Below are 224,351 nucleotides of genomic sequence, written 5' to 3'. Positions count from 1 at the left end.
TTTAGTAAAATAGCACCAATAGACCAAATGGCTCATAAAAAGCCAATATGTATAGCTCCATCCGATCTATAAGCCCTTTCAAGACATAAATACGGGATTCTTGATCTCTTTAGGCAGGCTAACCGAATGAGGCAAAATCATATACAAATCTGTTGAATGGCTGTCTACATGCTTTTAGATTAGAACAACGAGCCACCAAAATGACATTTTCAAACAGGGCTTTAATTTGACAGGTTCTTCAAACTGATTTCACGTGTAGTTCACACTCTTTCTGTGCTCCAGAGCGTGAAGGAATTCCGATAATAAGAGGACCTCGTGTTAGGACTAATGACTGGCAGGTAGGAACAGGATGACAAAGAGAAGGCTTTAATATCACAGGGAGATAAAGGACGTGTGCTCACATTTCACTCACGGTTAATGAGAAAGTACTACAATACAAGTACTGTCACGGTTATGTGCTGATGCCCGTGTCTGTTGCCATGGTTACGCATACACAGATATGATCATATACAGAAGGCAGAGTTTGATGGCAAAAAATATCTAACTATTGTTGCAGAGGTGATGTTGCTATGATTCACCTCTACTGTGGAAGTTTGTAATGAAAAAATGCAACCGTCCTTTAATAAATTTCTTCATAAGGAAAGCAATTTTCATTTTCTGCAAAGTTTAATCTTGTTAAAATGAAAACCCCTCATTTTGACAAGAAACTGAGAAAATATTTTATGGTAATCTGCAAAAATGTCTTCTATCTAGACTCATATTTTTTCCGAAATCAGTTGTGGCTGAAAAGCAAATATCCCCTTTGCAAAGTAATTTGAAAGAGAAACCCTGTAAACAAACCGGATTTTCAGGCTCAGTGCATCAGAATATAGCTTGATAGATCAATTTGTAACACCTCAGATGTTTTTTTTTCCTATAATACTGCATAATATACTGTATCATGTCTCAGAGGGAACACTAAAGCCTCACCTCTGCAAGCCTTTTATTTGTAGCGCTGGCACCGTGAATAGTTTGCTGCCGTAACTGGGACAGACACATTTAAGTGAAATCACGGAGTCCATCTCTGCTACAAGAAATTACAGAAGAAACACTGGTGTGCTCAGTGATCTAGATTCAGCCATCACGCTACATTGCACTCCACGCTCAGGCTCCCCCTCTTCCAGTCCTCCGCTTTTTGAGCCCACTCCTTTCACTCCTCCCCTTGTCTCTCATCTGTGCCCTTCAGCCACATCAGCCAAACCGGAAAAAAAAAAAAAAAGGATATTACTTGAAAGACAAGAAATGTGTGGTCAGCACAAGTTATAATTAAGAAAATGGGTTTGAAAATGGAACAGATAAGTTTAATACTAAATTTAGGGTCTCGGAACTAAACGGGGGCGGTGGTAGCCCAGAGGAAGACAATCAGGCAGGAGACAAGACGGTTTGCAGGTATATTCCCAGCTTATTTGAAATAAAAGAAGGAGCAAACTCCTTTCTAATACAGGGTCAGGGAACAACTGGGCAAGACATTTCACATCATTCACTGGATCTCTTTAGTTACTGACAAAAAAAAAGAAGACTGTAGCTCGGCTAGTGCTAAGGTATACACATGTGTTACCTGGGAAGCCATCCTGGTACCGGGTGCTCCGGCTTCCTCCCACCTCCAAAGACATGCTCATTAGGCTAATTGGTGACCCTAAAATGACCCTAGGTATGCATGTGAGTGTGAATGGTTGTTTGTCTCTGTGGAGGCCCTGCGATAGGCTGGCAACCTGTCCAGGGTCCGATGCCAGCAACCCCTGTGACCCTAGTGAGGTTTGGGCAGTATGGAAGATGAGATGAGATGACAACTGTACGGGGGTTGTTTTTTTTTCTAACTTCTTTAAGGGCTTTTTAAATGCTTTGAGTGACAGGCAACAGGTAGCGGAGAGTTGGATGGACGGGTCAAGTAAAGCTCGACCAATTCAACCTGGCGACAATTCAACAAGCTCCACCCACTTCAGGATTCATTTTTGAGCTTCCTGCAGCTTGCTACATGTGGACAAGCCAGAAGACTTAGGAAAATGTTTTGTGAACGGATGAAACCAAAGTAGAGTTATATAGTTTAAATGAAAGGCTTCATGTGTGGAGACAAAACGACAATGCATTCCAACATTAGAACCTCACCCCGTACGTGAAACATGGGATTGCTAATGTCCTTGATTTTGCCTGTTTTGCTGCATCTCGGCCAGGACGGATTGATGGAATTATAAATTATATCAGCACCCTCTAAAACAAAATGTCAGGGTACCTGTCCATGAACTGAAACTTAAGAGAAATTGGGTAATGCAAGAGGACAACAACTGCAAGCACACAAGTCGTTCTATAAAATAATAATTATAGAGATCAAATTAGTGTTTCAGTGTCATGATCAAGTCAAAGTCCTTAGCTTAATCCACTGGAAATGTTGTGGAAGGACCTGAGTCAAGCAGTTCATGTGAGGAAATCTACCAACATCTAAGTGGTTGGGCTGCATTTATTAGTTTTAAGCTACGTGTCAACTTTTTAGTCGCATTTTGATGCTCACATTTATAGCTTATAGGGTTTTCCGAACCCTGTCTTCCTTTTTCTCCAACATGACCTTCATGATCTTCTACTAGTGCTGTCTCTCAACACTGGGATCTTTGTGTTTAGCTGCTCCAAGAGAAGGAGCAGTAGTGAAACATCAATGGCGTAAGAAGCCAAACTCACTCTATTAATGTCTCTGTCTCATCAGGGGACTGGGGTATTTTTGGGAGCTCTGTATTTCTGGTGCAACTTCACCTGCTGCCAGGGTGCATGGAGGAGATAAGGAACGTGTAGAAAGATCAAGACTCCAGCAGCACTTGTAGTGGATGGAACTTTACTTTGGCTCGTGGCCTTCATCAAGGTCATGAAGGAGCTCTGGTTCCCAGTTTTCTCCCACAGGGATGTCTGCTGGGAAAAAGATTCATACGGTTGTTTGTGTTTACTAATGTTTTGATGGCGCTCTCAGCAGAAACTGTTTACTCGCTCCTTGTAACACTTAATGAATGTCTGAATGATAGCCACCATGCCTGCAAGTATAAACCATGAGAACATGATCAAAAGATACATTTGTGAATTTCTGAACATCTTTGAACCAGCTATGATTTTGTTTTGTTCCAGATGGTGCAGTAGCTCAGGTTTTTGTGCTCTAAATTACCAACTGCAGTCCAGACTGAAAAGGCTGGTTGGCAAGAGGTCAGCTGAGAGTTACTCAAACAAACAGGCGAGCGCCAACAGATCAGCAGTGGTGGTATGCAGAAGGTCATTTCAGTGCATCTTGACTCATCACATATTGAAGAGGGAAGGCCTGAGTAGCTACAACACTGAGCCGGTGCCAGTACAAATGCCAGCTTGTTGATATAAAGTTATTTTAACTACTAAGTTAGGTTCTCCACAAATCTTTGTGTAGATTTATTGCTAGTTGTTAGTTAGTTTATTGGTTTCGACATTATTAGGTAAGACGTTGGGAGTTAAAGGACTGGTGTAGAGTTTAAGTGTCACCCAGCCCTCAGATCTTTTGTGGTTTAAAGGTGGTCTGATGCCCTTCCGGTGGGAACTCCAGCAAAAATTTTCAAATCCAGTAATATTTTTTGGGTTGGCTTTATGCAGTGATGGACAGCAGAGTACAGCACTGACTCTGAAGAGGTCCTTTCACGCTTGTCACTTTTTAGTAGCCACGGTAAGGTCACTTAGCTGTTTGACAAAGTTGAGGTAATTGGAATTTTTATGACTGCAATCTGTCCCCTCACCACTAGGTGTTACGATACTCTCTACGCTGGTCCTTTAACGATTTAAGACTTAGACATTCGCCCACGGATAATTGAAACAAAAGCTTACGGTAGCTGAATTACCGTAACTCACTGATGGACATAATTCAAAGTGCGGCTGAACACTGGGAAGCTGCACTTTCTGGGGAAAAAACGCTGCCATTGCAGTAATAATGACACACCACTACCGTTGGCTCCAGGTTGAGTAATGATGCAAGACCGGGGAGATCTAAGAAGAGGGAGTTGTTTAGAGGAATTTGTCAGTAAAAAGTTATAACCTTAAGATGTCACAGCTTCCCAGTGTTCAGCCACACTTTGAATTTTCTCAATAGCGCAAACCATTGTGAGTTAAGGTAATTCAAGAAACGCGTGCTTTAACACATCGCCAGCGATCTGTTCGGTTTTAAAGCGTTAACTGAAAAACTGGTTAGTCCTTGTCTGATCAGATTTAGAAGTGTGTCATTTTATACAGCTGCCTCTGGAGCAAACCGGCAGTGCTCATCAACCCTTAAGTTTTTTTTTAAATATCTATATGTCCATTGTTCCTTGTGACATGTGCAAATAAAGAAGAGTATAAGATTCGACTAAGCAGAACTTTTGATTTGATTAGCGGGCTGTGTAGTAGAACCCATATGCATACTTCCCTCCGGGAAACACAGACACACACACACACACACACACACACACACACACACACACACACACACACACACGTATCAAGAGGAATATCAGCTTTCACTGCCTCACAAAGTGAATATGCCTGTCATCTCATATACTGTATGCCTTCTGTTCTTCTCTCCATCTGCCAAAGAAGCTTTACATAGACGCAGCGATATAGTGTTACGTCAGTGCAACAAAGCATGTTGGTAAAAGGGTTAATTGCCATGTTTTATTAATAACCATCTCTACTGATGCATAATTATACACAGAAACCAAGTGAGAGTCTCAATATTTAGACTGTCAGTTGGGATGGGGCTTACAGAAGGGAAGACTATTCTTTTAAAAAAGTAAGTTGAGCAGGAAAAGTTGAGGGAAAAAACTAAATATGTAGTACATAGTAGAAAAGAGTGAAACTTTAAAGAAGAAATTAGGATGTGTGCTTGTTACACAAAAATAGATTATATGTAATTATATAATAACTGATTAAAATTCACCCTTAACACACCAAACCACTTTTAAAATGGTTACTATATTAATATATATCCAAATAATAGGGTTAAATAAATGTGGCAACAGAGATAACTAGTGCAAAGGTATTCATGCTTCAAGTACTTAATGTACCTTCCTGTTGTGTGTCTGTGGTCTATGTCCAGGTTGTAACAATTAGATTGTAGTTAGTCTTATTTTCCCATGAATAAAACATTTATATTGCTTCACTTATTTTATGACAGAAATCCTAATGTAATGTAACAAATCAGTGTAATTGGTCTTTGCCTTTCATCCTGTTGCCACATCGTTTTTATTAATGTCATATGCAAAACATATTGTTTAAATGTCCAGAGTTTTTTTATTCTGTATTTTCAACGTTTCCCCTTTTAACAACATTTTGTGAGACTAGGGATAATCACACTCCAGATCTCCCTCTCCAGCAGATTGCCAACTGCTATGACTCCTCTCTCACTCAGTTAAGTGTCTCAGTGGGTTTCAAGAGAGTCTTTGTCACTCTGTTCTCTTCCCTGAACACCATACTGTCTGACTAAGAGGCCGAATTTGTGCGACTATACATATTGATGGAGCTTCAGAGTCGCGCTGAGACTGCTGGGTTACCGTGTCTGTGTTTTGTGTGCGCTTCCACGGCCCCATTATTCAAGGAGTTTATTGATCGGAGGGTGTTTAGTTTCTCAGCGGCTCCTAAGCGGTGGGCTCGTTACCATGGCAACCTAACAGGCTGGCCGTGAAGCGCCGGCCTTGGCTGCGATCAATGTTGGAGAGACACAGCTTTTCACACATACGTGCACGCTCACACACGTGCACGCGGCCTAAAGACCAGACAATGAAGACATTTCAGATGAGCTGTCGGTTTCCAGAGCTGCCCTGTGATGTATATTTTAGAAAACAGAGTATCAATTTACAGAGGCCTACTCCATTTCATTAAACTGTGTAGTCTATGAACAAGCGCTGAAGAAAATTGATCCCTTGAAATCCACTTATGTACTATTATGCGATGAAATATCACTTAACGTTAGTTCCTGGCTGTCTATTTTCCATTTGCTTCTTACCTGATAAAACAGTTGCAGGCAAATAATGGTGCTGTTTCGAATCGATGAGCACTTGACTAAAACAGCAAAGACTACAGCAGAAGAAGACACCTTTTGTATTTGTATGTTCATTTACAGCATGCATTCAAAAATGAATACCTTCATTAAGGGACCATTAAAGGTCAAAACTGCCACACAAATCCATGCCTTCCTTTTCCTGTGACATTCACGTGGTCATTTATTGATATTTAAAGGCAGGGTATGCAAAATCTGCCCGCCTCCTCATTTTTGTGGTGGAGCAATTTGTGGTGGAACAGTTATTCAGTTATACACCAGTCATAGGTAAAGTACTTTACCTTTCTATTGTGAACAAATTGAATTTATGAACAAACAAATGTTACTTCAGCATAGTTATTAACTAGCAATTGGGCGCACAACGTATGTAGAGTAGAGTAACCAAAAGGAACACCCAAAACAGCGACGAATGATTGGTGGAAAACTTCCGTCAAAGGATGAGTGTTCTCTCATAACACTTGGATTACAATATGTGGACAGGATATCATTGAATTTGGACAAAATTATATCAAAAAATGCAGTAGCTACAGCAGACCCTGTGCAGACCAGACAGCCATAATCGACCTGCACAGAAATGTAACTGTGGCGCTGCAGACTGCAAGACCTACGATTGTTCCACTTGGTAGTAGTGTGTTTCAGCTTTAGTATTTTCTGTTGCTTCTCCATCTCTGCAATTTTCGATTTGACTGTTTCGCAAATGTCGGAGAGCATTTGAGTGAACCATCTTCAGCAGAATTTCGCAAAAGTTTCGTGGTCGCCATTGTTGAAAGTGAAGCAGGAAGCAGAAGCAAAAAGAAATCCCGCTTCCACGAAACACGCAGCGGCAATTAGCAAGATGAGTCTGGACACCGTGCGAACATGGTGTTAAATATCAACCAATAAATTTAAATTTCAAATACAATTCCAAACAAACACAATTTTGACAATCGGTGCTCTTGCAGAAATGTACGAAATGTAAAATGGATCAGTGAACTGGTAAAGGGAATTATCATTTTGAAAACTGCTACCTGTAAAATGTACTGCAAGTTCAAGGCTGTATCCCAAATGTCTACATCTGGTGAGTCACACTAATGTAAGTCAGATTCTCACTCTTCTTTTAGCTCTGTTTTGGTCTCAACCTGCTCCTGAAGAGGATGCTTGGTTCTTTGCCTCAGTGTTCGCCTATGTTCACCAGCTGAGCTGAGTTACTACACGCAACTCATTTCTTCCTTTTTTCAAACTAGGTCACTGTTAAATATATTGGTTGAAAAAAACTGAATTTTGATGTGATGTATTAATTATATTAATTAACTAATATTTTAGCAATTAGGAATAACTACTCCTTTGAAAGGAAAGTTTGCACACAGGCCCTTATGAACAGATAATTTAAAAAAAAAATAAATAAAAAATTAAAACTCAGATGAAATATGTCCACGCATGGCCTGTATTGTGTGGGACTCATGCTGATCTGCTGCTATAAATAACTTGGCTCGGGAGGTTGTCGTGGCAACCAACAAACTGATGCCAGGCTGGGAATGCTTGGCTCCTTGAAGAGAGAAACACATTCAATGAGGGGAAGAGCAGTGAAAATGGAAAGCTGTGGAGGAAACGGGAGAGACACGGCAGGGAAGGAAGGCTGGAAAGGATAAACAGTCCCCTGTGATGGAAAAGGGCAACACACAGCGGAGGAGAGAAGATTCAGAAGAAAAAATGCGAAGGAAGATGGTGAGTCGGAGATAGGATGTACAGTAGATATAGATATCTGTAATGTGTAATATGAAATGAATAGTCATATCAGAATGCAAGGCAATGGCCAACTCATGGAACATGAAATCTTGGGCCGGATATCCGTTATCTGTGATCTAGATATATCCACTGGCTACACTGGTATCCTCAAAACATTGGCTGTTGCCTTGGAAGTTAAGTGATCAGATGAGCCGATGGGTTTCCAGGCTTTCAAAGTCAAAAGACTACAAACTATATCAGCCACACACCATACAGACTGTACTGAAGTAGGCCTGTTTTTACCAGTAGCAAGAATACTTCCCTGCCAAGTGCTAGACAAGACCAATACCACTCTAATGTCTGTTCAGTGAAAATTAAACTGGTTCTATAAAATGGGTACCTCAGATTAACAATGTTCTCATTGGTTTAATCTGTACATAAACTGTATGTCTGGTTTTAATCAGGGGGTTATATCTCCACTGCCAAGCCATCCGCAGAGAAGCATCTCAATACTAGAGAAGTTATCAAACACATTTCATTTAAAGCAGGGTTGTCAAACATGGGGCCAAAACCTGCAGAAAGCATGAAATTTTAATTTTTCAATAAAAATAATTACTCTTCCAAATTTGTCCACTAGGGATTACACTGTGTTAGTAAGAGTTACAACACTAAAACTAAACAGCTGACAGTAGCAATGCACCAAATTCACACTTATTTTTCAGTTTCATATTTCCAGTTGTTCGTAAAAAGTTTCGTAAAATGATAATTGATTAAATGTGAACGTTTTCAAAATGCTTTTTTCTTTGCACTAAAACAAGAGAAACGTATGGAGTTGTCGTTATTTAAAGGCTATTATGGTACAGGTCCGGCCCCCTTGAGACCAAATTGAGTTGTATGTGGTCCCAGAACTAAAATGAGATTGACGCCCCTGATTTAAAGGTTCGCGTGGGCGACTGTGGCTTAGCGGGTTATCCACAAACCACGTTACATGGACCACAAGTGTCCATCGGCAAAGCAATTAACTTCAAGCTTCTCCCAGTGCTTGTCATTTTGACTGTAAAGCACTCCGAGTACCAATAGGTAGAAAATTGCTAGATAAGTTTAATCATATATAGACGATCCACTGACATTACAATCAAAAAACTCTTTGCCCTAAAAAAAACTCACACTCCTTCCTCCCATTGACCACGTTTAACAGATGCTGGCGCTGCCTCCAACCCGTACAACAGCTGCCTGGCTTAACGTGTGTGGACAGACGTGTATGCTGACATGAAGCTTTAACAGGATCACAGGGAGGGAAGCGGGGGGTGGGTCAGGGTGCAGAGGGCAGGATTGATGCAGAATAAGGGGGCGATATGGGGAGAGGGAGCCATTAAAATCAGAGATGAGGGGTCAAAGGGGAGCGAACAGCAGAAATATGGGGCACACACGAAGGGAAAAAGACGTGCGAGAGTGAAAGGGATGACGAAAAGGCGCCGGATGGGGACGTTGAGGGAGGACGAGGGCTTAAGGAAGAGAGAGATGGGGGTACGGGAAGGATTAGTGAGGCAAGACAAAAGCGCAGAGCTGCAGGGGGAGCAGGGGCTTTACATTTGCACCAGCCATAAATCATCACACCCTTCCTGTGCTGTATTCCGCACCGCCTCGTTCTGTGTTGATGGGTTTGATCATAAACACACTCTCCGTCGTTGTCTCCACATCTCTCTTCATATACATCCTCCTCGTATAGCTCCCACTTCCATATCTCCCTGCGTACATTCATTTGAAGACGGCAAACAGGGATTTCCCCAGAGACATTCTACAAAAAAACGAAGCAGCCCACAGTGTTTCTCTTTTCTTCCAGCACAAGACACAAATAAAATCAAACTGAAAGTTTTGCTTCGGAGCCATGATAGCGCGCACCCAACTGTTCAAACTTTTTCAACAGAATGGGTGCATGGAGGCTGGATGCTATTGAATCTGACACGTCTTGTCTTCGGGTTTCTTCACTTAAGCCACATCCAATAAATAGGACAGTCTACATGCAGTGTGGATTAAAGCTTCCTTTGTTGAACTTCTGGAAGGTGTTCAGCGCTCCGAGTGGAGCGGGGCCTGCAAAACCTGCGCTACAACGGTAAGGCCAAACGCGCCGAGCACCTCCAACCGCAGATACACTAAAGCATGCATAATAAAACACGAAGCCCACTGTGATTCACTCTAACGAAGTGGTTTTGCAGAACATCGCGGCCCAGTTTTCACATTTATAAAAAGCAAATTAAAAGCCAGCATTTTTAAAAAAGACCCGAAACAATCAGTCAGCTCGGGCCTTTATCATCTGTGCATTCTCTGACCTTGACAGGCAAGCCATCACATCTGAAAAGCACAGGCAGAGATTAAAGCTGACTTCTGAACACTGAGAACAAAACAAACAAATAAATAAATAAATAAATATTCTCCCAGCTCTGTTTTCCTGCTACAGATCTGAATCACGCTGACTGGGCTGCGGGGATGATCACATCTTGAGGTGAACAGTCTGAACTGAACGGGAGCAGATGTTCTCAAAGAGGCATAAATGGGGTTATGATGTCAGCAGAGGATGGGTTGAGATGGTTGCCGTGGCAACTCCAATTAAGCCACACTCAGTGAGTTATGACGACATTGACCGACACACACACACACACACACACACACACACACACAAACAAAGAAAAGCCTTTTGAGGGCTGAATTCATTCCATAACATTCCCTTCTCAATTTTGAAGATGTTAATTTCTTCAGTGGTACCAATGGTAGGACACGGTAACTGCAGTTGTGTCCTGCTAATGATCAGAATAAAAGTGCTTCATGTAAACTGCACACCTGCATCAGGCTGGCCTTCACAAAGGAGACCTACACAATATTACTAAGGTGGTCATGATGTTATGCCCGATTGGTGCACATGCAAGACTACTGATGTGCCATTGTCTCTTGTTATCTCCATTGGCTCGTGACACCTTGTGCAAATCTTCGAGACTGCCACTTTAAAACCCCGATCTACAATAACCTTCAAAGACGGGCTTAAACGTCCAGTGCCTTAACCAACTCCGGGAAAATCATAATTCTAATCTCATCTGTGCCCCGCAGTCTGACCCAAAAATATCTCCTTAAAACGTGTGGAGCAGTAAGAAGCTGTGGCACACACGCGCACACAATCATCCACATCGGTACAATTTTGTGAACAAGCCTCAGGGTGCTTTCACATAACTCCGAACCATGTGGTTTGACCTAAACAACGCCGGAGGATTACACACACACACATAGCATGCAGTTCATACACACAAAGGTGAGTTGGGATGCCTATTTGTGTGATTAAATCACTGTTGGGAGGTAGAAGAGGCAACATTCATCTCCATTAGAGACTCGGAGGGATGAGAGCTCACGGAGGCACTGTGACTCAACGCACACATGCAAACACTGGGACGCAGGGAAGCAAACATGTTAGTAATGGAGTTTGCTCACGGCGCTAAAGTGTCCATCAGAGGAATGTAAAAATGTAAATAAATACTTCATATTTTGAGCATCGCACACAATGGGCACGAATCCCACCCAGAGGATCCAGAAAGAAAAATCCTCCTCCACACTGAGGAAGTAATTTATTAGCGTCCAGGAGACGTGTGCTGCCCGTGAGAATAAATAATGTAGACTTACATCTGCAGGAGATAAATAATACAACGTACAATCCTTTGTTCCTTCCCCCCTCTTAAGCATCTACAATCTTTTCTTCCTGTCCTCTCCTCTCATGCTTTGTCACCTCCCCGCCTCTCGCAGGTCAGTGAACACAGCACAAGCACAAATGTGATGTAAATGTAACGGCCACCCGTCTGTGCGGGAATGTATTCTTTGCTGCAAGATTCATCGTGTCACAGAGTACTGCGCAATCCGGCGCAACACAAAGTGTCTTCAGCTTGTATTTCCATTAGCCCTGATCCCGTCTGCAAAGGTCGCCGGCGTCCGCTCATGACTTTGTCATCGTAAACTCAGTGAAGTGATATGAAGGCAGTATTTGTTTGGAAGGGGCGATGCTGCTAACCTAACCAACTCTGACGTAACTGCAGTACCTGTGCAGAATGATATTATGAGCATAGTTTGGCATCAGAGTTCTGTCATGCAGCTGAACTGACTCCAGTTCTTCCAGTAACTATTTATCCAAAAGTAAGACCAGGTCTTTGTTTTTCAAAACCAAAAAATAGCCCACTAGACCCTCTTTCTTACAAACAAAAGGAAGATTTTACATGACTCCAAGTCTTCCAGGAAATGGCTGCATTGTGCTCTTGTCATTACATCAGTTGCCAACTGAACTCACCATGTGAAAAGGCAACATGCTCCACTTTCAGTTCTGTGAGCAGTTACCGCAACCGCGATGGTTGGTGCCATACATTCATTCCTGTTCGACTTTGCAAAGGGCGACATATTTCAACCTGACACCTGCTTTTTATTTTATTGTATTTTGTTGCCAATGCATGTGTATGACAATATAGTTTGTTCACTTAAGTACTCACACTTCCTCATTTTGAATGCATACGATCTTTTCTCGATGAGTTTGGTTTGGTAAAATTTGAAATGTGAACAATGGACACTTCCAACGGTTGCCATCTTTACTTTAAATGTGAAAGGGGTCGACCACCAATCAGTTTTAAAGCTCGGAAAATGTTATATGCACCATGAAAATGTCACACATACATTTACACATATACAAAGTGTTTATTTACCACTAAATACTACAAGTAAATAATAGTATATGGAACATTATGGCTCAATTTATGAGTCTGTAATGATTTGGTTTTTCAAAATGTGCCATCTAGATGAGAAAACACAGGCTGCATCCTGCTGGCGACGACAGCAGCCATCAAGGAGTGTCATTGATATGGGGTGGGGGTCCCTGGTCTGGTCTAGGTGAGTGCTACATGTCTAAGTAACATCCACACGAATGAATGCCAGGCCCAAAAGTTTCCCAGCAGAACATTGTATTGTCACAAGAAGGTCAATGTCATTTACTTCTCCTGTCAGTGGTTTTAATGTTGTGGCTGATCGGTGTAGGTATGTGATTTGAGACACAGTGCTTGATTGTGTCATATTTTCTAACCATTCACTCCACTTTAAGTTCAATAAGAATACATCTATGCCATTTTGGCAGTTAGACTGAGAAGAGCTCCAGATAAAGGTAGCACATGGTGCGTGTTTGCTCAGCTTAAGATATAATTTTGACAACAGCCACTCCGGGTTGTCTCCATCCTTTCAACTTATTTATAGTCTTCTTCCTAAACTGCCAAGACTCCACCAACTACTAACGTGCAATGTCACTGTGTCTGAGCGTTACCGCTATTTCAGCTTCAGTCCTCATTTCCCTAATTGTCGCTCACACACTGAGCCTCAAAAATGTTTTCTGGCTATATGTGATTAAAAGTAACACTACATCAATTCAATTGGGAGGAAACCTCCCAAACCTGCAGCCAAGCTAACATCCTGTCAAATGTTTTTGTTTGCCTAAAGCTTTGAAGATGAGCCGCGCACTGTGTTAATTACATTCACCACCAAGGCCTTGTTTGCTACCATATTCCCAAAGCAGCTACGCGCAACGTCCTCTGTTTGTAACTGTTTTGAACACATGATTATATATCTTGCTTTACATGAACAATCAACTGTTTTCCATCATCTTGGGCTCGTAAGATCCAAAAAGAACAGACAAAGAGGCAGGCAGTGAGACAGAAAATGTAAAAGGCTGAGCTCATTTATCGAGCCCCGAAAAAAGCTCTTCATAAAAGTGTGGCACAATGTTTTCCAGAGATGTTGCTTTTTTTTTCCTTTCATGACACTTAACACACAACACATTAAGGAAATGTCAGAGCATAACGTCACAGGACTAAGGGCAAGAAATGCACGGTGTAAGCAGCGTACAATTAAATGGCTGTGCAATATGCTCGCCTGCTAAAAGAAACTTCCCGGAGGTCTGATAGCTCTGCAAATATCTGATGAGATGAATGCAAGATCAATATACTATAGACACACAGTTACACTGTATGCAAAGCCTCTGAGCCCAAATGGTTGCAAATAAAACAAATAGTAATGTGAGGGTGTTGAATTGGTTATTAAATGTATTATGGCCGAGAATAAGTTCTTATTTATATTTTATATAATCTAAAGGCATATAAATAGTCGATTTCTGTATGACCACAGGAGAAGAGGAGTGGGAGGCAAGTTAGGAAGACAGCCGCTAACACAAAAGGATGAAAGTGGGGTCATCCAGAATCTGATAGAAGGATTACGTAGGCAGTAGAACAGCTGTGTTACACAAGTCTGGAGAACTTAACAGAGAGGGAGAAACTGACTTATATTCAAGTGATTATACACTCACTGGCCACTTTATTAGGTGCATCTTGCCAGGAAAAGGTTGGACCGCATCCCAAAGGTGCTCTATTGGATTAAGATCTGGTGAATACAGTGAACTCATTGTCATGTTCAAGAAACCAGTTTGAGATGATATGAGCTTTGTGACATGGTGCATTATCCTGCTGGAAGTAGACGTCAGAAGATGGGTACACTGTGGTCATAAAGGGATGGACATGGTCAGCAACAGTACTCAGGTAGACTGTGGCATTTGAACCATGCTCAGTTTGTACTAAGGGGCCCAAAGTGTGCCAAGAAAATATCTCCCACACCATTACACCACCACCACCAGCTTGAACCGTTGATACAAGGCAGGATGGATCCATGCTTTCATGTTGTTTAAGCCAAATTCTGACCCTGACATCCGAATGTTGCAGCTGAAATTGAGACTCGTCAGACCAGGCAACGTTTTTCCAATCTTCTATTGTCCAAGTGAACCTGTGTGAGCTGTAGTCTCAGTTTTCTGGCCTTAGCTGACAGGAGTGGCACCCGGTGTGGTCTTCTGCTGCTGTAGCTCCTCTTCTTCAAGGTTTGACGTGTTGTGCATTCAGAGATGGTATTCTGCATTCCTTGGTTGTAACGAGTGGTTATTTGAGTTACTGTTACCTTTCTATCATCTCCAGCCAGTCTGCCCATTCTCCTCTGACCTCCCACGTCAACAAGGCATCTTTTTCCACAGAACTGTCGCTCACTGGGTATTTTCTCATTTTCAGACCATTCTCTGTAAACCCTAGAGATTGTTGTGCGTGAAAATCCCAGTAGATCAGCAGTTTCTGAAAAACTCAGACCAGCCCGTCTGGCACCAACAACCATACCACGTTTAAAGTCACTTAAATCTCCTTTCTTCTCCATTCTGATGCTCAGTTTGAAGTTCAGCAAGTTGTCTTGATCACCTCTACATGCCTAAATGCATTGAACTGCAGCCATGTGATTGGTTGATTAGATATTTGTGTTAACAAGCAATTGAACAGGTGTACCTAAGTGGCCAGTGAGTCTATATTACTGCAATCTGTATAAAACAAACCCCAATTAAGGATACAGCCGTCATCACGCCAGCCCATTTAACATGCACATCACTTCCCTTTTTTGTTAAACTGAACAAACATGACAGTCAGTCGGGAATCAAGCGTTATACCCCTGAGGTTTCCTCTAACCTTTAGCTTAACCTTTCTTTACTGCTGGTGTGTGGACCGATTGCCCTTGCGAGGGCTGTCAACACACAAGCGAATGTATTCATAGCTTAGAGACTTCCTAGGACGGAGAGATTCCTCTGCTCTGAGTCACAGAAATCTACAAATGACAGACAGCAGGATCATTTATGCTTCGACGGAGTAATCTTTTATTAAACAACGGCTAAAGATACCAATCACAGTCCGGTTATTGCATAGCCGATTTGCACGGCAATGAATTCAATTTGCTCTGCCATGCCCAGAAAAATGATTCAGAATTTGAAATATTAAAGAGCTCTCATCGCTGAGAGGCAGTGAAGCGCCAAATGTGTATTCCCCACAGCTGGCTTCTTCTTCAATTTTTACTTGGTCTACCTTTTCATCCTGATGAAAAACACAAGGCATGACGTATTCGGGGATCAGGGCAGTGACACACCGAGCTAACAGTAAGCCGTTGGCCATCCTCAGGCCATCGCTGAGTGCCTGCTACCCTAGCTTTGGACGTTTGTCCTGCACTGCTGGCACCTTTACAACTGACTGAGCATGCTGAATTGGCAGCCGAGCATGTTGGTGAAACAGATCACTCTGGGCCTGTTCATTAGGACCTGATGTGGGTAATCCAGTCACAAATGACCAGCTTTAGGTACAGGCGTTCATACGTGGCATTAACATGAGTCTCCAAACGCGTCTTTAGCCAGCTATCCAGATCTGATCGCAGCATGCACATCATCTGGGGCACAGTCGAATGTTCTAACACCTGCTGTCTCTATGGGCACACTGGCACACACGCTACGTTATTATTTATTACCTGGGTAAAATTTTGCTCTTGGTTGTTCCAAAATAAGAAAACTGAAAGAAAAGCTTTTAGGTTTTCGGCACCACATTCTTGGAATAAGCTTCAATCCGAACTGCATCTACAAATATCTGTGACTGCATTTATAGCCAAGTCCAGGCTTTCTGTATGCAAGTGTTTAATTAAGTACATTCTTGTGTAACTAATTCAGTTGTTGTTCGTTTCTGTGTTTTAATTCTGTAACTGTGTTGCTGCAAATTTGGCCAGGGCTTCCTTGCAAAAGAGATCACTGATCTCAGTGGGACTAACCTGGATAAATAAAGGCTAAATAAAATAAGTAAATTATTCAGTTAACAACTACAAAGACAGAATAATTTAAAAGGTTCCCATTATTAATGAACAAACTTACTTACCCCTCTTTAATGTGAGCTGAGATGCATTGTGTTTTCACTCTACCAAATGAATGTGCGGACACGCGAGCCAGACCATCGTATTGTATCGGTCTGATTTTGATTGGTTGTTAATGAGAAAGAACGGACTTGACAAAAGTAAGCAAGCACCTTTGTCAAGAGGCTCTTATATTACATATTCATCACATCTAAACAGCACATAGTACCACTGTCTACTGCTATGGAGATTTATTTCTCAATACAAGCATGGAAGGAAATGGAAGAAACATATTTTCCAGATGAAATGCTGCTATTCAACAGCAATGGTTTCATTAGAATTAAGACTGTTTAAACTGTTGGCATGAAAATGAGGTACCAACCAAAATGTAAATAGAACTATTTGTCACCCTGTAATACTGTAGCTGTATAAAAAAACTTCTGCTATTTAAAAAACAATATTTATCGCTGGAGGGGAAATTACTTTTAAAGGGTTTTGCAGCAGAAACATATTACTAGATTACGTTGGTTATGTTGCCTTCAAATGAATTTAATTTAATGCTGTATATGGCTGTGCTGACCCGGGCACATCCATATGGTAACTACTGGTACTGCCCTGCATTAAAAAATATTCTTGTCTGAGGAAATACATCTCCTGAGCAATGTGTTTTCTATAAATAACTCATTATGCCCTGTAGTAGGTCTTCTGGGCTGCAGGGCGCATGACGCAATGACTAATTTGTCTGGTACGTCTGGAAGGAATACCATTCTTTCTGGTTGAGGAGTGAGAAACTCAACCTCGAGATGTGGCTGCAAGATGATTGTTCGCCTCATCTTGGAGTATTTTAAACCCTAACCATTATTTTTTTTCTGTTAGTATGATTCCTTCCTTCTTCATTCGTGGTGACTTGCCTGCCATTTGAAAAAAATGTATAAAGCTGAGATTCTGAATGTGCCATGTTTGTAATCTGTTGCTTGTCATATACTGTGATTTAAAGGGTATTTCTCTGCATTCTCTGACCTTTCGTGTGGGTGCTGTGCTGCAGGATGTCTGGGACAGGCCCGCATATTATTCTGTGCATGTCCCCCATATGTCTGCATGTGTCGAGCATTGTTTCTAACCTTTATCTATATTAAAAGACAAAAACGCAGCTACTTCTTTATTTCCGTGTTTTCTAGCTACATGTCTTCAGAGTGTTTACTGGGAGTACAAAGCTTTTGAGTCTTCTTGCACATATTGTAATATCATGTGTGCATTTGTTTCATGCCAGGTGGAAATCTGCAGTTCACTCACTGAGCAAACATCAGTTTATAGTTATAGCTGATAAAACTGAAACCGTATAAGACATGGGCTAGTGGAAAAAGGCTACTGTACAAGCAACCGTAGCGGTGTGAGAGGATGTGGGACCTGTGGAAACTTTGAAACCCAACATCTTAATGATGTCCAAGCTACTACAGTATTAACTTAGCGTTCCAGTGTCCTCAAACAGCAACTGCTATCACAACTAGAAGACAAAAACAGCACAAAGGGGAAGACAGGGCGACATGTTCCCACCGTCCTGAGTTATTGGGGTACAAAGCCCCAATAACAAGCTCTTCCAAGATCAACATCAGGGCAGTAAGCTGGACACCTGGACACCTGGCTAACTGCAGACTGTCTGCAGTTAGCTTGTTTGTCTCGTAGATGGTCATAGTAGCAGTTGTCATTTGTAAAATTGCTTCTCTAACAACTACACAGCTCCCCCAGATATACACCGATCAGGCATAACATTATATTTCCTAAAAATGTGTAGAACTGCCCTTGTGCCTCCAGAACAGTTGTGGCTCATCAGAGAATGGACATGGGCCTCCTGACTATGGTGTTAGTGGGGGTCTGTGGGTAGTGTGGGTTGATAATGGAATCAGCTTGCTATTCGAATCAAACGTGTACTTGGGCACTTAACTGAACACTGCTATCATCAATTCTCTAATTCCAACTTTACCAGTACCTAATCCCCAACTCTTTAAATAAAGATTAGACAGATTCTCTGTCTTTATGAATCCTGTCAGGTCCAGCTATTTTCCCTTCCACAGCACTATTTTATTATTGTCCCATTACCGCACAAACACAAACACAAACACACACACACACACACACCACATGCACCCCAGGGAATTACAAGCCATTAATTGCAATATTGATGTTTTAGTTGCGGCTGGGCTGCACGTTTCAGCAAACCAATCGCATCTCTCATTTGATAAATACCCCAACGTAGCCACTAACGCAGAGGAACCCTGCTGGGTGCGCGCGCGCATTTGTGTGTGAGATTTTATGCCTGCTTTGTCTCCATGTGAATTCATTGTGTGTGTGTGTGAGTGTGTGTGCGTGCAGGCATGCAGTGGTGCGCTGCTCTCCATTTTAATGGCAATTCCGACACAGCCCTTCCCGTCTCCCAGTCGCCATGGCAACCAAGTGGGTAAGCGGCCACGTTTGTCTCGGGGGCCTTGGCCTTCTTTTGCGCGCCACAGCTGCGTACGCGCGCGCACGTAAACACATGCGTATGGGCGTGCACGCGCTCGCGCGCCCAAAAAAGAGACCTGCAGAAATCACAAGTGCATTAAACCCACAAAACAAACATTCACTCCACAGTGTACACACACACACACATTTTCAGAGTACTGTATGCACTCACAGCACCGCCCCTCCACCCTTTTAAGCTCCTTGAAATTATTCCCACACGCCTCCATCTCCTCAAAACCAGTGCCTGGGATTTCCCAGTAAAATGCTAAAAGGGCTTCCCCAGCAGATCCTCCAGCTCCGTAACGTCTCCTTCTCTCCCACACATATATACCGTGCATACGCCGCCAACGCCACAGGAGACTGAACCAAGCGGAAACATTAACACTCTCCTCTCTGATGTTTTATTCACACCGCTTATAGATGGAGAAATGACGAGGGCCAATTTGTGACCACTTACAAGTGGAGTTAATATCATTGACCATCTCTTGACGCTCCTTTATGGCAGCAGCCATCCCCATCAGGAAGTAGACTCAGGCACAAAAACTACATTAAAAAACGTGAAAAATAGCTGTTGACCTGGCCTCCAAATTCACTAGATCCCAAACTTATCAAGTATCTGTGGGATGATCCATAGAGGCCCCTCCCCTCAACCCATAGGTCTCAAAAGCCCCTTTCTGTTGCCTGACACCAGGGCAAGTGAGAAAAGTTATGTAGTAAAAAGATGCCTAGAACCAACATACCATTTTAAGTAAAGAAGACAGTTTCAAAAGTTGATCACTTTGCTCATAGAAATCGAATAGAAAGAAGTTACAACTGCCATGAAAAGTTAGACCCTCTTCTACCTTCACGCCGCATATTTATCTTCATTTCACCCTTATCTGGTTTGTCCATTTATTTACCACTGTGACTGCAGACGGGTCTTTAAAGCTAACCATTAGACATGACAGTTATCTATGGCTCTTCCTACTAACTGTAGCTGCGCTGCAGGTGAGAGAATGGAGGACGCGTCTCTTCAAATTTCCACTCTATTAATAACTTTTTTTTCCTGACAAGAGGCATCCTTCATCTTCACCCGAGCCCTGCCCAGGATGTTTATGAATTGTTTATCACCGCCGTTGCAAGCACACTTTCGCACAGCTGAAGTGGGTCAGTCCAACTCTTTGTTCCTGCAACAAAAGTTTAGTGTCTGAAGATGGTTTCATCTGTTGTCCGTCCACAGTGGCACAGGACTAAATAACACATTTTTGAGCAACTTGCATTACAGTGAAGTTACATATTGTTAATCTTTATATTTCCTTTCCAGCTGAGTTAGTGTTATATTTCCTCTATAGTGTACTCCCATTATATAATATATATATATATATATATATATACATAAACAGGCTTTGCTGCCAGTATGCAAAACTTTTATTAATTTATTGACTGTTATTTGTTGCACTACTTTGTACTAGTTCCACTGTACATATGTCTTGGTCCATAAACAGATCAATATTGCAAAAACAATAATAATTTTAATAGCGAATATGTCTAGTGAAATTGTTGATACTGACCATCTGAAAAACCTTTTATTGAAATATTTATTTAATTCTGTTTGGCTGATCTCTTTATGTAAGCCAAAAATGGAAATGTACCAGTGAAAGGAAATTCATTTTTGCTGTCACCAAAGAGGTCAAACAGTATAACAAATTATCTCTTTTTAGTAAAAGCAAAAGGGATTACTAAGATGAATTTAAAAAACAAACAAACAGCATTTCACTTTAAACATCATTAAAACTCCATATAAAGGGGATAGAAGCAGACGTGTGCTATAGTAAAAACCAGGTGGCGCTCTGAAGTGGGTCAGAGCAAATCCCAGTTGTGGTTCCTGCGGTGAAGCAGACTTCTCTAAGCTCAAAGACTTTTCTTTGACAACCAAAACCCACTGAAGCTGAAAGCAGAAACCACTCCTTTCTGTCAAGAGTTTGTTCCTATCTGCCAGTTCATCTGCAGATCTGTCTGAGTGTGCAGGAAACTGACCTGGCAGGGTTGCTCTAAAAAAAACTACACCGTCCACAAAAAAACTGTATGTTTGACACAACATGAAAGAGGGTAACAGGACCTCACAACTGGAACAGGGCTAACTTTGCAAAATACATAGTAATCTAATGCTTCTTTTCCACTAAATATTAAATATTGAAAAAATATATTCTTTAATTTTCACCTCTCTTAAACTGTATCATTTGTGCCATTCACTCTATTAGTGAGGTATACATTAAAAGGCCCGGGATTTATAAGAAAAATATTAAATACTTACAGAGAGCATAGCCACGAGATCCAAGGAGCCTCCAGTAGGAATTAGTTATTAACATACTGCCATTTTAAAGTCTGACAAACAGCGCCCTCTACTGGATGTTTTCTGGCGTTTCATGTCAATTGAGAGTCACGTTGCTTTCCTTTTTCACTTAATATAATCTGCATTATTTACACATTAGACCCAATCAAATTTCTATTGCACCTGTTGGATTCAAATCTAAGTCAAGACCTACTTTTGACCGCTCCCTCTTAACAGTCTGCATCCTCAGTAATACTATAAATATTCTAAATTATATTAATTACATTCATTTTATTAATTAAAAATTCATCATTGTAGAATAGTGTTTATTGAATTGGGACTAATGACATTACTTTGCTTTCTCTGGGATGAGGGCAAAAAATGCAAGAAAAAGAATAACACATAGTACAATCTTATGTATCATGTAATATATACAACATATTTCATGTTTTGAATTATTTAAGAATCACATCAATTGATTCAGAAAGTTTAAAATTGTGCCATTTGTGCTTTAGTGATAGATCTGTAGAATTCACTTTTTCTACTGGCTTTATCAATCCAAAAGATGGCAGTATAGTCCATAGTTTGACACCACTATCGTCACCCACCTCTAATAAGACATGACAGAGCATGTAATCAATGACTTATCATTTTGGAAATGTATATGATTTAATTGTGTACACATAGACTCACAAATTAATTGTTAAACTAAACACAATAGCTACTCCAGCTACAATCAAAAGTTCTGTTAAAGTTACTCATAATACCTATACATATTTATGCATTCAAATTTCATGCATTAAACTTACAGTAAACTTTCCCCAGACAGTATTCCCGAAAGAGAACGCTTAAAAAACAAAGTTTTTTTACACTCTGTAGTGAACACAGCCGGTCTGCCATCCTCTTGGACTGCCTAAAGCATAATGCTGGCATTCTGGTGCAGTGACTTCAGTGATAAGCTTCCTACAAACAAGACAATCAGCCTCTGTTACAGTCCCATTTCTGTCTTCTTCTTCATGACCCATTTCCTGTGGTGTACCACATGGCTCTGCAATAGGACTCAATGTATTTTCACATATATTATTGTTATTATATTATACATTCTAGCAAAGACCTAACAATCGGTCGGCCATTTGTGAGAATGAGAATGACTCCTTTCCTGTGTCACAGCAGATTTAATTTAAGCCCACTAATAAAGGATAACAGGGAATTTATTAAGCTGTGGATGTTGGACTCTGCTTTAACCTCATTATGCTCCAGGTTGCCGACAGTAAGCAAAATAAATGACCAAAGATGCACTGGCACTCTCATATCATAACAGCCTGCAGGCTGTATCCTAGTGGAGGGTGAAGGGTAGCTGGTGAGTGTGTGATGCCCATTTAAGGTCACTACCTAAACCTGGAAAGGAGCCTCCGAATAACTGGCATACCAAGCAATATGATAATCCCCGGGCTCAACGGAAACTGTCAGGAAGAGAAACACGGGGAGAAAGAGGGTGCAGAGAGGAGGCAGATAAGTTGAGAAGACAGTGCACAAGGGTAGACATTTAAATGTGTGAGCCAGGAATTTGAAGCATCTTGGTACTAAAGACGTGACCTTCACTTTGTCCTTTGAGCAGGCTAAATGGCATGTTGTCTGCTCTTCTGTCTAAAACCTAAACAGTTAGGCCGGTGAAGTACAAATGTTGGCAACGTTGGGCCAAAAATATAATTCTTCGCACTTCCTTTGCAACTTATTTGGATTGTTGTGTTTTTCGTCACTCAGTCATGTCCTTCAGTTAGTATCCTTCCATCTTATTACCTATTTATCACATTTTCTACCTACAGTAATTGGTTTGAAATAAAAAAATAAAGAGTAGGTCGACAAACTCTCTACAAAGAAAGTGAGATGATGTGAGCAAAGGAAAATTTGGTTGAAGTCGGGAGCCACACTGAGGAATAAGGAAGAACGATGGGACATTGGAACATAAAAATGGACTTAAGAAGACATCATGATTTACTCTTCGTCCTCCCTTCTAAGTGCTGAGCCTGTAGTTATAGGTCCAATAAAAAGACTGCTGAGCTACTTGTTTGGCTGAATATCTAAGGCAAGTTGCCCTAGACTAAACAGTGCTCACTAGATGGCACTTACTGTGGCAGCTGGATTATTGTCTTGCTACCCCAGGGATGTTTTTAGAAGTCCTGTCTAACATCAGTCAGCAAATGTCCTTAATATCTTCTGACACCTGATCCTCTGTGTGTGTGCAGTTTGTTTGTGTTGGCTTTACACATTTGCGAGGCTTAACAGTGTTAACTGGATGAAAGCTTCCCCGGCTTTGATTTTCAAAGCCTCCAAAACAGTTGAGGACTCATCAGAGAATTGGCATGGGCCTTCTAAGGGTGTCCTGTGGTGTCTGGCAACAGAATGCTGTTAGTGGGGGTCTTTGGGTCCTATGGGTTGAGGGGAGGGGCCTCTGTTGATCCCAGTGTATGTCACAGATACTGGATCAGTTTGGGGTCTAGTTAATTTGGAGGCCCGGTCAACACCTTGTGCTGCTTTTCGTGTGTTTTTGAGTTGTTCTGTTTTTTTGTGTGTCTGTGTCAGGCTGCATCCTGCTGCCATCGAGGACTGTCATTACTATGGGTTGGGGTACATGTTGAAGTAACATCCACACGAATGCCAGGCCCAAATGTTTTCCAGCAAAACATTGTATTGTCATAAGATGGTGAATGTTTTTCGCTTCTCCTGTCAGTGGCTATAATGTTGTGGCTGATCTGTGTAGATCTGTTACACTGGTTTGTTATTGTGGGTCTATAGAGTTGAAAATAACTGACTGACCACACTGTCCCTGGACCACAGCCTGTACATTCTGTTACTGAGCTAATATATTTGTACACCCTGTGGTTCTTTTTTTGCACATCCTGTGCACAATCTGTGTAGCTCAATGGCTTTTTAAAATCTGACTTTTAACATGCTCTTAATACGTTTCATATTTTATCTCATTTTTTTTTTGCAACAAACATCAAGACAAATGTATGTGTGGGCTTACGTGGCAATAAATCAGACTGAGTTGTGGGGAATCCACTCATCTGTGAAAACGGATGTGATTTTTCTTTATGGATTTATGTTATCTTTCAGTACAGAGCGGTTCGCGACTCAAATTTAGCTTATTCCAAACGGCCTCTTTGGTCTGTTTTTTTTAGTGAACTGAAATCCAAAAGGAGGCAACTGTAATCTTATAAATGTACACGTTAAACATCGTGATCTTAAAAACTCTTCAAGGATTATGTTTAGTTTTGGATCGACTATAAAAAAACAAACAAAAAAAAACAGGCATGTTGGATAATGCGTTTCCATGGTGACGTGCCCTAAATCTAGACTAAATCATGGTCCGGACAGTAACAACAAGCAACCTTGAGCGTAGTACGGTTTAAGCAGCCCGACAGTCAGGCTTCTGCTATAGCTAAGATGTCCTGCTACGCATCACTTAGTCCTATCAATCCGGTCATTTTCTGTAAGTGTCGTCCCGTTTAGGGCTCCAAGGCACTGGAGTCTAATTCAGAAAGCAGTCTTTTAACAACAGAAAGGTTCACGAGTATTGCATCTACCTCTTTAAACTAATCACCCCTCAGTCTCAAAGGGGACAGGCTGTTCTCAGGGAAGCAGTCTATAAGTGAGGCAGGCTGGCCACTCCTTTCATTATCCTGCAACTCCCTAAAGGTGCTTGTTCTCTCTATCCCTCTGCTGCCTCTTTGCCGCCCTCTCTACTCTGTCTATTCTCATCATCCTTTATTCCATCATCACTCGCTCCTATAGTTGACGTTTTACTTAATTTTCCTTATTAGAATTCCTACTATACATTGGCTATTTCCTTTTTTCGCACTAGAGGCCCCACCTGCACGTTTATATATAAAAATACGAGAGAACCACTCTCTCTCTTTCTTTTTCTCTAGCCTTCCCTCCCTCTCTCTCTATTACACACACACACACGGACATGCTTACACCCATTCACTCGTGCTAGCAGAGCGGGGTGATGCAGGAGCGGCGGCAGCAGCTGCTCTGACACATCCCAGCGCAACCAACACACACCAGGAGGAAAGAAGGCGGAGGAGGAGGAGGAGATAAGGAGGCGGGGAGAGAGGAGGAGGAGGAGAAGGAGGAGGAGGAGGAGGAGAGGAGGACAAGAGAGAAGAGGAGGACACAACTCTGGGAAAAGGACACTAAAGGACAGGAGTGGAAGAGGAGAGCGAGGAAGGGGAGAAGGGAGAGCAGAGGAGCCGGGTGTTGCAGCCATGTCAGACACACCTTTGCAGAGGAACGGCACGGCCAAGGCCCCGTGAGTTGACGCTCTTTATCTTTACATTTCTACCCGTTTCCCTCCATCCCTCCTCTCCTCGCCCGCATCCCTCCACCAGTCGTCCCTCCATCTGACAGCCTGGGTTGTCATGGGAACGGGAGCTCCGTCATGGTGAGGCTGCTGCTCAGTCATGACTGGAGAGGAGACACGCGGCACACCATGTACACTCCTCCCTCTCTTCCCCTCTGTCTCTCTCTTCTCCACTCAACCTCCCGCCGCAAGCATCCGCCTCGCTGCACGTCAACCCTTCACGACCACTCTCTTGCCCTAATTTTCTCTTTCTGTCACTGTCTTTCCTCTTTGTATTCTGATCAAATTCGCCCCTGCACCCTTTCTTGCTCAATTTTCTATCCCGTCCTTTACTGCATGTTATATACACTGCAGTATGTGTGTGTATGTGCCCTGGTGAGTGTGGTTTGTCAGTCTATAGTCTGGAGATTGCAGGCTTTGGGTCCACCTTCTCTGTGTCAGCACAGTCCGCCATGCTGCAGACCCCTTCTTCCCATGTGTGGGTTACGTATTTGAGTGTATTCATATATTTTTTAACACCTAAGAAGCACAATCCAGTTCAAACACATAATGAATAATAAATCAGGTCACTAACCTTTTATTTCTGGTCATTTTATGAGCATAAACATCAACCTAAAAAGATTTTCCAGCAGTCACGACATCAGAGCAGGACAAATCAGCAAACACTGACAGTGTGTTGACTATTGTGTAACTCTGGCACACCTTTTCTGGGATCCAAAATGCTGCTGTTCAAGATGCTGACTGTCCAGCTTTTTGATACTGCTTCCCTCAAACATCAGAAATACACCTTATCAGCAGATTTCACATCAGTCTGACACATCCACTGCAAACCCTGCGATAGGCTGGCGACCTGTCCAGGGTGTACCCCGCCTCTCGCGAGATGACAGCTGGGATAGGCTCCCGCAATCCCCGCGACCCTCGTGAGGATAAGTAGTAGACGATGAGATGAGATGAGAAATCCACTGCAGTCAAATTAAAGATTTTTGAGATTATATTTAAATATTTAAAATTTTAAAAGAAATGTTTCAAATAATAACCTGCGTGTATTGTGACATGTAGAGTTATATTCAAAGACACCAATGCGTTTTTAATCCTGTCGCTTTAACAGAGAGTTGCATTGTGGGTTGCGTGTCCCATTAATGTTGTTAGCGCTAGGCTAGCAAGTGCTATTAGCGAAAGTTAATTTACCATTGACAAAAAAAAGAAGAAAATAATAAGAAAAAATATGTTAATATTCCACCTTTCTTCTTGCTGTATTACGGTTTATGAAATAAATATTTGCATTGGGAACAGGTGAAAACAAATATTTATCAATAGTTACCGCAGGTTAAAACCGGAAGTATTGCAATAATTAGCTAAGTGACCAAGAACTACAACTACAGCCAGGTGTCTCCAAAGCACCTTAAACCACAGCACGCGCTAAATGTCTCAAAAATAAAAACTATGGAGGAAAATAATACTCTTCAAGGACTTACCATGCAGACGTGCAAGAAAATATCCAACTACACGACTGAAAAAGCAAATCAACGAAGACCACACAAAGGTAAAGTTATGGACTCATTTAAAAGAGCTCAACTTGGTGCAAACTTGAAAGTATTTGAAAAGATTTTAGAATAACATCCCCAATTGGACGTTTTTGTGCTTGCATGCCTTGCTTTTGTTTTTGTTTATTTGTTTTTAAATGGTCAATGCATAATGCGACATCTAAACGCTGCTTGCTTATAGCATTTCTTGGTGTTTGTCTAAAAAGCATGGGATATGCAGAAATTGCTAATATTATGAATACAAAAATTACCCAATTGGATTAAAAAAAATGCATCATGCAGAAGGTAAAACTGGTTACTGCAAATATTTCTGCAAATAAGCAGACTAATGCAAAATTTGGTACCAAGCTAATGCCGTGCTAGGAATTGGTCAGGGGTTTTGAAAACTTGCTTGTGTGCGTTCTAGTTCACAGTCATACCTTAATAAATCACTCAGTGGAACTGGGCCTTCATTCCTTCACCTGTGCTTTCCCTTCAAGGGCATGCCAAAATGTCAGCTGTAAAATAGATGATTATTTTTGTTGCACTTGCACTCGCTGTGCATAGCTAATAAACGAATTGCTGTGGGAAGATGTAGTGACTGTGTTACTGTTGTAAGAACAAGAGAGTGGGAGTTTGCTTTGTAACTGCACTGTAGCCGGATGGTACTGAGAGTGTTTCATGTTGGATTTGGATGAAGGGGCATCTTGTGCTGTGGATTTTTGTTGCAGGTTCTGAAAACATTCTGCTAACTAACTTTGGGTCTTGCACAATGAATTTGATGCTTCTATACATCTATACGTCTACCTAAATCCAACAATCAGATGCTACAGCTTGTGTGGTTCTCTGTACGTGTGTGCAGGATGTCTTACGACTATAGTGATCAACCAGTGCAGCTTCACTTTCTAATTAAAAGCCTGAAACCCCTTTAGATGGTGCAGATTAGCAGATGCTATTAGGTGTGAGTGATGACCCACTCAGTATTTTGGAGCTCGCTGCAAGCTGAGACTCTCAATCAGCTGTCGACGAGGAGTGTGAGTGACAGGTCACACTGATTTTTTCTCCCCCCCTCCGTCAGAGCCGCACCCATGAGGCAGACAGAGAAAGTGCAGCGAGGCATGAAGCAGACGTGCTTCGTCGGTGCATCAATAGTTAATGTTATAATTGGAAAAATGAGGCAGAGATGTCGTGGTTCAGCCATCTTTCCTTGACTCTGTTTTCGTCTACGCTGTGGGCTCGCCTTAATCACCACGTACACCGTCCTCTCTCCGGATTGTCCACTGATTCAGCAGAAAGATGAGGCGGCGTTTGTGGTCATGTAGCGAGCAGACACCACAGTGGCAGATGGCCCTTGTTGCTATTTAATACACACACAGGGAGACCGTGAAGGGAAGAGACGCAAGCGGTGATGGGACAAATTGAGCATATCCGGTGTCACAAGGCGGCAACCCTGCAAGGGCACGTGATATTTATGTTTTTCAGTTATTATTATGTGTTTGATCATTCTTTTGGTCCCGACTTAGAGTGACGTTTCACTGCTTCAAGATTTTTTTCCATTATAGTACAAAAAAAAACAAGTAAATTAGGAGAATGTTTACATTTAATAATTTATCCTCTAAAAATAATAACTTTAATTTCGGTGCATTACCATCCGCAGTTTAGTTCTACGTCTCAGTGTTGTGTTCTGTCCACTTCTCTTTCTAAAACAGTGGACTAAATACAGATAGCAGTAATTGTAATGTAATTTTTCCACTTTCAAATTCATGCTGTGGGCCACATTAGACCCTCCGATGGGCTGATTTTGGCCCGCGGGCCATATGTTTGACCCCTCTGCCCTAAACAGAAGCTCACTAAATCTGTGTATGTAACCTTAAGGCCTCCCACAAAAATGAATCTCCCCATAAAAATCTAAAGACACCGCAACATAAATTGCAAAAACTAAATGAGTCTATGTGACAAATAATGATGTTCAGGGAAAGAGGAAGCTGGGGTGAGGATATAATCTGTGTCTGTGTCTGAAGGCCAAGACATCTGCTTCTCATCTACAGTATGTGCATCCAAATTACTTTATGGAATTTCTTAAGGATGCACGCATGCTTATGAAGGTCAGTGATGAAAAAACATCAGTAAGACGGTGGCTTTAACTGAAGGAAGAGGCTGATTGAAAAACAAATCTCCATGAAAGCAACTTTTCTGTCCATTGTTGTGAGAGAAAGTTTAATTGTAAATATTTGTGTGAGGCACATCATTTATCATTCAGTTGTGAGGACTGCTTGCAGTACAATGGGCCCTGTTTGCATCTGCGTCTGCAGAAGCAGTGTTTATTATTTTTGTGTTTATGAAGACGTAAAAAAGCCTTTCAGCCCGAGATTGCACCTCACAAAGTCTTATATTGTGGTTGTTACATTTAAGAATTGAAGTTTAAGCATAAATACTGATGTTTTTTTTTTCATTCTGAATTAAAAGGAAAAGGGGTGATAATTAGGGTCGAATTCAATTTTAAGGTTTATTCAGACATACAAAGGAAGTGACACATAGACGCAGCTCCGCGTTTCTCTGCGAGCTCTAAAATATGAATGAGATCAAAGTCTGGCAGTATCGCACACACAAAGTAATTCAGTCTGCAGCAGAGTCCAGTCTATACCAGATGTAATGCTCTATCTGTAGATTTCAGTAATGTCGGGAGAGAATCGAATTTGTGGGAGTACTACGCTCAGCAAAGGGAGGCACAGAGTTGACCACATTAACATAATACACACACATGCACATGCTGAGTCTTTCTGACTTATTTTCTTTGTCCATATTTGCTCATTCCCTCCTACTCACGCTTTGCATGTTGTTATATTTCTACGTGTGTGTGTGTGTGTGTGTTTTCCTGCCTCTGGTTCCACATCTGGAGGCCATTACCTCTGGGCCGAGGATGGAGACGGAGGGGGGAGGGGGGCGGGTGCTGGGCTGGCTGTGCAGTGAGGTCATCGCGTCGTCGTGGCGATGCAGACGAACAATGATGCTGTTGTCTCTAACGACTACCAACCAGTGTAGCTGACGCCAGAATGAAGCGGGTTAAAGGGGGAGGGAGGGAGGGAGGGAGAGTGGCAGTCATTCAGGGGACGAGGGGAGAGTTAAAAGCTCAGTGAGGGGGGGGAAAAACCTGAGCAGAAAGGAGGTAAAAATAGAAAAGTTGAAAAAGAAGAAGGGTAGTGATTTAGTAAGAGTGTATGATTTGTAAAGACAGAGTGAGCAGCCAACACAATGAGGTAATTGGTGTAAATCCAGGTTAAACAGAGACTCTCAGGGAAAATAGACAGAGTCGTAAAGTACATTTTCTAAGATCTTAACTACAGGTCATGATGTGAAACATTGACATTCCACGTTAAAGATGTAGCAACATGTTTTAAAGATGAAGCAGTGGTAACTGTAAGCATAGTACTACTGTAGTAGCCCTTTGCAAGTGGCCAGACTTTATAGTAAGTCCGTGTATTGCGTTTAGAGTTTGGACTTGACTAGTTCAAAGGACAGAGAGAAGTATGTAGCGCTGTCATTCTGTAATTAGGAACAACAGTGTGCTTGATGACGCCCGCGAAAATATCTGGCTTCCCCAAGTCCACACAAGATAACTCCTGACCCGTCCTCGATAAAAAGAGCCGAGCAAGAACACATCTGGCCATTTGGACTGCAGCAGTTTGAACTGATACAGCACTTTGGCAGTGACTGTGTACCGACAAGAGCAGATTTTGAGAAAGGTTTTCCTTTAGTTTTCTTTCTACACCTTAGGCAAGAGAAACTGGAACTGAGCAGATGAGGTTGGAGGAGGTCAATGTCGAACAGCTGCTACTTTTACCGATATTACGGCAAAGCAAACGCGTTTCAAATATCTTTGGGCACCAAGTAGATTTGACTGTTTGTGGTCTTTTGTTAAGATTATCATTTCAGTTTAGCAGATGGAAAGTGAAATAGTAGTTGCAGTCTGTGTCATCCTGACATTTAGTTAAATTTCTAGGGAGGTGGCCAAGAGGCTTAGGGTTTAGGATACGTAGCTACATCATAACATGTAGGAGAACAGCATCCCTGATGCCAAAAATTAAAATGCAGAATTGATCCTCTTTAGAGCCAGGGGTTGTCTGTCCAGTTTGAGTTACTGTAGAAACATGGCAGTGTAACATGACGGCTCCATCTGTAGATAGATTAGGACATGAAGACATAAAGATGATTATAGCAAAGGGAGATCTTTGGGTGAAAGCAGGGCTTTTTTTCCAGTGCATCCCACAGATATTTGATCAGTTTGGGATCCTGATTTTTCATCATCTTTTGATCTGTTCCTACACTGTTTTTGTGTGTGTACCTGCGTCAGACTGTATCCTGCTGGGGAGTGTCACTGCTATGGGGTGGGGGGTCCTTGGTCTGGTCTAGGTGGGTGGTACATGTCTAAGTAACATCCACACGAATGCCAGGTCCCAGTTTCCCTGTAGAACATCGTATCATCACAAGATGGCCATGTCATTAACTTCACCTGTCAGTGGTTATAATGTTGTGGCAGATCAGTGTATGTAAGACTGAATACGTCATTTATGCAAAATAAAACTGAACAGGAGACCACATTCTAACTGTAGTGTAATGACACTCAGTGATGACGTTTGACTTGACTCCGACCGACACGTCCACTTATTAAATTCCCGGATATTTCTCGAGGTTCCACAGTCAATGTGCAAATTTTGAGAGTGATAGCTGAGGACTGAATACATCTCACTTTGGATTTATTTAAAGTCTAGCAGCTGCCCAGCGGCTTTACAGGACACACACTCTCCAGCTGCAGTTATTCACCATACACTTTCCTGGAGTAATGCAGCGGCTGTTATGTCTGCCTGTGTGTGTGTGTGTGTGTGAGAGTGAGAGTGTGTGTGTGTTACATGCTTCTGTATTCCCTAAAGAGCCATCCAGGACCGCTGCTGCCGTTTCTCCTTATAAGGACGCCTGCTTGTTAGAAGGAGGGATGGAGAAAGAAGGATGAGAGGAAGTTCGAGGGAGAGGAAGAAAAGTTGGTGATGAAAAAGAAATAAAGAATAAAGGGTGGATGGGAGGAGGGACAGGTGAGAGACGGGGAGAAACGGGAGCGTGTAAAGCAGGCGTGATGGTGGGTGAAGGCAGAGATCCACCATGGGGTGGATTCGGGAAAGGGACGCGAGAGGAGGCAAATCTGTGAGAAAACAGAGAAGGAATTGGACATGAGAAAGGAAATGGGACAAGAATGCAGTAAAAAAAAATGGGTTAGCAAGAAAGAGGAGGAAAGCAAGATAGTAAAGTGAGAAAGGGTGTCGCAGAGGTCAGATAAAACCCAGATGAACCTAGAAAGTGAAAACTGGGACAAATATAACTTGGCACACAGGTAACAGTGACCCATTTACAGTGACTCTGCTTTGTCTTTCTGAGTGTGTGTGTTTGTGTTTGTGTCGTGGATTTTAAGAGACGTTTTTATTAGTTTGCATTTCCAAAGAAGTTCACTCAAGGAGTGACACAGTTCTCCTCTTTTTTTCACCGCCCTGCGCCTGATCATCCAAATCTGGAGCCTTGTATTGATGTTGCTTTGATAGGCACCGGAATGAATGCGCGGCCACGACGGACCAGAAATAGAACCTGAAGAGTCAGCTTTATTCTTGCTTCTTGTTGTGTGGGCAGCGTAGCCGGCTGTATTTTAGTAGAACTTTTTTTTTTTTTTTTAAAAAATGCACGCACTGTGGGGATTTAGGCTCCTTCTCCGTCTTGTGAGTGAAATATGAATCAGATCAGAGAAGAGTATATGTTTCGCTTCGCGGCGCCACATCGGTCGGAGCTAGGGGCAACTATAGCACACAGTAGCATAGCAACAGCCGTGGGAAGCTCTCTGAGCATGGGTGAAGGCTGGGATTCGTTTGTCATATTACTGGCATCACTTGTCAAATACAAAAAAAAAAAAATATATGACTTCCTGTGCTTTTTCTCAAGACACTTTAGAAGTTGTGGAATGTTGCATAAAAATCCAAAATGTGTGGATTTGTCTGCTCTCGAGGAATCGGACTTTTGGACCGTCTTATCTTAGCTTATATAATTTTACTATATTTTAGCACTATAATTATATGAATGTATGTGTTGGTATTGGTACATTAAGCCTGTAGATTCCACTAGGATTAGCAAAGAACATGCAGTATACACCGATCAGCCACAACATTAAAACCACTGACAGGTGAAGTAAACCATCTTAACCATCATCTCATTCATGTGGATGTTACTTAGACATGTAGCACCCACTTAGACCAGACCAGGCACCCCCTCCTCACACGCCGTGGCAGTGACACTCCTTGATGGCAGTAGCCATCCCCAGCAGGATGCAGCTTAACACACACACAGTTTAGGAACAACTCAAAAAAACATGAAAAACAGCACAATGTATTGACTTGGCCTCTATATTCACCAGATCCCAAACTGGTCAAGTATCTGTGGGATGATCCAAAGAGGCTCCTCCCCTCAGCCCATCATCTTGTTCATCTTTTTAAAAGTAGTTTAAACAAGTGCCACTGCCATGTGTGCGTCCTCCTGAAAACTCATCATGGCGTACCTGCCACAAATGTAAAACAGTGAAACACATGTCAGTGTTTGCATGGATATATGGTGCTGATATTTGCATATTAACTGTTTTACGCCAGTCTTCTCTAATGACTAATTGGAAATTCCTACTTCTCTGTTCTGATTGAGGCCTAGAATAGTTCGCATAAACGCAGCAACTTCCACTTTCCCAGTGTGGATTTGTTTCCCCCGGCATTAAGCAGTCAGTGATTATGAGATGAGGATTCCACGTGAATACTGAGATACAGAGTTCTGTCTAATAAATTGTAATGTAAAAAAAAAAATCTATAAGTTCCCGTTAAGATGAGGAAAACTGGCAAAAAGGACTTGAAATAAGAAAACTTTGGTGCATCCATTTTTCCTTGTCTCGTCTCTTTCTGAGCACCTTCTGCGCCAAGATGACAAATTGCTCCTCTGCTTCCCTTTTCCTTACTTCTGCATTTTTTTTTTTATTTTGCTCTTCCTCTTTCTCTCCATTATTACCCTCTCTCTCTCACAGCCCTACCTTCACGCCGCCACTTCTCTCTGCCTTCCCTTCCCTCTCTCAGCTGCTCCTCCCAGCTGTTTAATCACACATGGCTCATGCCTAAAGAAGAGAGGGAGGGGAGGGGAGGAGGGGACAAATGGGAGGAGAGTCACGGAGTGCAAAAGAAAGAGTGTGTGATAGAGAGAGAGAGAGAGAAAATGCGAGCAGTGGGCCGAGTGTGAGGCACATGGCCAGTGAGTGAGAGATCCTTGCTTCCTCTCAGCGTGAGCTCCTTCTCCCGCTGCCTCCTCTCTCGCTGGTTGGATTATTGCTGAGGAAGGACCTCGCCTGGATACTCCTCCTCCTCCTCCTCCTCTTCTCCCCCGTCTTCCCTCTCTCCTCTTCTTCCCTCCCCTCTGTGTGTCCACCTCTCGCTGAGGGACTGCAGCTCCAGGTCTTCCCAGGTCTCACCTCTGGTTCTCCTTTCACCCCCCCGCCCCCCGTCCCCTGCTTCCCCCTCAGGATGTCGTGTGAGGAGGCTCAGCTCCACAAAGAGAGGCTGCAGGCCTTGGCGGTAAGTCAGCGCCTTTTTTTTTTTTAAAACTTGTCAGTCTCTTTCGGCCCCTTCGACCCGCCGCCTGTTTGTTTTGCTGTCTGTGAAAAAGACGAGGGCTTCCGTCACCGTGCGTCACCTTGACTTCATCCCTTTCTGTCATCCACGGCACCGTATCTCACTGAACTGTCTGGCACCTCAAAGTTCCCGCAACTCCCTCCGCCAGCCTCCGTCTCATTTCCCTCTCTCCGTCTGCTTTGTCACATTATTCATTCATGACCCATTTCTCTCCATTGTAACACATGTAACGGGCGGGTGGGGGAAAGTTTCGCTAGCCTCTTATTTTATTTTATTTTTTTCTTTTCCTTTTTTTTGTGCGTCATGCCAAAGTATATTGAACTTTGGCTCATGAAGTTGTGACGCAAACCACCAGTAGAGGTCTAGAAGCCACAGTGACCCCTCGAACAGTGAAATGTTTATCTTGCATGGTGTTTTTTTTTTTTTTAACTGTTCCTAAACCAGGTAACTTGAAATCATAGTTTCAAGTCTGCCACACGTTGACCACGCTAGCTGGTAGTCATCCCCCTTTGATTCTGCAGTGGGAAGCTAAACGCGAAACGTTCACTGCATGTCAGATTCATTTTTTTTTTCCTCGTTAAGTTTATTCATTGTCAAACAGTAAATTAAAACTGAATACGCTTAATGTGTTTGTAGCCATGCAGCATGACATCATAGCCTCCCACGCCCATTTTCGTCTCGTAAAAGCCATTTTTGTTGTGCCAACCGTAATGCGCTTTGCTCCTTCGCTCGCCCGCTCTATTGCAGCGCTGCAGAGTTTGCCTCGCTTGCTTCGGCGTCGGCTTTCATCTTCTTCCATGCCTTTTTTTTTTTTTTTTTCTTTTTGGTGGAAGCCAACTCACTGGAAAGTCAGTGGAAAGTCTACTTTTTTTTTTTTTTAATTTCTAGCTGGCCAGATGTCTGAGGTTTCTAGGTGTATCAGCTTTCTAGCGTGGAAGGGGCTCAGCCGTGAGGTGGTCCAGAGTATGTTTCGATACTCGCCGTCGTGTTTTCGGGACCTGTGGAAGTGTTTGGCTCGTCGCTGAGCGGACTTCAGTCAACGGTTTACCCCAGCGTTCGCTGCCTGGGACTAAATTTGGCGCCAGCGAAGAACCACAACATACCGCACACGCTTAAGGCGCACAGACGCTCAGGAACACATATACACACAAGTCGGGGGGGGGGGAACAGCAGAAGCAGCAGCAGCAGCAGATGGAGAACTATTTTGGCCACGTTGAAACATGGCAGCCATACCAGGCTTCATGTACTTCAACCAGTATGGCACTTAGGGGAAAAGAGTGGAAAGTTCTCACAGTCTGAACCGAGGAGCATTTCTGTTTCTTGCTTGATTTTACGTGTATTTGCCAAAATACCACATAATAATCAATGCATTATTCAAAAAGTTTTGGCTCAAAGCCCAAATAGCCGCAGGATATTCTGCTCATAGTTGTTAGCCGTTCACTTAAACGCTGCAAAGAATGCTTTCCATTTAACTTAGAGTCTACATTAAATGCGGAGAGCCTCGACATCCAGGTAATGTGAGGCAGTCAGCACAAATAAATCATGTGAGCCGCTTTGTCTCGTCCAAATGAGCATCTGTCTTGTCTCAGCGGAGTGTGTGTACATGATATCAGAGACAATAACAGTGTTAATAGCTTTCAACCCCTACCAGGCACTTAAATAGAGGAGGGTTACAATTACACTAATAGTACAACAACTCTCTGAGGCGACTAAGCACTTTGGAAGCTACAGTGTAAGACAAGCTGCAGGTCAAGAGTAAATACAGAAGCACAGGTTCTCACCGGGAGGTTGAGGGGTTTTATAAAAGTCAATCCAGTGACAATTTCAGAAAGTCCTTTAAAACTTAGCTTTTGTCTTTGATAAGTGTATCGAGGGGCAAATAAGCATCAGTGGACCACTATAGGGGTGCATACACACACACACACACACACACACACTGAGTCTCCGGCCTGCAGCTGACATGCTAACGATTTTATCAATAATTGATACCCTGAGATTTTCATTGTCATCACCGTCAGTGTCTGTCCTCATCAATACTTTAGCAGATCTTGAGACGAACTGGAAGCTTCCCCTAAACTCCAAGGAGAGAGCTAGGCCAATATTCTTTACGACTGAGCCATCAGCAGACATCATCAAAAGCAGCCTCAGATTTAGCAGCAAACACGCGCAATGCAGACACCAAGGTGGCTGCTGGTTGTGCTTTATATATGAAACTAGATCAAAATGTCACTGTCGGGTAACAGCTGTCATTATAATGTTCATTTATCACAGAGACGGGTCCGTGTGTTATGTGGCTTGTGAATAAATCATGCCGTTAATGGGTGTAATACTCAGCTGGAGTGAGGCATATTGTATGAAATCACAGAATTAATTCATTACGACAATTCATTTTTATTTATTTATTTAGTGTCTGGAGCTGCTCCCAAACAACTGAGGTCTTTGGCATCTTGTCTTTGCTTTAGCAGCTAAGGCAAACTGAAGCATCACAATGTGACGTCACCTTTTATACTGGGAGTAAGAAGGGTATCAGGGGTCCCAAGCTGAGATGTATTCATACATTTCAACAAGTGTAATCAAAGAAGTACATGCATGTGCGGTCAAAAGGTGAATGTAAATTTGCAGCCGGCCTTTACTCCAGTACCCAAATACCAAAATTAAAAACAAAATATCTACTAAACAAATTGAGGTTGAGTTGTTGAATGCTCAAGTTCAGCTATCCTCAATATTATTGACTGAAAAAGATAGAGGATTGTTCATTGCACTCATGAAAAAACTGTTTGGAACTTAGCGTGGCGGTTCTGGCGGTTACCATACCTAATCTGCCTAATCTCCACCTCTCTTTCCAAGATGGGATGTGAGACATGAGTGGCAATGGATCTGCTGGAAGCAATAACATGAGATATCCAAGCAGTTTATCTTCACAAATGTCTACTTGTCCAACAGTAGACACTGTAACATAACTGTTATGAATGTCTTTTCCCGTCTCAGCGGGTCAGATTTATTCCAGTGCATCCCACGGATACTTGATCCGATTGGGATCTAGTAAACTTGGAGGACAGGTCAACACCTTGGGCTGTTTTTTTTTCTTAAGTCGTTCCTAAACTGTTTTTGTGTGTCTGGGTCAGGCTGCATCCTGCTGGGGATGTCTGCAGCCGTTAAGGAGTGTCATTGGTATGGGGAGGGGATGTCTGGTCTGGTCTAGGTGGGTGGTACATGTCTAAGTAACATCCACTCCACGTTTTCTCTGTGCTGCTCGATCTACTGTATATTTCTGCCCTTATTCAACGTAGTGGAAACTGGTGCCTTCGAATGTTGGCTTCCAAACTAGGCCCCCAAAATAACTACTGATGGTTTCGCCTTCTAAAAAACAAGATTACTCGAAGCACTAATTTCTCAACCCAACCAAGCGGTGATAAATTTGCGAGCATGTAATCTAACAGTTATTTAGTTAATTGACTCATTAGTCTGCCAAACTTGCCATACTCTGATAGTGATTAGTGGCTGTCAGCTGCCAGCGGTCTAATTGGTCAGATTAGGGAACAGTCGTTGTGATGTCATCTAGTAAAATGCAGACCTGCAATTGGTATATTATTACCATATAATTACAGCAGTCGGATGTATCCCAGCCTGGTCAGGGTTCCCCGGAAAACCCGCGTGAGTGTTTGACTTTGCGAACGCATGTGTGTTCACCAAAAGGCTTGCATGTGGTTTTAAGATCAGCCAGTGGATGGTGAGCTTCTCATCGTTATAATTAAATGTTGCCCATGTGGCCTGCAAGTGGCAAGCGGCAAGCGGCGCAGCAAAACACACAGACAAAAGGGCATGTGTCTTTACATGCACACGCACAGGCTTCTCAGTTGTGTCTCTGATATGTTTACACAGATGACCTCAGCACTTTGGACCCCGTCCTCGCCCCCCAACAAACGCAGATGCTCAAATGCACACAAGCCCGCAGATTGTCTGAGACCAACTCTGAGGGGGATTAAGAGAGAGAGAAAGATTTAAAAAATGATAGCCGCTGGCACTGGGAGCAAGACTAAAACATTACGGGACTAAACTCTGTGCACTTCAGAATCCCTATTGTCTCTCCTGCTGATCTTGGTTATTATTATCAATCATGCAAGTCTAACGTGCCATTTTAAATCATCTCACTTCGACGATTCGACCGCAAATTGATCTCTTCAGATGAGGTCTGTGAAGTGGTCGGCGCTGGAAGGTGGACGAAGTTCTGGATCCACTTAGCGAGTTTTAACAGAGGGAAGTGAGCGGGGCAGGGTGAAGGTGAGGGGGATGCTATATAGCGAGACCTTGGCATGCGCTGAGTTGTGATTGTGGCATGCAGTGGAGGGGCTGTGGTAATGGGCTGCGCTGAGATTGGGCGGCCTGCAGGCATTCGATGTTCCAGTTTGCGCAATTTGCTTACTTAGAGACTGACACGACGACCGCTTCCAATCCTTGAGAACACTTGAAAATACCGATACTGTCAAGTGTTTGGTCATGGGTTATTCTAAGTAGTTTTCCATTGCATTATGTCATATGCTCATATAATGTCAATATAACATAAAAAAAAAGGAATTCTTCCATTGACCTTTGTTAAAAATGGACTCTGTAACACCTCTGATCAGATTTAAGTGTTAGCATTTTTAATTTAATATGTAATGAAACGGTTGCTAACTGCATCATATTAAATCATCTGTTGCATCTAAACTCGGCACTTCTGGAGACTGTTGTTGTGTCAGTTGTTTCCTCACAGTCAGACACACATCCCCGCAGCTGTTTTCAGTAGCTCCAGCTGAGGGGAGATTTAACAAAGTCTTAATCACGTATCTAAACCTTTTGTTTCACTGTTTTGGAATGTGGAGCATTCGTTCTAGTTGACAGTAAAGACATGTTTGTCAGATTTTCCCCATCTGCGATGTGAAGTTGATACATGTGTTCCAGTGTGTGCTAAGGTCTGTTTTCCTGCGTATAATTGCCTAATGGGCTTCCTGAATTGGTGTCATACGCTTTGAATACTTGGAGGAGTGGGTGTTGCCAACTACCGACTGAGCAGATTGGATCCTGTAGTGTGGAAAGGTGCGTAGAGGAGGCCTGCTTTATGGACTTGGCAGTTTTGTGGGGGAAGGCAGCGCGCTTGAGGCGAAGTCATTTCGAAAAGGAAGAGGGGGTGTGGTTGGGTAGGTGGCAGGGGGTCTGGGACACAGCAGGCATACATGCCGTCTAAAATTAGCAGCAGCTGTCCTGGACCTACTGGACGCTGTGGTATGTTTGCGTGCACGTCTGTGTGTACATGCCTGTGTGTGTGTTTAAGTGGCTGGGGTTGGGGTTCACAGGGACTCGAGAGGTCGGAATGCTGCTTTAGTGGATGCTGTTGGTTTTTAAATTATTTTCGAGCTTAACTGAATGATAAACAGCCGAGGGGTGACACTACAGAGATATGCAGACTGACAGCAAAGGCTCCACCCTCAGCTACTCATATAAACTCTGTCCTAACAATAACTCAGCTTTACTGATAGCAACAGCACCACGACCAAATTAAACTGCGTTTCCACCTGCATGGGAAGTCAAAAGTACACATAGTTGGGTCTCTCCACAGATGGGCATGATGAGTATAGTCTCCACCTGCTCCCGTCATCTGACAACGGCATGCTGGACATTTCAGCTATGTGCTAAGTGTGCATTTATCGACACCATCATTGAGTATGGAGTTAGCAGGTTAGTGTTCATTGTAGACCTGCAGCCATCCCTGCTAATGGACAAAAATGGACATTACCACAAATTGTTTCTGGCTGCCACTGATTTAGTCGATCAACTGACCGATAAATCCTGTCAGTGCTAAATTTACGCAGTCACGCTTTTGGTATTGGTTCACGGTTTATAGCATCATCCAAGGACATTTCTTTCAGAATCAAACCCATGACATCCAAACCACAAGTCCATTTCAGTCTGTGGTCTCTAAGCGCTCAGGTATGGCCGCCTGCTGAATGGAAGATGATCTTCACTGTGAGATTTCTGCGCTGGGTGTGCTGGCATGTACAGAATGTGACCCATCTGATCCGTAGCCCACTTCTGTTCTCAAAGTCAACATCAGCAGAAGTTTAATCCTAGCAGAGTTACATCACTGCTGTATCACAGCATAATAATGCCCTTCTGACCTAATGCTGGATGTGTGAGATGTGCATCAGTGGTGTAAAATGCTGTTTGTACACCAGTGAAAACGGGTGTGTTTGTTTTCTCTTTTATTAAAACTATTCAGTGCGAAAACAGCAATAAAAAACAAAGTTGTTGGACTGTTGCATTGGCATTTGCAGTGCATACCGATTCAACAAATATTTGCCCATATTGGTGAAAGAAAAACAAAGGAACAAGTAAGACACTAGGTAGTCTGGAAGCCAGTCAAAATGATTATGCTCCGGCAAAGGTCTGATAGCCAATCAAATCATGTGGGTGGATAAATAGACATCAAATTGACACAGTCCAACATACACTGGTTTACTATTTTAAACATGTGCCGCAGTATTTCTGTTAAGTAGCGCTGGGCGTTATGACCAAAAATGTATATCATGGTATTTTTCAAAATTCTGACAGCATCACAGTATCGGGGACACTTTCGGGGACAGCTATAGCCGGGGGCCAGGTCATCCAAAACGGGGAGTGTCCCCAGAAATTGGGGACGTCTGGTACCTTGTCTGGGACCTTAACAAAAAAAAAAAAAATACTCAAGCAAGTGACACGGCACCTTTTTTCCTCTTGTTCTGTCACTTCATTTCTGGACATTTTCATCTTCACCACGCCTCGCAGTGACGCAGTCACTACACGCACCATTCGTGTGTAGAAGCGCTACATTGAAAATGGTCCGGTCTGAAACAGTGTCTCGCATTCCGACCACTGTGCCATCCAATACACCGGTATATTAAAAATCATAACAGTCAGAAAAAAATACCGGTGTTACGTATGAACCGGTATACCGCCCAGCACTACTGTTGTACCCTGTTATAACTAGATGCCTCAAAAGGTTCGTTAACCAGAACCATTTGGGAAGTCATTTTTGACTTGGTGATATGAAAATTCCACAGGCTAACCTCAAAAAGTAATATCAACAAACAATATGATGTAACGAGGAGAGAAAACGCAACAAACAGCAGCCTGATACACTGAAAGCTGGCAGACAATTGCTAGCTATGCAGTTAAAATCTCAGGAGATGGTTCTTGGTATCTATATCAGGAAAACATGCATCAAAGGCACTCTTAGAAAAGACCGTCCTCACACCTAAAATATCCCTTTAGCTGCCAGTAGTTTGTCACGGGACGCTAATGGCTCCACACCGTTGAGGACAGCCACAAACTCAATGTTTGAATTCTAGCTAGACTGATAGTCATGTGATCTCCTGATCTCACAAATCCATAAGAATCCAGGATAATGCTTAAACATCCTGTTATTTGAATCCTGTTTCTTTTTTCTTTTTTGTCTGAGGATTATACAAACATATCCATCCATACCAGTGATGTCTGGTTTGGCTCAGTTGTTGCTGATTGTCAAGGTTAGAATGAGGCTAAAATCTCTTTGGCCATGTGGGGTCCCTGCCAGTCTAGTGAAGTCCTCTTCATAAGAGGGCTGTTAAATACTGCTGAGGCTCAGAACATTGTATAAAGCTGCTACAGGAAACCGCCACAAACCCAAGAGACTTGGGTTACATGGGACATTGACTTTAGGCCTATTAAAAAGCCTTTTCTGGTATAAACGCCACTGAAGATGGGTGAAAGTTCATTGTGCTCTCGATGAACTTACAGGAACAGTGAGCAGACAATGGAAGTTTTCTCTTCGCTGCCAAAATGTGTCACTCCGTAGGATGAGACGTTACTAAATTCAGTCCAGTCCATATGAGTTTTACTGGGCTTGTGATGCTAAACATACTAACAGGAAAGAAGTCAAAGTTGCTGAATCACTCTGAATTATTATTATTCTGCTTAAGCGTCCGGCTTTTTGGATGGTGTCAACAGTAGTGGGAAAAGCGATGCCCTCAGCGGCGAGCCAAGTGGGACCAAACACTGAGTCAGAGAGTGGGAAGTCATGAGTGTGTCACCAAGAATGTCAACATTTTTTTGTGAGGAGGAGGACGCGTTGTGTGGGGGAGAATGCAGTGAAACAGAGCAGCGCTCGGGGTCTTTCTCCTGTCAGCTCAGCGGAACGGGGCGAGGGATTCATTTTTATCTCATTATGAACTCTCCGTTTGGTTTTTAATCCTGCTCCCACAGACAGTGGCGATCTCTTGAGCAAATAAATGTGTGTTTGCGATGAGAAGTGATAGTTGGGGAAATTAAATTATCCCCAGGGAGCTAAATGTCACACGGTGACACGACTGGAACTGCTTCATTCTGATTCAATCTCCAATTCACACTCCGGCCATAAACGGCTGAACAAACTTGATGAATTGTGGGATCGTCTTGTCAAATAAGGTCATTATTCCTGCTTGTTTGTCTTTTTAAGCTGTTACTCAGAGGAAACAAGCCGGTTGAGCACGTCTCTGTGGCCGCTGACTAAATTTGGAGTGCTGTTATTTTTCACAGATTAAAAGTTACGAAAAGGACATTTTCTACAGATTACTCATCGCGGAAGTAACTATCAGTTGAAGCCACAGGACAGTCATCAATCTGAAATGTCCTGCGGGCACCATAGCAACCATTGCTACAAGTTAAAAGACAGATAGAGAACACAACACTGTGCTTTGCTTAGAAGAATAGCATTACTGTCGAAGGGGACGTCAGCGCTTTACGTTTTACATCTGAAATGTGATGAAAACCAAATGGCACCCAAACCGTCTTTGATGTAGGGACGTAGAGCTTCGGCTCCGTGTGTGTGTGTATGACTTCCTGCGCAGTCAAACACAGAACACACATGGACTGAGAGTTTACGTTAGTGTGCGCCGCCTCATCTTATCTGTGTGTACGCGTTCCTGCCCGTGAGCGTATTTGCTCTTCTGGGTTTTTCATGCGTGCGTGTGTTTTGCCCATTCCTCGACCACATGTCCTCAACAGTCCCTGACATCTGGCGGCCATTCCTCCGCTCGGGCTCTCCGACTGCACTTCACAGACCATGGGAAACGGCTGCTGTGTAGGCTGCTGCGGTGTGCGCGTGTGTGCGTGTGTGTGCGTGCAAGAGGGATGACCTCAGCTTCGGTGCAAATGCTTTCGCAGCCTGTGCGCAGCTTCGCAACGTGTTCTTCAATAATCGGAGGTAGTCAGGTCGTTTTCTGTTCGTAAGGATTCTGGTTTATCTGTGGGTGCAATACTATCGTAATACCAAATGTAGTTATTTGGTCATGTCCTCTACTCCATCACGTTTGCGTGCGAGAAGAGGTTACGTTTGTGTGTGTGTGAATTAGGCAACATTTTGTCTTGAAACGACTCGGAAGACTTTGCAGAGGGTAAAATACATTTTACTTCTTGACAGGGACTCACAGAGGACAACTTTTTTTTTTTTAACCTTTTTTTTTTTATACACTTATCAGCCAAACATATGATAGATTGCAAGTGAAGCTTGTCAAATACGCAGAGGAAAAGAAGAACTGCTCAGTTTAAAAACATCAGTTCACAGTCTTTATTAATACTTTCCACAGCTTGAGTGAAACGCTTAAGGTTTTGGTGTTTGGGTTTCTTTCTGTTTGCTGCACCAAAATTGCAAAACAGTTACGCATTTGTGTGAATTTCACTTGATTCTGTTCATTGTTCTCAAGGTCAGATTACGAGCCAGACTTTGCATAATACTCATAAACATAAAATGGTTCTAGCCAATTGGGGACATCCTTCATTGAGGCTTACAGATCCAATCTAAATCCACAAATTGACATTGTTGGTCTGTATGTACATCTACGTCTACATTTTAATGAAACATTTTAATGAAGGAGCCATCTCTGCAAGTTTGACACTAAATGTTTACTGGTCATGATCAGTGTTACCTCCCAAAACCCATTGTTTTGTTTTTTTTTACAAACCTTGCTCTAGTTTCACTCCCAAATAATCACTTTTATGTATTGCAAGAACACATATTATGGCTTTTATATATACATATAGTTATCCATATTTGTTGTCTATTTATTTTTTTAAATATATTTTCACCTGTTTTCTAATAGCAACCATTTTAATCCTGTCCCACTCTATTTTCATTCTTTGTCATTGTGTCCGGCTCCGTATTCAGTTCTCGTCTCCGTTACATTCTGTGTCACTCTTCGCTCGCTTTGTTTAAGCCGCGGTTCAAGGTTTGTTCACATTTTGCACACTTTGGGGTTTTCCCTAATGGTTATATTTAGCCAACAGGAAACGTCCCAGGAATCCTCGCTGCACTCCCACAGAAAGAAAGCCACATCCACAGTATCTCATGCCCTTCAGCCCCGAGCTGTACTTTGTTTACGTAACGTTTTTTAAATTTGTCAATTTATTTTTTTTCATTCTAAAATGAACCGTTCGCTCACTTTGTCCTCCACCCATCAGACTTATTATCTCCACATGAAGGTGGAGATTGTTCACCCTCTGTGTCCTTCAGACGCTTCAAGGCCTAATCCGTCCTCTTTATGTTGCCTGTGAGCCCTAACCCCTCTCAGTCCTCGATAAACTGTGACCTCCGACCCCTATAATACTTCACTTCCTTCCTGCGTACACCCACACTTCATTTTTCTCTCTTTAATAGTACATGCAGTATCACGGCGTATATGTTGCAACTGATTTACTGTTCTACTTAATAACATATTCATATAAGAGGATCCCAGCTTACACGTGAAATCAGAGCCTTTACCCAGCTAGTAGACAAAACAAAACTGATCTGAACAGTATGTTACACTAAAGTCTTTGATTGTTTCAAAATTGAATGTAGGTAAAACATAGTTGCCTCAAATAAATCATGAAAACATAATCAATACGATAGCATTGGCCATCACACACTAACCCTAACCCTAACCCACTGTAGCATCTTTGCTGAGTAATGATTGTTCACTGTGTCTTTCCACAGCAGCAAAATGAATACTTCAAATGATCTGTTCCGAGCGGATAATTCATTTTCATCTCTTGTGCTTATGTGTCTCTCAGGAGAAGCGGAAACGGCAAACTGAAATTGAAGACAAAAGAAGCCAGCTCGACGATCTGGTGCTGCAGCTACAACATGTCAAGGTTGGTTTATCTGTCTGCCCGCGTGGACGTCGTTATCATCGATTCCGAGTCGGGATTAGGGTCACATTCGCCACATGGGGCGAGGCGGCCCCGGGCCCAGCAACAACCTCTCTTCATTCAGCGTGTTCCAGACTTAGTCAGCGCATGTAGCTGTTTACACGTAGCTTCTATTTTTGCCAGGGCTACTTATTCCTATGTCCGCATTCTGGGCCTATAAATACCCGTCACATGTCGGAGCAACGTCGTCACAAGCGTGTTTGCAGTTTTGTCTGCGGTGCGGAGACGGTGGCAGAGCGATCTCCATGTTCTTCAGTGCAAAAGGAGACTAATTTTAACACAAAAAGTTACATAATGAAATTCAGATGAACGGCAAAAACCTGCACCTCAACGCACTTCAGGACCTTTCCGCTAACCTCTTCCTACTCGCAGCTTTTTATTCATTACTTGAGCGTCGTGCCTTGACATGAGCTGACTTAATTCTGCCATGTGAGAGATAAAATGTGAAGCATTGTTTCAGACTGTTAGTTTAAGGTCACGGAAATGATGTTAGGTGGTGAGGGGTAGGGTGCAGGGTTCAGGCTAGGGTTAGAAGTTTGTAGATGAATAAAATGAGTGATGATGCTCGCAGGAATGACTCGCCTATGTTGCGCCCATTCATCCCTCTTACTGTGCACAACCCTTTATTTTCCTTACCTTGACCCCTAAATGTCACGTAGAGATAGAAAGTGCGCGTTCAGCCATGCATCATGTGCCTTCTTTTACACTTCTGTTGCATTCCAGCTTTCTGCTTTTACACATAAATCGCGTATAATGACTGGCGTGCGCAGATGAACTGTTAGTTATTGTTTGGCTGACGGGTAGTGGTTCAATTTAAATGTCCTAGTGCCAAGTGCTCACAGTGTGCAGGCCTCTTGGAGCGCAAGTTTCTCTTGGCCGGGCAGGACAGGCCTGGTTGTTTTCTCCATTTCAGGAAAACACTCAGATCCAAACACACATAAATACTGCCAGCCACTACCGGCGAGCCAAGATCTCTTTTAAGGTAAACACAGTTTTGACGTTCAATCAGCGCTTAAAGAATGAGCCGCTTTTAAGCGACGGTCATTTATGTGGATTTCTTGAACCTTTTTGAAAAATCACTCACTTGACTTCGTACACGAGCTCAGAACTGCAGCAGGTGGAGACACACTCACGCCCTGTGTTACTGAACTTTGATTTATGCCTCCATTATATGTCTCCATCTGAAAAAAATAATGATAAACATATAGAAATGCATTTTACAAGTGCCCTTCTCACGTGTGGAAAAATCCCACGGACCTAAATGCTGCGCAGATGCCGGGTGATTGAGGGAATAGCTGTGGGTAGCTATTATTCTACAAATATCCGTGGCAGCCAGTTTTAATATTTGCTATAAAAATGCATTCCATTCTCTAATTAGAGCCATTAAACAACTCTTGGCGCGAACAAATCTTTTATCAAATGCGTTTGATTCCACACAACGGGGTTTTCCAGCATTCGACACCCTCTCATGGAAATATGGACCCTAGAGAAATACAGATTAAAGCCATGTGCACCTTATGTTCCAGGCCGTTAATGCGTTACGTTGAATTCAGTGCAACCATTAATTAAGCTGTTGAATTTCGGCAGACAAATGGAAATGTCTGTTCATATACTGTACACTTTTGTGTGTGTATGTGTGTGGAATGTGACTTATTTCACCCTGCAAATGTCTGTTTTCGTTTTTGACCTGACATGGGTTACTCTGGCGTGAAAGTAATAATCATAACAAATTACATGCAGTATGACACAAAGTGCTGATATTTTAGACTACACAATAAGTACACATCATACCACTACAGTGTACCAATGCTGTGCTGCAGACATCCACCACTAAGAGACCAGTAAGTAATAACATGTAACCTTTTGTTGCGCACCAGTGCCTGATAATGATAATAATTTACCCTCTTCACAAAAGCTTTTGTGTTTGCTCTTGAAAGCCTTGGTGTGCTGTTTATTTTTAATGTCAGGTGGCAAAATTTAATGTTGTTACCAAGCAGCAGCAGCAGCAGCAGCAGCAGCTTCTGGAAATCCTAAAATGCCAAAACCTGTCGTTGCTCAAATGACCACTTGAGGCAATAGTGAGTCAGTTTTGGAGTGAAATTATTCTGAAAATGTTCACAAATGGTGTGTCATGATCATCAAGTGAAGCGGTCTGAATGAATATTATTATTTTATGCACATTTATTTATTGCGAATTCACAAATCTAATGATTGAATTTTACACAGAGATTCTCAGATATGCACAGATCAGGATTTTGACGCTGTTTTCACCCTGCACAGAGCCACACAGATCCACAAAAGCAAAGTATGTTTATGTGTCAACAGGAAACTGGGAAATCTGGGACTTGGGCTGAGTAAGTCATATCAACAACATGGAAATACATAGAAATACACTAACAGTGAAAGGTTTGGACACACCTTCCCATTGAACTGAATGAGAAGATGTCCAAACTTTTGTGTGGTAGTGTACGTCTCTACTGATATAGTTCATCACTCCTTGTTTAGTGCTAACACTGAACTCAACAGAGTACCATATAGATATGAATATGTGGTTAAAATAAGCAACTGCTGGGAGATTTACTTATTCTGCCGTTCCAGCAAGATTCCCGAGTAGTTTGACTACTTGAAGTGATTATGACCTTGAGCCATTTTTGGAGTGGCAGGTAGTTGAGCTTGGTTCATACTCCTACACCAGGTCCAAGCAGACCCTCCAACTTACAGGGCTATGGAAGCAAAAGTGAGAGTACTCCGAACAGTGTTGATTGGAACATCTCACGTTGGAGTTGAAGTTAATAAATTCTAGTAACAGATACTTGTACTAAACTCACTGCAACACGGAAGAGAGAGAACTGTAGGTAGTTTGGAAGGAGGTTGAATTTTCGATGCTTTTTCGACCACTGAGAGACATTAATGAAAAAATACATTTTGGTCCAGTCTCAGCTGTAGTTATGTTTCCGTCAAGGTGCATATTACTCTATGTTCTTCACCATACCTACATTGTTCCTGGAGCAGGCACGCACCGACATGGTGGAGACCTGCAAAAAGGTGAAAATAAAGTTAATGTTGTAGTTATTAACAAATAGCACATGATTATTCCTTTATCACTTGGTTTATTAATATCATCTGACTGCTCCCTGATCCTAATAAGTTTTCTCTTATCCGGGTAATCAGACGTCTGTAGATCTCAAAAGCCATTGTACCGCTCTGTTTAGCTCTCTTCTATGCAACACCAGTGGCCTTGAATTCCAGATGTAATCAGCGTCTAGTCACACAGTCCCATTTAATGGCCATTACCTCTGAGTGCCACACCGCCAGGCACCATGAAGCGGGCTTTGTAGTGAGCTCTCCAGAGACATGGTGGCCTGGGAGAGGAAATGGAAGCTGGAGCCCAGAGCTTTGATAAGGACCTCTGGGCTGCGTGATTCAAGCCTCTCAGAATGGAGGCGTTGATCTGAGGCTGAGACCATGTAAACATCATGATGAGTTCAAAGTTTAACCTTAAACATTTTCCGATGAGGCTGCGTCTCTTCGGTCCATGTTGCAATTCCCTTCTGATATTTAGATTTTGGTAAACTCTATAAAATCTGGGTATTTCAGTTTCTGAAAAAAAGCGCCCATACTCTCCGAACAGCCTCGAACCTCCCCTTTAAGGGTGCTCCTCGCAGTAGTTCAGTGTCGGTGCTCGACAGGAAATGGAAGGTCTGTGAAACAGCATGAGAGAGAGCGGGCTGGTTCTCACAGAAACAAGTGGCCAATTATCCTACACAACTTTACTCACCGACGCTTTGCCGATAGCAGAAATGGTACAGAAAACTGAATCATCGTAAAACTCTTCAGTGGAGTTTAGAGGTCAAACTGAACAGACAAACATCCACCTCTGATGAAGTCACATACAGACTCGAGAGGCAAAAAGGGAAAGGAAAGGAGTTTTTCTACCACATTCGAACACTTTGAGGGGGTTTTTCAGATGTATCGATATAAAAGTTTATTGCAAAGGTGTAATGGAAACACTTTTTTTTCTCATCACAGTCATCACAGGAAATAATGCAGGGGTTCATGTGACCAGTTCATTTGAACTCTTCCTCAAGTTGAAGTCCTGCTAATTTAGCAGTTTCGGAAGAAACATCGCTCCAAATTTGGAAAAATCAATCCACTTCTACAAATTCTCCTTTTTGGTGTGATTTCCGTTATTGTTCTGATCTGTTTTTTTTGTTTGTTTGTTTTTTTCTTTACACCGTACCAGAAGTCCAAATTCAGTGGGTCACAGTTTTTGAGTGCGGTGCGGTTTACGGACTATGTTTCACCTTTTTTGTGCATAGCTCATAGTTGCGATTTCCCAAGTCGTTCTCATAGACTCTCATATTAGGGTAGTGTTCTTTAGAACTACAGACAAAAATGAAAATAAAAAAAATGATAATAATTAAATGAAATTTAAACTTGCTGAACTGATAAATGGCATGAACCTCATGGCTCCTGGAAGTACTTTTTTTTAGCAACCTTAGCTTACCAACAGTGCAACAATTTCCAACTGCACAATGTAACTACATGGAGTCATTAAAGTAGTTGCATACGGCCTCAGTCATTTTGACACCAAACTTTGAATTCTTGAATGTTCATTGCCTGTTTATTCAGGAAGAACGTGTTCCTGATTATATAGCTGACTCTAACGTCAAGTTAAAGACTATGCACAGGTTTGTCTTAATGATTTACTAGGGGACAAACAAGGGGACAAACAAGCAAATGCGTGACAGGGGTTAGGGTTACCACGAATCAAAGCAAACTGAAATCTAGTTGTCTTAAAAAGTTGCGTAGCTCAAGTTTCAATTAAAATATGTTTGACTGACAACCCTAAAACAGTGATTTGCGTGATCTGTTTGTGAGCTTAACTTGCACTGGTACACACACATACACATACACACACACACACACACACACACACACACACACACACACACACACACACACACACACACACACATAGACACAAACAAACAAATAACCCCGCTGCCAAATTCTGACCGCAGGTGGCAAAATGCTTTGGGATAATTTCTGCAGCTCCGTGCGTGTTTCCGCATGAGCTCGTACTGTTAATTGTCAGCCGTAGGACCTCCAACCGAGCAACAGTTTGACAGTAAACAGCCAAAGGTGAAGCAAAGTGTTCCCGCTTGACTCTGTTGTGGTAACAAAACAGAGCTCCAGACGGAGACAGAAACATCAGCGGCATAAACAAAGCTCTGGCACTGGTCTATAAAGCATTAAAGACATCCAGCCACCCTCTGTGTGATGAGAGGACCGGCACTCCTGATGTCTATGTGTGCGTAATGCGCCGTGAATCAAATAAATAGGTCCGAGGTTTAATTTGAGGCCTGATCGAGATTGTGCATCTTGGTAACATAAACTTTGTGCTAGAGAGAATTTATTCAGGATGTGGGATATTTATGTGTTCAGATTTGTCTTGGAGTACGCCATGAGAAGAGACTGAAACAGAGAGACTAATCGTGTGGGGTTTGTTAAACATCATTAGTTTCCATAGTTTCTCCATAGTTTCTCTCGCTTATCATCTTCAAAAAAATCCATTAAATAGGAAGCAGATATCTTAAGAGAAGTGAAAACCCACTGTACATTATACTGAGTCGATGTAGATGTTTGAGGGGTCAGCTTCTGACGAGCTGAAACTACTTTTTTATTCAACCTCTGGATTAAAATGTGAATGTGTTAATACTAAAATTCCATCTGTCTCATCACGCAGCTGAGTGAATTTCCACTAAATGAATTGTCTTCAGTAGAATTAAATAGAAGTGATGCCGTTGTGCTCCAAGTCAAGACACGAGTTAAAGAAAAAATACAAGCAAAACGAATTAACAAAAAGTTCAAAGAAAACATTCAGGAATGAAGAAAATCTAATTTAACAAGTGTGTTCATTACGAAATAGAAAATCCGCCTGTTGTTTTCTAGTGTTGTTCTGTTGTAAGTTTAGATGGTTGAAGTTGTATTTCTCTCAGGAAGAGAGCATGAGGAGCCACGGTAAACAGAACGCCGAGTGAAGGATAGTCGCTGTAGTAACCTTGGCCTTGTGCGAGTCACATTTACATGTAACAAATGGTGCTTTCCAGTTGACTTCAGTGTGTTTCCAAGAGCTCTGTGTGTTTATTCATTTGTTGTAGCTGTATTTTGCTGCAGCCGTTCCATAAATCTTTGAAATTAGGCTCCACAGATATTAGTTTAAGTCGGGAACTGATGGTACATGATGAACGTACAAGAGAGAAAAATAATCACTACTACTCGGTTAATTTTTGAAGCAAAAATCCCCAAACTAGCTTCCCGACATTGATCCTTCACCGATCGTCATGGTCCTGCATTGTGTTAAACTGAATACCTTTTGGTTTAGGGGTGGACAAAATTGATCACCGTGCACCGTGACGCATTGTGATGAACATTTGACATGGTTCAGTCATTACGTTGCTCAGACAGTGAACCAAAAACAAGGATTTAAACATCCTCTTAAGATACTCAAACCACAATAGCAGTATTACTTTCTAATAGGATTACACACACCGCTAAACTGCAGTTTCTTAGATCTTCTGTGGTTCCGAGCATGTTCGATCACTACATGCTACACATTACCTTCACTTTTTGTTTTTTAGTTTCTAGGCACATTTGAACCTATGATTCAACCGAGCTCGCCGTTTCCCACCATTATGATCTGTGACGTGTCTCTGTGTCTCTCCCCCTTCTCAGTCCAAAGCCATGCGTGAGCGATGGCTCCTCCAGGGAATGGGACAGGAGGAAGAGGAGGCACGGCGGAAACAGCTGGAACTGGACGAAGAACAAGGGAAGAGGCTTGAAGAAATGATACACAGGTACTAAAATACACACTAATGCAGCTCGGGCTTGGTTTGATTTCCATGTTCCTTATGGCATCGCTGTTTACGTCTCATTTGCTGTAATTATGGGATGTGTGACAGTTGCTCTCCAATAAAAGATCTGATAATGAGCAGATGTGAGTAGCAGGAAAACAGTAAGATAAATGTGTCACATGTGTTTTTGATAGTGTGCCTCTCATTTCTGGTAATATGTAGCCTTGATCCAATTGAGGCTCTAAATCTAGTCTATTTGATGCTTGAACTCTCGAACAGGGACACTTCTGGCTGCAACGGGAACATGAAAGCTGTATCACTACTGTATGTGAATTTCCGAGAATATCATCAGTAGCATATCTTGGTTAGAGCAGCCGCATTTGTAGCATCAATCATACGTCCAAGACTTATTGTTTGTGCCTTAACAGTTAAACACAATGCGAAAAGTGGGAAGCGTTGGCAGGGGAAGACAGTCAGATAATCAGAAGGTTGAAGAAGTGAACAAAAGGCTCTGAGTGTACTTCCTGTGTTTGTGTCTCTGGGAGGAGCTTCCTGATTCCCATCAAGCATTGCTGCGAGTTTGTCACTTATTCCACGATGAAGTTGGGGAGTATGAGATCATACTATGAATAAAGTACCAACCAGCTCTTGGCATTAGAAGGGTTGGGTGTGAGACTTGTGCGGCACCTTGTCTTATCCAGCAAAGAGGCGGATGGATTTTTATGAGGTACCTGTGGGCAAAAGACTCCTGAAGTGGACACACCATCTCAGTCAGTTCAATGAGAAAGTGTATTCAAACCTTTGACATGTACAAAGTTAAGGAGCAAAAACACTAAACTAAAATAGAAACCTGTGTCTGAATAAAGCTCTATAACAGAGTAGATGGTGACAAATTTGGGGGTCTGTTTGAGGTTTGCTGTCAGTTTCAACAGCGTGAGTGAATACGAAACTGATCGGTTATTATTCTGTTTCGTGTAGCTCAGCGATAGAGATGAGGGCACGCTCAGTAATTTAGGATTTAGCAGAGGCTCTGGGCCGGTTTGGCATCAGTGAGTCACGCTCCACCTCCTCATCGATCAAATCCCTGCATGAAAGAGACCTTGTTAGCCGCCGCAGGTTATCACTGGCGCTGGAAAAACATCAACATTAATCGCTGTCACGAAACGCCAGGGTAACATTCGCTCTGGTGTAAACAGAACAGCAGTGAATGGTCAAAGAGAGAGCATTGTAGAGTAAAAAGTACAGTTGCGATTGTGGAGCTGCTTCGTGTGAGTCACTTCATTCAGCCGCTCTTGAATAGAACTGTTGTCTAAAAACCGCCTTCTTCGCATAGAAAATATTGCACTTTGTGGTTTTAATTACGTATAAAAGCAATTAAATTTTAAAGATAATTGTTAACGGGGCTGCGCTCTCATGTGTTGGTGGTCTGGTTTCACTTTTGCACCAACAAAAGAGGAGGCAGAAAACTAAAGCTAACCATGCAGCTATATCACAGTAATTGCATGGTTAAATCTTGAAGGTTTGAGTTTTTCAGAGCCTACTTCCCCAAAATGAGCTTTCACAGGGATTTCCAAAAGCAGCTGCAGTGATCCAGAAATCCCTGAGTATGGGACGTAGCCAAACAGACAAAAAGTTTTTTTCTTTTTACTAGTTCTTGAAGTTGATGGCCTTAAGGTGCCATTTCACCGTTTAACTTGCAGGTATATGAACAAAATCTGTTGGTGAGGCTTTATCAGACAAGGTGCAAGTACTTACATTTGGCTACCTGCTGGTACAGAGTACAAATGAGTAATACAGTAAATTGCGCATGTAAATGTTACATACAGAAAACTTTTTGCCTGGTTTTATTGCCGACCTCTGGAGTCAAGTAATGGCGCGTTTCCACCAGTACGGTACAATACGGCACATTGCAGTGCAGATTGGGATTTCCAAAATCTGCTTCTGCTTGATGAGAGCCTATAGCATCATGCTACATGTTATTAGCATGTAGTACCTGCCATTCCAGTTTATTCATAGGCTGGATGAGCTGCACCTGAATGTCTTCCACGCAGGAGAAGACTAAAGCAGTGTTGTCCAACTACTTTACATCCAACTTCCGTCAAACATTTCTGTGCCAAAAGACTCTCATTCAATAACCAGCTAACCTGTGCACCTAATCTTGGTTACATAGTGTAACCCCGGGTTCTTTGAGTAGGAATAGTATCTTACCATAAAGTGTTGACGTGTATGTTATAGCAGATTTTTTTTCGGCTAAGGGTATGAATACATGAGCATAGTTTTGCACTGATCTTTAAAACTAGCCACATTCATCGTATATTTACCCTAAGCAGTGTTAAATAGACAGTTTTTCCAAGCAGTTACTATCGTGAACCAGGGTCTCAGATGTCTGCTGAAAATTGCTCTTAAAAGAGCTCAGCTGTCTGGGATTAAAGTCTTTAGGCTTTCAGCAAACAATCTTTTCCAGCGGGGAATACAAAGTCACAGAGCACATGTGTGGGAGTCTAAGGAGCGCCTTCAGCCGCACACATCCTAAACTTAAAACACTGTAACAGAAGCAATTTAAACAAATAAACATAAAACGTGAAGCGTAATTACGAAAAATGAGCATCTCTAAACGCCGTCGTTAATTCAAGTGACGTCATGGTAGGAGATATTTCTGTTAGGTGATGTGTGTTAGTGTGTGTAAGCTTGCGCATTTCAAGCATAGGGTGTGTCGTCTATATTTATACTCTGTGGGACACCATCCCAGAATATCCCGTAACCCGGGAAACTGGAAGCTTTCCATTACTGATAGGGATTTAGGTGAATAGTTAGGGCGAATATGGACTCTTCATTATCTGTGCACGTGTTTGCACGTGCGTATGAAAACTTTTCCATGAAAACGCCACCTACGTGTGTCCACCTACAAGATTTCTGAACAGACTCCACTCTCTGTAACTAAGAACACAGACGCCTGGTCCTCTTGTCTGTCCTACTTTTATAGTTGTGACACTAAAAACCCATGCACCAGTGGACACTTTAATGACAGAAAGTGACAAAGACAAACCAGTTGCTCTTTTTATGGTCGCTTGTATCTTTTCATGCACTGGAGAACGCATAAATAAGAATGGGGGAAAAAAAAGAAGACAAACAGCTGTGTCTGTCTACAGAGAACAACTGCAGTGCTACTGGGCTTTAAAAAAATAAAAAATAAGAAGCGAGAGAGAACAAGCGTCCCTTCAGATTATCCATAGGAATGTGCGGACCTAATGGAAAACACATTATATATAAAAAAAACAAGAAACAAAAAAAAAAACAAGACATTCGGACAACAGCAGTGTCTTTGTGCGGCTGCCTGCGGTTGACCTTAAACTGGAAATCACATAAAGTGACAGGAAAACAGTGCTATCTTTGTGCAGGCTGTTTTCATACCTGGAGTTAGTGAGACTGGACACAGAAAAAAAAGGGGGGGGTTGATGGAAATAGAGGGAGTTTGTGTGTTTCATTTGTCTTAACCAACTTGAGGAGCGCACAAAACCACAGAGCGACGAAGGAAACGACGGCCACCGCTCGCAGGAGCAGACGCTAGCTTCGCAGAGGGTTAGCAGACACGAGGAGGCAGAATGAAAGAGTGCGGAGGCAGCAGTGGTAGTTTTTACAGATATCCCTGTCATTACATGGACTCCATAAGTAAACAGAGAGAAGGACACTGTGGAGAAACAAAGGCCCTTTCACAATGTGGCACTGACCCAACTCGTAGCCGCACGGTGCTTCTTTTGGGTTATTGCTTTGTTTCGCGTTGCGCAGACGGCTCCCTGTGCGGATGTGGAAATCATTGTCGGGGAGCGGTGTGGTTTTTATTCAACTCATTATTGTCAAGACAAGTAGGAGAACTTTCTTTTTCAGAAATCAGAACGAAGGCTCAGTCAAGAGTTCGTATTTAGTGCGAGGTCTACGGTGGGTGAGAGTTCAAGGCACTGCGACCGACTGGTCACTTCCGGGTCTGAACAAGGAAGCTCATACAGAAGTGCAAAAAATAGCTAGAGGGCCCGTAGTTAAAAGACCCAGCAATATTAATCATGTAGTCTATGACTGTGTCTCAATAAATAGATGTAAATGGGCAAAACACAAGCTTAGTATAACGGTAAACCGGTTCATACCAAATACTGGTATTTTTTCCGCTATGATAGGAATTTTTTAATATATATTGGCGTACTGGCGTATTTACTTACAGTGTTCTGAATGCTGTACTGTGAGACAGTGTTTCAGACGGGACCATTTTCAGTGTATCACTTCTAAACACGCACAGTGTGACTGTGCCAGTGTGAGGCAGGGGGAAGATGGAAAGGCCCATGAAGCGGCAGAACAAGAGGACTTGTGCCAAAAAAGGTGCCGTGTCGTTTTTTTTTTTTTGTTTTTTTGTTTTTTAGGGTGACCAGACTTCCCCAATTTCTTGAGACAGCTCCGGTTTGGGATGACTTGTCCCTATGGCTTAGCTGTCCCAGAAAGTGTCCCTAATTTTTGCTTTATGAATGAGAAAAAAATGTTGCGCGCATACTACAATTATTATGGTAGCCGGTTGCGCTGCTATTGACATTACAGACATAGCAATTTAAATATCTTCAAATATGAATAAATATGACAAAATAAATTAAACCTTAATTGCATTACTGCATAAATTCTTCTCAACCAGCAGAAAATGTTGTGAACACGTAATTAGGCATGAATAACAAAAAATATACCACAATACCGTCAGAATGTTGAAAAATACTGTGTTATACATTTTTGATCATACCGTCCAGCTCTACTTGGCACGAAAATGTCTTCATCACATTGACAACACACGCACAGCAAATACTCATAAGCAAATACAGAAATACCACGCAAGTTAGCCCTAGCACTGAACACGCAAAACCGAAAATGGAGGACCGCAAAAAGTGATGAGCCTTGGTTGAGACATGGTTGTTGTTCAGTGGTTTATGACTTTTGGACCAGTTGACTCTTGATGGCGAACACAATTAATTTGCAGATTGACAGTGTTAATGATAAGTATTAATAGCAGTGTCAATAGTAAATATTTCTGTTGTCATTTGGGCCACTTGCATTGTGTTTCTGCATTTGCTGTTATGATTATTAGCTGGTCTTGTGAATTGATGTTGTCTTACTTTTGTTTATGCCCTTTTGCATATGTTTTCTCAGGAGCTCTCCGGGCCACTGTAAATTTAACTTACATTGACCAAAACTAGGCCAGTGCAGGTGCCGTGTTTGTGTTTATTTATACTTACGGTGCATGTTTGAAGGTTTAACTACACTGTGAGGTACAGTATGTAGGTCTAAGTCGTTAGCACAACCTGTCCCACGGTTCCAAAATCACACGTTCCTGCTTGTGTTTGTACGCCGAGATTAGTTCTCTTAATTTCACCTGTCGTGTCCTGCCGCTGGCGTGACCTCATTTCTCCACAGTTGATCAATAATGCTTCATCTTATCTCGTCTAACCGTCAATAAATTACCAGACCAGAGAGCCTCTTAGTTCCAAACAGTGCTGAGCAGGCAAATGGGACACATGAGGCCCAGCCGGCAGTGTGGCTACAGCAAACTACACTCACAGCAGATGAAGTGCCCTGTATTATGTTACATAACGTTCTAGGAATATTTGTTTTTTGCCTCATAGTGGCAGCATGAGAGCACACAGTGTTTAGCTGCCCAAAAATGTGCGAGGCAATTCAGTTCAGATTGTTCTAGTGCGGTTTGGCTGTGCAGCTTGCAGAGTCTACTTAGCCCTTGTTTAGGTGTTAAACAACACACAAGACGCAGTGTAACAGGCAACAAAAAGATGTTTTTTGATGATCTGGATAGTATCAAGAGTTTGGGCTATTAGTCTTTCGCAATTCGTCTTTTAGACTGATGAGAAAATGTCCATGTACACCGATCAGGCATATCATTATGACCACCTTCCTAATATTGTGTAGGTCTCCCTTGTGCCTCATCAGAGAATGACATGGGCCTTCTGAGGGTGTCGTTAGTCGGGGCCTTTGGGTCATATGGATTGAGGAGAGGGTCTTCTGTGGATATGGCTGGAAATCTATGTAAATTAGATTATTTTTTCTTCAACACATTTGCTCTCTACTTATAGAAAAAAAAAACTAGTAGTATCATGTTCAAACAAGACACAACACGTTTCATTGTGACATCTAGCTACTGTAAATAATTGTTTTAATAATTTAATTAAAGGCCGTTCTCTTTATTATTTTACTCATATTCTGGACCAGAAATATCCCTTCAAGTCACACTTTCTTATTTTATTCTTACCCTATCCTATTTTTTAAATTTTTAACAGAATGGTTTGTCTATAAATCATTTACAGTTTGAATTATTTAACATTTTGTTCTGATAAACATGGAGAACAAAATCAAGCTGTTGACAGTATTTAATTTATGATAAAGAGACTCCCCTCTGTAAAAATCTGCAACTGAAAATGGGCCATTTTCACGTTTAAACAGGTCATACAATATAAACTTGGCGTAGTAAAATGAGATTTGAACTCAGATTTAATCCTTAATAGCTGAGTATTAAGACCACGCACCACATCTAAATCTGAACCCAGTTATATGAGGCCTTGCTCACAGAATGGTGCATTATTATGGTCAAACGCAGCCTCTGGGAAAATACTGCTGCTTTTGGCTTGTTTACTTAACCTCTGCTGTAACACCGGGCTTGATGCAAACCATTTTATTTGACTGCAACTGCAGTGAAAACAAACTCTAGACACCAAAATTGAACCTGAAAAAAACTGCTACAAAGTCCAAAGTGCCCTGACGCCATGTCATCAACTGGTCGTTGAACTTTCAGTCAAGCACTGTTCAGTATTTCCATTTTATGCTCAGTCTGCGCTACATTGTGCTCTATACGATATTCTATTACTGTGCTATCTACTCCACTAAATTAATTTGTCAGCTTTAGTTCAATTTAAAATTATATATATTTTACAATAGATAACACATTGTTAAACATTAAATCATTGATTTCCAACTTCTGATGTCTCACAAAAATCGGTTCAGGCTCAGTCCCGTTTCAGACGTCTGAATGTTCACGCGATAACTCGCATTTATCTGATGTATCTAAGACAGTCTCCACCTCCATCAGCAACAACAGTAACATGCCACTTACACACCGCTTCAGTATTAATAATCTCATTTTAAAAGATTCCTGTCTGAAAACCCCATGGGACATGTTGAATTCTCGGTCTCACTTTCAAATTCACAGTCTTTCATTTTTAGCTTCCAACCGAAGTCTCAGTTTACAATAAACTTCCTGCTTTATCTCTCCAGTAATCTCAAACACTGCCTTTGGTATCTATTTGGACGTCAAAACAAATGTTCTCCGGTCAAGAACGAGTGTGGAGTGCGCACAGCTCAGTGAGGAAGAAGTCACAGTCATTTACGTGAACGTACCACACAGTTGTCTCATTGTTTGTGATCTGGTTTTTATCCTTGCTTGACATTCTTTCAGTTGTTTTTACAGAGGTATCGTTAAGCCTATCAAATTGTTGTGTCTCACTGAGGTTTAAGTGCATACGACACAAAATAGAAATGTGTTAAGTACTGTTTAGCATTTTAGCATAGTACGAATATGTCGTGCAGTGCTTTCAAAGTTTCCCCGGGTTGTGTTCAAACTGTTATCAATATCATAACAAGTCCCAAGTCTGGTCCTTGATAAGCTGCACAGGTGCCAATAATTTTAAGACAATGTAAAGTGCTACCTCAGTCTAGTTTTTGAGTGTTCCAACTATACACGCACACAGCAAAACACTGAACTGTTGTTTTCTTAAGACTGATCTGTTCTGATTTATGATGCATTTAAGTAGGTAGGTAGGTAGGTTACCAAATTTAATATCTTTAAACACTGTTGATTTAGATAACAAATTGTGTCAAATGTATGTTTTACAGTTTTCTGCGACAATGAATCTATTTGCAGATGAAAAATGAAATGATTATAAGTTTGCATCTCTGATCTTGAGCGATGTTTTTTTTTTCTAAATGCTGCTTTCATAGATCCATGCAGCCGGCCTTGTGTTGTTGTTGTTGTTGTTCCTACAGCACAATCTGTAATTTTGCAGCGTCAGATTGAAATAGAAAGCGGCGTGTATCTAGTTCCGCGTGTGTGAATCTCAGCTCTGCGCAGTTCATCGTTCAGGACAATGGCAGAAAGGATCAAGGAACTGTTTGAGTTATATCCGGGTGTGTGAATGTTGGCTATAAAATGATACGCCAAAAATAAGAGCGGATGGGGATGGATGATGTGCACATCTTGAATCAAACTCCAAGTCATGCGAATTTGATTAGTGGAATAAAAATGGGGTGATGGGTATCATTTCCCTTGCCCATCTGGCGTTTATCACTGACGGGGGCGTTGATCTGCTTTTATGCCCATTTTCAGGTCGACAAGATAAATCAACAGTTAGGACAGAGGAAGGATCATGGCTCAGCAACAGCGTATCATTTTCTACCTTCTAGGGTAGAGGCTACATGAGGTCCATTTAGTCACCAGGAAGTATGGAATTTGGACTTTGGAGCAAATAGAAAATCACTGGTAAACAACATAGAAGTTAGTTTGACTTTTACCCCTTTAATCATGGTTTAGTTATAAAAGAATACAGTGCAAAGCATTTTGTTTGTGTTAATTGTCACTAACCAGACCTAACAATCTACGAACAGTGACCATTTTAACAAAAAGACCACAACTAAGGTTGGTTGTCGGTTGAATTTATGTGAATGATATACAGTACATCTGTAAAAAGACCATTACTGTTTGAGGATGGCTGGGAAGCCCAACCAGCTTCTCCACCAACATTGTTTTTATATATGTATTTTGGAAAGCTGGTCCGAAGCTGCTCTCTTTGCTGGGGACTGTTTATGCTCCGGGTAAAAAATCTGCCAGGCCAATCAAATTGTTTGGGTGGGCTTTATGTGGTGATGGACAGGAAAGAATCAGCGACGTAGTCGTACATGTCATCTGAGCGCCGTGGGGTGGAACTTGTTGACAACCGAGTAGCTCTGATTAGTTGTGGGAATATCCAGTTGCATGCAGAAACATTTTTCTCTGTTTTGTTTGAAACACCCCCGTAATGAAATCCCTATGACTTGTTACCAGACTCAGAATCAGAAAAAAAATGTATTTATCCCTGAGGGGCAATTAGGAGGGCGAAGAGCGGCACATGAAAACAAAGAGCAAAAATAAAGAGCAAGAGAATAAAATCACAGAAGTGGGTGGGCAAAAGCAGCACATTGTGTGTAACGGCAGGCCTGCTGCCAGTAACAGGAGAGTGAGATGAGTTGTGGTAAATATGAAACAAAAAATATTCTGATAGGAATCGAGTCTGGCTACACTGAGCTAGTGTGAGGTTGTGTTTCTCTAAAAATCATCATTGTAACTTCATATCATAACCTTGTTTTGTTAGCTTCCCTAAGTACTGTAGCTAGCATCTAGTAAATGTTTATAATGCACAATACGTGTCAAAAATGAAAACTATAACATGAAGTCTCAACAGCCACAGGGGGAGTTTTAGTTGTTTAAGAAAATATAAACAGTTATTTAATTTTAGAACTACATTACAATACAGTGCTTACAAACTTCTTATACTCATCCCACATTCAGGGTAGTTAATAACCAGCCGAATAATCAAATGTTACTGCCTAATGTGCACTCACTGTCCACTTAATTAGGTACAAACATCACCTGTATAAAGATGGACGATAGGACAGCTCCTCTAAAGTGAAGCCAAAGCAAGTAGAGCTTCCCCTAGTGGCTGGCTTCAGTATAGGTCATAAGCTCCACCTTCTCCATGTTAGTGGGTGGGACTTTGGTCGAACTAAAACTGTAATCTACACGTTTATTATCAAGGATGGTAATATTACCATCTAATACACTGCTGACGTATGTTCAAGTGTCAATATTATTCGTACATTAAATTTTAGTTAGTTCTTTGACGCTATAAAAATAGCATGTGGCATTGATAGTTCCAATGCTAGCCACTCAGCCGTCCTGTATCACCATGACAGTAGGAAAAAAATAAATAGGACCATGTTATCCCTTCAGAACCACCTTAGTTCTTCATGGCATATATTAAACAATATGCTGGCTACGTTCCTCAGAGAGTTTGATCCATATTAGCCATTAGTCCACATGATAGCATCGTGCAGCTAAAGTTTTTTTGAGTGCTCATCCATGATGCGAATCTCCTGTCCCGCCACATCCCAAAGGCGCTCTGCTGGACTGAGATCTGGTGACTGAAGAGGTCACTTGAGTACAGTGAACTCATTGTCATGTTCAAGAAACCCATGTAAGATGATTTTAGCTTTGTGACATGCTTATGCCATTAGTAGTTAAGTTCACACCAACGTTTTCCCAGTCTTCTGTTGTTTAGTGAACCCTTTTAAACTCAGCTTCCTGGGAGGAAGGACGCTCAGTGTGGTCTTCTTTGGCTGTACCTCATCAAGTGTTGTGCGTTTCGGAGATGCTCTTCTGCATACCTCGGCTGTAGCAAGTGGTTATTTTGAGTTAGAGCTCAAACCAGTCAGGCCATTCTTCTCTGACCTCTGGCATCAACAAGGCATATTTAGCCCAGAGAACTGCCACTCATTTGGATATTTTCTCTTTTTCCACGTCATTCTCTATAATCCCAAGAGATGGTTGTGTGTGAAAGTCCCAGAAGATCAGCAGTTTCTGAAATACTCGGAGCGGCCTGTCTGGCACAGACAACCATGCCACGTTCAAATTCTTCTCCATCCTGGTGCTCACTTGATTGTGTTGAGCATGTCTACGTGCCTAAATACACTGATTTGCTTCCATGCGATTGGATATTTTTATTGGCAGGCAGTGAAACAGGTGTATCTAATAAAGTGGGCAGTGAGGCTAAGTTTAAACATCCTACCTAATGTTTCTTACCTAATCCACGGAGGTGATCTCATCGTCCTAGCAGCTAAATCTTTAAAGTGTACGAGGAAAACTGGAAAAAGGGAAGTAGACTTGGCTGTCACACACATACAACATCCTTGATAGCTACACAGTGCGGTTCATCCTTCTTCCTCTTCTGTCCTCCCCAACTTGTCATTGCTTTGTCTGACTCTGAGTCTCTGACAGGCTGTGTGCACATGGATTCATGCTCGTAGGCACAAACACACACACACACACACACACGCCACACACACATACACCACACACACACACACACATATAAAACCAGATGTCTCCTCTTCCTCCTCCTGTATGATGTGGAAAACAGTTGCTGCCCACCCAGGCGTATCTATGGCAACTGGCCTGCGGTTGGTTCACAGGGCGGAGACAGTGACATCACTGGTCTCTTTCAGGATTGCCACAGAGATAGTAGAGACAAGGACGTATAAAGAGAGAACTAAGGAGAGCCGCAGGTCATGGCCTCATCGCACAAACACACAAAATTAAATACAGACAAAACATTTTAGGTTGAATGGGAGTTGTATGGACGTGTTTTGCAGATTTGTCTTTGAAGAAGACATATTTGATGCATGTAGAGCTGTTTATGGGCACAATTTTATTACTGCATTTAAATGACAAATTACTAATGCTGTTATTGCATGCTCTAATATACTCTTTGACAAATCAACCGTGAAACAAACAGATGGAAGGTTTTGGTATAGCTGGCACCCTTTTTATAGACTTAATTTATAAGTGCCTCCCCTTGAAAGAGTAGCAGCCAGTGTAATAACCCTGTGAACCAGACAGTCTCTCCTCTTCATGCTTTACTGCATCACACTTTGCTGGATTTATGAACGCTATTTTAGGGAGGTAGAGCAGTGTTACCTCCGAGATAGACACAATAAAACCACATCCACTCTGTTATTTCTTGTCTTTATGTGCACGCAGTTTGGGTGATGTTGAGGTTGGATCACTAGGGGGTGCCAAACACAAGTGTCAGCACGCCAGCCTCAGTTTACACATACAACACAGCAAGGCAAAGATCACAGAGGCAGCTCACACAATAAAATACACACTGAATTCTATTGAATTTAAAATAAAAGACTATTTTTTGGTAGTAGTGAATTTAGTATATAGCTCTACAATGCTGTATTTGTCCTTTTAGAACAGTTCTCAACCTTATTCTCACTGTTCTCCGCATGGATTTATTACTCATCCTTCTTGTCGACAGTCATCTCTGTATTTCTACCGCATGTAACCTAACCAGGTGCCACAGACACAGAAAGGCTCCCTGCAGGAGTGTATTATATTGATTTGTCATTTGCGGTGACAGTGACTGTCTTGTAGCGCACTCTTAATAATACAACACATCACGCAGTAGTAATGTGAGCAACCTGCATCCTCCTCCGGTCACAAATCTTGCTTCGCTCCCAGTTTGTCGAGACCTCATGCGGCTCAGAGGAAACAGAAGTAAAATGCATTTCCCGCCAGAAAATTGAGAAAAAGGAAATGAGATCAGGAAGAGCGGGGAATGTTGGCACATGAGAGGCAATGGTGTGAAACGGACGTCTCTTGTGGTTAAGTAAAGGTAGACTATATGGAAACAGGACCATTGATTCTTCCAGTTATAGGAAACTGTAAATAGTGAATTCAGAATATCTAGCATATGTGGAACTGCAACTGCTAATGAACACAGTGTGGATGGCTGGTATACACATTATTTGAGTGACTTTATTGAGATTTGTGACTTTTTTGACTTCCAACTAGCAATTTAGCTATTAAACTGAAAACACTTCATCTTTTGTGGATTGTACTTTGTCAGATAAATAACAGTGGATGTGAAAGTCAGTAGACTTGTAGCGCATGAATGATGTTAATGGATGTTGGCAGAATTTAGCAAGACACATTATTTAACTTTTAGTGCCTGTTACTGTCAATAATTACTTTCTATATCGATTTAAACACTTTTATGATCTCCAGTTTGTTTCCTATTCCTCCCTGTGTTCCTGTCGTGACACACCATATAAGTCATCATAATTCATCACACTAAGTAAGGCATCATCTCATAATTTCAGAACTGATCAGCAATGTGTAGTCCACAAATGAATAGTCATGAAGAATAACAAAATTTACTTGGAACAATATAAAAGCTTGGCTGGAAATACTACTTTCTGTAGATCCGCTCAGTACTAGCATTAATGTAAACGCTACCATCATAAAAAAAAATTTTAAAAAAAAACCTGTGTGCCCTTCTTTTGGCTCCATTCCATTGTATTCTTTCCACGTTACCCTATCCTTGCACTGATATGCATGTTGGAGGACACATCGTCCTTTCTTAAGTAGACAAAGTGACTGGTCTGAATTGATTGCACATTGTGATGCAGTCCTTGCTATTCAGTCCATTGTTGGGTTTCTCATACCATCAAGGCTAGAGTTAAATATTGATCATTACCGTGCCTATAAATAGCTCAGTTATTTGTAGATACTGTTCTTACATACCGCCAGAGACGACAAATTCATAGAACCTTGGTTATATTTGTAACTCCGGTTTCTCCGCAGCAGGCGCCACCCCGCAGCAGGCGCCACCATACTCCTAGCTGCTTCTCAACATAAAGGGCATTGCTGCCATGGAAAGAATTTTGCCACAGACAACAATTTAAAACTTCACTATATTACGCAAGACACAGAGATTTATGCAACATAGATTAGCATGATTGAACTCAGTGGGTGTAGACTTGAACGTTACGGAGGTTCGTACATATAGATTTAAGTTAGTTAAAATGTTAACTGAAGGAGAAGATGAGATTCACCGTTGTTAGATGCGACTTTTACCTGCTTAATGACTCCCAAAATACACTGTACTCTACAAAATAGATGAATGATCCAATGGAACATAGTGCAGCATATCAGGCTCAGCACATGGATCTCTTCTGAATGGACTTTGGGGTTTACACTTACACGCTTGTATGCTGTCTGGCAAGGACAATCCAGAGTGGTTTTTGAATACAGAGGCCCTTGAATCATCTCCTTTCAGATAGCACTGATTGACTGACCCCGGACTGCAGTAATTATTTTGATCCACACAATGCCTTGAGGGAACAGTTACATAAGGCCAATTATTTTACGTTAAGAAACTGGTTTGGGGCTTTGTTCGGCTGTCAGGTGTAAACAACATTTCACGTGTACAATACAGTCGGGGCTAACAACAGATTTGCGTGACAGATTCAAACAACCGAAGCTGTACTTCCTACCCCATAGCAACGCTACTGTTGTTCCATTGCAGTACACAATGCAGTGCAATGTTCATGTTTCCTGTAAAAACCCAATATATCATTCGGCTATGGCCTGTCAGTGTGTGCGTGCACACTAACGGTGAAGGGTTTTTGGTCCTAACGGTTATTAAAACATCGATAGTAAGTGTAATGCTGCAGTGGTTCAGGTTCAGGTTGCTGTTTTTACACCTACACACATCACACAGCTGAAGGTGAACTTGAGTGGAAGCGCTGGCAGGTGGCGAAGTGTAGACTATTGTTTAGTTGCGCCAAAGCACCACCTTTTTATATGAACATTGAGCATACAATGCTTGGTTTTATTAGTGCAGACAAATGAGTCAGCCGCTGATAATTTTTTAAAGAGGTGCACTGGTCTCTTTAATAAGGTCTACTCATGCAAATAGTCTGTGAGGACGGTGTGTACTAGAGTTTGTTAATGTTCGCCGATTCTAATGTCAGGTTATTGTTATAAGCCTTAATATCTCTTTTACATGCTCACACACACACACACACACACACACACTGACGCACAAATTCCTCATGTCCCAGAGGAGTGTGTTCTGAAGTGAGGAAGCAACCCTGGTCCTCCTCCCAGACTGCTTCCTAGTATTGTTGTTACATCCATGTCGTCGTGAGCGCGATGTTGGTTTGCTTATATGTGAACCTGAGCCTGGGGAATGTTACTGATGTCTTGAGACCGTCCTTAAATATTAGGACTGTTTGGCCGTGACCTCCCGGTTCGTTGGCTGATATGCCCTCGTCCAACTAAATTGTTCTTGGCCGCATGATCGCTAGTGTTATTTTGAAAAGGAGACACATCAAAAGACTTCCAGTATTATTCAGTAGTGTTCAGTGGCAGGAGGGACGTCAGCCTTTACAAAACACCCCACTTTTCACAACTTCGTTGTACGCCCAACTTTACACTTGGCCGACCTAATGGAAACTGCTTGGTCTAACTTATTTAACTTCTACTGAATGTGCGCTTGGAGCTGTTTCCAACTAATTGACACTGTCGTAGGAGTTGTTGGTGTGGCTGCAGTTCACCCAAAAGTAAACTTTGCAAGCAGCAGTTGTTGCAGTTGCAGTCCAAAAACAGTAGGCTGACTCTCAACTTTTTAACTTTAATGTGTCACACATAAATATTTTTCAAAAATTACTAAGTTAAAATGATTTAATATGCAGCTAATACTGCAATTTGTTGATTATTTGTTATGAATACAGTCTAACGGCAATCCTGGGCAGACAGATTTTTTTCCATTGCAGCCATTGTTTCCATTGATTAGTTCAAGCATAGGTGCAGTTTTAGTAGACCAAGACTTTTGTGTGTTGATTACAGATCTACAGAGAGAGAATCTGTTAAAAAAAAAAAAAAGAAAAAAGATGTAGGTTACAGAGTGATCGACTGAAATGTAATGGATGAGACCAGTTTTCCTTTATGTTTTGTTATAAACAAACACAAAAAAATGTTTTTTTGTGTGTAAACCATTTTACAATATTTCCAGTATCTTAACAGTTTTGTGTGTGTGTTTGCAGGCTGGAGTCTGAAATTGGCGCCCTGGAGAGTGAAGAGTCTCAAATCTCTGCCAAAGAGCAAGTTCTCCGCGAACGCCTGAAAGAGACCGAGCGCTCGATAGAAGACCTGCAGAAGGTATAACAACAAGAGGTTTCATAACACTGAAATAACTCTGTCTAAAGTAGGTGTTCCTAACCTTCTGTAGTGCAGTAACTAGTCCGAACCAGAAGAAAGTTTATTAGTTTGTTTTTGTTACACATTAATGGCTTTTCTTCTGAGAGCTGATAGTAAAAATGACATAGAGTCTTATAAAGCCTGTTTGTTGGTAATTAAACCTATATGTCTGCTAGATGTTTTTTATTTTAAATACCTTTTTATTTCTCTTTAAATCTGATTAAATGCATAGGAATTTAGTTATGACTGCTACATTTTGAATGAGGACTGCACCCAAGTAATCTTTCCACTGAAAAAGAATAACATTTACTTTTGAAACAAAGGCTGCCTGATAACCTTTAACATAGCTTTGAATCTGAAAACAAAAAATTCCAGAAACATGAGAAATGTTCAAGTGTTGACAGGTGTTCTCTAAGGAACAAAGCTGCCCATTATTATCTCATATAATATATAAGGCACTCTGCTAAATGTCTTAAATAGATTTTCTCCTGTCTCTCTTTCAGAGTCTGATGAGCCAGAATGAAGGTAATGACACACATGCTTGCATATATATATGTATATGTATATAAACACACACACACACACACACACACACACACACAAACACACAGGATGTGTACGTGTGTGTGGATAATAGTTGCGCTGAGGCAGGAGAGACACAAGCCAGACCTCGCTCCCGAGCCCCCCAACACACACTCGGCCATACTCGCGAGAACACGCTCGTAGACATATATTTATACCTGCACACAAACACACACTGCTACAAAAAAAAAACTCATCTACACACACATGCAGAGCCCTGCTCAGCGAGACTATTGAGGCTCACACACACACAAGGCCATGACTCTGCAGCCTGCCAGTCGAGGGCTTTATCCCTCTGTATTCACCAACAAGCCCCATAAGCCCCTAAACCTTTGTTCTTGCCATCACACAAACAGACACACACACACACTGGCACACAAGCGCACACACAAAGCCATCACAAATACACAAACACACACCCATACTTCTGCTGCATAAGCACTGAACCTCAGGGGTACTAGAGTTGCCGTGGACACGGAAAAAGAGTGAAAAAGTGTGTGTGTGTGTTGCATAGGGGCGGGCAGCATCACACAGAGGTGTGGTTAGTATCCCTTTTGGGAGGCAGGGCTGCATGTGTGTGTGTTTTTTGCATCAGGGTGTGGCTACACATCACTGAGGTTTGTGTATGGGTGCGTACACAGCGTGCATGCTTATTGTGTGTGTGTGTGTGTGTGTGTGTGTGTGCGTGTGTGTGTGTGCGTGCGTGTCTCTCCCTCGCAGCTTCATCCCACTGACCATGTGTCATTTCCACTCCTGTGCTCCTGCTCTCTAGATGCCATCGGCCGCATGTCAGCCGCCCTCTCGGACTGCATGGACCCCGACCCCAACCACCTCGTCCCGGCCGCGCAGCCGCGGGCCGGCCTGTCTGCCCCCGGAGAGAACGCCATACCAAGACCCGGTAAGACCGACGGCACGAGAGGAGGGCGAGGGAGGGGAGAGAAGAGAGAGCGAGGGAGGGAGGAAGGGAGGAAGGGAGGACAGAAAGGTTTTGGGCCAAGGCCAAGTTGGATTAGAACATGGATAAACTGGTGCGCACGGGGAGCGCGGACAGGAACGGATACATCGTTGACGCGAATTCAGCCAAATCTCTCTAACTTTAAAAGTTACACATCTACGTGTGCTGGCAAAAACAACACAATGGTTTACTTAGCTAACATTTATATAAGTGAAAGCACGTCAACATCATTTGTATTGACTTTAGACTATTTTTTACTTGTAAAACTAATAAATATTAGTATCTGTTTTAATCCAGCAACTTATTAATAGCAGCTCGGATAACAGGATAAGGATTAAAATTTTTTTTTACTCAGCATGCGTTTCAGTTTTTAACAAATTGATTTAATTAACTTTATTTTTGTATTCATCAGATTAGGGTTTGAGGTACGTTTACTCCTAATACTTGTAGTTAATTACTCTTTGTAATGACAACGTCAACAAAAAAGGGAACGGTTTTGGTGTTAACAGTGGACTGGTCCTACCTACCTTACAGGCTTGTTTCATTGTATTTAGTTCTGCTGACTTTGCAGCGGGGCGCTCAGTAGTAGCTCTAAAAAATAAAAGCTCAGCTTTTGGACCTGTGTGTGGGGAAATGAGTTGCAGTGGTAATGACTCATGCGCGGTATGATGAAGGGTAAGTAACGGGACTAAAACCGAAGCGAGGTGAGAATATTAATCTTTCTTACTTTATTAATCTTCGGTTACTTTCTCGTGAATAAAAAAACAGGTGCGCTCCTACAGCAGTCCTAGGACTTATTTCTAGTTTACCAGAGCATCCGCTTGTCCTCACTTGAGTATCTTTTTCAAGTTCACCTGCAAGTTAATATGTTTTGTTTTACTAATTGCATTCTAATCTCATCATATTGCATTTTTTTTTAGAGAACACTGTGACCCTGTCCTCACACCTAACCCTCCACTTTTTCCACCCCTCTCCACTGGTCCCTCCCCACCCCTTCACCCTTCCCTCAAACCCCACACCCTTATGCATCAACCGCCCCCTCCCACCCTGCCTTTCCTCCTCCTAACAGCGATGTTTGCCATGGAGATCAACGTGGAGCACGACCCGAAGACGGGCGAGCAGCGCGTCCTGTCGGCCAACCGTGTGAGCCCGTTGGACGCGGTGTCGCGCGGCGTCAAAGTGTACGACGACGGCAGGAAAGTGGTCTACGAGGTCGCTTCCTCTGGGGGCGTGTCCACCACCGCCGCAGAGAATGGTTGGAGCTCTGCGCAGGTTGACCAGCTGATCCAGCGAGCCGCCCGACCCGTGGTGAGAGGCGAGGATGGCGAGAAGGCTGAGGCAACGGCGACCCCGGCTGTCCCTCAGGCCTACGTCTCCCCTGCGGACGTCGACGATCTGTCCCCGCCCTCCTGCGCTCCGCCCTCCATCCCTTCAAGTCCTCCGGCCCAGGTCACCCTCCAGAGGGAAACCCGGCTGGGCATGATACCCCCCTCCTCGGCCCCCGTCACGACCCAGCCGGGGTCCTCGGCCCACCCGGCCTCGGAGCTCTCCGCCCCGCCCCAGGCCAGCTTGGAGCACCCGATCACCATGGTGTTCCTGGGCTACCAGGACGTAGACGACACGAGCGAGAGCAGGCGGCTGCTGGGCTTCGACGGCGCGGTGAAGGCCGAGGTGGTCCTCATCGACGAAGACGACGAGAAGTCGCTGAGGGAGAAGACGGTCACCGACATCTCCATCCTGGACGGCACAGCGGCCGACCTGGTGTCCGGGCGGCCGGCCACGTCCGAAGCCGTCAGCACGGAACTGTCGTCCGACGGCCGCGACCCCGACAGCGCCTCCTCGCCCCCCGCGAACGCGGACGCCAACACAGCCCCCCCGCCCGGCCTCACCCCCTCCACAGGTACAGACAAGAGGAAACGCTGCGAGTGCTGCATCCTCATGTGACTGAATCCTCTCCCTCTTCCACCCTTTTATTATTCCCCTCTTCTCCTCTGTCTCTGGATGATTACTAACAGAAGCCCTGCCTTCCTCCTCCTCCTCCTCCTCCTCCTCCTCTTCCTCCTCCTCCTCCTCCGGACTATGATCAACTGGCGCACACAAACACACTCTTCTCTGACATTTGACTTTTTACTCAGTTACATTATCACGTCCACACCTCTGCTATTTCGTTGGCCTCTCTGTGAGCACGACGGCTCTGGCTTTCCACCATCTACCGTCTCCTCAGGCGACACCGTATATTTCGCAAATCCAAACCGACACCAATATGCAGAAAATCAGCTGTTGGAGAAAATTGTTCAGAAATCGCTCGCACCGGGTCGCACAAAACTCCTCTCAGTGGTCAGTAAGACCTCATGGACAATCACAGTCACGTCGCTATGCTGTCGAACCAAACAGTATGCCCGGCACTGAGGACAACCCTCCCAGATCATCCACTTTAACACGGCAGTTTATAAAATGGTCAAAATCACAAACAGAGCCTCATTTTATTTATTTATTTATTTATTTATTTACTTATTTCTCTGTTCAGCCACTTCCTTTTCTGACAGCTAGCCTCCCGTTGTTACCACACATAACCAACCACACACACACCCAACGTATGAACTGAAACAACCCCCGCCCTCCCTCGCACGCGCGCGCTCTCCGCGATGAGGGTGGAGCGGCGGGTACTCGTTGCCTTGGTTTCTTTACGTGCCTCTCTCATTCTGCCGCACCGATAGTCCTAACAGAAATTAAGAGATTTTCAGACGTTGATCTTAGACTTTCATTTCGATTTGCTGGTGTTCTCTGACCACCCTTTGCTTTTGTTTTTTTTGAAATTTGAACACCGTTGACTTGTTGGGACGTTTCGTTTCCATGAGAAACAGTCTTTGACACTGCAGTCTTTTTCTCTTCCTCATCTGTCTTTCTCCTTCTCTTCCTCATCCTTCTTTCTCTCTCTCTTTTTCTGGTGTTGCCTCCATCGACTCCAGCTATTCCACTGCTGAGGTAATTTCCTCTTATTCTAGTACTTCCTAACTCAGTAGCCATTAACGAAGCCGTGGAACACCCTTTGGCAGCCAGGAGGATCTACACAGCCAACTTTTCCAGTGTGTCTAAACACTGTAGAGCACAGGAAGCCAATGGCAGCTTAACAAATCCCACTCTTTGGGCGAGGGAGCACATGCATTTACACTTAAAGAAACCGTAAATGCGTTACCACTAGCAGAGCGGGCAAAAAAAAAACATCGTAATAAGCATTATTAAATTAAACAAATATGACAGCTGTGCTCAAATGAGCTTTTAGACAATGGTTGTGTGTCATTTATGTTTATCTTTATATCCATTAAATTCACTTCCTGGCTGCGGAGATACACTTTGGATGAGCCTAAAGAAAAAAAAAAAAGAAAAAAAAGACTGCCAGCCCTCTCTATAGTCTCCACCCAGGCCCTCGTTTACAAGGGTGCTACAAATAATTGAGGCCTGGGTGTCATTATAACATCATATGTGGCCTATAGTCTATTATAATGTAGGTCATTTTACTTGGCTGGTTTTCAGAGAATCACTCCGGAGCACTAACCACCCTCGCGCTGAATGATAACAGATGCTCCGGGAAGATTCTGCATATTTTCTCTCACGTTAGACGGACGGAGTAAGATCAGTGAGGTTCTACAGCGAGATGGCAAAAGGGAATGTGCACGCGTACACGAAGGCTTAAGGGGATGACTTTCGGGTCCATGATGCTACTTTACTGATGACTCAGGTGTTCATGACGTGACTTGGTTCAAATCAGACCTGGGTCTTGATGTAAGTAATGAAGGTGACGTGGAAGGTGATATATTTGCACCGACAAAAGGAGAAACGTATACACAGTAAATCTAAATGGAGTCGATGGGCCTTAACAACCTTGTATCAGAGGGCTCTAATTTTTCCTACTAACTCTGGTGATAATCATTAAAAAGAAGAATTAAAGACAGAACAACAAACATCAGATTTCCAGCACTCTACGCTCTTTTGGAGTTCTTTCCTCACCTGGCTCAGAGCACAGCCGCACTAAACCGCCACCATTCAAACAAACGCGCTTCAGTGCGATCGGCCGCTGCTGCTGTCACTCTGTCCAGCCGGCCGCGTGATTGGTCACCGCCTGACCCGCCTGGATCTGGCTAACCCTGTGTAGATAAAGAATGTAAATACGCTCTATATTCTATTTTATTTTCCACATCTATATAGAGATCTAGTTATAATTCAGATTATTAAGGTACCATTAAGGTCCTATGATGCCATATGATGACCGTACGAGTGCACGAACCAGAGCTTTGTATATTTTCATCCTCTCACTCCACTGCTTTGCCGTGTGTAACCTCACGATTAACCCCACACGACTCCTTCCTTCCCTCCCTATCATCACCACTTTTTGGCGGAGTGCTGTAGATAATTCTTTTCTTTCAGCACATAGACTGTAAGGCTAGCATAGGCTGGGGATCATCACACACATTGTGCTGCTTACTGTCCTAGGTAAGATGACAGTTTGGGTTTAAAACTGAGGAGACTATGCAGAGGAGTGTTTACGGGAAAGTGTAGTTTTCCCCAAAGCGTGTTACACACACACATACACACACACTCACACACACAATGTGCAGCAGAGAAAAGACGCACTTACACTATGTTTCACAGTCACAATTTCAAAAACATAAAAAAAAAAAAAAAAGGATTAAGTTTGAGAATGGAACTTGACCAATCCAGTTTTCCTGTTTGGGTTGTGTGCATATGTTTTTGATGTAAAGCGAGGAGCTGTACACAAACAACAGCTGTGTTGAGTTTACCAGCCCCACTGCCACGCCTGCAGTACTCCTCTGACTCTGTAGGGGTCTCTGTTTCCTTGTCTGCCTGCCCTCATGGTTGTATGGACTGTTAAAACAAAAAGGAGCCATTTTCTATTGTTCACTCTCTCTCTGTCCTTTCTCTGGTCTCTCAACTCACTCTGTATTTCAGTCTCACCCTCTCCCCCTCTCTCCCCTTTTCTCTCTCTCTCTCTCTCTGTCTCTCCCCTCTGATGTCTGTATCCTCTCTCTATCTTTGGTCAATAAAGCTGAGTTTCTCCAGTCCCCCCCTGCAGTCTCTTGCTTGTTGTTCTTTCCATCTGTCCCTAACATTCACTTTTTCACTGGCTGCTGACAACAAGATCAAAAGCTGCCCTTAATGCACCCACTGCCACTAACATGCACTCACATTGTGTTTTCAGCAGCCACATAAGAGACACACACAGGTTCTCGGTTCCCAGGTTTCACATGTAACTTAAAGGGTGTTACGTTTAGAGGTGGTCGGAGGCAGACTCCTCCGTGACAGGTTTGACATGCATGCGGTGTGCTATCACTTACTCATGTACTCATCTCGCATGATTAAACAAAACAACAAGACGAACCTTTAATGGCACAAGTGAATGCTTATTGGTTAAAGACGTGATTTCAGAAATCTACAGTTTTTAAAAAAAAAAAAAAAAAAAAGTAGAAGAAGAACGAAAAAGGGCAACCATTTACAAAAAGATCTAACAGTTAGCGAAACATTGAGAAACAGGGAAGTTCAGGCTTTATCAGGTCCAAACGTGATAGTTTTCTATGCCTCTGTATGCGGAGTAGAGCCGTGTCAGCTATTACGTCACCTCAGCATTTCGACAGGCAGTGCAAATGTAAACGGAAAGAAACCCTACGAAGGTATCTAGCTCTCAGGGAGATCCCCAGTTCACAGTTGCCCTGGAAGTATTTGGTGTAAAAGAGCCTTCTGTGAAGTAGAAGAAGACATGTATTCTGGTTATGATCAATATAATACATAAAACTTTTAGGATTGATTCATTTAACCTAGTTCAACCCAAACCCACAGTAAAACCAAGCAAGCACTTAAAGCCCAACTTACTACAGACACAAGACAGGCTTGAGATTAGGAAAAGTGAAACGATAATGTGATTCAGGCAGAAATTCTTCATTCCTATGTTACAGATACAGGTTATGAGTTTAGACACATGTGAGGTTTAATTGCACCATGTTATCTGTCAGTCAGTTACCACCACATATAATAAGACAAGATACTTAGATGGTGTGCGGATTTTATTGATTTTTGTGTAACCTCCTTCGCTTTAACTTGCCACTGCTCATGAAAAATGGCACTAATATTACAGCAATGTTCCTTCAGGGACTCATACTGTCTGTGTGTGTGCATGGTATCTAATGAGTTTACACGCTGCAGTAAATACAGAATAAGGGGGCTCAGTAGTGGAAGAGTTATTCAGATCCACCACTTGAGAGATGTAGTAATATCACACTGTAAAAATACAGACAACTGTAGTAAAAGAAGCTCGTGAGTGGAACACGACAGTGTATTTAAGCAGAAAATGGCTTGTATGACATTATCAGTCATGCATTGAATCACAAGATGCATTTTAATGACCTTTCACTGCAGTTGTTGTATCAGTGATCCTTTTCATGAGCACATGAATACTCCTGAGATCATTTTCCATATTAATCAGTTCTTTATTTAGATTGTAAAAATCTGAAAACATGAGCAATCACGACATTGCTGCAAATGCAAACGCCAGTTGAGTGTTTTTGGGGCAGTTACATCTCCAAGAAAGTATAATATTTTATAAGGAATAAGCGAGTAAACTTACTTTGCTTTTGGCTTCCACCACGGGGTTCAGCAGCAGGAAGGTAAGAGCTGTAGGAAGGTAGATAAGGAGAAACGTAGGAAGGTTGAGGGGTTATTTGTTTTTGTAGGAAGAAGGGGAAATAAAAAAAATTTTAAAAAAGAGATTACTAGGAAAATGGTAGGAAATCTAGTTTTGCTAGGAGAGTTTGGCATTGCAAGAAATAAGAGACAATACATTAACAACAGCAATATCCTGTATGACTAGCACACTCTGAAGAATTTAGATAATGACTGATGAAAAACGTGATCCAAGCTAACAAACATGACACACACTTTCCCAGAAAGCATAACACGAGGTGATAAATGATTATACTGTCGACGTCATGACAACCGGCATCTGGAAACGACATTTAGGCCCCGTTGCACACTCTCTCCTTCCCAGTGCAGGATGGGTGTGTATTCAATGATAATAAACACTAATCGACTTATCTTTAGCCTGATGTCTTTAACACAGACCACGACTGCATGGTTATCGCACCCTCTCACGCCGGCTCCACTCGCGACGAGATGATAATACGTGTGCGGAGGGTTATTTCACCGTCAGCGCGCGTCAGGTGACTAGTTAGATTATAGTTCATGACTTTGTGTTTTAATTCTACGGAGTCAAACTGAAGATGCAGACAACAATAGGATATATAAAAAAAAACTGACGATTTTAAGCAGTAAGTGATGATCCAAAGGGCTGATGTAGTACTGTGCGATAAGAAATTCACAATCATATGTGCCGTTATCTTACGGAAAGGAATGATACAATATTATAATCACTGCTGATGCTACTAACTGCTCTATTACTTCATGCCACTACCACCACTCCTACTGTCACTATTCTCACGTTTAATCTCTTGTAATTTAAGTTTCACTTGAGTGGTAGAGAAGTATTTTCTGGGTGGGAAATTAAGTAAAATCTAAAAATTATCCAGGTCATAGTATATATATGTATAAAAAAAACAAAAACAAAGCTAAAACGAAGACAGTTTTCAGTGTATTGTAGCTTTAAAATACTATAAAAGTATGTGCTGAGTGAAATGGACTGTGTATTAATCAAAGATCAGTTCCATTAAGTGACCGGCCATTCCTCATTGTCCCTAATCGCAGGTGAATATTGTGTTATTAACAGACACAAGTCATGTGAGTTTCGCTTTATTAATAAAAACTTTAACTACCCACCAGTCACAAAGAACTGTAGAAGCCACTGTGATGAGTGGTGAAATGTCTTCAAGACAAGTGAAATAAGTGCACTTGCCGTCGTTTTAGCTTTGCTTTCGGATATCTTCTGTTACAGTACAACTGCAGTGACAACTACAGTAATGGTAGCAGTTAATAGTAGTTACCAGCAAATCTGATTTGATGGATCCACATTCAACTCGTGCGATATTGCAGCTCCCTCAGTTGCACTGGGCGTGGGAGCCAGGAGGTTGGGGGGTGATAGCATTTGAGATCCGGTGAACTCCTCAAGGTGGAAGGGGGTCAGTGAATAAGCACGACCAAAATAAAGCACAGGTAGAGAGCGCGCTCATTTTTTGTTGCCAGTGTCACGCTCTTACAGATGATCCAATTAAATTAAGCAGTACTCTCACTGGGAGCTGTGGAGTAGTGGTTAGAGAAGCAGCATTGGGAACAACACTGACTCGATCTCATGCAGAGAACAAATTCCTGGTATGTGGTTTTAATATGCACTCACTTGCCAGATCATTGTTTTTACATTAGCGAAAACAAATTAATTTTAACATAACAGCCTTGCGCTAAACTCGCCTTCACGGCCGTGGTAATGTTCGGTTTATGATGAAGCAGCGACAGAAAAGTGGTGATTCGGCTGGATGATCGTTTTGGAGGATGCTTTTAAAGCGCATTGATTCAAACTCAAAATTCGCTCTGTTATTTAGCCGGGCTAAATGGGGTTGTCGAAATAATAATGATAGTAAAAAATAAATCAATAGCACTACAAACCACAGTAGAATGGACAGCTCTATTGGTTAGTTGAAACGAATGATGAATCTTCATAGCCATTGATTTAAAATCCATCTCAAGATCAACAGCAGATAACAGGCCAGAAGATTCGGTGCATGGACGGGAAAAATAAATGGTGTTTTTGATGTAGTTGCAGCTTGCAACTGAATTGTTTATAGTGGGAATAATATATATGTGTTTAAAGGTTAGAGGAGTACCGTTGTGACTCCTTTATGACTCTAAATGCTTTATTAGTTCAGGTGATTTTGTTTTTGATTATAGTTTTAACTTCATTGCCATGAAATAAGTCACTCGTGGGTTGAAATTAACAGGAAAGAAGATGACATTAACTAATTTTTGTCTTTGTCACAGACTACGTCCAAATGCGAGGGGTTCCCATGACAACAGCTAATGGCTATCAAGCTCCTGTTCCAAGCAGACATCCTCACACCGCCATGGTGAGTAAACGTGCATCTAGGTCTGCAGTGTCTCAAATTCACAACTCTGAATTTACGACTAAATACAGGGCAAAGTGTTACTCCGAGATATTATTCACCGTGATGTATTCAAACATTTGTCAGAAAGCAGGGTTTCACTTCTAAAGAGAGTGGCGACCGTCTGCCAGGAAACCTTTCATGGTGTGGTTGTAAAGAGGGGACCGTTTTGGAGATTGCGGGCGTCCAAGCAACAGATGCATTATCCATTTTCTGGGCTGCTGCTTGCAGAAATTGTGCCCACTTTATGTGTGGGTTTGAATGCGTTTGTGTGGGCGTTCTTCTCCAATTCACCTTAGTGGGAAAGTCAGAAAATACGTGAAGGAGGGAACGTATCATGGGAGGAACAAGACAATCGCGGTGCTGTGAGTTCTTTTCAGCCACAAATAAATAAATAAATAAAAAGTCTGTGCAGGGTGTTTTTGCCATGACATCGCTGTTGTTGATTACATGTGAGCTGGGTACAGAACATTCAGCCTGCTCATGTGAAAACGCAGTTCAAGAAGTAAAGGGCATAAACTGCAAATGTGTGCTTTAAAGCGATAATCCACAGGGAGCTCAGGCTTGAACACAGTGTTCTCTACGTGCTTTTGTATAGTGTAGACTCTTTTTCTGCTGAATTGGATATCTGCTCAAGGGGCATATTTGGGATGCCATTCAGTTGCATTGTCTTCTTTCTACAGGTGTAAAATCGCTCTGCGGTGTGAAGTGATGTCTCTTTGCGCTCTGTCTATCTGACTTTATAGGACTTCAGCCTTTCTCCATTCTGTCACAATATCCGATAGTATAATAAAATAGTGACCTCCCTACTGTCATATCTTTTATGCTGTAATATACACCAATCAGGCATAACATTATGACCGCCTTCCTAATATTGTGTAGGTTGTGATTCATCAGAGAATGGACATAATCCTCTTTAAGGTGTCTGGCAACACAATCATTGCGTTTACATGCACATGAAAAAAAAAACGAATCATTGCCTTAATCGGACTATAACAGGAGAACTTAAGTGCATGTAAACACGTTACTCCGATTAAAATCGGAGTTCTCATTATCCGATTGAGACACCCAGATAATGTTTTCAAACGTCCAAGAAAGCCAGTCGTAGAAGAAGAAGAGAAACGGAGCCACTAGAAGAACCGTCTGAGGGAAAGCGCGGATCTTACCTGCACCAGAAGTAGCGCGAACATTACGTAGGAGATTAAAAAATGTAATATTATCTGTCTGGTTGTTCTTTGAAATGCTATTCCGCCGCATGAACGACTCTTATTGTATCACGTAATAGGTCAAGCGGAAATCGGACCGTATTAACGTGGTATTATCCAGAAGAAAAGACACGCATCGCCACCTAGTGTGGAAGAAGAGAACAGTTATTCGATTTTCTTGTGCTGCATGTAAACTGGGACAAGGGCTGTACTCAGAAAGTCAATTAAGCTCTGCATGTAAACACACTGAGTGACTTTAAAAGCCAGGTCAACACCTTCTGCTGTTTTTCATATGTCTTTAATTCCTAAACAGTTTTTGTCAGGCTGCATCCTGCTGGGGATGGCTACTGCCATTGCTATAGAGTCGGGGTGCCTGGTCTGGTCTAGGTGGGTGGCACATGTCTAGGTAACATCCACACGGATGGCAGATTTTCCAAGTATAACACTGTATTGTAAAAAGATGGTAAATGTCATTCTCTGTCAGTGGTTTCAATCATGTGGCTGATCAGTGTATAAATACCATTCAGTGAAACTCCTTCCTTTAAACTGTAACCTGCTTCTTGAGTAAACAGGGTAGCCTATTTAGCAGCGCCTGTTCTGGAGGGTTCTGGGCACGTTTTTTTTTTTTCTGAAAATGCCGCCTGAGCACATTTGGGAGAGGAGGGGTGTTTGTCAGGGGATGGGGGGATGGGGGGGCAGAGATGGGGCGCTGAGGAGGGGGAGGTTGGGGGTGCAGAGGCCGGCAGGTCGGCCTGGCTGAGCTGCAGCCAGATTGTTTGGCGGCTGAATAAATGAATGAAAGGCAGCACGGCTGTAACCTGATCCGCGCGGGTCGGCCGGCCTCATAGCGCTGGGCCGCCTCTCTCTCCGATTGTCTCTGACTGGAGCGGGACAGAAAACACTCCCGGGACTTCGCGAGCCCTGCATTATTCAGCGCGCGTGCCTAGAAGAAGAGGAAGAGAGCGGAGGGGGGGGAAGAGGAGGAGGGGAGGAGGAAAGAAGAAGAAGAGGAGGAGGAGCAGGAGCAGGGAGGAAACCGCTGGTTGGAAAAGCTGGCGCGTAAAGCTCAATGTCATCCCAGTGCGAGGCTGCCGACACCGTTACTACTTCTCCGGTTCGTCCCGGCGACGGTTGATGCAGCGGCTGTTTTACCGAGGTGAACACCGAGGAAGAGGAGGACAAAGGAAACTGAAGGAGAAGGAGGAGACGGAGGAGAAGGGGCATTTGGCAGGTCGGTTAATCTTCCGTCATTAAAAACTAATCCCGGTTATTATCCGCTAATTAGCCGGTCGTAAGGAGCTCCGTAAACACACCCCTCTCCTCCGCACGGGGAGATTAAATTGAAGCAAAAGTAGTGCTAATAAAAAAGAAAAAAAAAAAACGTTAAAGAAACGTATTTAAGTTTCCGTTAGAACTCAAAAGAAATTTCATCCAGCGAAAGTGTACATAGGTGGTGGGTTTGTGCTGTCAGTCAGCGGGTTTCTTTATGAAGGCGCTTTCGGGTTCGCGTGTTGTTTTAGCAGAAACCGAGTGTGTAATTACATTGACTGGCTTTAAAGTGAAGGAGGACACGGGATACTGAAACCTGCTTTCAATATAGATGCAGGCACAGCCTAAGGAGGTCAGTGGACCAGACTTCTTGCTGCAGTAGTCTCTCTCCGTCTCCTCTGAGCTCCTCCTCTGCATCACTTTAACCTAGATATAGGAATGACCTTAACCTGCTTTTCATCCCCCAGCACTGAATGACTTAGCAGACAGTTTTTGGTGATGCTGCCCGGCTTCTTTTCCCAAGCCAACATGTAATAGTAGAGGAGCAGATCTATGTATGTACGCCTCCATAAAGCTGTACACAAATGACATTTATTAGTATTACTGTAGTTTGATGTACTCGTGTACCGTTAAAACTATCTAAAATAGTAGTTTGACCTGATTTGTTCACTACAGATGTATTTTCATGAGGATTTTTTATTTTATTTTCTTTGGTCTTATCTGTTGCCAAGCAACTTACAATTCTTTGCTGGGAGAACTTGTCCATGTTAAATGGGGGTGGACATGCTGGATTTAACTGGTTGATCCTTCTTTGAATGCATTTTTGGTCAAATCCACTGTGACAAATTTATTGCAGTGTATTAATACTTAGATCGTGGCCATATGCTCATTGTGCAGAAATATTCCCTTTGAGCACATCCTTAGTTTCCTGTTAACAATATATATATATATATATATGTCTTGCTTCTGTTGTACCTTGTGGCAAATAAGTTGACGGGTTAAAAAAAAGAAACTCAACCTTGGCCTTGTTTCATTGTTTTCTATCATGCTAACTGATCTTACGTCAATGGTATATTGACATTTTTCCATGAATGCAACTACTCAATGGCAAAAGGTCTCGGTGAATGCCTCTCAACAGTGTCTCTTATAGTGGCTCTGTAAAGATATTTCTTCCTTCTGACGACCTTCTTCTGCGTTTGTATTTGTTTTGCACTCTGTGTACTCAGCAGTTCCTATAAGACGGGCAAACACAGCCAGCTGGCTGGAGGAAATAAGAATGCAAAGGCGGCCAAGAGTATAAGAAATGATATGTCTTCAGATCACTTTTGTTCTATATAATTTTGTCTAATTACAGAGCAAGCAGTCCGCGCGTAAATCACTTTTCAGGTAGGTTTGCAGTGCACCAGAACGGCCTTGAAAAACAAAGACCAGTAGGTCAGCGATGAAGCCAGAGACAAGATTCTGGTCAGATTTGAACAGTCACATCCAATATTAACGGGCAAACAAAGCGCGGTTGAGGGCTACGGCTGTTTTTATTGACCGCGCTTTGTTTAGAGTAGCTCATCATCAGCGATCGCTGTTTTGTGTGTGGTCATCATTTGTAACCCCGTAGCTGATTCTGGAAATAACGAAGCCAAGCAGCAAACTGCCAACTCAGAGGGAGCGACTGCCAATACCTCCGCTGGGCTCAGGGACGGCAAAATCAAACCTCTGCAGTCCAATCTGATGGTCAGTGACAGGAGACGCGGTCGGTGACAGTTTCAGCTCAAGGTTTTTGTGCGTTTGCGTCGAACCACATTTTCCATCTCCACCCCTCTCGTCACTGTGGAGTGTGTGAGAACACTGACAGGAAGAACAAAGTTATCTGTGATATCTTCTCCGAACCCCTCCCTCTTCCCAGAAAGCACATACACACACACACACACACATAACCACAGGTTATATAACAGCTGTGTAGTGGACGATGCTAAAGCTCGCTGTGCCAAAAGCACACAGGAGGTGGAAATAGGAACGAGGCACCGCGGGAGAGACGGGATGAGAGAGGCCGACGTGATGACTGGAGATAATAGGTGCACAGAGAAATGAAGGGCGGCGCAGGTGCTTGTGATGTGGTTCGTTTGAGGAGCGAGTGTTAGGAGAAAACGTTAGGGAGGATGCTGCTAGGAAGTCTGTTCAGCTTCACACCACTCGAAGCGTTGTTGACATGAACTGGCCGCTGACCTTTCAGCGGCTGATCTGTTGTTGGGCCTCCACTGGCCGTCGTCCAGGACGAGAGCGATCCTCCGCCCTGCGCTATGGGATGACTTCCCAAACACTACAGTAAAATGAATGCCGCCCAAATGGGTTAACCTTTTTGTTCATAAATGTTTTCATTATCAGCTGACAATGACTGGATGGTTCGAATAGGAAAAGACGACATGTGGCTTGAGCGTAGGTCATGTGAGCGCCCCCGCGGGCGAACTATCAAACCTAGCCTTGAATATGTTTTCCCCAGCAATAAAACAAAGCCTCCTCGTGTTCGAGCACGCCTGATGTTGACGAGTGGTTCTTCGGGGCGTGAATGACACTTTGTGGCTATTTTCGTTTGGCTCAGGGGGGTAGATGGCAGCTAAAAGTGATCAGAGGACATGGTGTTGTCTGGTTTATTTCTCCTAACATCATCTTTTGATAATGCAGCAAAAAGATGTCATCATGACACAGGAAGAAAGTCTGTTTCAAAGAGATGAAAGACTAAAAGCTTAAACCAACACACTATAGAAAAAGGAAGCTTAGCTTTGTCCTGGGCACAGGTTCTGTCATTGAAAATGTTTTCGTATATAGGCTTGCCGTGTCTTGATAAAAAAAACTTTTTTAAATTTGATTTACAGTCTATATTTTAAATGTGTCCATCTCATTTACACTGTTGTTTGTCATGGAGTCTGCCTCTGGCAAAAGAAGTGGCTTCCCTTCGAAGCTCTGATTGGCTTGATCATTTCTCAGGCTAGGGTTACTCCAAAAAACTGTTTTCCAAAAGAAAAAATCGTGGACACGAGTACTTTGTAAACTCTATTGGTATTTGTGTTTCAGAGGGGAAGAGAATTGGAGGGATGCAGGAAATGTTACAATACAACTCAGCCATGTGATGTTCACCGTTACGCAATCTCCGCTCCCCGGCATTGTCCGCAGCATCCACCAACTATTGTTGCACTGCGCAACAGATCCCATTCACTTTACACAAAGCACAGCACAAACCACCTGCTAGCACAAATGCTGTGTTTACAACAAATATGCACACAAAGACAATGAGAGAATGCAGGGACATATTTTAAAAAAAAAAAAAAAACTTCCATCAACATTCTCAACATTCCTCAGTTTTACAGCTGGCTAACACTTGCCTGACCAGATTAGACTAAAAACGAAAGCACTGACTTTATCTGTGGTTGTGGGAAGTCAGGAGGGAGGCTGACCTCTAATCTCGGGGCTGCGTCTCATAACACGGTGCTAGGTTTTCGTGGTGAAAAGCTACTGAAGTCGTGCTATCAAATTGCAGCTGAGCGGAGTGGAATGTCAGAATTTCACTTACATTACGTGTTACAGAACATGCGAGGGAGGCTCAGGGCACCTTGGTATGTTTGGGCACCGTTAATTCTTGTTAGACCCATGTTGAGTTATGGTGCCGTTCCAAACTTGGATGGGGGAGACTGATTTGCATGCAGTCGTGCAGGATTGAAAGTACTTTTTTCAACTGCAAGAACTCCCTGCAAGTAGGAACTAACGCTGTCATTTTTGATGCACCATTCAAGAAATGGACTTGGAGTGAACCCGTTTTAGTTTATGCAGTCTTAATTTGTGCACATGTATACCAGTATAAATTCAATTGTTCCTTTGGCACTAGTTCTGAGGGGGAAAGTACATCCACAAGTATCCATATAAATAGATGGCAGCGTAATTGTCAGGCTGAGGCATGTTTGCTGCCACAGCCTGTTTTTGTCCTGCGTGAAGCCTCCTTGCTGTCTAAATACTGCAGGCTAATGAGCTAGCTGCCGGAAATAGACTGGTGATTAACACACTGCTCTTCTCAGCGTCAGACGGAGCAGAGCTAGTTAATGCTGTAAACTAGCAGTGGGGAGAGGTTCACTCCACTGCTCCGTCTCTGGGTCAGGAGTCAGCCTTCGCTCTTTAATAACTCCAGGGCGGCTGTGCGGCTTGAAAAAGTGGAGACGGGATGTTATTTCTAGGGAACGGTGCAGGTACCATGCTGAAGAAGTGTGGAGCAGGGATGGAGGATAAGGTCAGGATCAAACCTTGATACCTTCACTATGTTTGTTTGCTGTGTTATTAGACATTTTATTGTAGTTGTATTATTTGACAAGATGGTCACTTTTTCAAGAGTATTAATTGTATTTATATTCTGTTTTTGTAGGCGTGTCAGATTGTCTAAACATAGCTAGCTGCTATCCCAGTGCGCTGCACTATCACGAATTGTATCTTTCTCCATTCTTTATCTTCCATAAAAGACCATACTATTTTTTTTTTCTTTTGAACAATTCATCTTCTACCTGGAACATGTGACGCTTGTAGGTGGAACCCATTAGTAATGTTTGACTGGTTGGAAATTCAACTTATTTTTGCATAAAAACTGGCTCCTACTTCCAACAAAAGATCGACAGCATGCAAATGTAATTAACGTGTTTTTGGAAACTAAAATCAAATCCAAGAACCCATCCAGTGATTTGTGTGCGAAACAGCTAAAAGCCACTTTGCATTAATTATACACCATTTTCTTGGTTTTTCTGTGAAGCTGACGGGCTCTTTTCGGTCCACATAAAAGCCACAAATAGCTCACGTGACCACAGCTTTTCCCCGACCACATGTCTTGATTTTATTCAGAACCTTTTGCCCTGTTAGCCAGCTACGCTCAATGTGTGGTCTCTGTACTGGGAGCCTTGTGGGACGAAATCCCGAAGTGGGCCGATTCGTGCTGGGAAAGGATTAGAATTATATGCTCGGTGGCTTTTCCTCCACACACAGATATGCACAGCCGCGTTGTTGAAACCCTCAGGCTTATCCATCCATGTGAAGGTTACAGCTTGGAAGTTAAAGGTCAGAAAAGCAAGCAGCTAAAAAAGCTGAAGAAGAAGAACAGCTCTTGGTGCTTGTGAGAGTGGAACTATAATTTACTTGCAAGTGTTCGCTGTGTGTGTGCGTGACTTGATGATGGGATATCAAATGAGGGCAACGATTGTTGACAGCCTGCTCCGTGTCCTGCTGGATTAACCCCAGCAGAGGAGTGGACGGTTACATAACCGGTGGAGGTGGAGGGAAGGAGGGGAAGAAAGCTACGTGTCCCGAATACTCACAAACAATCTTCACCGGTTTGTCTTCGTTCTGCTTTAAGTGGACTATCACAAATAACATGACACAGAGACATATTACAGTGGTAGGATGCAACAGTAAGTTCATTTAAAACTTAACCAAGTTGAATTTTTACTGTGAGACCAACAAAACCGTTTGATGCCGTAAACTGCGTTTTGACCAGATGAAAAAAACAACTTGCCCGATTGAATAAACAGGCCGATGACATAATCATAGGATGATGAAGTCTATTAATAGTCACATCTAAATGTATTACTCCTAGTTAAAGATGCCTGGTCCATTTAGTCAATTGGATACTAATCAAATTAACTTTCAAATTATCAAATTACACTTGCTGCTGTTTCTTGCTGCTTAATGGCAGTAAATAATTTAGCACTAAAATAATTCTTTCATTAATAACGTCCAGAAGAATTGATACAGTTTGTTGCTGTGTTGTGCCAGATATTTAGGTTAGGACCAGATGACACCAGTATCGGAATAAATTAACACTTAATCCAACGTTTTTTTTGTTTTTTTATGAATCCATGCGCAGCTTGTCTTCAGAGCTTTTTTTTTTTTTGGACTTGCACCACATATAAACATTCTGAGAAACGGATGAGCTTAAGATGTTGAAAGTGTCGTTTCTTTACAAGCATCAGAAGGACCTGCAGTTTGAATAGAGATCCGCCATCTGGAGAAAAAAAAAAACTGAAAGTGTTTGCTTGGCTTAGCTTTCCAGCAGGCGTGTAGTTAACTGCTTGTTGTACAGGCACATAGAAAGTCTCGCATCTTCCTCGCCTTCCCGCCCTAGGAAAAACATCCACGGCTGGCACACATGTGTCTCGCTACTCTGAGAAGAGGACTTGTGCTAACCGCGCCGATCGTTGCAGCACGCAACAGAACAGCCAGTCACAGGCGCTGTTCAGCTGAGCGTGAGGGCTCGAGCTAATTTGCTTGACGAAGGTTACACGGAATTAGGAAAGAACTGAGAGTAACTGCCAGGGAGAGAGGAACATTTCTGAGAGATTGATAACACAGTTCTACTGAAGGCTTGGTTAAGTTACAAAGAGCCACTGTGCGTACTAGGTGATTCATATGTAATAATGTTATCATATGCAGGCTAATGCCAGCACACATGGCAAAACATTTTGAGAAGGGTTTATCGCTATAACACGTTGATGCTAAAGCATCCGATACATGCTACCAGCAAGTTTTGAATGTTTGGCCATGAATACATAAGGATCATTATTGGGAAACTACAGAATGACATAAAAACCTTCTATAACAACTGCTTGTTATGCACCGATGACTGACTCGCTGTGCAATGACTGCCACATAATACACACAGCGCAGCATTTCACCGGGCAACCAGCCCAATCCAGTTTGTGTTGCTTCCACAGTATGAAATATTATTATACACACACAGAGAGCTGCCTTAAATCAATACGGTCGCTGTCTTTACTCCAAGACATACAGTTAAGAAATAATGGGCGGCTGTTCAGTGTTACCGCTCGACTGTGTATCCTCCCGGTTAGTCCTGCCCTCGCGCTGGCTGCGTTAAGCTGGATGTCCGTCCTGCGCTTGGAGAGCTTGTGTACACAACTGGTCACACTCTCTGACTACAGACCTTTCTCCTTAAGAGCCCTCAGCTGTGAGCGTGTTTGTGTGTGCGTGTGTGTGTGTGGAGTGCAGCATTAGTATTCAGCCCGTCGAATCCCACTGAAGCTCTCGTCAGGCCCTTTGTTGTTCTTCCATGAAGGGGTCTTAGGGGGGGTCCGGGGTTGTGTGCGAGCGGTGTCATGAGCCGTTTCGAAAGGGACACAAACAGTTGCTAAGAATCCAGACATGCAATGCATTCCTCCGTAACTCTCAAACCTCAAAAGGGGATTTTAACATGATTTCAGCCTGGTTGTTGATTGAAGCTCTCTGGCGGTTGGTAGGTGAAATTCGTCTTCATTATTATTCCTTTGCAGTGCTGCAGCATGCTGCCACTTTGCATGGGTGTCTGTGCATGTAGCTATGGGGGGAGGCACAACAGACCTGATTATGCTAGTTGTAGTTTAATTCAAAGCTGCTAACAGAAGACAATCCACAGAGCCACGTTTAAAACATTTAAAATTGTTTTTGTAAAACCGAAACGTAAATATCATCGTTATCATTGTTGAATGCTCTTTGGTTAAATCAAACTTCCCGACCTGTTGCTTGTGGCCTGTGTTTGTGTGTCTGTTTTTGTGCAGGTGGCCCTTGTGTTTTGGTGCATTTCCTTTGTTGAGGGCCATTTCCACAGACACAAGTTAGCACAGCTTCCTGGTTTCCTGTTTAGACGACATGTGAATGATGACAGGCTTTTATCCAATCAGTTGCTTCCCCTTTTTTTTTTTTTTTTGGATCCACGAAGATTGATCACCATCCACTGTTTATTTTGTTGTTGCTATTTTCATCGCCCAGCAAGACCGTTTTTAGACAATCTGTTGCTGAAGAACTGAGGCGGAGTAGACAGCAACTTCAGCCTGTGCCGGACTCCGTGGAGAGGCAGCGGTCACCTGCAAGCGGCTGATTTAATTTCATAGCCTGAAAAACATACGTAATGAACATGGTTCATAGACGACATTTTCTTCTCAGCAACACTAGAAATCCTCCCTTCCTGTTCTGGAAATGTCTAATGTCCAACCAAATGAGTTTATAAATAGACCTGAAAATAGACCACGCTGGTCCTGTCATGCTTAGTTGTGGGACTCCATTTAAAAACTGGCTTTAAAACCATTTATTCAATTATATTAGAAAATGTGCAGCTTTGCTATTTTTACCCAAAGTGTAGGGTTCATTAATTTTAATTACATTCTACTGTACATCTCATAGTTGTTGATGAGGCGAAGGAGATTTCATCACATGTTCACGCTGTTCACAATTAACTGATGTTACATGCGTACGACATATTTCCACAGCCCCTCAGACCTTTCCCTTTATTAAGTGCTATCCAAGAACGAAAAGCCAGACCGATGTTAATCTGTGTTTGGCCTCGCCGTCTATCACTTTCCTTTTTAGCCCGTAATCCCTCCCCAGGGAGTTTCTTTTTTCATATGGTGTATCCGAGACTTTCCAGACCTTCCAGATTCTCTTTTATTCCTCTTATATTGTTTCTGCCAATCAATCACTGCCGGGTAAGGTAAACAGTTGCTACTGTACCGGTAAAACTCAGGTATACTTTGAGGTCTGAACTTGTTTGGCAAGGGCTTGAATGTAACGGGTGTTCATTTCAACGTGGGCCCTGCGTCACGTTTTCATTTACAAAGACCGCATCGGAATTGATGCAAGGAAGCTTAATGGTTGACAGAACCTGAGGGAAATAAATGGGGGGATGAGAGAGGGATGAGGTTGAAGGAAAGGGGGGATAAGAGGGATCAAATGTGGAAATAGAGCATGGTCTTCTGTCGAGGAGGAACCTAGGGTGGTGTAACTCAGGGTGGGTCAGCAATCTTTGGCTCCGTGTGCCCTGCAATAAAAAAGAGAAAAGGAAACAAAAGAAAAAAGCGGAATGGGGTGAGAGTTGAGAATGAGACAAACACAGGCACAGAGGAAATAGACAGACCTTTTACAGGTAAACGCGGGAAATAGGCTGACGTGAGGAATGACCTTATTCCTGACCAGTTATAATAACTTTATCTTAGAGTACTCTACCATTAATACCTACACTTTGAACATAACACCTTTTTAGGATTAGGATCAGGAAAAAAACATTGTTGCTGTCATACTCACAGTTTTGTCCAGTTTCAACTTATTGTCTTGCACTGAATAACCAGTTTCAGTCCAAAATGTGTCCAAACGGAAACACAATTCACTATTGTAAGACTGTGACTTTGATCATGCTTGTGTTTGATCAGTCACGCCTTCCCCATGCAGTGCGCACAATCACATGTTTAAACCGACACAAGCTGTGTACCCTGGAGCCACTCTGCCATGACCTCATTACTAAAAAAGTGAATCTACCCAGGGCTGAGTGTCAAAGGTCCCAGTTTGATTAGTTCCAGTTCAATAACTGAGTCATTTAGAAATATGTCAGTTTCTAAAGTGATTTGTTTAGTTGTGAAAGAGATTTCCACAGAACCAGTTTGGTTATTGGTATTTTGTGGCATTTTCACGAGGTTTTACCTCCAGTTGACGCATCTTGCGTTTGGCTTTGCGTTCGTCCGGCTCGTCTCTAACGTCACACTTTTTAAATCCAAACGGCTTCCAAACATCAGCTTTCGGGCAGATGTTCAGAGGCCTCTCAGAGTTGTATTTGCCGCCATGTTTTGGAGCTCCCTCACATGTCAACTAATCTGGTTGTGCAGGCACGTGAAATCAGCCGTATGTGACTGCAGCAAACTTTCTAAAACTGTGGATGCAAGAAATCAGATATATTTAAATAAAACTGAGCCAACGAATAACTACGAATAAGAGTTCTGTCAAATCAAGATTGTTTTGACTCAGGAAACTATGAATATAAACAGATTTTTCAGTTCTTGCATTGTGCAACACTACATCCGGTACAAAAACAAAGCTTTGCGCTACTAATTGTCTGCGTGTGTGTCTTGGTGGAGGTGGACATTTTTCTCTTTCTGATATGCTGCAGCGGTTAAGTATGTCATTCGCTGTGTTTCAGATCAATCATGATCAGCTTCAGTGACATAAGGCTGCTCTGGGCGCTACTAGTTATCGACTCAATGAAGTTGACCCAGTTGCATGTTTTCCCTTTCAGTCTGCACATCTTTCTTAGTCTTTTCACCTGTAACAGTTCGTCTGTTATTTACAATAATTAGCCCGTCCCTCAATGAATCACCAGCCCTGGCGTACGGCGGAGACCATCACAAGTCTCTTTGTGCATTTCAGCCCACCCCCCGAAAGTGAACTCCCCGGTGCATCTGCGATAATTGGGTTACTGTCCCAATTTTCCGTGACCGATTTCTCTTGATCATATGGCTCAGAGTTATTTCGAGCCTGGGAACTCACCAAGAGCTTTGACTTTTCCAACAGGGCGCCTAAAAAAGGCCGGGAGACGCAGGATTTCATGCCGGTGACACAGCTCACTCTGCCTTTGTGTATTTTATTAATTTGTTTTGCACTGTTGGGAGGATTCAATCTGCAGTTAGCGGGAAGGGGAAGTTATTGCTTGTCACACACTGACAGACTGCGTAGAGGTCAGCGGGCCCACGCTGGCTCTCTCAGTGCTTCCTTTGCCTCGGACAGATAACCTCTCTGACCTCCGGACCACCGGGCTGGTTCTCCACATGCTGTCCCACGAAAGTGTCTTTTTTCGTGAAAGAATGTTTCACAGCAGTAGAGAAGAGAGTGGTAGCTAATTACAGCAAATACAATACCCGAGGAATAGCCTATGCTCATGCTACTCAAACACAGTTTGATCACGTTCTTGTTCTTCTGTTTTCATCCTGAAAGGCTGAAATGGAATCCGATATTGGCACCTTGCGCGTGGCGCCGTCCTCCATCATTTAGCAGCCGCAAACACAATAATGCTAATTGCGCTTGTAAATTCGAGGAAAGTGTTTCCAGTTCCATTGCGTCTCGATGTTGCGTTTCTCAGCAGAGAAAGTGAACCACGGCTCGGGACGGCTCTGGTTTCTAGCGGCCCGATCCTATGACCCGGCACGAGCGCGCTCGCACAGCACCACGCGGGCAGCCTGAGAGTGACCCCGACATCTTTTGACTTTGAAGCTACCAATACTTGGTAGTTGAAGGAGGATGATTTCCTCTTGGAAGTTTCATCTTTGTCGATGTAGGACGGACTCCAAAACGGTACTGGGACCAGCTCCTGGCATTTGAGCTCGCCTCAGTAATAATGAAATACTTCGAGGCTTAAAAGCTTTAAAGCGGGATGAAGCAGCACTTCTCGTTCTTTTTTATTAAAAGGTGGACACGACCAGTAAATCAGTCTAACCCTCATAAGGGACTGAGTCAACAGTCCCGTACAGACGATGACAGAAGAAAACATCATCATTGCCCCCTCCCTTGTCATCAGTCATCGTCTCTTCATCATTGCCTCTCTGCCTGCCTCTGTCTCACTTCTGACAGGGCCTGGAGATTAAAAGGGAAGCGGGGTAGCGGCATACACCTCCAGGAGGCTTGGTCTTACAGGAAGGGAGGAGGCACGGGGTGGATGTTTTTGGTCTGTGTGTGTGTGTGTGTGTGTGTGTGTGCGTGTGTGTGTGTGTGTGTGTGTGTGCGTGTGTGTGTGCACGGGGGCTCGCACAGAAGGGGTCTTTGTGCGTGGGGGCATCTGGACCGACGCACACACACCCTCGCACACGCACACACGCTTGAGCCATGACATCACAGCTCACCGTGCAGCCGGCAGGAATGTTACTGAGAAAGGAGAGGCTTTGTGGAGGAGAGGAAAAGAGACGGGAGGGGAGGAAAAGGAGGAGAAGAAGAGGAGGAAAAGGCTTGGCCAGGGAAAAGACCGGCACTCCCACTATCTGGAACAGGACGGACCAGGGCTGGACTCGAGTCTACAGAGCTAAACTGGATAAACCTTTTGAAGGGAAGACACACGAATAGCAGAAATTATTGTATTATTATATGGTTATATTCCCAAATGGATTTACAACCGTCACTAAAATAGATCTACTTTATATCTACTGGCACGTGTAAGAGCAACAGGTGAGTAGTGACCCTGTTTGAGATGTTTTAGATGGATCATAACTTTATTTGGTCAGAAATAATAATAGGGCACAAGCGAAGCATGTGAAATATTTCCATCCAGTCTTGAATAGTTTTGAGCTACAGAGTGCGACTATGAGCTGAACACTAAAAGCGAAGAAGAGAAGTAAATCCAGCGCATAGACAGACTCGCATATTTTAGATTAGGTCATGATGTCAAAGTTGAATTACTACCGCTGTGTTTCTCCAGATGTTGCAACACAACGTTAAGCTGCGCGCTTTGACCAACCGACTCCTCTGTTTCTGCCCTGACACTTATCCCAGCTGCTCGTTCCCTTGCTCCAGCTATCATCTGTCTGCTGATACAGCCAGTCACCTAACGTTTATCAATGTAGCCACTGATTTGCTTTGCCAGTGATGTACCATCACTGTTATCTCCCTTTAAGGGGAGCCTGACTGAAATCATGAATAAGTGCTGGATAACACTGTTTGGCCTGGGTTCACAAAGCAGGCTGTTTGGATATAAGAACACCAGGTTAAACCTGCAGCCAGCTCTAGTTTCTATACAGGATCATATTTAACCAGGAAATGGAGCCGGGAACACTCACTGCACTGGGCTATGCAGGAGCTTAGTTTATGTGTGTGTGTGTTTACTATACTATCATACTTTTCATTTTGTGTTTGCCATGTGTTTAGCCTGAAGTATTTGCTCTAAGAGAGGGTGTGATATTAATCCCAAGGACAATAATTCTTTGTGGCAGTTAAAGAGAAACCGAAAGACGGCCCCTGTGAGACGCAGAAATTGCGCCTGTCTTTCCAGTCAGGATGTGTTGGGGTGTATCCTCGTTCTGGCAGCGTTCAAACCCCCTCAGTGTCTACAGCGTGCAGCTGAGTGTGTGCGTCCTGACGTGGTGTTTACGCGAGTGTGTTTGCAATTCTTGTGCATCACAGTCAGAGCTTAAGCATTTCCAGATGTGATAGATCGAATGATTTGGAAAAATAAAATTGTACCACTGACTCGGATCAACTCCTGATAATATTACTTCACGCTTTAGGAATTCACATTCCTTATGATACTTATCACATTATTGAGACACCTGGGTGAAAGTGGGGGAATTTATTAGCTTTGAATTTACATAAAACCAGCTCTAAAATGGATCTGACTCTTTATATTTATTCTAAACGATCCTAATCCCAACGAGACTAAATTAGAAGGAATCCTTATGATGTCTTCACTGTCCCTCAACTTTCTCTCCTTTTTTGGGAAAAAACTCTCAACAGAGTTTTGACGTCACGGTGGTGGTTGTATTATAACATAGACATTCGTCCATATTTACATACTTCGAGAAAGTGGTGCTCAAAGGCCTAAAACACGGCTCTGATGTTCTCACATTTTCAAACACACCACGATCCCATTTTCTCACAGCGGTTCCTTTTTCACCCTTACACGCATTCACTTTCTTATGCACGCACACACACAGTCAAAGCGGGGTGTACAATATCCTTCATCACAAGTATTAAAGTCCAAGCCTCGAGGACAGCTAGCTATGCCTGGAATGTCAGCTCACCTCAAAGAGCGACAGAAACACACGCGGGAACACACACCTGCCGTAGAAGTACGCACACTTGAAAGAGCACACTTACGCATGCGCCGCTGCACGGCCCCCATCACATACACACACGCTTCTTTTCGGGCGCCGGAGGAATTGCATTGCATATGAGACATTCCTGTACTGTAGTACTGTTTTCCTGAGGCAGTAACAGGATATCCTCCCCCTCTGTACTGACCTGCCTGCTGGACACACACTCCCACGCGCACATTCTTGCGTGTGCACACGCTCACACAGAATACACGGCGGGTTAAATAAGCAGTAGCAGAAGACCTCCTCTGGGCGAGTGTGTGTGAATAGGGTGGACGTCTGGCCCCCGAATGGTCACTGATGTAATTAACCGGGTGAAAAATCATTCGACTTGTTGATGGAGAGAGCGTGGGGGGGGGGGTGAGAAGAAAACAACGAAACTGGAGATGGAGGGGAGAGGAGAAATGAATACGGCAGTTAGAACACGTCTGCGATATTAGTCTGCGACGTCAATCACAGTGCGGTTAGACAATTCTCTGTGCCGGATTTAAAAAGGTGACGTGTGGCTTGCGGTCGACGGTGTGATGGCGTTTTTATCAGCTGTGCTAATGGATTCGGGGATGGTGCTGCTGGTCCATCTGACGGTCCGCTGCTTTGGTCTGGTTTGACATTTGTGTAGACATAAATGACTTTAGTGATCTCGTCTCTTCGTTTTACGTGAGTCTCTCAAAATCTTGAATGGATTTTAAAAAACACACAGATGCAGGCAACAGATATCTCCTGCAGGATTAATCAAACGTTTAATGTAGTGCCTTAATCAAGTCAACGTTCCTGATTTGTACTGATAAAAAGTTCATTACCCTAAAAGTTATGACTTGTGTTATACTTACTTACCAAATCAGAGTAGATGTATCCATCAGTCAACCTAAATTATTCCTTTAAGACAATGTGTTTACTCTGGTATGCGTCACATTTTCTTAACGAGACAAAGTAAAGTCAAGAACATGCATGTGACTGAGCCGCTTGGGTCACCAAAATGCCTTCAGAGAATGTTTTTTTTTTTTTCTCTGAGGATGGAGGAGGAGAGGGCTATGAAAATGAGATACGTCAAACGAAGAGGGGAGTGTAGAGGACATTGTTGCTCCATCATGAGGGAGACAAGAGGAGGCTTTTCTAACAGAGCCACGCTGTTAAAATCCATCCATGTGACTTCACTGACCAGAGAGGATGCAAGATAGGAAGGAAAAGTGCTGTCGAGAGGAAGAGAGGAGGGCCGAGAAGTCAAGAGGGAGAAAAAACAAGGAGGAGTACTTTAGAAAAACATTTATCAGTAGAAATGTCCATGAGCTTTATATAATGGCAGTCTGATCGGAGGCTTTAGGTGTAGAATGGGGTTAAAAAAAAAAACTTCAGGGGTCAACAACTTCCTTATGGAAGCTAAAACATCCTTTAAGGTAGAGGCGTAATGTGTACAAGGCAGTAAAAAGGGAAGGCAGTATAGTATAGAGAGAACAGAGGAAGCCCAATAAAGACACATGGGTGTAATTGTAGCTGTTGACGTTAAGCTAACAGTGTGTCTGGAATGTGTCTGGAATGTGTTGGATGGGTAATTCACTAAAACAGAAGGTCACAGGTCTGATCCCTGCATGCCAAATGTTTGGGAACTTGTTTTCCAGAGTAACCTCCCTCTTGTACTGATCAGTGAAATGGGGCTTAAAGCCAGTATGTTCACAAAACGTATTAAAAAAACTGTGATGTACATTAATTGATATCAATAGCTTCCGTTCATCAGTATTATGATTATATCACTGGATAAAAGGAAGATGAGATGAGATAAAAGGATTCCACGCACTATGAGCTAAGGCCACATGTATTATTACTATTATTACCATATTTTCGAGTAGTTGTACAATTTGTTTCAACAAGAAACCAGTAGACAGAAAATGAAAAACGCACTAAATCAGATGAACGCAAAAAATGGATCATATTGAAATATGTAATTATGGAGGCCATGTGGGCCATTAGACTCCCTTTTAGTCCAAAAAAAAAATGTTTTTGAATACTGTGAATGTTTGTTGAAGTCTGTCATAACTAGCAGCATGGTTTCGGGCTCCCCCTAGTGGTGGGAAGGGATAAGAACACAGTGCATGCTCTACTGCTGCAATGCAGAGAGGCACATTAAAGTGTGACATGTGTGTGTGTGAGTTCACATAAAGAGAGGCAGTTTATTTTAAAGTCTTTATGTCCTCGCTTTGAGCCTACGTTGTTGTTATTAAGCTGACCATCAGGCAGCTGCAGAATCTCTGAAAAACAAATTGTCTGTTTGTCGAAACAGAAATCGTGGCAGGCAGCCGAGGATGTCAGTGACACAGCACCAAGAGAGCGAGCCCTGAAGAGCGTCAGTTTCCAGGAATCGGTCAGCGTGATCACTGACAGGCCTGCAACCATGGAGCTGGAGAGCCAGCAGATCCAACATGGCTGCCTGAGCAGCCCCAGTAACCGAGCCCACAGCGCAGTTGGTGCGAAAGGGAGTCCTGACAGTGAGGTGGTGCAGGTACGCAGCTTCTTGGAACAAGACTCAAGTTCAAGTTTGTTCTTTTAATTTCTGGAATTAGGCAAGTAACACAACCAAAACTTTGGCAATTATCCATTAAATTGCAAGCTCGCAGCATTCAGTTATTGCTATAATAAGAATTGTGCAAATTCATACACACATACGCTCTGAGAACATAATTCCAGATTATCTCAGTGTTGAGTTAATATGAAGGTTTCATAAAATGGGTGAAACTGACAAGGTCTCTGTAAAAATTTGACGAAATATTATCAATACCGGTCAGTGAATTCAATGAAAAAGGCATCTATCAGCAATTTCATGACCCACTGTATTTCCAGGAGATCTGCTACCTGGACCAGGTGCTAGACGCAGCCTCGGACACACCCACCAACGGCAACGCCTCTCCGTCAGAGCGCAGCAAACCAATCAGCGTTGACGGATCGTCTCCTTCCGTCTGCGTGTCCGCCTCCTCCCCTGTCAATCACCAGTCCATCATTGTCGAGGGACAAAAACAAACCACGTTCCTCCACCAGGAGGGGTCTCCTGTGAAGACCAACGGGCTCGTGCACAAGGACGAGTCGGGGTTCAGCAAGGCCAAGTTTGAGCTGCGGGCGTTTCAGGAAGAGAGGCGGCCAGCGAAGCTGTTCACCCCTGGAGAGGAGCAGCAAGTCAGGGTGACGAGGAGACGGCCCACAGAGGAGGTAAGAGGTGTTAGATAATGCATAGGCTGTAACAGATACATTTAAGAATCAAGTGCAAAAAGTAAGGATAGGAGCTCTTTACTCCGTTTAGTACCTACAAAATCAGACAGTCATAATAATAACATTAATAATCATAATAATAACTCCTATATGCTTAGTTTTTTGTGTAAGATCTAATACAGCACAAGACAGCACAGAACAGCAGAATCTAAGATAAAAAGACAACGAATAACTCAGTCAATAAATCAGTTATGTAGCAGAGGGGGTTGTGCACAAGGGGTCAGCAATAAGACGGACCCCAAAATAGTAATAGTTTAACAGGTGGAGGTCACTGATATTTGCTTTTGTACATGGCTGTAGTACGTCCTCAACCCATCAGCAGGATGAGCGCTGCCAGAGCCCTGAATGTCTCTCACCAAACAATCAGAAACAGACCTCATGAGGGTGACCTGTGGGCCCCAGGTCCTCTAGCAGACCCCGTGAAAAGGTCTGGGGAAAAAATGGAGAACTTTATGCTGCCTGTTACCTCATTCAGATTGACCTTTTTAGTGGTGGGTCACTAATGGTCTGAGGGGTATATCCATGAAAGGAAAGACGGTACCCTACCATTAGGTATCAGTATGAAATCCTTAGACCCTAGGCTGGTGCCGTGGGTGCTTGGTTTGTCCTGGTGCGCAATAGTGCCCAACCTCACGTGATTAGATCATGCAAGCAGTTCGTGAATGAAGGAGGAACTTGATACCACTGACTGGCCCCCACGCTCTCCTAAATCCAAATGAACATTGATGCCCTGGTCCAGATGGGGAGGAGATCTCCATCCATCCATCGTCTCATTAGGAGCATGCCCCGACTTTGTCAGCCACACAAGCTACTGAGTACCACTTTGAGCTGCTACAATGAAATGAGTGAACTCCTTCTGTAGGTTGATTTCACTTCATTTCCATTAAAAAATGTGGCATCCTTTCATTTCCCCATTGACTTCTGATGTGTTTTCAAAGTGTTCCTTTTTTTTTATGAGTAGTGTATAAATAAATGAATTATAATGGAAAAGGTTTTCAGAGTCAAACCTCAGCATCACCACACAAAATATGTAAATGGAAACTGGTCAGTATCTGCAAGTTTTAGGCATTATGAGCTGTCACCATTAGTAATGCAAGTAGCACAAAAACAGTGGATCAAAGCACAAAACACATGAGAAGAGGAACTTTTGAAATTGAAAGTGTGTGGTAACCCTGAGAATGACAAGCACATATGTAACAGCAAAACCCACAAGGACAGCTGTGGTCACCTTTTCCACAGAGATTAGGAAACAGTGCATCACTGCAAATTGTAGTAATTTAAAATAAATCCACAACAAATCTTCCTCTTTGAGACTTGCTAAAGGCTAGGGGAGGCTTTTATTTGTTACTTCTTCAGTCTTATAATCTTTTCTGTCATCGCGGCGCAGGCCTCAAACAAGCTGCTTAAAGTTAGTGACAGAGTGAAATAGCAAAAACTTCCCTCCTTCTTATAAATGTAAATGCATTTAATGAAAATCAGATGCCGTCAGTAGTGTCGGGAAAGCTCTTTGACTGTATGTGTCCGTGTTATTTTCCTGGCAGGTTCATGAGTTGGAGCGTGAGCGTCAGGAGCTGATCAGAGACCAGGCGGTGAAGAAAAACCCTGGGATTGCTCAGCGCTGGTGGAACCCTCCTCAGGAGGTAGACTCCCCTTCAGTCTTTGTTTTCAGTCTGAACTCTGTTGACTCCCTGACGCGTTAACTGAGTGGTTATTTTGTTCATCCAAGGTACCTCTGGAAGAACAGCTGGACGCAGATCAGCTTGAGTCTCTCAAGAAGTACCAGGAGAGGAAACAGCAGAAACAGAGTCATACTTATACCTACACACAGGTAACAACATAGAGCCATTCACAAAAACTGTGGATGAGTTTGGATGATGCTCTTTAAATAGTTCAGAATTGTACTGTTGCACTCTGTCGTTCTCCTTTCATTTGTCTTTTTCTAACTTTATATTATGTCTTCTCATTTCTATTTGCAGCCACAGGTGTCAGGTCCTCCCACAGTGGTAACATTTGAATCAGAGCTACCCAGGAAAGAGGACATTGTGGAGGAGCAGATCGATTTCTCATCTGCCCGGAAGCAGTTTCTACAAGGGCAGCCCACGAAGAAGGACATAGCTCCTCAGATATACTCCGCAAAACCCTTCTCTAGATCCATAGGCAGGGGCAGCCAGGGGAGCGGTGACGTTGTTGCAGAAACCGGAGAGTCGCACGTGACCTGGTCCGACGAAGGAATTTCTGGAGAATTTACTTGTGCGCGAGCCGTCATGACAATCCTGCGTGAGGAGGAGGAAGCCAAGGGCCACTTCCATCCGGGTTTTCACCCAGAGGAGTCCGACTCAGGATTGGACGAGTTATCTGTCCGCTCTCAGGACACTACTGTGTTTAGCTTGGATAATGTTTCTGACAGCGGGGCTTCGCTACCCCCCACCCCACTGCCTCTCACCCCGGTGTCACCGCCCACCCCGCAGCCCACCACTCCGGTCAACGGGCAGACCAACGGCAGTCCATCAGAAGACGAGCTGGAGTTCCACGCAGGGGTGCTCGTCCATAACGCCATCCAAAACGCTCTGGCTTCCCAGAATGGAGGGGACTGGCAGTCCTCTGACTTAAATTCTTCACAGCTGAGCGCCCCTGTCTCCCCGTCCTCCGTCTCCACCAGTAGTCCAGTGCCAGTTTCTTCCTCACCTGCGTCTTCTACCGGAGCTCCCATTTTCCATTCACCTGTGTCCTCTAGTCCCGCGCCATCCAACCCGTCTCCACAGCCAGACAGGCAGCCAGCGGTTAAAGACGTTTACCAAGAGAAGCCATCGGAATCACCACAGACCCAGCAGTCCTCCAGTCCAACGCAACGGCCACAGCTCCAGACGCCTTCTCCTCCGCCCTCTCAGCCCATCTCTCCATCCCAGAGACCCAAAAATGGAGGCCCCAGGATCAAAATCCAGTCTTCTTACACCAGGGCGCTGGCTTCCTCAGCACCGGCTCCAGCACCGGCTCCGGCTCCGGCCTCAGCAGCTCCCGTCCCCAGGCCGACGCCGGTCTACCGCCCCCCTTCTCCTCCGAGCCCAGAGAAGCCGGAGTTCAGCTACTTCAGCAAATACTCAGAGGCGGCCGAGCTGCGCAGCACGGCGGCGGCGGCGCGGGGCCCCGAGGTGGAGGCGGCCAGCGGCCCGTTCCGACTGCGCTCCAAGAAGCAGCGAACGTTGTCCATGATCGAGGAGGAGATCCGAGCGGCTCAGCAGAGAGAAGAGGAGCTGAAGAAGCAGAGGGAGGCGCAGCCCGCCATCGTTGTCCGGCCCAGCGGCACCTCCAGCGGCGGCCACGGACACGTGAGGACAGGGATGCGCCAAACCACCATCTCCCCAGCAGATAAGATGAAGAGCAACAGCCTGCCAACTAGACTCACACTGACTGCACGCACAGCACCAGGTTAGTTCATGCACTGGAGATAACTACATGCCTTTCTGCTGCTATTTCTGACTACCAGGAAGTTTGTTTTTTAGTTGAAAGACTGAAAAATTAACCCAACAACAGAAAATCCTGTGTGAGAACAGACAGACAGCTAGAAAAACACTTTTAAACGTGTCACACAAACAAACCCCAAGCATGAGATCCTAATAGTGTATCACATTGTTAACACTTTAATTTGTCATTGCAGGACAGGCACAGGTTTTCTGGATCTATTTTTGAATATCTATTAACACCAGCTATAGATCGGTATGACAGCGATCCCGAGGGCGCTGAAAGTAAAAAATGAAAAGTGTTGTTTTTTTGCGGTTTGCAGGAAAGATCGAGAAAATTCGCCCTGCCCCGCCCGTCTCGCCCTCGCCGTCAGAAGGAGCCCTGTCTGACGCCGGCAGCGAGGACTCCGGAGGGTCTCGGCCCAAGAACTTCATGCAGACGCTTATGGAAGACTATGAAACACACAAGGTGAAGAGGAGGGAGAAGGTTGAGGACAACAGTGTAAGTATAACAACCCAGGGAAGATGAGACATTCTTCTTCACCGTACAAACACAAAACAGAACTGGGTGTAAACCTTTTATAAATTAGACACATCTGACTTGTGGGTTGTTAAAAAATCCACGGATGTTTGTCGTGTCAGTAAGAGAAAGTGTAACAAACTTGAAGGTTGTCACAGGCTCTTCTGGTTGGTTAAGCGAAGTCATTGTGGTTGAATGCTGCCATCCATGCGCAGTTGGTATGAGCAAATACTGTAGAGCACCAACGGGGGAATTCCCCGTCTGAAGCAGGACGTGAAACTGAAAGTAAAGCACAGATGACGGGAGTTTCTGTCCTGACTTCATCCTTTGTCTCTTTTTTCGTTGCTGAATATTAAACGTTTCCTAAAATGATGTTTAGGTCTTGGTTGGCAAAACTCACTGAAAGTTTCACATATCAATTCATACAAAAGAAACATACACAACAAAAAGGAGACAAGTGGAGACAATATTATCACCACTAATAGATTGTGTACTGTAAAACATTGTGACATTGCATTCATCTTGTTATTGTTCATCCATGATGACACCTCATGTGTTGACTTTTTGTACTGTTGCTTCTCTCCTACTGGTCGGTCAGTATGCCCGTTTGTTGCTGGCTAACGAGGTAACCACTGAGGTACCTGTTGCACCCCAAACCTGTTCACTCTGTAAACGGCCGCTACTGACAGACCTGGGTCAGACTCTACCAGGGACAAAAAGCCCTACATTCCTGTTTACGTTCCTGGACTGTTTCTGAGCAACACAAAGATTTGCATTGGGTTGTGGTTTTGTAGACTGAGACAAACCCTACGTTCTACAAGTAGACAACATCATTTTTATACGTATATGCGTAATAATGCAAACATTTAAATACTTCATCAGTTAGCCGTAGGCTCAGTCATTGTTGTGTTACGATTTTCATTTTCATTTGTTTCTAAATGAAAAGGGAGGATGCCTTCAAAATAATGGCACAAGATTCAAAATGAATTCAGGATCAGTTATCTGCCCTTTCTGAATATTTATTAATTAAAATAAAAATAAAAAAAACTTGCAGTCATTTTACAATTTTTCAACAGTTTTGTTAATGAGCATCACATCTCTCTGAAAGACTAATTTCATGAGGGTTATGTTGAGACAAAAAGTTTCCATTTACAGACAATTTCTACCTGAAATAACTTTTTATTTTCTTTTAATTTTCACATAGTAGATGAATCTGTCACTCCACCCAGTCTTCCAGAGAAAATAGACAGGAATGTATCATGTTTGCGTCTAAAACCGTAGACTGTATTTCTAGGAAGGAAGCCTCAAACCCTTCTGTGTCTGATCCCAGGTCTGCTGACGGCCTCACTGCCTTGCTCTGTTCTGTGGTGCTGCATGTGCTCGTCCATGCATTTGGTGTGACCTTTGACCCGTCCATGTGCATTTGCTCTCCGTGTACCAAATACATACAGTGACCCTTTTAAAAGCGTATTTCTAGCAAATGCATTATTCATTAGGACACTCCATAGAATATAGAAAGAATTACACAGTTATAAAGGTACACATATTTAGACAATTAACTCCAGATATCGATATTTGACTTAAGTGAACTCAGAACTATCAAATATTTCTACAGATATCATTCAGAAATGTGTAAAATGTCAAGGGTTGTGGAACCTGAAGTGAAAATTTTTAAGTATAAGTATAAGAGTGTGGTATTAGAGTTTTTATATGTATGTGGTGGATGTGTGGGTCGCCATAATTACGGCAGGGAACCTGAATCATCTACTTGAAACTACATGCCTGAATTCATAAATAATTGTATGCCTACCACTTTCTATCATCATTACCAGCTTCAGACCAAGAGCGCACTTCTACCCATAATCCACTTCATCGACCCTGGTTTCCTTCCTCAGTGTGAACATGTGTTCATTTGCTTTTGTGTGTGTGTGTGTGTGTGTGTGTGTGTGTGTGTGTGTGTGTGCGCGTGAGTACAAATGTCAGAGAGGAAGGACGATTGGAAACTTTAAATATGGTGCTCAAGCATGAAACTGTCCCTGAAATGGAGTAAATTAACTTTTGTTGTTATTTGTCAAATACTGCAGGTGCGCTTTATTTTTTCCACTTTATGTGGACAAGTGTAAGTTGTAGTTATCAGTGGTGAAAGTTTAAATCGGGACGGTTTGACCAAGCGCTCCCTCAGTGTCTGACGTGCACTGCATGCCTTTATAAGGTCACTATGGTTTGTTTTTTGTGTGTTATTAAGTATCGCGCCTCTCTGACTGGGCTTGAATCTGATTGGTTGCTTTGCGTCCCTCAGGTTCTGGAAGCAACTCGTGTCACCAGGAGAAAAAGCGACATGGCTCTGAAGTGGGAAGCCGGTATATATGCCAACGAGGACGGAGAGGAAGAAGAAGAAGAAGAGGAGGAGGAGGAGGAGGAAGAAGAGGAGGAGTAAGCTGCTCCTCTCAGAGACAGTTAAAAGGAAGATGAAGTGAAGGAAGAGGAGGAGAGAGAACAGCGAGAAAAAGAAAAAAAAAACAGTATTTATTTTACTAATGGTATCCTGATAATCACATGACCCCACCGGGGTCGGGTAGAAGGAGTAAGAGTATGTTCAGTGACTGGTTGCAGGAGATATCTGAAGCATTGAGTTGAGTTTGGAGACAAAGGAGTCAGTGATGCAGGAGACACTTTGAAAGGTTTTTCCGGTGGGTTGAGAGCAAAGTTCAGATGTTGACATGGGATGGAATGATTTTACTAGCTGATAGACGCTGAATGACTTCAATATTCATAGGATTTTTCACCTATCTGCGGTTTTATTATTGAAATATGGACTAAAGAATTTATTTTGAAAGGACGCCTGAGACAAAAATGCGTAGGAAAGTTTTAATTACCAACAGAGAGACACACACAACAAAAAAAAACGGTGTGTGCAGAGTGGTTATAGGAATGACGGCCAAAGCACACGTTAAGATAAGATACACATCTGCTTTTCTTGCGTTTGATGACGATGCAGGTGGCTTCACCAACAAGCATCCCGTTCAGGACCTGTAATGTTTTGTCTTCTGCAGCCTGCAGTGCCACAGAGCAGATATAACACAAGTGTGACACGTGGGCTTTTCCATTCCTTTCCAGCATCTGTATTAAATCTTAAGTGCCGACGCGACTGTCAGCATCGCTAAACGCTAGTGAGGGTTAGAGTTAACCCAAGGTCCTTAGGATTAGAGTTAACCTTAGGTCCTTAGGGTTAGAGTTAACCCTAGAGCCTTAGGATTAGAGTTAACCTTAGGTCCTTAGGGTTAGAGTTAACCCAAGGTCCTTAGGGTTAGAGTTAACCCTTGGTCCTTAGGGTTAGAGTTAACCCTAGGTCCTTCGGGTTAGAGTTAACCCTAGAGCCTTAGGATTAGAGTTAACCTTAGGTCCTTAGGGTTAGAGTTAACCCTTGGTCCTTAGGATTAGAGTTAACCCTAGGGCCTTAGGGTTAGAGTTGACCCTAAGGCCTTAGGGTTAGAGTTAACCTTAGGGCCTTAGGGTTAGAGTTGACCCTAGGGCCTTAGGGTTAGAGTTAACCCTAACCCGCGACACTAGCTAACTCTGCCTTAGACCGTCAGTGATTGTTGGCGCACAGTATGAATGATGTATTTTAGCCTCTCCTGTCACGTATTACTACTGTTTCAGTAGACCGTAGAGAAAACACACAACAATATTAGATAGGACGTTTGTCTATAATCACTATCGTGCAAACTGGAGGAAACTTTTGGGGAAGAGGGAAACTAACTGCTGGTCATGTTTGCACCATTTCGGTGGACGTGTGTGTGTTGATTAAAGGGCTGGGTCAGGGGTTTTATATTCTAAAAACAAATCACTTATTTTACCTTTGTTGGCTTTGTGGCTTTGTCGAGCTGTGCTTTTCTGATGTAAGCAGTCGTTTTGTGTATTATACTGAGGTAGGACTGTGTATTTGATGTATGAGCATTTGCCGTGTATCTGCTATACCTTGCTAGCTGAGGATAAAGTTTGATGGAAAAAAAAAACTGAATAGGATTTTTATATGACAAAAAAAAAAGTTGTTATACCAAACCAGAATGTTGTTATTAAGAGAAAATCAGTCAGAAGACGATTTAAGAAGCGCTGCTTGTGTGCATGAATTTACACTCCTTTCTTAACCTGACACAAGCACACAATGAGCAGCGAAACGACGGCAGGTAGCTATCGTAGTAGAAACAGTAACATACTGTAAGTCGGGCTTGTCAGTTTTTGTACTAAATGTGTTGGAACTTTCTGTTTTGTCAAATTACTGAAAAAAATGCAATAGAGGCCTCCGTGAGTGTGACGATGCAAGATTCAAGCTAAAGTTAAAGCAGTTAACACAATCACACTCACCCCCAGGGGGGCCTAGGAGACTGAAAGGAGAAACACGTTTCTCAGAGCCACTTTAACCGCGGCTTTTCAGCAAAACGATTGTAGCCGTTATTCTGAGAGATTCCTTCCAGTAAACCAAAGGTCACAGTTTTGATCACCGCATCATGCTAGCGTCCAAGTGTCCTTTGGCGCCGACAGCTCTAGACTTGCCCACACACGTGATAAACTCTTCAGCTAAACGCCTGAAACTTGCAGGGCGTGTAGTAACAATTCAAAACAACGCTGTTACATTTCTTGTCGCTGGGACGAGTTACTCACAGTATTTGACTTGGCTGCATCCTGACAGCGATTCACACAGTGCCACTAACACCATAAAACCAAAAGTAAAAACCAGAGGGAGAGATTCATGCCTCTATGCTACGTGTGAATTCCATCGACAAAAAAAATAAATAAAAAAAATAGAAAACACACACATTTGTTCCTGAGAATCCTCTCGCTTTTTCTTTTTATACAAATTGAATAATATATGAGTTGAAGAAAGTATTTAAATGACTAGCGTCCCTTTTTAAGAGATGTCTTTGCGGTGCGGCGGAAAGCAACGGCGGTACGGCGTCGCTGATGCTGATGTGAGATTGATGTAGTGTTAATAATCTAGAAGTCAGCTGGCCTTAGGAACGCGAGAACCGGGACGAGGAAACGCTTCCACGAGTCCGGACCCTAAATCCAGCTGCTCGCCTTTGAAAGCACTAGTTACACTCGTGTGTTGCATTTTCCCCCCTGTGAAAAGTATGCAGTTTAGACACAAGCTTTTGTTTTGTTGTTGTTGTTTTTTAATTTTTCCTGAATGAATGGATTAAGATTAAGATGGATGATAGTTTCTCAGTGGCCTAACGCCTGCTCAGCATCCACTGAGCTATGTGAGCTTTAGTTGTGGAGTAGTTCACTGCACGCTGTGACCGAACACCGTCCTCATTTCTGCTTCAAATCACCCCTAAACTATTCTCATTAAACACATGAAATGCTAACAGACATCGTGCACACACACACAGGAGTTTTTGAATTGTGTGACTTATTATTAATATTATTATTATTATTATGCTTTTGATGTTTGAATTCATGGTGCAGAGATGATTTTATTTATCATTTTAAAATGCTGGTAGCTTGTTTTTTTCGTGGCCTGGCTTCAGCGGGTGTTGGACTCTCAGCATCTGCGTGCGACGCCGCGATATCTTATTACACAGTATAACCTCTGTTCCTATGTTAACCACTTGTATGCTCATACTCGGCTTTGTTCTTTTATAGCACATGTAAGGCTCACAGTTATACACCTACTATACATATTATGAATATTTTCTCATTAAAAAAAAAAAAAAACTACTTGTGTGGTCCCTGAGTGCTTCATCTACTTGTTTTCATTTTCACGTGGTGGTCTGTTGTTCTGTTGAGTTGTGTTGTGTTGCAGCGATGCACGTTGCTTTTATCCATCCTCCGAAATGATGGTACAGGTGAAGTGCCGCCTTCCTGAGGCTCGAGGAGCAACAGTCATGAAGGAGGATTTTACAGACTGCATATTGACATGAAAAAAAAAACTCTTCTAGCAACTTCAGTGCCTTTAATCCAAAACCCTGTGACTCGGTGGACACACACCGAACATTCACGAGTTCCAACTCCTTCAAAACGAGGATCAGCTGTTCCAGGTTTTAGATCACTTTACAGGAATATCTGCAGTTTAAAATAGCTGAGAGGTCAACTAAGTCTCCAAGAACATGTGACTTTCACATTTTCAGATACACGGCTGATGCACATGAACATAATTTAAATTGAAAGTAGAACAGCTGTGTGTGGGACGTTGAGGTTTAAATAGGAGAACTTTGTGGGTAAAACCCATCAGAAACTTGCTTGACTCGTTCCTTCAAAAACAGAGACGGGTGCCTCTACTTTCCATTAACGCCTGGTGACTTATCTGTCATTGGGTGGGGGTAGGTGGGGGTAGGGTGAAGGCTGGATGGGAGGTTCATGCCCTTGTTTGAAACAGCAGCTCACGAGAAGATGAGGAAGTGGGCGTGATGACAGCCTATTTATTCTCTCTCCCTCTCTGCCGCGGAGTGTTCAAAACACACCTGACTCTGAAGTCACTTCCACCTTCGACTGCAGTTTTTCCAGCTAAGTTTCAGCCATCATGCTGTGTCCGGGCCGGTTCCAAACGGGCTTCGCGCTTCTCCGGCGGATAGAGCCGATCGTCGTGATGGAGCAGCTGGGCAGCACCCTCTTCGAGACCGCCCTGCAGATGGTGGTCAGAGACCGGTGCGCCAACGCCACGTACCCCGATGTCTCCCGGGATGACAGCCAGCAGAAAGCCATAACGAACTTCTACATGAACTACAACCTCATCACCAAGCTGACCCCCATCATCCCGGCGCTGCTCCTGGCCAGGCTGAGCGACCGCGGCTGGAGGAGAGCCCCCGTCGTGGCGCCTCTGACCGGGTACCTGCTGTCCAGGCTCTTCCTGCTCCTGGTCGTCCTCCTCCGCCTCCCGCTGGAGGTGATGTTCGGGGCGACGGCTGTCTACGGGCTCTCCGGAGGGTTCAGCGCGTACTGGGCCGGGGTGATGACTCTGGCGTCGCTGGACTCCACGCCGACCGACCGCTCCAAGGTGCGCAGCGCAACTGTAACTTAAAGTGGATGCAAATGAAATACAACGTGCAGTTTCACTCCGTAGCAGAATTGCAAGTTAGACACAACTTGAAAACGCGCTTTAACAGGCAAGGTATGGAAGACGAAAAATGCCTAAATAGATTGGTAGGTGACAAAATAATAAAATGTATAAATAAATTAAAATAATACATTTTGGTAATGAACATATCGAATAAATAAATATATCGAATTTATTTGCAATTTTTTTTAAGCATCAAAAGTTTCAATGGTTGCATTTCTACTACTGTCTGCTACTAGTTATTCCTGCGTTTATTTGTGTACTGTTCATCCTCCTCTGAAAAGCAGTGGTCTTGTCAGTGTGGACACTCTAAGAATAGCTACATCAAAAATACCACTGGAGGTTATATTTTTACGATATGAATAATTTTAAGTAACATTTGTCCAATAAGTTGGTCTTCTCAACAGGTTATGATGTCAAGTCGATATACTGAGAAATTGCAGGTACAGTATATCGACACTATGTGGATGTTGGCTTATTGGCTTACGCTGAAGAACAGAAATGCCAAATGTGCGCTTTTAAATGTTGCCGTTTTGCATATTGTCCACCACAGAAAGGTTCAGTTATCATTATTATATCATCAGTATCATCATATCAGGAGTGAAACGTGCACACCAGTGGTAAAGGTTCACGGCTGTCAGTACTGTTATTATAAAGTGACTTCTGGTCTGGAGGACGCAGCCAACTCTGCAGCTTTCCGCTGACGCAACCTTTTACTTTGTTTCTCTTCACATCTCCATTTCGAGGCTCTGCAGCTAACCATCAAAACAACAAACCCGAATGTCGTCATGAGTAGGGACACTAGAAATATTTTCAGTGCAAGTAACGGGCGCCCCTTTTCCATCGTGCAGGTCATGATGATAGTGGAGCTCCTGTACGGGATAGCAGGTCTGGTGGGCAGCTTGGTGTCCGGCCATCTGTTCCAGCTCTACACCCCCAATTTGGCTCAGGGGACCATCCTCCTCATTGTGAGCACCGTGCTGCACCTGCTCTGCCTCATACAGTCAATAGTCCTGCTGCAGGTCAGTGTGAACGCGAGACACTACGCGGGGAAACCTCTATTTTGTTTATATTTTGTGTCCCTGCAAACTGAAACTGCCCCACTCTATGGCAATCTGGTGCTAACTGTTCAAGCCTGTGTAAAATATATGTGAACCAGTATTAAACATGCTAAATGTATTGGTTTGATGAGCTGACTATGTGGATAAATCCATCTAATTTATAATCAGAACAAAGTATAGCTTAGACTATTTGAACATGCTATGCAACTGAATAGTCCCACAACCAATCAGAGCCATTTTGTTTTAAAGCACTTCAACCATAGGGCTCAGGTGATGTGGATGTCAGAGAAGTTGGTCTGGTCCAGGCTAGTCAGGATCACATTTTCCATTCCTTATCTTCCCTTTAAGTCATCAAGTCCCCTTCGTCTGTCTTGATTAAGGTGAAACAAGTACACAAAAGAGAGCCAGATGAGAGCTCCCACCTCCTCTCTCGCGCCTCCAGCAGCTCTCTCGCAGTCGAGGCTCCCGCCGCCGTGAATGTGGTGAACGTGGTCCTGCTCTTCGCCGCTGCCATCCTGTACGACTTTGCAGTGGGCGGAGCGGCAGAAATTCTGACTGCCTTCGTCCTGAAGGCGCCACTCAGCTGGAGCGCCACTCAAGTAACTTTTTGCTGTGTTTGTACACATATATTGAGATAGTGGTGTTGGCGCGTGAAAGATGAGCTCAGATTTGCAAATTCAAAATGAAAAAAAGTCACATATTTGGTAGAAGAAAACAAATTAATAATTCTCTTGTACTACCTCTGTTGCTGTCCACTTACCTCCTCTACCTCCTTCCACTTTTGTCACTCCCTCCCTCTTCTTCCCTTTTTGTTTCTTTCATTCTGTCCCCTCGCTCCAGGTTGGTTATGGGAATGCGGCCGGCTTTGGGATTTTCCTCACCAGTTTCCTTGGCGTCATTTTATTTCGCCGCTGGGCAAGCGACGCCACGCTGATCCTGATTGGCATGATGTCATTCGCCGTGGGGATCTACTGGATGTCCTTTGCCACAGCCACCTGGATATTCTACCTCGGTGAGACTCGGCACGGTCCATGGTGGATTCATGACTGATAGAAAGTTGAAGCTCATGGCCCCGGGGTATTCGTGGAGTTTTGTGTCTGAACAGGTCGCTCTTTGAGAGGTTGAATTTAGTTTCCTCAAGTGCACAAAGTCTGGTCACCTAGTTTATCTTTTTTTTTTAGTTCCATTTTGCGAAATCTCCTAACACAGCAAACACAGAGGAAACTGTGTCCACGTTTTGCTGATTTTCTAGGACTGACTCAGCAGTTGTGAGAATGAGTAAGCTAGCCACCCGGGTTCTTACATTTTGTCTGGTCTGGCAGAAATCATAAAAATATATGGAGCAAAATGACGAACTGGGCGTGAGTAAAAGCCATGAAAGTCACATGTTTCTGTTGTCTTCTAGTTCTGTAGTTCGGAGAGACATGAGGCTATACGTCTCTGTTATTGTTGTGTTTTACACCACATACGGCTCAGCTGAGAGGGAGACAAATATAGTGTGTTGTATTGTCATTACTGACAAATAATTCAGAATCAAAAAGTATATTTAATTCGCAAAGACCTGTTACGCACAATTTTCCAAAAATTATATTAAAAATATGAACCAGTAGGGGCCTGTTAGTGGCCCGTTTATAGACTTGATATTTAGTTCAAAGTTTTAGTAAGTTTAATTTGAAGATGATTTTAAAAAAATACATTTTCTTTGAATATTTAAATCCCCCTCAAGCCTGTGTGTTATGTGACAATTAGCGACCATTTCATTAGCGCTGGATAGCTGGGACATTTCTCTTTTACCATTCTTTCACACATTTTTCCTTTGTCTTAAAAGCATAAATGAGAAACTAATCTTTTACTTTTCTAGCCAACGCCTCGGTTCCTTTTTCTGCCAACAATACGTAACATAACATTTTTGTGCTGAGCTAAGTTAGCTAGTTGCAGGATACAGTGTCATTCTGTTTATCTTTCCCCCACGAATTCCCATGAGTTCTTTGGAAACCAGTCGTGTTTAAAATCACGGCTAATGCTTACAGTGACACATGGCTGTTTGTTTAGATGACATAGGAGAGAAAAAACTTATCTGGCTACATCTCTCCAAACACTTTATCAAAGACAGTGACAGGTAGATGCAGTATAGCACAGTGTTTTTAAAAGGAAAAGGCAAAAATTAAATGAATCGCCTTTCAAATTTTTTCTGCAGCTCGTTCCCTCACCCTGTTCGCTCTCATCCCGATGCCCACGATCAGATCTCTGCTCTCACAGCAGGTTCCACTATCGTTATATGGTAAGTACACAAGCCGGCTGTGTGAATTGAGTGTGTGAAATAATTTCAGCTGTTAGGCAACACGCTCTGCTGATGGTTTCAACGCACATGTGACTGTGAAAGTAAAAACTATATTATGAATGCTTATTGTTTGAACTAGACTGCATGTACGGATCAACATCTTGCTGCAACTAAAATGCAGTATGTCAGCAACTTTAGATTATTAAAAGATACTGTATTTTTTTTAATTCTTATACTACTTCTATTTATAGTAAAGACAACGTGAGAATACCTGAATATTTCCTGAATATCATTGAGTTAACGGAGCAAAGTTCACTGGCCAGTGAAAAAAAACCTTCACTGATCTTTTTATATTGTTACTGGCAACTCATGATGTTGAGCAATCGGAGGAACGACTGGACCACAAAACGTCACAAAGCTGAATTTGTGAACAAATGTCTAAACAAAGACAAAACTTATCACGATTTCAAAAAGAGAAGTATGATTCTGCCAGTGTGTGAAGGGGGAAGGAGACGGTTTCAGCTCGGGTAGCTGGTGTCTCCTGAATTAGCATGTTAATGCTGGCATAGACATGTGGTCTAACTCTTAGGGAAAATAAAGATATCAATATGTTCATCTAGTTGTTCACCTATTTTTTAGTTTGTCAGCCTCTTTTTTTGTTTGTGCAGTCTTGCGCTCAGTGTTTGTAGGTACAAGGTGTTCAGCGATTATGACACAGGTATGCAGGTACAGAGGGGCGGCGCATATGGGAAACCAATGCATGAACCCAGTCAGGCTGGTTCAAACCAACCAGATGACACATTTTAAAGAAGCTGCTCTGCCTCAAGCTAAAACTGCTCGTCCTCTCTCTGACACACACACACACACACACAAATTCATGGTTCTGTCGTTCCATTGGCATAATGTAAGTGAATGCCAAACTTAACCTTCTGTATCCTAAACCAGTAAAACAAGGGATTTTTTGTCAGGGCTTTTCCCCTCTTCTATTTGCTTTGATGTGTGTCAGGGAAGTCAGTGCAATGCAAACACACATGACTCTCTACACACATAGAAGGAAGTACACAATGTACATGAAGATAACACACAGTGGGGCATTGTCACACGTTTGGTTTAGACAAAACTTCTTCCCCTTCTTTGTTGTAAAGCTAAGTTACTGCGCACACAGACTATATGAGAGTGAGGTTAATATTCTTATCCAACTCTTGGCAAGAAAGCTAAAAAGCATATTTAGCCAAATGTTGAACTCTCCGTCGTTCAGCTCACCCTCAACAGTTTTGATGAAAAGCTGTTTCTTCTCTTATCGCCTTCTTTCTCCCTTTTCTCCTCTCCTATATGACCTCTGTCCTCTTTGTTCCCCATCCAGGCACCATCCTCACCTGCCTGCAGGTGGCTCTGATATTTGCCGGCCTGGCGTACATCCCAGCGTTTACTAAGATCTACCAGGGAACCCTGGACTGGTTCCCAGGCTTCGTCTTCACGCTCTCCAGCGCCTTCTCCGTCCTGGCAATGATACCCATCAGGTACTCCGAGCAGATACATACATACAAAAAAAAAAAAAAAGACTTAAAACATACACATACACCCATCAGCCACAACATTAAAGCCACTGACAGGAGAAGTAACACCATCCATCTTGGGACATCACAGTGTTGTGCTGGGAAACTTTCGGACCTGGCATTTATGTGGATGTTTCTTAGACATGTACCACCCACTTAGACCAGACTAGACACCCCCAGCCCATAGCAATGACACTCCTTGATGGCAGCAGCCATCCCCAGCAGGATGCAGACACACAAAAACACTTCAGGAACAACTCAAAAAACATGGAAAACAACACAAGGTGTTGACCTGGCCTCCAATTTTTACTAGGTCCAAAACTGATCAAGTATCTGTAGGATGACCTACAGAGGCCCCTTCCCTCAACCCATAGCAACCAAAGGCCTAAGGGGCGGATGTATATTTTAACTTAAAATCCAGTTTTATTTTCTGTTATTGCCACTTCTCTGTGGGTGAATATTGGTTAGATGTATCCAACATGGCGCCCAAACATGTGACCAGCTCAGAACCAAACAGCACAGCGGGATAGCTCAGACGGTCCATTCCCTAGTTGGAAGGTGGTCATAATGTTATGCCCAATGACTGTATAACATACGGTGTACATATATACATTAAAAAAAGGCAAACTGAAGAACTGACAGAACTGAAGATGTTATTTGGATGCGTAGTGAAACGTCTTTATTTTCAGGTGTACCGTGATGACTGAGAATATGTCATCATTGTTAATACTACTACACTATTGACACATTCTCTCTAATACGTCCCACTTTTCCTCTGGTTTCTGCTTCCTCCAGCATCACCGGCTGCAGATCGGCCCAGAGGAGACAGTACGAGAGGATCCAGGGCGACTGAAGCAACAAAGTCCGTCTCCGGGCAGTGGGTTCATTCGTGTTGATGTGAGGCGGTGGGGAACCGAGATTCGAAATGGTCAAAAAGAGAACTGTGTATTTGATTGCGCTTCCTGAATTGCTGAAGCTACAGCGGCAGAGAACGAGTTTCTCCTGGTTTCACCTGCTATACAGGAAGCTTCGTGTTTAATATGAGCATTTAACAAGAACTGTGATTCTGTGTGTTGTAATAACGCCTGCGTGGACTGATGACCTTAAGCCAAACTGACGTCATAAACATATTGCATCAGATTTGCGCCACCAAGCTATAGAAATAAGGTTCTCCTCCTGAAAACAACACGGTGGTTTCAACATAATGTAGTTTTGTTGTGTCAGATGTGAAAACCCCATCTGTGGGGACCAGCTGGAGAAGGAGAGAAACTATAAGTTTTAACTTAAGTGAACGGTTTAATATGGGTTTGCTGTCATGAATCAGTTTATCTGTTCTTTAAATGTCACATTTGATTCCGTGACCCTTAGTGGGGAGGTTCAAGTGAGAGGGATACAGAAATACTAGTTTTATACAAGTTGTTTTTCCTGGAATTTATAGTTAGTATGTTGTTATATGCTAAACTCAATGAGGTTGTTGCTCAGTGGACAGGAGGAGGAGGAGGAGGGACGCAGCAGGAAGAGAGAGATTGTTGTGAATGAATGAGGATGAAGATCATCTTCCTGATAGTCTTTAGCCTCTCATCCAAGCAGCTTCTTCAGGCCTTTTGGTGTGGTGTTGGGGTCTTAATAGGAACATCTGACATCTGACTGGGGTGAGGGACATCTGACTGGCAACTGTGTAAAAAATGACGAACTGAGTAATTAAAATTAACAGTGCATCTTACCGAATCCATCTTACCGATTCCATACTTCCAGACAGGAATAAAACAGCATTATTGGTCATCGGCTTCTTAAGAATTTGAGACGAATGCGGTGCCCGGATAAAGAACACGTGGGCAGTTTCCAGAAATGTATTAAAGTTACGGAAACTAAAAATAATGCAAGCTGTAGGACAAAAGTAGACAAATGGCAGACGTGATACACTATTAGTTGTCAAAAGGTTTAGGACACATGTTTTGTCAAAATTTGGATTCAAGACGGGAAGTTAAACTTTTGTTATCACTGTCAGATCAAATCTTCCCACCACCCCAGTCTTATTTAGGGTGTTGACTCCGTATACTAAGTCACTCATCTGATCTTTTTTTTGTTTTTTTTTTTTAATGTGAACTGTTATTTTACAGTGGATTGAATTTAACTTTTTTTAATATCCTTTTTTACTCTTTAGTTTTTATTATTGTGTTTTACATTCACCTGTTCATTTTGTATTTCATTGCAAAGCACTTTCCGCTAACCTATTAGAAAGATACTGTAATGCCAGTTTCCTTTATTTTAGTCTGTGTGATTGTCAAATTGTGTGTACATTGGAACGGTCTACATATTTAAAAAGTAAAATAAGTAAAACATAAATGTAGCACTGTACAGTGACAGTGACAAAGACAGCAGTGCTTTATGGTACTGACAGCAACATTTGAAGGGAAGAAAATCCTTTTAATATAACCTTTTTTATGGATTCAATTGTTGCACTTTAATTTGTTGGCACTTTAAAGACACACAAAATTGTTGTGGTCAACCAGTTTCTCAGGTCAAGAAACTGTTACGACACTTAAAGGTAAACAATTATGTTTGTGTTAATGTCTAGTTTTTGTATGTTTAATAAAAATCTGAGAATCTGTGAGTTTTGTAATTTTTTTAATTTAAAAAAATAAACACTCACTGGCCACTTTATTAGGTACACCTTTTCAATTGCTTGTTAACACAAATCGCTACTCAGCCAATCACATGGCTGCAATTCAATGCATTTCGCTAAGAACAAGAGGCTGAGACTACATTTCACACAGACTCACCAAAATTGGACAATAGAAGATTGGACAAACGTTGCCTGGTCTGACATGTCTCGACTTCAGCTGCAGCATTCAGATGTCAGGGTCACAATTTGGTGTAAACATGAAAGCATGGATCCATCCTGCCTTGTATCAACAGTTCAGGCTGGTGGTGGTGTAATGGTGTGGGGGATATTTTCTTGACACACTTTGGTCCCATTAGTACAAACTGAGCATGGTTTAAATGCCACAGCCTACCTGAGTATTGTTGCTGACCATGTCCATCCCTCTATGCCCAAAGTGGACCAACTTCTGACGGCTACTTCCAGCAGGATAATGCAGCATGTCACAAAGCTCATATCATCTCAGACTGGTTTCTTGAACATGACAATGAGTTCACTGTACTCCAATGGCCTCCATAGTCACCAGATCTCAATCCAACAGAGCACCTTTGTGATGTGGTGGAACGGGAGATTGGCATCATAGATGTGCAGCCGACAAATCTGCAGGAACTGTGTGATGCTAACATGTTAATATGGACCACCTTGTTGAAAATATGCCACGAAGAATTAAGGCAGTTCTAAAGGCAAAAGGGAGTCCACCCTTTTACTAGCAAGGTGTACCTAATAAAGTGGCCGGTGAGTGTATGTTTTGCTACGTCTTTGCAAACACATTATGAAATATATTTTGGTCAAATAAGAAGAAAAATAAAGCAGAGCATGAAAATATCAAATGAATCCGTTGTCTTTATTATTGGTCCAGTATATTTGGAAAAGAAAATCTGTTTGTGGTAAAGATAAGTTGCATCAAAACATCAATTTACAAGCTTATTCATAATTACAACAAAATGTTATTAACATCCAAATGTACAGTGAGAACTCTGAACGTAAACAGTACACACCGGGGAGGAACTGAGATTAAAAAAAAAAAAGAGACTGAAGCCAAATTGACACATTCGGTCGTTAGCTTCCGTACAGCTGGATTCATCTTGTGCTGAAAATTAGATTTAATCATCGTGTGTGAGAATCTATACAGGGAAGACGGGGGAAAAGATGGATACATTTGGCTTAGAAACATTTGTACATGAATAAAACCTCCACTCTGCCAGGCTTGTATAGTGGCAGCCATAACAGAACCTGAACCTGAATCAGCTTTGCGGACGACGCCTTTCTTTACATTTCTGAACGTTCCAAACCGAAACACAAGATTCATCTGGACCGACAAAACATCTTATGGTCATTTTTGGCAAATGAAAGTATGAAAACAGTTTTCAATATTGCAATAAGCTGGCATTTGTGCCGAGGGCGGTAGCTAGATATATAGTGCAAAACAAATCAGCAGGCACGCTGTATAGGATAGGGCTTTCACGATGGCTATTATTAAGGACTACAGTGAGCACATTAATCAGAGAACTATTGTCAGACTTCCAATGTGCATCAAAAGTAAAACTAATGTTGGTTATCCTTCAAGTTTTGCTTTTGTTAGTTCACATTTCCTGCAATGTATGCTGTAGTCTTCACATACACATCGGAACCACAACAATAATGTTTCATACTTCTTTTATACCCAGCTGGACATATATGGCCAGCTTCAGTCCGAAACATCCCAATACCCATTACTACGTTGACACCAGTCTACGGATGCACCAATGTAAGTCTGTATTCTAAGTCACGCGGTAATAATTCACAGTGTGTGACCGTAAATGAACCAATGTCACCCAGTAAATTTCCTTTTCCTTTTAACATTGGTTTAAATGTACTTGGTTCGACTAGCTACTGGCTGGAATAGAAAAGAAAAATAGTCATCTGTGCCCTTTTTTTGTTTTGTTTTTTTGTGGTGTGCAACAGAATATATGAAATTAATTCAACAGATAATGGAGTCGAAATAAACCGGAGGAGTATGGAGGAGCCTGTGGCGGAGAAACCGGGGTTACAAATGTAACCAAGATCCTATGACTTTACCATCTCTGTTGGTCAATTAGATGCACTACCTAATAACCCTGAGAAAAGTTTTGGCTTTTCTGTGTTGAAGAACATCAAAAGAAAGGGGACTGAGGTACAAAACAAAAACAAAAATATAAATGTGTGGACCTCTTTCTAAAACAGTAGTAAGGGAATAAAAATTAGAGGTAAATTTTACATTGTGCATGTTGTTACCTAAATACTTCTTAACTGCCCTTTTTCTAAGATTAATATAAATGAATATGTTGCTGTTCTGTTGTAGAAATGAAGTAATTTAGCCTTTTAGTATCGGTGCATCCGTAGAACCGAACATCTGCTGTAGCTGCCTGGAGAGCTTTTCCTCCTCCAGTTCCAATACAACTAAATTAAAAAAGTAATGCTCTTCACTTCATGTCACCTTCTTGGCTTCTGGCAGTAAAAGGAAACGGTAGCTGGTTCATGCTTTTGAAGCTGAAGGGAAAACGCAAAAGACAAATAAATGTAGGGCGTAAAAGGAAAACCGAGAACGCACTAAAACACATCGTCCAGCAACTGCAGACACGTGACCGAGGCTGTCCCGGTCAACTTGGTCAACTTTTTTCGCTACTTTATGCTGAGTGTGAGGAGCTAGTTAGCTGGACATCAGGAAGTCTGGAGAGAAAAAAAAAGCAAAAATGCAGCCGTTAGTACGTGCTGCTCCACCTTCTTAGAAATATCTTCCATGAGTCATAGCGTCAAGCTGCTCTGTCAGAGGGTTTCCACATTAACCGAGTCATTTCACGTTGTTCTAAATTGCTTGATAAAACACTTTAAAGGGTGCATCACTCTGAAAATGTCTTTCTCTCATCTGGCAGCCAGACCAGCGTCCACCACAGAGTTCAAATGTTCGTTCTTCCCTTCTAAGCCGGCATCGTGAACACATTTGAGAGGTTCTTCGTAAAACAAGGCCACATACTCCAAAGGTCATTTAAGTTATATCCAGCCTTTAAAATCCAAATCTTCTTGACATAAGACAAACATTTTGATAATGCAGCTTATGAATGTCACATGTTCCCAATGCAGTGTTTGTCTTTTTCAGAAACAAAATTAAAAACGGATGTGCACGACAATAACAAAGTATGTCTTCAAAGAAATTGTACAGAATTGTCATTCAATCGAAGAGTACCCGTGGAGTCTTATTTACCCCGTGAACCGTCTTTGCTTGGAAAAGATAGGTGAAATCCCTACAGCAGGTATAAATGGCCATGGATAAAAAACAAACAAACAAACAAAAAAAAAAACAAGGTAAGATAAACCAGAGGTAGCACACCGTATTATTAAAAGAATAGAGCTTGACCACAAGGTGGAGCTGCCGTTCCGTTGTCTCTCTAAACATCAACCTCTGTATTTGTGCTCAGCTCCACAAACTCACCGCCCAGATAAACCTCAGCATTAGGCTCAGACACGCGCTTGTGTCGTCATTGTTAAATGCAGTTGGCCATTTATCTGCGAGGGGGAAAATGTATTTTCCCTTTGTCTGATTCTGACATGTGTCGCGACTGGTCAAACATGAGGCCACGTCATGTCAGCATGCCTCAGGTCGGTGCTGGATGATTTTATTTTTCTTAATCACAATGGTTGCAGCATAACCATGAATAAAGTTTATGAGGTTTTGGAAAACTGTGACCAGTAATGTTAGAATATAACCAAATAGAATCATGCAAAAACAACCCATATGGTACTTCAAGTGCAACATCTCGGTTTTTGTTTGGCCTCTTACAGTCTTGATATTGTTAAGAGATGGAAAAGATGTAAAAACTCTTTTTAGTGTTTAGTTTTAAACCCAGCAGGAGAAAACGTGCTCTCAGTACTTAACATACCTCACATCTGCCCTCAAAAGCAACGTTCTCCGCAAGAGTTTTCCTTCTCGGTTGGCTCAGTGTGAAAATGGAGACAGCGGACAGGAAACACATCTCTCTGAGACAATTGTTATATGGTCGCAAGCAGCATTGGCAACCGATTGTTAATTGAAAACGTGAAGTAGAAAAAGTCAATAAGAACAGAAAAAAATAATGTACATAGTAGGTTTCTCCTCTTTCCCAGCTGCCCTTGAATGCACCGTTTGTTACCTTTTTCCACAGCCCAAATGTTCTTCTCCTCTCTGTACGGTCACCTCACAGCAGCACGGGGGCCAAGTCCAGCAGGAAAAATCTGCTGCCCTGTTGGTCTTTTTTTTCCTTTTTCTTTTTCCTTGGCACGACAGAGTGCGTTGTAGAGTGAGACATGGGGAGGGGCCGGAGAAGCGAGGAGACGCTTCAGTTCGTATCGCTGGATTTATCCTCAGTCTGTTTGTCCTGGAGGAGAGTTATGAGCGACTCCCACGCTGCCTGGCACTGCAGATAGTGGAGATGGATGAAGAGTCAGGAGACGCGGGGACAGAATGAGGTGGAAGAAAAGAAAATGACTCTGAGTAACAAACTTTACGGGGCTTGTGGCCACTTTTGTTCTTTTTCAGATATTGGACACTCAGAGCGGTCTTTTTAATTTCCAAACAGTCCCAAACAGGTCATCCAAAACGGGGGGCTGTCCCCAGAAATTGTGGACATCTGGTTCACCCTAATGTTGTGTACACAGTGTGTAATCAAATACACCGGTATGCCTGTATCTTAAAAATTCATATAATGTCATAACGGTATTACGTATGACCCGGTACACCGCCCAGCCCTAAGTTGTACACGTGTTGCAGGAGCTGCTGAGGCTCTACTAGCTTCTTTTCTGCCTGTAAATATATCAGATAAATAAATTATTAATGAATTTTATTATTAATGTTTACATTTTTTTTTACAGTAGCTTCGGGACCTGCCACCTGTCACCTGCCAGCATTATACTATACTATAGCATTCTTTTATGGGTATTCTGCTGTATTCTGCTGTACAGGGGGACTAGGAAGGTTACTAGAAACCAAACCGACTGATTCTCTGTTGCGGTGGTCACCTCAGACATTTTAAAAAAATTTTGTGTGATGCAAATCTGTTTCCGCCACACATTCAAGGAGAAGCTGCTGCACGTTTTTCTCTCTCTACTTTCAAACTGGCACACACGTTTTAAAAATAAAAGCACAACACTACTACGGGATCTTGCTTCGGTTAACGAGGGAGATCGGAAATCGTTAAGCGCGCCAGCTCGCATGGAGAGGAACTCAAGAGAAGAAAACACAAACTAAAGCGGAAGGCGTCGTCAACAGGGGTTGTATATTCTTCAGGGAGAGCTGGAGGTGAGATTTTAACCTTCAGTTTCACTGCACTGTGTATGCTAGCCAACATTAGCCTCGAGAGCTTGAATGTTTGCCGTTGCTTGACAACACAGTCAGCTGCTGCATGTCCTTGTAGACTCATTTCTCTCATTGGTTACTGTCAATAAGTAATCTTCAGATTCTAAATCACAAAACTATGAGACATGTTTGATCTTAAATGGGACGGTGTCGACCAGACCTTAAGACTCCTGGTACCAAACAGTGTGCGGTCCAGATATATCAGCTACACTGAGGATAAACTGGTCTAAGATTTCTGTGTTTGTTTCTTGAGCTCAACACTTTTCCAGTTACACATTTGTTGTTGACTGATTGCAATAAACTCCACAAAAAGCTTTTAAGTACTTCTGCAGTTCTTTACCTACCTTTTCATAATAGTTAATATTTTTGTCGGCCATGCCCGTGAGAAGCTGCTTGAAGTCTTGTCTCTTGTTGCCCTGCCAGCGCTCCCAGTCCGCCTTCAGGTCAGCGTTGAAACACTCCACTTTGTCCTGGCATTTCTCCACCTCCACGGGCATCTGCAGCAAAACACAGACAACTACAGCTACAGGGGCCTCGGGCGGACATAATTCAAAGCTACATGTTGCAGGACTAGAATCACTAGAAGGGGGGTCTGGATCTGAAGGGAGTTTTTGGGAGGGGGAGGTTTGCATTAGATCACATTGAAACTGGCCAGCGACAGAATTCGTTCGCCCATCCTGCCGGAAACGACGAGGAACTCAGCCATTTTAAAGCCACGTTGGTTTTAGAGGAAGGGGACGACTTACAGGCGTTCTGTCCTCCTGTTTGCGCAATATGGCAGCTTCTAGGCGGCCCTCGTACTCTGCTTGGCTCTGGTCTCGCTTCCTCAAAACGTTCTGTAATCAGACAGGACACATGGATCGTTTTAATATATGCTATTAATAAAAGAGTTGGGGTTTTATTTCTGAGAAACACAACACGCGAAAGCTGTTAAACAGTGAGATATATGCTGAATCAGGAGGTTGGCAAGAACATGATTCATGCAGGATTTTGCTTCCTCCGTTCAGGGTCAAAGGTTGACGTGCTGTGTGGCAGGATACAGGATCCACAGTTTGTGTTTCTCTATTAAAAACCTGCCAGGCCGACAGCTGCACGCATTTGCCTTGTGGTCTCTCCCACCAACAACTAACTGTAACGCACGTTTAAATATTAAACGCATTCATGTTTGCGCCTGCAAGTAGATGACCCACGGCTTCTTTAGTTTAGTTACATTTATCTGATTTATTTGGTGTAATTAGGAAAGACGTTTTTACTATATAGGGTTATGCTAATTAATGTGGTAAGAACATCTTTCCTAATTAGAGAAGTGAGTTATCTGCTCCCTGATGCTAAAAGTCATGCCTGGAGAGTCAAGTGGTGGTTCTTTGGGTCCTTTTGGGAACGATTTTAATAAGCGTTTCAGTAGAATCTGGGTTATTGGCGAGATTTCTTCTTGACAGACGCGTAGTTTGGTCTGGAAATGCTTTGGATATTGTGTGTGGAACAGGAAAATGCCATGTACATGGAGTATGATTTAACTTCACTGACTTGTTCAGATTCAGCCTCTGTATTCTCCTTTGAAGGTCTACCTTACATACTTATATGCAGGCCTTTTTGAGCAAACACGGGCCTAGTTCCTACCTTTTACAGTTATTTTCACTCAATACCAGACTTTAAAATGACTCTAACATATTCCAACAATGACTGTTCTATGAGCATGTAGAACAAACTTTTAACAAGCCCGGGGATGTCCCTTTGTTAACAGCTTCTGTGGAAATGTCGCAGTTTTTTGTGTCGCAGTACCGCATTTAGCCACTGGGGTTAACTGTGGGCATGGCTGATTAGATGTACGTCTTCAAACGTTCAAACGTTAAGTGTTTAGAATAACTCTTACCTTCATGGACTCTATGTAGAGAACATATTCTCTGAGTACGGGCAGGAAGTCTTGGCTCATGTTCTCACTCAGGTCCTCCATCGCTCCGCAGCACGTCGTCACGCAGCCAGCGACTCCCTCCAGAGGGCGCTGCAGCTCCTCCTCTGACCCCGCCCAGCTGGAGTAGACGGTGCCGTACTCACGCAGCTCCGTCAGGTACTCTGAGAGGGACATGAAATAAAGAGTAAATGATTTAATTAGTGCTAATTTTGTCTGAATGATGAAAATATAAGATGCACAGAGCTGCATGTTGTTGTAGCATAGTCACCTATGCTTATTTTAGAGAGACAGTATGTTATATAAGTAGCTATCAGAATTTTTTACTTCCTAAAATTGTTATTGGTCTCGAAAATCTAGTATCAGTCAGGCTCTACTATATTCTGCTCAACACAAGACGCTGCTGGATTGGAAAATGAATCACCACCAAATTTTCTTTTTCCACACAAGCGACACAGGGATTGGTGCGCTCAGTCGCAAAAATCTATATTTGTAAATTATACACGAGAGAGGGTCCGATGGCCAAACTCCAGACTGCTGAGTCAAGCACGCAGGCTCCTCGTTTCTCATGCTTTCTTCCGTCAGCTCATTGGCTTTCATTAGCTCCACCTATCACAGTTTATCTCCTCTGACACGGACACAGGGCCGACGCAGACTCGAGCACATGTACAGCCCGGGCAGATGGTGACGCGGGGCGTTTCGCCGGGCGGATGACAGGTATTCACTTGTCATGCGTGAGTTAGGCCCGCACTTATCAACCACGCGGCCGCAAGGCCCAAAGGTCCGCGGGCTATTTCTCCAAATAAACAGCCAGTACAGATAAGGTGGTGTCACATTCCGGCTCACTAAGGACTGAACCAACACACACAGGACCACAAGGTAACCACAAGAACAATACAAACACCTACCAGTGAGAAGGTCTAGTGAGCAAAGAAGTGAGAGTATGAGGAGAACTACTTTCTGATCGTTGCTTAAAGTGCAAGCTCGGAAAGAAGTTAATTAGTATATTAAATGCTCTGTGTTGCCAAATGTGAAGCTGAGTTACATGAAAAATTTATATTAAAATACATATTACATATATGAAATCAAATCTTTAAAATCAGGAGCGCCCCACGACCATCTTTTGAAGAGGAATAAAGCAGACGAATCATCCGGCCCTGATGCTCAGTCTCCCCCACCGCTCCGGTACCTGACTGCTCCTTGAGGATCCTCTGAGCGATGCGGTCGATGGTCCCCAGCTTCTGGGTGAAGGTGTCCAGGTATTCGCCCATGGCGCAGAACTCGAGCGGCCGCGCCCGCAGCTTGTAGCCTCCGGCCACCTGCTTCACCGACTCGCCCACTTTGGAGAGCAGCGCCAGACCCTGGCGCTTGTTCAGGTCCTGCGGAGACACAGCACGTGAGGTCAAGACTCGGAAGACCACGAAAGCACAGCAGTGGTGCATATTTAAATAGGAGGTGAATAAAACATGACGGTAATCCATACTGTTCAGGAAACCCTTCAGCCGCTTGTATTCATCCGTGTCTTATACTGTTCTCTCGTGCTTATGTTCTGCTCCCTTAATCTGAGTCCAATTATTTTACAGCTCAACAATCTCCTTTCCCCACAGGGATCAATAACATCCTGTGTTGTGTCTCGGCTGTAACACTCGCAGCCATTTATGAGAAAACACAAACACAAACAAAGCAGTGAGGAAGCAGAGGCTCTGTATTCTTCTAGTTTCGCATTCGCTTGACAAAAATACTGCTGAGCCTAATCTTCAGCGGTCACGCATCAGTACTTATCTTGTTCCTTTTCAGTATCTGAGCATGTAAAGCACCAGTGAGAGCGTCCGGACTCTCGGTCGACTGCTGCCTCACCTTGGCGGACAGGAAGGCGTTCAGGTGCGGGTTGAAGGAGAGGACGGGGTGGTCGGCGACCCGCTTCAGGAACTTGTCCAGCGCCTTCATCCTCGTCTCCACGAACTCCTCCGAAAAGCGATCCACCACGCCCTTCATCACAAACTTCTCCGGCAAAGGCTGGAACAGAGGAGGAAACATAAAGACGAGGTGGAGGAGAGGAGTGTAAACGAGGTGTTTCTCACTGGGAACAGTGAGACGGGGCCCGCGTGACCTTACGGGGATGAGGTGGGTCGGCTGGCTGTCCTCCAGCTTCATCCTCAGCCAGTCGAAGTCCTGGTAGCGCCGCCGCACGCAGTACTCCGGCAGGTCGAACTCTATCCGTGTCGTCTGAAGAAAAGCAAAAAACACGCACTTGTTGTTACTTGGGAGGACATGATATCTCAGTTACCAAAACAAAAATTACGTGACTGAGGGGACAACATCATTAAATGTAAATTCTCTGTGGTGAAGGACAGCCGGTTTCACTGACACACAATATTTTTGATGCATTATTCAACGCATTAGTTGTTTTTCATGGACAAACACAGAGTCTCTCTCTCTCTCTGTGTCTCTTTATCTCTTTATCTCTGACAGCCCAGTGTTACAGCCCACACACGCTCTCTCTCTCTCTCTCTATTAACACTTTGTGTTCACATCGGCCTGTGATATTTGTCTACGGCCTCTGAACTCGAGGAACCTCAGCGCGCATAGCAACCGTCGCCATGACGCCACTCGGCGGCTCCTGGCAGTGTCTCGCTCTGAATCGGTTTCTTTCACCGCGACGCGGAGAAAAGCCTCAAAAGCCTCAAAAGCTCTGATTCTCCGCCGCCGTCTGCGACAAATGTATTAAGTTCTTTCAGGGAGAGCTGTGGCCCCGTGGCCCTCGTGCTTTGTCGGCCCGGCGCCCGCATTTGATTGGCGGACACGAAGAGGACGCGAGCGGTAAACTCAAGTTACAGAGTCTCCTCTCTGGAGGACATGTTTGATTTGAAGAGTGCTATCTATTCCACCCCCCCTGGATTACAAGAGGAGGCATATACTGTTTATTACAGCACCACGCCAAACAGTTCACTTCTTTTGATTACTAAAATGCTCCTCAGGTCGTAATGATTGAAGGGACCTGGGGCACTCACAGCAGGTAGAAAATAAACGCACGCACCACATTTGAGTTCAGTTTCAGGAAGCGCTCCAGCCGTGTGGTTTTGTCATTTTCCTTCCTGTTTACGGTGACTGATTGTACAGGTCGACTTCTGCTTATTGTAGTCACCTTACATCTACAGAGGGAATATCTGGCTAGTTTTATATTACACTGTACTACACAGTGAAGACGTAGCCAGGACTTTTTTTTTTTTTTTTTTTTTTTTTTTTTTTACATCCGTCTGACAAACATCAACTGTCCTAGATCATTTCTGCCACACAGAGCTGGGAGCAGGTGGTTTTTATGACCGTGCTAGCTGCTCAAAAAGTGCTGTGATCTGTGATTTGTGCGTTTACAGTCGTCAAACCAGAGTAAGTGGACATCCACATGGAGCGTTATCACACTCACGTTCTGGTGAGAGTGGCTAAACCAGGTTAGAAATAAGCTTTAGGTTTTAAACTTAGTGTTGCTACAGAGAAAATGACATCGTTTTTGAAAGTTAGCTTCTGGCACACGATAGCCACTGTCCTCCTGGATGCCTGGAAACAGAGGAGTATTCAGTTAGCTGTAATCTGCTCGATACCACTGACTCTTCCACAGCGGTTCTTTACATAAAACCAAACATGGAACCAGTGAACAGTGGCCTAGCTTTGTGAGGTACAGGTCTGCACCGTGTAGAATTAAAAGCTCCCATTGCAGAGACTCTGCAACCGGGCAAATGTGAATTCATATGTAACCTAATGTATTTTGTTGAGCGTTTCTCAATTCCACATGTATTCTTGAGGCCGACCAAACGTGCCAAATGCCTTCCCTTCCTGAACAGTGGCACCGCTAATCTTTGGAGGAATTTCAAAACCTTAGTGTTTACATTCCTACTTGGTTTGACAGGGCCACTATCAGCTCCGAACTCCTTTAACTTTACTTAGGCTTGTTTGTTGAGTCCACTAATAAACTGTTCTGTTTATTAGAGCTTAACTCGCAGCAAACTACAGACTAAACCTGTTGGAAAACGGTTTACATTAACATTATGCACGGAATAAAACGACCTGTAAAACTACGACTGCTGTCCAAGTAAACACATGTTTAATCATTGCCCATGGGAAACCAGGTACACAGTGTTACCGTGGCACCGGCCAATAACAGACCTTGGTGGAGACTCTGTACGTGATGTAGGTCTCCATGGTGGAGACGTGCTTCTTGGGGTCATCGACCGTGACGAAGAGGTCACGGGTTTCCGTGGAGGCGTAGGGGTCCCGGGCGTCCGCTTCCGAGTCGTCGTCCAGCTGAAGCCTGTTGAACGACGCCGAGCTGGGACTCGACGACTCGACCGGCGTGCCGTTGGTCAGCCCCAGGTCCTGCGTGGAGGAGGAGAGACAGCACGGTGACTCCGGATTTAGGCGCTCGGAGATCGGGAAAAGCAGCGCACAAAGAGCCGGACAGACAAACTGAACGCGCTGAGGTGGTTGTTTCTCTCCGTCAATGGGGCTCTTGTTACCGCTGTGTGCGCACACCGCGTCTCCGACGCCGTCTTTCTAATCGCACGACGGACTGTGTCACAAGCACGCCCTCGTTCTGCTCTGACTCAAAGATGGATGGGCCTACTTCTTTTTTCATTCCAAACAGAAAATGAGTTAATAAGGAAATCAATGACAAATTAGAGCGATAAGGAGAATCTGTAATGGCACACGGCAAAGATAAGATAGATAATCTCAGCCACTCCTGTAGCTAATGAAGATGAATGAACTGTAAAGTTGCCCTGAAGGGGCCGTGCATGGGTGTTTTGGTGCGTCAGTCAATACTGTTACTGGACGAACACACAGGTTTTAACTCAAGCATCATTTAAACATAGCAAGAGATATAACTGAACGAAAATAGAGTTCAATAGGTTGAAGTTCTCTCCAAGTGACTAATTAATAGCATCACTATAATCGAAAGGAAACAGTGTATTAATAAAACAGGTCTCTACAACGGGAAATGAACTCATCAGAAAAGCTAACGAGTCAAGCAATGCATGACTGCAATAGTGCTAATACTTTGTCCTGCCACATTTGTTTTTATTCGAGTGGCTAACAACACTTCTCACGGGGTGGTAGTGTCCTCATCTCACTTCACATGAAAAAAGAACTACTTTTTTTTTTTTCCCCTGAAGCAGCTTTAACGTGACCTTTTCTACTTCCTTTTCTTTCAACTGTCCGGTTCAAAGAAGTGTGATAAGAAGGGTTACCCCTCTCCGACTGTGCCGTCTCACACTCAGTGGTCAGTGTGTGTGTTTGGTTTGCACTCTCTGCTGTCCACACAGGAAAATCTCACACACAGGCTGCTGACGGCGTACTGTAAGTGCTCTTTTTGGCGGCGCGGTGCGAACCTGCTCGGGTAATCACAGCTCAGATAATTGCGTTGCGTCGCATCATTGCGTCACCGCGAAGGAACCGCAGCCACACAAAGACGAAGAAAGTGGCACGTAGAGGCGGCTGCAGTGGGACCTTCTCTTTAGGAAATGATTAGTACGTTTAGGCGTTTGTCGATTCAAAAGTTTTTAGTTGGGGAAAGTTGCAATTTGGCCTAACAATAGCAAAGTACCATTTAGGTTTGTGTGAAAATGGTGGATTACATTTACAAGAAAGTTACAATGATGTGAATCACACCACTTTACGTATGCATTTTTAAATAATGCATTCCCACACTTTATTTTTTTTGTGATTGTTTCAGTGAACCAGAATGCAATATACCAGGACATTATAAGTGAGGCAGCTCAATAATTGCACTGTTGAAACATGCACTTTTACTGCATATGATCAAAAAAAAATCAGTACATTACACATTTTGTGGGACTAAAAATGTCAAACTGGAAATTATCTCCTGCGTAAAAAGTATTATGTTTATTCCCATGGAAGCTGAGAGGAAGAGTGGAGGAAACAAGAGGGTCTAAATAAAATTATAAAAGAATAAACTACAATTTGTTTTTATTATTATTTTTTTTTTTTGAGTGCGCTGTACTTTCCAGTGCACATAAAATACTCTCACAAATTCCCATCCATTAAAAACAGATGGGATTCGTTGGATTTCCTTTTGCATTCAAGCAACAGCAAAAAGTGAAAAAGAAAAGAATCGAATGGGTTTACAGGACACACGCACACAAAAAAACAAGAAAAAAAAGACTCCCCCCTGTTCTTTCATAAACCCTTCTGCCAAATTGTATTAAAATGTGCTGACAAACTGCCTGACTGGAGACGGGAGACATGACCTCTGTGCCCGGGTAATCATGTGTGGAGGAGAAAATGAAAAGGAAAGCCAAACCATGCACTAGAAAATAACCGGGGTGGGAGCATCTCAGCTTCTCCCATTGGCAACAATTCACTGCAGTACTGAAGTGGTTGCTACAGTGTCACTCCTATAAAAAGCACCAGCAGCATGAAGAAAAGATACGTGATTTGTTTGCATGGTCCCTCTGTGTTTACACAGCACACCAGGCTTGATGAGAATGGCATCCTCTTTATGTCAACTCAAATGGTGGAAGACACATGACTAGTCATTATTTTCGATCATTTCTACTTGTTTTCATGTGTTTGTACATATTTTGACGGTTCTTTTTGTTTGTTTTTAGTTCTAGTTTTTACTCTATTTGCCACTGTGCCACTATGAGCTGCAGATCTGTGCAATAAAGCTTAAATGAAAGCACAGACAAAGACGTTGATTCATTTCCCCCACCGTCCTCGTTTTCTCTAAACTTCCAAGTCTTAGTCTAAAAACATTGGTGCCACCTGAAAACAGGTTAGACAACAGAGTTTGTGGTAAGGTGAACCGTCCTTGCTCCGCCGCCTGTCTGTTTTCTAACCGCGGATCCGGTCTCGGTGAAGCCCCAGCGCATCCTACCTTTTCCCCTCCGACTCTGATGGTGACATCTGGCCCGGGGGAAAGCGGCTCCTCGGCGGCGGACAGCGGGTGGAGGATCTCCGTGATGGGTTTCTGCCCCGAGCTGGCCAGGCCTCTCGGAGCGCCGACACTCATCCTGCTGAAAGCGGGAAGACGTGGCCGGGTATCGTGGGGTGACGGGTGTCCGGTTCTCGTGGGCCGGTCTTGTTCGTGGAGGCAGGGAGAGAGGCTTTTTTTTCTAGGTTGGGGTTCTCTTCAGTTTTGATGTTACACCCGCTAGTTGGTCACAACTGTCAGCTGACTCCCACTGCGCAGCTCCGGATGTTGAGTCGCAAGAACCCGGATGTAAACATACCTGTCACGTGACACCAAGGAACGAATGAAGCGCTAAAGATCGTCTATTGAGGCGATCATTGAACGACTCAGAAAAACTGATTTTATTTATTAACTAATTTATTTATTTTACCAAGACATTAGCTGGTAACATTTAATAGTCAACTGGGCACACATATTTTACAGTGATTTTTTTTAATTTAAAAACTTGCCGATAAGAATACGTTCTAAGTAAAAAAATAAATAAATAAATAAATAAAATAAAAATAGACCTTTTCCCCCAGAACTTTCAATTGTTTCACTTTATAACATATTAACATTTTAACTTGATACGGTTTACGTTAAAACGTGAAAAGTCAAATTGATAACTTATCATGTTAAAACGTGAAACTTAAAACTATAACGTTATAAAGTTCTAGAAAATATCTTTAAAACTTAGCATTTTATTTCTTTATCTATTCTTCCATTTAATAATTTTAAATAATTTATTCTTTTATCTGTATTCACAATGTGGCCCTTTCATTATTGATTCGTTTATAGCGCTTAAAGTCATTTTACGTTGAGCTTTTTGCGTTTGAAATTACCGGAAATAGGAAGAGAGGAAGACCTCATTATTTTTACCCTATCTGAGATACCAGGACGGAGCACGGTTTTATCGAAATGTGACGAATCATCTTCACTTTTAACTTTCTGCTGTTGTCGTAGAGCTGGGCATGATCCAGTGCCGTGTACTTGATACTGGTCCACTTTAACTTAGAGTTACCACCGAGTACGACTCCTATCTTTGTCTGTTATCGAGCCGCGGTTCGACATTAGCTCAGGGGAAATCAACTATTTAAATCATTCATATTTCTGGTTTGTCATTCGAGCAGCCTCTTGCTGCCTTCACTGACATGGCTACTAATCCTCCGGGACAAGGTAATTATTTAGTTTTCTGCCAGTAGACAGAAATTCTTTGTCTTTATCAGTCTTTGTCCGTTCTGGACTCCAGGGGCGTAGCTACAAACTCCGGGGCCCCTGTTTAGTTCTTGCTTCTTGGTCCCCTTTGAGGAAGTTTAAACATCTGTAACACTTTACCTCAACGTATATTTTACAACCTCTCATCTCACATGCGTCTTACTGTTTACAGTTTTTTTATTGTGTCTATCTGAATCAGTTGTAAATGTAGTCGTTGTTCCAATATGTTCTTCATTTAAACCATTAAATAAATCTGTTATATAGGGTAAAACATTATCTCTGTTTTCACACTGACTTAAACACTGAGTAAGTCTCTATGTGTTTTTCATTGTAGCCTTCCCAAACAAGGCCCGGGTGGCTATCCTGGCTGAACTGGAGAAGGAGAGGAGGCGGCTGCTACAGAGTCAATCCATGAACACTCCTGGAGCCAGGTAGATAGTATACCATAACCTGATAGAGAGTGACTCTAGGGATGTCCCGGTCATGATTTGTTTTGCCCACGATTGGATATTGATCTTTTAATAGTCAGCATCAATCAATCTGAGTCCAAATTCAACAAACAGAATATACTCCTTTCAAGAATCATAAAGGCTTTTCCTTTATCCATTGTATTCCCCTAGATTGCGTGTTCACCATGTGACCATATCCAATAAATCCAATAAATAAGACTGTCAAAGTTAATGTTGTGTCAGTAGGGTAGCTTGTACCTTGGCTCCAGAAAACCTGTGTTCTCTTCTGCAGAAATGTTGCTCACCCAACAATATAAACTGTGTAACATCTCACATCGTTCTGACTACAGAAGATTGGGCCTGGCTGGACCCTGATACCAATCGGGACATCCCCACTTGACTCAGAATCTCAGCAGATTGTTTTTAGACACACAGCTGAAATGACTTTAAGATTAGAAGGTTGAGATTATTAAGTATAATATGTGTATCCCGTAGCATTCCACTGTCCAGACCAAGTCTGAAGGAGTTCAGGGACAACGCAGAACAGCAGCACATCGCTGCTCAGCAGAAAGCTGCCTTACAGGTGAGACACTAAACCACAGGTGCTGCTTGTGAATTTTATGTGGATAATAGGTTCAGAAAATGTTGCTATAATGTCCAGTGAGATCTTAAGTCCGCACTGATTAGTTTCGATGTTCATGTTTGCACGTCCTCATAGTGCTATTTGTAAGTGATTTTCGATCTAATTCTGGAAGGCTTCTGATTGATACTAGCAACATTTCTTATAATCCATAGTCATGTTTGGATGCCAGTGCACGGTAACGTTAAAGGACCATTGCTTTTGACATAGTGACATCTAGTGGTGAGGATGCAATCAACTGAATGCTCACGTTTCTGGGTTTTAAAATAACCTGCAGTGGCTGCCACTTCATCATACAAATGTGAAATAGCCTCTTTGAAACATTCCATATTTTCAGAGGATTACACAATAATAAAAACCCCAGTATGAACCCCCTTATGAACTAACATCAATTTCTGCCAATACATGAAAGAATATCCTATCCTATAGGCCAAATGTTTCAGGCTAACATCTTAAATAAAGGTCACTATTTAAGACATTATGCATTGCTTGTCTGTTCAATACAGAAGCAAAAGTATGCAGATTCGCCCCTGGCTAAGCTAGGCTTTGCATTTCAGATTTATTTATTTGCACATTTATTTATTTACAAATATTTTACTGACTTTGTGCTTAGCCAAGATTATATTAAATAATCCTTATATAGCAATAAATTAATTCAACCTCTCCTGTGTCTTCTTTTTCAGCATGCACACACACATTCATCAGGTTTCTTCATCACCCAGGACTCCTCGTTCGGGAATCTAATCCTCCCTGTCCTTCCTCGCCTGGAGCCCGAGTCATGACATTTTATCCCAGATCTGGCCTGCTGCTGCCCCTGGTGTAAGACAAATCTTTGGGACAACATCAGTCCACACCAGACAACCAGTTTATCCTTTTGGGCCAGACATCAATGGATAGCTGTACTGCTCTCAGTGGAATATGAATCTGTCGTTTTTACATTTTCCAGACCATCAAGCTGGCTGCTGATTTAAGGCAAGCTTTCCAAAGAGTCGGAAGAAGGTTCCAGATGGCTATGTAACATCCTGCTAAGTTTACCAGGGACTCATAACAAACTTCAGAAATGCAATAAAGACTATCCTGACCTGCTACCTGTCATGGCGATCATACAGCTTTCCAAAAAATGCAAAATGCATCAGATTGTTATGAGCTCCAATTGTTTTGTACTCATAATATTAATAATAAAAAAAAATTAAAAAATAAGTGTTGCATTCAAACAAATTTCAGTTTTATTTTTTTTAGTTAGTGCCAACTAGTTTCTTAAAACTGTCTTGAATATGAATTAACTAGTATGGTATAGGCTTAATTCCTATCAGAGTATGGTAGTATGGAATTTGGATTTCATTATGAGATTTATGTTATCCCGTACAGAGATAAAAAAAAACTCTGCAGAACTATTTAGTTGTAAATAAATTTAACTCCACAGCACTCAAATGACACTCCTCTGTCCATCACTGAGTCCGCCCAAATGATTCGATTGACCAGGCAAATACTTTCCAGAGCGTAATCAGTTCCTAACAGAACGACTCCAGACCAGCTTGAGCAAAAACAGAAATAAATGAACCCGAGAGTCTTAATTTAAAAGATTGATGATAACAGGAGTGCTTCTGATGTCCTGTAAATAAAAGCAAAAAACATTCCTCCACCTAGTCATAAAGTTTCACCACAACAATGTATTGCCAATGCTCAGCATTTCTTTTATATCGTTTCTAAAATGAAATATGACTTAATTACTAATACGCACTGCTTTTAGTGGTTAACTACAAACAGTACACACAAAACAGAGTCGTCATATGTAACCATACTGATGATCTATCTACTGGAACTTGAGTGACCGCCACAGATTGGTTGATACTGCTACTGTGTACATTTGCCAAGTTTTGAACTTCATTATAATGAGTTCTGAACAATCCTGACAGCAGTGCTGCAGCAGCCCATTCTGACAACAGTCTCAAAGACAAGACACTGCTCTTTCCAGAGTCTCTGTTTCATACAGATGTTCCTCAGCCATACAACTAGAACCCAGTTTGGTAGGAGGTAAATAGACTGTACAACGATGCTGCATGTGACCTGAATATAGTCCAACCACATTTTAAGACATCAAAGTAGCAATTTCTGCCTCTGATTCAGTCAAAAGGAGTAAGCTCTGTTCGTCATTTTGACACAATGGGCAGGAGATCTCCCTTTGCCTTCATCGTCTTGATCTTGGTCTTGATGGTGTCATCCATCGCCTGTCTGCAGCGTTGGGCGTAGAGTGCCAGCGTCTCCTCTTTCTCATCCCACGGTGCCAGCGCATGAAACAGCTCTGGAGCAGCCAGGCTGAGCTCAGCTATGGCCGCCGTGCGCAAGATGGTGTTACGGTCTACACCGACCCGGTCAAAGGCCACCTTCATGGAGACGCTGCGCCGAAACTCCTGGAGGGCGGCCACACAGCGTGCTATCACATCCACGTTTTTCACTAGAGAGGGTAAGCACAGGGAGTAAATATTTAAAAAGCGTCCGGTCTTGACCTCAGTGTTACTCATCATCGTTGAGTCACATCCTTACTCCTGACTCGAGCGTTTTCTCCATCTCGGTTCCTCTTGCTCTTTAGAGTCCGGTGGAGCTCCAGGGGGTGAGGCTCTGTTTCCTCGAATGAGTCGAACAGCGTCGGCGAGTCTAACCCGGCCACATCATCATAGGACATCATGTGTGAACTCCCCGGTTCCATCTGGTTAGAGCAACGCAGCCACTTCTTTTCTAGAATTCAAAACAGAGAAGTGAGGAGTGAGTCTGCATCAAGATACCATTTAATGAAATAAAATCTAATGCAGTGAAGCAAGAAAATAAACTATTAGTGTTACTTTTTAAGTTTAATTTACCATACTCACAACTGATTAGTAAAATAAATAGTACTTAGCAGCACTAGATTTTATTGAAAATTGAAAATCAGCACTGGCTAACCTGCTATTACTTTGAAAGCAATATTATTTGATCACATTAGCAGTCGTTTTGTAAGCGAACAAGCAGCATATTAATTCATCCGCCCACCTGGTCGCAGTTTGTCCTGCAGGAAGTCACAGATGAGCTCATCTTTCTTGGCGAGTTCGTGCTGCAGCAGCTCTTTGTCCTGCTTCAAACTGGATATCTCTGTCATCTGGTTACGGCTGCGTTCTGCAACAAGTAACATCCGCAGCTGCTCCAGCTCAGTCTGGCTCCCTTCTGCTTGACTTGCTTAAACATAAAAAACAGGGAAACCAGAAATTAGGACAGAAACAAATCTAGACAAAGGGTAAAGGAACTCTGATGCGACAAAGTAGCTGCCCAGCAACAAACCCACACCTTCAGTCTTTTCTATAGTCTCGGTAGCAAAGTTGCATCCCTCAACCTGGTCACTGACTTGCCTCCTGAGCTGCTTCCTCCCAGGAGCCTCATGTGTGGATCCACTAATCCATCACACCCCAGATGTTGTCCATGCTGTGGCCGATGACAGTAGAGGAGAGTCTTGTTGAGAAACAGTGCGTTTGTTATTTCAGAGTGCGTGTTTACTGGCTGACGAGCCTGCAGAAAGTTGACGGTATCCGTCTCGTGCTAGCCATGTTGCCAACAGTGTCATAATGTCCCACCAAGGTTCCCTCCTGCTTGACCTTCTTTCCTGCGATAACTCCCGCCGGTGCCCCGCCTCCTTTCCTGGGTGGCCAGGGCTCGTAGTCACAGTCCTCGTCTGTGGCTGACGAATCACACGCAGCGATGTTAAACAGACGGCTGCTGAACTCCTCACCCTGCTCCACTACAGGAGAGGTCACAGGAGGTCCTCACCGCCACCTGATGGTTACGTAGAAACAGGCAGATAAGGAGGAAGAGATAAGATTATTGAATTTGGACCTTAAACAAATACTACACTAACATTTTTTCATTACACTATGAAAACAAATCTTGAATATCTTACAACAGGTCCAAAGTCCAATTTCATGGATTTCCTCCCTAAACATCTTTCAGGACTGAGTGCAACCATGAAGGTTATCTCATCTCACTACAAGGACTCCTTAGACATGGAGTCATTAGGGGGCCAGTCTTCAGGAAAGAGCCATTTGCAGAATATAGTATCTTTAATGCTTGGCTAGCAGTCTTTTTCTCTGCAGGATGAATTTTGGGACCAAGCCACTAAAACTGCTTTTGTACAGCACTGAGATGTAGATATTCAATAATGACAACCAAAACAACAAAAAACCTTTATATTACTTTACATCTCCACTTTACCTTATTGGACATACGCGCTCCGTGTGTGGTTTTCTGGGAGCCTCCACGGCTGTTGCTACGGTCATTTAGGGGCCAGTTGTAGATGTGTCCAGCACCACAGCCCCACACAGCAACAGGGACGCTGCCGCCATGGGTACCAGAGTCTGGTGTCAGCACACTGCCGTAGGAACCACGGGAGACGGGCTGCTGCAGGCTGGGGAATAGGTTGCAGGTGGTGCCATGGCTGTGAGCCCAGCGGACGAGTTTACACAGACTGTCTGAGGTGGTGTGAAGCAGGTCGGACATGATGGAAGTCTGAAGCAGGGAGAGAGGACAGTGTTGACAGTCGGCCGTTTTAGATTTAGAGCACAGAAAATTTTAATTATTGAGTTTTACAGGCATTTATTTTTATATGTTCAACCATTCTAATAATTCTAACTAATTTTACTACGTTTGCCAGTGTTGCTTTGCGGTGTCTTTTCTCTCAGTCATCTTGAACCTGAACTGAGATGATAGCCAATGTTCCTATCCCATTTCTTTATATCGAATTGAATCACACAGTCGACATTTTTATTAATTTGTGTTTCAATTTGTTGGGTTTGAGATGTCAGTGATGTAAGGTTACACCTCTGTTTAATGCAACCAAATCACAGTTATTTAATAGTGACTATTATTTTTGACTTTATTAATGACTAATGAATAATATGTAAGGACACTTTATGGCACAAATACAATTTATTAAACACCAATTATCAGAGAACTGTGGAGTAAGTTGGTGTTTGTTATTAGATGAGGACCTGTTGCTCTTTATTCCTTTTGTTCCTAATCCACAATGCCTGCTTTTTACCCAATATGTAATCATTTAGTGCGTGAAACATTAGTTTAGATTAAAGTTACTGTAAACAAAAATATCACAATTCTAGTTATTGTGGGTGTCATAAAACAGGCCTATTTGTGCATCTGCATGTGTCTTTGGAAACAGAGATGAGTTACTCAAAAACTAAACCCCTTCAAATTTCAAGCAATTGTTATTATCTTTTATTTAAAGAGTTACCTATTCCCCCTCTCTCCCTCCCTACGTCGTCGCTCATCAAAACCCCGTTATCCCATAAACACCCTCTTAATTAGGTTTCACATCATTTCACCATCCTCATTCATTTCCCACGCGTCGCCCTCTTCAAATACCAGCGACCATTAATCTTTTTCATGAAGAATAATGTTTAATAATAATAATGAAAAATGCTGAATATCACATCCAGTGTCCAGCTTTTGTTTAATTAACATGTTCTTTGTTAGATTTGACGTCGCCACAAACCGACTTAAAGTTTGATTTACCGCCATCAGCTGGGTAGGACGAGGAACTGTCTTCTGTTTATATTGGGCCAGAGCCGTATATTAGATTTTCTTTTCAGCCTCTAATATACGGCGCTGTATTGGGCGATACAACACCGACCTCTAGTGGACACAACGGGTAATATAATAATAAAATATAACAAAATATAATATAATACAATATGATGCCGGTATCTCTCAAAACTTTGCTTTGAAAAATAATTACTGTCTGGTCTGAGTATTACCAACTGTTATTAATGTATAGTATTTTAATATTATTAATACTAGTACTACTTCTATTGCTACTACTACCAATAATAATAATAATAATAATAACAACAATAATAAAGATTATAACGGTGATAATAATGTATTATTCCTGTAAAAATTGCTGTTGTTATCATCATACTCAATGCAAACTACACATTGAACAACGAGAGATGATTTAAACCCATATTAATATAGATAAAACTTAAAACTGTGCTGGTGTCTTGTCATTCTGAACACTTATGTAGCTGTGTTCATTATTACATGGTGAGAACACCTACATTAACCTTAAAGCCTTTTCACGTCTGAATTCACGTCTCTGCAGTCATGACTGATTCATTAGGTTGCATCTAAATAGTTGCTGAGGACGCGTTGATGACATCAGCGTCTGTACACGGTCTAATTATGTCATTAATCTCGCATGCACACAAAGTCGGGGAGTTTCTGTGTGTTTTTCCACGTCTGTGAGTTGAGCTACTTGACTGAACTCGCTCCTGGCTCCACCCTCCGTTAGTCAGCCAGCCTCATACGTGTTAGGACCACTGCTGCCTCTAACTTCAACAAGCACCTCGGAGAGGGCAGGGGGAAAAAAAGGACGTTCCCCCCGGCTTTTATGTGGAGGAATGAAACAGCCCCGCAAGCTGTAAGTTTGTCACCTGATATCTTTCCTCGGATAGAAAAGATACGTTTTCGTCAGAGTTTTTCGACTTGGATTAAGTTCTGCGTGGAAACAAATGTTATCTGAACCCGCAGAAAGGAGCGCAGAGAAAGAGAGAGAGAGGAGGTGGGTGTCGGATACAAGCCTGTTTTTTTTTTCTTCTTGTTCTCTTGTGCATCGATTTTGGATACAAGCTCTTTATTTAGGCAAAATTGAAAAGGAAGTTAGATTGTCGCTGTTTCTTTATAAATAATCTGAAGATCCTGAGAGATCTGCAAAGGGTTCAATCCTGGGAAAAAAGCAACTCGTTGTGGAAAGTTTGCAGTGAAACAACAAAGACCCACCAATCATACCAGCAGTGTTCAAATCATGGCTTTAAAGGCCAGAGTGTTGTATGATTTCCACTCTGAAAATCCAGGAGAGATCTCCATAGCGGAGAATGAGTTGGTGACTTTGTTCAGCGAGGAGGAGCTGGAGGGCTGGCTGGAGGGGGAGAACATTAGGGGGGAGGCTGGCCTCTTCCCTGCCTCCTATGTCGAGATCATCAGGGACCACATCGCCTCCAACAACGGCTTCTCCTCGCCCAAACCCAAAGTCGCGATCCCCACCCACACCTCCTCCTCCCCTGACTCCCAGCCCCACCGAGGCTTTGGGGCCGGTAGCGTTGGCAGTGGTGGGGGCAGCTTCCAAACCAGCCAGGGGAGCGACGACGACTGGGACGATGACTGGGATGACAGCTCTCCGGCGGCCGACGCGCCTCAGGGTCTTGGCACCACCCCTTCCATGTACCCTGTCACCACCTCCCTTCCGGGACGCAGCAGCGCCCAGCACCACCATCAGCAGCAGCAGCAGGCGAAAAGCTCGGCCACGGTGGGGAGGAACCTCAACAGGTTCTCCACCTTCGTCAAATCTGGAGGAGAGGCCTTCCTGCTTGGGGAGGCCTCGGCTTTCGTGAAGGACGGTGACAAGATCTGTGTGGTGATGGGAAAGCATGGTCCGGAGTGGCAGGACGACCCTTATCCATTTACGTGCACCATAGATGACCCCACCAAGCAGACAAAGTTCAAAGGCATGAAGAGCTACATGTCCTACGGCCTCACCCCGACGCACACCAACGTACAAGTCAACCGCAGGTACACACTGTTCTCTTTCTTCTCCGTACTTTTTAAATCTTAACAGTTCTTCCATACCTGACATAGATGTTGTAGGTTTTCCCATGGCTACAATTGTTACCACAAAATGGCAAAAACAGAGCTCTGGTGCCATTTGGATTTTTTTGTTTCTGTGGTTTTCGCTGCACCTTTCACATTTTTTTCTTGTCAGTAGGTCACTTTAACTTCTTTATAATCCCCACTTGGTCTGCTTGGAAAAGATTCCTATACTTGTTCTCCTCATATTTGACTACATTCTCTTCCTATTTACCTAACATCTCCTAATATCCCTCATCTGTCCGACCTGCTTTCACCCAACCGACCCCCTAACCTATGCCCTGTTCCTTCCTCCCTGCAGGTACAAGCATTTCGACTGGCTCTACGCTCGTCTTGTGGAGCGCTTCCCCGTCATCTCGGTGCCCCACCTACCGGAGAAGCAGGCCACGGGCCGCTTCGAGGAGGACTTCATCTCCAAGAGGAGGAAGGGTCTGATCTGGTGGATGAACCACATGACCAGCCACCCTGTGCTGGCCCGCTGTGACGTTTTCCAGCATTTCCTGACCTGCGGGGCGGACGAAAAGGCCTGGAAGCAGGGCAAGAGGAAGGCAGAGAGGGACGAGCTGGTCGGGGCCAATTTCTTCCTTACGATCAGGTATGAGGCTGAGGTCATTACTGCGGAGCTTGTGGATTGCTACATTTTTATTACATGTCTATAAATAGCCCCGAGCAGACAGTGGAAAGCCTTTGACGCACTGCTGGTTTATGGACGTAAAAAGGGGGAAAAAAACAATGAACAAAGCTTTTCTTCTTTTCATGGTTTTTGCAGAAGCTATGCTGCTAATATGTGTGAAATATCACGGTGATGTCACATCCTGATATTTACAGGATCAGCAATTTAGCTGTAGGAATGTTTCGCTAAACTTTGGAGAGTGGATGTAAGGCGGAGCAGGGGCTTCTTTCAGCTGTTGCCATTTTCCATCAGCCTTCATGAGTCACAAAAGTAGAAATTCATTTTAGACTCATACAGACCAACATCCATACTGGTATTAGGAAAAAGACTGTGACCCAAAGCTGCAATAACTCAAATCACCAGCTTTCAATAAAGTAATTTGTCCTTTCAATCTTTCCATTTTTAGCATTTTTTAAAATGCTTGTGGTTCCTGTGCCATGACTTTAAAGCTCACTTGAAATGTGTCAAATTCTAGCTCAATCTCTGAAGGTAGTCTGAGTAATACAGGGTTATCGAGAATATGACATCTGGAATATGGCACTCTTTGTGGTCAAAGTGAAACAGGGCACTTAATAAATTATGATGAACTGTAAATTAAAGCACTTCCTCATAGCTTTTCAAAATCGATTACTGAACATAATGACTGGAATCTGCCTTTACACTGCAACACATTGCTGTTAAATACTTCTGTGAACTGTAAGTCATCAGACTATGTGCCAAGTGTTTCAGTTTTGCCCTTCAACAAGGAATTGTTATCAGTTTAATGTGCTGTAAAGGCTTTAATCATAAGGAGTGCCCGATAGTGAGATAAGCAGAACAGAGATAATATAGTAAACATTCCTCTGTAACAAAATGTGACGTCACGGTCTAAAATGGCTCCTCTGTCCGACCCCCGTTTCTCCATCAGCCCCCCCGCTCTCCCTCTGGACCTTCAGGAAGTCGAGAGCAAGATCGAAGGCTTCAAGACCTTCACCAAGAGGATGGACGAGAACATCGTGGTCGTGAACGCCACCATCAATGAGTTTGCCCGCAAGCAGATGGCAGGTTTCAAGAAGGAGTACCAGAAAGTGGGACAGTCCTTCAAGCTCCTGGGGCAGGCGTTCGAGCTGGACCAGCAGGCCTACTCAACAGGCCTCAACAAGGCCATCGCGTACACTGGAGAGTCTTATGAGGTGATAGGAGATTATTTTGCTGAGCAGCCACGCCAGGACCTGGACCCCATTTCTGACCTGTTGGACCTCTACAGAGGACACCTGGCCAATTTTCCTGACATCATCCATGTGCAGAAAGGTGGGAAACAGTGTGTGTTTGTGTAGGTTCTTGTTTTGAGGGGGGAAAACTCTTGACTTTACTTATGTTGTGGGGTCATGTTGTTGTTGTTGAGATTTGGTTTAAGAGTAAAGGTTAGAATTAGGTTACGGTTGGGGTTAGGGTTTGGGTTAGGCATTTAGTTGAGTTGGTTAGGGTTAGGGTAAGGGGCTAGTAAATGCATTACGTTAATGCAATGTCCTTTTAAAGATATTAATCCGAGTTTGTTTGTGTTGATGTAGCATAGAAGTACACAGGGAACATAGCCTTTATCTTTTCATTTTAAATCCAAACTTGTCAGCATACAGCTTCTACAATAAAGCATCCAGTGTTGTTGAGCAATAAAAGAAGTATACGTAAGGAGCTAAAACAATGCTCTAAACTTCCAGCTGCCTTTCAAGATAAGACAAGAATCTGATGCAATAGCAAGCATAGTGTGGATACGATTTTGCAGGGATCAGGCTTGGGTTAAAGTATGGCTAGGACAAGAAATGAAGGAATTTAATCCAGGGAGGAATCACTCACACAGCGCCTCTCGCTGTCAGCTTCCACGCTGCAGGCTCTCATTTCTTGCAAAATAAGAGCTTCTCAGATTTCTTGATTTTAAAGTTAATTAATGGTGTTTGTAAAAGCCACCCAGCCCTGAGCCTCCCAATCTGTCATTCACATACAAGACAATGCACAAAGACTCGGATTCTGACTGTTTCTTAACCAAGGGCAACATCTGTTTTCATTTACTGAACTGCAGTGTCAGTCTGAAAACAGAACCCACGATCCATTGTAACAGTCCGGGCATTACAAAGGCCTGCACTCGCTCATTTGAATCACACACACACACACACACGGACATTCACAGAGGATTTGCGGAGGAGTTAGCTTGTTAGTTGCCTCCAGGTTGGGAGGAGGGAGTCACTCCTGGCATGCAAAGCCCGAACTTTTGCCAGTTCTAGCGGCACTGCTTCTATAGTCCACTGAATTCTGTTCTCCGGATACAATCACTGCTTCAAACTATGGAAAAAGGCTGAATAGTCCCGACAGGACTTCACCTCCTTCCTGACTGACAAATAACAATAATGTTGGCTTTCCCACACTTCTGTCCCTGTTACTCAGGTTTTGAGTAACATGCTCAGAGTTTAAACAGATTTCTTAACCTTTTTTAATGTAGGAAACGAATATATCACAGTCGCTACTATTATATGAGCTCTAATAATGTGCCAACAATCGCTAATAAGCCCAATTAGCAAAAATCCCTCATGAAACCACTTCAACTGGAACGTACCATCTAGTCCAATCCAAAGGAAGTGAGACTGAGACTGAGATTGAGAAGTGTGGTGTAAACCTTTGATCATCACTTCAATGGAAAAACACCAGTGCTTTATTATCTGTGGTTGGAATGAATACATTCAGTCTACATCATTAGCCCCATGTGGGGTAAACATTAGGTGACATGGTGGGTTTGTGGGACAGACAGTAACATGGCGGCAGCAAAACATCTGTCAAAGCTGTGACTGATGTGGGCCCATCGTCTTCTTTTATTGAGTTAATTCAGTGTGAGAAAGGAAAAAAGCCACAATTTCGACACTCTAGAGCAGACAAAGCCATACTGCGCATGTAAGCATAGAAAGTTGTTTTGTGACTGGTGGTCGCAGCCACAGAATCAACCGAAGAATTCTTCAAAGTTAAACTAAAAACAAAAGAAACGAATTTCAACATTTCAGAAGACCTCTCGCGAAGCGCAGTCATCATTCCAGTATCATTCCACTCCAGCATGGTTACAATTTGCGGAATATCACAGTCTACACACTAATTATAAGAGATAAATTATTGGTTTGTTTTTCATATTTCGAAAATATAAAAAAACACATATTTCTAGAATATAAAAAATGCACTAAGAAATGTAATTGGTTCAAAAAGTAGACTTAATGGTAATTAACCCCCACACAAAAAGACAAAATATATATATGTATATATATATATATTTATTTGACCTATACAGTAAACCAACGGAAATCATTAACCCACATTAGTTTCCAGTGGGTCTTAGATATTGTAATCGGTCCTGATCAGTCTAGACTCTCAGTTCTCCATTGCTGCCGTCATAGGACACTTTGTCTGCTGAATAACACCCATGACCTCATTGCCATAATGCAAAGTCGACACTGCTGTCATAGTTGTGAAATAACTGTCATTAAGAAATCATGGCTGGTTTAGAGCCAGATAGCTAGGCTTGAGGGAATGTTTTACATTTTTAAGATATGCCTCTTAGTGGCTCTGCATTCCACAAATATCTACGGATCTCATGTAGTGCAGAACCACTGCTCTAACCTAACTAGAAAAAATGGTAACATTACATTGCATAAAGGCTGGAATACAGCCGTTGACTGTTTTGCTGACCTAAATGTCTCTGTACAGTATCAGCCGTCTTTGCTTGGTCTGCCTGTGAGGTACAAAGGCTACATCTGATTTGAATGAGCGGAGATTCCTGGGCCTCTTGTCCTGTGTTGCCTTGGGACGGCAGGAATTCAAAATGGAGAGGTCTCAGGATTAGGTTCCCCTCCTCCTCTTTTTCTTCCCCGTCTTATCCTCCTTCCTCCCAGTGCTTGAAGAAAAAGAGGAAGAAGAAGAAGAAGAGGGGGAGTGTGTGAGGGGGCGCTGAGGGTTACAGAGCTGCACAAGCTTCCCACCAGCACAAGAGTAGCAGAGTTCAGATTACAGCTCAGTAATCGCCTTGGCGGTGAGGAGAGCAAAGTCCAAGTTTATTTGTTAGTGCACAGGTACGGTTTGTGTTTCGTGAGGTGTGCGAGATAAACAGCAAGATCTAGGGTGAGACACGAGGTCAGAAAGGTCAGGACCAGCTTGCACATCATTTTCTCCACATGCAGCTACGTCAGTAAATCTGAGTTCCCCTTCGCCCGTTTTTCATTGCTCAGGTCTACTCGAGCCGTACCACTTCCTCTAGAAGATGACTCACACCAAACATTCTGCGTAATGACCGGGCATTGAGTAACTTCAAGGAAACTTGGAAAAAGCATGCAGTGCTCAAAAAAAACTTGTCTGCTTTACGGGGTCAACTGTACATTGTACTATTTAAATCTATTTTAGTATTATTAGACTGTAACCAGCCCGAACTTCCCCCGCCCACAAAACCCTCGCTACGTTGGGAACTCATTAAAAGAAACACGGCAAAGAAATACCAAGCAGATGTGCCTTATGTGTTGACGGAAAGAGGAGTAACAGCAACATAGTCATACACGGAGCACAGTTGAGTTGGTTTTGTTTGCAACAAAAAGGCTCCGATTGGTTGTAGGACTACCCAAGTCTACACGAAATTATTTTTCTCTGTATCGGTGGAAACACCCATGAATGACATGTAAGGGCTGTGTGACCAGACTCATTGTCTGTGCCACTCACATCTGTAGTAGTTGTAGTTTGTGTTTTAGGGCTCAAAGCCAGCACCAGGACTTTACAACTACACTTCCCAGAATGTGCGGCTTCTTCATCCTGATTGACTGTTTCTCAACCTGCCTGCTCATTGCATCACGAATCCTCTGATGAACGTCTAATGACTGATGCTCAACATTCAAGTGGAACCATTGCAAAAAATGTGTGGAAATGTTTTCTTTATCTTTGGATTTTTAATTTTTCCACGACCTGGACAAAGACATGGGCATATTGAGCAGTAGTCCTCTTACAGTTAAAACTTTACAAACTACAAAGTATATTGCTTGTTAATAACGTGCAAAAATCATTGTTTAAAAACAACAAACAAGCTATTTGCATTTCCTGGCTCTAGTTGATACCATAAAATAGCTAATTTCCCAATACTTGATGTTGGAATAAATAGAAAAATTAGTTCTGGCTTAAGGAAAAGGTTGGTGCGTGTTTTTCTCAGTTGTTGTATGTGCAGTAACGTGAAATATCCATAACCCAAACTTGAAAAATGTAAGTCTCTCGTAAGCATCTCTCTGCATATGTTTGAATTAATCACATGGCCCTCCTGATCCCTCTGCTTTGCACTTTTTGGTATGTGTATATGGGAAACTGCTAGTACACATCCTGTTTGTTCTCAAAACACATGACCACACAAAATTGGGAAAAATTACCCCCATCTTGGGAATTTAGAGCATGAAAGGAGTACGTGAATGCACCATCAGAGCTTCTAAAAATAGAAGGTTTACATACATTTTTACCATTTTGTCTTACCTTTGTAGTTAAAGCTATGTTTCAAACTCTGAGCTCTAGTTTAACCCGTGCCTGTTTTCCTTAGGTGCACTGACCAAGGTGAAGGACTGTCCAAAGCAGGAGGGGGATCTCCACGACCGCTGCAACATCATTTCTTGCGCCACGCTGGCGGAAATCCAGCACTTCCATCGTACGCGCGTGAGAGACTTCCGCTCGCAGATGCAGCACCACCTCCGCCAGCAGATCAGCTTCTTCCAGAGGATCACCGCCAGGCTAGAGGACGCGCTGCAGAGATATGACGAAGACCAGTAGGACGAGAGGGAGATAAGAGAGAGAGAGAGGTCGAACTACAAAGAATCCAAGGACGTGATGGGTGGTGGATGGGGGCTTGACAGGAGAGGGAGACAAGGGTATCTTGATGGTTTCGTCCTCTTCTTCTAGTAATGGAGAACATGCTATTGGCTTTTAAGAGAAAAAAACCTTGGAGACTTGTATTGTGATGGATTGTGTGCCTGGTACGAGCCTTGGAAGAATTATACCACTCTTTAAAAGTATATAGGCCAGATGACAACTTCTTGGATTAACCGAACTGCTCTGATGAATGTACCAGTGAGAGGGATTTTGCTGACACTCCAGGCACATCTTGCAACTCAGCGGGACTGCTGCAGATGTTTAAAACAGCTGCTTACAGTACGACAGGGGCCGCCGTTTGATGGACTCCCTAGAAATCCCTCCGTCAGGGATGCATCAGCAGAAACAAAGACGGGGAATTCTTGAAATCGCTTCATCTGGCCGTTTTAATAATCGAAAGGCAGGACTTTATTTTTACTTGAATGACCTACTCAGTATTGTTTTGGTGGCACGGTATGCGAGATCATGACTATGGCGAGAGGCAGAGATGGAACAATATCCTCTACTGATTACTTTTAGTATTTTCATCGCAGCGTGAAGTTTGACCTACTTCTGCTGAATAACCTCTCTCACAGCTCAGATCACACCTTCACTGTGTTATAATTGGAAGCCCTACATTGATCTGCATTTTAGTCGTATTCGCAGCTCTACATTCTCATTTGTTCCAGATGTTGTGTTAAAATTCTAAAAGCTTTTAGGGACGGGACTCACCTATTCTGTGGGTGTTTTCTGGCATGGAAAGACTCAAACAAGATCATGTGGAATGTTAAAGTTATTGCAGCATTTTTGGAATTCTTCTAAGGGCAAAAGGGTTCATCTGGGGAAAAGATGGGTTTAGGCTCAGGATGACATTCCTGGTTGCGATTTCTAAACGCATTCTTCTACTGCCTCAGAGTTAAATCTGTGGCGTTGCCATATGGGGATGAATTGTTTCATTTGTTACATATAGCTCAGAGAACGTTTTGTGGCAATCATTAGCAGTGTTTGGCCGCTGGATTGGGAAAACCCTTTTCGACCAGGCATCCTGCACAAATTTAATGAGTTTGACTCACAAAGAAATTCCTTTAAATTGAAGCAGCAGGGGTGTTGGAGGGTGAGCACCCAGAGGCAAGTTAGGGTCAGTTAAATATAACCAATGTGCTTCTTAAAAATGGGGGGAAATGTTTTAAACTGTGTGAAAGGTGACAGTTTTACACACATATATATTTGGTAAATGTTGTAATTTCAGATGTGATGTCACATTCATTTCTTGGGGACTTTTGCTTTGTAACTTTAATGATGAGACAAAGCACCATGCTGGTTGTGCTTTCTCCAGACTAAGATCACCAAAAGTGTTTCTCAGCACTTTGAATGTAACACGACACCATTTCATCAAATAAATGAAAGTAGATTTTATTTCAATCATGTACTATATCTCTATTTTTTTTCACCAGAATAAATATTTAATATTTTCCAATGGCACTATGTGTTCAAGTTCAGAAGGAGGGAAGGATGTTAAAATCCACACCACAACCTGTCGTTTCAAAATTCAAATACATGTTCACCAAGGAAATTCCACAGTCAACTAGATATCTAAGCTATTCTGGCAATCTCACATATTTCTAATTTAATAAAGTCTGTAGTCTCTGTTTTGTTCAAAGTTCTCCCTAAGAAAAGTGTCTTATCGCCTGTTTTTTCCTGTGGCAGTCCAGTCCCCTGATATCTGACACCAGAGTTCACAGACCACAGATCAGGTTCCTAGCAACAGCAGGCCCTTCATTATTTAGACATGCCTCTTTCTCTTCTCCACTCATTATCCTCCCTTAATGTGTTTCAGTAGCAATTTCATTTGATTATCATTAATCATTCTCAGTCAGCCGATTCTCACACACTTGTAATTAGATTATTTTTGAGATTCATTCGGACTCTTCCGCTATCCTTCTCTAAATTCGGCACTTAACCCATTAGGTTTTTAAATGTGAGACAAATGATTTGATTCGTACCAGATTTTATTTACATGACAAGGTTGAGAAACCACCTATTACGCCGCAGCACAATTTATTCAGGAAGACCGTGGTGCATAAATGGGTCAGTGGACATCTGGAAACATGTTCCCAGCGCTGACTTAAAAGTAAGAAAATATTAATTTACCTGCAGGCTAAAGCCTCTGAAAGCCTAATGAATATGGAGTAGTTCTGTTAGCTAAGGGCTGCTTTTCAACGTTACATAAAACCTTTAAGGCGGTTTATGTAATTGTCACACATTTGTCAATCATTTATCCAATTTTTTAATGTGGTCTCATATTTTAAACTGTCCATCTTCATCATCAACAGATGGGCAGCTTGTTAATGTTAGCCATAAACAAAATCCAAACAGGAATCGTTACAAGAAGAAGAAGATCTGCCACTCTAAACCTTTACCTAATGATTTGCAGTTCAACACAAGGCGTATTTAAGAATTTTTTTTTATTCAAAAACTTTTTGTTTTGTTTTCTTTACAGTGGATGGCAAACACGTTCAGGCATATAATGGGTAAAAAGTGGCAAGAATGTTGATCAAGAACTGAGCAAACTACATCTCAATGCATCATTAACATCAAATAGAAAGTAAGAAGCAGTAACATTACAGCTCACTGCCTCCAGCCGTAACAAAAATGACGGAAAAGTACAGAAAAGGGAATAATTCCTGTATCTGTGAATGTTATAGTTTGCATGCACAGACTCGGAAGCTTACAGTACTTTTAGTCGCACGTATGAACACTTGGCTGCAGCAGCTTGCATATTAGGTTTTTTAGAGGTGATGTGTCAGTATGTACATGAACAACTGTAGGTTAAAATCTCCTTCTGTGTTTCACTTCCTTGTACAGCAATAGTTCCAACCAAAAATATATCATTCATCGCAGCCGCAGATGTTAAAACCAGTGTTACCAGGAATCAGTGGGAGACTGTTAGACATAAAAATGGTCTTCTGTGAGAAGGAACTAACAGTCGTCATGTTTCATGAAACAAATCTCACAGAAAGAGCATTTATTCTCAAGAAAGAAAACAAAAACTGCCTGATAAGCTGGAATAGTTGACTGATTTCTTTGAACACTACCGCATGTGTCTGAGCTCCGTTAGCTCGTTATATCTAGCAGACCAGATTACATTGTTGGTACAACAAAGATGCGTTCAGTTTAAGTCGGTTAAGTGAAATGACTTAAATGTGATGCCCATTATACACATAGCATTTTTTCATCCTCGTGCCTTTGGTGACCACGGGTGCTTGCTGAAAAGTACATGCGTTTCATTTACAACCTCATAAAATACACCTCTAAGGCACAGTTATTTTTTTTCTCTAAATCACTTGCCTCAAACCCAGTACTGGTTTTCTTTTAGAGTTGGGGAGCAAGCTCTCACAGAGGTCTTGTAGCCTGCGAGAGTAGCTGGGAATGCATTACCACAAGTTATATTTTGTCTTTCATTACTGCTAAAGCCTCGGATATCCCCATCAGCCCCTGCTATATCAGCTTCAATTGGGCCCCAGAATGTCATACCTGGGGCCAGGCTCCTCCTCCTGGGACTTAAGGGAACCCTTGGGGAGGTCGGGCAGCTAGTAGAGCCAAGTGGGGTGACCATCACAGAGGGCATGGCCACACTCCGCTCTGACCTGCCCATGTAAGGGCTGTCCTCAGGGGGTAATGGAACTGCTGCAAGCTCCTGGATGAGCTGCAGCCGGGCCTGTTTCTCTTTGCGGTGGCGAAACACCAGAATCAAAATTACGAGTATTATGATGAGGAGCAAACAGGCCAGCAGTGGAAGGATGATGAGGAGGGGGTCGGAGGCAGGACGGGGGAGAACCTCCACGTGAACTGGGTGAGTGTCAGGAGGATTCTCTGGAGTGTGTTTCTCTGGGATGGAAGGGGTGTGGGGCTGCGGGGCACGACCGTGACCTCCTGCTGGTCCTTCAGTGCTGCTATCCGATCGTCCTCGATGATTCCCGCTGCGTGTGTGGTTCCCCCAGCGACCGTGAGGCCTCAACTTGTGCTGTGTCTTGTTTTGGTTCTTATGTGACAAAATATGCGGGCGCAAGCTCACTCCAACCGCACCATGAGTCACGGATCCTCCTCGTCCGCCTCCTCTTCCAGCTCCGGTGGCAGTCCTGTTTTGCGTTGGTAGTCGAGCGGTTGTGTGTTCACGATTTGCACCGTCTACTTTGCTGAAGCCACTTGGGCCATGACGCATCTGGTGGTGGGGCAAGATGGTGAAGTGAAGCTCACCCTTTGCAGGCTGGACGTTTCCGGCCTTCACCAGAAATATGAAGGAATCATTGAGAGGTGTGGCAGGAGCATGGCCTCGTGCTTTCGTTAGAGTAGATTTATTATTAAGGAGCTGGTTGTCACTGTCACTGAGAGTCTCCTCGATGGCGACTCGACCTTGCACCACATCTCTGAAGGTAAATGACTTCAGGACCTCTGAGGCTTGGTTGGGGTCATAGGTTATCTACATACACAAAGAAACACATAGCAGTGAGGAGAGTCAACAGCATTCCACGACAGACACTTGAATCATGAACTCCACAAGGCGTTCAAATTTCACACTGACTGACTTACCTTGACTAGTTTTCCATGTTTCGGAGGAGAGAGGACCTCAAAGACAGGGTTTGCTCGGCTGATTCTCGCCAGTTCAGAGGCGTCGATCATGGCTTTCCCTAGTTTCACGGCGATACCACTGGGAACTCTAACCGGCTCTCTCAGGAAAACCAGAGGCCGCACAGTTACCTTCACTGTTTGTGCTGTTACATTTCCATAGTCAACACCGGGAGACGAGGCTGACACTGAGATCTGGAAGCTGTCCTCCGATTCGCTGAGATCAGTCATGTGATAGACGACTCGGCCCAGCTGGAGGTCCTCGTGGCAGAAGGTGGTGACTTCCTGGTCGTTAATAGCAATGCGTCCATGACGGGGGTGTGTGGTAACAGTGTAGGAGATGTTGGCCGGGGTGCGACCATTGGTTTGAGCGGCCAGCTGGTTGGTCGCCAGGACCACAGCGGTCCGGCCTTGAACCAATGATAGGCCAGTGTTGTTCACCATGGATACAGAAGGCTTAATCACCTCCAAACTAAACAGTTTGTAGAGTGGACGGTGATGACCATCAGTTACGTTGAAGTAGAAAACACCCGTTGAGGGCTCACCCTAAGGTAGGATACAAAGAAAAGAAGGACGACAAAAGAGAATGGAGATCAATGGCTATTTCATCTACTCAATGTCTCCACCAAACCAGGCAAGTCTGAGTGTACATCCATGTCTGTCTGGACTCATTCAAATAATATATGTAGTGACTTTTTTCAGGATTAGCGTTTTGAATACAAATTGTCAGTGATTACAGTTATGGCAATGTTTTGTGAGTTTAGAGTTCTTAAAATTCTGTCAAGGTGTTTCAGAGATATTGTAATCCCAAGAATGCAACAGCAAGTCATCATCTCACCAGTGTGAAGGCATACAAATACCAGATTCCATTGACCATCCCTGATACACAGAGTTTTGCACAAATCAACTGGAGAAGTAGTTTCCTTCACCTGCTGTATAAAATGCAGCCGCCCATGGTTGACATCATACTGAGTGAAGGAGGTCACTGGCTCCGGTCTTTCACCCAGCGTCAGGTAGCCGTTGTTGGGTTTACTAATCACAAGGTAGTGCAGCTCCTCTGGTGGGGTGTCATGGTCTTCAACCTGTACGTGTAGAGATGGTTAGTCTGTGTGTGTGCATAAAGAAAATCAAGTATAAAAGAGCAAATGTCCAATGACTGATGAGTAATCATTAATTCATTAGTAAAAAAAAAAAATATGTATATGTGACCACAGTAGTCCAGCTGGACCCAAATAAACACCTATCCACTTTGCACTGGCCCACCTGAAGATTGTCGGGTCCAAGAACAACTTTCTCTCCGATCACGACCTTCATGCTGGGGGCTCGACTCCTGATCAGCGGCGGCTGGTCGTTGACTGGTGTCACTGTGATGTTGAACATCTCTGTAACTGCCACGGTGTCTTTGGCACGGCGCAAAGAAACTGTGTCTACTGATGAAAGGGAGGACGATGAGGCTGAGTAGAGAGGAGAAAAAGAGGTGGAAGAGGAAGAATCAGAGGACAAAGGAGACATGGACAACATGGAAGAGGAAGAGGAGAGATCCAAGGGAGCCGCCCAAGCCCGGAAAGTGAAGCTGTCGCTTGTCGTCTCAGAGTCATCATGGATGTATGTGATGCCAAACTTATTCAGGGTGACCTGGGAGAAGTCTGGTTGGTTCCTAGGAAGGTGATAATATTGTTAATATTTCCTTATTCCTTCTGCTTCTGTTCAGTTCATACATTTTTTTTTAGAAGAGAAAGGTTACGCACCTGGTGAGATTATGCCCTCGTATAGACAGAGTCCCGTGATGGGGCAGAGAAATCACTCGATACAAGATGTGGTGATCTTTCCGGTGGGACTCTGGAATTTTCCCCAGGAGATTAGAAGCATCAAGCTTGGACCTGTCAATCATCACCCGGCCTCCCTCTGCAACCACGGCACCTGAGGGACAGATACGGACAGAAAATCTGCTCCTCTTGAACCTACGTTGCTCGTAAAACAGGATGCTTTGTTGATATAATAGAGAGGCAGTACCTGCATTGTTCAGTAGTCTGGTCTTGTGCTGAGGGATGTGATGATGTTCATTGGCCTGGTAGGAGATTAGGATGGTGAAGGTGTGTGGCGGAAGAAAAGCAGGAGGAAAAGACACTGTGAAAGAAAAGGTGTCTGCAGCCGACCATCCCACGGACTCAGGCTTGTTCTGGTCATACAGGATAATTCCCTCATTCACCTGAAAGGGAGACAAAGCCATGAGGAGGGAGTAACAGGATTATTTTGATTTGGAGTAAAAAAGAACCTTTGATCAGACAATGCATGGCCTCGCAGGTGAATGGCATCAAAAATATACATTCATCAACAGACATTCAGTTGCAGACACCCCTACCATGCTCTGTGTGAATGTGGAAATGTTTCTCATAGAGTTGTCGGGCATGCGTTGGACCAGACGGCCAAGTTTGGGAGGAGCGGTCACAGCGTAGACCATGGACTGGTTTCTTCTCATGTTACTGACATTGTTGGCAACAACCAGAAGCTCCTGCTCAGAGATATGTGTCACGGAGCCTTTAAGATGGACAAAGGCAAAGGTGAGTGAGAGACTGGAAAGGCTGGCAACAAAACAGGAGATTCTGACGCTTTCTGATTAAATTGATCATGGGTGGAAATATATTTCAAAAGTTTTTCTTAGCACAACATTAGAACAAGCAGAGTCAGTCATGACTGGTGTGCGTGAATGACGGTGGTAACCAACCTACAATTTATTCTGTATTATCTATGTCATCGGATTAGTTTCACATATACAGTATATCAAGGTAATAGATTCTCTTATGTCACCTTAACGCAAAAGATGGCTGATTAGAACAACATAAGACTCACATAAAACTGAAAGACATACATCTTCCTGACCCTAAGGAGCTCAAAGAATAATGCAATAATGTGGAATGTTGAGGCCCCCCAGTGGACTTATTGTATACTACAAAAACCTTCCTTGTTAGGTTTCATTTGATAAGCAAGAGGACACACAAGAAGGCTTTTTGTATTCTCAAGAATTCTCAAGTGTTTCTCAAGAAGGTACACTCCATGAGAAGGGAAGTAATAGCAAAAAGGTGTGTCTGCCATTACACATACGACCTTTGAGTTATACCTGGGTAGACCTCCATGGGGTGGTTTCTCTGCAGGGTGAGGACCAGAGAGTGGGCAGTTGTGCCAAAGATCTGGCGAGGGGCAAAGTTCACTCCGTCATTCACCTGGAAGTGAAAGCCTCCCGACAGCGCACCTGCACAAGGACACGGGCAGCATCAGTAACACAAGTGTTATATTAAAAGTTATTTTTAAAAAATAACACAAATACGTTTACCACTGTGCACAAACACGAGCTGTCTGCTTTGTATGTGACTCTGAGTGAAGTTCAGGATGTGTCGGGAGGGGGCGCTCTTCAGAGCCAAGTGGCCGTTGCTTGGCGGGGTGATGACAAACTCCAGGCCCTCAGGTGGAGTGTCAGAGTCCTCTGCACTGAGGTCATCTGTGGTTATTTCTGTAACTGAACCCACCCACACCTGAAGAACCAAAGGGTATTCACAATTTGATCAGTATACATATCCGCTGTATGCTAAATGTGAAGCTAAAACCAGCCACCTGTTAGCTTAGCTTAGCTTAGTTTAGTTTAAAGGCTGGCGGCACAAGGCAGCAGTTGAAATAAAATTACAGCTTAGGAGTTTTATGGGAAGCCTTTAATGTTAAGCTAAGTTAATCATCACCTGCTAGCTCTTGCTTCATATTAGCTAATAGACATGAATGCAGTATCAATCTTCTAGGTTAAATTTGTTTTCTACCCCCTCACTCCCATGTTGTATTAGCATAATCGAGTTCACTGTGTTCCGTCAGATTCAGGCTCCTTCTTTCTCCAAAACAAAAACACAAGCTGAAAATAATTATCGTCTAATCATCTTTTTCCATTTCTGTTGGCGTTTTCCCACCTTGAGGCCATTGTTGGTTGCAACAACAGGAGTCTCATCATTGACAGCCACGACGGTGATGTGAACAGTGCAGGGCAGACTGTGTTTCCTGATTTCTGTCTGATTGGCCACAATGGTGAAGTTGTCTTGGTGTGTGTCACTGCCATCATGGATATAGGAGATGTACTCACGTTCCACCTGGAAACAGATGATGCGTGGGTACAACTAACAGTAGACTCCAACATGGTCGAATAGCAATTGAGAAAAGAGAAGCAAATATTTTATCGCAGAGGATAAAATCTTTCTCAGAGCAAGTGGATAATGAAATAACATCAAAAGTCTGCTTTTAACATTGTTAAGTATACATTGTATTTGCATGGACGGTTGCTCAGTCAAACCTCAGTGTGTGTGAACGCTGTGATGGGCATGCCCGGAATCCGGCTGTGCTCCAAGTGACCGTATCGTGGCGGAACGATGACCTGGTACAGGAAGTTCATCCCTGCGAAGTGATGATTACTGACCCTGATGATGTCTGCGGTCAGCGGCACGGAAGACCCTTCATCGAGGGTCAAGTTGGACACCTGCAAAATCAATGGACAGAAGAATGTTTGACAGGTTTGGTGAAATTTATGTCACGTAAGTTTTCATAGAATTTTCTCGCTGAGATTTAGACCTGTAGAGGGAGCAGGATTGGGATTATATCAATGTCCAGTTTGAAAGGTCCGACGTTCGTTAGGCCATTCGTTGCCTCCAACACAACCGAGTCACTGGTGCTTCCTGTGGCCTGTTGATCATAGATGACCAATCCCTGATTGAGATCTTCCTGAGTGAAGGAGGTCGTTGGTGGGTCTCTGATGCCCTATATGTGGGAAAGGAGCAGGCAAATCTTTCAAGTGCCATTTCTATATGAATCATTTGACACTTTAATACTGCACTGTTGAGCTTTATTGGCCTCTATTGGGAATATTTTGATGGATTTAAGGGGAGCAAGACAAGAAATTAACAAACTGCAGACAATGTTTAACTAATGTTGGCTTTACCACGTAGAGGTTCTGCTGTTGTCCATTCATGTTTTGATGCGTGTTTTTGTCAGCAAGTAACCTTTGAATGACGCCCAGTGTGGGAGGACGTTGGACAGTGAAAACTATTTCTGAGGGCTGGCTGTCTTCGTGGACCACCTGTTGGACAAAAACACAGCTGTATACTTGCAGGACATTTAGCTGCATCATTAAATCACGTAAAACCCAAAATTAAGTACAGTATGTAAAGAACTTGCCTTGACTTACCTCTAGATGTTCCCTGCTTATAGATACAGTCTGCCCCTCTGCCACCACCACTGGACGGTTGCTTCTGACAGTTGGTGGCCTCTGATGACTCTCCAGGTATATTTTTACTGCCACTCCAATGTCCAAGTGTACCTCCCTCCTCCCTTTTTCCTGTCGGCGCTCAGTGCTTCTTTCTCTTGCTCTTGCCGTCACATTGAAGCTATCTAACAACTCCTGGCTGCCGTCATGGTGATATGCCAAGCGCCCTGCCACCAAGTCCCTTTGGGTGAATATTGAGATTGCATCTGCTTCTGTCACTGCCAGACTCGCTCCATCATTAAAGCAGAGCACACCGTGTTTTGGTGGAAGGAAGACCTCAAACGTCACTTCCTGTGGGTCCCGGATGTCGAGGTTGCTGAAGACGCTGAGGTTAGCGGAGGTCAGGGTCGTGATCCCACCTCGTTGGACCATGAGACCTGTGTTGTTCTCCACCTGCAGGTAAGGATCCTGGGCCATCACCTGCACCACAGAAACAGTAAATAATTATTAACAGTTTATTCTGACCTCAAAAGACTTACGTACTGGTTGGGTTACTCTACATTTATGCTTTTACTTCCTGGCATTCATTTTTGTCTGGCAAATTCAACATCTGGCCAAGCAAAAGCATTTGAAAAATTAGCCACTAAGGTAAGATTAGCCAAGTTGATCGCCAACCAACAAATAGGGCTGCCCATGTGTCCCAGTTTATTTCACAATCTAACAATGAAATATAACATGTTAGAATCACCTCTAGCAGCGTCGAAACATAGTGCTTCCCATCTGACACAAAAAGAACAAATCGCCCAAAACTCACTCCTCTGTGGACAAACAACACCTTTTTCTGAGAAGATAGAAAAGAGAAGATGACAATGAAACTGTTTTGTTATGAGTCAAACATACACACAGTTCTTAAACTCTCGATCTCAATGCCTTTTCAAGATATCTAGAAGTCTGCAAGTTTCCCAAAACCGTCAAATCAACAGGCACACCCAAGAGTGTATATAATGTGGTAAGAATGTATGAAAGGTTCTAAATGAAGGGTTTTCCTGCAAATTTGCTCTTTTTCTTTACCAATAAATTGTGCAAACCTGCTCGAGGTCGCGCTGGGTGAACTCATACACCTTGTGACTGGGATCACTGGCCAGCACCAGATCTCCCATAGGAATCCCCCGGCGTGTGTAAACCAACCAGCTGTCCTCAAAGTCTGAGTCATCATCACGGTAACGAAGGTCGTTCAGTGTCACCAACCGCTGGCCATCTCGGGCCACACTGAAAACCTTATCAACAACCCTGACGGGCCTCTGATCGTTGACAAGCTGCACTGAGATATTAAAGCTGTGTTCCTCTGGGGTTCTGTCCTCCTTTTTGTTCGCGTGCTTGTGCAGCTTATAAACCACAATTTGAAATTTGAAGAAATCCTGCTTGGTTTCACTGTCATCATGAACATACATGATCCTCTCCTCAGCGATATCCTGATTTGTGAATGTCACAATGTTGTCATTAATTGAAGTGGAGTTAGAGAGGTTGATCTTCCTTATATGCCCATGCCTGGGGCTCACTGTGATGTTGTAGCGGACCTCCCGGTTACTTGATGTGTGAGTGAACAGAATGTCTTTGGTGATTACTTTACTTCCTCCCTCCAGGATCGAAAGGCCGTTGTTTACAATGATAACGGCAGAAGACTCAGCTTTGATGTTGATCCTGAAGTCGTAAGTTGTTGAGTTGGCCTGTGTTGAAAACACACGAAAGCTGAATGTGTCTCTTGTGTCATCATACAGCCTGTTGAGAAGTTCATACTTCACCAGACCGCCTGTGATGTTCAATTGGCTGAAGAATGAGTTTTTTCGTAGAGCTGTATTGTTGAAGAACAGCTGCCCCTTCTTTGGTACTGATAGGAGCCTAAAGTAGAGGTCACTCTCGTTGAGTTTAACACCTTTAGAAATCACATGGAGGTCCTCAGGAGTGAGAACTGCACTCTGAACACCATTGAGCTCCATCTTGCTTCGAGTCACCTTGAAGTGAATCCAGCGCACCACTATGGGGAAAACCACCTCCTCAGTATTCACAGAGCCAACGCAGATTTTACATTTAAAGCGATCTGTGATGTTGTTCTGGGTCTGAAGGCCACGAAAGGTGCTGAGATATCGGATTCGTTCTTTTTCTAGAAGTTTCTGAGAGAAGGAGGATGTCGGTTTCCAGTCACCACTAGAGTGTAACCTCTGGAGCTCGCCGTATTGTGGTGCCTCTGTTATGTTGTACCAGATTTCTACTGCATTATCAGCTGTATTAACTTGTACCGCGAGGTGACTGGTGGTGATGACGAAAGCCTGGCCCTGGTTCACCTCCAGTCCAGTGTTATTTACCAGTTTGTGTTCGGGTGCCATGGTCATGACCCTAAGGACTACTGTATTGCTCATCTGGAGAGGAGAGAAAGAAATACCACACGAGAGAAAAGGATTACAGAAAATGACATAAGAAGGGGAGAACCATGAGAGATTGAGAAAGATAGACATAACTCGCCTTCTGCCCATCGCTGACCCTGAATGCCAGCCTGGAAGTGGAGATGCCAGTGTGGACAAAGTTGATCTTACCCTCCTCCAGATCATTTAGAGAGAACAAGTTGATTGCCCTAGAAAAATAGATTCAATCCCAGAATTATTAGGCCTTGTTTGAAATGTGGCATTTTCCAATTAATGCATGTGGGATGAGAAGACTGCTTTTGTCTAGATTAATCAGTAACATTTGCAGGTGTTCAAGGCTTGTTCTTGTTTGGACACAAGCAGACAACTCACCAAAAGATATCAGTCATTAGTAAGAATACTTCTGAGACACTGTAAAGCAATAGAACTGACCTGCCAGGAAAGTCCTGGTGCTCAAGATATCCTGCTGTGTTGAGGTTTCCCAGGGAGCTGAAAATCAGCTCTTCAGGACCGCTGTCGGGGTCTGACACTCTCAGCATATCTGTTGTCAGCTGGGGGGATGGGCATGCACTAATTACATAAATTATTTAAATAAATTAAATAAAACTTTTTATACCATGGAGACATTCTGATCTACCTACTCGTCGTTTGGACTTCTCCAGCAGAGTGAAAAGGTTTCCCTCTGGCAGACTGAGCACCGGTGCATCGTTTACAGGACTAATGTTGATATCAAAGCGGTGCAGACGATTGCCCCTCAGAAACACAGGAAGCCCCCTCTTTTTGCTGGAGAAGACCGAAAATATGAAGAAGTCATTCTGGTCTTCTGAACCGCTATGAACGTACATCACCCTGCCCTGCCACAGGTCCAGCATACTGAAAGTCCGGTCCTTCTCCTCTGTTCCTATCGTGACAGTCCTCTTCTGTCCTTCGTCCAGCGTCCCATCGGGGTCTGGACTGAGGTCCAACCGGAGCTGGCCGTGAACAGGTTGCTCTTCGATGCGGAACATGAACTGGGATGGATGGATGCCCAACTTACGAAAATCTAAATTCACCTGGCGAAGAGTGTAGATAGGAAAAGATGTATATATATTAATGCTGCCATATGAAAAGTAGCCCAGCTCATTTCTGATTTTATACATAAGAAAATGACTGAAATGAAAACTCAAAAGACACATCAGCAGAAGGCAGTAAGGTCTACCTTTATGTGTTTGGGTTCCAGTAGTGCCCGTCCCCCCTCTGCTACTTCCAGCTTTCTCAGCAACAAGAAGTTGGGCATCTTCTTGTTGTTAGTGAATGGCTGTGTGGTTGTAACAATCTCAGGGAGTTCTGTTGGGCTGGTGATGGTCACTATCTGTGGAGCATGCCCTGACAAACAGCCTACAGTGATGTCCTTGGTGACTGTTGCATGAAGTAGGCCCGTTCTTTGAGTGTTCACCCTAAGATCTCGGAGGCAGCCTTTAAAAGAGCCTCCTCCAGATGAAACAGAAGGAAGTCCAGCTCGGCGTGCTTCTCCTCTGGCTTCTTCATTCAGTCCTCCGAGTAAAAGATGCCCTTTGAGCTGGATGACCTGAAGCTCCTGACTCAGGCTTGCCTTTATCAACTCCCTGCCTACTTTCAGCTGGACACTGTGAGGCATTAAGAGCAGTTGGATGGGGTACCAGGTGTGGTTGCTGTAGACATGTGTTAGGGAATGCAGCTCGGTTTTGCTCCCTTTTAGGTTTCCCACTGATGCCACCAGGTGACCATGTCTGATCTCAATTGTAACAAACTCTCCCTGGTTGCCAGAGCTATACAGAACCATGCCGTCTTCTTCTTTTCCAGAAGGGTGCAGTTCACATTCAAACACCCCTTCCTGAAGAACCTCCCATGGCGGCAGAGAGATAAAGGATTTTGAGCTGAAAAAACTGACAGCATCATCTTCTGTTGCAGAAAACTGTGGACTACAGCCCAGAGATACCTCATGGACGCTTTTGTAGCCAGAATATGGCCTAAGGCTGGCCAGTAGATTGTGTTCATTGAAGACAACTTCATCCATGCAGCCTCTAAACCCAGTGGAGATGTTGACAAGGTAGGGATGATTCAACCCAGCTGTCCCCCCAACAAGGAGTCCATCTTCCAGGCTGAGCTCCAGATCCGGCCCCGGCATTCGCAGGCTGGTGTGAAAGTTGCGGTCCACAGTCATGGTGATATTATGGCGGTCGTGGGTCATCTCCACAGTGTGCCATGCAAGATCACTAAGATAGATGCCCTTCTCTGAGCGGAGTGAACGCTCACCTGAGCCCAGATCCAGACGTAACTGAGGTGAAAGGGAGGAGGAGGGAAGTAAAAGAAGCGTGAGGAAAAAATTGACAACAAACAATTGTGGAATTAAAGTCCTTTCCATTTCTGTTTTAGTGGTTAAACATAAATTACAACTAGTACAACAATAGGAGGCAATGACAGCAAATCATATTTAATTATTTAACATGTTGATATAATTCTTGATGTAGGGTTTATTTTAAAAACACAAATGCAACTAAGCTCTTTCATTAGCAGCTCCATTGCCTTGAAGTTGGTGTTTCCGTTTAACTTTTGTGGTCTTCTCTCTTAACCTTAGTCATGAAGGAACTTGTTCTGAAATGAAGCCAGTGCCAGGGGGTTTACTTTTTTCTCTCTGCGAGCAATCCGACACCAAGCTGCGTGTGTGTTCAGTCTTCTTTCTGGCCCTCCACTAGATAGTAAATGCCAGTATATATGAGCTAAAATGCCCTAAGGGATTACATTTTTCCACTTGTTTTGAAGTTAGTATTCATTTTATGTTAAGAGTCTTGAGATGGGTTTCTCTGATCTTTAGCCTTATTAGTGGAATCGTAATCATGTTTATCTTCCAAAACACACACCAGTACACTTCCTCTCAGACTGGTTTGTGTTTGCAATAAAAGCTTAAGACTGGCCTGCTTCCATTCATAGATTCCCATCAGTACATATGTACAGCTTATATGTTATGGTCCACCTGTAGGCGTCCAGAGATCAGCTCCAGAAGCATGAAGTCTTTGCGCCCTGATGCCAAAAACAGCAGCCCAGTCTGACTCGAGGTCCGAAATCGTACATGGATTAACGTCTGAGTGGACGTCTCCTCCGTGCGCAGGTGGATATAGCCATCCCCATAGAATGAAACTGCAACAATGAAAGAGAAGGTGGTTGAAAGGTTTGGGCTAAATTTGTACTCAGACTCAGGCTGCTGTATCATGAAAAAACTGCCCCCCAACGTAATGCGACGGTTGTGACAAAAGTGTTCATTCAGGGCCCTCCATGGCTTAAAAGCTGAGACCGATGGCTGTGGTGACTGATGTTCTTCTCCCAGAAAAGACTATTCCATTAATCTGTATTGAGTGACCTGTGTCACTGGGTATCTGAATTCAATTAATGACAACTAATGCATTCTGTAGCGGGACATCCTAAATGTACTCCTGCTAATTAAACATTACTGCTGATCCAGAGGAAGCAAATGGGACTTTTAGTTGTACAGAGGCACAGATAACATCATTGGATGGATTCTGATTCTGATTTTCCCAGTGCATGCTCTTAACTTGAATAGGGAACAGATATACTGTGAAAAAAAGCATTTTCAGTCATAGCTTTAGGACGTGTTATATTGAACTATCATAGCTAATATCTATAATTTGGACACTAAATTAAAAGTCAAAAGTTCATCCTAAATCAGTTAACTTATCCTGAAACTTGTCTGCACAAAATGTGAAGTCAGTGCATCCAATACAAATCACAGCACTATATGGTGCGTGTTAGTGGTTTAGATAGTCTGAACCAAAGCAGTCAATACGTTTCCATTCTATGGTTTTATAAGGCCGTCTGTATGCAAATGCAGTGCACATGTATTTAGCTGTGATGCCAATATGCTTACCGCCCCTGCGAATGATAAATAGTAAATCTGACCCACAAAGCAGCAGCATTGGAGCGCTCTGTCAAAACGAGGGTCCATTTGTGGAAACCACGACATGAGCAACAAAGGTTGTGTGACTAAAAGCTGTTGGCAGCTGCCTGTGAACACCATGAAAATGAATTCACGTAGTTAAATAACTAAACTAAAATAAATAAATAAATGAATTAAAAAAAAAAAATCAAAACATCACAAGCTGCCTATACGTGGAGTTTTCTCTATTTCCACTTGTGTCAGTTTTAAATGGAAAGAGAGTACAAACTGAAACAGAGCATTTAATAATTAATTTACTTGGGAAAAGTGTTTCATACAAATATACATTTATATATATATATGAATAAAATAGTATTTTTATATGTACTTCTGAATTTTGAATTTGTATCCTTCTCTGTTGCGTGCACCAGTAACATCTGGCCTATTGGCTTATAATTTGTTTTGCCTTTAAATCCCGTCTCATCTCTGATTGCAAAATGCACTCCTTGCAGAAAATCAAGTTTGTTCTCAAAGCTGTTTTAAAGTGTTATAAGACAGGGTTCAAAAGAGAAGTACCCAGTCAGCAGGCTGGCCCAGCATGCCTCTTTGTATAAAGCCTATAAGCCCACTGTCAGTACAACCCATATCTGCGCATGTGTCTCTAATCTGCCTCTATGAAAGCAGCGAACATTGGATTATTAGTAATCTTCCTACAGTTGCAGGCACCTCGGATGTCTTTAATGTGCTCTCATGAACAAGTGTCAGGGTGACACAGAGATGTGCGCAGCTCTGTAAAGATTTTTCCTGCACATGGAGCAAGCCTTCAGATAAGTGTCGGTATTTCAGTGGCGTTTATTCAAAGCACAGAGCACAGAGATGTGCGCAACTCTGTAAAGATTTTTCCTGCACATGGAGCAAGCCTTCAGATAAGTGTCAGTATTTCAGTGGCGTTTATTTAGAGCTGAGCAGAGATCGATTTGAGAGCCGATGCAGCTCCGAGGGGGCAGCTGTTCAGACCTGAGTGAAATGTTAAATTAACTCTGTTGTGTGCATGGATTTAGAAACACATTTTTGCATCAGGAGGGAAATTAAACTGACTTTGTTGCACTTTGCATTTAAAACTTATCGACAGTATGTTGAATTTGTGAGGAGCATCGCCAGAGGAAAACATTACAAAAGTTCCTATTGTCAAAGGAGGTAGTTAATGAAAACAATAAAACAGTACAAGCAAACACAATATAATCTAGCATATTTTCATATCTCACTCATCTACTATACAAGAACAGATTCAACAATAAGGCGTCAACTGTCACAGACTCGTTTTAAGCCAATCAAAGGTTGTAAATAAAAAGGATATTTCCATGAAATACTTTTTTTTCCACACCATAAAAAAAGTTCAGTTTTAACTTTTTTATGTCACAGTTAAGAGGAAGGCAGACCTTCCCTCTGCACCATGCAGCACCTTACATACCTCCATAAACGTGCCCCGTGGAAATCAGCAGGAGGAGAAACAGATCAGCCACAGAACTTCCCATGGTTAGCTAGGCTCTTACAATGTAATATGGATCTAATTAAGAGCAACATCAGGTCGCCTGACTGTGCAGTCAGTTAGCTTCACTGTGCAGCATTGGCCGTGCAGGTCATTCCCACCACTGGCAGCTTCCACATAGTCGCTGCTGCTGCTGCTGCTGCTGCTGCTGCTGGCTTTGGATTACAGTCTTTAAAAAAGAAGTGTACCTGTGCGCGCATGGGGAGGGCAGAACAGAGGCGGAGCTCCACCCTCAGATCCTCCCCTCAAGATCCAGGAGGCCTTAATGTGGGACTGCCCACTGCACAGTACGAACACAAGGGGGAGGTGTTGCAACATTTAAAGACAGAAGGAATAAGGGGGGGAAACAGAAGAAGCAGCAAATCTCGTGGTTTTACTTTTCATTGAGATGCTTTGAATGGATCTCAGGTGACGATGATATAACATTTGTCAGTGTTTGGATGAGGGAAAGGAAAGTTGTTCAGGGTGTCTAATGTTTGATACACACACTTCTGAGAAAAAAGGAAAAAGGGAGATACATCAGTTCTACTTAAAATAAATAGATCAAGTTGACACTTTATTGTGATTCTTGGCCAGTTTTTCCCTCCGGGACAAATTTCAGTTTAACTGTTAAGTGGACTGAAGATAAATTCACCCCATTTAATTAAAAATGCTAACAGTGCAGCAATATTCCAGGATATATAGCGCCTTACCCTGAATGTAAACTGGGACAGACTCCCACTCCCCGTGACCCTGCAAAAGGTTAAGTGGGTAAAGATAATGGATGCATTGCGTACGTGCCCATTCAAACTGAACCTGGCTTGTCCCCTAAGAGGAGTGCTGTGTTTAGGTTTAGTTCCCAGGATGCTGAATAATAGACTCCGCAGGCTGGTTTCTTGAACGAAAGGGTCACACCCTAAATGGGTCGCAGTTCAGCCGGTGGTGGGGTCCTCTCAGGAGGGTGTGCTTTAATGAGCCTGGGTCCCACGCTGAGAGGATTACTGTCTTGTCTTTCAGGCTGTAAAAGTCTTTGAAGCAAACAATGGACCTAATCAATCTTTGTGTTATGATGCTACAAGTGGAAATTATTTTCCCTGCTAATAAATTAACTGTTTGTATAAGCTGTGCTATGAGGTTCCAGTGGTATTTCCATAATATTTGAGACTACAGGAGGGAAATCAGTCTTTGCTACATAATCAGTGTTTTTTTTTTTATTTATTTGGAAATAAAATCAGAGCTCAATATCTCTTATTTCAAAAAAATCTATTAAATTTTGTGCTATATGCAGTTTCCTATTTGGTTTTCACTTTCACATGCGGCTTACATAATGTTGCACGCTGGGGATTTGTACTGTAAACTGTGTTACTTGCCACGCTGGAATCGATTAAAAGGCCGTGACCAACTGTGAAGCTGTGGTAAGAAAAATGTCCAAATAACTGACAGGATAATGGCTCGAGTACAAATACCAGCAAAAGATGTTGAATAACACAAAAATCCACCTGAAAAAACACACATCGGTTCATTCTTGTTGCCTGGAGAAAAACTACGGAGAACAGGAACTGCCTAGATCACAAATAAATAAAGGACTTGTGACGGCTTCCAGACCCCGAGACCTGCTTCCTCGTTTGTTGGTGATTGGAGAGTGGTTCATTAGGAGTGATGGCTGACACCTGGGTTGATTGCTAACCTAAATCTATAAGAATCTGAGAAGCCTCTCGCTATTTTAAATTTTGTTGGACTTTAGTTAATGTTGTGTGCATTCACTCACTCAGACATTGTCCACTGACAGGAGAAGTGACAATACAATTTGGACCTGGCATTCATGCGGATGTTACTTAGACATGTTCCACCCACCTAGGACAGAGCAGGCAGGAACAACTATGATGGTTTAGGAACAGCAACAACAACAACAACAACAAAAAACAGCACAAGGTGTTGAGCTGGCCTCCAAATTCACTAGATCCCAAACTCATTAATTATCAGTGGGATGCACTGGAACAAGCCTGATCCACAGAGACCCCTCCCCTCAGCCCACAGATCCCAAATGCCCCCACTAACCGCATTCTGTTGCCAGACACCACAGGACACCCTCAGAAGGCCCATGTCCATGCTCTGATGAGTCACAACTATTTTGGACACACACAAGGGAGACCTACACAATGTTAGGAAGATGGTCACAATGTTACTCCTGATCGATGTACACTACAGGCATCACTGATTTCGTGTGCGTTTATTTGATTTAAGTCAATACAACAAATTTACTTTATTTAAAATATTGATGTGTGATCCCAACATTTTTTGTTCTTGCTTTGAGCCAGGTCTCAGAACTCAACACATTTGTAAATGTGCAAATAAATGCACCAAAAATAAGATACACATTTATTCACTTATAAACTTATATTCACTTAGAAATAAAACTGATAAATTCATATAATAAGATTCCGCGTTTAGGCCGTCTTTATTTTGCAGATGAAGGGCCCATTTGGTATCTATGTACCAACTAATGTGGCTTGATGTAAAATTATTAAACAGAGAGCAGATCAAAGACCCTGAAAAACCATCAGTGGCGTTCTGTTAGCATTTGTACATAGCTGTGAAAGTGGAATAACACAAAGTGGAGAACAGGAACCACCTGGCTGAGGATAAGGCAAACAGCATGGAGCAGGAAGAAACAAAGGATTGGGACTGATTTAGCTCTGGCAGCAGCTAAAAAAACAACTCACACATCTGGGTGATCTCTGCTTCTTACTCTAGTCACCTCGTTGCGCTGTGTGCAATTGAACATGTAAAGAAAACACAGAGCCAAACCCGTTTCCCTCTTGGAATTATAACGGACAACGATCTCCCTCCCGCTTCCTCTCCGCGCTCCCCATTCTTCCTTCCTCACCTTTGAATCCTACGCGCGTTGGCACATTTGCTCAGGCTCGAACACGTACCGGGTTTTAATTTACATGAGGGGTTTAGCGATCTATTGATTTCCAAGCTGCTAAAGAAACGATAAAAATAAGAACAGAAAGCCCACCACATTATCCACCTGTGCGGCCGAGATGAAGTCGGGATGAGTCACCGTGTTTTAATGCTTGAGTAAAAAAAAAAAAAAAAAGTTAATGGAAGGAAGCTGTGTGGGCTCTGGTATAAACCTCGGCCCAGCTCAGGCCTTTTGTCCACTTCCAGTATAAATACAATAATTGAGTGACACAACCATTTTCTATTTATGCGCAGGTTGCATAACAACAGATAGAGAAGAGGGCTGTGGAGAAAGGCCAGTTCCACACAGAAGGATGAATGCGGAAGAAGAAGTTTTTATTTATTAGCATTTAGCCTAAATATCATGACATTTTTAACAAATCTCCACAAAGCACAGCTCTGGACATCTGATCCTGTCTGGTGGGCGGACTGCAGGTTTGTGTGTGAGTGTGTGTGCGATAGGCCAGAACTTGATCAGTGATTCATTACAGTAAGTGTTCTCTCTCCATCCTTGCCATCTGAAAGTTGTATTGGCTCATAAAATATGTCACACCATTCACACGCTTTAATGTGTGTGTGTGTGCGCGTATCCGTGTGTGCGCCTACTCCATGTCCAAAGGCACCGCTTTGAATGTTTGGGGGAACTTCTCGGACATTTGATATTTCTTTGCTAAAACATGCAACTTGATGCTGAGACCAGCTGCTACCTTTGCTTGGGGACACTTTAGAGTCTTTGTTTGTCTGTTCTAGTGTGTGTGTGTGTGTGTGTGTGATCCCACATGAGCAGGAAAGTGACAGGGGTGTGAGTCACTTTGAGTCACGGCTACTTTACTTAGATCACTTGTTGATGGAGAAGGCATAATGAGGCGTGAGAGTAGTTCAGAAGAGCTGATAATGACAATTAAGATAGGACAATAACTAAAACAAAACTACCAGTTAGTACGACAATATCTATAATCAGATTAGCTTTACTTGCCATGTATTTATGTACACACTAGGGGTTGTACAGACGACTCACTGATTAGCTATGTCACAACTACAACGTGACAAGAAGACAGGCGACGATCCCAGTTGGTCATACTACCATTAGATGTAAAATATGTCAGTCCTGCAACACAACAAAAATACCACTGCTCACTCATCTGAGAAGGCATCCACTACACATCAACACTCTTGACAGCAGTCGACTAGATGTGAATTCCATTGTTAAAGATATTAGAGGTTTTGCTGCAATACACAGAGAAGGCTTCATAGAAATTTGACACCCAGCTACACTGCCCTGTGATACAATGTTATTGATGGTGCTGCCTGTTTTTATACAGGCTATACACGTGCAGCGCACTGCATGTAGCAGCACGTGATCTGTCTGAATCGAATATAGATTTCATTGTTGCAAAGAATTCCTTTCTGCTGTGTTTTTATTTGTGATGTCATCAGCAACTAGTCACTGCTGACTTGGCTTTCATTACGTAATAGTCACATTTAAAAGATCTGAACTTTTGCAACCACTAGTACACAAATACAAAGAGTTGGTTTTCACGGTTCCAAATGTGTTTCTCCAGCCACTTGTCTACATAGCCACTGCAACAAGTAGTGATGTGTTCTTAATAATTAAATAATAATTCATTTTAATGGTCTTATTATTGTACTTTTACTTTTTTAATGTTTGAAACTTTTTCTATGTGTACTTCAGGTAATTAATTTTGGAAGTGAACTAATAAATGTTATGGTTTTAGCATGCTAACATCTGCTAATAACTGCTCAGGAACTGAGTTCGGAAAAACCAAGGATCCACACACTCAGGTTTTAACCTATGATGTAAAGAATATGGGACCGTCCAACCATCAAGTTAGCGAAAAGCGCGGAACTATTAAAATACCACAAAGCATTTAAAGAGAGAGTAATAACACTGAGATGAAAATCATCAGTGACAACAGTTCATTTTTCACTGAAAACATGTCTTGACGTTTCGGAATATGGGTGGAACTAATTATAAAAATTCATTGGTGCATGCTTGTGAGATCCGTAAACACGGCGACCTAAACGGTCATTAGTTATACTTATGTTGCCAAAAACAGTGTTGCCAAATGATCACGGAGAAAAACTGGATACTTTTCAGATATTAAAACATGTATACAGTATATGGTATATGTATACAGTATTTATGAGCACTGATGGAGAGTAATAGTTTTGACGTTAAGTACTGGCAGACGTTAACGTGTCCAACTTTACGCCCATTGGCTCAAATCCCAACTGCGTCAATCTTACAATTACTTTCACTTTCCTCCCAGTCTTACAGCCTATAAAACAAAGCCCTGAGAAAACAAAGATGGACAACGTCTGCAAGATTAGCACTCATAATGATGAGTGACGGGAAGGGAAAGTGCCAGAGAGGAAGGATGGGAAGGGATAAGAGGAAACGACCTTACAATGTTTCCAAAATGGTAAGAAAGTTAAAGAAATGGAAGAAACCCAATCACACACCAAGATCTTGGTGTTGTTTTTTTCCATGTGCAGCTCATGTTCAGCTCTGTAAACACACATGCGGAGTGATTGTCTACCAGAACCTTAATAAAAACAGCGCAGCCACGCACCCGCTTTCAAATGCATCCATGCAGGAATTCAAATGAATGGCTCACAAACATACAGTACGCATACCAAATTGTTCTTTGTCTCTCACTCACACGCACAGACATAAACACAAACACAATATCACACGTTCAGCTGAAGATTGTTTTGCCCTGGTTTCAGCTCTTCCTCTCCATCACTGTGACAAAGGTCAGTCCCCAAACACAATGGCTGCCAGCAGCTGGTGGTCTGACTCACTGCCAAACCATTTGACGCTGCAGCTTGTCTTAGACACTTTAACTTTGCCAAAAGTCTTCTAAGCAAAACACAATCTGAGTTGCTGCTACTGTCTTTTGCCTCTTCACAGCGGCAGGAGCCGAAGCTATGAAGAGACAGGGGCTACCATGTCACTCACTGAGATGAATCCTTGCACGTCCTCATAGCGCAACACGCTATTCATACTTAGATGATTGATGGCTAGCACAGGACACGGTAGTATTGCTGTGTGACGTACTGTTACAACTTTGTGGTTGTTTTTTTTCCAGACATGTCTGTGTAGTTGCCCAGTGGGCCCTATGAACAGATGAGACTTGTTTGCAAGTTTTAAAACAGCGAATACGTTGCATATCATGTGGTGGGTTCCTTTGATGATGCTTTCCTGTGATCTTTTCTCATGCAACGTGTAACTGGATTATCTATGGTGATACAATTTCTCAGTGTATGATTAAGTTACAGAGAGCAGTTTTTGCAGAAGGGTTGTGTTTTCGTTTATGCTTGGAAGGCGAAACTGACAAAAACAGCATGCTGTAAAACATGTTAAGTATTAAACTGTAGTTGTAGCTGAATTTAATATTGTGTGACAAATGTCTTAAATATCTTAAGCCAATATATTACTATTAAGTTATTCATGGAATCACAGTTTCAATTTGAGAAATGTTTTTTTTTTTCATTAGTCATTAGTGCTCTGCATGTAGGGGGTGGTGGTGAGTTTGAGAAGTCAGTGACAGCTCAGACTGACAGATAGAAGAAGAGGTTGATTTAGAGCCTGGCAGCCCAATTTCGGGCCCGCGAGCCCCGCCACCAATTACATTTGGCCCGCGTCTTGCCTACTGTATAATTTCCTTTCCCATAGTCAGCGCTTGAAATGTGCGCTCGCTCGCTGCGTTTGCTGTCACTTAATACTATTTATTGGTGCAGTACCACTCCTTACCAGAGAATGCCTCTGTGATACATCGATGGTACGGTGGTGCTGTTGAGCTCCTACCAGCTCAAATACTGTGAGGTGAAGAAGACCAGCAGCGAGCGAGAGGCTGCAGATGGAGCGTGTTAGGCGGTGGTGCACGGACAAACGCAAATTCAAACTTTGTGAAAACGATTATGTTTTTATCAAGGTCGATTTCACCGCAGTGAATGTTGGATGATTGAAGTCTGTATGATTAATGGGGTCAAGTTTTGCTCCATGTCACTTTGTTTGTTGCACTAGTAAGTACGGTACTGATTTAATTCCGGGCATGTTTTATCCTGTTTATTGCACTAGTAATTACAGTAGGCCACTGATTTCATTTTGGGAATGTCATGCCCCATTTTACTTTGTCTATTGCACTAAATGCGTTTGTATTTGATGATGTAGGCCCAAGGCCTAGTTATGATCCATGTCCATCTTCAAATATTTTTCAATTATTTTTCAATTTAATTAATTTTCTTATTTAGAAGAAGCCTTATTCAGAAGCCAGATGGATGTTTTGTAATTTTTTTGAACATAAATACGAAGCACAATAACCAGCGTCATTCATTTTCAAGTTATATCATGATAGTGTTTATTTTGCACAAGCATAGTGTATAAACCCATATTTAAAGTACTGCAAAATTCAAATTTTGGCCCTCCATTGGGAAGAGCTCCCTTTATTTAGAGAGATTGAAGACAGGTGTGACAGAGGCACTAGGGTATCAGTGCAGAGGAAAGTACAGAGGCGCCAGCGGTAAGTAAGATTGTTTAATTTATCTTTATATCATTTATTTCAACTTTGTTGAGTTTGTGTAAAGTTGATGAAAGGGTTGAAATCAGAGTTATTTGCCTGTGCAGTTTGCCCTGATTAAAGCAAAAGTAGGCCTAATCCATTCACATGACATGTGTAGCTAACGACACTGTTACATACCAACATAAATAAATGAAAGAAGGGCGTCATCCCCCACTGATTTTAAACCATACATTTCATAAGATTCCTTCAACTCCCGCTCAACTGGCGCAGTTCGTAAAACAACTCCACAAGACCCTGCCTTGTCTTTTTTAAAAATCAACAGCGAGCCTGGGAAGACGGGTAGTGTCTTAGCGACATGTGAAAGAGCCAATTGTCAAGTTAAACTAATTAGGAAGCCGTGGTTGAGAATCACGGCCAAAAAAAAAAAAAAAAAAAAAAAAAAAAACGGGTCAGAAGGTCAAACTGCAACCTAGTCATGAAGTACGTTAGATATGAATAGGCCATTGTTGTCTTCCAAACTCTCAAGTTGTGTTTCTAATAAAAAGAAAATCATTCACAATACGTGTTTCTTCTCAAACATGCTGATTCCCCACATCAATTAAGAATTATCGTGTGACCTCAGGATGTGAATACAGGTGTCGCCAAAGACGGCATCATATTAAAGCATCACTTTGCAAAATAAATCATCATGTTTTTTTTAATGAACCAAAAAGGGGAGCGAATGCAACACTTTCGCCCATGCTTCTGTAGCTTGACCTAGCACCTAGTACCACAGAGGTACTGCAGGGGGGGTCGCAAAATCTTTGGTTGATGAGACATTTTATATACTGTGTATATATCTATATTTAATTTCCCCCACAATTTTTTTTAAATACACATTAACATGAATCAGACATATTTTAGTAAAGGCATAAGGGATAACTTGCAAAATCATGATAATAATAATGTCTATTTAGAAATAGCACTAGACCGAGTTTAATATACAACACATGTAATAGGTAGTGTGGTCCATACGTAATCTCTCATCAGTTTGAGGGTCCTTGGCCTGAAAAACATTGTAGACCCCTGTTGTACATACATCACTGTGCATTCACCATGGAGTGGCTACATTTTTCCAAGGCAGGAACCTTTGAAGGTACATTTTCAGGAAATTATTTTACCCCAAGTTCCTGCTCTTGTAATAGCGCTGTTGAAACGACAAGAACACCAGGGATGAAGTGCTAAACATTTTTAATTGGCGGAAGACAAGCAGCCTTTTATCCCACGATCAAACACTGCAGTACCCTTTAAAGTCTTGAATCGGCTTTGCCACTGCTGCTAGCAAGATATACGTGTAAAAACATTGTCTCTTGTTATACATTGGTGGACTACTTTGCCCATGAGATGGAAACATGTGCAACAAAGGTCTGAAGGAACCTTTCAGTTCTTTGAAAAGGTTTCCGGAAATAAAAGTTCCAGGTACTTGGGGAGGAAGCGTGGCTAGTGAGAGCTGCTGGGACTCGCGCCAACAGTATCAACTATTTTAGTGGGATTTGCAGCGCCGACAACTTCGGAAACATCTAATCCGGTATTCATATAAAAGTTTAAATTAGAGCTGTTGCTGGTCATAACTCATCTCTGCTGGGGATTAAATGTGTCATGATTTAGATCCCTAGAGATTCTAATTGTAGCATTTCAAAACATCTTTTTTTATAACCTTCAGGTCATGTTAGTTAAAAGATTAAAGTTAAAGAGGTAATATGGTCTAAAAAAAAAACACTGCATGAATATTGCACACTCAGCCACTAAAGTGTTACAATTTGCTCCATTATAACCAGTGATGCTGTGTTCCACTCTTATGTAATGTGTTTGCTCCACCTCTGAAAGTTCTTGTGGAAAAAAACCCAATATATCCAGTTCTAACCTGGTTTCCCTGCTCTCTGTCCTTTGCTCTACGGATGAGTCACTCCCATGAGTGGAGCTGCAGTGGCACTTCACTCTGAAAACAAGCAACGCTTTCCCTCCCTTTGGCGCCGGCATTTGTGCAGGAGAGCTGTTTGCATCCCAGATCTGGGTCACAAATCACTGTTGATATATGAAAACCTCATGTCCCTTTGGGCTGATATTCATGTGAAAATTATTAAATCCGACCAAAGAATACAGACTCATCTAAACGGCACTGACGCCGGCCTGAATCTTAGCAAACACATTCAAATCAAGTTGGATAAACTCAGCCGCTTGGCAGTCTAGCAGGGATTGAGCCTGATTTTTCTTCTTTTTTTATTTATTTAAAAAAAAAAAAAAAAGAAATCCAGAAATCCTCATAATTTGGAGCTGTAATGTTTCCACCAGACATAGAGGATATTTACGTATTGCAAAACAACCACTTCTGAAACATTCGCTATAGACAGACTGGACAATTGCTTAACCCACAAACAGTCTCATGTTCTCGTCGTATCAGAATTACATAAATCATATACAGATGCCAAACTTTTTTTTTTTTTTTTTTTGTAGGTTTTTGTTCTGAATTGTCCGGATTTCCAGGCCAAACCCATGCAAAAACAATTTCCAGGGATCGTGTAATGGGTGGATTCCAATAAAAACAGTGCAACAGTCAGTCAGAGCTCTCCAAACTGAAGACAGTAGAGGACACCTCCCAGAAAAAAAAACTGTCTGCGTTTGAAAACCCATTTTAAGTCCAGGACAAAGACGCGGGAACGGCGTATGAACGCAGACAAGCAGGAATGTTTGACGTGACTCGTTAGTGACGCACTATTTGTTGTTGTGCCACGCTGCTGTGCACTCATTGTTGAATAGGGACACTTTGCACTTGTTGGGGGAGAAGGAGGGTGACAGCAGGGGAAGGGACAGAGGGAGGGGTTTTGTTGTGAGAGTGAGAGAGGGTGTTCTCCTTTCGTTTCCTCCTTTCCCTGAAAAGCCCCCCTCCTCCTCTTTGCTCTCCCTGGCTTGTCTCCCACCCTCTCCTCCCCCTTGCTACTCCTAATGTTTTTCCTGTACAGGGGAAGGATCTGTTCCCACAGCGTGTAGGACATCACTCGGAAATCACACCCTGCACACACACACACAGGCCGATGTACTGTCTGCAGCACTCTGACCCGATTCTTCATGTACTGGGGATAAAGTTTGAAGTTTGAATGACTGTACATTATGATTTTCAACATTTAAGGCCACTTTCTATCACGATTCCGGTCATCATTCACCGAAAACAGAACACGTTTTGGCAGCGGTGCTACATTTTTTCGGGAATGAGGCGAAACTGTGCTCAAGGCTTGGGTCTGGAAGCATTTTTGGAAGTTTTAAACTAAGCTGCAGCCTTGTAGCTCTGAGGTTTGATGCTTTCCGCCAAACTGGAATGGTTTTCCAGAGACTTCATGTCGGTTTTCCTCAACACTAGGACTAAGATGTAGTGTATATGGTCACAAACCAACTGTGACAGTGGTCCGTGGAGGACAGTTGCCCCATATTTGACAAGGAATAAACCTTGAACATGGTAATAATGGATTCGCGTTGCCAGCTGCCGTTTTTGAATTCAAGAGCCAGCTCCTGAACTCGCACTGGCATTATGCCCAGAGCTCCCATTAATTTACTGACTCAGACCTGCGCTCACATAAAAGTCTGGGTGTTGTGACGAATGTGATGAATTGCTGATATAAAAAGATTTCAAAATTTAGCAATTTATATCTCTCACCAGTGTCTGTTACGTAAGCTCCGGGCGAAGCCTGCAAAACAGCTCGCACAAAGGCAAAGTTTGGAATAATCAGTCCATGTGCACCACTGAGCAAGAGGGGACACAAAGCTTGTTTCCTGTTTGTGTCACATTCAAACCCCTCCCCTCCATTTCCTTCCCTGGGGTTTGATTGTGCACCTGCGCCTTGAGGCCAGGACAAACACTTTCAGCCGCTCGCCGCTTGACTGGGCACTGCATTCATCATGCACAACAACATGTGCAGAAACAATGAAGCTCCTGGGTGAAAATACGTTTGTTTTTCACTGATCCTTGACAGAAGACAATGGAAAGTCCAGGAGAACCATGCATTCCTCCGCATTCTTCTAGACCGGTGTTGAAAGTTTACATTTGGTCACTGAGATGAATATAGATACTACATCCATCTTATTATGTAGAAGAATGAAAGGAATGTGAGCAGCTGCACCACTCTTTCTTAAAAATAAGGATTCTGGGTCACGGAGACGGATGTAGTTAAGTGCACCACAATGATTATACAAGACATGAATAAAAGCCAACTAAACCTTTTTAATCCCTCGTTTGGGCCACTTGAATATTTCAGGATATTGTATTTGGACCAAAAAAAGACTCACTTGAACTGATCAGAATTTGGAAGACAGAGGTCAAATGTGACTGTCCACATAAATTATGTGTTCGCCTGTAACCCCACACTAATTATCTACTATCCATACTGTATAATAAGGTAAAAATATCAAAAACATCAAGGATCAACTCATCACTACAGTCTTCACTACATATGCAGGTAGTTTGGACAGTGACTCAGTTACCAGACGTATTCAAGTTCTAGTTGTGCAAAGGTTTTGAATGGATGTTGTGGCTTCACAGCAACAGTTTCCAATTGCAAATGGCACACTTGAGTCAACTTTTCTTCTGTGATTAATTGATGAGGAAATAATGAAGGATTATCCCCCACTTGTCCGTGACACAGTTTCAAAGTCATGTGCAATTACAAATGGATAAATCTGAGAAAGAAAACCATTATAATTCCAACACCTTTCCTCAAATTCCAATGTGAATCATGTCAAGTCTGCACTGTAGCCTTTATTCATTCACTCCTACGATATGAGGATATCTATCCAGCCTATCACTTTATGACTGTATGTCATAAGAAACAAGCTGCAGATACATTGATATCCTTGGCATAGTTGCTGTAGAGTGATAGTTAAAGTTTATTATGCTCATCTCCCAAAAGTCCCACAAAAATATGTATTTACAGCCAAAGCTAAAAGGAACATTTCCGTAGAAAGGGAAAGGTCGGGGGGAAAAGCTCTGCAACTCAAAGTTATGCAATCATTGTTGCAACTAGCTAGAGCCAGACCACTGTTTGTAGGGATGTGTGTATCGATCCAGAATCCGTGTGTTGATGAGAATCGTTCAAGATATCGGTACTACGTCCGCTTTCACAAGAATTATTAATAATTTCACAACACAGAATCTGTAATCAATTCTAAAAAAGTAAAAAGTGTGTGAGAAAGGGAGTGCAGGGAACTGCTCCTCACACCTGAGACAGACCTCGATGATGGAAGCCCTTAAATTCAGGTATGTAGTGACAATACATCAGAGTGCCCATCACAGGCATATACAAGTAGATCATGTCAACATGCTGCTGTTTCTTGATAAGAGCATATAAATGGGAAATAATAGCAAATGCGAGCTTTGTTGTCAAAGTTCAGGTTCTAACCTGAAGAATGGTCCAAAAAGAATTATATCGAAGTCAGAGCGACTGTTCTGATTTTCATTTTTGTTTGAGAGAGATTTTTTTTTTTTAAATGTGATTTGCTCAGATTTTCAGTTGACTTGCACTGATTGTCTTTAATCGCTCTTATTAAAGAGAAGGCTGCTATTTGGCAGCTTGTTTAATTCTTATACAGAGGTATAAAAATACATTTGTCATAATTACATTCACAAATGTTCATCGTAAAAGTCATCATTTTCATATACAAAATTATCTAAAAGTATCGATATTGGTATCGGGATATTAGCCTTGGTATTACTTGGATCAAAAGGAAAAACACTGTTATTGCACATCCCTAGCTGGTACCTACTGTGTAACCACAATAAGACTGAGTCCTCCTCTCTTTTTATGCCTGCAAGCCCCTCCCATCAGGCTCTAATTGAGTCAACATATCAATCATATAGACAATAATATCAAAATTATTTTTCTTTTCAACATTATTAATTTTTACACAGTAACCTCTCAAAAATGTGCAATTAATATGTTTCACGTAAAAAATAAATAAAGATAATGCTAACTCTCCTTTAAACTCAGTGTTTGGTCTCCACCATCTCCTAAAGAGAAATACTTGACTCTCCAGCTGCTACAATGTCCACCAGCTGGTCGCCACCAGTCGTTCTGCCTGCCACGTGCTCCTGAGCAGGCGGCGATGTGCTTTTAAAATGTTGTCAGTGAAAACAGCTGCCAGCTACAGCTTCAAATGAGCCACAACAGTCATTTGGAGGTCATAAAATCAAAACAATAAGCTGAAAGACACTGAAGCGCTGTGTAGAGCTGCAGGGAACTGTAGAGTTTAATCACGATTATCTGTGGTGTTCATCCTTATTTAGTGACGCCGCTCACACACACCCAGTGTCAGGGTTAGCTGGTTCAAGCCATAGAGTTGGGGGAAACTTGATATAATTTGAAGATGATGGAGCAGTTTTTCACTCTGCTTCCTGGAAGCCCTTCAGAGCGTTCCAGTTAGCTGCACACATGAAAAGTGACAGCAATGGTTGCGTAACAAATTAAAAAAAAAACCTAAGAGAGAGAAGTTCCACCCTTATCTCGTTTCTCACCTCTGAAAGGTGATGGGGTGGGTGCTAATGACGGATCATCAGTATCAGAAAGTTTCTAAGTATAAGAGGACACGTGAACCCAGCGAGTCTGACAATTGAAAGATACGAGGGGAGGATGGTTCCCACCAAGTGGAAAGCAGTTTGGAGGAGTTTAGAGTTGGCCTAAAAAGTCTGCTGGATGTCTTTCAATTACAACGTTTACACCATTATTTTAGTCACCGTGAGCCATGAATCAACCACTACCGCGAATTCAGTCTGACGCAAAATGACTCCAGAAATGCTCCAATCTGGGCTGGACGTGTAACAGAGCACGCACAAACACACTTCCACAGACACTATATACATCCACTCCCACCAAATCCAGTGCCACATCTGCAGACGGTGTAGGAGTGGTTTACAGTAAAACCACCGGGGCTACAGCGGAATTACAGAGGTAAATCAAAATACTCGCAGACTGCGCTCACTCCCAGATGTATCTCCACTTTTGTTTTTAGTAAGACCGTGGGCAGCTCACATCCCACCTCAGACCACTCTTTGGTTAACGCTTCATTGGAAGGATCGGGAGGCAGAGGAGTGGGCGCTCCGTGGAGCCATAGAGCTGGAAAGAAAGCAAGAGGGCCCACGCCGCGTCTTAAATGTGTACGTGAATATGTGTTTCACAGACTCCTTTTAAATATTTACTTTCCACGGGTCGCCAGCTTTAATTACACAGTAAACAGAGGCACTAGAGGAGGGACAATTGAGGCTGAGAGAGGTGTGACCTCACCTCCTCCAGAGGGAAAAGTATTACAAAAGTGAACAATAAAGTCACATCTGTAAGGATATAAATAACAAATGGATTCATAAAGGGATGGCTTGGATTTGCTGAGTTCGCCCACGCAAAATTGTGCAATCTTTACAAAGAAAGCAGAGATGATAAAAAATTAGAAGCGTCATCAAACTGAGTGAATATAAGAGAGCAAACTGTTCACATTTGCCACTACAGTAATACAGGTTCAGGTCACTCTATGCATTAATTCACATGTTTCTCATTGGTTGGAGGCCAGTTTGTAGTTTTTGGCAGCCGGGCGAGAGTTACATAAACGTTCACCTACTTTTCATGTGTCTTTTCACAGGTACTCATCATATTTCAAGCGTTCCCTGACCTAAACGTATACACATGCACGTCAGTAACGTAAAGCAGATGTAGGTCGGGGCGTAAGGAATGTGAATTTTCCCTCTATTTCCGAAGAGGATGTAAGGTATGTCTACATGTATGTGAATTAGGGTCATGTGTGTGCGTCCCTCCCATCCTTAGAGGATATCTGTGTGCGTGACATGGAAGTTAAGGGCACATCCAGGAAACAGGCCCTCTGTCTTGCTACCATCAATCACCTGCAGGCATCACTGGAGGCAGAGGGGCTGTCAAAACATTGGGAAGAAGTGGAACTGGTGCTCTCTTCCCTTTAGAAAGCCAGCGTGATGGATTTGTCCCTCAGATCTGCCGCATCTTTTAACAGTTATTTGTAAGTTCCAGTCATTTGGAAAGTGAAAGTCTCTTCCTGGTGAACTGTGAAAACACGCAAACCAACTACCAAACACAGTGTACAGGAAATCTAAAGGACTGGTGGAATAAAGGGACAATTGACAGACGGACAATCTGACAGGCAAGAGTTGCTCCGATTTCGCTTGAAGCCAAATCACACGCTGGTAACTGAGCTTGACAGCAGGAGAACGCGCACGAGGACGACCACTGACGTTTGCGCGTTAGTCATCAATTACATAATCAAACACCTGCAATTATCTCAGTCGTTCCAAAAAGTAAAGGCCACAACAATGAATAGACGGCCCAAAAAATAATAATAATAATAAAAAAAATAAGCCAAGAACATTGCTGCAAACGTTGGCATGTGCACGGCCGATGAGCCGTCTGCCAAACTGACTCATAATAGCAGTTCTCGTCGTCACGTGGCCACCGTTGCCGTGGGTGAAAACGATCCCTTTTTTTCCTCATCTTAGTGTCGCCATAGGAACGCCGTCCAGAGGTCGCGGGGTTTGACAGAAAGACGGATCACTTCAAGGAAAGAACGGAGCAGTAAGGGCGAGAGGATGACACAATGGACACATGAACGAATGGGGGACAGTGTGCGCATGTTTTTGTTTCTGTTCTTTTTATAGGGTGGGTGAATCAAGCCTTTTAAGCTGTGACTCACTGGCTCATGTGCTTCTGAGAAGTCAAAACATCATTAAAACTGAGGCCTGCTAACTTGTCTGGCACAAGTGTAAGATGTTTTTTTTTTATAATATTTGTGTATTTCTGTCATCAAGATGCTGTGCATTAGTCACAATCACTATATCTGATAAGGTTTGTAAAGTAAAAGCTGTCGGTTTCCAAACATAGCCCCTTGTTGCAATCGGAATATGGCCTTTTGCGTCATGTTTTCTCCAGAAACGTGAAAAACACAGACTATTGGCCACATATTGTCTCCAGACTGGGTCAGGGGGCTTCCAGTAGCTGAGTCAGACCGCTTACTGGAAGCCTGTGATTCACCCGTCTCCCCCCTTCCTCTCCCCCCCTAATCCACCCCTCTTCTCCCCGTATCCCCCTCCCGTATCAAGTGCTCTTTTCAACCTGAGCCGCCCCTTACGCTCGTCTCTTCAGGATTCCCATGCGTGCATGCATGCACGTAAATGCGCAACATCAGCTAGTGCTGCGCGAGTATATTTCAGACAGATTGTTTCCTCCCACACTAAACTCTTCAAACACCCCAAAACTCCTAAGTTTAACATGTCTCTAACATACCAGAGCATGCATTCCTGAGAGAAAAGAATGTCACTATTAAAGCCTCCCCCCCCCCGTGCCCCCAAAACCCATTATTCCCGACCCCCTCCTCCGATTCTCGGGCCCCCCCCCGGTTCCCGAACAGTAATGATCTCACCCAGCTGTCACTGTGTAATCCCACCCACACTTACTGCAGCACACAGGTCTGCTGCTGCTGCTGGCGGTGGCGACGGCTGCTGACATAATTTGTTTTGTCCTTGTCACCGTTTCCCTGAAATCCAAAACACGCTGCCAGTCAGAGGCTTTTCGACGCAAGTTTTTTTTTTTTTTTGACATTTTTGGATTAATGTTAAGCAACGAAGCAATCTGTCCAACATTTGATAATGGGTAATAAGAAAAGCCACTGGGGAGTTACAAATATAGGATGGTGTTTATGGTGTGTATACTATAGATAGATTCAAAAAACTGAGATGAATGTGACGAATGGAACCTAATCCTTTCAGTTGCTAGGAAGCTGATTATCACGTCATACCTGGAGATACCATGAAAAGTTAAACACTTTAATCTCTGTATAAAATGCAGACATCCCCATGTCATTTCACCTAGGTCTGCTCTGTATTTGTTTTGGGGTAATTACAGTGAATTTACAATGGCTCTGTATACAGTTCCACCAAGAATGGTCTCCCTGTCATTTAGCACAATGACTAAGCATCAAGGACCAGACTCCAGTTTCGTTATTTTTCCTGAAAGTGAGTCTCGATGAGTAGCCGAGAAAATACAAAATGAGGAACATCTGTTGCACTATCTTGAAAAAACAAGCAAAAAAACAAGTGAATGCTTGTTTATACTGTGTCTTTTTTCCCATAGATACTGAGCAACTTCTAGACTCACCTCTGTGAATCCCGCGTGAAGATTGTTTGTGTAAAATTTACGTTTTTTTTTTTTCCGTCCACTTGACTTCTTTTCAAAGACCATCTGACCATGTTCTAGCCAGGTAATGCGATTAGAAGAGAAGCAGAAACACGCTAAACTCAATTAAACCATCATTTAATCAGTCTCGGGAAAGATGAAGCCTAACGCTGCGTTCACACCAGCAACGACAGAGAAACGAGCTGCAGCTCGTTCTCAATAGATGTTGCCAATGTGATGAGATATGAAGTGTCAAACTGACACCCAACACCATGTGATGGGAGTGCCCCCAGTACGCTGACTGGATAAACCTCTGCAGAGTCAGCACCCCGTATGATGTTGGAGCTGTTTACTCCCGGTTTTGAGCTTCCTTCTTGAAATAATTCTAAATCTTCATGGTCAGAACATCAAGAGCAACTTTATTAGTGAATAATACAAACAACCTAACGTTACATGAGTCAGCTGGTGGGTAGACGTATGTTGTCAGGGCATGCGGTGGCTTTCACTATCACAAGTCTGGCTGTAATATCTGTGGTGGTGTCTGGTATTGCCACTTTTGTTTTTCTGCTGAATCACAGGGTCCGGATCTGATTCAGTTCATTTCGTGATCAAAACAATTTTACTCAAAATTAAAGCTAATATTGTCATTGGTTCCATAGAACTGTGTTCCGCTTTGCTTCGTTGTTGTCTCTGTCGTCATACCTTTTAAATCCACTCAGCTTTCAGGCCTGATGGTGCTCTCTGGGTTGACTAAAAATGGCTGTCATTAATAGGAAACGCTGTGCAAATCTATCAAATGTGCTCATGTATTTGCAATGCAGCTGGCCATGCTTTGCCACGTTGAATCCACTGAATGCGACCCCCCCTGCAGTATCTCTGTGGACCCCTTAAGGGGCCGCAGACCCCCCGTTGAAGACCCACGATTTAAGTCATTGAAGTCAGTGAGTGTCAAACAGAAAGACATTAAGATGACCAGAGGAAAGAAGACATTCGGTGATACACAGCTGCCTGTGTGCATCTGCGTTTTTTAAAACGTACAGACCACTAAATGAGGTTAATCTTTATTACGTTACGTTTTTACTTCCGATCTTGGCAAAGGGAAGAAGTGTTGGTTGAAGTGTAGTTGCATGTCCTATCACTTCTTACCTGCTGCTGTTGGCTAGGCTATTTAGCTGGTGTCTTCTTGTTGGTTGCTAGTTGGTAGCTGAATGCTAGCCTGCTGGTCAATTTTTTCAGTTGGACTGGGCTTCTAAATGTGTTTTGCCTCAGATCATGGCACAGGGGATTGTAACATCTCATCCTGTGCATTAATGAGCATTAATAATCGTCATTTCATATGCCACTCTGACAAGAAGTCTACTTTAATAATGCTCCGTCAACCGTGGGTGTAAAATAGCCAACCACAAAGGGTAATTCCACGAGGGCCCTCACCGAACAGTCACAAGGTCAAGTGTCAGCAGAAGAAGACGCATGTGAATGCGTGCATGGGAGTCCTTTTGTCTCAGCGCGATCATGAGCCATTCAGAGATGAGTGCGTCCCGGAAGCTGGTCGCTCGGGTGCCTGGTGTAGGAGTTGGGTTATTGAAATGAGAAGACCCTGCAGCCTGAGAGGCTCAGAAATCAGCTATTCTCGCCTGAATGGTGATGTGTCAGAATGTGAGAGGCGTCAGTGATCAGAAAATGAGCGCCGCCCACAACCTCAGGGCCTGGATGTACTCTTAAGTCTACTTCTGTGTTTATGTAATTTGACGTTTGCACAATTTGCGCGGTAGTTGAGGAGGTGGGCGTGATGTGCACCCACCTTGCTTTAATCACCATATTTCAGATGAAATTAGACTGCTGAAGGGACAATAGTATATATATTTAGATGTGTAATCTAAACATTTAGAAAAGGAGACAAGGCACGTATTTATACTCTGACAAAGTTTAAAAAAATTCTACTGTCAGAAATGTGCTCATAGTAAGCCTGTTTTAATCCCGCTGGTGCCTACACGAGACTGCATGTAATTAGAGCAGCACTGAGCATACAGTATTCCTGTTGATACATGAAAATGATACTGCGGTGGGTCTTCGTGTTTTGGCTTCAATTTAGGGATAAACTGGTGTTATGGACTGAGTAATGTCTCCAACCGTGTATCAAATCCTTTCAAAACCCAGTTGTTTGGAATTCAATAAATACAACTGAGAGTCAGCAACTGTGTTTATATATTTACTCATATCAAGTACTATTTAATAGCTTAGCAGAGCTGCACCTTTGGACCAGAATGACCTTAATGAATGCATTCATATATTTACTTGTGAACAATGCCATAATTTTAGATGCAAACATCTGTGACTTAAAGGGCTGTAAAAATAAAAACTTATGTAGCTTACCAACAGAACATAAACCCACTACTAATTAATCCCACTACACAAGAGCAACACGATGGCCGTTATTGACTTGGGTCACTTTTCTCAATGGTACAAGAAAATAAAACATCACTTAAATGAGCATAAAATGAAAACGGACGAAAAAATAAAAAAGTCAACCATCCTCGGCTCTCTGGAGCCATCTTAGTGACAGTTATCTTGCTCTCTTATTTATGTCTTTTTGGGGCAATAGACAATACTTTATCTAATGGAACTGGATAATAGACAACGGTTGGTGAACCTATAATGGAGCATAAAGCAGCTAAAAATGAGATATTCTTCTAAGGAATTGGAAAACAAAAAAAAAGTCAGATTTGCTGGGTCAAACATTTGCTCCGTGTCAGCAGAAGTTTTTATGGCATCTTAAAGGACCAGTATGTAGGACTAAGGCAGATCTGTTGAAACTAGTACTACTACTGTCATTCGTGAATGATCACCTGTAACTACGAGTAGTTGTATTTTCTTCCACTTAAAACAAGTTGTTCATACCTACATCGTTGTATGTAGTTTGTTTCCACTGTTCCTCTTCCACGCTGTCCAAAATGGACAAATGTGTTGGCCACCATAACTTGCTACATGCTTGAAACTGCACCTTTTTGTGAACTAGATGCCCCTAAATGCTACCAAGCATGCTGACGTGAATGGCAACCTAAGACAGATAGAAATAAAAAATTCAGACGCAGTAATTTGAGGCAAATTAATATAAAATAAATAAATGAATAAAAACATGTTAACAATGCTTCGACTTTAGTTCTTATCACTATTTAGATCGCAACTTCTCAAGTTATTATTTTTTTTTTTATTATTTCTCAGACGCATTAACCTGCAACAGGCAAATGACATCATCACATAAAACTGTACAAGCGCGGAATTAAACAATTTCGAAGCTGCTCCTCTTAACTCCTGATTTTTTAAGACACTGAGACCAACCTAAAGTCACACACACACAGAGAGACACATTCCGGGAGGAAACCTTACACCTTCCATACTCCTGCTCTCCAACAAAAACACTCGCTGTCTTCTTGGCCGCTGCACTCGAAAAGAAAAGATCTCCGACGGAGGACGCGAGCAGCCAATCACAATCTCGGGAGTTTTCGATTTTCAGACTCCTCCTCCGCGATTGGCCAGCGCGTCCCCAAGGAGACACCCGCCCCCGGCCGCTGATTGGCCGGTTTTCCCGGCTCTATGGAAGTCATTTGAATACGCCTCGCTTTGTGGCTCATTACAGGTCCTCTGGCTCAAATAATTGACTCAAAGAGCAGGAGAGGAGACACACAATGGAGGAGAGTACGGCACGGATTCACTGCTGAAAGACTTGTCTGCGTGTTGCACGCCGCCCAGCTTCGACCCAGTGAGAGAAACACACAGCAAGTAGCAAGTTTGGATAAGTCTTGGCTCTTTTTTTTTTTTTCCTCTTTCCCAACCGTTTCTCCCAGTTTGTGAGAGAGCTTGTACCCGGAGCTGCACCACAGTAGAGGTAAGTTATCCAGGGGTGTGGATGATAGGCTTAGTTACAGAAACTATGAACTTTATTCTTAAATCTTAAGAAATTTCATTTTTACTTCTTTTAAACGTTTAATGAAGTCATAAAATGTAATTTTATTACACCAAATCCACCTTCCCAGTCACTAAACGCTGTTTACACTGTCTGTTCCCATTGCTTTCAGGCTTCGGGCATCACTATGTTGACTGCTTTGACCATAATGCGAGTCTGTTTCAAGCATAATCCTTGGAAATAAAACTTTATATGCAGAAAATTATGTTAGGGTGCGCACATTACCTCTCTCTAATGTCTTGTTTGTCTCCCTAGCGCTCGTGTCACACTTGTTGTTATTATTGTTTACCGCCCATATGAGTTTATAATTAGACTGGCTGTCAGACTCAAACAAACAAACATTGCTCTCCAGCACCTGCGATGGGATCGTGGTTTCGCAGCACGTCTTTTTCACAGTCAGCTTTTACTTTTACTGTTATGACTCAGTCAGAAGCCCATAATGTAGACCAGGCATGGTGGCTTGGTGTGTGTGTGTGTGTGTGTGTGTGTGTGTGTGTGTGTGTGTGTGTGTGTGTGTGAGAGAGAGAGAGAGAGAGAGAGAGTGTGTGAGAGAGAGAGAGAGTGAATAACAGATTGTGTGTGTGTACCTCTGTTGGGAAAAGAGGAAAGTACGTACGTGTGAGGTTTTTTTAAAGTCTGGCCAAAGAGATTTGAAGCGGATTCCTCCCCTCCACACACCCTCTGTGTCAACCCCGTGGTCTGTTAACAATTTCAAGTAGTTTGCAGTGTACATAAACCTCAAATTAAATGTTTAAACACATTTAATAATTAACACCGAGGCAACATTTGGGACTTAACCTGACCTGAAAGCGTTCCAACCTCGTGATTTATTTACTATTTTTTTAATTGCACTTTGAGATGTAGGTGATCGGTTTATGGACAATAGTAGATGTGCGTGGTGAGATAGAACCCCCCCTTACGCAAGCTTATGTTCATTATCTGCCAGCAGCAGAGGAGATAATGTGTCTTTATCCTTTCTGGCTCTAGGTTAATAGTGTACTAGCCTACCAGATGATAGAGGCGACAGGTGCATGCGTGTGTGTGTGTATGTGCTCGTGTACGTAACAAACCTGTGTGTGTGTGTGTGTGTGTGGAGAGGCGGCATAGACGGAAATGGAAAGATGAAAACAAGCTCGTCCATGGGTGAGCTGTATTCCGCTTATATCTCTGTAGTCGATCTGATTCTGGTGGCTGTATCCTGCTCTGTTTGCCCGACTATCAGATTAAGATACAGCTCTTCAAGCTGGGCCTTCAGGTCCCACCCTCTGGTGTTTTGACAGCGGCCACTTCCTCGTCATTCCCTCCTGTTGTTGCTGTAGCTCTCGGTACGCTGATGCCGTGTGAATTGAATAGAGTAGTAACACAAGATTTAAGAATTAGGGAGGTGAACAGGATGGATACATCTTCTTATGGTCAACTGAACCTGGGCCACTGCTTTTATTCAACTGTCATAAAAAGATACAGATCATCATCTTGGCATGTTCTTGTGTCTGTGAGACCTCAAAACCCAAAACATCCCATACTAGCATTGGTCACATAGATAGTAAAAAAGTTGCCTTAGATTCATCTGAAAGAATTAGCTTGATCTAATGTATACAACATTGCATTGTGGGTTTCTAGATCTTTGGCGTGCTTCTGGTTAGACTTTGGAGGTTTGCATTGAATGCTTAAAGTCCTCTTGGTCCAATGGCGGATCACATTGAGGGACCGTATAAGACTGTGTGTGTTTTTTCTACTTTCCATTACATTTGGCATTCATTAGCACCTCAGGTTGTAAAGTTGCTCTGTGGTCACGTTCATTTGGGCTTGTTTTCTTATTTTGTCAGCATTTTGTTGCCACTTGACTGTTTTGGTGGCCGCAGCGACTGTTGCGCCGCCGCCAGTTGTAATTTCAACAGCGGTATCGGTACAGGGTGGGGCCTGAAATGCAAGCGACACGCAGGGAGTTAACCAGTTCCAAATTGCTAAAGGTGCTCATGCTGTGCATTCGTCAGGTCAGGCGATATTGACAAGATTCACAAGTCAATTGTTGTCTTATTTTTCTTGTGACAGTCTTACGTCATTAGGGAGTGTGCTCCTCCCATGTGAGGAGGCAAAAAAAAATGTCATCAGGACGAGTTTTTCTTTGACATAGGTACTGACATCATCTGAGCAGTTCTATTTTAGGTGGTGAACTATTGTACGTGTAAATCTGTCAATCTCAATGTGCAGTGCTGATGAAACCTCGAGTGAGCGATATGAGCACAGACTGAACTTTAGCCTCATTGTTGATACAAACAAGTCTGGATAATGTGCGTCTCTTGCTTGCCCTGCTTACCTGCTGTGGCTTATTAGTGTCAAAGTACAAAGGAGAACGAAGATTGCATGTTCTCATTGGTGTTTTACTGCGCTGACAAATGGTTATACAGGTCTTCTTATCAGGGACGGGCCTTTTCTTCAGACTTGCAGGCCAGCCACGTTGCATTGACCAACTTGTCGAACACAAGTTAGTGCACGAATGTCTTCAACCCAGATCATCGAGCTCATTAGGAGCCCAACGAAACTTCTGCTTTTAAATAAACTGGGTTATAAAGAGAGAATGCCCCATTGGTGGCAAAAGAGTCAACTGTTTAGACAACAACATAATGTTGAAAGACTGACCCAGTTTGAAAGCCTCTAATTTTATTAGTCGACACAAAAAGCGGGACTCCACCAAAGCCCTAGTTTCTTTCAGCTCCTGCTGTAGTTAAGCACTGGGGGCTTTTCCACTATTATTAAGTCAGCATGTATGTAGGTGCTCCTTGGAGTCAATTGACCTTGAAAAGGTAGCTGCTGACTGGTTGCACACTATTTTGCATGACTGCACTGTTTTGTTTTCGGGTGTTGTGTGTGCAAAGGTTCCTCATGCAACAGCCTTGAAGAGTGCTTTCCTTGAGGATGCACACTACGTGGATTTTGATGTGATCCTTTGACATAGTAACATAAAAAGGCAGATCGAGGCATTTGACCTAACTTTACATAAGAAATGATTAAAGCTCACGCCCTACAGAAGAATGACAAAGTCTGCTTTACTGGTTTTGACTGATCTAATGATCCCAGACGGGGCTCATGCAGATGCAGGGCGTCATATGGCCCGACAGCAGTGAGCGTGTGTGAAAGCTGCTGTGTGGGTCTGATCTGCTCTGATCTCTTCCTGGGGGTCTTTGTGTGGTTGTTAATGCCATGACAGGATAGATAATACCTCCATTGTTGAGCCCCCCTCCTTCCTGTGTTGGGCTCAGCGCGGCTAGGGCTACCTTTTTAAAAACACATTAAATGCTTTAGAAAATGTTTGTCTTTCAAGGCCTGAACACACCAAAGTGACATTAAAGAACTACCGACAATGTAGGCTTACTGTAGTGTAGCCTCATGCTGCCTGCGTCGACATCAAAAGAGTTGCACTTGAATGCACCGCAACAACACTCCCTGAGAGCGGCAGCCGTCCCCGGCAGAATAATGCAGCCAGTCACGCCACGCAAACTGCTTAGGGACAACTCAGGAAAGCTGAAAACTAGTCCAAATTGTTGACGCAGCTTCCAAACTCCCCATTTGAACTGATCAAGTATCACACCATGTGACGCTCTCAGTGACCCAGTGTCTATTTCCCCACGCGCCCCAACATTGCGGGAGGCACTAGGGAGAACTAAACTAATATTAGGCAGGCGGTTTTAATGTTGTGGCTGTATATTCCCTCTGTATTTGTGCTTCAAAAGGGGAAATTTGGAGACCTATTCCTAGCTAGGGAGCCGGGTACCTAGGAACTGTTGCATACTATCCTACTGGCTGCCTCTTAATCACACTGATCATACTACTTAGCAAACGGTCGACTGTCGGCTTGGTGTGTCACAACCCTAGGAATCAAACCTGCCACAATCAAAGAGCTGTGTTTTGTGCCACATTCGACTGGATTCAGTCCTTTAGCTGGTGATATTTGCCTGCAGTCCCATCAGAAGTGCAGTTAGCAGTAACCTCCTGCTGAACTGTGTTGCAACATTTTAGGCAACACAGACTGCAGTCTGTGCAATTTGTCCAAACACGGGACATATTGTCTATTGTGCCTCATTTCAAAAATGAAACTCAAATGCCCTAAAAGCTTATTTCAGAATGTTTATTCCAGAAGCTGAGGCTGGTTTTCTTCGGACGGGGGTTCTTGCACAACTATACATTTGTGCCTTCTCCCCAGTTCTTATCGCCACATCAAGCTGTGTACTACACTGCAGTCTTCAAAGTTTACAAACAAGAGAACGTAAACAATGCTTTTAATATGAAATTATGCTCCCAATGCTGTCATTAAGTTCGCCACGGAGAGTCCAACCTATGATTTAGAGAGCGTGCAATTTCAGCGCTGCAGCCTGGAAGCCGCAACTATCCGAAGGGTCAACTTTTCAGGAAGTCAGTCTGGAAAAACCGAGGTTGAATTTTGAGACGTGTTTTCCTCTCGTTACAAGGTCACCTCTCGGTGCAAACAGACAAAAAGGCACCCGAGCTGGTCGAGGGTAAATATTACTGGGCGGACTCTTATCTCGGCCTGACTAGATTACGTTTTTGTAACTCAAGGAAGGTAAAGACAGTGTAATCTTTTAACAGCAGGCTGAGTTCAGAAGACGGGTTGGCACTGGACTGGCTTGTCCTGGCAGGATGCCATGCGCTGTGGTGTACGTGTGTGTGTGTGTGTGTGTGTGTGTGTGTGTGTGTGTGTGTGTGTGTGTGTGTGTGTGTGTGTGTCGCTCAAGCCGTCATTTGTTTATGTGCGACATGTGTGTGTATTTGGATTATACCGGCATGGGGCTAGGCGCCATGGTGGACAAGGGTCTGTGTGTGTGTGTGTGTGTGTGTGTGTGTGTGTGTGTGTGTGTGTGTGTGTGTGTGTGTGTGTGTGTGTGTAAAAGATGTTGGCTGGGGCAGACACTCCTCTGTTGGCGCTGTGATGGACAAACAAAAAGTCTGCTGGATTCCTGCAGGGTTTTGTTTTCTGGCACATTCTACATGCGTGCGTATACGCCGCTGTGTGAGGTACAGTACTGAGGTTAACGCTGGCATGCGGTGCCTAGACAGACAACAGTAGCAGGATAAAGAAAGGCTCCAGAGTTAAAGCGCGCCTCGGTGGTGATCTGGGATCAGCTTACCGTCCTCGGATCCAATTATCTTAACCATTAACACAAAAAGAAAAATCACCGCTCTCTTGAGATCATCCATCTGTCGGCCCGATTCCTTTCCCCCACATGCTGCCCCGTTGCCAGCGCGCTAGCTTCAAGAATGTGACAAAAGATGCAATAAAACAGAGGGCGGACGAAAGAATCTCTGTTTAAGAGCTGATTTGTAGAAGTTTTACCAACAAATGACTGAGAAGGTGAATTTGCAAGGAGATACATCTTTCGAGTGTTCAAAGCCCAAAGCATAAACAGGAGGAGGGCTGAAATTATGTGATTAAGGGTAATTACTTTCACAGACACTTCTAAGTCTCAGCTTTGTGTGATCGAGTTTCCCAAACAGATATTTTCACAACACTTGAACGCAGCTTAAACATCGACCGCATTCCCAGGGAGTGAGGTGGATTGACGTAGTACGAGAGCACGAAATCTGCAACTCTGCACAAAGCATTTGTAATTGGGATTTTCTGCCTTCACATTGGCTGACGGATTGTCTGCTCACAACAGCGCTGTCGTGAGAAGGAATATTGATGTTTGAGTGTCTTTTGTACACTGACAAACCACAGTTGACTATTTTTCTCATATGGCAAACCTCCTATGTCAAGCTTAAATTTCCCTTAACCATTCGTCAGTCGATTGTGAAAATGTCCTATATCTTGAAATCATGGGATTAAGTGACATATACAGTGAGATCACCCACACTCCTCACAGCTAACCACCTCCTTATGTTTTTTTTTTTTTTTTGTAAAGGTCATCATGCCTCCCACAACCCCATATGCCGGAAAGTTCAGCTCGTGCCCTCCGTACGGCAACAACAACAACCACCCGCAGCCTCAGAGTCCCTACCGCAGCAACACTGCCCCAAAACCTACCAGAGAAAACATCTACAACAACACGTACCCCGCAGCAGAAAACCCCTACGACGTACCGCAGCCCCAGAGCGGGTACCGCAGCTCCTCGGTCTCCTCCAACCCCAAGGAGCATCATTACAGCAGCTGCACCGTTTCGGAGAACCCGTACTCCCCGACGCAGCCCCACAGCCCCCGCCAGCACAGCACTTCCTGTCCGGGCCGCGCCTACCGCCACACGAGCAGCAGCAGCGGCAGCGAGCAGTCCTCTCGCAGCAGCGCGGCCGCGACGAAAGCGCGACTCTACGGGCATGGCGTCACCACCAGTTACGGGGAGATGTGTTACCATGACAATAGTCTGGTTTCGGCGTCTCTCGAGGCGCTAATCCAGCACCTGGTTCCCACGGTGGACTACTACCCGGACGTAAGTACCAAAAGATTTAGTGTTTGCGGACGGGCTAGGTCAGCGCACGGAAAGACGTTACTGTCGTGTTCCTCTCTGAAAGCTGCTTTTGTTTCACCGCCAACAGAGGTCGTATGTCTTCACCTTCCTGCTGAGTTCACGCCTCTTCCTGCACCCGTATGAGCTCATGACGAGGGTTTGTCACCTGTGTGTGGAGCAGCAGCGGTCGGGAGATGCCCTGCTGGATAAGGTGGGCCGACTGCACGCTCTCGCACACACACACAAGTTTAATTTTATCCGTCTGTGTCAACCTCTCCGGCTCCCACACAACCTCACACCCACTATAAAATCCACAAACTCTCCCACACCTCCTTTCTGAGAGGAGGCATTTATCAGCTTTTTTTATAAGCAAAGACATTCCAGGTATAGACAGAAAGGATTCAAACTGACTAGCCAAATAAGATATTATACCATCCAGTGTTGGACTGCCATTTGGTTTTAAAGACACTGTCAGCTGTATTTCATCTCAATGAAAAATTCAGCTCTTGCTTGCACGCACAGGATATTCATCTGAACATAGTTGTACTGCTAGCTAGTGGTTTTGTTGTGCGGCCTTTGTGCGGGTTGTTTGATGTCAGCTTATTGGTCAGAAGGATTGGGTTGGATTCACTCACCTTTCACATGAAATAATGGTTCTATACAACCTCTTTCAGATCCGTTTTCGTGAGGTGGCGCCGAAGCTGGTGCAGCTGCTGACTGAGTGGACGGAGACGTTTCCGTACGACTTCAGGGACGAGAGGATGATGCGATGCCTCAAGGACATGACGCACCACGTGGCCCGAGGGGACGAGGTTAGTGACACGGCCGCTGCATTTCTAGCAAAGATAAAAACTGGTGACACCAGCCCATACAACTAGATCTCTCCGTAATTTTGGCGTAGGTCAGTCACCATTGTTGAAAGTGAAGCAGGATAAATAAATAAATAAAGACACAGCACTGTCTAGCAGTACTGTAAAAGCACATTTAGCCTGCATCCCCTGACATTTGAGCTAAACATGGCTGACGTGTGTATTTACGTGTGTGTGTGGTGTTTCCAGTACTCTTGGCGAGCCATGCAGCAGATGACCCAGCGTCTGATCAAGCGGCTCTCCGCCCTCGGCCAGTACGAGGAGGCCGTGGCCGCGCTCAACGCCGTGGCCATGGAGCGCCCCGCTTCCCTGAAAAGCAAGCAGGCGTCGGCCCAGCGGAGCGACGTGCTGAGCGTGTGCGACGACCCCTTCATCCTCGCCCAGCAGCTAACACACATTGAGCTGGTAAGAAGTCAGCAAAGGGTTTTATGTGGGAGATTTAGAGGGCGTTGTGTAGCTGTGTGTCTGGCGTGCTTTTTTGTTTTTTTGCCTTCAGGTGTGGTTCGCTACTTTATTGGACTTTGAACTCAATTAAATTAATTGTTTTATTTGTGTAGACACGGCGCTCTAGCCGTTTTGTAGACAAACTGTAAATGTCTATTAGGCTAAATTGTCTTCTTTTTTTTTTTGTCCCGTGTGTTTACGATTGTAATTTCTTGATTTTATAGTTTTCTCCATAAACTTACGTGTGGTCTGTTTTACAGTGGTGTTCAGAGAAAGTGCATTATATCATCCTTTCACATGGAGATGAACTGTTTTAATTGTAGCTGGGATTTTTCTGGCAGTCCAAATTGAATCTCTTTTTATCTTAAATTAATAAGCTTAACCATCATCTGTTTACTGTTACTGGTATTATTGTCCTGATTGTTTTCTCTTCCCGGTGTCTGCTTTCAGGACAGGCTGAGTTTTATTGGCCCAGAGGAGTTCATCCAGACATTCGCCATGAAGGATCCTCTGGAGAACCATAAGGTACGATTGAGTTGGAACGCACTAACAGCGATGCATTAGTTCTCTCTCCAGTATTTCAGTGCTGGCTTTTTGGACACCGCAGCTCACAATGTTTCATTTTGGCATGATCCTAATTACAATCCTGTGAGACGCTCGCAGATTAAAGATAATCACAGCCTCGCAACCAGAGAGTTGCAGTTCATATTTTACTGTTTTTCTAATTTGTTTGTTTACTTTTTACTCTAGCAGTTTATGGATTTCAAAATGATGAAAGCTGCCTTTGCTCTGCAGGAGAAAATTGCACAAGATCATGTAACTAAATCTCATTGCAGTCAGAATTAGCAGATTTAACAGCCACGGCTTCCTGCTGCGTATAGTTATATGTAAAGGCAGCTTAAGAATACAGCAATGCGACCTGTTTATAATTATCTGCATCAAAGGACTGTCACAAAAAAACACAGATTGTAGTTATTTCCAAGTCATTCTTTATTATTTTGATTTGAAGTTTCTTCTGCGTCTGCTTTGGGTGTAATTTGTGGCCTGCGTCAGTTCAAGTTAATTTGCTTCAGAGACCACATGAAAGACTCTGCTGGCAGATAGAGGAGAATTCGTGCTGATATATTTTTAACATAGCTTTTGAAAGAGCCTCGAACGCAGCATAAAAGGGGCTTTCTGCGCACGTCTGAGTGTATCTGAGGGGCTCTTTCTGTCCTAAGTGGTCCTGTAAGTCAACTCAAGGGTCGTTTTCAATCAGTGCCACTGAGAACAAGCTTTCACCCACCGTTTGTAACCCCACTCTCACCGGTGCTGCACCGGTTATATAAGACCCACTTTGTATAAAAGAGCGGTTGAGTCAGCGAAAGGGGTCCTGAAGTGTGGAGTGGAAGTTTGGAGTGGAGTGGGCCGCCGGTGTTGTGTAAGCATTTAACAGAACCATGAATCTCCGGGATTACATCATCACGGCCAAGTCAAGTTTATTTATACAGAGCTTTTATAATGTTTATTTATATAAAAGGGGCCCCGGCAAACAGGTTCGCCACAGTGAGCGAGCACAGAAAGCCGAACGAACCAAAATCGAATGTAAATGGGAAGAAAATAACAACAGACACGTCACAGGCTCAAATGTGCAGGTCCAGAGATTATGTGGGTGTGAGGCCTGTCAAGATCCATTAGGGAAGGAAATGATGGAGTAGCAGCAGTCTGTTTCCTGCTATTTTTATATGATTATTTCGTGAATGAGCTTGAGAGGAAGAGGCAGACGATGCTGAATTTCACAGAGCTAGTTATAGACTCCCATCTGCACAGGAAGACCGTGAGATACTGTTAAAAGCTACAGTGTGGAACTCATGTGTCCCCCCTTCTGGCAGTTTGAGTAAATACACAAGTAATGTTGACTGGCATAAATATACTCACAGTCTACAGATCCTCAGTCACTCCAGTGTCTCTGTCGCTAGCTTTTAGACCATAATCCTTCCTCTGAATGCAGAACTTCTTTTTTAAACACTTCCTAAATTCTCATTCATTGTACCTGACTCCCTAATGCTATTAGCTCATAGAACCTTGGTTACATTTGTAACTTTTGTTTTTCCACCACACAATCCTAGTTGCCGTTGGCTACACAATCTCCATTGCTTGCTCCCCTGTTCAGCTCTTGCAAATAAGCATCACTGTTGATATATTAAGAATCAGTGCCAGTGTCTGTTGCCATAGACTCTAGATTTAAAAGTTTGTCAGTGGATCTTGAGTTCAGATTGTTTTAAAAGTAAAACCATATTTCATATTGTTTTGATATACAATGGTGACTCGATATTTGTTTATGGAGTGGTTCTGTTCATTACTCAGCTCTGATAAACAAGACAACCTTTCCAAAGACTGATAATTGTGTCATCAGACATTTTTAAGAAAGAAACAAAACACTGTTTTCACCATGTCGTACCTTCCTGTCCTGTTTCAGGGTTTCTTCCGTAAGCGTAAAACCACCAACCTGGAGGCGTACGTCAACTGGTTCAACAGACTGAGTTACCTGGTGGCCACAGAGATCTGTATGGTACGTTGTATTCTGAGCGTATCTGTCCCTGTTCGACGCACACACACAAGTTCATGTCGTTTGTATGCACTTTGCATTTTGAAATGTGTATCTCAGCTTGGGTTAGCAAACAGCATTTGTTATTTAGCATTGTTTTTCATGAAAAAGACATCTAGAAAAAAATTGGTGGTTGAAATTGCACTTACGTTACTCGCCCTCTGACTCCCTTGTTTGTTCTGGTTACAGCCAGTTAAGAAGAAACACAGAGCTCGGATCATCGAGTTCTTCATCGACGTGGCTCAGGAGTGTTTCAACATTGGGAACTTCAACTCCCTCATGGCCATCATCAGTGAGTATTCGACAGACAGGAAACGCTGCGTGAATCACCTCAACACATAAAGTCAGGTCTAAATGAAAATCAGCAGATGTTGCTGAATGCTGTTGATGTTTATGAAAGGATTTGAAATGCAGTTTGTTGTTAAAATGTGTACTTCCCATTATAGTATAGTCTTTGCCAGTAAGACATTGAATTAAATGAAGTAAACACTTGAAGTGCCAGCTGATTTTCTAATCAGTTCAAGGAAGTAGTGAAGCGAGTGAGCGAAGCAGCCCAGCCTTCTCATTGTCTAAGGTGTGTTTCTGTAAATACTGTATGCTCATACTTCCTCTGTATTTCAGCTGGAATGAACATGAGTCCTGTTGCCAGACTGAAGAAAACCTGGAATAAAGTCAACACTGACAAGTTTGAAATCCTGGAGGTAAGAACCATTGACCACTAAACTGAAGACTGTATGTTGTAATTCTCAACCCTTAGTGTGTGCCAATTCTGTGTGTGCCCACATGAGTCTGTTCTGATGACCGTCTCCTTTGTGTGATCTCATTCAGCACCAGATGGACCCTTCCAGCAACTTCAGTAACTACCGCACTGCGCTCCGTGGTGCCACCCAGAGGTCTGAGACCGCACATAGCAGCCAGGAGAAGGTGAGAGAGAACATTTTTTTTCTAACGAGAAAAGAAAGAGTTAAATGCCTCCGATGTAAATGTGACACATCTGTTGTCTCTCTCCTTCAGATTGTGATTCCTTTCTTCAGTCTGCTCATTAAAGACATTTACTTCCTGAATGAAGGCTGTGCCAGCAGGCTGTCCAATGGACACATCAACTTTGAGGTCAGTCCACAGTTCATAGAGCGACACCTTTTAAGGTTTAGGTGACCAAACAATCTGATGTCTCTCTGTGCAATGGTTCTACACACTAATATTCAGGCTTTGACAGGAGGCTCTCATGTGATTTAAGGACTCCCCCTTGTGGCTAAAAAGAGAAAGCGTTTCTTGTTTATTTGTTTTTGTTTAATGTGTATTATGGGCTTTCTGTGTATTTCCTGCATCTGCAAAAGTCAGATGCATTGTGTTTAATATAGTTTGTTATCTCAACAGAAATTGTGGGAACTTGCAAAGCAGGTGAGCGAGTTCCTGGTTTGGCGTCAGGTCGTTTGTCCATTCGACAGAGACCGCCGGATCCTTCAGTATCTCGTCACTACGCCTGTGTTCACTGAAGATGGTCAGTAAACGTTCCCTATAACTATCTAATTATGTAAAAACCAATCCCTGTGGAGTCTTATTCCTCACAAACTCAATTTGCCTTGTTGTTGCAGAGCTGCATCTGGCCTCGTACGAGAGTGAAGGACCAGAGAACAACATGGAGAAAGACAGTCGGAGGTCTCTTAGGTGAGCGTAGGCACATGTGCGCATAAATACACCTCAGACGAATCTAATTGCTGTAATAACATCGGCGTCTTGTGTTTTGTTCTCCAGATCCTCCCTCCTCCATCGAGAGAATCGCTCCTAAAAGAAAGACAATCTCCTCTGATAACACAGACTGTAACTGAATGAAGTGGTTTAAAGCTACAGATTTCTCCATATTATCATAATATAACACTCCCATGGCCAAAATGTTGTTTTTTTGGGACCGCATCTTCACTGATAAGTACCACAAAGTATTACTTGTTGTTTGATATCACATGGAGAATAAATGATTCATGACACTGTAACTTGATGAAAACAGTCGAGTGCCAAAGAACACCAGTGCTGCAGTTGTTTCACCATTTGGTGCTGGGAAGTCTTAAATCGTTTTTTGGACGTAATGATTCTCGAGAAGAGCCCGGATTAACCCGTGACTGGACTAAACCATCATCGGCGGTGCTTCTTCTGCAAAATCAGATCCAACCAAGGCACTTAACCGGAAACCAGACGACTGCAGGATTAGCTACAAGCGCACCGATTTGATGGCAACACTAGCCTCGTATAGCGGACGGACCCGTCCGTCGGAAGCACGAAGGGCAGCATTTGTTTCAGAACGAGACGGACATTAGCGCTGCTGCTTCTTCTCGGACGTCCTGACTAAAAACCACTGAGAGCAGAGCTCAGAAAGCTGACAGCTTTTCGAAGCGCCACTGCTGTGCTTTATATTTACCACCACATCCACTCCACTTAATCCCTCTTCACGCTGTCATTAATGCATTTTATCCAATTTAAAAGCATAATGCAAGTCAGCCACACATTCACGCAGCGTTTAGATTTCATCGACCACATGCAGTTTGCTTGTGAATATTTTGTGATGTGTGCACTTTGGCTCTGTTGGCGATGCGAAATCATGTGATTGACAGCGGCATCATGCAAATTAAACCTAAATGCACTTCAGTGTGTTCTTGTGTATTGTATTATAGGACTCGGTGACTGCAGTTTGTGGGCATCTTTGTATACTATAGTATTGAGTTGTATTTTGTATCAGAAGGTAAATTTTTTTATGTCCTTTCTCTGGAGTGTCACCATGAGCTTGTTGCTGGTTGGCTGGCTCTGTGTTGGTAAGCTTTTACAACACCAGTTCATGTATGAGAAAACTAGTTTTTGGTGTGAATGAAGTACAAACCGACGTGTGTGTGTTTGTGAGTGCGTGCGTGCAGCTTATACAGGAACCTCCTCTTCATCTTTCTGTGATGATGTGATTCTATAAGATATAGCTACGCGTGAAAGTGATGCTGCATTTTCAGGTTTTACAGACATTTATGCTTCGTTTTCTATGTGTTTTTTGTCATATATGCTTTTTCTTTTATATATATATATTTTTGTGTATCATGTGTGCCACCAGTCAGGGTACTTGTACTGAAGGTCTTTGTGAAAAGAGAAAATATATTTTTCTTTCAAATAAACAGAATATCTGAAGAATGCGCTCTTTGGTGTGTTTTTTTTTTTTTTTTTATCGAAACCGGCCGAACAAACTCCAGACCACATTTTACGTAAAGAAGTTTTATTTACAACACACATTCATGTCCGAGTGTACGTACTGGTCGTCTTTGGTTAAGAGCTGGAATAAAGTGAAAAGGTGATCCTTAGAGTCTCAGCGTCAGCGACTCTGAACTCTGGTGAAGTTCATGCAGCGGCCCTGGAGACGACAAGAGGGAGAGGCTGTAGTCAGACACGATGCGGTGAAATATAAACCAAGAATAGACTTCACAACATGAGGTTTATGAGGTTTTAAATAGAACACACCATATTAAAAAAAAAAAAATCTAGTTGGTGGCTTTGCATGCGCAATACGGGCGGTACACTGTCTTAGTAACGTTAATACAAAAGTTCCACAGCAGAACGTTGTATTGTCACAAGATGATTGATGTTATTTGCTTCTCTTCTCAGTGGTCTTAATGTTGTGGCTGATCGGTGTACGGCACTCAAGGTAATGGGACGGATGGATGGATATTATAGAACCTCTTAAGAGCTTTCAGAGTGAGCTCAGAACCAATCCAAATTGTGTCGACTAAATCTCAGCTTTTTTTTTTTTCATTACACAGCAGCTCTTCCATGAAACACTTCACGATGAGGGAGAAAGAGCAACGACAACTCATCGGTAAGTCTTGTAAGAAGCAACCATTAGAGAGCCTGTGTGAGCTGTGTTTGATGACACACTGTGCAGGCGTTGACATTTCGGCTGTTATTTATAACAGCGAAATAGAGAAGAAGCAGCAAGCTGTTATCTATCTGCCGCCTCGGTAATAAGAGCGGGGAGATGTAGATGTAGCGCTTTTATCTGTTATCATCTCATTACATCACAGTGGGGTTGGAGGAGTGAACTTTAATTTGACTGATCTGTGAAAATTTATGTCAAAACGATGAGATGACACCACATTTTCGCTCATGATAGAAGATCGGACAAGCAGCAGCATTTATCAGGGTCCAACGTTATTTCGCTTTTGCAGTGATTTGTTTCTTGCCTTGTCGTGAGGGGTCGGCCTCATGATGGCCACCCGGTCGTACTGTCTCCTCAGTAATGCCAGCAGTGCGTCGACACGTCCCTGAGGACAAAGTCAGATCAAGTCAAGTTCGCTCTTTTGAGTGAAGGAACAGCAGCGTAGGATAGATGCATTTAGCGGCCAAACATGACAAAAATCCAAACTAAAATCCAAATTTGTTATGACATCACAACTCCTCGCATATAAAAGGTTTAAATTCTGAAATTAATAAAACATTTGGTATTTATAATTGAGACTGAAGTTGATTAAAACATTTCAAAAAATATATATTAAAAAGTACACCTTTGCCAAAAAGTATAACCACCATTAAGGTATCAAAATAAGAAAACTGGATTAATTAATGAGGTCATTTTCTCACCTTGATGGGAGTGTACCATTTAGACTGTGGTGGGGGTCTGTATACAGGAGGAGGTCTCGGTGGTGGTCGCGGAATGATGGGCTCCTCCACATCGTCCGGCATCGTGACCACAGCATTCTTGGCTTTCTCCAGTCGCGCTCCCTCCTCCGTGGACCCCTTCTGCCCCCAACGCACCTACAGGATATTTGAACAGATAAATTATCTATCTGGTTGTGTGAAACGCAGGTTTATCTCCAGTATTAGCAACAAATCATCAGAAGGCTCAAGCAGCTCAGTCATCGTGACGTTGAAAGGCTGGTAATCATGCTAAAATTATTTTTAGTATTTTTGTTCACCTCCATGCGTTTGATCCCTCCAGCGCCCCTGCCTCCATAGTAGGAAGCGTCCACCGTGGGCCACCTCTGTTTGGGCAAAGGATCCTCTTCTGGCTCCTTAAACAATAAAAGGTAACTAAATTTAGAGTGTGCCTTCCAATACTAGTTTTGTACTTAAAAAAATGTCAAAAATTATGTTGCGTCAGTGCCACGCTGAATGGAAGCTGAAGGAGATGCTTGAGAAATGTAGTACCACTTGTGGTCAGAAGGTGCTGATTACATAAAATTTCCACACATTTCATTTAATTAATTAATCTCACGTAATGTGACAATTGTATGATGAGAACATACTTTGTTACATGTAACAATAAAATGCTATAAAATAATAAAGCTAATAATGCTAATAAAAATGCTAAATGGTCTTGCATTTATACAGCACTATGTGAGGGGGGGTTATAGCAAGTAGCTACGATCAAAAACATAGGTCTTCAACAGGGGGTCCGCGACCCCTCGGTGGTACATGGAGGTAGTGTAGGAAGGGTCACAAAATGTTTGGTTGATTAGACATTTTTCTATACATTTTCTTTAAATACAATATATTTTAGTAAAAGGATAAATGGAGGCAGAAGACGTCATCTTTCAGTCAACAGAAGAGAAGCTAACAGCGCAGCTCGCTCCCATCAGGAAACTACTGGAGCCAAAATGACTTAGTGATTCACTATCCCTACTACATTTAGCTATGTTTAAAGCTAAAACAAGAATCTGCTAATTATTTTCTTTATCTGTCACCCTACTGTTGCACATGTTTGAAATAGAAAAATTAATATCTGAACATGTGTATTATCTGAATAGCTTAATATTGGATGAAAAATGATAATAATAATGTATATTTATTAATAGCACTAGGCTAAGTTTTATAGGGGTCCCTACTTAATCTCTCCATCAGTTTGGGGGTCGTTGGCCTGAAAAACAATTAAGACTCTTGGTCAAAAAGATGGAGACTGCTCCAAAACAAAGGATTCCTCTACTCCTGTAAGAGCCTCAGATCTGAACCAGGAAGCTAATTCATCCATGTACTGCCACTGGACACCTGTTAGTTGACACCATGATGGATGCTGGTCTCTGTGTTTACAGTCTGTTAGGAGTCGCTCCTCCCTAACTTCATTGTAACGGCTCAGGAAGCATCAAAGGCTCTTTTCCTCGTCCTTCTCTTCCAGCAGCTGCTGGCTGACTGTTTGTTGGACACTCTCAGGGGAAAACGGTTGCAGACACATGACAGCACTCGTGTTTACCTTTTTAGGACTTCCAAGAGGAGAGTGTTGCCTTGTATTTGTGTGAAGAAGAATCAGCTCAACTGCTTTCTACCATCTCACCTGATCCTAACAGTGAAAAACAAACTTTGTCTTCTGACTCAGTATCTCCCACAGAATGATTTCTGTCTCCTTCCACAGCTTCACCCACACTCCCTCCAAATATGGATTTTCTCGCCTCTACGGCTTCCAAGCTGGCACACGTGTGTGGTAAAATTCAAACTTCATCCTTCAAACCGCCCCTTCGGAGGCGCGAAGTCCTCCAGGAAATATGCTGTTATATTGTCTGAGGGCTACTCACAATCACAGGAGGTGGAGGAGGGGGGCGAGCCGGAGGTGGGTCTCTGATGACCTGTAGGGAACGATACAAAAAAAATAAAAAAAATGACACGCAACAATAACGGATAGTCGCATGGGATCTGCCACCCATTGAGATGTAAACAAAAAGAGACTTAACACACACACAAATGGATTGTAAACTCACCACAGTGCAGCAGAGAGGCCAGAACCACCAGAGTAAGCTCAGGATTAATAACAGCAACAGAGCCAAGAGCAGCCAGAGCACCCACATCCCATCTGACTGCAAACAACACACGCTTTATTTAGAAGATAGACAGAACTGCAAGTGCCCATATAATGAATGTCACATGCTCTCCTCAGTTACACACATGTGATCATGTCTCTTTTGGTGGCTTTATAACAAAATTGAAGATGGAACGTGACAGTACAATCACTGATACCAGAGTATCATGGCTTTAACTTTTAGACCGATCAGGCACAACATTATTTTGACTTCTTAATATCATGTAGGTCTTCCTTGTGCCTCAAAACAGTTGTGACTCATCAGAGAATGGACATGGGTCTTCTGTGGGTGTCCCGTGGTGTCTGGTAACAGGATGTTGTTAGTGAGGGCCTTTGTGTCCAATGGGTTGAGGGGAGGGGTCTTTGTGGGTCAGGCTTGTTCCAGAGCATCCCACAGATACTTTATCAGTCGGGGATCTAGTGAATTTGCAGGATGGTCAGTGTTATTTACTTCTCCCGTTAGTCGTTGCGGCTGATCGGTGTATGTATCCTTATCAAAGTAACGTCCAAGGTTTTCGTTTGATTTTGTGCTACACTGTAACCTGATACTCACACATGATGTGGCGTAGATGCTGATGGGACTGGAGATGTAGGATTTTCCATTGTTAAGGCTGACCAGCACTTCTACTGATCTGCAATTAGATAGATAGTTTCATTACTTTATTCATCCCCGAAGGGAAGTTAGGTCAAACACAACGACAGAAAATGAGATCAGAAGAAGATGTAACTCTATCTCTAGAGCATCTCGGCTGAAGTCTGCATCACCCTCTCTGCACCACCTCCACCCCTCTGTGTTGTCTGACCATGAGAACAGCCATGTCAAAGAATGTTGCTCTTTACTTCCAAATAACCTCTCCTTATTTGAATATAATTAGGATTTACCAATATGGTAGCCACCACAAGGAGCTGATTTCTTCACCCAGTGTTTGGCCTCTTTAATGACATGAAACTACCTAGAAAGCAGAGTTTATATGATGAGGAAAAGGAAGCCTTGCTTTACAGGGCCTAAAGGAATATGTCTATGCAGCATGTCTATACCAGACCTCTGGCATGTTGGTGCAATGATGCTTTTGTTGTGAGATGGAAAAAATATAGAACTGGGTACAATAGACACAGAGGTATCAAATGTAGTAGCACACAAAGGATTATTGAGAAAGTATAATATAACGGTTGAAAGGTATAAATTAGAGAAAAAGATGCGTTTGATTCCAGGTTTATACCAGGGACATTTGATAAAGATTTTAAGTAAATAAGCACAATGGTGGAATGGGGTAAGCTGCAGAGTTTTGAGAGGTTAAGAGACAAATTTGGACTAGATGAAAATGAACAATATAATTACCTACAACTAAAGGATTATTTCGAGAAGGAGATAAAAACGGACGCTGATAATGGAATTGTTGAGACATTTCAGAATCTCCAGGGCTTATAGTGGCATATTTTTGATAACTCCAAAGATTAGGACAGAACTGGTGCTGTAACTGTTGAAGAAAGATCCAAACAAAAAAAGAAACTACCTAAAAAGGTGTGGTTATCTTATCTAAACATTTTAAATTGTAAATTGCAAACAACCACGCCGATTTCCCAGTTGATTTTCCAACATCGCAGAAAAAAAGGAAGTCAGTACAATTTGCATTCTTATCAAGTCTGGACCTTAATTGTCCTGCTCCTCTTGCTAGTCAGGGTGTTTCCTTCCTTTCTTTTCTGTCTCTCCCGTCTGTGTCTTGTGTTTGATTGGAGGAGTGGCCTTAACAGCTGCCAGCTATTCTCCATCAACAGTAGCTACAAATACGGAGCCTCTGCTCCACCGCGCCACCAGATCGTGGTCTCTAGTTGCCTGATCCTGGTTTCCTGGCTCCTGCTTGCTAACCCTGCCTGCTTCTGTTCCTGCTCGCACTTAAAATTCTCTGGACATTCTCAGGCCTTAAAAAGAACACAGCGACCGTCTCACTCACAGTTAAACTCTGACTACCAGCTTGTGTGTTCAGTTACTAGGAATCCTTCTATTTTCTCACTTAACTGTTGTGATGTTCCCACCGTTCTGGTAAAATTCAAATGAGGCTGTTTTAACTTAAAGGACTAGTTGTTACAGAGTGAGTGAAGCATTAGGGAAAGTGAGAGGTGACGGGGGAACGGACAGGCAGAGCGCTGTTTGAAGTGGATGACGTCCAAACTGCTCTGGCTCTCTCTTAAAATGCCACAGAGATATTCTGGTCAGACTAGCTTCACTTCATCCAAGACACTGAGAAATTTTCATTGTAAACAAAAAGCTTCGTCCTCCATTACACACGGAGAGAGTTGTTTACATTATCAATTATCAGATAAAGGAAGAAATGCTTATGGACAGTCCGTGGTCTTGACTTTACCATGTGCCTTAAGTGCTAATCACACGTAGATTAAAACCAGAACTGTCATCAGACACTGGCAGATAAATGTTAATGCAGATGAAACATTTCCAACTGCTGGAGCTGAAATCTAAATAAGCATTTAACTAGTAAAAGACGTTGACTTTTATTATGAAGTAGTAACAGAAAATTCATTGTATTCGCCAGGGAGCTACGAATGTCATTTTTGTCATTTTTATTTCTGTGCATTAGTTAAAAAGATTTCAAGGAGTGATTGAGAGCTACAGGCGAAAGGCTGCACGCTTCCAACTTAGGCAAACAACTCCTGTCGCTGTGTCCTGCCGTTTTTTGAACTCTAAAATCAGATCAAAGTTGTTCCAGAATTATGGAGAAGGTCAGTTATTGCCAGACATCTTCATTACAACAACAACAATCAACCGGGGCTGAAATCGAACTTTAAAAGCTTGGGTCCAGCTGTTGTTGTCAGATATTAGTGAGGCGTTCATGTTATTCCGGCCTGAAAACCTTTTAAGAACTCTGGCATCTTTCTAACAAAAACACGGGCAGCAAGTATTTTTAACCAACTCAGAATTGCTAACTGTTTTCAAAGAGGGTTTTGCTGCACAACAAAGAAAACAGGAAGTGAAAAACCAAAAACAACCAAAAATGACCATGTAATCACGCACAAGGACGCCTGCTTTCATCATTCAAAGTGTTGTTTATTGGGATGAAGAAATTCCCGTGAATAATAATGGTACTATAACTACACAATAATGTAACTAGTCACGTTAAAAGGTAGCCTCGGTTTCAGAGGTCATTTCCTCTGAATCAATGATCCCTTTTTTTGACTGGGTGTGTTACAGTATGAGTTGACTTACTGTCCAATCTCTTGCAGTACAGGAGCCGAGCACAGCAGGTAGCCGTCTCTGACCACTGTTGGTTTCTGATCTGAGAAGAAGCAGAAAAAAAGGCAAACTCTGAGAGCTGCAATCGCCTATAAAGTAGAAAAAAAATTAAAATAAACCAATCTCCAAAGTAAATTCTTGTAGCAGTGACACACTGAATCTAATTTTCTACGCTAACACTAGAAGGAATGTCGTGTACCCTGTATGTTATTATGTACTTCTGTATATCTGCTAGAAATTTGATTGACTCTCTTTGACTTTTATGTTTAGAAATTACTGTAACCCTCACAGGCAAGACTGTAATGCCACAAAAGAAACAATGAAAGCTATTTCAGCTAATGAGATTAAAACAAGGCACTAATGATAAACAGGAAGTTAGGATACAGTCATGTGTTATCTCCTCTTTGTGTCCTCTCGGTTACACTGTTCTCACCCCTACGCCAATCGATCTGTTAATAGACTAATGAGACAGAACATCTGCTCCCTCCCTCCCCTCCCTCTGCTCAGTCTCATAATATCTCCTCTGTTCTCCGGCTGAAGTCAATAAAAAGCAGCCACTGTTTGTTTCAGGGCGTCATGACTCCGAGTTTCCATTGCAGCGAGGAGATGTGCACATGGGATCACATTTCGCTTGATGGATCATTCTGCCTACCAGAGTGCATTTCAATAATGTATATGCATCAGCATCAGTGCAACCTGTAACATGTCAGTGTTTAGCGTTAGCATCCAAATGCTTATTGTGTATGAGCTGAACCTGTACTGTGATAACACTGTGTGAGTGAGGAGTGTGTTGAGTTCACTGACTGTGCGTCACTTGATTGACAGTGAGGGAACAGAGTACGTTCTCAACCCTCTTGGGTCCGCTGAAGCCAGAACCCCTCAGCACCACGTTGAAAGACTCTGGAAAACATCAGATGTATTGACACAAAGCTGTGAGAACGTGTTCTAGTGGCACTGAACAGAAACAGTCGTTATTAAATAGAGAATAAGGTCAGTGAGTTAAATGTTTTCATGCTAAAATATGCTAACGTAGCCAGTATACAAGTTCACTGCTTAACATCGGCATGTTAGCATGCTAACATTAGCAAATTTGCAAATACGATAACTCATTATAAATTATCCGGAAGGAGGCATGAATGTCGGTATCAAATTCAGAGACAATGCATAGTCTCACAAATGTTAAACACATGTTGCTGCTACAGACAAAATTGGGAAAACCAAAGTCATACGGATTTATCCCCGGTCTACAGAAAATGACAAGGAGATCAGTCTGAACCAAACTGGTGGACCAGTTGACTGACAAACTGACATAGCAAGTACATAGAAGAAGTTTTCCTTAAGAAAAATATTTTTTTTTCTTTTACTTTTTCTTTTACTTTTTTTTCACTACTCCAACTACTGTGACTGAAAACTGAAAATGTTTTTTAAAGAGAAGAAATAAGACAAAAAAAGTCCTATGCTTGACCCATTCATCAACCTCTATCTCCTCCTTACAGTATGTGAATTCAGTCGCCCTTCACACATTCAGACAGTGCAGATGCCTCAAACTCCTCCCAGTAAACTTACCATTCACACAAACAGTCGACGGCTCTATTGTGAACACTTCTGCACACGACTGCTTCAGGATCTGTTATAGATGGACACACAAATACAACACAGAACTCTGCATGTGATTTTTAAGTTCACACCGGGCCCGGGAGTGTCCGTGCGTGCGTAGTGTGACCTCACCGTGCTGACGATGTCTTTAAGAGCATGAAACCCAGACAGAACTGGAAAGACTTGCTCGGTGCCGTCTGCTATTTCGGCGAGCTGCGGAGAGAGCGGTTTGTTTGTCTTTAAATAAGCATTGTCCACTTTTTCATACATATAAACCTACACAAACTGCTCAGCCTTGGCTTGTTCAGTGGTTCAGTAGCACTTAGGGAAGGGAAGTACGGTTCTAGGAGACGAAGACTTTGAGCTGCTGGAGCTTTCATCTCCTGCTTTGATGATAGCAGAACAGGAAGCTGGGCTGGCTTTATTTAATTAGAGTATGATGTAATTACTTCCTCCCCAGGCCTCAGAGGTCTGTCAGACAGCACCCGGGCAAGCAATAGCCTGCACCCACAGTTTACTGAAGACTTTACAGATTAAAAGCTATGTTATACTTTTAATTAATACTCATGACACACATTAATAATGTGATTAAGGCTGCTGCAGCAAAACAACAACAACAACGTAGAGTTGTGCAACAATAGATGCCGCTTTAAATGAAACATCACAGTACTGTAATTATATTTTCCTCCGCAGATTAATGGGTCTTAATCAAAGTTAACAATGGCTTTTCCACGCATTGTATTTCCTACAGTCAACACAGCCAACAGGGAACATAGGCTTAATTCTCTTTCAGCATTAAAGACACAATGCTCTCCTTCAACAACCTAATACTTGCACAACATGGAATCAAAGTGATGGGAAATGATGGTTTATAATGTTTTGCCTTTCAAAATGTATTCTAAAATACTTTTTTTTATATAAACCAATGGTATCATGAAGCGCTGAGTACAAATCCCATGCCAGGCGCTGGCTGTTCGGTCCTCAGGAGGTTTCGGGTGAACTCATACAGACTGTGATACAAGTTCAAGGTTTGCAAATAAATCCCGGGCCAGAAACAACACACACTGACACATACACACACAGAAAGACAAATACAACCTCAGTGTTTAAACAAGAAACGGTGTCGGCAACAGAGAGGGAATGAAGATGAAGACCTCCTACCTGTTTGTTATCAAAGTCCATGACCCCGACGCAGTACACTCTGGCTCCGAACCCTCTGGCTCTGTCGGCCTGGGAGTCCCAACACAAGCACCAGCAAAGGCATGTTTATGTGACTGGAAATGGCTAATAAAACATCAAATTGGTGTAATATTTCTCTGTTACAGCTCAATTCTATTCAGTACTGTGTGTTTCACCATGCAGCCAACAACATCCCAAAACACGAGATAAGATTTTTCTTCTCCCCTAGAAGCCGGTTCAATTTATGCAATATGATCCAAAGCCAACAAACTGAGTCCTGAAACTGTTATCTTGTTGTTATCCCAAAACAAAGAATGCCCACTGGTCAGTCAGCGTGACGTTTCGAACAACCATGATTTTTTTTCTGAGGTGAGGCTTTTGAAAATCGGCGTGTCCGTCAATCAACTACCCTCAAAAACAAACCCACAAACTAAATAGTGGACGCATCCTTGTCTTGTACAGTGTACAGGTAATAATACAGCAAAAAAAATAGACGGGATGACCCGACATGGTCTTCTAGCAGTGTCTCGTTCTCAAGTTCAAAATGTTATCTGCCAATGTGGACGCAAAACAACAGATAGCTGCTGGGTGCTGGCTTCAGCAGACTATTCGAAAGGGGTCAACTTCTATTATGAAATACCAAGTTCTTTAACTACTTCCATGTGCAATTATGACGTGTTTAGCTAAAATTGTGCCTTCTGGTCAGTGCGCTTGTGGTCGTTTTGGAAATAATTCCAAAAGGAGGCCTGGTCATTAACTCCTGGTCAAAAAGTTAAGATGGCTTTACCCAGATGCCAAACTCCCAACTTTATAAGTCGTTTACAAACCAATGGGTTTGGCTACCCACCCTCTGCTCCTACCATTAGACTCCAGGAGTGTGTGTGTGTGTGTGTGTGTGTGCAACTGTTACCTCCTTTACGCTTAGTTCATATGGGTAGATTTCTAGCTTTCCATCAGTCAGAACAATAATGATAGTGGATGACGGTGAAGTTTGTGTATTCATTTGCTCCGACACCTGGTGAGCAAAACAGAGACAGATTGACTTGACTTCTGTCTGAGGAGACACCTGTTTATCTACTTGATTTACTGATATACATATAAATCATTGTAATGCAGTATGGACAAAAAAAGGCCACGTCCTGCAGTTGTTTACGTGACAGTTTTACTTCAGGAAAACACAGAAACATGTAGTCAAATATTAAAGAAATTTGGTCCCAGGCAGTTAACCGCTTTGCTAGATGAACGCACCCACCTTTTTCAAACCTTCGTGCATGTATGTTTCACCGGCAGGTTTGATTTGGCTCAGCTCCTCCAACCCCTGGTTTATCTTAGATCTGTGAAGTCGGAGCGCAAAAGACACCACTTGTGAGAAGAGTGGGATGCGATGGAGTGTGGGTTATGAAGGATTCAGAACAGGTGAAAAGGAGTAAGAGAAGGAATCCGCACCTGTCTCCTGTCAGCGGAAGTATGACAACCGCCTGAGATGAAAAAACTATGTAGGAAACTCGCATCCTGGGACTGAAACACACACAAATAAACGTGAATATGCAAAATAGTAAACTAGGGGGGGGGGGCGGTCGCAAAATTTTTGGTTGATTAGACATTTTTTTATATGTTTTTTTTTAAATTTTTCCCTACAAATTTAAATTTCTTGAAATACACATTATCATGAATCCAACATATTTTAGTAAAGGCATAAGGGAAAGGTTAATATTCAGTGCAAAATGATAATAATAATGTATTTTCATAAATAGCACAAGGTCAAATTTAACACATATAGTAGGTAGGGGCTCCCTACTTAATGTCTCCATCAGTTTGGGGGTCGTTGCATCTTTAACAGTCACAACACATACCTGCTAATTCACGTATTATTACTGTCTGTGATGCAACGGAACATTTCAATGCAAAGAACCGCACTCGCTTTTCAAAAAGTATTTGTGACATTCAAATTGTGAACTGTGATCGGCATACACACACCACACATGGCGTAGCATATAAAATAATATGTGCCATGGACTTGACTTGGCAGTATAACATAGCAACGCCTGAGAATAACACCAAGTCGGAGCACACAGTCGCTCTGCATCAGGCAGAATTTAATGTGTTTAAATTCTATCTTGAGAGAGGGAATTTCACCACTAACCCCGTTGATGTCGCTGATCTGCAGTGAAGGGGACGGGGCCGTCTGTTGTGGCCGGCACCACCTTCTACATCTGGCTGCATATTCAGCTCTCATATTTAGTACCCTGCTATTAAACCTAAAAGTATCACACACACCCTCTGCACCAAGACCCAGAGGGGTTTGGACCAGTTAGTGGCCTCCTATGATGTCCTGCTGCCCAAAAATAGGCATGCCCTACTTTCTCTGTTTTTGTTGTCTCATTTGTGTGAATGCAAAGTTTTTTTGTTTTTTTGCTTCGGATGTATGTTAAGGTTTGGATCATTTTCTGAGCCTTTTTTCTTTTTCTTTTTTTACTTCACTGTTTGAACTTATAAACCAGCCAGTGGTCTTACCTGACAAACCTGCTGGTGAGCTGCTCCACAAATCCGTAGATGTCACCCCAGTGTTTCCACACGCTGCCTGACCTGCAAAACGAGGCAGCATCCGGGGTGAGCGTGCGAACATACCCGACAAAATTTAAGAATCCGGAACAATAAAAGGTTACAACAACAGATGGAGATCATCGAGTGGGTGGGTTTGTGGTCGGAGAAATCAGCTGTGAGGTCACTGCTTCAGCTCACTCCCGTGTCCACGGCTGACATACCTGAATTAAGCACACAACAAAACCCCAAACTGCTCCCATGACATCTTGCGTGTCTGCCCACTACATTCTATGTGCTCACTAGGATGCCTCAAACCAGTCCCTTTCTAAGACATGTTAATAAAGGTTTAATGGTGCACTGAGTGTGTGGTCCACTAAGAAGAACTAAATGGTAGAAATTCATAAACATTACTTTATTAGGTTCTCTTAAAAAAAGACTTCCCGTGTGCATGGCAAGAAAATAAATAGTAAGGTTGTTAGTCAGACAATTAGAATAAACACAGGACGGATCGGTGTGTCTGTTAGTGTTAGGAAACCTGTTGGGGTTTATCATTCACTTAGACAAAAAAAAAAAAGTCTAAACACTTACGAAAGGAAAGATTCACATAAACTCTGCAGTGAAGTAGGAGAGCAACAGAGGGAACTCAACACAGCCATACATGGACAGGTCCGTCTGTGCTCTGAGGTAACCGGTCATAAAACAATAACACCCGTAACAAGGCGCACCCCGCCTTCACCACTCACCTGTCCAACACGAAGTAAATATCAAACGCCCCATCGCAAGAAGCGTCCTCGCCAACCTGCAACGATGAACCCACGCAAACGCTTGCAAACAGGAGGATTTTGCTACAGATCCACAGCCGTTCCATAATCCATGCGTTACATATCAGCAGGCAGCGTGTTTTATGGGAGAGATCAGATAGTAGAGTTTATGGAGAGTGGCTCATCCTCGCGGCTTCAGCCCGCTGGCTCACATGCTGAATCAGTGCAGCGTGCATGTGGGATGTTCTCGTTGGGACAGCGCGCTCGTAATGTCACGGAGGGGCAGGGCGCACAGCTGCACACACCACTGTCAATCAACGGAAATAACAGCGCGACACAACTTCCGTTTTGCTTTCCTCCGGGATACTTCAAATTATACTACCATAAACTCCTGCTTTCCTCCGAGATACTTCAGATTATACTACCATCAACTCTTGTTTTCCTCTGGGATACTTCAAATTATACTACCATAAACTCCCATTTTCCTCCAGAATACTTCAAATTAAACTACCATAAACTCCTACTTTCCTTTGGGATAATTCAAATTATACTACCATAAACTCCTGCTCTCATCCAAAAACCCATGTTTTCCCCCGGGGTGCTTCAAATTATACTACCATAAACTTATGGATAACAAATGGATGATTTAATATATATTTATACATAGATTTTTCTTTTTCTTTTTTTAAAACATTTTTTTTTAATTTCTCATAAGCTTCAATATATTTTGTTAATTTCAATATGTTACAAATTCACTCATAAATAAAATAAAAAACAAATAAAAATTAAATAAAATAAGTATGAAAATAATCAACATTGAATTTATTTTTGCTGCCATATAGGAAAACATGTTTAACATGTTTGCTCCTACACATTTGCTTTACGATGGTCTGGTGTTCCTTGCAGATGGATGTTTTTTCTTTCTTGTGCAGTTGGCTGATTAAATAGTGTGGGGACACAATTAATTCTACCCCAATGGTTTAGATCAGTTGCTATAATAATTATTTCTTAGTATTCTAATTATTTAATTTGATGTTTTACTACTTTATTAATTATAGGTAGGTGTAGAAGTGTCTGTCTTGTGTTAGCTATATTCTACATGTGCTGATGTGCTGATGTGTCAGATTGAATTGCATCTTCAGTACTTTTCTTATTTTAACCGCTGAATTAAAATACTGCGTAGAAAAATACATTAGACTGGAAAACATCTCAAAATGAAGCTTTGTGAGTTGTTTCCGTCAGCAGACACGGAGACATTTTAATCAGATTTGATTGAGATTTGACAAAACATTGCCCCACTACGAATGATCAACTCTACAGTGGCTTCTCACAATTCATGTCTCACAAACTCATTAAAGACCTCGAACTCTGCCTCATACAAAGACATCACGTTCTTGAAAATCTATTGCAGATGGGAAGTAAGCAAACGAAACACCCTTGGCATGTCAGAGTCATATGCTGCTTCACGAACGTAACCACCCAAGCGCTGAAATCGAGCCCACTCCTTTGTCCAGAGACGCAAGCGGCCGAGGTCCTCAGCTGTTTCACATCATCAGCGTGAGATGCTGACATAATTCCTGAAGTTCTTTTGTGGCGCAGTGCTGTAATTACACATTTCATTGTGCTGATGTTGGGATGCAACACCCTCACTCGCCTCCCAGTTGGTTCAATTTCAACTTTTAAGGGTGAGGTCACGACAGCAACCATTTGAAATCATAACATACCAGAGTCCCCCTGTCAGCCAAGAGCATCTCTGCTGTTTGATCTGGTGCTCGCCAGGGATCCCTCTTATTTCATGGATGGCTGCGGGGTGGATTACGTGATTTGTGTTTTAGTTGCGGGTGTGGTTGGACCACAAGACAGGAACTCTTGCTGCATATTCACTCCAGTCAGCGGATTCCATCATATAGACATATATATATATGCGTCAGGAATGCTCAACAAAATGCTACAAACTATAGCTTTGCAGTTTTGGCAGTTTGTTTGATGAAACATAGGGGACAGATGCCAAGTATGACAGGCTGAATTTTGAGAAAGACAAGAGTTTTGTGTTGGAATATGTAACTCATTGCAGACAGCCTTTCAGACAATGTGGTGTCAGATGATGCTAAACGTTGATAAACCGGAGCTGCAGATAGGTTTTTAAGCCTGTGTCTTAAGAAAAATGATTGGACTTGTCTCCTCCAGGCTAAAGGCGCTGACTATAGAAGAAAGTAGGAGCCACGGGGTTGCGTCCACTGGAGCCAAACTAGTGTGGGTTTCCTCACAGCTTATACGATACTAATGAAGAGTGTGGAGTGTGGCCACAAACAATCCACCCATCAAATCAAAAGATAAACATATTTAAGCTGTGGTCACAAATTTAGCGTCAGTAAACAAGCTGCGTTGTAATTAAACTGCCTGTCGCTTGAGCTTGAGATATTTACTGGGAACTGCCTAAACCACTAAATTGAAATATACTATTGAACAAGCAAATGCTTAGAGTCAGTGAGACCGCGAGCTTGATCATTTTCTGGTCAGAAAAATAACTAACATTAGGATTATAAATATATTTTAAAGGAAAAACACAATAGACTATTTTGTTTAGTAATACATTAACCCTTTATGGGGCAAGGAACCATACATGGGCGCTTCAGCAAACATTTTAAATTGCGTCCCCGTGCCGCTCAGTGATGTTTATGAAGCATGTGGTTTTCATTCAGCCGAATCAGAGAAGATCAAGTAAACTTTCTCATGTCAAATCAGGGTCAAATGTGGTCTACAAGGTCCACCTCTGCATGAACAGTGAGCATAACTGCTTTATTAGGTACCACGAAGAAATGTCCTAATGTGATAAGGTGTATGTTGACAAGTGCCAGATTTTAAGTACGTATGTTCTAATTATGTTCTCATTAACTTTGACTCTCTACACGAGAATTCATAAATGCCTCCTTTGCCCTACAATAACACTCTAGTGTTCAAATTTAGCTTTTCCATTTATTTCAATGAGTGCAGTTCTCCGCGGTCACCAGTCGGTAGCAGTAACGTGTCTCTAATGCACGGCTCTGATTTCAACATCAAAAGAGGAAGAATACGTGTTAGTATCTGGGGTCGAGCAGGAGCTAGCCGACTTATGTGAATTTACTAAAATGTGACTTTTAACGCCGTGCTGTTTTGATAGGCGCCAGGATATGGCCGAATTACCTGAAAAGGGAAGCAGACAGCTAGAGTTCGACTAATGGTGAGCTTTGTAAGCCTGTTTCACACCTGTTTACTGGCTGAAAGGGAGCCTGTCTGCTGGGTTAGCTTTGACGCTAGCTAACGTGGCTCGACAATAACAAACCGGTTTGACTTGCTGGTGGAAGACACCATTGTGTCTGATTTTTGTCTTTTTGGTATGTTAAAACGTTGGTACAAAGCGGAAGAGATGCAGGCAATCTTATATATTAAGAGATTGCTTGATAATAATAAGCTGGTTAGTCAAATATTGAATGAAATTGCTACTGTCAGAAAATATTCAGTTGTGTTCGATGCAATTCCAGATGGTGCTAGAAGATTATTTTTGTCTACTCCTCAAGGTAGAAACCGTATTTTTCCAAGGTTGATTCTCGATGACATATATATATTAATGCAGTATATATATTGGTAATGCTAGTGATAAAGCCACTAACCATTGTATTAGATGTATTATTCAGAGAGATTGTGTCCAAACCTTCAGTAGTCTTCTATTGGAATAACTAATATAATGATATCAATTGGAAAAATGCATGTTTTAAAATACTGCATAGATGCTATCCAGTCAAAACCATTTTTATAAAATATAAGATAAATATTGACACACTTTCAAAAATTGATTCTTTATTTAAATTAAATATTGTGCATGTACTATTTTGTTTGTCAGACAGACAACTTTTACTTTACATTTTACTTAAAAGTAAGTAAGTAGTAGTTTGTTGGAAAATGGAAAAATAAGCCTAGACAAAATGTATGTAACAAGCCCTCTCATAATTGTTGCCAAATTTCACATTCACTGTTCCAGATTTGCTAACCAACGACCAAATGTCAGTGTTTTTAAAGCTACAATGATGTCCTAGTTAGAAAATATTAACAAAAACTATGCAACCTCGAGCCCTTTTATTTTGTTTTTGGTTATTTGTTGTATTTTTGTTTTATTTCTATTAGTTTTGCCTTTTTTACATTGTTGTACTTTTTTTGTATAGATTTTGCCGATAACAATAAAGCATATTGACTCAGTGCGGTTTTGCTGTCCCCAAATGTAGCCTTAACACCCCCTGCCTGCCTTGAGCCAGACGAGCCCAGAACAAGATGCTGCTGAAGATGCCCAAGAAGCTGCTGAAAACCGCCCACTACATCGAGCTGGGCAGTTACCAGCACTGGCCGGTGCTGATACCCCAGAGGATACGACTGTACACCTACGAACAAGTCCCCCTCTTCCTCAAAGAAAACCCCTACATCACAGACGGCTACAGGGCTCACCTGCCCTCCAAACTCTGCCTGAAGAGGTGGGAGCCTGTACACTTTAAACATCACTGAGTAATCCTCTGTTTTTGAAGCCCTAATGTAAATCACAGAAGTATTCGACATGTTCTTTCCTTTTTCTGTTGCAGCATTTTTATTCTGTCCAATGAGACGGTGAATATCTGGAGCCACCTTCTGGGTTTCCTGCTTTTCTTCTTTCTTGGAGTCAACGACCTCTCGTCAGTGCTGCCGGCCTCTGGAGCGAACAGAGAGGACTACGTCATCTACGCTATAGGACTCTTCTGCTACCAGGTAAAACTTATTTGACTGTAAAATTGTGCTGGGATCCTGTTTCTGAAACAGCATCTCTCTTTATGAGGACAGTATTTCTTTAACACAGCTAAAATAAGGTTCTAACTTCACAGTTGAAATATGACAACGTGAACGCGTGTGTTTACATGCCACAAAATGCAAAAGAATACCAGTCACTTAACTTTTTACGTGCTGTGGAGCGTCGATGAGACAGTGTAACGTTTTTCCCACAACTTTATTGAGAATTGAATGTATTCAACAGAAGAACATGACAAAAGGGGAGTGAAGTTGAACCCAGGTTTTCTGCGATGCTGCCCACATCATTTCCACCTTTGTTCACCTCCTTTTAACAACTTGTTGCAACAACTCTTGGAAACACATCATGGCATCTGCAGACATGTGTGTAAGGAGTGGGTTAAATCCAACGAGAGAAACGACTAGAACAAGCCTTTATGTAATTAACAGGTGCTAATATTTTTCTGTTCAATGGATCATGAACCGGTTACTGCACCCTTCTAAATCACATTGAAAAGTCCTTCCCATCAGTCTGGTCTGTTCCAGTTGTGGTGGTTACGTGAGGAATTTTTGTTTGAACTGGGAAATTTTTCTAATAATTAGCGGAATAGTGTCAATGTCAATGTCCTCAGTCTGTAAATGAAAGTTCATATCCTCATGTTTTGTTCACTTCAGACGATCAGTGGCTCTATTGGACACTGTGAGAATCTCACAAGAGCAGCGCTGTGTTTGGGATAATAACAGTGGACTATTTGTACACTGTACAACTAACAATATTCACTGTTTCCTGTGTTTGTTTGGTGTAACAAACGGATTCATTCAGTCTCCCTGCCACAGGTGCAATCGACTCTACATGCTCAGGTGTGTAAGTTGTGTGTAGGTATGACAGTTGTGAAGGTGTAGCATCATCCAGAGGTGATAGAGGAGTAGTTGTGATTTTCCTATTGGCAGATGATGGATCGTTAAATGTTAGCTGTGTCTTATATGTGTTATAAGTTGAGTAGCAGTTTACACCAACTCTAGTCCTGTTCTTATAATAAATAACCGGACAGTGTAACTCTCTCCCATCCCACACTTAAAACCCAAGTACATATTATAGATAATTGCAGATCAAACGTAGTAATTGTGCCTTGTTCCTTCTTTCCAGGTTTGCATGCTGTGTTCGGTGGGGTATCACCTGTTCTCATGCCACCGATCAGAGAAGACCAGCCGTCGCTGGCTCTCGTTGGACTATGCAGGCATCTCTGTGGGCATCCTGGGCTGTTACGTGCCTGGGATCTTCTACGCTTTCTACTGCAATGCTGTAAGTGCAAACATTCAACAGCAGCTGGTTGACTCTTTCAGGGAGTGAAAAAAAAATTTGAACAATGAAGCGTCTTTTCTGTCTCAGATTCTGCTACATCTGTTCCTTTCTCTTCTTACAGTTCTGGCGACAGGTCTACCTGCTGACCGTGCTGTCGCTGATCCTGGCCGTCTTCTGTGCTCAGGTCCACCCTCGTTACCTTAGCAACGACTGGCGACGGATACGGACGACGATCTTCTGCTGTGTGGCGGGCATCAGTGTGATTCCTGCCTGCCACTGGGTCTGGCTGAATGGAGGATTCTCCTGTGATGTCGTACAAGTGAGGAATTGCACTGAGCCGATCCGAGATGGTGTTTGCGTCCACTTTAAACCTGAAATATCGAAGCTCACAAGCCGTTCCTCTCTTCTCCTTCTTTTTATGTGCAGCTGTTCCTGCCTCGTGTGATAGTAATGTACCTGATTGCTGGATCTGCCTTCCTGTTCTACGCCACCAAAATCCCTGAACGCTATTTCCCTGGTGAGTTTTGCTTTTTTTTTTTCTTACTGTGTACGAGCCTGAAGCTGTAATGTTTGGTGCAGTTTAAAGTTAAAGACATGTGGGGCCAGATTCATTTAGAGTTTTTCATATTGTTCTGACCCACAGTCTCTTAAAGTCCAGCAGTCTGTCCTCAGAAGTTTCAATAGCTCAGTATATCTAAAGATAAATGATGTTTTTTGAAAAATTTGACAACACGATTTTAGAGCTTTGACACAACCAGCTAATCTGGTTATACAAGTACACAACTGTTTTCACAACGACATGATCATCTAGAATGAATAAACCGTAGAAGAAGCCATCCCTCTTTGTAGCTTGGCTTAGCTTCCTAGCATCTCAGCTAATTGTAGCTCTTCCAGTTCCCCTGAGTTTCAGAACATATGTGCCAGCCTGCTGTTGGCTGTAGTCTTTGCGGTGCGTTCAAGTGCTATAATCAAGTGCTCAACCTCACTTATTTACTTCCATTTTTGCTTTGTGAGTGTGAGCATGGACATATAATTTGTGCGTCCATCCATTCTCCCCCTTCTTCTCATCTAGGCCAGATGAACTACCTGGGTGCCAGTCACCAGCTTTGGCACGTACTGGTGGTGGTGATGTTTTACTGGTGGCATCAGACCGCTCTGGTCATAATGCACTTCAGACACAGCCAGCCCTGTCCAGCACTGAACAATGGCAGCTAAGTGCAAAACACCACACAATAATAATAATATCCAACTACAAGCGCCACATTGACAATGTTACCTTGTCAAACACAACAGCTACGCACGGATTCTGGCTACTGATTCCTAAAATTTTAAACCTACCAATGAACATGAGTTGACTTCACTGGAGCCGTTGCCTCAATCACAATCTATCCCTGTTTGTACCATGGGATGTTGGACAGTAGTCAGGAAACAGAAGAGACTGGGAGTCCAAGTCTTTGCGTATTCTCAGCTGAGATCCAACCATTAGAATAATGCATGATGCAGTCATTTCAATTTATATGTAGAAACAGACTTTGATGTTCTTTGGTGATTTATATGGTATATCATGTTTTTGTACAGAATCATGAAAAAAAAAAAATCAATAAGATCAATCAAACACAATGGCCTGTGTTGCACCTGTGAGAATGTCTTGATAAAAAGTGGGAATACATAAAAAAAAGAACAACAATCAAACTGGAAGGTCAGTGTTCTGACACCAAACGGGCCAATCTTTGGTAGAAACCACGTCTCAATGGCTCAGGTATTTGAAGCTTTTGAACAAATATTATGTGGCCAGTCAATGATCTCGTTACAGTATCTAGTGTGTAGAAAGAAAATCGTGAGAATCCTCTGAAGGCTGCAGTGCATTATTTTTTGTTTTAATGTTCCAGTTTTTTTTTTTTTTTTTTAAAATATCAGAACCCTTAACATGGCATTAATGGAAAATACTCTGATAACTCCTGGTAGTATCCAGAGAACCAGGTGGGATTATTTAAAATCTCTACCGTCATGTCAGTCTGGAATAGTTCACTCACCAAGTTCATATTTATTCATCTGGAATTTGCGGCACAGTCTTACGATCGGTCAGTCAACTACGAAACTTTCGTCGAGGTCTTCATTTGTTTTTGTCTTCAATGAGCCGCAGCACGTTCAGCGCATAAAATATCATCCCGTTTGCTGTGCCGGTCATCATTAAGGTGTTGGGTATGTACTCTTTATTTTATTGTGTCTCTATGACGCTGCATAATTTGGGGATTTGTTATTTTGGTCCACCGTTTTTTTTCTGTTACAGCTTCAATTAAGAAAGGCATTGTGTCCACACTGTTAAGAGTAAGAGGATAGAGGATATCTACTTACATATTGGGGTTCTGGCCAGTAAACACATGCTAAACTGCCTCAGGTTTCCAAACAGGGCATAACAACAATGCTGGGTTTCTTCTGTGTATAGTTAACAGAAAATCAAAAATATTTTCTCATTTACCTCTTCTTCTGACATGCCTTTGGTGTTTCAATGTTACGTACTCTAAAAGAATAGAGGTGAAGGGAATTTTGTGTTTATTGTGCTGAACATTTCCACTTTAAAAAGTCATCAGCAGTTTTTAACGTTTTCTATTTTAATGTTTTGGTTTTGTGTTTTTTTGTGCATAATTTCAGTCATCCCTCGTTTGCCTTATTTGTATATCTCTGTACTGTATTCTTACTGTTACAATCCATTGGCCAGGGAGAAAAATCATGCCGAGCAAAATGATCAAACTGTTACACCGCGAGGCCACTATGTCTTTCATTTTCATATATGTTACAAGTTGTTTGGAACAAAGACTGGATCAAGTCAGAGAGCACTTGCTGCAGCCGACTGCAGCGCTGGAACACGCACTATACAGGTGCAATAAAAAAGAAAGAAAAAAAAGTGACTTTATTTTACTGTACTTGCTTGCTCTTTTTGTGGGTGATTGTTTTATCCTGTGAGTTTGTCCTTTCACTGAATATCATTTGTGTGTGAAAAACTGGCACTGACTTATGAGATGTATGATATTTATTTCAGTGCCTCTGTGAAAATATATTTTTAAACCTTTGGAATGAATAAAGAATGCTGGGAAACACAGTGGCGCTGTTTGTGCTTGCGTTAACTTTTCTTGGTTTGAATTTCAATGACAGCAAGAGAAGATGAAATATTCATGTTTAAAGTGCAGAAAGAGGAGAGGTGAGACATGTTGGAGGCAGAGTTTGTTGTAACTAAATGCCACTGCTGAAGAAGCTGCGTGGCGAATGTTCTTCTGCTAGTCAAATTATTAAACAGTAGAGGGCAGCATTGAGGCAAATGTATTCCACTTACAGCAGGGGTCTTCGATGTTTTTCTAGGCCAAGGACGCCTAAACTGACCCCCTACCTACCCACTGTATGTGTTCTATATTAAACTCTGCCTAGTACTATTTATAAATAAGCATTGTTATTATCATTATTCTGCATTCAATATAAAGTTATTCAAACAATACACAGGTCCAAATATAATTTTTTTAGGTCAAACACGTGCAACAGTAGAGAGTATAAAAAAAAGTCAAATCAACTAAATTACTGACTCTGGCAAAGTTCTTCTGGGTGGGGGTGTATCTGTAAATACAGGGGCCTCCTGGTGCCTCAGCCAGTAAGAGGTCATCACATGCCTCTCATAACACAGTTAGCTGCTTTATACTTCATACTTAATACTGATTTAAACATCACCGTGTAGTTAGGATTCACTCCTGCAGTGTTTTTCCCCCTCTAAACTTTTCGCATGGTTTAATTTCAGTAAACCTGTAAATGATCCAACATCGGACAAAATTGTTAGATGATGAGAGAAAACTCTTATCATTTCTCAGCTGTGAATACCAGTAGTACACCGCTTATTTTTCTTGCTTATTTCGTATGAGGGAACAAAGCAGAACATTTACTTAAATACTTTAACCACACGTAGCAGCAAATACCTCAGTTCTTTTGCTTAGAATATCTAATGCAGGAACCGGTGTTGGGGGCGACCCGATCAACGTAATAGACAGGCGTGAACAACACCAGGATGAGTTGAGGACGCATTTGAGAGATCCGATCTCTTTCCCCAATCTCCGATGTCTGTATTTAGCTGTATTAATGCA

The 224,351-nt window shown here is 42.8% G+C and overlaps 10 protein-coding genes across 19 annotated transcripts; 6 read left to right on the top strand and 4 right to left on the bottom strand.

Moving 5' to 3' along the window:
* Positions 1-25,428: 25,428 nt before the first annotated feature.
* LOC124996334 (A-kinase anchor protein 2) lies at positions 25,429-108,587 on the top strand. 5 transcript variants are annotated; one of them, XR_007110836.1, is made up of 18 exons: positions 25,429-25,644; positions 34,804-34,855; positions 45,992-46,072; positions 52,868-52,989; positions 68,725-68,839; positions 69,382-69,403; positions 70,233-70,358; positions 71,485-72,315; positions 79,410-79,495; positions 97,909-98,127; positions 98,466-98,828; positions 100,430-100,528; positions 100,615-100,716; positions 100,865-102,314; positions 102,670-102,848; positions 103,465-103,503; positions 105,166-106,059; positions 106,164-108,587. XR_007110836.1 is itself a non-coding variant. In XM_047569207.1 (17 exons), the coding sequence occupies exons 1-17, from the start codon at positions 25,601-25,603 to the stop codon at positions 105,301-105,303; spliced, it is 4,056 nt and encodes a 1,351-aa protein (XP_047425163.1). In that variant the 5' UTR covers positions 25,429-25,600; the 3' UTR covers positions 105,304-108,587. The 5 variants fall into 5 exon arrangements, 3 of the variants coding, with proteins under 3 accessions (XP_047425163.1, XP_047425162.1, XP_047425164.1); XR_007110837.1 differs by having other exon boundaries at positions 106,138-108,587; XM_047569207.1 differs by having other exon boundaries at positions 103,465-103,491; positions 105,166-108,587.
* Positions 108,588-109,198: 611 nt separating this feature from the next.
* On the top strand, positions 109,199-117,432 carry LOC124996335 (thymic stromal cotransporter homolog). 2 transcript variants are annotated; one of them, XM_047569209.1, is made up of 8 exons: positions 109,199-109,863; positions 110,331-110,366; positions 110,775-110,945; positions 111,365-111,583; positions 111,825-111,996; positions 113,182-113,265; positions 114,629-114,785; positions 115,617-117,432. In XM_047569209.1, the coding sequence occupies exons 1-8, from the start codon at positions 109,390-109,392 to the stop codon at positions 115,672-115,674; spliced, it is 1,371 nt and encodes a 456-aa protein (XP_047425165.1). In that variant the 5' UTR covers positions 109,199-109,389; the 3' UTR covers positions 115,675-117,432. The 2 variants fall into 2 exon arrangements, with proteins under 2 accessions (XP_047425165.1, XP_047425166.1); XM_047569210.1 differs by lacking the exon at positions 110,331-110,366 and having other exon boundaries at positions 109,208-109,863.
* Positions 117,433-118,308: 876 nt separating this feature from the next.
* On the bottom strand, positions 118,309-131,938 carry snx30 (sorting nexin family member 30). 2 transcript variants are annotated; one of them, XR_007110839.1, is made up of 10 exons: positions 131,629-131,938; positions 128,901-129,110; positions 126,855-126,965; positions 126,597-126,755; positions 125,929-126,118; positions 124,704-124,903; positions 123,577-123,666; positions 123,175-123,327; positions 121,629-121,892; positions 118,309-120,171 (listed from the first exon to the last, which is right to left on the bottom strand). XR_007110839.1 is itself a non-coding variant. In XM_047569211.1 (9 exons), the coding sequence occupies exons 1-9, from the start codon at positions 131,761-131,763 to the stop codon at positions 121,815-121,817; spliced, it is 1,326 nt and encodes a 441-aa protein (XP_047425167.1). In that variant the 5' UTR covers positions 131,764-131,938; the 3' UTR covers positions 118,309-121,814. The 2 variants fall into 2 exon arrangements, 1 of the variants encoding a protein (XP_047425167.1); XM_047569211.1 differs by having other exon boundaries at positions 118,309-121,892.
* Positions 131,939-132,567: 629 nt separating this feature from the next.
* Positions 132,568-135,207, top strand: LOC124996222 (ints3 and nabp interacting protein). Of its 2 annotated transcripts, XM_047569023.1 has the most exons (5): positions 132,568-132,879; positions 133,253-133,349; positions 133,863-133,950; positions 134,691-134,826; positions 134,954-135,207. In XM_047569023.1, exons 1-4 carry the CDS (start codon positions 132,855-132,857, stop codon positions 134,787-134,789), a joined length of 309 nt encoding a protein of 102 aa, XP_047424979.1. In that variant the 5' UTR covers positions 132,568-132,854; the 3' UTR covers positions 134,790-134,826; positions 134,954-135,207. The 2 variants fall into 2 exon arrangements, with proteins under 2 accessions (XP_047424979.1, XP_047424977.1); XM_047569021.1 differs by having other exon boundaries at positions 132,569-132,879; positions 134,691-135,207.
* Positions 135,208-135,328: 121 nt separating this feature from the next.
* Positions 135,329-138,953, bottom strand: LOC124996221. 2 transcript variants are annotated; one of them, XM_047569020.1, is made up of 5 exons: positions 138,244-138,953; positions 137,326-137,808; positions 137,035-137,217; positions 136,552-136,743; positions 135,329-136,462 (listed from the first exon to the last, which is right to left on the bottom strand). In XM_047569020.1, exons 3-5 carry the CDS (start codon positions 137,171-137,173, stop codon positions 136,158-136,160), a joined length of 636 nt encoding a protein of 211 aa, XP_047424976.1. In that variant the 5' UTR covers positions 137,174-137,217; positions 137,326-137,808; positions 138,244-138,953; the 3' UTR covers positions 135,329-136,157. The 2 variants fall into 2 exon arrangements, with proteins under 2 accessions (XP_047424976.1, XP_047424975.1); XM_047569019.1 differs by having other exon boundaries at positions 137,326-138,953.
* Positions 138,954-140,339: 1,386 nt separating this feature from the next.
* Positions 140,340-149,662, top strand: LOC124996977 (sorting nexin-18-like). Its single transcript, XM_047570430.1, has 4 exons — positions 140,340-141,612; positions 141,989-142,282; positions 143,268-143,650; positions 147,936-149,662. Exons 1-4 carry the CDS (start codon positions 140,849-140,851, stop codon positions 148,160-148,162), a joined length of 1,668 nt encoding a protein of 555 aa, XP_047426386.1. The 5' UTR covers positions 140,340-140,848; the 3' UTR covers positions 148,163-149,662.
* Positions 149,663-150,686: 1,024 nt separating this feature from the next.
* Positions 150,687-166,134, bottom strand: LOC124996202 (chondroitin sulfate proteoglycan 4-like). 2 transcript variants are annotated; one of them, XM_047568994.1, is made up of 22 exons: positions 165,901-166,134; positions 163,512-163,675; positions 161,718-162,815; positions 161,161-161,571; positions 160,952-161,070; positions 160,620-160,728; positions 159,188-160,516; positions 158,848-158,940; positions 158,082-158,579; positions 157,836-157,973; positions 157,469-157,654; positions 157,194-157,376; positions 156,817-156,993; positions 156,198-156,396; positions 155,985-156,116; positions 155,229-155,404; positions 154,880-155,075; positions 154,615-154,786; positions 154,130-154,523; positions 153,796-153,948; positions 152,831-153,412; positions 150,687-152,720 (listed from the first exon to the last, which is right to left on the bottom strand). In XM_047568994.1, the coding sequence occupies exons 1-22, from the start codon at positions 165,962-165,964 to the stop codon at positions 151,590-151,592; spliced, it is 7,704 nt and encodes a 2,567-aa protein (XP_047424950.1). In that variant the 5' UTR covers positions 165,965-166,134; the 3' UTR covers positions 150,687-151,589. The 2 variants fall into 2 exon arrangements, with proteins under 2 accessions (XP_047424950.1, XP_047424949.1); XM_047568993.1 differs by having other exon boundaries at positions 154,615-155,075.
* Positions 166,135-187,309: 21,175 nt separating this feature from the next.
* On the top strand, positions 187,310-201,168 carry LOC124996451 (ras-GEF domain-containing family member 1B-B-like). The gene is made up of 14 exons (XM_047569480.1): positions 187,310-187,565; positions 193,562-194,083; positions 194,190-194,312; positions 194,776-194,913; positions 195,160-195,375; positions 195,865-195,939; positions 197,873-197,965; positions 198,191-198,293; positions 198,623-198,702; positions 198,830-198,925; positions 199,016-199,111; positions 199,379-199,502; positions 199,597-199,669; positions 199,757-201,168. Exons 2-14 carry the CDS (start codon positions 193,568-193,570, stop codon positions 199,788-199,790), a joined length of 1,767 nt encoding a protein of 588 aa, XP_047425436.1. The 5' UTR covers positions 187,310-187,565; positions 193,562-193,567; the 3' UTR covers positions 199,791-201,168.
* A 63-nt stretch (positions 201,169-201,231) lies between these two features.
* On the bottom strand, positions 201,232-214,419 carry LOC124996452 (anthrax toxin receptor 2-like). The gene is made up of 17 exons (XM_047569481.1): positions 214,122-214,419; positions 213,349-213,420; positions 212,281-212,352; positions 212,087-212,168; positions 211,745-211,849; positions 210,817-210,885; positions 209,788-209,868; positions 209,626-209,686; positions 208,864-208,959; positions 208,033-208,102; positions 205,366-205,444; positions 204,715-204,810; positions 204,532-204,582; positions 202,942-203,037; positions 202,607-202,780; positions 202,210-202,290; positions 201,232-201,383 (listed from the first exon to the last, which is right to left on the bottom strand). The coding sequence occupies exons 1-17, from the start codon at positions 214,244-214,246 to the stop codon at positions 201,345-201,347; spliced, it is 1,449 nt and encodes a 482-aa protein (XP_047425437.1). The 5' UTR covers positions 214,247-214,419; the 3' UTR covers positions 201,232-201,344.
* Positions 214,420-217,209: 2,790 nt separating this feature from the next.
* Positions 217,210-223,327, top strand: LOC124997050 (progestin and adipoQ receptor family member 3-like). Its single transcript, XM_047570556.1, has 7 exons — positions 217,210-217,359; positions 218,399-218,641; positions 218,747-218,909; positions 220,072-220,227; positions 220,349-220,546; positions 220,654-220,744; positions 221,300-223,327. The coding sequence occupies exons 2-7, from the start codon at positions 218,445-218,447 to the stop codon at positions 221,440-221,442; spliced, it is 948 nt and encodes a 315-aa protein (XP_047426512.1). The 5' UTR covers positions 217,210-217,359; positions 218,399-218,444; the 3' UTR covers positions 221,443-223,327.
* Positions 223,328-224,351: the final 1,024 nt, after the last annotated feature.

The sequence above is a fragment of the Mugil cephalus genome, chromosome 19, assembly GCF_022458985.1.
Source record: "Mugil cephalus isolate CIBA_MC_2020 chromosome 19, CIBA_Mcephalus_1.1, whole genome shotgun sequence".
Taxonomy (NCBI): domain Eukaryota; kingdom Metazoa; phylum Chordata; class Actinopteri; order Mugiliformes; family Mugilidae; genus Mugil; species Mugil cephalus.
This window is presented reverse-complemented; position numbering and strand designations above follow the sequence as displayed.

Coding starts and splice junctions, on each gene's coding strand:
- LOC124996335 (XM_047569209.1), top strand. CDS start 109,390: ATGCTGTGTCCGGGCCGGTTCCAAACGGGCTTCGCGCTTCTCCGGCGG. Junction 111,584..111,824: donor TCAGCTGGAGCGCCACTCAA/GTAACTTTTTGC, acceptor CCCTCGCTCCAG/GTTGGTTATGGGAATGCGGC. Junction 114,786..115,616: donor CTGGCAATGATACCCATCAG/GTACTCCGAGCA, acceptor TGCTTCCTCCAG/CATCACCGGCTGCAGATCGG.
- LOC124996202 (XM_047568993.1), bottom strand. CDS start 165,964: ATGGGAAGTTCTGTGGCTGATCTGTTTCTCCTCCTGCTGATTTCCACG. Junction 158,941..159,187: donor CCCAGCGCGACCTCGAGCAG/GTTTGCACAATT, acceptor CTATCTTCTCAG/AAAAAGGTGTTGTTTGTCCA. Junction 155,405..155,984: donor CCCCATGGAGGTCTACCCAG/GTATAACTCAAA, acceptor TCCATCTTAAAG/GCTCCGTGACACATATCTCT.
- LOC124997050 (XM_047570556.1), top strand. CDS start 218,445: ATGCTGCTGAAGATGCCCAAGAAGCTGCTGAAAACCGCCCACTACATC. Junction 218,642..218,746: donor TCCAAACTCTGCCTGAAGAG/GTGGGAGCCTGT, acceptor TTTCTGTTGCAG/CATTTTTATTCTGTCCAATG. Junction 220,547..220,653: donor TCTCCTGTGATGTCGTACAA/GTGAGGAATTGC, acceptor TTTTATGTGCAG/CTGTTCCTGCCTCGTGTGAT.
- LOC124996452 (XM_047569481.1), bottom strand. CDS start 214,246: ATGGAACGGCTGTGGATCTGTAGCAAAATCCTCCTGTTTGCAAGCGTT. Junction 208,960..209,625: donor GTCGACTGTTTGTGTGAATG/GTAAGTTTACTG, acceptor GATGTTTTCCAG/AGTCTTTCAACGTGGTGCTG. Junction 202,291..202,606: donor AATGGTACACTCCCATCAAG/GTGAGAAAATGA, acceptor CTTTGTCCTCAG/GGACGTGTCGACGCACTGCT.
- LOC124996977 (XM_047570430.1), top strand. CDS start 140,849: ATGGCTTTAAAGGCCAGAGTGTTGTATGATTTCCACTCTGAAAATCCA. Junction 142,283..143,267: donor AATTTCTTCCTTACGATCAG/GTATGAGGCTGA, acceptor TTTCTCCATCAG/CCCCCCCGCTCTCCCTCTGG. Junction 143,651..147,935: donor CATCATCCATGTGCAGAAAG/GTGGGAAACAGT, acceptor TGTTTTCCTTAG/GTGCACTGACCAAGGTGAAG.
- LOC124996221 (XM_047569019.1), bottom strand. CDS start 137,173: ATGTTACTTGTTGCAGAACGCAGCCGTAACCAGATGACAGAGATATCC. Junction 136,744..137,034: donor GCAGGACAAACTGCGACCAG/GTGGGCGGATGA, acceptor TTTGAATTCTAG/AAAAGAAGTGGCTGCGTTGC. Junction 136,463..136,551: donor AGAAAACGCTCGAGTCAGGA/GTAAGGATGTGA, acceptor TACCCTCTCTAG/TGAAAAACGTGGATGTGATA.
- LOC124996222 (XM_047569023.1), top strand. CDS start 132,855: ATGGCTACTAATCCTCCGGGACAAG. Junction 132,880..133,252: donor TACTAATCCTCCGGGACAAG/GTAATTATTTAG, acceptor TTTTCATTGTAG/CCTTCCCAAACAAGGCCCGG. Junction 133,350..133,862: donor ATGAACACTCCTGGAGCCAG/GTAGATAGTATA, acceptor TGTATCCCGTAG/CATTCCACTGTCCAGACCAA.
- LOC124996451 (XM_047569480.1), top strand. CDS start 193,568: ATGCCTCCCACAACCCCATATGCCGGAAAGTTCAGCTCGTGCCCTCCG. Junction 198,703..198,829: donor ACAAGTTTGAAATCCTGGAG/GTAAGAACCATT, acceptor GATCTCATTCAG/CACCAGATGGACCCTTCCAG. Junction 199,503..199,596: donor GCCTGTGTTCACTGAAGATG/GTCAGTAAACGT, acceptor TTGTTGTTGCAG/AGCTGCATCTGGCCTCGTAC.
- snx30 (XM_047569211.1), bottom strand. CDS start 131,763: ATGAGTGTCGGCGCTCCGAGAGGCCTGGCCAGCTCGGGGCAGAAACCC. Junction 126,966..128,900: donor CGTACAGAGTCTCCACCAAG/GTCTGTTATTGG, acceptor GCTTTTCTTCAG/ACGACACGGATAGAGTTCGA. Junction 126,756..126,854: donor AGCCGACCCACCTCATCCCC/GTAAGGTCACGC, acceptor CCTCTGTTCCAG/CCTTTGCCGGAGAAGTTTGT.
- LOC124996334 (XM_047569206.1), top strand. CDS start 25,601: ATGTCAGACACACCTTTGCAGAGGAACGGCACGGCCAAGGCCCC. Junction 68,840..69,381: donor CGATAGAAGACCTGCAGAAG/GTATAACAACAA, acceptor TCTCTCTTTCAG/AGTCTGATGAGCCAGAATGA. Junction 98,128..98,465: donor CTGACAGTGAGGTGGTGCAG/GTACGCAGCTTC, acceptor CTGTATTTCCAG/GAGATCTGCTACCTGGACCA.